Source organism: Protopterus annectens, chromosome 13.part0 (assembly GCF_019279795.1).
Source record: "Protopterus annectens isolate FY-2018-M chromosome 13.part0, PAN1.0, whole genome shotgun sequence".
NCBI classification, from domain to species: Eukaryota; Metazoa; Chordata; order Ceratodontiformes; family Protopteridae; genus Protopterus; species Protopterus annectens.
Window position 1 is genome coordinate 866,113,995 of NC_056747.1, and position 288,358 is coordinate 866,402,352.

Consider the following 288,358-nt stretch of genomic DNA (forward strand, 5'->3'; position numbering starts at 1 on the left):
TAAATTTTTTTGTTTTGCATAGTAATGTAGAGTGTATGAAAATTAATAATATTCCATCTAAAAGTAATTAACAAATGATGTATCACCATCTATTATTTAAGACAGGTTTAATAGAAACAAATTTATTTAAACCTGGAGAGAGGTGAGCTCCCAGCCTAAAAATCCACTTTAGCTCTGCCATGGCTAAGCCATTGCTGGTGTCTCCTCTTCTCTTATTCAAAGAAACTACTTCTAAAACCCTGAAATAAAAAATATGTTCTTTGTTATCCTTAATGTGTAAAGCCAAGGCATTGTTATCACAACCTCTCTTAATTTCATACAGATGGTTATAAATTCTATCTGTTAGCCTCCGTTTAGTGAGGCCAACATAAAAAGCTGTACACTTATTACAGGTTGCTAAATATATCAAATTCTTTGTTGAACAGGTGGCATAAAACCTGGGAATAAACTTAAAATTTAAAAATGGATGAGTGTATACTTGTTGTGTTGAAATATAAGAACATCTATTGCAACTCATACAAGGAAAATTATCTATTTTATTACTAATGGTAACAGAAGTACTGTTATTATGGATGAAAGTATCACATAAAATCTGTTTAAGGTTTGGACAATTTTCATATAAAAATCTGGGTTTTTCACCTACTATGTGTTTCACTAATTCATCTGTAATTAGTATATTCCAATTTTTACAAATGATTTTCTCCATCTGTTTCACATCACTGGTGTACTTAATGACATATTTCAAAGCCTTAGATTTGTATTGTGTAACCCTATTATATGTAGGTACAATATTACTACCTTTCTTGATCACATTATTGGATGTATCATCTATCATAACTTGATCTTTTATTATATCTTGTCTAATGCTTTTTATTAAATCAATGTCATAACCTCTGTCAATAAATAAAGACTCCAGCTTATCCGCTTCTTTAATTAATGAAGTATTAGATTTGCACATCTTTGAAATTCTTATAAACTGGCTTTTTACTATGCCAGAAAATGTATGCCTCGGATGCATGCTATCGAAGCTAAGCAAAGTATTAGTCCAACATGGTTTCCTATACACAGATGATGTGATACAGCCTTCATTAGTCAAAGTGAGAGTCACATCTAAAAAGTTTACACTAGTTAATGAGGAATCCATAGTAAATTTAAGATAAGTCGTTGTAGTTTCTAAATACCTCAAAAATTGCTCAAAATCATTCTGTGTGCCTTCCCATATAACTAGTACATCATCAACGAAACGTTTATAGTATTTTACTTTACTAAAAGTTGGATGGTCAAATAAATACCTCTTCTCCCAGTTAAAAACTACTAGGTTGGCATATGTATTCGCACAGGGGGTGCCCATGGCAACCCCCCATGTTTGTAAATAGTTAACATTGCCAAACATAAAAACATTGTTACTAAGAACCAAATCAAGAAGTTGACAGATTAAAATGATTGTATCACCAGTAAATGTTGGTTCACTGACAAGTAATTCCCTAATAGCTTCTAAACTTACTTCATTTGGAATGGAAGTAAATAGATTTTTTACATCCAGTGTCACTAAAAGGTACTTATTAGGTACCTTATCTAACTTCAATTGTAGTACACTATCTAAAAGTTCGTAAGAATCTTTCAAGATAGAGGGGATAGAGTCCACTAATGGTCTAAGGTTGTATTCAATGTACTTTGAAATGTTGGAAGTAACCCACCCTTTCCCTGAAACAATAGGCCTCATGGGCATGGGTGTAACTTGCTTGTGAATCTTAGGCAAACCTTTAACTACTGGTATTAATGGGTGTTCAATGAAAAAGTAATTATACAGATCAGTGTTGATCTGTCTGCAGTAAAGTAAATCATTAAAAGTTTCCTGTACATTCGTAATGATCTTGTTGAGATCATTCAAATTAATGATTTTGTATGTGTTAAAATCAGAAAGTAGATCTAACATAAGTCTCTCATAGTCTTGTGTATTGAATATGGCAATCCCTCCTCCCTTGTCAGCAGGTCTAATGACTGCTTCAGTTGTTTTCTTAAGTTTAGTTAACGACTTAAACTCAGATGGAGAAAGATTCACATAGGCAGCCCTCCTATTGTGTTTAGAAAACAGTGAATAAAAATCATTCTCACATGTTTTTAAAAAACTTTCCACACTGACTGATGGTATTGGAACAAAATTACTTTTACGCTTAAAAAGGCTATTAAAATCTGTAGTTGTTTCAGTGGCATCCTTAAAAAACATTTTCAGTGAAACTGATCTACAAAACAAACGTAGATCAAACAAGGTATCTGTTAAAGTACTACTTAATGCAGGAATAAAATTTAAGCCTCTGCTTAATAATGCAATGTCTGAGTCATCCAGTACCAAACTAGACAGATTATAAGGCAAAACAGTCAATTTCTTGTTTTTATCGTGTCTTCGTACCTTTCTCCTGTGAATTTTCGCTTCCTGGGTCCTCTGCTGCTTGATCGCCCCCTGTTGCGAGTAACTTGCTTTATTGGATAGGGTAAAAAACGAGTATCCTGCTTAACTTTTGGTATCGCTCCTGAAGCAATTTCTATTGGAATGTCCAAGAAAGCTTGCTGGTTAGGCGGTGGAGTCGCAGGAACTCGTTCCCTATTGTTGGTAGCTGCAGGAGACATAGGTCCTGAATTGGGACCTATGGAATTTGCTGAACCCACAGAGTTGTTGTCACTGGGATGAAAATTAACTCTAGAGGAAGAAACAAGCTCAACAGATACGTCATCAGCATGCTGACGTGCTTGCGTAGCATTATACCTCGGCCAAACAAATATCTGACCGAGAGAGAAATCTTTATAGTCTCTTTGTAGTTTTTTTTAACTTTGTTTGCTTCAGCTTATCACTGAAAGTGTTAATGCGCATGCAAATATCTTATAGTTTAGACTTACAATGCTCAGATTTAAAACGAGAGACAAGATTTTTATATGCTGAGTCAATCTTGATGCGCAATTCTGCTTCTAAGGGTGCAAAATATTCATTGAGAAGTCTCATATAGCTGAACCCTAACTCAATATTGAGGTCTTGCCATTTTTTCAAAAGAGTGGGATGGTTTTCTCTGTATGTGGGCATGCAGAGAACCCGCATGCCCCTGGGTACCACACGGAAGTGTAATGAGGCTTCCAAATGCTGCCTTTGCCAGGCATAATGCTGCAGTCTATATAGATCCTCCTCAAACTCTTTAGAGAGTTTGAAAAAGTCATTTAAATTCTCATCAGTATTAGGTATATTTCTGAGTTCAGTAGTATCTTCTAGGTCCAGAGCCAATAAAGGGTTTGTCTGGCAATGTAGTAGTCCATTAAGTGCAGTGCTTGTATCCCTCGTCTCTGGCCGATAATCTAATTCAACATTAGATGGTTCCATCGTGTCAGGCAGTCGCAACACAAAACTGACAAAATGAAAAACCAAAAGATGCAACTGCTCTGATGAAGAGACCAAAATTCACAAGTCCAGGACAAAAATCAAACAAAAAGAAATTGGTCTCACCACGATGTTGTTTAAAATGAAACTCCGTAACTCCGTAGTGCAAAAGCAGAAGTAAAACTTTATTCCATATGACAAAAAATGATAAGCGCTTTCGCGTAGGTAGGACTACGCTTCATCAGATAATTTTTTAGAATAAAAAACTCTCTCTTTTAAACTAAAATTGGCGGGAACTTAACTCATTACAACATCAATTTATTAATTAAGTAATTAACTATGTACGAAAACCTATTCTCACAATTCTATGTGAACTCATTCAATGACCAAAACAAGAAAAATATATAGATATAGCATTCTCTGTTCTTATTGTTGTGGGAATTCATTCTTGTGTAAAATAATGCAATTTTTATACACTTTTAAACACTTTTAGACACTTATATGGACCACTTTTTTTAAAAACTCATTTATAAATAAATACTTTAAAATAGGCTTACTGCTTTAACGGAAAACCATTTCAACACTCAGTTCTTCATGAATTCTAATACATATTCCATTAAAACATAAATCTATATATATGAATTGTACAATTATAGACATAGATATAAGATAAATATTTAATGTATATATATGAATAACAATATATAAAAATATAAATTTGATAAATATGAATTAATAAATGAATAATAATACTGCTAAAATATATGTTATGTTCTATTAACTGTAAAAATGTTTTATACAAAGATTTTTTTAAAAATGCTATAGTTTGAGCTGGGATGAAATACTATAATTTTTATAAAAAAGGGGAAGTATATGTATAAATTTTTTTGTTTTGCATAGTAATGTAGAGTGTATGAAAATTAATAATATTCCATCTAAAAGTAATTAACAAATGATGTATCACCATCTATTATTTAAGACAGGTTTAATAGAAACAAATTTATTTAAACCTGGAGAGAGGTGAGCTCCCAGCCTAAAAATCCACTTTAGCTCTGCCATGGCTAAGCCATTGCTGGTGTCTCCTCTTCTCTTATTCAAAGAAACTACTTCTAAAACCCTGAAATAAAAAAATATGTTCTTTGTTATCCTTAATGTGTAAAGCCAAGGCATTGTTATCACAACCTCTCTTAATTTCATACAGATGGTTATAAATTCTATCTGTTAGCCTCCGTTTAGTTTGGCCAACATAAAAAGCTGTACACTTATTACAGGTTGCTAAATATATCAAATTCTTTGTTGAACAGGTGGCATAAAACCTGGGAATAAACTTAAAATTTAAAAATGGATGAGTGTATACTTGTTGTGTTGAAATATAAGAACATCTATTGCAACTCATACAAGGAAAAGTACCTATTTTGTTACTAATGGTAACAGAAGTATTGTTATTATGGATGAAAGTATCACATAAAATCTGTTTAAGGTTTGGACAATTTTCATATAAAAATCTGGGTTTTTCACCTACTATGTGTTTCACTAATTCATCTGTAATTAGTATATTCCAATTTTTACAAATGATTTTCTCCATCTGTTTCACATCACTGGTGTACTTAATGACATATTTCAAAGCCTTAGATTTGTATTGTGTAACCCTATTATATGTAGGTACAATATTACTACCTTTCTTGATCACATTATTGGATGTATCATCTATCATAACTTGATCTTTTATTATATCTTGTCTAATGCTTTTTATTAAATCAATGTCATAACCTCTGTCAATAAATAAAGACTCCAGCTTATCCGCTTCTTTAATTAATGAAGTATTAGATTTGCATAGCTTTGAAATTCTTATAAACTGGCTTTTTACTATGCCAGAAAATGTATGCCTCGGATGCATGCTATCGAAGCTAAGCAAAGTATTAGTCCAACATGGTTTCCTATACACAGATGATGTGATACAGCCTTCATTAGTCAAAGTGAGAGTCACATCTAAAAAGTTTACACTAGTTAATGAGGAATCCATAGTAAATTTAAGATAAGTCGTTGTAGTTTCTAAATACCTCAAAAATTGCTCAAAATCATTCTGTGTGCCTTCCCATATAACTAGTACATCATCAACGAAACGTTTATAGTATTTTACTTTACTTTAAGATCATACTACCTTGTAGAAAAGGGCACATGCACATCTAGTTAGCTACTGCTGCAGTGGACTGCAGGTCAGTAACTGTTTCATTCTTATAAGGTTTTGTTCTTTTGAGAACCTGGAGTTTTATATATATATATATATATATATATATATATATATATATATATATATATATATATATATATATATATATATATATAGTAGTTGGGGCACAGCCCCCCCATAGTTTGGGTATATATTAACTGCTGGAAAGAGTTATTCATTCAGCTTTTAAGTATCCATGTCTTATGGTTTCCAACATTTAAAATACTATATATAGTAACTCCAGGATCGCACTACAGTGTGGAACAGGGCATATACCTTTCAACGAAATGAGTTTCAGTCAAATGAGTTTTCAGTGGAGTGAGCTTTCAGTGAATTGTGCTCAGGCAACTGATTTTCAGTGAAATGAGTTTTCAGTGAAGTGTTTTCAGTGGAGTGAGCTTTCAGTGAATTGTGCTCAGGCAACTGATTTTCAGTGAAATGAGTTTTCAGTGAAGTGTTTTCAGTGGAGTGAGCTTTCAGTGAATTGTGCTCAGGCAACTGATTTTCAGTGAAATGAGTTTTCAGTGAAGTGTCTTCAGTGAAACAAAGTAGACCCACATATATATATATATATATATATATATATATATATATATATATATATATATATGTGTGTGTGTGTGTGTGTGTGTGTTTATATATATATATATATATATATATATATATATATATATATATATTTTTTTTTATACACACACACATGTATATAGGAGTGCTGCAGAATCCTGAAAGTCAAAATCCTGAAAACACACAGGATACCAACACTCACTATATTCCAGCACAGGTACATACAGAAACAAATAAAACACAAACTATATTAGTGTTCTCCAAGTATAAGCAGGGGGCAAGCCCCCGTGCACCCCCCTACATATACTTGAAGGGTAAAATGTTTCTGTATGTACTTGTGCTGGAATATAGTGAGTGTTGGTATCCTGTGTATTTTCAGGATTTTGAGTTTTCAGGATTTTGGGCTTCAAGATTTTCGGCTTTCAGGTTCTGTAGCGCTCCTATCTGTGTGTGTGTGTGTACATATATATATATATATATATATATATATATATATATATGTATATAATACATATATACATACGTACACACAGATGCAAACGTACATAATGTTATGGCCAGTGTTAATGGCTCAGCAGGTAGCACACACTTGCCTCTGAAGCTGGAAGATCAGAAGACTTGTGGGTTCTATATCACATACCAGATGCTTACATTTTCCAATACTGAAACTGTAGTGTATTAAAAGTGCTTCACCTCCTTTGGATAAGATGTTGAAACAAGTTACCATCTACTTGAGTTGGTGGAAACCCGGGTAGATGCAGGTGTATACATTAAAAAGAATAGGGGAGCTTTTTCATATTACATTTTCATTATTTACACATAGGTAATAAAATGATATTCTTTCATTTTTACGATTCAGTGTAGTAATTGCACATTTGTCCTCCCCAACCCCTTTTCCAAAGCCACAATCCTATCCTCCAATATCACATTCCCACAACTTATGCACGTTACATCTACACTTCCACAATAACCATTCTGCTTCGTTATGAGTCAGACCATTATTTTATGTAAGCCTTTTCCAGATACCATTTTCCTGAGGTCTTCTTTGTGCTGGAAATAAATCCACTTCACTTATTTTTCATAATTTACCCAGTAAGTAAGAATAAATTAAATATAACTTCTTACTGTGTCATTTGAAATGCTGTCTAAATCACTGCAGTATTTTTTATTTCCTCCATTGGTTCATCCCAGTGCTTTTGCCCAAAGTCCTGCTGTCCAAATCATTTTCCTAGCACACCACTTTCTTGTTTAGAATAATATTCTCCTGTAAGGGTACAAAAGCCCCCTATCCCTTACTTAATTTCAACCCTAGCCCTAAACTATCTTCTGTTGCTGTTCCTTCATTCACTCTGTTTTGCTATCACTACTAAATTATCCATGTGGACTTTAACTTTATTTGTCCTATTATCTCCCATTTTGCCTCCTCTAAATTAACTGTACATTCTTCCACTACAGCGTTCATTACCCTCATAATACCACACATGCTTAACCCCTTTCTGTATTTTTAGTCTTTCACTTATCCATCCATTTTCTAATACTTCTCTTTGTGTTACATGCTGTCTTCGGTACATTTTATTTATCTTGTCAGTCAAACCTTAGCTTCACATTACGTCCACCTAGTCTAATGTTCTACACTATTATATGCCTTATCCACCTCACAAACCAATTTACCATCTCACTCTTCTGTTTCTACACAGTGCAATTATTATTAAAATTAACCAAAACAAAAATCAGATATAACATCTGAATGTCTTTCCACATACAGAAAATCCAAAAAGCACATGAAGGACACAACCACTCAAAACCATAAAATTTAATGTTCACAAAGCTTTCAAGCAAAACTGCTCTTCGGTGTAAAAATTATGCAAATATTCAGGACCCTAATAAATACTTAAATTATCCAATTATCACATCTATTTAAGAACATCTAATCTATAAAACTAATTCATTACAAAATAAAAACTATTAATGCAGCCACTGAACACCTAAAATGTATATAATAATAAATTATTACGGTCTATTAGATCTTGGATTTAATACTGGCAATAGCATTTAAGCCAGGTATATGGTCAGCTCTCAATAATGAGATCCATTTGTACAACACAAATTCTGTTTGTGTAATGACAGCTTCACCTTTTGGTGAAAGGTTAACTCTTTGAAGTACTCTAAACTTAAGAGGTATGAACCCTATCTGTCATAGTCATATGTTCGAATAACACATTCGTATTTACTTCTCTCCTTATATCAGACACGTGTACATATTCATTCCTTGAACTTTCTATTACTCTTACCTACTTAGAATGCTGTGGACCTAGAGCGTGTAGCTAAATAGACTATATCCATAGTATTACATGTGGCGAAACATCTAAACTTGTTATTTTCCTGTCACCGTATGTTGAAAAATATTGTGTTGTGTACTTACAAATCTGACAGTTATAACAAGGAATAGTGTGTTCTACCTTAGTTTGAACCACTTTTGTCATAGGTAAATCTTTATAACAAAGCTTTTTTTTTAATTTTTTATTCTTTTGAATGTGAACCATGGTCTGTCACCCACTACTTTCTTAACATCAGGAGCTGTCATTAATACAGATCAGTTCTTAATAGTAATCACCACCTGATCCTCTCTTCTATTATTTTTCGAAAAATACTTCATACCCAATTTGCTATTCTTGTATCTGCTATATACTTTATGGGAAAAATATGGTGCTACCACATTCAGATTCAATATTCATCTTGTTCGTTTGTAAATTTTCAAACTTATTTCTCTCTAAACTCCATCATTTCACCCTGGAAATTATCCTCCTCCGTGTTTAACCTACTAGCTCTTAGGAATTGTTCATGCACAATCCATTAAGTATATGCTCTGGTTGCATACTTGTTCTGTGTGGGTATCTGTTTTTCTGCATGTGTTTTTTTTTTTTTATATATCTTTGTATGTAAAATACTATCCATTCTAATTGCATAGGTGAAAAAATATGTTTTGTACTATTGCTATGCAAATATTTTATAAAAGCTTCAAATTCTAATTGTTCACCTGACCAAATTAGGGAGATATCGTCCACAAATTGTTTATAAAACAAAATAGATGCTGCATAAAAGCCACTGTAAACATATTGTACTTGCCATAAAGACAGTTACGTTAGCATACATATTTGCTACAGCAGTCCCCATAGTGACCCCCTTTCGCAACAGATGTACATCTTGATAAAACATGAAATCATTATTACTAAGTACAGTGTCCAACAACATGCATATGGTTTGTCTGTCAAGGGGTCTGTCACCATTATTGCATAACAATTCTCTAACCATTTGTATACCATAATCATTAGGAATAACTGTAAGCAAAGAATTGCCATGTAATGTAACAAAAGGAAACTGCCCATTAACATCATATTCTTCATATCATAAATACAACTACTGTAAAAAATCATTGGTATGTAAATATAACTTTTTTAATAAATGTAAGCATAGTTCTTAGCATTATCTCCAAATAAATGGAGATTGGTTCAGTAGCCCACCCATTGCCTGAAACTGCAGGCTGCATGGTGGGTTACATTTATCCTTGTGCGTTTTAGGTACTCCATATAAAACTGGTGTAACAAGTTTAATTAACATTCATAAAAGCATAATCTTCCAATCTAATATCAAAACTAACCTGTTAATCAAAAATAACATTTTAATTCTATAAATTGTTTGACATATAGATATATGATAAACTCTAATAAATGTATCATGATCACTTAAAAATTCTAACATAGCTTTCTCATAATCATTCTTATTCATATCAGCTTGTTTAATAACTAATTCATTATTCCTGTGTAACTTACTAAGAACCTACATTTCATCTTAAGTTGTATTATTAAAAGACTTTTCTTTTTCCTTAGCAATATCGTGTGTATTTGTTGCTTACTGCTGATTAAATAGTATTCACAATGGGCTGACTAACAGGTATAAAAGTGCTAGTATGTTTTAAAACAGCATTCGTCTCATCAATATGATTACTAAATAATAGCTTTGTAGCTTCAGATTAACATTCCTCACAAATGTACCTCAGTTAAACAGTCCTGTAGCTGTCCAGCTGAAGGAACAAACTTCAGACCTTTATTAAGAATATTTAGCTTGCCTTCCAAAACAGGAAAGCTAGATAAATTAATTACTGAACAGGTCTCTCTTAATTTACATATCTGTTGAACTTGCTTCTCATCTCTGGTCCTGCATAAGTTTGAATCCCTCGTTTTCTGACCTGACTTCTCCCTCTCGTACCCCACGCTTCTTTTCTGACCATAGTCACCATCTCCAGTAGTTGCAAATCCATGAACAGCTGACTTAATAAAAAAAACTAGATGAAGTGGAGGAGGAAGCAATGGTTAGAAGATCATTCCTTCCTCTCAGTATAGCCTCTCTCTTGATGTAGATGCACAAGCTTCAGCTTGAAATACAGACTCATCCACATTTACTGATGCTATAGTCATGCTGTTTGCTTCACTTTCTATAGTTGGCTCTTCATCAACAAATGGATCTAACCTATCCAGTTTTGTCACCTCCCACCATAGTTTTAGTGGTTGAAGTCCTGTGAGCAGTATTATGAGTGATAGATGGAATGGTTTATCTTTGATCAGGTTTGGGCCTTGAAAAAATATGCCCGTTTTAAAATCATTAATGTCCTTGATTTATTTACATTGTCTAACAAATATTATTGATTTTTTATGGCTGTTTAAATGTTCTAACGTATTAATATGAAGTTCAGAACACTTGTTAAAAGTCAAGAAAATGTTATTTTATTTTCAAGTGTATTGATCTCTTTCACTAAATTTGAAATTCAATTCAGTACCCATAAAAAAGTCATTCATTAACATCATATAATCATGACCAAGTTTAAAATTAAGCTCTTACCACTGTTCTGATAAAGCAGAGTACTGATTATCATAGGTAGGTATTTTCACTATGCGCAGTCCCCTTGGAGTATTTATTAGGGTCCTTAATATTTGCATGTTTTTTAAGCTGAAGAAGAGCATTTTTGCTTGAAAGCTTTGTGAATGTTAAATTTTAAGGTTTTGAGTGGTCGTGTCCTTCCTTTATGTGCTTTTTGGATTTTCTGTGTGTGGAAAGACGCATTTGGACACTGTACCTGATTTTTGCTTTGGTTTGTTTGGTATACTTTTGGGTTTGTGTCATGCTCGTGAAACTTATTTTATCATTATACTATGTGACCAAATACCAACAGAAACAAGGGGTTGAGTATGTTTTTGAACGTTCATGACAATCCTTTATTGCAAGGGTTTAAAACCAGTGAGAGCATTTGAAATATCATACTGACTATTCCAGTTCTCTCATATTGATGCCTATTAAGATGTTAGAAAAGAAAGTTCAACATTTTAAGAAACTCCAGTGGCAACATCTTAGCTTTCAGGCATATGTAACACTTAGTATAATTCCAAGGGGATTGCGCATATTGAAAATGCCTGCCTATGGTAATCAGTACTTTGCTTTATTAAAACGGTGGCAAGAGCTTAATGAATGACTTTTTTATGGGTACTAAATCAAATTTGGTTAAAGAGAGCGATATAATTGAAAATAAAATAAGAAATTTTCTTGACTTTAACAAATGTTCTGAACTTTATACTGATATGCTAGAACATTTAAACAGCTATGAAAAATAAATAATATCTTATCTGATGCTATCTGTGTCATTATTCATCACGGATGCGTCTTGAATCTGACCTCGGATCTGAGCCAGCAACTGATGGATCCAGAGCTCAAGCTCCTCCCATTCCCATAATCCCCTCAGGTCTCGTTTGTTGTGGAAACGCTAAGGACATGATTCCAGTAGTTCAAGCCTTCATTCAGGTAAGTGCTTACTTTCTGGAGTTTTACTTCTTCCTTTTAGGTTTTCTTTAAGCTCTTTTTAGGCTTTGAGTAGTTAATTATCTGTTTCCTCCCCTCCTTGTACTTTTAACTGGTGTTGTCTCTCCAGTTCCCACCCTTTTCCCCTGTGGGCCCTCCACAGCTGGTTCTGTAATTTCTTAATTTCTTTAATTTCTTCAGTTTAAAAAAGGGGGAGTAGTAGTTTTAGGTATTTCTCCCTTTGTACTTCTTTTCCCTCATATGTTTCTGTGAAGGTGGGTGTTTGTGTGAGTGGTGCCTTCTCTACCAGTGTGTGTGTGTCTTTTGAAAAGTGTCTGTCGTGCCATCTGGGTTTAAGAGATGCTCCTTGTGTGGTTGGAAGATGCCTCATTCTGACTCACACAAGGAGTGTATTGTTTGGGAGAGCCTCACCTGAGGTTTAATGTGACATTTGTACCATATTTAACCTCAGGGCTCTCATGGTATACAGGAACAAATTGTTGCTGAAGCGGTTAGCTAAGGGGGGGGTGTCTTCTGGCTTCAGGCTTCCCCTCCTTTGGATCCTAAGAGGCTACCCCTTCCTCTAAGGAATCTCCTTCAAAAAAGCTAAGGCTCTCGGATTGCATATCCCCAGATCAGACCCCAGCCTCTCTGGCTTTGGATCCAGTCTCTTCTGCTCCGAGACCCACAGATCAATCTCTTGGTTCTGAGACTGCCGCACCTCGGAGGCCTTTGGATCCGACCTGTCTGTCAGATCTGACTAGTGTGCCAATTGAAGCATCAGATCCTACCAGGACTTTGGATCCAATTGTTCTGTCTGCTCTGATAGTCATTGAAAGCTCTCTCTCTAGGACCAGGGGTTTGGATCCGACACATTGGAGTCGATCCCCCTACTGGGATCATTATGCTTTGGCAGGTTCTCCAGCAAGGTCGGGGCATTCTTCTGTGTCTTCCAGAAGCTTGCTGCCCACAGATATGGATAGGATGATAAGGAGTTTCCTCAAGACCCAAATTGAGTTGGGCTTGTTGCCATCCCCAGAACAGCTGCCTAAGGTGGTACCTTCTCCATCTGTGGGACTTCACTGTCCTCTTCCAACCCATCTGGGTTTAGAATGCCAAGATCAGGATATTCCTTGTGAGAAGCCAATAGTGGCTGGTATCCCTCTCTTCCTGACACCATCAGGGTCCCTAACGGGCTCCATTCAGTGGCCCTCAGAACAGACTTTGCCATGGGCCCTATGAGGTCTGTGTGGTTCCCTGGGGGTGGGGTCAGGCCTGCAGTTTTCAGACCTTTCCCTCCCCTTAGGGGCATCTGCACTGCACAGCTCGGAGCCGATATCATCTGGAAGTTTCGGTGCTGCATCAGGGTTCCTCCTCCTTTCCCGTGTGGCTGTGGCCATAGGACAGGAGAGGGGGGCCTCATCCAGCCTGTCATCCTTCAGAGCAGTAGAGAGGACATTTTCCAGCTTGGCAGTCACCTCTCCATCTCTAGGTCCTCCCCAGCCCCTCACAGCTTTGGGCAGAAAGGTCTCCTCATCCTTCCAGGGTCAGCCCTCATGCAAGTGCCTTCAGACAGGCACTAGCCTGCTTGGGGGGGCTTGGGGGTCCCAGTCTCTTCCGAGTCCAGAGCACACTGTGGAGGAACCCTGTCAAAAGAGGATGTGTAAGAGGAGGCACTTGGACACAGATTTTGAGGAGGGAGACAGGTCCTCCAGGCTTCCACCTGAGGAACTGTCCTTTGGGGAAATCCTCAAAATTCTCAAGCAAAGAAGTGGTTGGTCTTTCCCCACAACGTCTTTGGAGGAATTGATGTTCATGAAGGCCTTTGGAATGGGCCTATCTTCTACCTGGGTGTCCCCACCTACCAATGAGCTTGTGAAACTAGTCACCGGCAGGGCTATGAAGGAGCTGGGCACAGTGGAACCAGTACCCAAAAAGGCGAACAAATTCCTCAGTCCTCCCAAAGATGAGACTTTTTGGAGTAAGGGCATCCCCATTGATGCCATTTTGGTGGCCACTGCTACTAAAAGAAGCTAACAGAGCAGAGTTCCTCAGTCCATCCCCTGCATATAGAGTCTCAAGCAATTGACTGTTTCAGAATCCGCGTGTTTGCCTCAGCAAAATTTGGATCGAAGGCAACCAACTACATGGCACATTTCACCCAGCCTCAGGAGCATTTGGTATCGGAACTCACCACTTCCCTTACAGAGTTGCTGTCTCTGGAGAGTCTTAAGCTGGTCTTTCCTAAGCTGTCCACTGTGACTTCCCTGGCTAATGCCTTAATGAGGTTGATCTCCAATGCAGCGTTGGCCACCTGTCAAGCTGCTGGCACAGGAATTGCCATTAGATGGCTTGGCTTTGCCTTTGCAGGTTTGTGGAACATTTCAAGGTGTCTTTTACCAATGCTCCCTTTGATGGTTCGACCTTGTTTGGACTTTCTGTCAAGGAAACATTGACCTGCAGTGAGCAGGAGGGCAAGACTCTGTCCGCAGTGGGAATCAAGTTTTCTACTCCCCAGTGATCTTTTTCTAAGACTCAGAGAAGGAGTAAGAAACTTTGGTTCAACAAGACGCAGTCCTTTTTCCAGGGCGCTCCCCAAGAATCCTCTTCCGCAATCCAGGGCAGAGATTTCGGTGATAGATGCTGCCCCAAACACAGTGGGGGTCCGCAGATTCAGGGCTTCTGGGAACTTTTCTCAGAGAAGCCCTTTCAACTGTCCTGAAGCACTGCCCAGTTATGCTGCCTTGGAGGCAGTCAGGGGATGATTCTCCATGCACCCACTAGCCTGGACAAATATCTCCTCAGATCAGTGTGTGTTAGATTATTTCTAGAGGTTATGTTGTCCACTTTTTTCATTCCCCCGGTATTAAAATTTCTCCCAAATGTTCCAACCCGCCAAAGGAAGTTGGCCCATCTCGAAGTTCAAGACCTTATAAAAAGAGCCATCCAAGAGGTTCCAACAGGACAACCAGAACTTACTCTTCTTTTTGGTGCCAAAAAAAAACTGGGGACCTGCATCCAATTTTAGATGTCAACCAACTGAACCTGTCAGTCCAGAAGTCCAAGTTCTGGATGGTCACTGTTCAGTCCATTCTGCCTTTCTTGCGCAAGGATGACTGGATGTGCTCAGTGGATCTCAAAGATGTGTACTATCATATCAGGATTGACAGATGCTCCAGGAGACACCTGAGCTTTCAATTAGTTGCCAGTCACTACCAGTTCAGTGCCCTGCCCTTTGGACTCACCAAAACCCTCAGGGTGTTTACTAAATGTATGGCAGTGATGTCCGCTCATCTCATCTCAGGCTGCAAGGTTTCCAGGTTTTTCCATACATGGACAAGTGGCTCCTTACATCCCCCATGAGGCATCAATTGTCAGTGGCCACCAATTTATACCCTCAACCTTTTTCAGGATCTTGGCATCACAGTCAGTCTACCCAAATGCAGTCTTTCTCTGTGCAAGAACCTAGAGTTTATCAGAGTTCAACTGGACACTGGGTCAGACACTGCAGCACTACCCCTACACAGAGTTCAACTTATTCGGGATCATGTCTATCCCTTGCTGGTTCTGGAACATCCAGCAGCCCACCTAATTCTACAAGCATTAGGTTCGATGGTGGCTGTCAGACATTTAGTGCCACTTGCCAGGTATCACATGCAGGTTGTGCAGCAGACCTTGGCAGTTCAGTGGTCCACTCAGGTTCATCCCATGTCTGTGCCTGTCATGATGACTCATGTGCAGGAATCACCTTGCTTGGTAGCATCAGTCTCAGGACCTAACTCGCTGCAGACCCATCTGTTTTCCATGTCCAATGCCACTGTGAGTGACCACAGATGCCTCGCTGTTGGGGTGGGGTGCATTTTTGGGTAAGAACGGTTTAAGGCACATAGTCTCCCACAGAGATCAAATTGCACATAAACATCCTGAAGATGAGAGCATTCCTCCTAACGTTGGAAGGTTTTCAGGAGTGTCTTCCTCTCAGGACTATAGCAGTTCAAGCAGACAACATGGCGGTGGTCTTGTACATCAACAAGCAGGGGGAAACACAATCTTATCCCCTGTGCAGAGAGGCCATGAAAGTGTGGGAATGGTCAATGTCTTCAAGGTGCTTTCTTCTTGCAACTTACATTCCTGGCAGTTCCAAATTGCTGGCCAACAAACTCAGCAGGTCTATCTTGAGTCCTCATGAGTGGTCCCTGAATCCATCAGTGGTACGTCAGATATTCAGCCATTGGGGTCAACCGTGCTGCAGTCTCTTTGCCTCCCCAGCCAACCACAAATGGAGCCACTACTTTGCCCTGATCCCCCCAAAGGAGGAGTTGCCTAGTGGTGCTCTGGTTCACAATTGGCAGTTTGGACAACTCTATGCTTACCCCCCAACTCCCCTAATTCCCAAGGTCTTACAGAAAGCCTGCCACCTGAAGACCCCTCTTATACTCATTGCCCCTTTTTGGCCTCATCAAGCGTTTTTCTCCCTTCTTCAGTCTCATCTGAAATGTCTTCCTTGGATATTGGATCCCATCCTGGATCTCATTTCCCATCTCTGGGGGCTTCCTTCTCCCAACCTACATACTCTTCATCTAACCACTTGGTTCCTCCAGTTCTAGTGATCCTTTCCCAGTCCAGGCTCCCCTCTGTGGTAAAAAATATCATCTTAGCTTCTCAGAAGCCTGATACTAAGAAGGTGTATACTAAGAAGGTGTATTCCAGTAAATGGAAATGATTTTCTCTGTGGGCCAGACATCGAAATTTAGATTCTTTTTCGGCCCCTATTCCTGACATTTTGTTGTTCTTGGCTTCTCTCTTCCAGTAAGGTGCTAAATTCTCCACGATTAAATTCCAATCGGTGGCCATCTCTAATTTCCATTTGAATGAGGATCCCACCTTTTCTTCTAAGCTATGCAAAGCTTTTCTGAAAGGAGTCTTTCTTCTTATACCTTCTATCAAAGATCCCTCCCCACCATGGGATTTAGCTCTGGTGTTACAGTCTCTGATACAAAAGCCTTTTGAACCGGCTGCATCTTGTGATCTTAAATTTCTGTCTTGGAAGACTGCCATCTTGGTGGCTATTTCTTCTGTCAAGAGAGTTTTCAAGTTGCATTAAGTCAGCATTAAGCCCACTTTTTATGGTCTTCCACAAGGATAGGTTATCGCTTAGGAAAAATCCTTCATTCATTCCGAGGGTGGCTTCGGAATCTAACCTAAACCAAATTAATTCAGCTACCAGTTTTCTTCTCTAATTATTCCAGTGGGGGAATATACTTTGCATTGTTTAGATGTCCATAGGCAGCTATGTTTTTATCTTAAGAGGACTGAGGAATTTCAGAAGTCGGACCAGCTTTTTGTGGCCTCTTCTCAGGCTAGGAGAGGCCTGGCAGTTACTAAGGTAACTTTTTCCAGATGGATTGCAAGCTGTATTTTCTACATTTATGACAGCAGGCACTTGAAGCTATCCAGACTAGTCAAAGTCCACTCTACTTGGTCTGTGGGTATGTCTTCCGCCTTCTTGGCTAAGCTTTCTTTGGCTGGAATTTGTGCTGCTTTTGCTTGGTCTAATCCCCACACTTTGCACACTACAGGTTGGATTTTGTGTCTAGGAACAGGGCTTCCTTTGGTTCCTCTGTGCTCTGGCATATCCACGCATGAGGCTACCCAGGGTTCATAGTACCTGGAGACTCTGACCTGTCTGAGATGAATAATAACACTGATAGCATCAGATAAAGAGTTATGTACTTACCATAACTTGGAATCTGTGCTGTCCAGTGTCGTTATTCATCACATTCCCGCCCTCCTTCCTCCATTCTTCTGAGGATCTGGTTCATAAGTTCATAGATTAGTACTAAGTTAACTGCCCTTGCGAGCCATTTTAAGCCTAGCCAATTATCCCTTGTGAGACTCAAACCCTGCACCTTGTGTTTGCAAGGCAAACACCTTAACCATTAGGCCACCCTCCCAATCTGGTAAAACTTAAGAGATGTTTCTTCTTGGATAGTGTTAGTCTGCTGGACAGACCATGCTGCCTTTCTTTTCCAGCAAACGCAATCTGAGGGTTACAGGTCAGCAGGGAATTATGGGAAGGGGAAGAGCTTGAGCTCTGGATCTGTCCATTAGTTGCCGGCTCAGATGCATGGTTGGATCCAAGACCCATCCGTGATCAATAATGACACTGGATAGCACAGATTCCAAGTTATGGTAAGTACATAACTCTCTTTAAACAATGTAAAAATCATGGACATTAATGATTTTGAAATGGGATATATTTTTCCCTGGCCCAAACCTGATTGAATATTATTTTTTTTTCTGGCTACAAGACAGAATACTGCTTACAATATTTCCACCAATAAAACTATGGTGGGAGGAGGCAAATTGGATAGTTTAGATAGCCAATTATAGAAAGTGAAGCAAACATAGTGACTATAGCGTCAGTAAATGCGGATGAGATGAGATTTCAGGCTGAAGCTTGTAGGTCTACGTTGAGAGAGGTTACTGCATCTGCATTGAGAGGAGCTAATGATCTTCTGACCGTTTGCTTCCTGTTCTGTTTTGTCAATTTTTTTTTATTTTATTTTTTTTTTAATTAAATCAGCCATTCATGGATTTGCTACTACTGGAGATGGTGACTATGATCAGAAGAGATGTGTTGCCTATAAGAGGGAGAAGTCAGACCAGAAAATGAGGGATTCAAACTTTTGCAGGACCAGAGACGAGAAGCAATCCAACAGATTGGCACATTAAAAGAGAACTGTAGAGAAATTAATTTACTTAGCTTTCCTATTTCAGAAAGCAAACTAAATGTCCTTAATAAATGTCTGATGTTTGTAACTTCAGCTGGTGGATAGCCTCATGACAGTTTAACTGAGTTACGTTTGTTTGTCAGGAATGTTAATCTGAAGTTGCTATTTGGTAAGCATATTGATGAGACTAATGGTGTTACCTGTTAGCCCATTGTGAATGCTTTTTGTCAGCTGTGTGAGCAACAAATATGAGAGATTTCTAAGTAAATAGAAAAACGTTTTTATAATAAGACTAAAGGTGAAATGTGGGCTCTTAGTAAGTTACGCAGGAATGATGAATTAATTATTAAGCAAGCTGATAAAGGTAGGGCCATTGTGCTTATGAATAAGAATGATTATGAGAAAGCTCTGTTAGAGTTAAAGTGATCAAGATGCATTTATTAAAGTTAATCATTTGTATGTCGAACATCTTATTTAGAGAGTAAAAAATGTTATTTTGGATTAACAGCTTAGTTCTGATCTTCCATTGGAAGATTGTTTTTATGAATGTTATTAAACCTGTTACACCAATTTTATATGGGGTACCTAAAATACACAAGGATAAATGTAACCCACCCATGCAGCCTATAGTTTCAGGCAATGGGTGGGTTACTGAACCAATCTGTATTTATTTGGAGACAATGTTAAGACCTATGCTTAAATTTATTAAAAGTTATATTTTAGGTTCTAATGATTTTTTTACAACAGTTATATACATGGTATCAGGAATCTGATGTTAATGGGCAGTTTGCTTTTGTTGCATTAGATGTGAATTTCTTATTTACAGTTATTCCTAATGATTATAATATACAAATGGTTAAGGGAATCTTTATGTAATAATGGTGATAGATCCTCCAGACAGATTGAAATGTATATTGTTAGACACAGTACTAAGTAATGTTTTCATGTTTGGTCAAGATATATATTTGCAGTGAATGGGAGTCGCTACAGGGACTTCTGTAACAAATACATATGCTAACGTACTTTGTCTTTATGGGAAGAACAGTATGTTTACAGTGGCTCTTATGCATCATCTACTTTATATCTCCCTAATTTGGTCAGGTGAACAATTGGAATTTGAAGTTTTTATAGAATATTTACTTAGTAATAGTAAGTTTTTAAGATTTAAATGTATTTTTTCACCTATACAAATAAACTTTTTAGATTTTTCTATCTGTAAAGTGAGTAATATTTTACATACAAAGACATATACACACACACACGTACACACACATATATATATATATATATATATATATATATATATATATATATATATATAAAAGACGTGCAAAATGTATAGCTACATAGAACATATAGACACCCGGAGCATGTATTTAATGGGATTGTGTATGGACAGTTCAAAACTGCTAGTAGGTTAAAGACGAGGAGGATAATTTCCAGGGCCAAGTTGGCGAGATGGAGTTTATAGATAGAGATTATAGTTTTGAAAATTTACAAATATACAAGATGAATGTTAAATCTGAATGTGAGACTGTGTGAGCACCATATTTTTCCATAAAGTATAGAAGAGATCTAGGAATAGTAAGTTGAGTTTGAATTATTTTTTGAAATGTAATAGAAGATCAGATCAAGTGATCAATATAATTAAGAACAACTGGTCCATATTAAAGACATCTCCTGATGTTAAGAAAGTAGTGGGTGAAGGACACATTGAAAAAAAATAAAAATTTAAAAGAACAACTTTGTTATAAAGATTTACCTAGGATGAAAGTGGTTCAAACTAAGATAAAGCACACTGTTACTTGTTATAATTGTCAGTTATATATATATATATATATATATATATATATATATATATATATATATAAAACAGCAGATAATATTTTTCGACATCCATTGACAAGAAAAGAATGCAAGTTTAGATGTTTTGCCACATTAATACTATGGATATATTTTATTTAGCTACATGGTGTAGGTGTACAACGTTCTATGTAGGTAAGAATAATAGAAAGTTCAAGGAATGAATATGTACACATCTGTCTGATATTAGGAGAGAAGTAAATATGAATGCATTGTTCAAACATATGACTACGGCAGATAGGGATCAAACCTTTAAGTTTAGAGTACTTCAAAGGGTTAACCTTTCACCGAGAGATGGAAATATCATCACACAAACAGAATTTGTAAAGTACATCTCCTTACTGAGAGCTGACTGTATACCTGGCTTAAATGCTACTGTCACCATTAAGCCAGTATTAAAGCTAAGATCTAATAGATTGTAATAATTAATTGGTTATTAATGTATACATTTTAGGTGTTCTGTGGCTGCACTAATGGTTTTTATTTTGTAATGAATTCTTTTTATAGATTAGATGTTCTTAATTAGATGTGATAATTGGATAATTACTTAGTGTATTTATTAGGATCCTGAATATTTGCATAATTTGTTACACTGAAGAGCAAGCTTTGTAAACATTAAATTTAATATTTTGAGCAGTTGCGTCCTTCCTTTGTGTGCTTTTTAGATTATCAAAATTAACATGTCTTTCACCTGCTTTTCTCTTTATAACATATATTGCTTCATTTTAATACCCTTCACACCATCTTGTTTTTAAAACATTCATAAATATTTTATAATCTCTATTCCCTAATGATGATATCCAAAAAACTCATCTTTCTCTCTTCTTTTTAAATGTAAACTTTACTACCCTTCACATATCTATCTGTTCATGATCCATTCCCTCTGCTAACCAATTTCTTTCTGCCTTCCATTTTATTATAAAAAATCTCATTTGGACCCAGCAAGCTAAAAACTCTTCCCCAGTCTTCCTCCTTACATTTTCCTCACTATCTTCTTTCCCCATTTATGTGTATATTACACTTTACTCTACATTTTCAACATAGCTAAGCACTTTCATCATTAAATTGTCTTGTCCATTTCCTGTCACAGCTTTAGTATTCCTAATCCTGTCTGTCCTACCTTCTTGATACTTCACACTGCTTTCAAAATAAAGGGGGGGGGGTGAGGTAACCACCAACTTCCCTCGAACCAGAAATCTTTATTTTTGTTTCTAGTATCTTTATTTTATACAAGTATAATTTTTCCATTTTCCTAAAGTTTGATCATATGTTACATCAGTTTTTATACCCTTCCTTTTTGTTTGCCTCCCTTCCATACCTTCTGTGTGCAGAGGTACCTTTTTATACTTGTGCTTCAGTATTGTCCACCATTCTGTCCAAATTTACAAAAGGGTCTCATTGTGATATCCTCCTATAATAATCTCCATTCCTGTTCTCTTTGTACTAAGTTTACAACATAATCTGTTAATTTCTTGATCCCTGTCATTCTTTTATAACTTCATCCGTTCTCCTAATCTTAAGTCATACTGCATTATGATTAGAAAACACTGCTTTTAGTCTCCCTTCATAAAGCCCTTCTGACAGCAGCACATCTGTATCAGTTTTTAAATTCCACGAAGGTCAGCAGGACTAAGACAGAATATATGTGTGTGAATGAGAGGAAGGATAGAGGAATAGTGAGGATGCAGGGAGTAGAGGTGGTGAAGGTGAATGAGTTTAAGTACTTGGGATCAACAGTTCAGAGTAATGGTGAGTGTGGAAGAGAGGTGAAGAAGAGAGTACAGGCAGGATAGAGTGGGTGGAGAAGAGTGTCAGGAGTAATTTGTGACAGACAAGTGCCAGTAAGAGTGAAAGGGAAGGTCTACAAGAGGGTAGTGAGACCAGCTATGTTATACTGGTTGAGGGTAGTGAGACCAGTTATGTTATACGGGTTGGAGACAGTGGCATTGACAAAAAGGCAGGAGTCAGAGCTTGACGTGGCAGAGTTGAAGATGTTAAGATTTGCACTGGGTATGACGAGGATGGACAGGATTAGGAATAAGTATATTAGAGGGTCAGTCCAGGTTGGAAGGTTTGGAGACAAAGCCAGAGAGGCAATATTACGTTGGTTTGGACATGTGCTGAGGAGGGATGCAGAGTATATTGGGAAAAAGATGCTAAGGATGAAGCTGCCAGGTAACAGGAAAAGAGGAAGGCCTAAGATAAGGTTTATGGATGTGGTGAGAGGGGATATGCAGGTGGTTGGTGTAACAGAGCAAGATGCAGAGGACAGGAGGAAATGGAAACAGTTGATCTGCTGTGGCAACCTCTAATGGGAGCAGCCGAAAGAAGAAGACACTTACTGGCTCTCCTACCCTGCCCTCAGAAAACTTTATAATTTTTGTCCATACTTTAATGTCTTGTATAAGTTTCCTTGCTCGCTTCCTCAAATTACAGTTAGCCTCTTATTACAATATTTATGATTACTGTAACCAACTGCTTTGATTCTTGAACTAGCTTAACTCTTTTCAAAAACTCTAGGTGATTTGGGCACATTCACTAATGTTTATCTGACACCTCAACTCCATGTAAAAATAGGTAAAAGAGAACTGATGGGAATGACCTCTAGATATATAAACATAAACCACTGCTATTCTCAATGCTTCCTTTTGTATCCTGCAGTCACATACCCCCACCTTTCCTGAAATCACTACTATCACACCTAACACCTGTTCTCAGGTGGCAGGTTTATCAAGTAAGACTGATTTGCCTTAGCTCCATTTTATTCCTTTTCTCCAAAAATTAAATGTCCTGCCTCCGTTGTTTGTCTTGTATCTTGCAAGCATATGGCACCAGTTTTGTAATAACCTTCTCAGATCACTTACTATGCAGTTCACATTTAATGATGCATTTACAGTTTAACCCACCCCTTCCCTTTTTTATGGTTTGAATCAGACTTATCTGCAGTTTTCTTTTCCTTGTATTTCCAGTTATATTTCCGTTCCACAAACTCTTGTATCCTATCTTCAACAGTCTGTAGCACTTCAAACTGGCTGTTGCAACATTATACACACATTCTGCAAGCTGAATTAGAATTATTGCCTCTTAAGTAATGCTTCCCCATCTCTATACTTACTACCTTACTTTTTTGCTTTCTGCATTCATTTCCTCATTATCTGTTAGTACTCCCATCCTTCTCATTTAACATTGCTTTCCTGTTGTTGTAATGTTAGCTTGTGGTTTGATTGTCTACCTGCCTTGTTTTAAAAAGAAAAACATCACATTTCTTGCTTGTGTGTCCCTGTTTTCCACACTGTTTATGTCTGTTCTTAATATAGTCTTGTGCAAGATATTTATCCTCCCCAAAAAAATAAGCTTGGGCTAACCCCATTATCTAATAGTTGTTTTAACATAAGTTCTCTTGGTAAGTTAATTACCTTTATCATCTTTCAGTGAATTAAATCCACATTTGCCATAACCCATTACAAATTCTTCTGTCAGCCAGTACTTAATTCAGACACATTTTCAGTCTAAGATTACACAGTTATTTATTTTTTTCACCAACTTCATATCCGCAAAAACATTGTCCTTCCAGGGCTCACACAGTACTTTTTTCACGCACACAAATTTCACTGCCAGCCTAGTTGTTTCAAATGTAACATTGCAAAAAGGCTCATTACCCCAGTGCTTAATGTCCTGCACTTATCTAATGAAATCCTAAAGATGCATGTTATATCTGATAATAAAATGCTCATCTTTTCTAGAAATATTCACCACTGGATATAGTCATACTCTCCTTCTTTGCCAAAAATCTTAACTTTCCAATTTCTGCTGCAGCCTGTGCATACAACAAAGTTTCATTAATTGTGTTGTGTTCTTCCACCGTACATATGTTTCAGGAATGTCATCACAGTCTCTCCCAACATCCATTGGTCCTGCATATTGTTCACATCTGCTAATGGGTGCAGTTTTGCACTTTCCTTAATAGCTTCAGCACATTATTCAACTAGCACACCCTAGATACTTGAGAATCATCATTGGATTTCTTGCTGTTTATCAGTGTGACATGATTTATCTATCCATGCCACCTTCCCTTCACAGCATTCACTTTGGCAGCAATTGCATTTTGTACTGCCAGCTCTGCTGGCTTGTATTTTTTTCATGTGTCACACTATTTATTATGACTTGTAGATTGTCATGTCTCACACTTTGTATTACTTTATTCAATTGTAATTTCTTATTTTATTATTTGCCTTTCTATACATTGTATATTGTATCTGGTTTGGAGCTTTTCTCCTCGGGTCTCCACCAAAAATGGGCTCTTTTGCTCATCTGGACCAACCCTGTTGACAGATGTCAAATAAATAATGTGACCTCATTCTCTTGGCTGTCCTTATTGCCCCATCTCTCCTGCAACAGTCCTCCAGTGCACCCTTGCAGGAACATATTGGAAGAATTTCCTTGGTGCCTGGCCAAATGACAACCACCTCAGGTCTCTCCTGAAAAGAGGCTCCTGGCCTAGTGGGACTAACCTGTTCAACAAAGCATGCATAAACAAGTTTGTCTCCTAATCTCCTAACCAAGTTCTTTGTTGCTTCATATGCTACAGTCATGAAGAATACAACTTTACAATACAATAGCTGATCTGATATTGTTAATCCTTGTTCATTCCTTACGTATGGTTATCTGTTCCGACCTTGGAACCGAGCCGGCCATCTTCCAAGCTCGGATCAGCTACAAACTCTCGAGCTAAACTCTTACCCAGAATTCCCCTCTCCCTGTTACCTCTGATTTCGTTTTCTGCATCACCATTCGGTCGTGTGAAGCTGCTTCTCTTGAGCTAAGTATAGATATTTGTTGTCAGACTAGTCTAATATAACCTTTTCTGTCAGGGAAGTTTCTAATTTGTTGTCTCTTACCTTATCGCATTTAGCGACTATATTTCCTTGTGTTTCCTTCTCTTTACTCTGCACTTTTTACCGCGAGGTATTTTCTCCATTACCATCATTGGTAAACCCTTCTTTTCTTCACTATCTTCGGGTATTCTTTCGTACCATTCCTGGTACCCTTTCTTCTTTCTCCTTTTCTATCATGGCAGATAAAAAAGGTAGTCCAGGATTTAAAAGATGTTCAGATTGTGGACACAAATTACCTACATCAGATGCACACACTCTGTGTGTTTATTGCTTGGGGTGTCTCACTTATCTGTTGACCCGCCCTGTGGTATTTGTAAGAACTTTTCCAATAGAACTTTGAAAGGAAAAATAAGTTGTTGCTGAAGGGACTTCTTAAATCTCCCTTTTTAGAGGCTATTTCTGGGTCAGAGGCTTCAACCCCTCCTGGAGCCCATAAGAAAATATGAGATGATTTTACAAAGGCCAAGTCTCTGCCTTTGTTCCGGGCTGGGGACTCCCGCCAACCAGGACCTAAGAAGGCTAAGCTTTCTGCTTCGGAGCTCACTCTGTCAGCCCCAGTGCTTTCTGTGCCTAGACCTTCGGCGCCATCAGTGATTTTGGCTCTGTCTACTGTAGCCTTTACTGTATCGGTACTGAGGGGCTCCTTGGTTCAGACTACTACTACTATTACATCGGCACTGACTGTTAAGTCGGCACAGACCTTGACCATGTTGGCTCTGACATCTTACTCGGAACCGTTGCCTCAGTTATTGACACCAATTTTGTTGATTCCAGCTTCGGTACCGGCAACGACTTCGGCACCAATCTTTTTGTCAGTGCAGACCATAACCTCAGCACCAATGATTTCCTTGGTGCAGACACCCATAGTCCAGTCTCTGTTGGCACTGTTGTTCTCATTGTGGACTGGTGAGGTGGGCACTGAGCTTGTCTCTTCTGTGGACAGACCTTTTACTCCCTCAGCTGTGTCCGTGAGGTCCATTAGAAGCCTTTCAGAACACGACTTGTTGCATCTTGTGGATCAAGTGCTTCTGGCCAGAGGTATCCCACCCCCCAGGACCTATCATTCCTTGGGAGGTGATCACCCATTGCCAAAGACCCCTTCTTATTCTCCTCCATCATTGCCTTTGAATTCCCTTGATATAGCATAGTCTTTCCCCCTCTACGGTTACCTTTATGGACCTCACTAAGGAACCGCAGTTGCCTTTGTGGCAGGAGAGTTTTGCTACGACCTAGGATGATAGTTGTGACACGCGTAATTTGTTGTTTTACAGCCATCCGGGGACTCCGGGTCAGCAGGCTGAGCTACTTAGGGGAGTGGTGACCCCTGTCCTGGACACTCACCCCTCTTCAGGTGGACCAGCCTTCCAACTGATGGAGAAGGCTCTGGTTTCTGCTGGAGATACTGTGCTATCTCCCCGCCCTCCTCTGGACCGCTATGTTCACAAGTAGCACCTAGCAAACACCAGGCGCAAGGGCCTCAGGATGTATTCCCACAGGAAACCCCTTTTCCGTTGTCTTCTCCAACTTCCCCCTCTGAGGAAGTTCACCGGAAAGGTTCGTGCAATAGGAAGCACATGGACTCCACAGAGAAGTCCCTCACTGAAGACAACAGACTTTGATGATGGGGAAGGATCCTCCCGGTCATCCTCTGAGGTATCCTTTGGTAATATCCTCGAAATCCTTAAACAGAGAGGTGACCGGCAGCCCTCTAATCTGACCTCTGAGGAGTCTGTGTTCCTGCAGGCTTTTTGCACCTGGTCCCCTACCTCCTGGGTTACTCCATCTGCCGATAAACTGGTCCAGCTCATCATGCAACGTGCGTGGAAGGCTCCTGACACCGTCAAGGCTATTCCCCGGAGGCCAGATAAGATTTTGTCCCCTCCTGCTATGGATCCCCATTGGTCTAAAGGTCTTCCTCTGGATGCTGTGGTGGTGGCAGCCACAACCAAAAAGGATCTGGCGGAAGAAGAAAGCCAGACTGTCCATCCGCCCAACAAAGAGTCCCGGGCCCTTGACAGGATAGGGAAGCACACCTTTGCATCAGCGACCTTTGCTTTCAGGTCCCTGAATTATATGGCACACTTTACCAGCCTTCAAAGGGATCTAATTTCTGAGCTCTCTGAAACCTTGGCTGGTGCCATGTCTGATGAGGTCCGTGACAAAGTGGCCTCTCAGCTGGCCACCATTGAGTCAATATCTAACTCCGCCATTTGACTGATATCTCATGCATCAGAAGGAGCAGCTAGAATGGTGGGTTCAGCTGTGGTCTTGAGACGACAAACCTGGATGCACTTGTGCAATTTCGCGGAACCCTTTAAGGCTTCCTTTCTTAACGCTCCCATTGAAGCCTCTTTATTGTTTGGACCCAAAGTTAAAAGCACACTGGACAGATGTGAACATGACAGTAAGACCCTTTCTGCCATAGGTGTCCGTTATTCTTCCCCTCAATGTGCTTTCTCCCGAAACCAAAAGAGTGGGAAGATATGGTTCAAGAAGTCTCAGGGTCCTTTCCGTGACACACAGGCTGAGTTCTCCAATAGAGGCAGAGGGGAAACGCAGAGGGAAGACACTCCTTTCGGGGCAGAGGGGGTCCGCGTAACCAGGGTTCCAGGGACTCTCTTCCTGGCCAATCCTACCAGCACTCCTGAAGAGTGGCCCAACTCCTTTCCTCTGGAGGTGGTTGGGGGTCGTTTCTCCTTGTACCCTAATGCCTGGCTAACCATCACCACCGATTCTTGGGTACGAAGGATTATAACCAGAGGTTATCATATCCACTTATATCTTTGTCCTGTCCCTTCAAAAAACTTACCCAATGTTCCACCCAGTCAAAGGGAGGAAGCAGCACTAGAGATAGAAAAGCTGCTAAGAAAGAGTCATCCAAATAGTCCCTCCAGACCAGATAGGATCCGTATTCTACTCAACTATTTTTGGTGCCAAAGAAAACCGGGGCCTGGAGACCAATTTTGGATCTCAGTGTATTGAACAAGTTTGTAAGAGTACAAAAATTCCGGATGGTCACAATACAGTCTATCCTCCCGCTTTTGGAAAAAGATGATTGGATGTGTTCGATAGATCTTCAAGATGTGTACTACCACATAAAAGTGGACAGGCCATCAAGAAGATTTCTGTGCGGGAGCCAGTCACTACCAGTTCAGATTACTGCCCTTCGGACTCTCTACAGCCCCCAGAGTGTTCATAAAGTGCATGGCAGTCATCACAGCTCACTTGCGACTACAAGGATTCCAGGTGTTTCCATACCTAGATGACTGGCTCATCTCCGCCCCCACCAGACATCTATTGGAAGAAGCCTTGGCATATTCTCTCCTCACTGCACAAAGGCTAGGCATAACCATAAACTGGTAAAAATCCAATCTCACCCCATCTCAGGCCACAGAATTCATAGGGGTCGTCTTGGATACAAAGAATTGCAGAGCAATCCATTCCAGAGCAAGGAATTCTGAGGATAAAGCACCAACTGATCCCAATCCTTTCAAGGAAGAAATCCACAGCTCACTCTGTCCAACAGCTGTTGGATTCCATGGCAGCCTCCATCACCATTGTCCCCTTGGCCAGGTTTCATATGAGGCTTCTATAATGGCTACTGCTCACCCAATGGTATACTTTTCAGCATCCTCTTTCAGCCAAGATTCGGGTAACCCACAGGTGCAAACAGGATTTAAATTGGTGGATGACACACAACCCGTCACAATGGTCTCACCCCATCTCCCCCAGCAGCCCAAGGCTACAGTGACCATGGACGCTTCCCTGATGGGGTGGGGGGGCTATGTCAGGGACAGACAGTTCAAGGCACTTGGTCCGAATTGGATGCCCAACTGCATATAAATGTTCTGGAGCTGAGAGCGGTGCTTCTGGCGTTGCAAGCATTCCATCCCCTGCTGCCGTCTGGGATGATTGCGATACAATCAGACAACTTGGCAGTGGTCTGGTACATCAACAAACAGGGTGGAACCAAATCTTACCCCCTTTGTCGAGAGGCCATGAAGATATGGCAATGGGGGATGGCTAACAACCGTTTTCTTCTAGCAATGCACATTCCCAGGAGTTCCAACATGATAGCAGACAGACTCAGCAGGTGCATTCTACAACCTCACGAGTGGTCCCTGAATCCCTTGATAGCGGCGGAGATCTTCCACCACTGGGGCTGTCCTTGCTGTGACCTCTTTGCATCCCCGACCAACTACAAATGCAGCAACTACTTCACCCTGAATCCCCCTCTGGGACAGTCACCCAGGGACGCTGTAGTCTATGATTGGCCCTCAGGTCTTCTTTATGCATTCCCACCTCTCCCCCTTATTCCCCAGTTTCTGAAGAAAGCCTGTCAGTTGAAGAGCAAGGTGATCCTCATAGTACCATATTGGCCTCATCAGATTTGGTTCCCCTTCCTTTGGCCTCACCTGCTAGGTCAACCATGGATTCTCCATCCAACCCCGGGGTTGATCTCACATCCGCAGAACCTGATTCATCCCAACTTGGACAGCCTGAAGCTCACAGCTTGGCTCCTCCAATTCCCTTGATTGCCAAGCAGAATGATCTTTCTTTACCAGTACGGGACATTCTTATTGCATCTCATAAGTCTTCCACTAGAATTACTTATCTAAGCAAGTGGAAAAGATTTACCTGCTGGCTGAAAGAAAAACAAGTAGATCCCTTCTCAGCACCGGTGTCGATAATACTAGAGTTTCTGGCCGACATATTTCAATCGGGTCTATCGGCCTCTACCATTAGAGTTCATTTGGCTGCAATATCTAATTTCCATGAGGGTGTCCAAGACTCCTTTCTTATGTCACACAAATTATGCAAGACCTTCATAAAAGGTGTGAATCATCTGAAGCCCCCTTTTAGAGAACCTATTCAACCATGGGACCTGTCATTAGTTCTACAAGTTCTGACAATGCCGCCTTTTGAACCAGCTTCTTCTTGCAACCTCAAATATTTGTCATGGAAAACCTTGTTTTTGGTTGCCTTTACTTCTGCCAGACGTATCTCTGAGCTTCAAGTCTTATGCATCAAGAGTCCATACTTGATTTTTCATAGAGATAGTGTCTTTGAGAACTAATCCTTCATTTCTGCCAGAAGTGATCTCTGAAATGTCCATTAATCAAACCATTGAATTGCCAGTTTTCTTTCCCAATCATTCAAACAAAGGAGAGTATTGCCTACATACCCTAGATATTCACAGGCAAATTTGCTTCTACTTGAACAGGACTAAGGCCTCTCGTAAAATAGAACAGTTATTTTTGGCCTATTCTAGACCTAGATTAGGATGTGCTGTTGCTAAGGTCACATTGGCTAAATGGTTGAAAGACATTGTGACCTTCATTTATACTCAACGTAATATTCCATTGCCTACTACCATAAAGGCTCATTCTACAAGGTTGGTGGCAACTTCTGCTGCCTTCCATGCCAGAGCTTCTTTACATAACATCTGTGCAGCTGCTACTTGGGCTACACCTCATACCTTCATCAATCATTACAAATTGGATATGGCCTCCAAGGGAAGAGCATCTTTTAGTTCTATGGTGCTCAGAAATGTCCTTCCTTGAGAGCCTCCCTGGAATATAGGTAGCTGGGGACTCTGTCCCATACGTAAGGAATGAACGAGGATTAACAATATCAGATAAAGAAGTTGTCTTACCATAACATTCCATTTGTATTGTTGATCCTCGTTCAGTCATTACAGCCCTCCCTCCTTCCCCCTTCTGTGGCTTCTAGTGGATCTCACCATCCGGTTCTTTTAGGTCATTTGACCAGAGGTAGCCTCTACCTTCTTTTGACTCGCAAACTCAATCTGAGGTAACAGGGAGATGGGAATTCTGGGTAAGAGTTTAGCTCGAGAGTTTATAGCTGACTCGAGCTTGGAAGATGGCTGGCTCGGTTCCGAGGTCGGAACCGATACCCATACGCAATGACTGAATGAGGATCAACAATACAGATGGCAAGTTATGGTAAGACATAACTTCTTTTTCCCAAGTCAAGGGTAAGCCTTACTTTGAAACCTCAAAAATGAACTGAAACGAAGGTACCAAAAAGTACTAGTGACAAAATCCAGAAAAGTACCTAGACAGTAAAAGAAAATATAAGACAAATAAAGTAGTGCTTTCTTGAGGCCTCCATATCCACTAAGGAATACATGTGTAAAAAACTTTCCCAAATACATTTATCATATGCATTAAAAATTGTCTATAAAAACTATATAAACATTTCCACCTGTTAAACATTTAAATGTATTTCAAAAATAGTTATTTGCAAGACAAATATATCTATTTTATTGTCTTAATAGGGTAATGAGGGGAGTATATAAGTTTTGTAATGCTGATTGTCCGCATCTGATGAAGTCTGTATACCAGGGACGAAAACGCAGTAATATTTATGATAGAGTTTATGTGTTGGTGTGGTTCATATTAAACTTTTGCATTGAAGCTGTGGATTGCTGTTTTTTACCCCTCCTGGGTACTTTTTTGGATTAAGCCTTACTTTGCAGTGTCAACTGTTTAATGAGATGTCCATTTACCAATTAGAATTTGAGATGCACAAACTAGCATCAAGCAAGAGCTATGAAATACTTCTATATGTGAGCAGCATAAAGTCTGCATTTCTATTACTTAATTTGCATATAACAGAAGCTTCTAAATGAAGTTTAGCTGGGGGACCTGGGTTAAAACTGCATCCATTAAATCCTACCAGAAGTTAAACTGTCAACAAATGGTCAGTTACAAAAGGGCATGGGGGTGTTTGTTCTACAGAGGTGCAAGTTTGTCAGCCCTCACTTCTGTTATCTAGGGGTATATCCTTGTTTGCAAAGGAGGTTGATAGCAAAATTGTGACATCTGTTTTGCCAGGCCTCTCAACATTTAAATTTTACATCACACGCACATGCCAGTACTTGGACAACAGTAATTAAACCGTAAATCTCTCACACAGGCAAGAAGCTTTTCTTCTTTTTCTCCTCTTATATATTTATGGATGACCTATAGGTCCTGGGGAAGAAGATTTCTTTGATAGTTTATGGAGGAATCTAGTTGCATGGCAGAAAATCCATGCCTGCTTTGTTATCCCTGGCAAATACATTAGTTCTGCCAAAGCTCTTATGTCTGACAGCGAGAGGTATTCCCACAGTTCTTCTATTACTTGGATACAACCAAAGATGAGAGTTTATTCTGAGCTGCAGAGCCATTTACCACTTGACCAGGATGTTGGCAGCAAGGGCCCTTTGTTTTCAGACTGCAACTCTCCTCTCATTTAGATATGGCCAAAGATAAAGGTTTGGTTTATGCTCCAGATTCATTTATCATTTAGCTATAGTGTGTGCAATGATGAGCTTTTGTTTTCAGGCCCTTCCCCCAATAGTGTAACCTTTTGGGAATTTTAGATGGGAGGTTCCAAGCTCTCATGTTATCATGAACAGTTATCTGGTTTTGTTAGGGACAGAAGAGCCCAAGATTGCAAGGACACCTTTGAGTGTGGCTTGCTACAGCCTGATTGGCTTCTACTAGCACCAAGGAATGTCCACTCATTTTATGGGGTTATATACACAAGTATATGAAAACTTGATGGCTGATCTTGGGATTTTGATGGATGTTGCTGTAGTATGTAAGCTGGCACCTAGTCGCAGTATACTGATTGACAGTTGTCTCCAGGACAGATTAAGGGATGAATGTTAATATGTCCTCAACCTGATAAAATGTTAAGGGATAGCAGATGTGCAGTGAGTTCTTGGACCATGTTTTCAAATATTTTGTTCATTCAGTTAGTTTTTTTTTTTTACTGCATTTAATGCAGAGCCATGGTAAGCCAGTGTATACTCATTGGGTGCAAGGCATAGAAACACTTCATGGATGAAACAACAATCTGTCACTGAATTTGGGCTGTCACATGCATGTTGATGGACAAGTTAGAGGAAAACTAAATGTTTGTCATTCACATTGCCTCAGTGGCATATAGGTTCTGTGCCTGCACAAACTCACACTGGCAGCTTTCTGAGCTTAGAATTCCCTCTTCTGACGCCATGTAATAGGGAATCAGCTAAGCCCTTCTCATCAAGGGAAACCTATCCCATCATATAAAGTTAGTTCAGTCTTTTAGTGCCAGCTGTAGAAATCACACAGCTGAATCTCCTCAGTAGAGCCTGCATTGGTGAATTTAAGCTTCCAGAATCAGATAATGAGCCATTCCCTAAAAAGGCTATGAGGAAATACAAAGTGTACTCTGTTCTTACAGCTCTGTTTGCTCCTTTGCCAGCTGACCAAGCTGCAGTTCTCCAACTGCCAGTTCTAATAAGAGGGTCTTGGGTTCTCCTAACCCTACACCCCCAGATAAACCTACCTAAAAAGGAAAAAAAAATCAACAGAAACAACTCCACCTATAGTTTGTGAATCTGTTGCCTTAAGCTGGCCTGCAGACCACTTACCTTTTTCCTCGTCACCCTCTGGTGTGCACCCACAGCCCCTTATGATATAGGGATCAGACATGTCCTCTGGTAATGTTCCAGCATCTGATTCAGGTACAACTGAGCCAAACCCTTTAGGTGCAGGAGAGGTCCAGGGTAAGACATAATGCTGTGTCTCAAGATATTTTGCCCACAGCTGTAGTTCACAGTAAAAAGAAACAAACTTCAACATACTACAGACAGGTTATTACAGTGTGGAGGGCTGACGTGGTTTCCTTAGTTAAGAGTGTTTTATAGTCAGCTGATATCTGAGATTATGCTCTTATTCAGAACATCTATGGGGCTACCTTCTCTAGAGATCAGTCTGTGGCCCCAGATTTTGATGGGAGCACTAATGCAGGCAGTAGTGAACACTCTGAGTCCATGTAGACTGATTCTTTGGAAGGTGATCAGGTTAAAAACCCAAGCAGATGTTTGCCTTTCCACAGATGCTAGCTAAATTTAGAGATGTATTTGACTCGAGGCAATCTGGCACTACACCAGAGATTGGTAAGAGTTTATAATCTTACTTGAAGATAAAATTCCAAATGTTTTGGCTGTTCCTTCTGTGTTACCAGCCTTAGACGATGTCTATAAAATTGCATGAAATCCCTTTGGCTAATGAGCCATTCCCTAAAAGGCTGTGAGAAAATACAAAGTGTACTCTGTTCTTGCAGCTTTCTTTGCTCCTTTGTCAGCTGACCAAGCTGCAGTTCTCCAGCTGCCAATTCTAATGAGAGGACCTGGGGTTCTCCTAACCCTACACCCCCAGATAAAATTGACAAGTGGTTAGAATCTAAGGGAAAAAGTTGGCTCAGTCTAGTAATTTAGTCTTTAGAATTTTAAATTATGACTTTATGTGGAAATTTTGCAGTGTGCTTACAATATGGATAATTTGCTGGATCGTTGCCTGCTAAACAAAAGTGTTACATGAATGAGATTGTTTTTAATTTGACTCAACGTTCGACACATGCTTTGAGATGCTTCTTGGAAGGTGCAAACACAAAACAGCCACTTTTGTTGCATTGAGAAAGTATGCTTGGTTACATAACCAGAATTTTTCCGGAGATTTAAATTAAATTTCGAATGTTCCATTAAGTTCTGAATTTGTGTTTGGTCCTGCTGCCACCCAGATTCTCAAATAATGGGATCTTAGAAGTAAATTGATGCATGAGGTATCTAGAATGTTTAATTTTCCCAGATTCTCTCTTAACAAGGTGTCCAACTTCAGAGGGTAGAACAAACAAAACAATCTCGATCTAATGAGAGTTAGGGTACCTAGAGGAAGTGGCAGGAGATTAATGTTTCCAAACCAAGTAAAAGGGTTCCTTTCCCAAAAAAAAACATTCCCTGATAGAGTGACTGTGCTGAGACTCAGGGCATCCTGTCCCTCCTCCTCTTCTCCTATGCTTTCCCCCAACCCAGTATCCTGGCTACAAATAGTCTTAGACAAATGGGTGCTAAAAATAATTCTGAGAAGGAACTGTTGCCAATGGACAGAGAAAATTCGGTACTTGCGTATTATCGCAACCACAGCTTTTCTGCACTGACAGCATTCTCTGCAACATTCCATTCTTAACTGAAACATCGTGCTGCCGAGAATGCTGTCAGTGCATTCATACGTGTTATCGCAACTACATTCTGAACAACAGAAATGGCTCATCTACAAGCAGTTCTCCTGCCAGAATGTGAGATATATAACAACTTGAGACATACATGGCAGAAATTAGTTGTTCTCTGCACTTTTAAAACAAAAGTAGACAGCAGCTGTGATATGTTTCAAGTCACATGAAGTAAACACAAGCAAAGCCAAATACAGTGCAAGCTTTCAAAAAATAAAGGTAGTTAAATGACTGTAATGCGACCACAGTGTATTACACACACTCACTAGAAATCTGCTTTGCATCAGTTAAGGCACACCTTTTCTAATTGGAATATTATGTATAAAAAAGAGGGTTACAACACTTTTAATTTATGTAAATAGTTTTAATGAAACTATTATATATATATAAATTACAGTATTATAATAGTAAGTAAGTTATTGCTTGGCTATTTGAATTTTTTGTGGAGGAAATTTAACAGCTATTGCTGTTAGAATTGATTGAAAGCAGTTCTTATTCTTTGCTGTTTGCACTTCACTCCAGGTGAATTCAGCGAGGTAAGAATCAAGATGGTGACGGGCAGTACCTCATTGCTTCTTGTTCCTCCATTTAACCGATTCCCATAATCTTTCTACACCTTGAGTGTGGACTCCTGTTTCAGGGTCCACAAAGTTGTACTTGTGATTTACTGTTAAATGTTGAAATCCACCTTCTTCTAAATCACCACTTTGGTACACTCGCCAACAGTCAGTAGAAATTGTAGTGCCCTATTCAATGTTTTCCATGATTTTCATCAGTAGAGTTGATGCACTTCTGTCAGGAACAGTATCTAGGAATGTTTCTTTAGTTTAACGACATATTTCCCCCAAAATCCATTGCTGTGGTAAAACACGTCCAGCATTGCTTTTTCTTTTGGTAAACAAACTTTCATCCACTTCCGCAATGTGTCCTGGAACACCAATTTTCTGTTTAGACTCAGCCTCCATTTCAAGTACACAAATTTCTCTTAAATAACTGTTCCAGTCTGTTACAGTTTTGTCAGACATATCCAATTGCTCTTCACAAAAACTAATTGAAGTAAGTTCGATGGATCAGCAATAGATAAATCTTGTGGCAGTAGTAAATGAAATCCTACCTTCGAACCAATTCCCATTTCTATCTCCTTCATGTTGATTGCACTCACGGATATTACATTTCCAGAATATTTGCTTGCCATAATACAGTTTCATTGGATGTAAATTAACACATACCTGACTATCAGGTAATATGTTATACTGCTGTAATAGCCTGATAGCTTCTTTTTCATTTTTTGGTAAATCCCAAAGATGCATATTGTTATATTATGGAAACAGAAACACTGAAATGAACTACACTTGTAAAAGACAGTTAAATATATTACTTTCACGTGCATGTTGAATCTCGAGAATAATAACTGAAATACTTCTGAATATACACACTTCATATACTGAAGTGCTTTGTTTTGCAGTATATATTATGCTTTATGGTACCGATTTCACTGATCTTGTTTGTACTGGTGGAATTCTCAGGGTTTCATAGGTGGGTACAACACTTAAAAATATTTTATTTGTTACCTTCCTATTCATTTTGTACTTAACATGATTAACTTTTAAATCTGACATAATTTGCAGCATTCTCAACAACATTCCAGTATCACTAAACTAGCTTCCTGCCAAAACTGCCACGAATTCTGTGGTTGCGATAATACGTAAGTACCGAAAATTTTCCTCCCTTCAGGGGAATCCCCTTACAGCCACCAGACCAGACACATCTGTTCTCTGTGGTACACTTTTACAAGTTACAAGCAGGGGTTATAGAAATAGTTCCTGCACCACAAAAAGGGGAAAGGATTTTTTCTCCAGAATCTTTTTGGTACCTAAAAAGGAGCTATTGTGGAGACCAGTGTTAGCTTTATCTTACCTAAATACCTTTTTGAAATTTCCATATTCAAATTGCTCACCTTGCATATAGTTCTAACTCTTCTTACGGACCACTGTTTCATAATAACTTTAAATATGAAAGATGCTTATCCCATTCCAGTTGCTCTCAGCTTCAAGTTGAACCTACAAAAAGCTCTTTCTCACCCTCATAAAGAATTGTCTTCCTGGTGTGTATGGTAGAAAGAATGGCCTTTCTACCAGAAGACAATGACTTGACTTTTCAGAACATGTTCAGGAATTTCTCTCTCCAAAAAGCTGTCTCCACAAGAGTTTCTGAACATTTTAGGTGTCATGGAATCCGTGCTCCTCTTGATACCACTGATCAAATTCCACATGAAAGAAGTTTAGCGGTACTTAAAAAATGTCTGTCAATCCAGGCCTACCCTTCTCCAGCCAGACCCTAGTTCAATCAGTCCAGACAAAATCATCCAATTTTGCATGGTAAGCAGTGTCCAGGGGAGTTCAAGTGCAAGGTGATTGTGGTTCTTTGGACACTACAAAGCACTTAATGTCAAAGAAATGTTAGCAGTAATTCAGGCCTTAAAAGTTCTTCACCAGGTAGTCTCCAGGTCCCTTTTAAGTGGTCACAAATGACAGCATGGTCGTGCTGTATCTGAACAAACAGGCGGGTACAAGTTCAAACCATTTTGCCAGTTGACAGTGATGACCTGAGAGCTAGACTGCAGCATTCTCTTGATGCTTCGGACCTCATACATCCTCAATAAGTGAAGGGGGACTGTTATTATGCACTGTGCTATTTACTCTATTAAGGTGTCAACTTTTCTTTTCAAGGACAAAAAATAGTCCCTGGTTTCTTGAAATGAAATTAATATTGCATATAGAAAAAAAATGATCTTTTTTATGATAGCTTAATGCAAGGTGTCATTTTAGCTGAAGAATTTCATTTATCATCAAGATTTTGAAACCGTTCAAGAACTTTTGCCCACATATATTGGTAGATTCATGGCTTTAACTTAGAATAGTTATAAGCAACTTAAATTTTTGACTGTAAACGTGGTTGATTTATTTTCATGCATTCCATCATGACCAAGGTTTGTTTTTATTTAGTGAAGCTTTGTCCTTCATAGAATTTTTGGAAACAAGGAAAATTAATTTTATTGTTGACTGACTTAATGGAACTGGTTTTGAAAAATAACATTTTATAATTTGGGGTTGAGTTTTTTTAGACAAACTCAAGGAGTAATGATGGATGCTGCATGCACACAGTTTTTCACAGTCCTGTTCATAGGTTTTTACTAGGCTAACAACCACAAGGGCCTTTTTAAGCCTAGCCATGCATCCCAAATCTCTGACAAGTTCTGATGCCCTTGATAAGTGTAAGCATGGGCCTGGGAGATGAACCATTTACAGGTTACCTCTGTCCATTAAAGACATAGGTGCCAAATCAGGGATGAATTTCCAGTTTCCCATCCAATTGTCCAAGTTGCATTTGAATTGGGTTAGGGAGGAACTCTCCTTCACATGGATGGGGAGCCTGTTCCATAGACGGGGTAGTCTCTGGGATGCATACCTATCTCTCCAGCACGTCCTATTTATATCACAGACAAGGTTTAGGTCTTTAGAACAGGTAATTCTGGTGCTGTTTGTTTTGTGGATATGCAGGCGGTCCATCAGAGTGGGGTCTGACAATGCTCTGTATGCCAGCCATAGATCTCCCCTCAAAAGCCTATAGGAGACAGAATACAGGGATAGGGCCCTGAGGTGGTCCACATAGGACACATTACTTATGCCCTGTATTCTTTTAGTGAGGAACCTCTGTGGACATTCCAGTTGTTGGATATGCTTGGTTAGGTACATAAAAAAGGGGGCACTGTACTAAATGGTAGGTCTGATGAATGCCAAATACAGTGGAACAATGACTTCTTGGACTTGTATGCCATACTTTTGTTTATAAGTTGTGCAACATAGAATGATTTCCTCACCACTGTAGACACATGATAATGAAAGGCTAGATTACTATCTATGTGCAAGTCCCTGACTAGTGGGTCAACTCTAAGGGGTGTTTTGTCAATATGATAGTTACCAGGGATGGATGACTTCCCAAAGGATACTATTATGGATTTTTTGGCATATAGTTTTAGTCCATGGCTCTGACACCAGTTGTCTGTGTCAGCCCCTCCTGAAGAAGATTTATGTTAGTGTGAGATTCAGTGACTGTGCCTAATTTGCAATAATCTGCAAATTTAGTCAGCCAGAGACCACTGACATTGGCCTTGAATTTTAAGAAGTAAATGCCAAAAAGGAGCTGTCCAAGGACTGATCCCTGAGGGGCGCCACTTGTGTCTGGACTCTTTGTAGAGGTGGAATCCCCCAATTCTAACTTCCTGGGTCCTGTCTGTGAGCCAAATGGCTATCTACTGGGTGACATACGCGTTTGTAACTAACCTCTTGAGCTTGTCAAGAATACCCAAGTGGGGTATTGTGTCAAATGCCTAGGCCAGGTCAAAGTAGGCAGTTTGAACGACTTTGCCCTCATCCATTGCTTTGGTGACCTTCTTGAAGAAGTCCACCAGGGTGAGTAGGCATGATCTGCCCTTGACTAAACAAAACTGGGTTGGGTCCAATGTTGTACGGCCAATTGATTTTGTGATTCCACCAGGGTGGCTTGTTTTTTGAGTTAGTTCTGTACTTCTTCCTGGTGAGTACAGCTGGCTCTGTGCAGCTTTTAACATGCTTGTACAGGGTTTCTGTGAACAGTGGAAATAGGAGGTGGATATGGTCTTCAGTTCACCCTGTGTGACCAGTTGGAAATAGTATTTTAGATTTTTGGGCAATATTAGTATTTTCTGGGCAGACAGTCTGGCCAAGGTTAAAGTTTTTGGGTACTTTCTGAATTTACCACTGATTTTCTTAATTTTGCATTTTCCCATACCTTTGATTAGGTCATTTTTGTAGACATTACTTTCACTAAAAAGAAGTGTTTTTTTTTTCTTTTAATATATTTAAAACCTCACTTTTTCTAATTCCAGTCTGCTCTACCATAGCTCACATCCTACGAGACAGAAATGGAACCTGGTCAAAAGTCAGTTTGTTAGGGTTTCCAGAGTGATTTCTTTTGACTTACTGTTCAATAGAGAAATAATGAAAGTTGATGACATGTTTTCCAGAGAGGATACCCATGGAACTACTAATAAGACTGAGTGTTCAGCTAAGAAGGGCAGACAGATTCAAGCTAATGTGGGGGGTGGATAATACAAGTAGAGCTACTAAGGATTTATGTGATCAAGACTTTACCAGATCTGTGATGCTTGAATATTGTAATACATCCTCCCTGATTAGCAATATCATTACTAAGAATCAATTAATTTTTAAAACTGACCAGCACATTTTTGAACACCATTGGTCCTAAACTTATATTTGGGTATATGAGAAGAAAAAAATCTTAAGAATGAATTTGCACCCCAAAGTAAATCCTGTAGTACTATTTTGAAAGTAAGGAAATGTGAGACTTGTAATCAGTGCCATTTCATACGGGAAGGTGCCAACACTCCCTTTGTTGTATGGTAGGTACTGTTTAAGGATTAACACACCAGCTTACTGTGGTTCTTACTGTTTAAAGATCAACACATCAACTTATTGTGGTTCCAATGGTATAGTTTATATAGATATTTGCCAGTTATGTTATAGGTTTTATATAGGTAAAACTGGGCATCTACTTTGTAAAAGAATATATGAACACCTTTGCAACAGTGGGAAAGTGAATTCAGCAATGCTTTATATAAGCATATACAAAATTGTGTAGGGGCAGCTAGTTTTAAGTTTTCTGTTCTTTAAAAAGTTCCTGGAAACAGGTGTGGAGGAGGCATGTGAAAACCTCATCGAATTCAAGCAACTTATTTGCCAATTGAGATTGAATGCCACAGTCCCACATGGTCTGAGTGACCATATTTCCATTCAGAGAGTCCTAAAATGGAGTAAACAAAACTTTAATAAGTTATCTTAGTATATTATTGTGTGTTATGTTTGGTATGGTCAATGTTTTGTTTGATTCATTTTTGGGGAATCAACAATGTTTTGTAATGATTTATATCCTAGTTGGTCCTTGTTTTTTAATATTTTCACTGCCTGCCATTTTCCACCTATTAATTATTCTCTACTTTCTGACTGATACAATATTTTTATTAGTGGACTGTTTCTATTGGCTGTTGCTTGTGTTTTTTTTTTTTAAATATAAAAGTGAATCTTGTGCTTTTAACTTGACTTCTGATGAAATCCTTGGTTAAGGACGAAAATGTTAAGCTAAAGTTGCCAATAAGTTTGTGAATTTGTACGATGGGCTCCTCATTGTGTTCCTCACCTTCCAGTTTGCTTTTGTTTGGTTTTAAGTTATTGTTTTAGTGTACACTATTTGTTTTCTTTGGGTCTTCTTGAGCAGCCTCATACTGAGCCAGTCTCCTCATTTTGACCTCTGATTTTTGTAGTTTTGTCAGCCCAGCTGAATAGCTGTTTAAAGTTTCTTCTTTTTTTTTCCATGCACGTATTTGAGTTGATGTCCTCTTTCAATGTTAAAACTAATCAACTCTCAGCACATTTGACTTTTTTTTCTCTAAATTGCTGGAAGCCATCTCTTGCATCAAAGCAGGAGCTTCAGTTGCTTTTTGTTGAACATCTGCAGGATTCTTCCCAGTCAGTGCTTTTCTTCACCTTTTCTAGTTGATTTCTCTCAGGCTCTGTAAGTTTCTTCTTTGCTGTCATCCAGGCAGTGTATGTATTGGCCAGTAACTGAATTTTATTAAAACTGGCAGAATTACTGGCCCTCATCTATCAGTTTCTTTGTTCACAATGGAAGAGCTTTAATTAAGCTGTTAATCAGTGTGCAGCCATCTTGGAAAGCCAAAATAAGGCTTACTATTGGCTTAATGTCATATGCTAAATTGCTGTTACACTGTCTTGTTTTTGTTTATTTCATTAATGTAATGATCAGAGTTAATGAAATTAGTGCTGGCTTGGAATGTGGCAGTAAAATGGCATTTGATCAGCCCATCTACCTGTTAGATGAATAAACAAAAAACGAATTAAGAAATAAATAAGGAAGACATTACGTCTGTGAAACAGTCCTTAATGTCCAACCTTTAAAGTTTCTACAACATACAGGTTTCTCTTCGTCCATAAAAGACATCCAAACCCTCCAGAAATGGTGCACACAACTGGAAATAAAACTGTTATTGCAACCATCTAACTAATTCCTGAAGACTGCAAAGAAAGAAAACAATATTTTATCCCTGTTTTAACCAGTTTCAAAGATCTTATGGAAATATCAAACTAGCTCTAGACTTCAGTGGATTATATGCAGTTTCAGTACCTAGAAAAATATTTCAATGATCTTCATGTGGTGACCTTTCTTTCCTCCACAAGAGAGACTGGATTTGTTTTGTAAACATTTGAGGTGCTTATATGCATTTAAGCATCAGAAGGCATAGTAAAACAGTATTCTACTTCCAAGTGGGACACATTAATTTGAGTGCTGAAACCTGCCAGTTGATCTTTTCTCCACCCCTTGGGTTTTCACTAATGCACAAGCATGCTAGTAGTGTACATCCCAAGAGTTATGTTATTTCTTTAGGAAGATGACTGTCTCAGCATCCTCTCCAACAAATTAAGTCTGATCAAGGATAAATACTTAACAATGCATTTCTTTAGCCCTCTAGGCATCCCAGTGCACTGTGAAAATTATTGGTTCTTTGCCTAATAGTTATAGGATTTGCTGAAGATACCAAAGACATATTGACCTCTTTCAGTGTGTCAGAATTTGGTTTATCTTGCCCTCCTGCAATGCCTGTTTGCCTTGGGAGGAACCTATTCATAGTGCAATAGTCCAGTATTTTTCAGCCTGAGGGGCCACTATTCTGTAAACCTGTTTGCAGCACTCAGCAGTTCCTATTTTCATATGGCTAGAGGAATGTTCAGAGATGCTCTCCACTGCCCATGGTCTTGTTAATCTCCCCCCAAATTTCTGAAAATAAGTTTCAAGATAGCAAGAGCCAATGTTTTCAGATGTCTTGCAGATCTACTCCCACCTCCAACAGAAGATTTTGTTTCCTATTGTTCCCTTCCCCATGCATCAGCCACAACCCAAGCCAGGTCTCTCTCATCTTGTTCTTGAAGTCATTGACAAGATTTACTTTCTGTGGGTTTACACTGGGAATGTGGAAGACAGCTGTGAGAATGTCATTCTTATAAAGTATACAGTATACAATGGTATTCATCCAAAGGTCCTGTTTTGGTGGTGCAAATTCAACCCTGCATCCCCTTACTTAATATAATCAGCTGTAAGATTGCTCGATTTTAAAGATAAACATTTTTTCCATGCAGTGTGATTTTGTTTTTTTTCACACAACTGTAGCTTCTCCCATACCTGTTTGTCATAGCTGTCCTTGTACAGCTATCTGTCAATGCACTGTCCTGCTCTCCTTTCTAGGCATGTTCCATATCTATTATCATAACCTCAGTTCCATGTATATTAGACCTGAGCTACCATCTCTCTCTCTCTGGTACTGGTTTCTCATATTCTTGTATCAAAGTCATAATATGGCATCCACTGAGCTACTAACTTCTTTCTTAGAGGGATTTTTCTGTAAGCCCATCATTAAGGGATCCTGTTGCATACCGGTTCCTTAACTTTATGCTGAGAATGCTTATTCTTCCTCCCTTTGGTCCAGCTACTTCTGATGATCATACATTTGATTTGTGGTCTTACATCTGCATGTGACTTCCTGAGCTTCAAGCCTTAGTTCTATAGTACTCATAAATTATTGTTAGAGTGCCTCTTCTAACAAATCACAAATGTATTCCTTAGGGGCTAGTATTTTGGTTATCAACCAGTCTGTTTACCTGACAACCATTTATCTTGATAGGTCTAGTAGAACAGAGGAGTTCTTGTATGTCATGGATATGCATATACAAAACAAAGCTACGCGAAGTATAATTAACTCACCATGTATTGTACAAATGAAAGCAATTAATGTATAAATGAGAAGCAAATCATATTATGGTTTTATTATAATAAATTTAGCAAACCTTATTGGCTTCACTGCTAAGACGAAGCCCCTCTTGTTTACCAGATGACCTATGTTCAATCAGAGGAATGGGTACAGGAGTGGGCCACAGGAGAATGATGGGAGTGAATAGCCAACCATGGATCACCCATCCTGGGATAAGGGAGGCAGCTTAAGCTTACTGCAGTAGAGCACCATTATGAGTGTGGTGAGGTCATTACTGCATAACCATTGTTGCAGTTATTTGGAAGTTTGTTCATGCATGGAAGCTCACATATATTTCCTGAGGATAGTGACTGCAGAGCTCACAAGGCTGCTATGGTGTGGCAGGAGTTAAGACACACTCACCAGCAGTATTATGATGCTGCATCAACATCCTAGATCCTCCTCACTGGCCCCAGATGTGGGTCAAGTTGAACCTGAGAGAGGCTAAGGCACGTCCAGTAGACTAGATGAATGGAGAGATGAGCTGGCAGCAGTTCATGGTGAGCTGTAGGGAGAAAAATATACTAAGGCTTTGCCTTCTTCCTCAGGACACACCATAAAAGTAGTTCTTAGTTTGATGACCTTCTTTCATAATATTTTCATTGGTGGCATTAACATAGAAACCACTTGGGGTTCTGTGAACACCGGGTATAAATTGAACTTCACTTTCCAGGAAGCAGCTGTCATTTTTACAAAGTTGTCCTGTACAATATTATTGGCTAATTCCTTTTTCATATCTCCGTCACCTGCCAACTACTTGTTCTGTTTTGGAATACAAATCCTGCTTCTACATGAACTTGGACAGATGCTAGTCGACTGGTATAAAGGTTTGCTCCCCAAAAGAACGGTCTGTGACTGGGCAATTACTAGCATCTCCAGTTTTAATGGGCTAACCCAGAATGTGAAGCGCAGGGAATGGTGACCAGCTTACCCATTCTACAGGGAAGGAGCGAGATCACTTGGAGTAGTGCTGTTGCATTACACACCATGGAGGCTGTGTACTGCATTCCATGCAAGCACGGGTAAGCCCAGCTGGATGTCCACTGTACCTTAGACTACCATGTAAAGGACAGTGCACATTCACAGCCTGATACTGCATTTTGCATGCATAAGGGAAGGCCAAGGTTAGGGGGTGGGGTTATGCAAAGTAAAGCAGGACTCCCAGTCTCTAATATGACTAATGTTAAGCAGTAAAGTGCTGCTGAGGGGGGAGGGGTATCAGAGAGCCCAATTAAAATGTCTGCTTTAGGCTCAGAACTCTAGATAAAGAGTGAAGAATAAAGTAATTAACCATTTCCAGATGAAAAAAAAAATCACAGGTTAGAGGAGAAGGAGAAAAAGGAGCAACAGCTGGTAGAATTTAAAGCAGCTCCACAGGAAGAACAGCTTTGTAAACTATTCCAAAAGATGATGGCAGTTCCTCATGATGTAGGCCTAATAAAGGAAGTAATAGATAATTTATATAGAGAAGTGTTTAAAATGAAACAATCCAGGACTTGGAAGAGGCCAGAGTAGTACTAAGATCAGAGGTGTAGGAACACAACAGAAGGCCAACAGAAATAGAATAAAAAAAGCTACAATTGCAAACAGGACAGCATGGTGATAATAGATGCATCAAAACAAGTCCTGGAGACAGAATTGGAAGCAATGCTGCTAGAATTGCTGGGAATACAGTTTTACTTACCCAGAGCACAAAAACTGGTAATAGAATTTAGAATTGGTAGAATGGGAAGTGCGAGAAGGACGACAGCTGAGATGCACATTAGCTTGCCTGAAAAAGGTATAAACGTAAAGAAGAAATTGAGACATCTACAACACTTAGTGATGATTTTTAATGATATGTTTGTAAAACTAGTGGAAAATTATTGCAGTTCACTAGGTAAACGGAGAAAAGTGATGGCTAACTTGTTTGGGCCATTCAAAACAGTGATGGCTAACTTGTTCAGGCCATAGAAAATCCAGGGAATTCCTGCTTGGATTAACTGCCCTGTTATCTTAACTGTAGTCTTAAAAAAAGCAGGCATGGGTTCCACACAGATTGAGAACACATTTTGTTAAAAGATTGTGCAGAGTGGAAGCTGGAGCAGAAGACATAAAGAAATAAAGTATTCTGTGATGAAAGGAGGTACTTGCCAGTACAGCCAGCTGGAATTTTGTGAATAATTGTCATTTGTTTTTGTTTTGTTTTTTTTTTTACTCAAGTAATTTTATTAATTTTTTCCGAAGATAATAGTAATAAACTTTTACATTTCAAGAAAGAATAAATTATAATAAACTATTTACAAAATGTACAAATTACCTCAAAACCAAAAAGGAAAAAATCTGATATGAAACAAAGAAAGTTAAACATCGTTAGAGGAAATCTTACTTCCTCTTCACTGAAGTAGATGAAACTGTGCCTGATTTAAGTTATCAATAGGGGGGAGAACTTTCTCCCAAGGATTATTAGTCCATTCCTTAGGAAAGATTCTCAGTTGCTTGACTCTCATTTCCAACAATGCTACATCTTTCAACAGGGTTAGAAAATCGTCAAGAGTCAGAATGGAGGAGGATTTCCATTTTCTTTTGATGCATTTCATGGCAACTGCCAGCATAGTCCAGAGAAGATAAAGGTCTTTGTTGTTCATAAAAATAGTTTCATTTACATTCAAAAAAATTAATGACTTTAACAAGATAAAAGAATCTGTAAAATGGCTTGAAGAAATTCACTAATCTCTTCCCAAAATTTCTTAATGTGAGTACAGTCATAAATAATATGAAGCCAATCGGCCATACATTTTGATGAGTATCTCCAACATACTACATCTTTAGAAGAGTTAAATCTGGCAATTTTGCTGGGACTATAGAAAGCACTATGCAGAAATTTCCAAGAAAAAAATTTCCAAACTTGTAAATTGGAGATTAGAGTATAGAAGATTAGTTGTATTCTCATTTGTTAAAAACCAGAGATATCCAGCAAACAATAAAAAGCGGAGTCCAAACAGACCGGCCCAACTTAAATTATTTATTATTAAAAAACAGACGTTAACGCTTTCGGGTAAAATCCCTTCTTCAGACAACTGGATATAGTATAAAACGTCTTTATATATCATTAAGAACGTAGATTAAATATTAATCAACCCATCATAGACATTGTAAACCAAAAGGAAAGGTATGAGGCAAACAACGGCACTTCTGTAATAAGACGAAACAAATATTTAATAAATCAAACAAAAATAATAAAAACGTGAGCGCTTTCACAGTGTGACCCACTGCTTCTTCAGATGTATACACTAACACTCTCAAACTACCCTTTTATATATTTCAGTTATAATCAACAAATTGATAAGTGGATTGTTACCTCCCTTAAGGGTATATACCAAATTTTGTTAAAAAAATCATCATCATCCAACAAAAGAATTCATTCAAGTTTAAAAATACATAAAAAATAAATAATTATCTCATTAAAATAGTTAGAATACTGTGATAAAATTATTTTAAAATCACATTAATATATATTCATAAATTAAAAATGCATTTTATATAGAATATTACATATTATAATCCATTAAAACATAAGGTATTTTTCATACACACACACACACACAATATATATATATATACACACACACACTAGAAGGCTTGTAATGTATATTTCATGAGGGATCAAAGCATTTCATATAATATCTACACCATAATTAACATTATAATTATTACTTCAGGGGTCTAGCTTTCAGGACTGGTTTCATGGGGACTTTATCATTTAGTCCTTTTCCTACATCTGCTTTCAGTCTCAATATCCATTTGGTTTCATTAACCTCAGTCATGTTATTAACGTCCCCTAATCAGTTGGTTATCCTAGTATTTTCTATTATATAAAATTTAAAATTGTGTAGGTTAGAGATATTCATAACATGTCTTGCTAGAGCATTGGTTGGGACCTGTTTATGTATCTCATATAAGTGTTCTCTTATTCTGTATAGGGTCATAGGTTCATAGATTAGTACTAGGCTAAGTGCCCTTGCAGGCCATTTTAAGCCTAGCCAATTACCCCATGTCAGAATCAAACCCTGCACCTTTTGTTTGTAAGGCAGACACCTTAACCTTTATGTCAATCTCCTACCCCCATTTGAACATTCTGTCTGTTTTACCAACATAGTAAGCCTTACAAATTTGACAGTAAGCCAGATAGACTAAATGTTCTGTATCACATGTACCTTCAGCTTTAAACCAAAAGGTCTTTTTTAAATCAGGATGTATAAATTGATTTGACACTTCTATATACTGGCAGAAATTGCACTTATTACAAGGTTTAACTCCTAGACACTGTTCCTTTGGTTAGGATAACATAACATTCTTTTTATATTGGTCATATTTTTATATATAAAATGAGGTTGTACTCCTACTACTTTCTTAATTTCCTCATCTGCTGCCAGTATCAGCCAAAACCTTTTGTAAATGTTAGTGGCTAGCTGTACATTACTAGCATACTTCACTGACATTCTACAAAGCCCCTTACTTCTCCTATGTTTCCTATTTGTTACTGAGGGTGTTTCTGTCCCATGAGAAAAGTATGGTTGAGAGTACTCTCTCTGACCTGATTTAATAACACCTTAACTCTAGTTTCATAATAACCTCTATTTATAAATTTTTGCTCTAGAAGTTTCATTTAATCTTCAAAAGTACCCTCTCCCATACACAATCTTGATGTTCTCATTGCTTGACCTCTCACAGCATTATCAAATGTATGTTGTGGGTGCATACTAGTTCTATGTAGGTAGGTGTTTCTATGGCATTCTTTTCTAAAATTTTTATATGCACCTTTCCTTCTTCAGTAACATTAATAGTGATATCTAAAAAATTAATTATTTTGATAGATTTTTCCATTGTAAATTTCAAAAATGATGATGGATTAAAATATTCTAAACATTGTGTTAATTGCTCTTGTGTGCCATCCCATATAAAAGAGTTCATCCACGGACCGTCTCTAAAATATTATTTGTGTAATATATTACCCTGCTCTATAAATTCTTGTTCCCATACAGCCATTACTATCTTCGTTTAACTATTAGCTCATGACGTCCCCATTGCTACCCCATGTATTTGTAGGTATAGCTCATTATCAACGGTAAACACATTATTTTCTAATACAATTTCCATCAATAGTGCTAGCAAATCCCTTTTTGTTGCACTATATGTAGAGTATCTGCTAATGTAATTCTGCAGCATTTCTATACCTATGTAATTAGGAAATACTGTAAACCGGGACTACACACCTAAAGTAACCATGATATATCCCACAAAGTCCTTATTAGCGTCATAAAATTTATGCAAATCCAATAGAAATTGTTTAGAATCTCTTAGGGTGACGGTGTTCTGATCCACCATAGGTCTTAATACTTTCTCTAAGAAGATGGCTATTGGCTCCGTGCACCATCCTTGGCCAGAGACAATAGGTCTCATGGGCGGGTCTAATGTTTTTTTTATGAACCTTTGGTGTACTTTGCATGATGGGTATGAGTGGGTTCTCTACCAAAAAGTATTTATATAAAATCAAAATCTAAAATTCTCATTGCTAGGGTCTCCTGGAGTGTACTTTGAATCCTGTTTATAATAACATATACATCTGAATGCTCTATTTTCCTATATGATACTTCATCCCCCAACATCTCAGTTATTTTCCTAAGATAAAAAATGGTGTCCATAACCACTATAGGCCCGCCCTTATCGGCGGGACGTATGCATATATTATCATTATCTTGTAAATTATTTAAAGCGGCCCTTTCCTGGAGACTTAACTTTAAAAAGTTGTGTTCCTTGTGCCTTTATTGGCATCTCCCTCATAAAAGGCTTCATACAATGCTTCTGTGCACAATTTCTCATATACATTCAGTACTGAATGGTTACGTGGTATGAAAGTACTAGGCTTATGTAAATTAAAATTATTTACAGATTCAACAGTTTTTTTCATCACTACCATACATTAGTTTCAACATTACTGACCTCATATAACACTTCAAGTCCAAAATATAATCAGTCCCTTCCGCTGGGCAGGAGGGTAGGAAAGTTAAGCCCTTTTCCAACACTTGCATCTCTTCCCTTTTAAATTCCATGGTTGAGATATTCCATACTATAGATTCTGATGTTGCGACCACATCTTCTTTGTCATGTGAATGGGCTGTATGCTGTTTTGGTCGTACTTCCTTTTCAGTCTCGTTCTGCTCCTGGATCTGTCCCTGGCATTGAAATCCTTCACTGCTATGGGTAAAGGGTGTTATAGATTCAGTTGTGGCCTTTCCTCACAATCTGTTGTAGATGTACTTGTTTCAACTTCCACTACATTATCATTATGTATTAGCGACTCGTTTGTGAGAGGTTGTGTAGTCTTTCGTCTGGCTCCTGTTGTTTCCTCTCTAATGAAATTAGAGAGTTCTGTTTGTATGGGATTCCTAAGGTTCACTGCATCCTCTACCTGCTCTTCTCTACCCGCTTCAGTGAGTGCTGTTGGGACTTCCTGGACTGTATGTATTAAATACTTTACAAGATAATGATAATATATGCATACATCCCGCCGATAAGGGTGGGCCTATAGTGGTTATGGACAAAATTTTTTTATCTTAGGAAAATGACTGAGATGTTGGGGGATGAAGTATCTCATATAGGAAAATAGAGCGTTCAGATATATATGTTATAAGCAGGATTCAAAGTACACTCCAGGAGACCCTAGCAATGAGAAATTTAGATTTTGATTTATATAAATACTTTTTGGTAGAGAACCCACTCATTCCCATCATGCAAGGTACACCAAAGGTTCATTAAACCCATTAGACCCGCCCATGAGACCTATTGTCTCTGGCAAAGGATGGTTCACGGAGCCAATATCCATTTATTTAGAGAAAATATTAAGACCTATGGTGGATCAGAACACCGTCATCCTAAGAGATTCTAATCAATTTCTATTAGATTTGCATAAATTTTATGAAACTAATAAGGACTTTGCGGGATATATCATGGTTACTTTAGACGCAAGTCCCTATTTACAGTAATTCCTAATTACATAGGTATAGAAATGCTGCAAAATTACATTAGCAGATACTCTACATATAGTGCAATGAAAAGGGATTTGATAGCACTATTGATAGAAATTGTATTAGAAAATAATGTGTTTACCATTGATAATGAGCTATACCTACAAATACATGGGGTAGCAATGGGAACTTCGTGCGCTAATAGTTACTCGAACATAGTAATGGCTGTATGCGAACAAGAATTTATAGAGCAGGGTATGTATAATACACAAATAATATTTTATAGACGGTTTGTGGATGACCTCTTTTATATGGGATGGCACGCAAGAGCAATTAACACAATGTTTAGAATATTTTAATTCATCATCATAATTTTTGAAATTTACAATGGAAAAATCTATCAAAAGAATACATTTTTTAGATATCACTATTAATGTTACTGAAGAAGGAAAGGTGCATACAGAAATTTTTTGAAAAAAATGCTATAGAAACGCCTACTTAGAACTAGTATGCACCCACAACATATATTTGATAATGTTGTGAGAGGTCAAGCAATGAGAGCATCAAGTTTGTGTATGGGAGAGGGTAATTTTGAAGATGAAATGAAACTTCTAGAACAAAAATTATAAATAGACGTTATTATGAAACTAGAGTTAAGGGGTTATTAAATCAGGTCAGAGAGAGTAGACCTACTGTGGCTCAACCGTACTTTTCTCATGGGACAGAAACACCCTCAGTAACAAATAAGAAGCATAGGAGAAGTAAGGGGCTTTGTAGAATGCCAGTGAAGTATGCTAGTAATTACAGCTAGCCACTAACATTTACAAAAGGTTTTGGCTGATACTGGCAGCAGATGAGGAAATTAAGAAAGTAGTAGGAGCACAACCTCATTTTATATATAAAAATATGACCAATATAAAAAGAATGTTATGTTATCCTAACCAAAGGAACAGAGTATAGGAGTTAAACCTTGTAATAAGTGCAATTTCTGCTGGTATATAGAAGTGTCAAATCAATTTATGCATCCTGATTTAAAAAATATGTTTTGGTTTAAAGCTGAAGGTACATGTGATACAGAACATTTAGTCTATTTGGCTTACTGTCAAATTTGTAAGGCTTACTATGTTGGTAAACAGACAGAATGTTCAAATACAGAATAAGAGAACACTTATATGACGTACATAAACAGGTCCCAATCAAAACCTACACACTTTTAAATTTTATATAATAGAAACTACTAGGATACCCAACAGATTAGGGGACGTTAGAAACAGGACTGAGGTTAATGAAACCAAATGGATATTGAGACTGAGAGCAGATGTAGGAAAAGGACTAAATGATAAAGTCCCCATGAAACCAGTCCTGAAAGCTAGACCCCTGAAGTAATAATTATGATGTTAATTATGGTGTAGATATTATATGAAACGCTTTGATCTCTCATGAAATATACATTACAAGCCTTCTTGTGTGTGTCTGTATGTATGTATGTATCTATATCTATATCTATGTATATATATATATATATAAAAAATATTTTATTTATTTAATATTTGTTGACTGGGATAGTCCGACTGGATACATGTCCATTTTCAGAGGAGGCCCGGGGAGAAAATCTCCAAGGTAGTCAGAGGCAAAATTATAACAATGAAGACATAATTACACGCAAGTATTTACAGAGGATACATGAAAAAACATTATAGACAAGTTCACAGGTATAGTTATCCCTGGTTTGAGTCAGGGGAATACATTGACAGTAGACAGAAAGCAGTATATTATATACATGTATAAGGAGGGTTATCCAGATTTGTTACAGTGGCAAAGCCAGTTTAATGCTAGATGTATGAGTTTGGTTTCAAATTGGCAAAGGGAGGAGACTGAAGTAATGTCGGCTGGAAGGAGATTCCAAACTCTACTTGCAGAGTTTGCAAAGAGGGCAGCTCCAGTTGTGTTGTTAGTTTTGATTGTCTGAATTAGTAATTTGTTTGAGGATTATAATATGTAATATTCTATATAAAATGCATTTTTATGAATATATTAATGTGATTTTAACATAATTTTATTACAGTATTCTAACTATTTAAATGAGATAATTATTTATTTCATTTTTATGTATTTTTAAACTTGAATGAATTCTTTTGTTGGATGATGATTTTTTAACAAAATGTATATACCCTTAAGGGAGGTAACAATCCACTTATTAATCAATTTGTTGAGTATAATTGAAATATATAAAAGGGTGGCTTGAGAGTGTTAGTGTATACGTCTGAAGAAGCAGTGGGTCACACTGTGAAAGCGCTCACATTTTTATTGTTATTTTTGTTTGATTTATTAAAGATTTGTTTCGTCTTATTACAGAAGTGCCGTTGTTTGCCTCATACCTTTCCTTTTGGTTACTTGATCTTCATTTTTGGTATTGAGGCATTTATCCAGTGGGAGCAGGTTTTTCTGTTTCAATCATAGATGTTATTTAACCCGCCTCCTATTTAAAGCAAGTTTTAAAGGGATAGAGCTGTTTAGCCCAGGTGAACATCAGCTACTACTATATAATCCATTGAAATTCAGTGCATTCTATAATATTAACAACACCCCCTCCCCTCTTTTATTCATTCTGATGATGTGTAGCATCAAAAAGGAGAAAACTTGGTTAGGAAAAAGTGCAACATGCTGATAAAGAGCATTGCGTCATCCTTTAACCTGATAGAAGATAAATGATTTAAAATTCTAGTCTTTAATTTACAGTTTGTCTTGCCCACATAAAAACTAGGGCAAGACCTGCACTAAAAAAGTTAAATTGTTAAAATTACAAGGAAGCTCTTGAAAGTATTTTCTAATATCTGCCTTGCATGTTTTAAGAAATGTACGTACCGCTGGGTGCATTGCTGGGACAAACGTACTAGGATATCTCAAAGTATTACCTTGAGTTTACCCTGTACCAAACATTTCTCTTAATCACATTTCGTCCAAACAGATTTAAATCCAAAATTACTTCACTAAGAGCAGAGGACCTACTAGGTACAAATGAAAGTCCCCTACTTAAAACATCAAGTTGTTCATTAGACAGAACAACACTAGAAATATTAAATACATTGTAGTCACCATAATCAATCAATCAATCCATAACCTTCCGATGCTTCACCTCTTTCTGAGACAACCGGCCCCTCTTGTGCACGTTCTTCCTTACCGGAACTGGAAAACTGGGAAAACCCAATGAGTTATTGGAAGCAACTACCTGGGTTTTCGGTCTGGCTCCTGTGATTGCCATCTGCTGCACATTCATCCGATTGATGTCATCAACAGGAAGCGGCTGAGCACTTACGCTGGACTCATCCATTACTGCTGGTAGAATTTCAACTGTTGCCATAGCAACAGCATTAGTCTGCTGAGAAAAACACTGCTTGCATTCATGTGAAACAGCAATAGGATTGGCTGTATTAGCAGAACTGGGAATAGAAAACTCTCTGCATACTGAAGCCGAACCAGCACTTCAAGGTTCATGAGACCATAATAAAAAATCCTGCTCCTAGGCATACCTTCCAGAATATAGTACTGGGACAAAGGCATAGAGTATCCCGGTAATGTATAGATACTGATGGGTTTTTTTTGAAAGAATTGGATGTGCTACATGGACATTTGTCTGACAGGGGTTATCTCAACATTGGATGGAAAAAGGGAAGGATATAGTTTTAAGTTGTAGGAATGATAGGTCCAGACCTTGGTTCTCTGGTTGGGAGAGTGGCCTAATGGTTAAGGTGTTTGCCTTGCAAGCACAAGGTGCAGGGTTTGAGTCTCACAAGGGATAACTGGCTAGGCTTAAAATGGCTCACGAGGGCAGTTAGCTTAGTACTAATCTATGAACCTATGAACAAAGGTGGTTCAGCAGCAAATATGGCCAAGAGACATTCTATGGAAGTAAGCCTAGGATTATGTTGCGCTATAGCAGTAACATATATGGTATTTGTAATATTATTAGGCAAAACTGGAACATTCTCAGGAGTGATGAGAGCCTGAAGGACAAATTAGATGTTGAACCCAGATTTACTTTTAAACGTAATAGTAATTTAAAAGATTTACTCTGTCATGAACCAGGTATGAAAAGTAAGAACAACAACACATTGGTTTCTGATAGGTTAGGCACTTTTCCATGCAAGCACTGCAAAGCATGTGCTTATATAAGCAGTCAAAATTATTTTATAGATCCTAACACCAGTAGAAGGAATACTTTTGAATTTTATGCGGATTGTCACACTGAGAATGTGATTTATTTGGCACAGTGCAGGTCTTGCCTTAGTTTTTATGTGGGCAAGACAAACTGTAACTTAAAGACTAGAATTTTAAATAATGTATCTTCTATCAGGTTAAAGGATGAACATAATGCTCTTTATCAGCATGTTGCACTTTCTTGGCCATGTTTTCTCATTTTTGGTGCTACATATCAGAATGAATAAAAGAGTGGGGGGTGTTCTGAATATTACAGAATGCACTGAATTACAATGGATTATAGAGCTAGCAGCTAATAGCTCACCTGGGCTAAACAGCTCTATCCCTTTAACACTTGCTTTAAAGAGGAGGTGGGTTAAATAATGTCTATGGTTGGTTAATTAATACTTAATCTATGTTCTTAGTGATATATAAAGACGTTTTATACTATATGTAGTTGTCTGAAGAAGGGATTTTACCCAAAAGTGCTAATGTCTGTTTTTTAACAATAAATAATTTACCTTGTGCCAATCTGGTTGGACTCTGCTTTTTATTGTTAACTGGATATCTCTGGATTGTACGAGCAGTGTCCTTAGGAGAAGTGTGGGGTTTTAGTGCATTTACATATTTGTTAAAGACAATGGATGTTCTTTAGTGATAAAATTCCAAAACTTCTGGTTAGGAGTAACTTTATAATTAATGATTTTATATAATCTTGATGTTAAATTTGTCGAAATAAATCTTTATATAGTACTTCATATAAAAAAATATGAGTTAAGGCATAGATTTAAAGGAAGAATTGTCAATTGTTCTGCATAGAACTTGTGCATAGGGAAGTAAACTGTTAAGGGCTAACCAATCTGAGTTAGATAAATCAAATGTATTAATTAACTGGTGTACATCCAAAACTATCAAGTTCCTCATACAATGGTACCAACATGTAAAAGTTTTTGTTTCCCACGTATTAAGAGTATTTATATGAATGTTATTGAAAAAAGTGTTTTGTGATTTTAAAGGGAAATAACTGTAACCATAATTTAATATCAATATTATTATTAATGAAACTTCTGAATGTGTTATAAATATAATTTAGATTGGTAGGTTTAGTGGAATTGTATTGCAGATTAACACAGAGAATATGTCAGATTTTATTATTTTGCTCATTTAGTTGTAAATTCTTTGTTAATTTATTTCCATTTAGGAATATAGTACCGTACAAAGATTTCCATGCAGAAGAAATTTTTGGATCAGACCATTTTATAATCATTTTGAAAATGGAAGCTCTGATATAAGATTCTAGATCTGGAAAATTAATTACTCCCAATTCCCAAGGTCTGATATGATTTAAGAAAGCTATTCTATTTCTTTTTGGGAACCAAAGAAAATTTATAAGAATTTTATTTATTTTAAAAGATTCTTAGTGGCTATTATAGGAATAGCTAGAGCGATGTAATTTATTTTTGGGAGTAGAATCAACCTGTCTTCAAATTTTAAAAACAATTTATTCCATTTCCCAATAAGTAATTTTAAAGTGTTAACAATATTATTTTAATCTGTAGTTAAAGTTACATCTAAGTTTTTACATAATACAATCCAGAAATAATTTAAAGAGGAAACCTGTTTTCCAATTATTTGGTTTATGTTTGAATGAATGTTGTTTTTTTTTAACAGCATATGATTAGACTTAGAACTACTAACACTTAAACCTGAGATACAATAAAAGTTTCCAGCTAATAAATCTAATTCATGTAACGATTCATCTGAATTAAACTAAGAAGTATATCATCAGCAAAAAGCATTATTTTAGAATTAAATTGGTCATATATGTTAATGCCTTTAATTTTGGGGTTAAAAATAATTGCTGAAGAAAAAAGTTCTATTGCTGATGCAAACAAGATTGGAGACAGAGGACAGCCCTGCTTGGAGTCTTTAGTAATTTCAATAGCTTCTGAGGTAAATGAGTCTAATTTTACATAGGCCAGATTATTTTTAATTAAAGTAATGAATTGTTTAGGAAACTCATAAATTTCTAGAATTTTTGATAGTTCCATTTTAACGAGTCAAGAGTTTTTTTGATGTCCAAAGCAAATATAAGGGCTTCCAGTTTGTCCCTGTTTAAAATGTCTGTAATGGTTAAGATTCTTTGAATGTTGTTGTGAGTATGTCTATTATAAATAAAACCAGTTTGGTCATCACTAATGACACGAATCAGTGATTTTTTTTTATTCTGTTAACCAAGATAGACATAAGAATTGTATAATCATTATTAAGCAGTGAGATTAGTCTATATGAACTGCAGAGGTTGGGATCCTTATTTTCATTTAAGATAGGGGTAATAAGTGAATATCTCCATGAAGGTGGGAATTGTGCTCTGTAAGTACGTTTTATTTAGAGCTTTTTGTATTATTAATATAGCAGAAGTTGGAAATAGTTTGTATAGTTCAATAATGATTCTATCTACACCTGGAGCTTTATTATTTTTACTTTCTTTAAATTTTCAGTAATTTCTTTGAGAGAGATTTGTTTCTGAATGTCTGTAATTAGGTTTCCTGGTATTTTTTTTTTTTTTTATTTTAATTTGGAAGAATCCAAGCCTAAATCTAAGATATTATGGTATTGATCATTATTGTTATAGTGTTCTGTAAAATTATATTTAAAGGCATCTAAGATGTGACTTATATCTGAAACTGTTTTGTTGTTTTTCCCTTCGTGGATTATATTTGTGATATTATTTTCAGTGGGGTATCTTTTTAATCTCATTGCTAGGTTATCCATGTATTTTGGTAAAACAGAGAATGCATTTAGTTTTAATTTTTCTAAAGCCAGATTGGTTTGGTGAGTTAAGATATCATTGTATTTTTTATTTAATTCCCCAATTTCAAGTGATCTAGTTGCTAAAAAAAAGAACCATCAGAGTTGATTTCTATGATTTGTTTTTGGATATTAACTAACTTGGACTCCCATTCCTTTGTCTTGTTATTAAACCAAGTAATAGTTTTGCCATATAGGTATGCCTTTAGGGAATCCCATAAAATAACTATATTTATATCAGTAGTATAATGTGTATCTAAGAAGCGTTGTATTTCCGAATCCAGCCATGGTTTGAACTGTTTTAATTTGGTGATATAGACTGGGATTCTTTTAGTGAAAGTCATTCTCTTGAAATCTGTTTGAAGTTCAAGAATGAGTGAGTTGTGATCAGACAAGGGGCAAGGGATTATAGAAAAATAGGATATTTTAATTTTTAAATCTTGGGATATAAAAATGTTATTTTTAGTTTGGGTATTGAATCTATGATCACTATGAGAGAACATTAATGAATTATCATTCTTTATGCTAAATGAATCAAATAACTGCAAATTATCTGCCCATTTTTTAAAGAGCTTTCCCTAGAGAAGTAATATGAAAAGGTCTTTAAGTGGTCTCTGAGCTATCTAAAATGCAATTAAAACCCCCTCCTAAAATCAAATTACCCTTAGAAACTTTATTAAGCTCTATATGCTTTTTGACTGTTCCTACTCCTATACCAGGAAACCAATATAAGTTTACCAAAGTCCAAATTATGTTACTAAATCTTATTATTGTGATTGATAAAAGAACATAATTTGAGGAATAGTGGCATTTTTCCTCCATAGTATTGACTCCTCTATATATATATATATATATATATATATATATATATGAGGAATTAAATAGGTTTAGATATTCATTTGGATTTCATATAAAATTATCACTTGATTTAAAGTGAGTTTCCTGCAGAAATATCACTTGTGCTTTATTTAATTTTAGCTGTTTTAGTAAGTTGGATCTTTTCCTTTGATTATTTAAGCCATTAATGTTTAAAGAGAGTAAAGTTAAGTCCATCCTATTTGTTTACAATAAGGAGTATTTGAAATAAACATAGTGTCAAGGTATTTTTATTACTAAAATTTTATGTAACTTTCTTACAAAAACTAAATTTTGAAGACAGATTGCTGATTCCTATTAAAACACATAGTTTAGAGCTAAATTGAGGCCAAAGAAGAGAAAGAAAATGTATAAAGTGAATCATCTCTTAAAAGTGAATAAGCAAAAACTTCAAATATCCCTTTAACAAACATGGAATGAAAAACATTACTAATCTGGCAGAACAAAAGTGTTTGGTCAGATTAACCCTAGTTTCTGAAAACAAATTGAAGAATGGTTTGAGGCTCCATTATAAGTTTTCTGGAGAAACTTTATAATCTAATTAAAAGGAGAGAACAACGATCAATTAATATTGACAAAAGCAACATTTTTTTGTGAAATTAGTGTGATAAAAAAATAAGATGGATGTTGATCACTACTTAAGAGAAATGTAAGTTCTCATAGCTAGATTAACATTTGCAATATTACAATATAATAATATTATCAGCAAGTAGTGAAAGATGAATAAATTTGTCAAAACTAATGAAATACTCTCAAAAGTAAGCAATTTAGCATTATCTAGTATCAGATTGCAATATCTAGGAGTAACTAGATAATGTCAAATAGTCTTATTAAATTAAGAAACAACTATGCCACTACATAACATGGGTTAATAAATAACTGCAATGACTTCAAATTATATAGGCAAAGTGACAGTCCACAAACTATTCCAATATGATGTGTTATTTACAAAGTAGAGGAATTGATAATTTATAGCAATGAAATGAGAAATCGTTTAACCAAAACAGCTTTAACTTTCTTATAAACCAGTGACTGGCTGCACACCAGATATCCTGTTTTATAGCAGCTCCTTATTACTATTTAGAAAGTAAGATAGCTGTAGTACAGTCTAATTAGCTATGTCCAATAAGCATCACACAAACCAGTGTATGCTAAATACTAAGACAAAGGTCTAATATTTGTCAAAGAAAGAGAATGTGTAGAATTCTCCTTGAACAAGCCACATAAACATAAACTTTGTATATAATACACAGATATAATGGTAATAATAAACAACTTATAGGGTGGATTAATATTGCATACAGGGGTAAGAATGTTTGATCATTAATTCACTTTCCTTTCCTATGCATTTTCAACTGCATCACAGAATCATAACTTGTAATATTCATTAAATCAGAATTTAAGGGTCTCTCTAATAAAGTATGCACCACCTGAGTAAAGTTATTTAAAAACTGGGTCTGAGATACTAAAGCTATGACCTGTAGCTTGTCCAATAAATAATGCACAAACAAGATGGGTACTGAAGCCTTTACTTGCTTCAGAATCAGTTACTGCTCTCATGTTTTTACCACAACCACTTACCTCCTCCAGACAAGGGGAAGAATTATCATACAGCACGGTATATAAAACGAGTAAGTGCTTTACCTTAACAGTACACTACTTTAAACAAAATCCTCACTGTTCTATGGTTCTGTACAGCTAATTCTGCAAACGGGATAACACTACTTCTCCGTAGCTCACTTTTTCTTTTTTTTTTCCCTTTCAGTTCGAACTCAAACAAAAGCACAAATTGGAATGTTGTTGTAAAAATGAAAAGGTTACGATGAGATCAAGAATGCACTAACCTACCAGTAAATTTAGTGTATAATACAGCACATATGAAGAAAACATTCCCCAGTATCAATGAAGGGAAATAAGCCCAAACCATTGTGGCACTTCCTGGAACATATGCTATGAAGTCATCAATGATTTGTATGTCTCCACCCAGTTTCCAAGGCAAATAAACTAAACAAAGAGAGCACAAAACAAAGCAAATACAACTCACTAATAAAGCCTCACATTAAAAACAAAGGAAAGCTTTAATTTAAATAAGTACCATATCCCTAGATCGCAGTGGCCGAGAGTAGGCAGGGAATGCATACATTCACTGACGGAAACAAGTGAACACATTTAATACACTAAATAAAGGATCGCATTACATGCTTCCAAACTTACAAAATATAGTGGACAAGCTGTGCGAAAATCTTAGCTTGCCCACAATCAGGGAAACACCAACCACATATGTGAGGAGAGAAAACACTTCAGAAATGCTCGAGACCATTTTCACATAAGAAGTGACAGTAAACTGTCAACTTAGAATGTTAAAACACTAAAATCATGGGAATGAGCTTTGATAGTTAAAATAAAAGACTGTAAAGATTTAAAAACAATACACTATAAGGGCAAGTGTTAAAACAAGCTAGTTTCTAATAAAAATTTCTCAATATTCAGAATAGGCTTAAAGCTTACTAATAAAAAATGCTAAGCAAAAAGAAGGAGTGACGTGTTATTTATGAAGAAAATGAGTCTATATTAATACCCAGCAAGGGAAGACGTGTGGAATGTGTAGTATACAACCAAATAAAGTGTGTTAGAAATATATCTTTCTACCATAGACCTTTAAAGAAATGAATAAATATTTAAGAGCCACACATAAACAACACAGAGGAGGTTGAATAAGTGAAAAATACTCATTGACAAAAGAAATGAAATTAAAAATACATACTTTTAGATGTTTATGAAAGTAATCACAACTTAGTTGAATCTTTGAGAGAATTTGTAAGTCCTGCATTTTTAAGTCCAGTCTTTAGTTTCTTCTTTTTCACATCAGTCCAATTATTTTTCTCAGATCTTTTTAAAGTGGGTGATCATGACCAGTCCATGCCTTCTGGAATTGGAATAATGTTATTGTTTTTGATGAAATAAGTTCATTCCTCGATATTGTTGAAAGATCTCATTTCATTTAAGTGAAAAATTCTGATTTTAGCAGTATAAACAAGTTGTGGTTTAATTTAATTTTATTTTAGTAGTCTCTCAAGTGGCCAAGAATTCTTCCTAATTTCCAGAACTCTTGAGGAGTACTCATTATTAAACCTTATTTGGCTTTGTTTGTATGTCAAGGGGCTCTTTCTCCAGGCTCATTTAAGGATGAGTTCTTTATCCAAATAAGATAGAAACTTTACAATAATGGATCTTGGAGGTGCATTAGGAGAAGAAGGGATAGGTTTTCCTATGGCCTTGTGTGCTCTCTCAGTTCCATTAGACAAGCCTTCTTTTAAATCTAAGATTTCAGGTAGCCAGGAATTTAAAAATAAGATGATGTCCTCACCTTCTGTTTTTTCAGGGAGACCAAATATTCTTATATTTGTTCTCCTTTCCATATTTTCCAAATTATCTCTTATTTATCAGCCAGTTATTCTGTTGCAACAGGAATTCACACTGCGACTCATCTTCTTCGAGTCTCCCATCTATGTAATTTAGTGAAGTTTCAATGTCCAGGATTTTAGATTGTTGTTGTTGCAGAATTTCCTTTAGGACATCAGTCTGTTTTTGACAATTTACCTTTAGATTTTCTAAATTATCTGTGAATCTGTCCATCTTAAGAGATAATGCCCGTAGACTGGCAGACATTAACTGGATTTCCTTTTTTAGTGAAGAATCAGAATGTTAAGATTTTGAGTTGTTCATCTCCACTTGGATGAAGTAATCTCCGGATTGTCTGACAGGAACGTTTTCAAGAAAAACACCCCAAAGTTGATGTTCTTATAAAACAAAGGTTCCTCAATAAATAAATCAACTTTGGGAAACAAAAAATAAGATTTTAAATTAGTATTTTCTTGTATTCTAGTAAAATGTTGTGGAGCTCAAGAAAGATGCTGCTACCAGTTGGCCATCTAGGCCCCACCCCAATAATTGTCATTTGTGAATATCAAACTGATTTATACAAGATGCTGGCGTTACAAATGTATTGGAACTGTGTTTCGTGTGTATATCAAACTGATTTGTACAGATGTTTGTGTTGAAAAGGTATTTGTAAAGTGCTTGTGTTTGAAATGTATGGGGGCATAGCTAGTAAACCTGTGCCAGCCTTTCCCAGGTGTGTGTGTGTGTGTAAATCAAATCTCCAAGAGTGTGTGTCTCGGCTGCTTGGGAAGGGACACGAAGTACTGGTTCGACAGAGAGAGTGCTGGAGGATTTGGCTTGGAACCCTGGCTAAGGACTGAACACTATAGGTGTGCCAGTGGGAAGTCTTATTGGGGTTCTGGAGAAAGAGGGAGAAACCAGCCTCTGACTGACTGTGGTCTCTGTGTGCTGTTAAGTGAAATTGCACTTGATACAGAGAGCTGCATCTGGAAATACTGTGCGTGTACCTGTCATCCTCCGAGTGAACATCCCTCTACAGGTGCCAGTGGTGAGGATTGAGGCTCCTTGATTACTGGTTCAGTGGTAGGTCATCACATATTTATAGGTTGGCAGTGCTGGGATCACCACATCACATATTGGGATTCATTAGTAGATATTGAACACCTGTAGCCTGTAAACAGAGGTCACTAAAGAAGGTGTCTGTACTCTCAAGCAGCCACACGGTAGACATTCAGAGTTTCATAGCATAATAGTTCTATTTATTTATTTATTTTGTTAGCTTGGGGAGAGAGCAGGTGATGTAATAAAAGCAGCAGTTAAGGGAAAATTTTGAGAGCAGATGGGTAGAAAGAGAGACAAAATGATAGCAAAACTAGGAGAGCAGGGCAAGATGCAAATGGAATTTATGAAAATGGTATGTACAGAGAAGCACCGAGGGGCAGAGGAAGCTGTAATAAAAGCTGAACCAGAAGTAAAGGTAATAACTGTAACTGAAGTAAATCAGTAGTACTAGGAGGATTACTGGTGGATAACTGGGGAGGAGCAGGGTAAACTTTTGTCAAGGAAATATATAAAACAGGGTGAAAGAGAGGTACTAAATATTAGGGGAAAAGAGAGATTGATCATAGGAGGACTGCAGAGTTAGAGAAGCATTTAGGAAATCTAGCAAATATACCAAGAAGAGGAGGAGAAAAAGGAAGTCCATTGGGAGGTTGCTGATAGAGGAGAGGGGTACCATGTAGATGGAATACAGAAGGAGAAATCAAACGCAAAAATCATGATGGAGAAGAGAAAAGAGATGGTGATGGCAATGAAAGCAATACTTGGGAGAGTTCTAAAAGTGGGATGGATAGGCAATGTGGACAGCTATAAAGGAGAAAATTGATAAGGTAAATGAAACAGAGTTAATAAATACAACTAAAAGAGCCAGGGTGGCGGCGATCCTGAAAGGGGGGGGGGGTGCAGGATGGAAGTAAGGTATTACAGACCAATCTTAGATAAACACAGACATAACAGTGATGGTAAAAGTGCTAGCAAGGAGACTGGATGAGATTCTGTCAAGAATAATACAGGAGGGGCAGAATGTTTTTGTGGAAAGAAGAGAAAAAATGAATTGGTGGGGCCTAACATAGTTAATGGACAGTCAAGAGCATATGGGGGGGGTTCCTTTTTGACCTACAGATGTTAGCTGACATAGTCCAGGAATTCCTCTGGGTGATATTAGAAGAAAGACAAATGGGGAAAATGTATAGGACTGATAAAGGCAATTTACAGTGAGGCACAGATAGAGATAATAGTAAGTTTAAGAGGTTCCAAGCCACTAAAAAAGGGAGGGGGACTAGACAGGGATGCCCTTTCTCCTTGGGGCTGATCACTCTAATCATAGAAAAGCTGTAAATAGAAGTGAGGAAAAAGTTAGCACAACTGGAGGAAAGAACAGGAGTTTAGCCATGGTTCCTAATGTATGTGGATGACTCTGTGCTTGTGCTGTAGAACGTTCAGATTGCCAGAGGGAAAAAAATGCCAGCTATACAAAATTTAAAATGGCCTCAGGGCTTAAATGCAGCCAGAAATAGACAGGGGTGGACAGGATAGGAAAAGTATAAGGAAACAAATGAGCGGAATACATTCAGGGGAGGAAATACCCCAAGTAGCTAGGAGTATCTGTAGGATGGTTCTGTATTAAAAGTTCAAAATATGAAATGCTGGAAACTTACAAGATTGAGTTAAAATGACTGAACCTTGTAACCTTGAAAGAAAAAAAATAAACACTCAGGCCTCCATGCACCCCCCACACCCCCTACTACTTAATATATTCCAACTCCAAGATTGAACCACATTGTGGAAAAGATCAATACCCCAATCTCCACTGTACAAATGATCCTGCACAGTTCAGATTTGGGCAAAAAGAAATGCTGTACTATTTCTTTTTGCCAGTTCAGACTTACAAGATTTAAGCATTTGGACTCTATGTTGTAAATTTTGAGCATTTGTATTTCGAACTCTTCAGGTGGAGCCATGTAGGATACAGTTTAAGTGATATAATACAAAATAGTTTGGAGAAGGGGGGAAAGAAAATAAAGGGGATACTGGAGCAGGGTGACGTAAAAACATACATATAACTAGGTGGAATTAACAGGGCTTGTTTTAAAACAAATACAAGTTAAAGGAAGGAGCAGGAGGACAGACAGCATTCAAGACTCTACAAGAACTAATACAGGAATTTGGATTAACATGAAGTGAATTGTAGACATGCACCAGACTTGGAGAAAATGGTTGGATAAGAATGAGGAAAGAAACCCAGGAAAAGAAAGGAAGGGAGGGTAAGGAAACCCCAATGGAGAGAATAGGAAAAACAGGGAAAAGGTAAAAGCAGTATGATTTATGAAAGCCTGAGGTGGACAGTAGAGGAAATTGCCAAGAAACAGATGAGGAAAAAGGGTAGCAGACCTGTGACGCTAAATTGCAAAAACTCCTCAAAATAATATTAGCTGTGCAGAAAATGTTTGGGATAGAAAATCAGCTGTTTAAAGTGCTGCACAGATGATATTTTGCAGTAAAACGATTATATAAGAAAAGAAAGACAAATTTGAGATGTTGGAGGTGCATGGCAGAAGAGGCAGGCACGAAATGGATGTTCTTATTGTGTACCTGGGCACAAAAGATCTGACCACAGGCTCTGGAAACCTGGAAGAAGATATAAGGATAGGGGGACTCCTGCAGAAGAAGATGAGAGGTTGATAGAAAAAGGAAATGTGGGTGAATAAAGGGAACACAGGTGGGGTATAATAACCAGATGTAGAAAACAAGGGGCAAGTGCCAAAAACTGAGAGATACAGGCGACTTCTAGACATTGTAAAGATATGTATAAAACAATAAATTAGAATAAAGAATAAGGGATGAATGGAAGGAGATGATGAAGGGGGAGGGGGAGGGATACTGGAATAGCAACGAGAAGCAGTGAAACTCTGGTATAAAATAAGTGCACCATTTGTAAGGATTGCGTAGAATGCATATGGGAATTGATTTGAAAAATATAAGAAATAAAAGAAAAACCTCACTAGATACCAGTTTTGCCAGTAGCTTTGAGAATTAGGGTCATGACAGTAGAAGGGAGTAAGTAGGAAAAAAATCAGGGGTATCTGTTACTGGGCTGATGTTCTGGGTGACAAAACACCTATACTAAAAAGTGATTTAAAAGACAAACACACCACTTATGTTTCTTTAAAAATGGACATTTGACACTTTGCTCTGGCAGCAAGTTGCAGCCTCAATCCATCTTTCTTGAGATACCTCTTCTTATCCATCGAGTTTAACATACTCCCCTATTGAGACACAAGATTTCCCACTTAGACTTACAAATTACTTGCTGTCTTCCTGATTTGGAAATAACTGGAAGGAGTTTTCTGGAACTGTCCACGTGACAACTTGCTGCACTGCTCACACAAGTGAAATGTGATCCCTGCAGGTGCCTCATTAAGGGAAAAAGCTCGCTGAATTATTCATAGTACCACCCAGTACTATTGAATGAACTAGGACCTGCTGCGACATGTCATCTTTATGTTGTCTTGCGAGCTACCATTATGGTGAGTATAACTAGTACATTATGTAACTCTTGTTTGTTTACATTATGACTCCCTGGCTTCCTTTAAATAATAAGTTAGGCAGGAAACAAGTTCTCAACCTAAATAAACAATATTATTTTTGTGGGGGGTGATTTGCGTAGCTCCTTCTCACACTGTATCTGATCATTCTGGGCCAAGTCTACTAGCCATTCATATGAATCATTTTGAAGACCACAAAAATCATTTAAAAATATCTAAAAATGAGACAATTAACCTCATCAGGTGCCATAGGAATCCTGACACCCTCTTAGAGGCTAAAAAAAAGAAATGGAGTGTAATACTTTCTTCACCGTAATCTGAGATTTCAAGCAAAAGCTTTCAGATGCTGGCTGTGCATTGTGAGGGCCAGCAGAATAGGCTATTGTAGTGTTCTTTTTCTTAGATTACATGCACTCTATACATGACTGCATCCCAGCATATTCACAATTCTACAGACAGGATGCAGTGAGAAGCTTTTAGTTTTGACAGTGTTAATCCTGCTGTGTGCAGGTTACACTTGATGGTGGAAATGTCACCATTTGTTTTGTATATCAAAACGGTGTGGTGAAGGGGTTGCTGGTCCCCTGCTGTCCTGTCTGCAAGCTTTGTTCAGCTGGAAAGGGGCAAGTGGTAATTCTCTGAACATATCACTTAAGACCATGAGTTGCCTCCTTTATACCAATTCACTACCACCTCAGATTGCAGTCTATGATTCCAAAGCTTCTTTTAGGTGATCTTTAAAGAACCATATTTTTGCATGTTTTATGGCAACATTTTAATCCAAAGTTATTTATTCTTGTCATTATTACTCCGTTTTTTTTTATATCCCTGGCATGCCTTCATCTGACCATTAGCTTCTCATTGATGCTACTCTGTTCCTGATTTGGTTCTCCCCATATTACGGTTGGGACAACCTTAGCCATCTGCAGGTTGTTGAGAGGAAGTAGAAATGTAGAGTAGTGCTAGCAGCCAAAAGTGTCTCATATGATGTTCCTCTTGTAAACATGAGTGGATAGTGAGGCATGGCCTATAAGGAAACATCTGCCATGGATATAAGGTAGTCTCTCCTACTTGGCCATTTCTGGTACCCAGCCTGACAGCTCATCCAAGGCCCAGCCTCCAATAGGGCTTTACAAACAATTCATCTTTAACCATCATAGTCTCTTCCATGCCAGACATATACATCCCCTCTACTTCTCCTTTAGTCACCTGAGTCCTTCATCAAACCCTGGCTAAAGTTAGGTCTTTGTGCCTGTAAGCAATGGGTGCATCTGCTCCAAATTATTTTGCTTATATTGTGTTTACTGTTTTATATCCTACGGTATTTAGTACTTCAAGTAAAAATATTAAGATCAAATAGAAAAATGACAAGGTCTCTTTCTCAGTCTGCTGGATTTTAAATTTAGAGTAAAAGCAAAGCAAGTGCATTTTTGTCTCTGCACTTAAGCTGCCTAGCAGATATAGCATTTAGAGCTGTTTTCTGCATTACCTAATAGTGCTTCTGCATTTAGTTTCAGGTTCGAATAAATCTGCATTTTATTTTCTGCTTTGGGTAAATCTGTTGGTGTGTATAGAGGCCTATCCTGGATTAAGCAGTCATTGATCTAAGTGAGTTAGACTAATTACTGCAGGCCCTGATCTTCAGAATTTACTTATTTTTCATTGGTTCTTTTGTTTTCTTGTTTAATACTTAACTGCACAGAGCTGTGCAGAGTGCAGTGCTGTGATAGTTGTTTTTATATAGTGGGTATTACATGCAAGTAAATTCTCTTCTCTTAAACTGCTGAAAGGATATATTTTAACTCCTGTGAGTGAGTTATCTGCTTCTGCTCTTTCTAAACACCTTTTGCTAGGCTGCACTGATTTGCGTAGAGCTGTGATGTGATGAGCTGACTTAAGTGAAATTCCACAATCCTTCTCTTAGTTGCATGGTCCTGCGTTTGACCATTCCAGCAAACTTCTCCTGTATTATTCCCCTTCCCCTCTATAATTTCTCACCAATCTTCATCACATGATAGCAGACTGACCCTCCTCCTGTTGACAGCCTTACAGTACATGGCATCCTATAGACAGTATAAGGACTGCTCCATCATCACTGAAAACAGTTATTAGCCCAGAGTATTCTATCTGTGAGTGGTGTAAATACATAACTAAATTGGAGGTGTTCCTCTGTCAACAAGTAGCATGCAGTGAGTTCTACACCTATGCAACATCCACTTACTATAAATATAAAAGTGCTTCATGCTAATGAAGTTAAAAATCTCTACCCAAACCTCCTAGAACTCGTACATCTAGGCATTAGCTTAAACCTTCAGATATGTTTCTTGCATGCTACCCAACATCAACAGATCAAAAGCCAGCATTCTGGCACTACACTAAACACAGCCACAAAAAAGGGTCACATAACCAGCTTGCAGAAGTTCTTAAGGCAGTAGGACCGTGATTATGCATCTGGCAATGTCCTGGTCATAGGTTACTTCATAGTTAGACACACACATGCTCCACTCACCAGGCTGAGCAAAGACAGAATGACAGCTGTCTGTCAGGTTCCAGGATCTGCAGTGTCACTAGGGAAGTCAAGTCCATTCACCCCAGGTGCACATATGACTTGATCACTGTTCATGTGGGAGTGAATTACTTGAGACGTACCTCTTTGGATCATATGAAGAGGGATATGACATATGATGGAACTCACAGAATGTGCATCTGAAATTGTGGTGAAAGCAGCATTGAGCATTATTCCACCATCACCAGGAATGCTGCCTTAATTCAAACAAAAAATAACTGACTTTAGTCATTGGCTTAGCTACTAACAATTTTAAGGGGGGATCCATTATATATCAGCCTGGAAGGTGGTGATTGACAACTTTGGCTGCTTTGCTAGGGATGCCCTGCATCTCTGTCCTCATGGCTTTTTATATTGGCCAAGACTTATTCCTCCCCCGTAATGCCTTTTATAGGCAAAGTCAGTCTCTTTAAATTACACACACAGCCAATCAACAACAGCACAACTATATTAAGGTGGCACTGTTCAATGCTAGAACCCTTAACAAAAAGTTGCTTTTCTTACAGGCATTCCTAACCCTAGAAAATAGAGATGTGTGTAGTTACAGAAATGTGGTATCTGATACTGTCAGTTTTTCATCTCATCCTCTCATATAGGTCTGGTTCCGATTCATCAGATCCGACTCGGCTGTTACTAAGCTCGTGGCAACCAAAAAACTCTTGGATAACCTCCCCTTACCCACAGTGCATTTCTCCCTGTTACCTCAGATCTCGTTAGTTGTTTTGTAAAGATGTGATCTGATCAGTTAGCTCTTGGTTTATCAGGTCATATGGTTACAATATTTCCTTCTATAGTCTCATTTCTATATCTTGTTAGTGTATTTAACCTTTTTCTGTCTTTTCCCTTGTTCTAAAAAAAAAACCTTTAACAGTAGCCTTTTTTATTAAGCTACTTTTGTTCTCGCTGTCTCTCCCATTCCCACTAGTAACTGCTTTTTATAGGTTACTCCCCTTCCCTTTTACCTTTAAGGTATTCCTTTAACTACTATCGTTAGTAGTCCCCCTTTCTTTTTTTTCCATCTATATTTGCATATAAAAAAATGCTGTCTTCTCTCTCCATATGTTTTACGACATGGAGAAGCAAGATAAACCTGCAGGATTCAAAAAATGCTCAAAGTGCAGTCATAAGATTCCGTTTAGTAACCTGCACTCCCTGTGTGTTTATTGTCTTGGGCCCCTTCATTTACAAGAAGATTGTGCGATCTGCCATTCTTTCAACCACCAAGCTTTGGTTGAGAGAAAAAATAAGCTCATTTTGAGGGGCATGCTGCCATCTGCTTTTGAGGAGACTATTTCTGGCATTCAGGCAAAATCTGGATCTTCCACCAAAACTAAATTTGCTCATTCGAGCCCTTCTTCATTTTCCTCAAAATCTGGTGACAGAGGAAAGAAGAGGCCGCCTTCTGCTCCAACAGACCCTTCGGAGCCAAAAGCTAAAACATCAAAAATCTCCCAAGTCTGTGGAGTCTGTGACTCAGTTGGAGCCTTCATCAAAGATCACTCTGGCTTCTTTGGCTCCAGTTCTGTCGAGTAAGGATAGATCAGATCCATTGATGTCAGATCTGACAACAAGTCCATTGAAGCCAATATTGACACTTCCAAGGACTAATTACTCCCCGACTTTGATCTGGTCCCATTGAGGGTACTGTCTCCATTCTTATCTAGACCAAAATTTCCATCAGCGTCCTCATCCCATTCCACCTGGAGCCTTACTGAAGAAGACATGGAATGGATGATGCAGAAGATTTTGTGGGTACAAGGCATCACTAAGTCATCCTCTGCCTCAACCCATGCGGTTCCAGGTCTGTCCAAACCATCTACTCTCCTTTTCCTCCTAATGTGACTTCAGTTCAAGTTTCGGAGTCTTTGAATCTGATGTGCCTGATGCCTTTCAGCTCTGATCTAAAGATGTTCTCTTCCTCAGATCAGACCTTTGCTCAGAGCTCTTTGGCCTTTTGAGAGCCAGAGAGTTCCCAGAGCCACAGTGAACCTTGCGAACTTTGAGTGCACTTAACTCTCAGGTCTTCGGAGCAGTTGATGCGCCTAGGAGCTTCTGCACAGGTGAGCTTGACTCTGGGGAGCTGTCGTCTGGATTGGAGGGGACCTCATCCCAGAAGCATAGCTTGTCGGAGCTGGTGTCCTCTTCCATTCAGGAGCAGTTAGCCTTTGGGGCTCTGGAGAGGGCTATAGCTGGCACTGCATCTAGAATGTCATCTTCCCCCTATGATCCTAAATCCCATCAAGGTACCCTGCGTTCCTTGACCTGGATGTTCCACAGGGACAGCGGGACCTCAGGCACCAGGATACCCATCCGGGTACCCCTGTCTTTTCCAAAACCACCCCAGATTACCCCACTGAGGAGGTCCCTAGGAAGAGACTTTGCAAGAGGAAGCATTTGGACTCCACAGAGGAGTCGACCACAGAAGACATTGACCTCAATGTAGAAGGATCATGCAGTCACATCCTAAGGATGTTTCCTTTAGAGAGATTCTGGAGATCCTGAAATAGAGAGGTGGCTGGCAGTCCAGTAATCCTTCACCTGAGGAGTCTGTATACCTGGCGGCCTTTGGTTCCTGCCCACCTTCCTCCTGGGTGACTCCACCCACCGATGAGCTCATAGGTTTGATCTCTCGGCAGACGTGGGAGACCCCAGATTCCATCAGACCTATTCCCTGAAGACCGAATAAAATAATCACCACCTCATCTGACAAGGCCTTCTGGATAAAAGGGGTTGCAGTAAATGCTATGGTCATGGTGGCAGTGACCAAGAAGGAACTTTGAGGAAAGTTTAACTATTCATTCTCCTAATAAGGATTCTAAGATGATGGATAGATGTGGGAAGTGAGTGTTTTCTCCAGTGACCTTCACCTTGCAATCGCTGAATTATCTTTCTCATTTCACCAGGTTGCAAAGGGATCTGATCAAGGAGCTGTGAGATGCCCTTGAAGGAGCAGTAGCTGAGGAAGCAAGAGAAGGTAGCTTCCTAGTTAGCCACCATACATTCTGTAGCTAACTCTTCCATGAGGCTGATCTCGCATGCAGCCAAAGGAACAAGTAGAATGGTGGGTTCTGGCATCTCTATGAGGAGGCATGCCTGGATGCTCCTATGCTATTTTGTGGAGCCTTTTAAGTCTTCATTCATCAATGCACAGTTTGACAGCACTTCACTTTTTGGTCTCAAAGTCATAAATATGCTATCGAGGTGAGAGGAGGAAGGGTAAGACTTTTTCTGCTGTGGGCATATGTTTTTCGGTTCCTCAGAGACCTTATCCTAAAGGTCAGAGAGGCAGTGTAAAAATGTGGTTCCAGAATTCTCAGGGGTCCTACCAAGACACATGTAGAGAGTTTTCCCCCAGAGGAAAAGGGGGGAACAATAATGGAAGACGCCGCTCTTGCAGCAGAGGAGGTCCACAGAACCAAGGGTCCCGTGAGTCTTTCTTTTTGGGAAACCCTTTCAGTGCTCCTAAAAGGAGGCCCAGTTGTCTACCTCTGGAGGCAATCAGGGGTTGACTATCCCTGCACTGGAGAGCCTGGCAAAAGATAACTTCCGATATGTGGGTGCAGAGGATAATATCCAGGAGTTACCAAATTCCCTTCTCTCAATAACCTCCTGCCAACAAGAAAATCCCAGATGTTCCACCCAGTCAAAGGGATCAAGCCAGTCATTCAAATTCAAAAACTGCTGGGAAAAAAAGAGTCATCTGAGAGGTCCCCTGAGATAAGAGAAGATTCTGAACTTAGTCAAGATTGTTCTTGGTTCCAAAGAAAACAGGAGACTGGTGACCAATCCTGGATCTCAGAGGATTGAAGTCAGTTCAGTGTTGCAAGTTCCGAATGGTCATGGTGCAGTCCATACTTCCTTTTCTGGAACAGGACGATTGGATGTGCTTTTCTATCTTCAGGATGTGTACTACCATATAAAAGTGGACAGAAGATATCTACGCTTCCGGCTGGGAGCCAGTCATTACCAGTTCAGAGCACTGCCCTTTGGTCTCACTACCACCCACAGTCTGTTCACCAAATTCATGGCAATGTTTGTGGCTCACCTGAGAAGACAACGATTCTGGATGTTTCCTTATTTAGATGACTGACTCATATCTGCCCCAAGCAGGCATGTACTTAACAGCACAAGAGACTCTGTTCTTCAAATCTGTACCAAAGTAGGCATAACCATAAATTACCAAAAATTGCATCTGGAACCTTCTCAAATGCTAGAGTTCATAGGACCACTACTGGACACCATTCAAATCATCCTTCTAGAGTGTTAACAGTCATATGATAAACATACAGATTAATCAGAAACAAGAAGGTAGCCACTCTCCATGTTTTACAAGCCTTAGGATAGATGGCTTCGGCGATAGTGTCAGTCCCATTAGCCAGATTTCACATGTGGATACTGCAATGGCTTCTAGCTGCCCAATGGTCAATTATCCAACAACTGATGTCTCACCAAATTCTTATAACAGACACATGCAAAAGGAATCTTTCATGGTGGATTAAGTCAGAAGCAAGGTTAAATCTTTATCCCCCCCCCAACCACAGGCTACTGTGACCATGGATGCTTCCCAGATAGGGTGGGGGGGGGCATTATATGGGGAAGACGGTCCAAGGAACCTGGTTCACAGACAAGGCCAAACTCCACAGACATCCTAGAAATGAGATAAGTGCTTCTAGCATTGCAGGTATTTCAGACTGCTCTTCCTGTGGGGAATGGTAGCAATTCAGTCAGACATGTCAGTGGTCTGGTGCATAAACAAGCAAGGAGGAACCAGATCATACAATCTGTGTCAAGAAGCACTCAGAGTGTGGTAATGGGAGATGTCATCCAGTCACTTTCTTATAGCAATGCACATTCCAGGAAAGTCCATCAACATAGCAGATAAGTTGAGCAGAGCCATTCTCATGCCTCACGAGTGGTCCCTCAACCAGAAGGTAGTGGAGAACATTTTCTGCACATGTTACACCTTGCTGCAATCTCATTGCTTCTCTCCTAAACAACAAATGTAACAGCTACTTTGCCCTAATCCCCCCACCAGGGGAGTCCCTGAGGGATTTTCTAATACACAATTGGCCTCCTGGTCTAATGTATACTTCCCCCCATTCCCTTAATTCCCAAATTACTTCAGAAAGCCAACAGGTTGAAGAGAAAAGTAATCCTCGTAATCCACATGGCCCCGTATTGGCTTTGACAAATCTGGTTTCCTTTCCTCTAGCTTTGTTTACAGAAGGAACCCTGGATTCTGGACCTTTTGTCACATCCAACAGGAATAGTTCTTCCCAGTCTTCACAACCTCAAGCTGATGGCTTGGGTTCCTCCAGTTCCATTGACTGCCAGGCAACCTATGCTCTCCTCCCTGGTCTGTCATATTCTGATGTCCTCCCATAAGTCATCCACTCAAAAACATTATAGGTGTAAATGGAAGAGGTTTGTAATTTGGGCTGAACAACAGAATGTGGATCGTGTTACAGCCCCTATTCACTCTATTCTAGAATTTTTAGCCCACCTTTTTTGATAATGGAGCAGCTGCTTCAACCATTAAGGTGCAGCCATCTCAAATTTTCACACTGGGATGGATAATTTCTCTCATTTCCCACAAACTTTGCAAAGCCTTCTTAAAAGGGACCCTGTTGTTAAGGCCTCTTCATAAGGATCCTTCTCCCCTTGAGACCTTAATTTGGTGCTACATCTGATTGTTCAACCACCTTTTGAACCTGCAGCCACTAGTGATATTAAGTTTCTGTCTTGGAAAACTATATTTTTGGTGGCTGTCACATCTGTGAAAAGAATAGCAAAAATTCAGACACTATCTTCTCAGCCTCCGTATTTGATTTTTCATAAAGACAGTCTCTCTTTGCATACCAACTCCTCCTTTCTGCCCAAAGTCATTTCACAAACCAATATTAATCAGACCATACATTCTCCTGCGAGTCCACCCAGCATAAAGGTAGCTGGGGGACTCTGTCCCATATATGAGGATGAGATGAAAAATTGACAATATCAGCTAAAGAAGTTATGTACTTACCATAATATTCCATCTGTATTATCTATTTTTTCATCTCTTCTCAAATTCCCTCCCTCCAGCCCTGTTTCCTTTTGTTTTCTGGTTGAACAGGAAGAGAATCTCAGGTCATTTTATTTCCAGTACCCCAGAAGTGGTCTCCTTAAAAGTCCTTTTAACATTAAAGTTTAATTCCTTCTTTTATGATTATAATTCTAGCAAACAAGCTCTGAAATAACAGGAAGAGATGCACTGTGGGTAAGGGGAGGTATCCAAGAGCTTTTTGGTTGCCAGGAGATTAGTAACAGCTGAGTCGGATCTGATGGATCAGATCCGGACCCATATGTGAGGAGAGATGACAAAACTGACAATACAGATGGAACATTATGTTAAGTATGTAACTTTTTTCAGAACAGTAAAAGCATCCCCCAGTACAGGAATTCAATGCTCACTACTCCTTCAGACCCAACACAAAATTGAAAGGAGTAGCTGGTCAGGGTGTGTCTGTGTTTCTAAGAAACTTTTTCACTTTAAAACTTATAATGCAGGACAATTACCTCATATTCCTCTGTATCCTACTCAAAATAAAACACAGTACCACATTGTTGCCAAATACTGTACCCCCCCCCTCCATGACCCCAGTGAACTATTTGGCATATCTAAACAAATTCTCATCACTCACTATAGAGCCCAACACTATCGTCTTGTGTGATGTCAACTATCCTTCCATTAAATAGGAATTGATGCTACTACAAGTATGCATAACAATTCATGAACTTCATTAATGCCATTCCCCTTGTCCAAACCCCAATTAGGTGGTCAACTGTATTGCACTTGGTTCTCACCAACCTAGCCCCCCCTTATGATCAATTACTATAGTTTCCAAATCATTAGTCAAATTTGACCAACGTGCAGTAACCCTTACTTTTTTTTTTAAACGAAAAACATCTTTATTGAATTATCGCTAATGACATAGACAGTCATACATGTATATAAATTAAAACAAAACACATTGACATAATGTTAGTTGCAAACATTACACATCAATTATAGTCTATCCAGTCACTGTCAGTCAAACATTACATAGCTCATTCAAGTTCTGCCTTCTTTTAAACCTTGTTCTTCGTCTGCATGTATTGTTCCCACAATTTCCATTTTTTTTCTATGTAATTTGGTCCTGCCCCTTTCTCAAGATCTCATTTCCAGTTTTATCTCTAGTACTATATTCACTGCTTTTAGTAAAGTTGGTTTAGACTTGGATTTCCATTTTCTAGTAATTGTTTTTTTTGGCAGCCACCATAATTAGACTCAGTAAGGCCTTACTATGTCTAGGCAATTCTTATTCTGCATCATAGCTCAGAAGTAATTTCCTTAGTTGTACCAATTTGCTTACCCAGTATTTCAGATACAGTAGTTTGAAAGGAATTTTTAAAGTCTGCCAACTCATTATACTCACAGAAAACATGTTCCCAGTTACCTCTTTCTTCCCCATCCTACCTCCAACATTTGCTATCTACCAGAGAAAAAATTCTTTGGAGTCTACTTCTTGGGGTATAAAAATTCCTATATAAGTACTTCAAGCAAAGATCCTAAATCTTCTAGACTTTGTTGCATATTTGGGCAACATACATGCCTCCGTTGTTTCTTTGTGAATTGTTTATGCAATCTCTCTTCCTAATCCTTTCTAACCTCCTCAGATTCTTATAGTTATCATGCAATATTGTATATGCTCTACTAATTATTCCTTTTTTTAACAGCAGCTTCTATTCTAGATCCAACTAAAAACTCTGCTAGTGCTGGTCTTTTGCTTAGAATCTCCCTAATTTTTTTTCTTTGCCTGTACTCCGATATCCTTCCTTGATAGGAAAGGCAGTCTCCAGCCTTCTAGTCCAAATAAATTATTGGCCTCTTTATTTGCTCCCAATGCCCTGGTTCTTTTGCCAGTTTTCTCCAATAAATTCCAGCCCCCTCTTGTCTATTGTCTCTAACCCTAATTGAAGTCATCCGTATCAGCAGAATCTCCTTTTTCCCTTACCATGTTGACTTAGTTCTTAGAATACTTTTTGCTACTTTATGAATATAATAATCTGCATGGCTATTGTTGCTCTCCTTAAGGATCTGCATCCAAAATCTCTCTCTCCTTGTATCTTGAGCTTCCCCCATTTCGTCATCATCCCTTTCCACTTTGAATTATAGGTTTCTGCTTGTGCTATGTATAAGAGCCTTAACTGTGTAGCTCTGAAGTACCCCTTCAAATCGGATAATCCCAAACTACCTTGCTCTATTGGAAGACACATCTTATCCCACGTGACTCTTGCCATCTTCCCCTCCCAGTAAAATCCTTCAGTTGTTTACTGATTGCTGTCCACAACTTCTCTAGTTGATAAAAATATGCCTGACCTGTGTATAAAACTAAAGGGACTGAAAACATTTTAACTGCTTGTATCTTGCTATCCATATCGATAAAACAGAGCTTTCAATTTCTCCGTTTTTGTATTATCTTTTTAGTCTCTTCCCACATATCCTTAGCTGCCACACCAGAATTGCTTTTAATCCATACTCCTAAGTACTTCATTTTATCATATCCCCATAACTATAGATATTGCTGAAGCAGTTCTTGTGTGGGTATGTAATTTACTGCTACTGCTTTTGTTTTAGCTCCATTAATTTTGTATACCAAAAAAGGTTTGAAACTGTCTCAGTATGTTCCACAGCACTGTAATGTCCCTTTCTGGTTTTGTCAGGTATAAAATAGTGTCATCTGCAAACAGCTTTTCTTGACTACCATACCAATTATATCTTTGAATTTCTGAGTCCCTTTTTCTCTTTGCCTATGGGTTCTAAATATAATGCAAATAAAAGGGAGAGAGGACACCCCTGCCTGGTTACTCTGTTCAAGCAGAGATTATCAGAGAGAACCCCAACCATTTTAATATTTGCCTTATAATTTTATCAGAGAATGCAAGTGCTTCCATTACTCTGCTCATACAATCCTAGCTTACTCTGTCAAATGCTTTCTCTGCACCAAAACCCACCAGCAACAGTGGTATTTTCTAACATTCTGTTTTCCTCTGGATCATCACTTTTCTGTTTATGTTGAAAAATGTCCTGCCACATTTTTGTCAGAATCAATTCTTTCTGATGGTAGGATTGCATCTTTACTATTAAAAGTCTAGGTTCCTTTCTCATGGCCAGGTTTGGAACATACACACGATGTGTCCTTTCCGTTAACAACTCTTGCTGTGGAATACTACCCAATTGCTTATTTGTGCTTTCATAAAAGTAATACAGTCTGTTCCTTCCAGCTTATCTGGTACAGCAGAAATGATCAGGTTTTCCCTACATGCTCTGTCCTGTAATTCTATTATATCTTGAAACATATCTTCTTGAGCAGTCTGATACTCATCCAGCCCTTTCTTCATTTCGAACTCTGAATCCAGTGTTGTCCCTCTCATTCTGCTTCATGTATGGGTTGGATCAACCACCTCAAACAGACTGGAACTTTCAGACTCAAACTCCTCCTCTGATGAAGCCCTGGCAGCCACAGGGTGAAAGCGCTTAGTCTTTTTCTGCAATAAAGTTTGCCAAGTGTTACTGTTCTGTAGGGGGTTGGTGGTGTTTTTTTATTTTTATTTCACTAGTTTCAAACTCCTCCCCTACCCATAATCCTCTACATCTCCCCAACCTCCTGAGATCTTGTTTGCCACTGGTGTGCTCAGACGTGTCTTCCAGACTCAGCTAAGTTTCTGTTTATTTTCTTTTTACTGTCATATTTAAAGTTAGTTTATTTGTTGTGGTTTATTTTCTCTCTAATGTTTAGTCTCTCTCCTCATCTAGTTTTTGAGGTACATTAGGCTTTCTCTCCCCTCCTTTTCGGGCTTCAACCCTTCTCTCTTTCCTCTTTTTAGTGACAGTTGTGTAGTGATAGTTGTAGTGTTATTTGTAGTTGTAGTGGTCTTTAACTTAATTTAATTACTAGTTTATTTTTGCTGTTTGTTGTTGGCTGCCAGTGATGGAGAAACCAGCTGGCTTCAAAAGATGCTCCAAGTGCAACAGGAAAATACTGCACTCAGATGCTCATGACCGTTGTGTGTATTGCCTGGGGTCTGCTCATTTGGAAGGGGTTCAACCCAAGAGCAATTCAGGAAAGGAGGAATAAGCTTATTCTGAAGGGTCTTTTGCCCGCCTCTTCTCCAGGGTCAACTCCCCCTCCCAGCTCTCTATCATCTTCAAGGCTAATAAAAGACACCATAAGGAGCCTAGGGCATCTTCAGAGCCAATTGCTAAGGCTCCAAAGACTTCAGAACCAACCATGTTGGCACCAAGCAAGCCCTCTACTTCTGCCATGGCCTTGGATCCGAGCAGTCCACTTCAGATCCATAAGTCTCCAGACCTGCAGTCATATTCTAGGTCTCCAAGGAGATCCATCACTTCGGTTTCTCCCACACTTCCTTTCAAGATCCTACTGACCCCCAGGCATGCCCGCCTGTCTTCAGTGGCTTCCCCTAGGTCCTCTCAAAGCCTCTTTCCTGACGTGAACATGATGGTTAGATTCAATAATCAAGGCCCAGATTCAGATGGGGGTTCTTCCTACTCTGTCTCGTCATGGATCTGAGCATGCCCAACCTATGATCTTTTCTCCTTCTCCAATCCAACTTGCTGTTTCAGAGCCCCAGAACAGTAGTCTACAAAAAAATACAGGGTTGGATCACAGGGCCTTTGCTTCCTCTACTCTGACAGCTGCCTTGACTACCTCTGCTCTGAGGTCCTCAGATCAGAGTGCCTCCCGGATCCATGATGTTGCAGCCGAATTTGAGGGGAGAGGGTTGGCTCAGCTGCTCTCAGATCAGTCTCTCCCCCTCAGAGCATTGGCCCTGAACAGCATGGATCCCAGTTCTGTCTTAGAGCTGGGGTTCTGGTGAGCTGCCTCAGTTTTCCTTAGCAGATTCATGTCCGGGGGAGTTCAGTGGTATCTCTCCAGGACCCTCTGCTTTTCAGGGGTTGGTAAATGTGTTCTCTGTCAAAAGAGTGCCAGACCCTTTGACTGCTGCTCCACCCCATGTTCCTTCTTTGCTCGTGATCTTGATCTACTACTCTTGCCTAGAGTCAGCCCATCTCGAAGGGCCTCCAGCCTGTTCCACCTGAGTTGGTCCCTTCCTCTTCTGACTTCTCCCCTGAGTATCCCATGGAGGACGTTCCTCGGAAGAGGACGTACAAAAGGAAACACATGGACTCCCTTATGGAGTCCCTCACTGAAGATGCATATTACGATGAGGGAGAGGGGGTCCCCCAAAACGCCACCGGATGATCTTTCCTTTGCAGACATATTGGAGATTTTAAAGGTAAAGGGTGGCTCGACTTCCAAAACCCCCTCTTCGGAGGAATTGGTATTCTTGGAGGCCTTCGGGATGGGACTGTCTATAACTTGGGTGGTCCCCCCCGGTGGACGCACTCATTTACCTGGTCACCAGTCAGGCATGGTAAGATCCGGACACGATAGAACCAGTTCCAAAATGCCCAGCTAAAATACTGTCACCCTACCAAGGACTGCAGCTTTTGGAGTAAGGGTATTCCATTGTTGCTATGGTGGTGGCAGCCGCTCCCAAGAAGGAGCTCACCCAGCAGAACACCACTGTCCATCCACAGAACAGGGAGTCCAGAGTGATGGACAGGTTCATGGAAGCACACTTATGCCTCAGCGACTTTTTCGTTGAGGGCACTCAGTTACTTGGCACACTTTACTCACCTTCGGAGAGACTTGATCAAGGAACTCTGATTCTCTGGTGGAGTCTATGCCCAAGGGGGAGTTTGACAAAATTTTCCCTAAGCTAGTCACTCTCACTTCCATAGCCAACTCCTCCTTGAGGCTTATTTTACACTCAGTGAAGGGTTCTTCCAGAGCAGCCAGCATCGCGCCTGGATGCGGCTGTGCAATTTTCAGAACCCTTTAAGGTGTCATTTATCAACACCCCCTTTGGTTCCATGCTGTTCAGACCATCTGTTAATGATAGCCTGACCTGATGCATGCAAGAAGGTAGCCCTTGCCTGCCGTAGGGATTAAGTTTTCTGTTCCCCAAAGAACCTTCTCTAGGAATCAAAGGGGTGCTAAAAAAGCTTGGTTTCATAAGTCTCAAGTTGCCTTGCTTGACCAAAGCACTTCTCCTCCAGAGGCAGAGGAGGAGCCTTTAATGGGAAGCACCTTCCTAGAGGCAGAGGGGGCCCGCTGAAGCAGGGCTGTAGGGAATCTTTTCCTGACAAGCCCTTTCAACACTCCTGAAGTGCTGTCTGGCCATCCTACTCTGGAGGCATTTGGGGTCATTTTTCTCTGCACTCAAGTGCCTAGGCCCAAGTCACGCCAAATGCTTGTGTGCAAAAAATATCCAGAGGCTACTACATTCCATTTTCCCTTCCTCCTCCAGATGTTCTGAAATCACTACTCGACCTTCTACCCAGTCAAGAGGGAGTTAGAAATTTCTAAAATTGCCACATTACTGCAGACAAGAGTCATCCAAGAGGTCCTGACCAATCAGAAAGTATCTGGAACTTCCTTCAGTTTCTTTTTGGTGCCAAAGAAAACAGGGCACCTGCGGTCCATTCTGGACCTTAGCAATCTCAATTTGTTTGTGAAGAAGATAAAGTTTCAGAAGGTGATTGTACAGTTTCAAGAGGTGATTGTACAGTCCCTACTTCCAGTGCTGAGGAAGAATGATTGGATGTGCTTGGTGGGTTTCAAGGATGCTTACTATCACATAAAAATAGATAGGCACTCCAGAACTCATCTGCACTTCTGTTTGGGAGCCAATCACTTCCAATTGCAAGCCCTGCCTTTTTGTCTCACCCAAGGGATGCTCTGGTCCATGATTGATCCCCAGGACTCCTCTATGCATATCCTTCTCTTCCTCTGATACCAAGATTTCTTCAGAAAGCCAAAAGGTTGAATAGCTCAGTAATCCTTATTGCCCCCTTCTGGCATCAGGTGTGGTTCCCCTTCCTCTGGTCTCCTGTAAAACATCCTCCATGGATGCTGGAACCCAGACCGGACCTCCTTTCTCAACCGACTTTAGGATGTCACCCCAGTCTCCACACTGTCAAGTTGACTGCATGGTTTCTTCAGTTCCTGTGATTGTTAGAGGGCCCAGGGTTTCCTCTCCGGTCAAAGCTATACATTTGGCCTCTCAGAAACAATCTAACAAGAAGATACATAAGACTAAGTGGAAGAGGTTCTCCATTTGGGCAATCAACAATAGCACTGATCCCTTTTCAGCTCTGATTCCCTCTATCCTGTTGTTTTTTGGAATCTTTATATTAGCAAGGCACTAGTTTTGCTACCATTAAACTTCAGTTAGTGGCTATTTCCAACTTTCATTCAGGATTGCCTTCAGGATCTATTGCTTCTGTTAGGTTATGTAAAGCCTTCTTGAAGGGGGATTTTCTTTTGAAGCCTCCTATTAAAGATCCTACGCCTCATTGGGATCTCACTCTGGTTCTGCACGCCTTAACCTAGAGTCCCTTTGAGCCAGCTAAGGACTGTGACTTGAAGTTTTTGTCTTGGAATTCCACTTTTCTTGTTGCCATTACATCAGCAAAAAGAGTTCGCAGATTCTAAGCACTTTCTTCCAAACACCCTTACATAATTTTCCACAAAGATAGGGAGCCCCTCTGCACTAACCCTTCTTTTATGTCGAAGGTGGCTGCATCTTCCAACATCAATCAATGTATTCAATTGCTGGTATTCTTTCCTAATTATCCTAACAAAGGAGAGTACCTTCTGAATTCCTTGGATGTCCACAGACAGCTTAGGTTCTACCTCCCGAGGACAAAGCATTTCAGGACGTTGGAAGTTGTTTTTTGCTTTTTCCCATAATCGTAGAGGTAAAGCTGTTTCTAAAGTGACATTTGCAAAGTAGATTGCTAACTGTATTGACTTTGTTTATAAAAAGAATAGTTGGCAGTTGCCAGATCCTCCTGAAGCTTACTTGACAAGGTCTATTGCTGCTTCTGCTGCCTTTTCTTTCAGAATTCCCATTGATGAGATTTGTGCTGCAGCCACTTGGTCTAACTCTCACACCTTTGTGTCCTACTATAAAGTGGATGTTGTGTCCAGGAGCAGGATGTTTTTTGGTTCATCTGTGCTCCGGCATATCCTTCCTTGAGGCCACCCAAGAAAAAAATGTAGCTGGGGCCTCTGACCTATACATGAAGAGGAATGAGAGAGACAAAATCAGATGCGTTAGTTATGTACTTACCATAACTTGGTATCTGTGTTGTCCTCTTCTCATTCTGCTTTGCCTTCCCGCCCAACCATCACCGTCCCATTGGATATGCTTTGAGAGGATCTAGATAGCTTTTATTGGAACCCTGGTTCTAGGTGGAGCTCCTGGTTATTTGTCTTTCTTTCATGGCTTTGGGGGCAGCAAACTGAATATGAGGAGGTTGGGTGAGATGTAGAGAATTATGGGTAGGGGAGTTGATTTTAGAAGTTCCAGACTGTGAGAGGTGGCAGAGCCTGATCCGAGACCCATACATGAAGCAGAATGAGAAGAGTACATCACAGATACCAAGTTATGGTAAGTACATAACTAATAATTTTTGCAGTTTTATCTCATCTGAATATTTGTTTAAAGCTTCTTCCATTTTTTCCAGCCTTTTTTTATTTGAGTTGATATACTCCTTCAGTGTTTTATTTTAATCAGCTCCAAGTACATTTGGTTTATTTTTTCCTGTAGGTTAATGGAAGTTGCATCTTGCATCAAAGCTGGAGCTTCCACTGCTTTTTGGTGAACTGCAGAGTTCTTCCCAATCAGTGTTTTTTTCCTAACCTTTTGTGATTGATGGTTTCTTTCAGACTCTGAATTTCTTTTTTTTTTTTTTTTTTTTTTTGCTGGCATCCAGGTAGTGCACTCACTAGCCAGTTACTGAAATTTACCAAAAAATGAGTTTACTAGCTCTCCTCTCAGTTTCTGTTTTCACACTGGGAGAGCTGAAATTAAGCTATTACTCATAGTGTAGCCATCCAGTAACACTTACCTTAAGTGCAAAATGTGTAATTTCATATTCTCTCCATCTTCAGAGACTACTCCATAGGTTCATAGGTAAGTACTAGGCTAGCTGCCCTTGTGGGCAATTTTAAGTTTAGACAGTTTCCCTTTTGGTGCATGAGCCTATCCCATTTGGTATTATATTGGCCTTACAATCCCATGGTTGATAATTATATATTACCCATAGTAAGAATTACTGGGATCATAACATTGAAAATTTGTTGTGACCCATGCATGGGATAAAGCATTTAGGAGCTGCCTGTGTCCATTAGTACTACAGTGGGCAGTCCTGAGGTAAATTTTGTTTTACCTATCCATAGATTCAAGTTGCACTTGAATATGGTAGGAATTAGTTTTGTTTTGTTTTGTTTTATGTGCGTGGGGAGTCTATTGTAGAGCAGTAGTATCCTCTGTGAGATGTACCTGTTCCTCCAAATAGTTTTGCTGATGTTGCAAAATATGTTTATATCCCTGGACTGAATATTTCTGATTCCATTTGACTTGCTGATATGCAGTAAATCCATCAGTACTGGGTTGGAGGATGACTCGTATACCAGACACGGGTCACTTGTTAGCAGTATGTAGGATACCAAGTAGTGACAGGGATTTGAGACAGGCAGTGTAGGACATTGTTTAGGCCTTGTATCCTTTTAAAGTATCTCTGTGGGAGTTCCAGTTGTTGCACATCTCTGGACAGATGCATGCCAAATGGGGCATTGTACTCCATGATTGGCCTAATGAGGACAGAGTAAAGGAAGAAAATGACCTCTCTAGCTCTAGATGCTATCCCTTTGTTTATAATGTGTGCCATATAGAAGGGACTTTTTAATGACAGTGGACATATGTTGGTCAAATGTTAAGTCACTGTCCACATAAGTTCCCAAATCCCAAACTGGGTCGACTTTTAGGGGCGTGTTGTCAGTGTGGTACTTCCACAGGTTAGACAACTTCCCAGTGGGATTTTTTGGCATTTAGTTTTAGTCCATGATTCTGACTCAAGTTATTTGTTTGGGATAAACCTTCCTTGAAGGATGGCTATGTAATTTGGGAATTCAATGACTACCCCTAGCTTGCAGTCATCTGAAAATCTAGTCAGCCAGATCCCTTTGGTATTGGCTTTTAGTTCAGAGATGTTGCTGCCAAACAAGGGAAGTCCCAACTGACTCTTGGGGTTGAATTGGTGACTGGTCTCTTTGTGGTGATAGCTTCCCCTATTTGCTCTCCTGAATTCTATCTGCGAGCCTGTTGGAAATCTGACAGGTGACATAAAGGTTTATTCTCGGTGTAATTAACTTCTCTACTATGCTTGAATGGGAGATTGTGTCAAAAGCTTTGCCCAAGTCCAGGAATGTGGTGTTTGCGATTTTACCTTCATCCACTGCTTTGGTGACCTGCTCAAGAAAAGACCGCTAGATTGAGTAAGCATGCCCTATCCTTGACAAATCCATACTGAGATGGGTCTACTGTCTAGTGGCTCCCTATGTCCTTATTGATTAGTTCCATAATAAATTTGTCAATTGTTTTGCATGTGAGGCTAGAAAAGACCTATGGCTCTAGTTATGTGACTGTCATCCTGGCATCCATCAAAGCTTAATTTTTATGTCCTACTGATACTCCCTATGCATTTATTGTTTGGGGGCTGAGCATTTGGATAAAGAATGCGATATTTGTAGTGGGTTTAACCCCACAGCTCTGAGAGGTGAAATAAATTGATATTGAAAGGCCTTTTACCAACAGTTGTTTCTTAGGCCATTGCTGGAGTTCACTCTCCTAAATTTAAGTTAAGGGACCCATGAAAAAGGTCCATGTCTTTTGACTCTACTCCTTTCACTTCTGAGCCAAAGAAGAAATCCAAATCAGATGTGGCATCACCTGTTAGCCGGCCATCCTCGGATCTGATAAAAATTCCTGGTAGTTCCTTCCTCGGATTCAAAGAAAAGTACCACGGATCTGAAGTCCCCAGATCCGAAGTATCTGCCTAGGACTGTATATTCACCCAGTGGACCCAGAACCATCTAGGGTGCCCTCTCTGTTTCTTGAGTGGCACTCAAGACCCCTTCAGTAGTAGTATCTCATTCCTCCAAAAGTGTCACAGAAGCTAATGTGGAAAGAATGGTGAGGAAACTGGTCATGGAGCAATTAAGAAGTGAGTCTTCACGGTTCCTACCCGCTCGGGTCAGGAACATCATCCATTGACTACTCCTCCTGTAGATACTCCTTCTCTGGTCCTTGGATCTGAGTATTCTGGGACCATCTGTGTCTAAGCCAATGAGAGTTTTATATTCAGATCCAAGAGCTACTCTGAGCGCACCAGCTTCAACATCTTTGGATTTGGATGGCTCTCAGAGCCAAAGCTTCCAAGTCAGATCTGAGGGGATGGCGTTAACTACAACGTTTTTGGAGCCATCTCTCCCTCTTGGAACTTCAACATTGACAGCTCAGCTCCAGCTTCAACCTTAGGTGGACAGCTTTTAGAGAAGAGGGAGGTGGCAGGCCAGAAAATTGTTTTCTTGGCTCCATTGGCTTCCTTGTCTCCTGAGTAGTCTACTTTTAAGGTTGTGAAGAGGGTTTTCTCTGCTTTGGCAGGTCAGGTGAGTCCTTCCCCCTTAGATCCATCTTTGACATCAGCTGTCTTTGCCTCATGATCCTCAGCATTTTACACCACTGGGGCAGCCAGCCCAAAGCTTCCAGACCACCCAGCTGGATATTGCCATCTCTTCTAATACTTCTCTGGATCATCCCACCAAAGAAATCCCTAGGAAGAGGACGTGCAAGGAGGGGCACTTGGACTCCCCCCCCCCCAGGAGTCTGTCACTGAGGATACTGACTTTGAAGGAGAAGGGTCACCCAAATCACCACCCAATGATGTCTCATTTGGAGGCATTCTTGAGATCCTAAAACAGAAGGGTGGTTGGTCTGCCCAAAACCCATCTCCTGAAGAGTCTGTATTTCTGGAAGCTTTCAGAAATTGCCCATCTACCTCCTGGGTCACTCCAGCCACCGATGAACTTCTCAATTTGATTTGTAGGTGGGCATGGAAGGAGCCTGATATGGTTGAACCAATATCTAAGAGAAAGGACAGGATTCTGGCTCCACCAGTAGGGAGAGAGCATTGGAGTAAGGGAGTGCCAGCTTATGCCATGGTTGTGGCAGTAGCAACAGAAAAGGTACTCGTAGAAGTCTCTAAAAGAGGATGTAGGGCTCTGGACAGATTTGGGAAGTGAGGGTATGCTTCAGTGACTTTTGCTGTCCAATCGATGAACTATTTGTCACACTTCATTAAGGAACTTTCGCACACACTTTCAGGGGCCACTACTGCAGAGGCTCAAACTTCTATGGCTTCACAGTTGGCTACCCTTCAACCTATTGCAAATTCATCCATGAGGCTCCTCTCTTGCGGCAGAAGGCACCTCAGGGGCTGCAGGTTCGGGCATTTCCATCAGAGGGCATGCCTGGATGTACCTGGTGATTTTGTAGAGCCCGTCAAGTTCTTATCATCAGTGCTCCTTTTGATGGCACTTCTGTGTTTGGCCCCACAGGGAAGTCAAGAAATGTGGTTCAGGAGGTCCCAGGGTCCTTTCCAGAACACGCATGGAGATGGCTCCCCCAGAGATGGAGGGAGGAACTGTAATGTAAGGTGATGCTCCCATGATAGAGGAGACCTGCAAAAACAGGGGTCTAGAAATTCCATTTCTGACGGACCCTTTCAGTGTTCCTGAATGGAAGCCCAATTGCATGCCTCTGGAGGCATTCAGGGGTCACCTATCCCTGCACGAACCAGACCGGCTAAACATAAATGACACTTGGGTGCAGAAGATAGTTTCCAGAGGTCATATTATTCCCTTTTCCCTTCCACTCCCATTACCCATAAAAATCCTTGATATTCCACCCAATTAGGAGGAGGCAGCAGCACTGGAAATTCAAAAGCTGTTAGAAAAGAGTCATCCAAGAGGTCTCTCCAGACCAGATAGGATCCGGAACTTACTCAAGATTCTTTTTAGTGCCAAAGAAGACAGTGAACTAGAGACCAATTTTTGATCTTAGTGTGTTGAACAAATTGGTTCGACACACCAAGGTCCGGATGGTCACGGTTCAGTCCATTTTGCCATTCTTAAGCAAGGACGACTGTATGTGCTTGATAGGCCTACAGGATGTGTACTATCACATAAAAATGAACAGATGATCCAGAAGGTACTTAAGCTTCCAGCTGGGAGCCAGTCATTACCAGTTCAAAACATTGCCCTTTGGTCTCAACACAGCCCCCAGGGTGTTCACCAAGTGTATGGCAGTAGGTGGTAGCTCACTTGAGACTGCAGGGATTCCATGTGTTTCCATACTTAGATGACTGGCTCATTACTGCCCCAATCAGGCATCAACTGGTAGAAGAGCGAGACCTAGAGTTGCAGACTTGTTCAGATCTTGAAATAATGATCAATCACAAGAAATAACAAATGCAGTCGACCCAGTCATTAGAATTTATAGGAGCAATATTCAACACAGACTCTGTGGTAGCATCATTTCCCCTTTCGAGAGTACAAACTACGAAGACAGGTCAAGAAAATAATTTGCAGTACCAAAATTTCAGCCAGGTTGATTCTACAGGCACTGGGATCAGTGTCAGCAGCAATAGTCTTAATTCCGTTAGCAAGAGAATTCTACAGTGGATATTGCAAACACAATGGTCAGTTGTCTCTCAACCTATGTTGATGGAGATAAAAATAACTCGGGCATGCAAACAGCATCTTTCCTGGTGGATGCAGTCACAACAGCTTTTGCTAGGCTGTCCTTTCATTCTCCCTCAGCCCAGTGCCACAGTAACTATAGATGCTTCCCAGATTGGGTGGGGGCATTTTCTGGGGAAGACGGTCCAAGGTTCTTGGTCCCCCGAGGAAGCCAACTTGCATATTAATGTTCTGGAAATGAGAGCGGTTCTTCTGGCATTGCAAGCATTCCAAAACTCTCTCCCTCTTGGAACAGTTGCGATCCAAACAGACATGTCTGTAGTTTGGTGCATAAACAAACAAGGAGGAACCAGATCTTACCCCCTGTGTCGAGAAGCCATAAGAGTATGGCAATGGGAGAGCTCTTCCAACAGCTTTCTAATTGCAACCCATATTCTAGGGAAGTCCAAAGTGATAGCAAACAATCTGAGCAGATCCATCTTACTACCTCACGAGTGGTCTCTCAGCAACAAAGTGACAGACATGATTTTCCGTCAGTGGGCCCAGCCTTGCTTGCATCTCCCTTAAACAAGTACATCAGCTTATTTGCCCTAATCCCCCCTCCGGGGGAGTCACTGCAGGATGCTCTACTCTATGATTGCCTCCCCCCAGTCTTCTGTATGCTTATCCCTCCCGACTCCTTTAATTCCCAAATTCTTGCAGAAAGCAGCCAGGTTGAAGAGCAAAGTCATCCTCATTGCACCTTACTGGCCTCAAGAAATTTGGTTCCCCCCTTCCTTTGGTCTTATCTGCTGTACCCACCTTGGGTCTAGATCCAACTCCAGACATTCTCTCTCACCCGACAGGCATGATTCACCCAGACATCTCAAGCTGACTGTGTGGTTTCTGCAGTTCCATTGATAGCCAGGCAACCTATGCTCTCTTCACCTGTCCATTCCTTTCTGTTGTCATCCCATAAGCCCTCTACGAGGAAACTCTACAGAAGCAAATGTAGAAGATTTGTTTGTTGGGCAGAGCAGAATCTGGTAGAACCCTTCTCAGCTCTGATGCATTCTGTTCTTGAATTTTTAGCGAATTTATTTAATGAGGGTGGTAGTTCATCCACTATCCAAGTCCAACTCACAGCCATACCAAATTTCTATGTAGGGTTTCAGAATTCTTCCCTAGCATCCTCTGAACTATGCATAGCATTTCTGAAAGGTACTCTTCTACCTATACTGCCTTACAAAGATCCTGTTCCACCATGGGATTTAAATTTGATACTGCAGTCCTTGACACAGTCCCCCTTTGAGCCTGCGGCTAAATGTGATTTAAAATTGTGAACTTGGAAGATCAACTTTTTAGTTATGGTTACATCTGCTAGAAGAATTTCAGAACGTCAAGCATCATCTTCTAAACCCCCATATTTAGTCTTCCACAAGGACAGAGTCACCTTATGTGCAAATGCTTCCTTCCTACCTAAGATGGAGTTAGAATCCTGCATTAACTAAGCCAGTAACCTGCCAGTATTTTTTCCAAACTTCGCAAATAAAGGAGAGTATATTCTGCACTTACTGGATGTTCATAGGCAGTTGGACTTCTACCTGCACAGAACAAAGCAAATTAGGAAAACTGACCAGCTCTTTGTTTCCTTTGCATATCACAAGATGGGTGAATCTGTCACAAAGGTAACTATAGCCAGATGGTTGACTGATTGCATTTCTTTTGTCTGTACTAAATTGAATTTCCCCCTACCAAAATCTTGAAAGGCTCATTCATCCAGTTCTATGGCTACTTCAGCTATATTCCAGTTTAGAGCATCCATGGATGATAGTTGTGTGGCTGCTATTTGGTCAAATCCTCATACCTTTATCACTCATTACAAATTGGATCTGATCTAGAGGGAGTGAGCGGCTTTTGCCTCAACCATACTCGGGGATATCCTTCCTTAGAGTCCACCCTGGAATTTAGGTAGCTGGGGACTCTGTTGTATGCATTGAGGAATGAATGAAAATTGACATCAGATTAAGAAGTTATGTTCTTATTACATTCCATCTGTGTTGTCCATTTTTATTTTTCCTCAACTCCCCAACCCTCCATCCCCCTCTTTTACCTCAAACAACTTTTGGAGGAATGAGAATTTCAAGGACTCCAGGGACACCCCATATCCCTTGGATTGAACTCCACTGATGGCAGTTTCTTTATGGCCTGTCTTTATCTGTTTCTCAAGCTATATACACGATCTGAGGGGAGTTAGGCTTGGTGCATTGTGGGTAGGAAAGGAGCTCAAGAGTTTGTTCATTACCATGAGCTGGGATAACAGCCGAGTCAGGTCTGAGTGCTGGATCCAAATTTATATGTTGAGGAAGAATGAAAATGAACAGCACAGATAGAACGTTATGGTAAGAACATAACGTCTTGATAATGTCACATACTCGTATGACCTGAGGACATAGCCAACATACTAGTGGAGAAATTCTGCTCAAACTTTACCCACCTACCTTTGCATAATTATCCACAGCACATTAGTATGCCTATGCCACTCCCCCACCCCACTCCCGATCACATCTGAGCAAGTCCTAAATGCTTTGTCCAAGTCTAAGAACACTAGCTCCATGGGCCCAAACAATGTACCAGGCTGTCTTATTGTCAGCACCAAACATTGTCTGTCTGATTCATTGTCTTTTCTGTCTTAGCTTTTACACTGGACTTTTGCCTGAGGTATGGAGAGCTGCCGTGGTCATCTCATTTCATAAAACTACTGATCTGGGAAATGATAGATCCAGAAGACCACCAGCCTTACGTGTAAGGCAATAGAGTGCATAATTATGGAACTCATTAACATATACATAGGTAGTTTTCAAACCCTAGATACAAACCAGTTTGGATTTGTTAAAGGCAGATCCTGCCTTCTAAACCTGGTGGACTTTTTTGGACAAGTCTCTGAAGCATTGGACTCTGGTAAATAGCTCACTTGTCTAAAGCCTTTGATAGCATTCCACATTATGACTTAATTAATAAGCTGATCAAACTAAATTAAACCCCTTTGATTACCCACTGGATAGCAAAGTGACTCACTGGCAGAACTCAGACCATTAGTTATGGAGACATACACTCAAGCAAAAAAAAAAAAAAATAGCAGCAGTGTATCTTGGGGATCTGTACTGAGACCTGTCTTCTTTATCTACTACTTTAATCTCAAGGCCCACACGAACACCCTGTGGCTGATGAATTTTGCTGATTGCAAACTGAAGCTGTCATAAACATCTCAGCTGACCACTGGAATCTTCAGAAAGACCTAACATGCACTAGTAAGTGGTGTTTGGACTACGTCCTCACATTAAATGCCAAGAAATGCAGCACTTTGTCCTTTGGCAAGCCTGGACATGCATGCTGCTGTCGCATAGATAACACCCCCTTAAAAAATGACTCTGTCATCAGGGACTTGCACACTTTTATTGACAATGAACTATCCTTTGACTACCATGTTACCACTATTGTTAGGAAATTTGTTTATATAGACAGATTATTCACCAGGGGTATGCCTTCTAGATTCAAGGAAGTCATAATCCCTTCTACTCCTCCTTTATCAGGCCAATTATAGCATATAATGCCCCCTTTGGTATGTACTTATCTAAGCCCATGACCCATTTCAAGAGAACACAGCATTTCCTTACTAAGCCAATCAAGGGTATGTCCACCTTGAGCTATCCTGACTGCCTTAAACACATCACTCTTTTCCATGTCCTATCAGCTTTTGAAAGGGACTTCTTTCTAGCCTACAGAGCCTCAAAGGATCCAGCGCTATGCAACCTCCTTCACATCTGTAAAACTAATAACACTTTAAACACTCACTAAAGATAACTGAACTTCCACTGCAGAGTAAATAGGACCTGCTGGTATGAAGGTTGTCTCTCAAAGAATCATGTTTCAGCTTTACATATTTTTGCAGATTGTCCAGATTTTTCTCTCTCATTTTTGGTCTGTTCCTCATAAAGTTTGTGGTTTGCTGAAAAAGTCATTGAGGATTGAAATCACTAAATGATTACTTACATTTTAGTTTCAGACTTTACATCCTTTACAGAAATGCATGGTAATGAACCTGTTGTTCTAGCAACTTTCTAAGTTTTTAAGAGCAGTATTTAAAATCTGTCCCTGATTTTGGGCCTCTTTCCCCTATTTCTTTTGGCTTTGTCCACATTTCTTGCACTTAAGAGGTTGAGAGGTATGCAGAAAATTACTCTCTTATGGAGTAAACTCCCCTGGATGTAAAGCATAGTAGCTGTGACCCTTTTTAAGCACAACCTGAATGACTGGATGGGCAGTCATACGTACACCCATGGTCTGACCCCTCAAACCATTATGGAAAAGGAATGTAATTTGGTCCAAAGTAATTCAGTTTTCAGGTCTACATTAGTTTGGTGAAATTTATTTTTAGCGAACACCTCTTCATCAACCTGTACTCAGCAAATATCACTTCTGCGATTGGCTGAATTTTCCAAGGCAATGAAGTAGTTGGCCAACTACACAACTTTGCCCTTTTCCCCACTGTAGTGCAGTCTCATAGTTGGTATGTGTAGTTGGGAGTGGAGAGGTGGGTTTGATTTAGTTGTGGGTCTATTGTGCTTTGGATTCCGCTGCCTTGACTCCATCAGAGGTCAGCATGGATCTGACTTCTTGCACATCCTTGGAGGCTTTTCAAATTTCTGCTCAAGACATTGAGGGGGGACCTCATCTTATTATACCTGAGGGACCAAGAGAGGTTCCTCAGATTCTAGTTCAGGAGGAGATTCCTACTACTTTGGCAGGGAACCAATCCTCCTAGGGTTTTTTTGTGCAGATGTCTCACAAAAGAAGAAGAAAAAAAGAAAAGGGTACTTCCCCTGCTGTTAAATACCCCATAAGTGAATGGCAGGATTTTACTCGGGGGTTGTTGAATGCATTAATAGCTTTAAAAGCTCCTCAAGGGGTGTCAGTCCCTGCCCCTCCCTGGTGCTCTAGGAGCGAGAGACTTCTCATGAGGGTCTGGATTCTGGGGAAGAGTACTTGGCATACTCTTCTCAGATCCATTGTCCTTTGGACTGTGCGTCTGAGGAAGAGGATTCTACATGTCCATATTTTCCTTTAGAAGGGCTCTCCTTTGGGGATACTGTTTTAAGTATGATGGACTTTTTCAAGTGGGATTGTTCTCAAGTTTCTGATATTCAGAAGAGGTATTATGAACTCCTCCAGATAGTCTCCCAAAACTCTCTGCTGTTTCTCCAGTCTGACTGCCATCCGAGATACCTTTTCAGCAGCCTTGTTGCCCCTGTTTCTCAGCCTTCAGCCCCCAGGAAACCTGACAGATATTACAAGGTGCCTGATGATTGTAAATTTCTGTACAAATGTCCTTTTGACAAACCCTGTAAGATGTTGCCATCTACTAAGCTGCTTCTTTTAGACAAGGGCAGTTGGGCTATGGAGCATCTGGACAAAAAGGTTTATACTGCTGCCACTCTGGCTTTTAAGGTAATCCGGTACCAGATGCATGTCTAGGTATGTTTTAGCCCTTCCTTCACAAGTTTCTTAGGTAGTTTCTGACCTTCCTGATTCTGACGGGAATGTTTTGGCTCCTCCTTTGTTGGATTCTACCTCTCAAGTGGCTCGCCAATCCATTAAGTGTTGATATGATGCAGGTGATGGTTTTTCTAGGGCTGATTAATTTGGTTCTGTTCTCAGGCATTACTCTTGGCTTCATCTGCAAGCTTTGCATGATGACAGTACAACTAAATTATTGGATGCTCCTCTTGATGATAACCTTTTTGTCTCTGCTGCTGCTGCTGAACTTTTAATTCCCTCCAGGACAAGGCCTTACAGGAAGTGCAGCACATTTTTGTTTCTCCTAGTCCTAAGTTTCAGAGGAATTATCCTTCTGAATCTGCTTTTGTTCAAAGACAGCCTCGACCTCCACACAAAGGTAAAAAGGGTTTTAGGTGTGTACCTCTGGCTAAGTCCACTCAGACCTCTATTTCTCAGAATAATCATCTTTTTTCAGCTGTTCCCATTAGGGGTCACCACAGTGGATCATCTGTTTCCATTTCTTCCTGTCCTCTGCATCTTGCTGTGTCACATAAACCACCTGCATGTCCTCTCTCACCACATCCATAAACCTTATCTTAGGCCTTCCTCTTTTCCTGTTACCTGGTAGCTTCATCCTTAGCATCTTTTTCCCAATATACTCAGCATCCCTCCTCAGCACATGTCCAAACCAAAGTAATATTGCCTCTCTGGCTTTGTCTCCAAACCTTCCAACCTGGGCTGACCCTCTAGTATACTTATTCCTAATCATGTCCACCCTCGTCACACCCAGTGCAAATCTTAACATCTTTAACTCTGCCACATCCAGCTCTAACTCCTGCCTTTTTGTCAATGCCGCTGTCTCCAACCCATATAACACAGCTGGTCTCACTACCCTCTTGTAGACCTTCCCTTTCACTCTTACTGGTACTCATCTGTCACAAATCACTCCTGACACTCTTCTCCACCCACTCCATCCTGCCTGTACTCTCCACCTCTCTTCCACACTCTGAACTATTGATCACAAGTATTTAAACTCATCCACCTTCGCCACCTCTACTCCTTGCATCCTCACCATTCCTCTATCCTCCCTCTCATTCACACACATATATTTTGTCTTAGTCCTGCTGACCTTCATTCCTCTTCTCTCTAGAGCATATCTCCATCTCTCCAGGGTCTCCTCCACCTGTTCCCTACTCTCACTACAGATCACAATGTCATCTGTATACATCATAGTCCACGGGGACTCCTGTCTGATCTCGTCTGTCAACCTGTCCATCACCATTGCTAATAAGAAAAGGCTCAGAGCTGATCCTTGATGTAATCCCACCTCCACCTTAAACGCATCTGTCACTCCCACTGCAGACCTCACCGCTGTCACACTACCCTCGTACATGTCCTGTACCACTCTTACATACTTCTCTGACACTCCCGACTTCCTCATACAATACCACAACTCCTCTCTAGGCACCCTGTCATATGCTTTCTCTAAGTCTACAAAAACACAATGCAACTCCTTCTGACCCTCTCTGTACTTTTCCATCAACACTCTCAGAGCAAACATCGCATCTGTAGTGCTCTTTCCCGGCATGAAACCATACTGCTGATCACTAATCATCATGTCCCTTCTTAACCTAGCTTCCACTACTCTTTCCCATAACTTCATGCTGTGACTGATCAAGTTAATCCCTCTTTAGTTACTACAGCTCTGCACATCACCCTTATTCTTAAAAATTGGTACCAAAACACTTTTTCTCCATTCTTCAGGCATCCTGTCACTTTCCAAGATTTCATTAAACAATCTGGTTAGAAACTGCACTGCCATTTCATCTAAACACCTCCATGCTTCCACAGGTATGTCATCTGGACCAACAGCATTTCCATTCTTCATCCTCTTCATAGCTATCCTTACTTCCTCCTTGCTAATCCATTGCACTTCATGATTCACTATCCCCACATCATCCAAACTTCTCTCCCTCTCATTCTCTTCATTCATCAACCCTTCAAAGTACTCTTTCCATCTGCCCAACACACTATCCTCGCTTGTGAGTATGTTTCCCTCATTATCCTTTATCACCTTTACCTGCTGCACATCTTTCCTAGCTCGGTCCCTCTGTCTAGCCAATCGGTACAGGTCCCTTTCTCCCTCCTTAGTGTCCAACCTTTCATACAACTGTTCATATGCCTTATCCTTAGCCACCTCTCTCTTTGCCATGCACCTCATCTCCTTATACTCCTGTCTACTTTCTTCATCTCTCTGACAATCCCACAACTAAAACAAAATAAAATAATATAAAGAAACAACCAAAAGACCAATAACCCAGTAGAATCCAGAAGTATTTTATTCACTGTCTTCACTCTCTGACGTCTTGGCTGTAATGCCTTCAAAGTAACACACCCAAAAAAAAAACTCTCCACATAAATAGCACAATCAATTATTCAATAAAAATTCAATTAAAGAAAATCACAAGCATAATTAAAGGAGAACTTTCCAATTAAGTTCAGAATCCATACCATTAGGTATAAGAGAATCAAACTTAAGAATATAGATGGCTTCTTTATATAAAAGTTTATCCTTAAAATAAGTGTCAGTAAATTCACAGTTATTACCATCAACTTTTTCTAAAATTGTGCCTTGTAAACCCACTGATGAACCCTGATGTGCTTGGTGAAAATGAACTGCCACAGAACTAGTTTCTTTTAAGTTTTCTATATCTCTTATATGCTCAAGAAGTCTTACTTTGAATGCTCTCTGAGACTGACAAATATATAACTTGTTACATGGACATTTAAGGGCATAGATCATACCAGTGGTATCACATTTGAGAAAACTTTTCACTGCAAGTCTGCGTCCACCAATATTCCCAAAACTGTTCACAATATGTTTACAAGCCTTACATCTATTACATACATAGGTGCCAAAGTTAAATCTCAAATTATATACATTAACATTAGGCATAATAAATTTACCTTTCACTAGAAAGTTTTTTAAACTTTTCCCCACCTTGAATGAGAATTTAAGTTTCTCCGTTAACCATAACTGAGAATCTCCATTACATTGCATGTACTGCCAATAGTATTTCACCAAACCTGTTAGAATGTCACTAACGCAACTATAAGTAGATACAAATTAATTGTCAGTCTGACTTCCATCATATGTATTACCAACATTTTTGCACCTGGGGTAACTATCTCTCTCCCACTTTTTTATTTTGGTAACTGCTCTATAAATAATCAAGCTACTATAGCCCCCTAGATTCAACAGGTCTGGTGAAATACTACTGGCAGTACATGCAATGTAATGGAGATTCTCAGTTATGTTTTTTTCAATGTGATACCACTGGTATAATCTATGCCCTTAAATGTCCATGTAACAGATTTCTCATTTGAAGACATTACAGCCAAGATGTCAGAGAGTGAATAAAATACTTCTGGATTCTACTGGGTTACTGGTCTTTTGGTTGTTTCTTTATATTATTTTATTTTGTTTTAGTTGTGTATTATTTTGGCATGGCCAGTGATCCTAATGTGGATATTCCAAAGGTTTTTTGTGGATACCAACTGGATTCACAGCAACGTCCTATGGACAGTTATTTCAGGCAAATGAATTGCCATGTTCAAACTTCACAGGCTGTTATTGGATCCAGTAGTGTGCCTGAAGAGGTATCTAGTATGTGGCACAAGTGGGAATCTGTTCACAACCATCGTCTTCCAAATCCCTTCTCTAATGTGGGCAGAAGATTTGATGCATCTTTGAATCCTGAAACTAAGGTACTGTGTGATTCCTTAGAGAAATTGCTCTTTAAGGAAACTTCTGTGTTCCTTAACTTACATAGTTTGAATAAATATGTGGAGCTTGATATCACCCCCCCACACCATGGTTTAAGGGCATATAAGGATCCTGCAACCCGTTTTGATATGAACGCTGAACTAGATGTTGCTTTTCATAAAAGGTGGGTGTGTGCAGCACACAAGTGCACCTTAGAATGGGTTGCTATATTGATTGAACGCGATAGGGTGAAACAACAAAAACTGCAAACAGAAATTAGCTCCACGTGTAATGATCTGGTTTCTAAAACGAACACAGAATTTCTTGGTAAAATCTTAAAAGATGTTAATGCCAAATTACAGAATTATGAGAAGGAAACTCTGTATAGAAACTGCATAAACTGACTCATGATACCCGCGACTACGATAATGGTATGCCCTTTCTGTCCAGGACTAACTGGAAGAAAGTTTTGTGATGAGTTTCATTTAAGCAGGGGAATAATGATAGAGAACAGTCTTCGTTTCCCTCTGCACATGCTTCCACTAGATGTTCATCGTGTTACACTGCTGCAGTCATCACACTTGGGTTATCCTGCTGTCAGGCGGTCCCGCAGTCGGCCCGAGTTCCAAAGTCTTGGTCCGGCGTCGGTTGCTGTTGCTTCTTCCCTGACGTCAGTGTGCCAGGGGTATATAAGATGCAGCCGATGCCATTTTCTTCAGTCTTTCTTGCCACGCGGTGCCCGATGCAAAAGCAGTTCGCAAGTGCCGGTCGGCCGACTCCTGAGATTTTCATTCCAAATCCAGAACCGAAGTCTTCTACAAAGCTAAGTACCCCGTTGGGGAAACTTTTTCTTGCCTCAGACCGATGTCAGTAAAAGTTAATAATTGTATTTCTTGTGGGAAGCAAATACCTCGTAAGGATTTCCATTCCTATTGTATCCCATGCCTAGGCCCAGACTACGACGTCACTGGTTGTCGGTTTTGTGCTAGGTTTAATAAGCACACTATTAAACGTCGGTTTGATTTTGCCCGACATTATTTTGGCAGAAAATTCAATTACACCATGCCGTCGGAACTACTAACGACCGGAATACACAAAAAGCGCAAAGACAAGGACAGGCATCCGAGGCCCAAAACTGACGACGAAGCCTCTTCTAAGCCAGTCGCCGGTTCTCCGGTTTTCAGCGAGGCACCTTTGCAGCCCCTGACGACTGCTTCTTTGGAACCAAAGGCCGCCTCTGACTCCCACGTGGAGATGGCTGGGCCTTCAGACACACCAGACTTGAGACCTACTGAGACTAACCCTTCAGAGGGCTCCAGAGTAGCTGAACAACCCGCAGCTTCAGAGGGTGTTTTCAGGCCTACACAGTTAACCATTAAATCTTCTGCTAAAACTAAAAATAAAAGAAACAACTTCAGCATTCACCAGGACAGGTCTCCATGCCTAAGAAACAGATGCTCAAAATGGCCAAGACCTTATTACTCTGATCAGGGGGTCCCACCGTCCTCCTGATAAAAGGCCTAGACAGGATGCAGACTATGACTCATCTGACCAGGTGTCCATCTCCTCAGATTCATCCTCAGACCAAGGATACTCTTTACCCCCTTATGAGGATTCTGATGCTGAGGAATCCATTCCTTCAGCCTCTCCACCAGAGGACTACTCCTTTGGGGAAACCTTACATACCATGCGGGAGCATTTCCATTGGGAGGGCCTGGATTACTCAGAATCCAAGAAAAGGCTCAGAGATTTCCTTTTATTACCCCAACACAGACCCCTTGCTATTCCGCCAGTGTTAGATATTGTGGATGATGTGTATGCTGAATCCAGCTTAAATCCTGATTCTTTAGCTCCAGTTAAGCCAGACAGATATTATAGAGTCCCTGACTCTCACAAATTCCTTTATAAAAGCCCTGTTGCTGACCCTGAAACTATTTCCCAGGGTCCCAAAGGGGTAAAGGCTTCTACAGCTAAAAATCCAGTCCCTCTGACAGAAATTCCAGGTTATTAGACAGATGTGGAAAGAAAGTATACACATTTGTAACTTTAGCAATGAGAGCATTAAATTGCCAGTTTCACATGCTTAAATATCAGCAATATTTGAGGTCTCAGTTGAAACAAAAAGTGCTTCCAAATTCAGATCTTCCTAACTATAAGGAAATGCAGGATTTATTGCATGCAGCTTAACAAGTGGGAAAACATACTTTGCAATATGGTTTTGATTCCTTGGAGGCCTCCTGTAGAGCAGCAATTACAGGGTCCGTCATTAGAAGACATGCTTGGTTAAAAGAACAGACCTTACCAGATCATGTTAAAGCAAAATTATTGGATGCACCTTTACAGCAGGATGTTTTATTTGGAGTTAAGGCAGAAGAGGTATTAAAGAAAATGGAGGATAAAGCAAAATCTATGCAAACAGTGAAGGATTTCTTACAGGTTCAGCCTCCTCAATTTAGCAGAAATTGGCCAACATAAAATTGGTCCTTTCCAGTTTCAGACAGACCTCAAAGAGGTAGATACAGACGTCCAAGAGGCAGAGGTCAACCACAAGGTACTTACAGGCCTCGACAATGGGGTGCTTCAACCCAGAAAGAAGGGGAAAACAGGCCTCAACCTTATAAAAAGCAGACCCAATGACTTCCCACTACAGCTGCCAAACATCTCTCTCTTGGCAGCCCCCTTGGGGGGGAAAACTGGCACTTTTCAGTCATAATTGGCAAATAATCACCCAAGACAAATGGGTTCTCAGTATTGTGTCTCAAGGTTACAGGTTCCACTTTCACACTCTGCCAAGGTTAAAAGGAATGCCAAGTCTGCCACCAAATCAATGGGCAGAGGCTCAAAGGCAAATTACAGCACTCGTGGACATGAGAGCTATTCAAAAGGTACCAACTCAGGAGCAAGGACAAGGATTTTACTCAAGACTCTTTCTGGTTCCTAGAAAGGACAAAGCCTGGAGGCCCATTCTGGATCTTTCTTCTCTAAATACTTACCTGGATGTTCCAAAATTCAAAATGTTGACACTACAGCAGCTTCTTCCCATGCTGGGCAAGAAAGCTTGGCTTGTAACATTGGACCTCAAGGAGGCATACCTGCATGTCCCTATCAGACAAAATTGCAGAAGATACCTCAGATTCTTAGCAGGTTCAATGCACTACCAATTCTCTGCACTGCCCTTTGGCTTATCTACTGCACCCAGGGTCTTTACAAAATGCCTGGCACCAGTAATTGCATTTTGCAGACAAAAAAAAATTCAAATCTACCCATATTTGGACGACTGCCTTATTCAGGCAGAGAGCAAAGACATTCTTCTAAAGCATCTGGCGTTTGTAAAAAGACTGCTAATTTGCCTAGGGTACACAGTAAACGAAAAGAAATCAAAACTTAGTGCCCTCACAAGAGATAATATTCCTGGGTGCCAGCTTAAATACAATGGCCCAGATGGCTTATCTCATGCCAGTCAAGCAAGGACAACTGACTCAATATTTTCAATTGATGGCAACAAAAACTCAACTCCCTGCAAGAAAATTTCTGCAGACCTTGGGTTACATGGCATCTTGCATACTACTAATTCCATATGCAGAACTGCATATGAGGAAACTACAATGGTACCTAAAGGGTATGTGGTCTCAACACTGTCACAGTTTGGAAACAGTAATACCACTTATTCCTTGCCTTCAACAGGAGTTACGCTGGTGGGCTCAAGCCTGTCACCTCAACAAGGGACAGCCTTTCACTCAACCCACAGCCAGATAAACACTGACAACAGATGCTTTGGATTACGCCTGGGGAGCACACATGGCAGGAAAATGTATTCAGGGCAAGTGGCCTGCAGAACAAAGGCATCTTCACATCAGTCAAAAAGAGATGCTAGCAGTACAAGATGCCCTTATAGCTTTCAAGGACCTTCTGCTTCCAGGACAACTACTTCTAAAGACAGACAACACCACAGTTATGTGGTACATAAACAAGCAAGGGGGCACTCATTAATATCCCCTCTGCAGACAAGCCATGACCTTGTGGAGCACAGCTATAACCTATCAAGTTCATCTGCAAGCACAATTCCTGCCAGGAAAGAAAAACACACTGGCAGACGACTTAAGCAGAAACATCATGGATCCGCACGAGTGGAAATTACATCCACAAATGTTCAGGATGATAACACAGAAATGGCGGAGCCCGGACATAGATCTGTTCGCATCCCCCATGAATTGCCAGCTACAGAAATTCTGCACAAGGGCTTACCACCCACAAGTATGGAAAATGGATGCCCTCTCATTCAGCTGGAAAAACCTACAAGTATACACTTTCCCACCACTGTCTCTCCCTTCAAAGGTACTCATAAAAGCCAGATAAGAAAGGACAAAGATGATCCTGTTTGCCCCAGACTGGCCACGCCAGCACTAGTACCCAATCTTAAAGAACTTAGCAAAAGGACCACCATGGATTTTGCCTCAAATCTCACAACTTCTGACTCAGCAAAACAATCAGATACTTCACGGCCAGCTCAAGACTTTAAAGCTGGCTGCATGGCAGATTCCTTAGTCAAGCAAACAATGCCTCTCTCCAAAGCTGTTATGGATGTCATTCTGGAGGCCAGAAGGCCTAGTACCAGGAAAGCCTATTCGGATAAATGGAAGAGATTTTGTGCCTGGAACCAGGCTCACAGCCTTGACCCTCTTGTCCTAAATATTCCTCAGATACAATACTTGACTGAGATGCTGGACAAGGGCCTCTCCTTTTCATCCATTAAGATCCATGCCTCTGCCATCTCTGCTCATTACAACACAGATCCAACAATTTTTTTTTCTCATCCTTTGGTAAAACAGTACCTCAGAGGGGCAAAAAACATAAGACCGCCCTGTAGAGCACCAACTCCAACTTGGGACCTCAACTTTGTCTTGGAAAAGTTAACTTTACCTCCTTTTGAGCCAGCTAACTCAGCAGACTTAAAATATGTCTCTTGGAAAACTGCTCTGCTCCTGGCTATAACCTCAGCACAAAGAATTTCAGAATTACAGGCACTAATGGCAGTGGAACCTTTCATAATTTTCCACCAAGACAGGGTATCTTTAAGAACGAACCCTACTTTTATGCCAAAGGTGGTATCAAGTGTGGCTCTAAACCAAACTATCCACTTGCCAACCTTTTATCCAAATCCGCAGAATAAAGGGGAGAGACTACTGCATTCCTTGGACATACGCAGGCAGTTACGCTTCTACTTGGACAAAACTAAAGCTTTCAGGAAAACTGAGCAATTGTTTGTATCATATGCTGCAGGAACACAGGGAAAAGCCATTTCAAAACAGACCATTTCAAAATGGATAGGGCATTACATACATTTCTGCTATACACATCACAGGAAAACTACACCTAACAGCATTAGGTCTCATTTCACCAGGGCAACAGCCACTTCAACTGCCTACCTCAGAGGAGTACCTACCAAGGACATTTTGGAAGCAGCAACTTGGAGTTCTGTACATACCTTCACCAAGCATTACCATCTGCCTCTTTACTCTAAATCCAGAGATGGCTTTGCCACTGCAGTTCTGCAGGGCCTTATAGCCACCCCTAATGCCTTATAGAACCAGCCACCCTACCTCTGCTTTGGGATTCTACCCAAGTGTGATGACTGCAGCAGTGTAACACGATGAACATAGTATAGTTTTGTACCTACCATAAATGTAGATGTTCGAGCATAAACACTGCTGCAGTCCAGGTTACCCTCCCTCCTTCCCCTCTTACTTGCTGTTATAACCCTAGTATTCTACCCTTGGCTGCCTATGGGAAGTATTTGCTGGTAACATAAAGTATTTGTTTGCTTTTCTTATGTATGTTTTATTAGCAATTTATATTGCCTACCTTTTTGGGGGCACCTAACATCTGGGGCAAGAAAAACTGAAGAAAACGGCGTTGGCTGCATCTTATATACCCCTGGCACACTGATGTCAGGGAAGAAGCGACAGCAACCTACACCGGACCAAGACTTTGGAACTCGGGCCGACTGCAGGGCCGCCTGACTGCAGGATAACCCAAGTGTAATGACTGCAGCAGTGTATACACTCAAACATCTACATTTATGGTAGGTACAAAACTGTATTTTTTATTTCCTCTGGCGAAGAGGCTATGCATGCTGTGAATAAACATTATTTTCCGCCACTTCCTGAACCCCAGTATGGGGCTCAGCATCAACAGAACTTTTGGAACAGCACAAGTACTCTATTTAGGGGACCACAGAGCAAGAAACGCCAGAGAGAGGGACAGTATAATGGACATTGGCAACAACAACCCCAGCAGTTCCCACAATGGAAAAGGGGTAAATGGTAACTGTCATTCATATATTGTTAATTTGTCTGGTTATGTTCTTGATGACTGTGAAAAGGCCATTTTAGAATGTGGACTTAAAATTCATTTCTACTGTTATGCCACTTATTCATGAGTTAGTGTGTGACATTTTTAGATTTATTAGGAAACTGCAGCTTAAAGTATTATTTATTGGTAAGATAGCTTCTTTAGATTGATTCAGATGATATTGATTCTGATTCAGATATGGATAGCTTTTATTCTTGTGTATCAGATGAAACACCTAATGGGTATGTATTTGATACTAACATGATTTCTGCAAAAAGCAAGTCTGTTCCTATTTTTAACAATGAGAAGGTGTTAGAATTGTACAAGATGTTACATTTTTCAGTGGAAGAGGAAATGTACGAATTTCTGGGGAATGTTTATAACATCATATATAATTTAACAAAAGCTGAATGGTCTGCTCTGGTAGCTCTCAGCAGCAACAATAATCCTATTTTTAAGCCCTCTGATAAGGGCAACAAACTTGTCATTATGGATGTAACCCAATATTTGGATGTGTGTTATAGACACCTAAATGATGACAATGTTTATCTGGAGGTCCCTTTTTCTGTGTACAGGTCAGCAATTAGTGAGTATCTGAACCTGATTGGAAAGGGTGTAAGACTGGGGTTTCCTCTGATGATGCTAAAAAGAAGTTTGGTGTGGATGGTGCTGACATTGCATGTTTTTATTGTTTGCCCAAAATACACAAAAGTCTGTTGAATCCACCTGGACACCCCATAGTATAGGGGACTAAATATTTTGCTCATAATATTGGATGTTTGTTACACCAGCTGTTACTACCTAAGGTGATATTGCTACCTGCATATATTAAAGATGTCTTTGATTTTTTGAGGAAAATTAATAATGTGGAAATTAATAGGAATATGTAGTTTGTCACTATGGATGTGCAAAATTTATATACAAATATTGCTCATACTTCTGTTAGTTTTTTTATGGATGAATCTCCTGCCACAGAGTATATTTTGGAATTAACTTTCTGCTTAGAAAAAAAACATTTTGAATTTAATGGGGAAATTTATCAACAGAAACAAGGCACAGCTATGTGGGCGGCATTTGCCCCTGCATATGCCAACCTGAGTATGGGGTTATTTGACTTGAGTGTATATACAGATCATCATTTTATATACAGCATGTTAAATTCTATGCTCGGTTTATTGAAGATCTAATTTTTCTGTGTGATGGGGGAGTGGAGAATGTGTATGAATTTGTTGAGTACATGCAGTCCAATAGATTCAATTTGTCTTTTGATGGCATATAGAGGGGCAAAAAAGTGTCCTTTCTGGATGCCGAATTAGATATTTCTGGGCCTAGAGAGTTACATACTAAAGTACATAAAAAATTCGATGGAATTAACCAATATCTAAAAGCTTGCAGTTGTCACTACCCACATACTATTGAAGCCCTCCCCTATGGGGAAATGGTGTGGATTAGTAGGTTATGTAGTGACTCTTTAGAGCTTCAGGAGGAGATGCTGAGAACAAGCTTAATGTTTGAATCTAGGGTCTATAGTTGCTCGATTATTGATAGAGCAGTTACCAAAATAAAAAAAAGAGGGAGAGAAATAGTTACCCAGGTGCAAAAAAGTTGGTAATACATATGATGGAAGTCAGACTGACATTTATTTTGTATCTACTTATAGTTGCTTTAGTGACATTCTAACAGGTCTGGTGAAATACTATTGGCAATACATGCAATGTAATGGAGATTCTCAGTTGTGGTAAATTAGAAACTTAAATTCTCATTCAGGGTGGGGAAAAGTTTAAAAAACTTTCTAGTGAAAGGTAAATTTATTATGCCTAATGTTAATGTATATAATTTGAAATTTAACTTTGGCACCTATGTATGCAATAGATGTAAGGCTTGTAGACATATTGTGAATAGTTTTGGGAATATTGGTGGATGCAGATTTGCAGTGAAAAGTTTTTTCAAATGTGATACCACTGGTATAATCTAAAATCTTACATGTCCATGTAACAAGTTTTATATTGGTTAGTCTCAGAGAGTGCTCAAAGTAAGACTTCTTGAGCATATAAGAGAAACAGAAAACTTTAAAGAAACTAGTTCTGTGGCAGTTCATTTTCATCAAGCACATCAGGGTTCATCTGTGGGTTTACAAGGCCCATTTCTTCCCGGGCCCTTCAAAGATTTCACAGACAATACCACAGTAATGTGGTATGTCACCAAGCAGAAAGGGGGGGGGGCATGGTCTTACCTTTTTTGTAGACTTACTCTTCATGTCTGGGATCTAGCTGTTCAGTATCAAGTGACTATTCAGGCTATCTATGTTCCTTCAGAGCAAAATATAGTGGCAGATTGAGCAGGTCCAGCAACGCAGGCTCATGAATGGATGCTTCACAGAGATGTGTTCCTGGGCTTTGTCCATTGGTGGGATATTCCTCAGGTAGATCTTTTTGCCTCCCCTCTGAACAGATAACTTCTGTTCTGTTCCACAGTCTCAAGTCCTTTGGCTTGGAAGGTGGACTCCCTATCTTTTTCTTGGAAGAGGATGCTTCTCTATGCCTTCTCTCCCATTCTTCTGATTCCAAGGATCCTGCACAAGATCAGTTAAGGTTTCCCCAAAATCCATTTGGCCCAGACAGCCAGGGGCAATCACCACAAGTTACCTCACCAGGTGGACCTTCTCACACAAGATAAGGGGTCACTTATCCATCCTCAATTGTCCACTCCTACTGACGATGTGGGTGAATGGGTTTTGATCCCTTTTACACACCTCTTTTCTGAGGACGTGGTTTGCGTCCTGCAGGAAGCCAGGAAACCCACTACCAGTAAATCATATCTGTCCAAATAGAAGACATTTTATGTCTGGTACCTCTTTTGGAACAATGATCCCTTTTCAGTGGAGAATCCTCTAGTTATGTCTTATTTGTGTGATCTGCTCCATACTGGGTTGGCATATTCTTCAGTCAAAGGTCACTTGTCAACAATTTTTGCTTATCTGCCCTTAACGTCTTCTCTAGCCTCTTGGTGTGAAGCAATTTTTTAAAGACATTCTTCATATTGGGGCTACTAGGAAGCCTATTCTGCCTTCCTGGGACCTCAGTTTTGTTCTTGAAAAATTGATTCAGGCTCCCTTTGAGCCTGCTGCTTCAGCTTACTTGCAATGTTGTGCATAGATGATTACTGTTCTTTTGGCCCTTACTTTAGCTAAGAGAGTATCTGAGCTTCAGGCTGTTATGGCTGCTCCTCGTCTCTTCATATTAATCCTTCTTTTATGCCCAAAATGGTTACGGAGTTGTCTCTTAATCAGTCTATTAATTTGATCTCCTTTTTTCATTCTCCACAGTCTGCTAGTGAGAAGGTTCTTCACAACTTGGATTTGCATAGGCAGCTTAGACATTATTTTGTAAGACTAAGGCTATTTGCAGATCTGAGCAACTTTTTGTTTCCTTTCATCCCTGGTCTTTGGGTTTGGCAGTTTCTAAATAAACCGTCTCTTCCTGGATTTCTAAGGTCATTTCTTTTCGTTATTCATTTCATGGTAAATGTCTTCCCTCTTCTGTAAAGGCTCATTCAACCAGAGCTGTTGTTTCTTCTGGTGCCTTTTCAAAGGACTGGATACCAATTCTATCCTCAAGGCTGCTAGTTGGACTTCTGTCCATACCTTCACTAGCAAGAGCTACCTTTGCCAGGGCTGTTCTGCATGGGTTTCTAGAGGGCTCTCCAGTGCCTTTCCCAAGGAAGGGGAGAGTACAAAAGCTCAAGAGGAAACTTGGAGGAGGAGGCACTGGAGAGCCTTGTAGGAACCCCAGCCGCAGTGGTGCAGCAGTTAGTGGTGTCACCTCACAGCAAGAGGTTCTCCAGTTCATTCCTCAGCTGGAGCGCCTTCTGTGCGGAGTCTGCATGTCCTCCCTGTGGTCGAATGAGTTTTAAAGACATGCAGGTAGGTGTGTGTGTGTGCCTTCTGTAAAGGTTGGCCATCAGACTGGCACCTCAACAATGTAAAAACTCTACTGGCAATCAATCTGTGAACCGGTGATCCGCTGTGGCGACACCTAAGAGGAGAAGCCAAAAGACATTGCTTTACTGTCCCTTCCATAAGGAATACTGCAATAATGATATGGAAGAATACAGTACAGTTGTGTAAAATCATGCCATGGCAGTAGATGTCCTCTTCACTGTTGCAGTATTGCTTCTTCCCTCCTCACCCTTCTGCTCTGCCCTATTCTTCTTGCCTTCCTTGAGCACATAAATTCTAAAGGCATTGCTATACTGGCCAGATGTTTGGCTACCATTGGCAGGAGATCCCTTATGTAAGGAATACTGCAACAGTGAAGAGAGGGACATCAACTGTTATGGTAAGTTTTTACACAACTGTGCTTTTTAGCCTCTCGCTCTGTCCTGATGGCCGTTGCCATGTGAAAGCATGTGAGAAGTCTAATATAACTGCTGCCTCTAGTCCCTCAGACAAATATTCTGAAAGATTAATTTTTTCGGACTACTAAACTATATATCAGCTTCTATTCTTCTAAAATTGGACACATTCACAAATGCTAGCAATACACATTATTTAAAACTTCTCACTGTTCTTGAAAATACTGAACACAAAGCTATTGTTAATTCCTTTCATTTCCAGCAGAGGGCAACAAAAGAGAAGCAGTGTTATTTCTATTTTCATTTTCTTTTTTTTTTTTCAAAATAATCTTTATTGCAAATTATGTGTCATAACATGTAATCTTGTAAAACAGAGGTTATGAAAAATTGAATGTTGTCACATATTAATAAAAACAAAATCAATAGTGATCATAAGAAATCCAACATCTATACCTACTATAACTACAAGAAAAATTATTTACACTGTGCCAATACCTCCGATCTTCTACTAAGAAAACATAAAGCCGCCTTTATTTCTATTTTCATTTTCAAGAAGAGCATTAGGTAGGTGGAGTTGCTGTTGTAGGTTAAAGTCAGAATCTTGCTATTTAAAACAACATAAACAAGCCTTCAATTTCCCTGGAGCCACAGTTCTTGCATCTGTTGGTTGCAAACTTTCATTATGTCTAGAAATGGTTTTCTATTGTCATGGATAAGTTTTATTTTATTTTAGGTCAGTTTATTTACTGGGGAGTATACTGATCACAGTGCGCATTTGCAGGCACAACCCAGGTGAAGAAATTCACAAATAAAAAAACAGAGCTGACTCATAAAGACACAGTAATTACAGAAGGTGCGAAGTCCAGCAGATAATTGAAACAATGAGCAAATATTATTAACAGAGGAGGAAAACACTTTTAGTTTAACTGTAATAGTAAATATGGGCGGTAAGCAGCAGGTGAGAACAAACACATGCTGGAAGTAGAAGTGAGTTAGGTGATGTGTCAAGACGAAAAGCACTTGCCGTCAGATTTCTGATGGTGGTGTCTCTTGAGATTTGCTCTGAAAGTGCAGAAAAGACTGTTTCTTTTAGATGAGGGATTGCCAGAGCTTGGGTGCAAGAACGGAGAAGTGGTCGATACAGTGCAGGTTGGTTTTAGGGGTCTGGAGTGAGGACGTCAGTCAGAATAAGTTGCAGAAGTTGTAGTGGGTGGTTTTATTATGGACTTTGGTAGCAACAGGCAGGAAGATAACTGGTTAAAATAGTTTGAAAGGAAGAGACCCCAGGTTTAGCTCAACTCTGTAGTGTTCGGAGGGGGATGAAATAACTTGGCATATTTTGTAGAATAGATGAGTTGTTTGTACTGATGACAGTGTTACAAGGTTTCTCCTCTAAAGTCTCTGCTTGCTCTAGGATCCTATCTGTGGTTTGTTCTGTCTTTAGACGAGGCAAGTTCAGAGCAGTGCTGTTTGATTATTCTGACTCCTGTGGGTATCACTAAGGAGTGACTGTTAGAAACCAGTTCAGGAAAATGTAACTAGTGGCTAGTTTTATAAAATTTCACCTTTTGCAAGATGTGATCTGGGTTGTCCACTGAAACATTTTTTCTTGTTACCTCTCCTAAAGCTTTTGATTTTAGTTACAGATTTCAAGACGGTCTGTAGCTTAGCTTTATTGCCTGTAGAAGAAAGGAAATGTTAAGTATGAAAGACGTCTGGCTAGGTATCTCAATACTTGATTGAGATTTCATGCTGATTCTGACCACTTATTAGCAGTTGCAGGTAAAATGAAACAAAAAAAGTGCAAATTAGATAACTTCAGATTCATCTGTTAGATCACTGGAGACTACAACTGAACTTGAATAATTTTGCATAACTTGTAAAAAATTCTTTCAACATTTAAATGACAGACTAAATGTTCTCTTAAAGAGGTTGCCTGTATTTCATGTTGTGCAACATGTGGTGGATTATTTATTGTTGTAATCCAATGGAATATTATTTAAGGACAGGATGGAGTAGGGTTATGGAGCAAAGCTCTTTAGGCACTGCAAAAAACATTTCTTTTTGACTACTTTGTCAGTCAAGGATTAGTCAGTGAGTTTCTAGTCACCAGTCTCCTATATTAATGTGCAGATTATTTGATTAGGGTGCTAGCTGATTTCTTGTAAGTAGTACAGTTATGGACTTTGCAGAGTACAAAGAAATTATGTCTAGGAACTTCTTTCTGTACCATCTGGTGCAGAAAGCTCTCACTGCAGACATCTCCTGGTAAAGTATAAAATGTTATGATGAAGCAATAGTCTGTAGCCACCAGGTGAGAGCTCCTGGCATATGCATAAAATATGGCTAGTAGTCCCATTTCGCCAATATCTGATGTTACAGTAATCTCAGTGTACCACTCTAGGTGAGTTTAGCATAGTGGAGCTGTCTGACAGCTTTTCACTTTTTTGTGCTTTCTGTGGGACCTTTTCTGATGGCAGTCACCCATCTGGCCCATTCCTTCTGGTGGAATGGGAATTGGGTACTCCTGGGCTAGGTAAGAGCCGTACAAGTCCATTCATTCCAACCTGGGAACCCCCATCAGCCCTACAGCACCTGGCAAAAGTCAGATAGTAGGGAGTGGGCAAGCTTGCCAGTGCTGGATGGTGACCTAGTCTCTGCCTTTGGGAGTATTTCCTGTAAGAAGCTCCTTCAAGTCCACAATTGCTACATCCTGCTTGAAAGCATGCCTCTGCATGCTGTTTTCCCCTTGGCACAAAAGCATTGTGGTATCATGAACATTAGTATTAATAGGCGTCAACTGTGTGACAAGCCAAAGCTCCTTCCCTCCATGATGGGTAAGATGGCAGCTCTTGCTTGCCAACATTTCTCCTGCTGGCTCCGACAGGCAATTGAACCATTAAACTCTGGTCAACTGCATTATATTCAGGATTTATCTCTGTATGCCACAGAACTGACTTACAACCCCCCCATACCCCCCAACCATCCCAAATTACTCTGTTTTTACCGAGTTTTGGGGTCCAAATAAAGGGGTGCCATGATTCCCGAGTGGCAGCCCTTCATTTCCGATTTTTTCCACTTTGTTTTACAAGTTTGCACTGTTTCAGCTGACATCATCATGTACACGATGACGTCAGTGCCGTCTGTGGTACCAGCCTATCGGAATTGAGCTCTGCACACATTTCCAGCTGGGTGCTCAAAGGCTGTTCAAATGCTGCGAGCAGGAACAGTTATCGTCGGATCCGGTAAGTGTGTGCGTGTGTGTGTTAGGGTAAAAAAGAGCCTAATGTCCCTAGCCACCACCACTTGTGAATTTCTGCCATATTTTTGATCTGTTCCTCATTGAATTTCAGACTTCATATTCTTCAGAAAATAAATGGTAACAAAACATTTTATTTTAGCAATTTTCTAAGTTTATAAGATCAGTATTTGAAATGTGTCCTTATTTTGGGTCTGTATTTCCCCATTATTGGCTTTGTCCAGGTGTTTTTGTGCTAAGAGTTGAGAGCTATGGTTAGAAGTGAGAAATGAATTCTGTATTCCCCCATTATTGGCTTTGCCCAGGTTTTTTGTGCTAAGAGGTTGTGAACTATGGAGAGAAGTGAGAACTGAATTCACTAAATGATAGTCATTTAAGTTTTAGTCTTCCTGTCTTTCAGAAAATAAACTGCTGATTTGGCATAGTGGTATGTTGCTGTAACTGTAGTGCACAGGGTCCTGGGTTCAAGTATTGCCAATGAAATGCATGGCGGTAACCCATTTTATTCTAGCAACTTTCTAAAATTATACAAGCAATGTTTAAAATGTGTCCCTGATTTTTGGCCTTTTGCCCCCCCCCCCCCAAAAAAAAAAAACTTAAATTGAAATAAGTGCAAGAAGCTGTGCAAGATGCCTATGCCTTACACTACTGTCATTCTATCTATCTATCTATATATATATATATATATATATATATATATATATATATATATTAGTGTGTGTGTGTGGAAATAGACTTTTATGATGGAAATGTTCTGAATTGGGTGGTTTTGTCATTATTGGTTCATGCATTTTGTTTCATTGCCTACTGGAAAAATGTTCAAACAATAATTTTAAAATGCTCTCCTCTGTCTAACAAGTGCGCTGTATTATACAAGGAATATAATTTAATAAAGTCAGGAAGGTGTATCAAAGAACACATGTATGTTTCTTGTTTTGTGTGCAAGGGGCCAATGATTTGAAAACAGCCCAAAGGTAATCTTTATCCACCACTGGCCAGATGCATTTCCTTTGGATGGGGTGTGGATTTCAATGCTGTTTTAATGAATGTGAGTTTCAAGGGCCGATAAGTTTTAATGCCAAGTCTATTTTCATTGCGAGACAGTATTGCTTTGTTTAGCAGATGTATATTAGTGTTTGTGCATTGTGCTGTAAAGTGTAAAAATAAAATCCAAATAATCATTGTAGAAGTAAAGCAGTATGCACACATTAGTGTTTATGGTAAATGGGGTGAAATAGCCAGGTAATGGGACATTGGAATGGCTGCAGAAGGGACTCTGGTGCCATATTTTGGTTGTCTGTTCTTCAGTTTGCATTTGAAAATTTGTATCCCACAATTCCATTGGAGTGGGTGGGGTTACATAATTATGTATGCACATTTTATGTTACAGTGTACAGATTTGTACCTATTTTTTGTGGGCCTTGTCCAGATTTTTGATGTTTCCAGGTTGAGAGGTATGCCCCCCTTAGTAAACTGAAATGCTGTTAGGTTCGTTCTTTGTGAATGTCTCATCCTGTGCATCTGTAACTACTGATGTGAGAGTGTTCGATCTCGCCATTTGTTCTTACACCTGGGTTCGGAGCCGATCCTCGGCTCCGTGTCGGCCGCTTGCAAGCTCTGCATCGAGAAGAAGCTCAAGACCAACCTAACTCCCACAATCCCCCTCTGCCTTTTCCTCAGATATAGTTTGCCGCTGCAGCGTTCACATCAGTTTAATGAGCTCGAGCAACCTTAAGCTAAGATTTGAATTTTTTCTTATTTTTCTTAAGAATTTTTTATTCTAAATTGTTATCTAAGTGAGTGTGTGTGTGTGTTTATAGAGTTTCGAGGAATTCTCGGTTCCATATAAAGTTCTTTTTACTTTATTAGAGTTTTCCCTCGGGGCCTATCCCTCTGACACACCCTTCTACAGGATTGACTACTGGATTGACTTTTTTACTGGATTTGACTAATTTTTTCTGGATTGGACTTAATTACTGGACTTGACATTTTACTATTTTTCTCTTGATAGCTAGAACTAAGATTGTGACATGTCTGAGAAAGCTAAGTCTGGCTTTAAACGTTGCCAATGTGGGCAAAAGATGTCAGTGACTGATCATCATAGTTCCTGCGTCTACTGTCCTGGCCCTCTCCATCTGCAAGAAGACTGTTCAATTTGTCATTCTTTCAGTGGAAGGGTCATAACAGATAGGCGCAGGAAGCTGATGGATAGGGGTCTTTTAAAACCTACCTTTCAAGAGGCTCTGGATGCATCAGACCAGGCATCCAAATCCTCGAAGGAATCGAAGACATCGGAGCCCAGGTCATCGGCTCCGAGCTCTTCAGTTAAAGTTCGATCACCGGTTCCACAGACTTCGGGGCCGAGTGTTGAACTATTGTCAGTTTCCAAGCCTCGAGTCTTGGAACCGGTGACGGAGCTCCCTCCCCCGACACTGTTGAGGTCGGCTCCGTCTTCGATTCCTTCGACGCGCTCTTCCAGACCCCTCTCCGACACCGATGTAGACCGCATGGTGCAGAAATTAATGGAAAATACGGCCTTATCCAAGCTCATCTCTGTCTCCTCCCAGTTGGTGTCGAGACTCGAAGGCCTTCCCTTATCTCCATCTGTTCCTCCTCCGAAACCTATCCAGTCTTCGGAGCCGGAAGAGGCTGATCTACTGATTGTGGAGCCCTCGGTGCCAGAACCGTCTTTCTCTCGGTCGGCTCCGTTCACCTCGACTCCGTCGGATCCGGTACCAGAGTCTCGGAGCCGAAGATCCATCCTTGGTTCCGGGACTGAGAGTCGGACCGATGTTTCGGTTCCGACGCTCCCTCTCGGGGCCTCGGCTCGGATCGACTCGGCTCCGTCCTCGGGGTCGATGCCTTCGGGGCCTGTCTCGGGGATTCTTCCCATTTCCTCGGAACCGGGAGATACCTCGACTTGGGACCCGGGGGCCTTCGACCTCATGAGGAAGGTGTTGTCTACTCAGACAACCACATCAGCAGAAACAGCTTCTCCTCCCCATAAAGGACCGTTATCTTCCTCTGCACCCACGGCTACATCTAAGCGTCGAGCACCTGTGTCTCAGCCACCCCTGGAGGGTGCCCCCTCTTCCTCGGAGGCTTCTTCGGATGCTCCCCCCGAAGAAGTTCCGAGGAAAAGATTGTGTAAGAGGAGACACTTAGATTCTCCACAAGAATCTTTGACATCGGACACTGACTTAGATGAGTCAGAAGGGTCCCCAAAGTCACCCTCAGAGGATGTCTCTTTTTCTGACATCCTGGAGATCCTAAAGCAGAGAGGTGATTGGCAAGCCCTCCCCCCTTCTGAGGATGAGTCAGTTTTGTTGAAGGCATTCGGTGCTCGCCCTTCCTCCTCCTGGGTCACTCCGCCCTTCGATGAGTTGATGGAGCTGATTGCTCGAAGGGCATGGGAGACACCTGACACGGTGGAGCCAGTCCCTAGAAAGCCTAACAAATACATTACTGCCCCTCAGGATAAGGCTTATTTGACAAAGGGAGTGCCAGTGGACGCTATGGTGGTGGCAGCGGCCACGAAGAAGGAGATGTCTGAATCTTCCTCATCTGTCCATCCGCCTAACAGAGATTCTAGGACTATGGGCAGGTATGGGAAGCGCATTTTTAGTTCAGCGGCTTTTTCTATGCGATCCCTGAACTATTTGACCCACTTCACACGGCTACAGAGGGATCTAATCAAAGAGTTGGGAGATACCCTCCAGGGTACTACAGATGCTGCTATTTCAGAAAAAGTTACGGCACATCTCAATACCCTTACATCTATTGCAAACTCGTCCATGAGGCTGATCTCATACGCAGCCGAAGGATCGAGTAGGGCAGCAGCTTCAGCGATTGCTCTTCGTAGACAATCCTGGATGCGCTTATGTTCATTTGCGGAAGCCTTCAAGTCTTCCTTTACTAACGCCCCATTTGATGGTGCCACTCTTTTTGGCCCAAAAGTAAAGGAGACCCTTACCCGGTGTGAGCAGGAGGGAAAGACTCTGTCTGCTGTCGGAGTCCGTTTTTCCACCCCATCCAGACCGTACCCCAAAGGGCAACGTGGTGGAAAAATGTGGTTTCGAAAACCCCAAGGATCTTTCCCAGGCACACAGGGTGATGCCCCCTCTAGAGGCAGAGGAGGGGGCAGAGGTGGAAGACGCCGCCCTGGTGGCAGAGGGGGTCCGCAAAACCAAGGTGACAGGGATACACCCCCTGGAAAACCTTTCCAGCACTCCTTGAGAGGAGGCCTGACTGTCCTGCTCTGGAGGCGGTCGGGGGTCGCTTAGCTTTATACCCTCAGGCCTGGCAAAATCTTACATCAGACAACTGGGTAAAAAGCGTTGTTACCAGAGGCTACAGAATACCCTTCTTATTTTCCCCAATTCCGAAGAAAAAACTCCCAGATGTGCCGCCCCATCTGCGAGATCCAGCAGCTATAGAAATTTCAAAGCTGCTAGAAAAAAGAGTCATCCAACCAGTCCCAGCGGACCAAAGAGGATTCGGAACCTACTCAAGGTTCTTTTTAGTTCCAAAGAAGACAGGGGACTGGAGGCCGATTCTGGACCTAAGCAACCTCAATACCTTCGTCAAGAAAGAAAAGTTCTGAATGGTCACGCTTCAATCGATCCTTCCATTTTTACAGAAGGATGACTGGATGTGCTCAATAGATCTGAAGGACGCATACTACCACATCAAAATGGCCAGGGCGTCCAGGGATCACTTGCGCTTCCGGCTGGGAGCCAGCCACTTTCAGTTTTGAGCCCTGCCCTTTGGTCTCACCTCAGCCCCCAGGGTTTTCACCAAATGCATGGCAGTGGTGACATCTCACCTGAGACGCATGGGATTCCAGGTGTTTCCGTATCTGGACGACTGGCTCCTTTCTGCCACCACCCAGCGTCAACTAATTCAGGCCAGGGATTACACACTACAGCTTTGTGTTCATCTCGGAATTTCCGTAAATTTCGAAAAATCATCACTACAGCCATCACAGCATATCTCATTCATAGGAGCAGAATTGGATACGCGTCATTTGATCCTAAGACTTCCTCCAGAAAGGATAGCCTCACTTCAAAGCCACATATCTCTTCTTCTGTCATCCAGAAAATCCCCAGCAAAACTGGTTCTGAAGGTTTTGGGTCTCATGGCAGCTTCTCTCATTGCGATACCATTGGGAAGACTGCACATGAGAATTCTGCAATGGCTACTGTTTGCACAATGGTCGTTCCAACAGCTTCCTCTGACACACGAAATTCTGATCACAAACACATGCAAATCACACCTAGCCTGGTGGCTCCGGACTTGCAACCTTTCCAAGGGGAGACCATTTGTGCTACCCACGCGACAGCTACGGTGACCACGGACGCTTCCCTGATAGGGTGGGGGGGCATCTTTCAGGGACACATCAATGTTCTAGAGTTGAGGGCAGTGTTTCTAGCATTGCAACACTTTGCTCCCTTTCTTCCTCTAGGGACCATTGCAGTTCAGACGGACAACATGTCCGTAGTCTGGTACATAAACAAACAAGGGGGAACCAAGTCTTATCAGCTATGCAGAGAGGCCATGAGAATCTGGCAATGGGCGGAGTCCACGGGTCGCTTTCTGATTGCATCGCACATCCCGGGGTCATCCAACGTCATAGCCGACAGGTTGAGCAGAGCAATCCTGTTGCCTAACGAGTGGTCCCTCAAACAGTCAGTTGTGAAAGAGATTTTTCGCAAGTGGGGCCAGCCTTCCTGCAATCTTTTTGCGTCTCCAATGAACGCCAAATGCAGGAGCTACTTTGCCCTATTACCCCCTCCAGGGGAAGTCCCCAGGGATGCGCTGGTTCACGATTGGCCCCCGGGTCTCCTGTACACTTTTCCTCCTTTTCCCCTGATTGCAAAGTTTCTGCAGAAAGCCAACAACCTGCAAAGGACGATTATCCTCATTGCCCTGTTCTGGTCTTGTCAAATTTGGTTTCCCTTCCTTCTGGCGCACAGCATTCGGGGACCCTGGATCCTGGACCCGGAGCCAGACCTACTGACCCACTCGTCAGGGGCTCCCCACCCCTCGCTTCTGTCACTCCAACTAGCAGCTTGGCTGCTCCGCTTCCCTACTTAGCCAGGTCTGATCTTCTTTCACCTGCAGTTCAGAATATATTAGTGGCTTCTCATAAAGCTTCCACTACAAAGACCTACACTAGTAAATGGAAGCTCTTTGTTTTCTGGGCAAATACTCAGCATTTGGACCCTGTTATAGCTCCTTTAAACAAGATCTTGGAGTTTCTAACCAAATTGTTCCACCAAGGAGCTTCTCCTGCCACTTTAAGAGTGCAATTGGCTGCCATTTCCAACTTTCATGTGGAGGAATGTGGGGCACCTATTATGGCTCACAGACTTTGTAAGGCCTTCTTAAAAGGATCTTTCCATATTAGACCACCAGTTAGAACTCCTACATCTCCTTGGAATCTGAACCTTTTATTATCCAAATTGATGCTACCTCCGTTTGAACCGGCCTCCTCTTGTCCATTGAAGTATTTATCGTGGAAGACCCTCTTTTTGGTGGCCATTACATCGGCTAGGCGGGTGTCAGAGCTTCAGGCTCTTTCTATTAAACACCCTTATCTGATCTTTCACTCTGACAGAGTGTCTCTTCGTACTAATCCGTCCTTTCTCCCCAAAGTTTGCTCTATTAATAACATTAATCAATCCATTGAGCTCCCTACCTTTTTCAAAAATCACTCCAATAAGTTGGAGTATATGTTACACAAGTTGGATGTTCATAGACAACTTAGATTTTACCTGGATAGAACAAAAGATCACAGGAAATCAGATCAACTTTTTGTAGCCTTTGCAGACAGCAGGAAAGGTGTAGCAGTCACTAAACGAACCCTTTCCAAATGGCTAACTGATTGCATTGTATTTGTTTATGCTACTTCAGAACAAACTTTACCTGTCAAACCTAAAGGGCACTCTACAAGATCAGTGTCTACATCCCTGGCTCATGCAGCTCGTTTACCATTAGACACTATTTGTGCAGCTGCCACTTGGTCTAAACCACATACATTCATTTCTCATTACAAGGTAGACAGGGTTTCTAGGGACAGGGCAACCTTTGGTTCCACTGTGCTCAAGAACGTTCTCCCATGAGTTCCTCAGGAACATGGAGCTAGGGACGCTACCCAGGTGTAAGAACAAACGGCGAGATCGAACACTCTCACATTTAGAAGTTATGTCCTTACCATAACGTTCCATGTGGAGTGTTCATCTCGCCTTTGTTCTTACATTCCCACCCTCCCACCCTCAGGAAGAACGTACAGTTTGGTGCCTGGCTTGGTTCATTCTACTTCTGCATTACGCAGTTGTTGTGTATATATCTATATATATGTATATATATATATATATATGTACAGGTATTCTTGTAGTTATGTTGTTTGGCATGAATGTGTTTCTCTCTCTGACTTCTGGTTTGCTTGCAAACTAGATCTGAGGTAAAGGCAGAGGGGGATTGTGGGAGTTAGGTTGGTCTTGAGCTTCTTCTCGATGCAGAGCTTGCAAGCGGCCGACATGGAGCCGAGGATCGGCTCCGAACCCAGGTGTAAGAACAAAGGCGAGATGAACACTCCACATGGAACGTTATGGTAAGGACATAACTTCTAATTTTAATACACTGCCACAATATAAGAATAAATGTTTCTGGCAAATTTTTACCCAGACTGACATCACTGATACTAATATTTACAGAGATTAATAATGAATATTGAATAGTGATATGACTGGAGAGCAAAATTACAGGTTGTGAGTAGGGAATTAGGATACCTAAGTGAAAGAAAATATAGAGCTATTTTTCTTTATGTTGGCTCAAATGATGTAATCTTTAAGGACCAATTGACTGTCAGTAGGGAACTTAACAGCCCTCTTAGATAACATATCAACATATCTTGTACAGGTGTTAGGACTTTCTATATGTGGTCTCTGAAAAATGAGTCTGAACAGTTTAAACAAAAAGCTTTTTTGGGTAAACACCTAAACACACACACATTAATTTTAAAAAGTGGGAAAAGATGGAATATCCAAGCCTGATTTTCTGCACGTGTATCTAGACAGGATGGTAGAGTTGAGTTGTCAAAGCAAGAAAGAGAATCTTTGTAGCAGATATATTACAATATCTGACTAGCACACAAGATTTTTGCTAGATCATAAATTTAGCAGATTACAGATGGCAAAGATTGGTTTATTTGTATGTTATGAACACCTTTGTTACATTTTCACAAGTTTAACAATAAAATAGGTCAACATATAGTTACAAAAAAGTTGATGTGAGAGTGTTCAATCTCGCCGTTTGTTCTTACACACGGGTTCGGAGCCGATCCTCAGCTCCGAGTCGGCCGCATAGCAAAGCTCTGCATCTTAGAGAATCTCGAGACCAGGCTATATCCCACAATCCTCCCTACCATTACTCAGATCTAGTTTGCCGCTGCAACGGATCACATCGACGAGAGCTCGGACCAGAGAAACTTTTGTTATATTCAGATAAGATTGTTATATTTTTACTTTAAAAAGTTCTTATAGTTATTGAGAAGTTAGTTTTTGATTAGTACTAGTGTGTGTGTGTGTTATTGTAATTAGTCCTGTCATTTTTTCATAGGTTCCCCTTTGTGGCCTACCTCTTCTTATCACTTATAGCAATATATATTTTTTTTCTTATAGTTATTACTTGTTATAGCTAGTGTTTTAAACCTTTTCATAGTAAAGTGTCTTACTGCCGGTTATGTCAGAAAAAGCCAAATCCAGTTTTAAAAGATGTCAGTGTGGGCAGAAAATGTCCATCACTGACAACCACACTTCCTGCATCTACTGTCTTGGCCCTCTCCACTTGCAAGAGGATTGCTCTATATACCATTCCTTCAGTGGGAGGGTCATGACAGATAGACGCAGGAAACTTATAGATAGGGGACTACTTAAGCCTGCCTTCCAGGAGGCTTTGGACAAGTTGGACCAGGCTTCTAAGTCCTCGAAGGGGTCGAAGATGTCGGAGGCCATGTCATCGGCTCCGAGTTCATCTTCAAAAGTTTGTTCACCGGTTCCACAGACTTCAGGGCCGAGCGTCGAACGTTTATCTTTCACTGAGCCCCAGGTCTTGGAACCGGTGTCGGAGCTACTGCCACCTTCCATTCTTCGGTCGGTGCCATCTTCGGCCCCTTCGACCCGATCTTCCAGACTGTTATCCGATACAGATGTGGATCGTGTCGTGCAGAAACTTATGGAGAACATGGCCCTTTCCAAGTTGATTGCAGTTTCCTCCCAATTGGTGTCGAAACTAGAAGGCCTCCCTTTATCTCCATCAGGTCCTCCTTCGAGACCCATCCAGTCCTTGGAGCCGGGAGAGGATGAGCCAATGATAGTGGAGCCCTCTGTGCCAAAACCGTCCATTGCACGATCGACACCATTGACTTCGACTCCTTTGGAACCTGTAGGTGAGTTGCGGAGTCGACGATCTCTCCTCGGTTCCGGGACCGAGAGTCGTACCGACCTTTTGGTGCCGACTCTCCCTCTCAGGGCCTCAGCACAGATTGGCTCGGCTCCGTCCTCGGGGTCGAGACCCACGGGCCCCATGTTTGGGATTCTTCCATGTTCTTCGGAACCAGAGGAGTCCTCGGCCCGAGGTTCAGGGGTTTTTGACCTTATGAGGAAGGTTTTGTCTACACAGACAACCACTTCATCGGCGGCGTCTTCTCCCTCCCCTAAGGGGCCACTCTCTGTTTCTGTTCCCATGACACATCCAAAGCGTAGAGCACCATTGCCTCAGCCACCCCCAGAGGGTGCCCCCTGTTCCTCCGAGGCCTCACCGGAAGCCCCCTCCGATGAGGTTCCGAGGAAAAGACTGTGCAAGAGGAGGCACTTGGATTCCCCGCAGGAATCTCTAACATCTGACACTGACTTGGATGAGGCAGAGGGGTCCCCAAAATCCCCCTCTGAGGATGTCTCATTTGCAGACATCTTGGAGATCTTAAAACAGAGGGGTGATTGGCAGTCCCTAGCCCCCACTGAGGATGAGTCGGTGTTGCTGAAGGCTTTTGGTGCTCAACCTTCTACCTTGTTGGTTACTCCGCCCTTCAATTAATTAATGGATTTAATTGCTCGAAGGGCATGGGAGACACCGGACACAGTGGAACCGGTCCCTCGAAAACCAAGCAAGTTTATCACCGCTCCCCAGGACAAGGCTTATCTCACCAAGGGAGTCCCAGTCGATGCTATGGTGGTGGCTGCAGCCACTAAAAAGGAGATGTCTGAGTCTTCCTCTTCTGTTCATCCTCCTAATAAGGATTCTAGGACTATGGACAGATATGGGAAGTGCGTTTTTAGTTCAGCGACTTTTTCCATGCACTCGCTAAACTATTTGACACATTTTACACGTCTGCAGAGGGATCTCATCAAAGAGCTGGGAGATACCCTCCAGGGTAACACAGATGCTGCTGTTTCAGATAAGGTAACAGCACAGCTTAACACCCTTACCTCCATAGTGAACTCATCCATGAGGCTCATCTCGTATGCGGCTGAAGGATCGAGTAGAGCTGCAGCTTCAGTGATTGCTCTAAGAAGACAATCCTGGATGCGGCTGTGCTCATTTGCAGAAGCCTTCAAGTCTTCCTTCGCCAATGCCCCCTTTGATGGTGCCACTCTTTTTGGGCCCAAAGTGAGAGAGACACTAGCTCGGTGTGAGCAAGAAGGAAAGACTCTGTCTGCTGTCGGAGTCCATTTTTCCGCTCCAACTAGACCGTACCCCAAAGGACAACGAGGCGGAAAAATGTGGTTCCGTAAAACTCAGAGATCTTTCCAGGCCACACAGAGTGACCCCCCCCAGAGGCAGAGGGGGGGCAGAAATGGAAGACGTCGCCCCGGCGGCAGAGGGGGTCCGCAGAACCAAGGCAACAGGGATCCTATCCCTGGTAAGCCTTTCCAGCACTCCTGAACGGGGGCCCGACTGTCCTGCTCTGGAGGCAGTCGGGGGTCGCCTGGCTTTATACCCACAGGCCTGGCTAACTCTCACCTCAGACTCTTGGGTAAAAAGCATTGTAACCAAAGGATACAAAATCCCCTTCATGTCAAATCTACCCCAACAAAGAAGGTTTCCAGTTGTGCCACCCCATCTGTGAGGCCCAGCAGCAATAGAAATTTCAAAGCTGCTCGAAAAAAGAGTCATTCAGCCAGTCCCAGTGGACCAAAAAGGATCCAGAACTTACTCAAGGTTCTTTTTAGTTCCAAAAAAGACAGGGGACTGGAGACCGATTTTGGATCTCAGCAATCTCAATACCTTCGTCAAGAAAGAAAAGTTCCGGATGGTCACGCTTCAATCGATCCTTCCATTTTTACAGAAGGACGACTGGATGTGCTCGATAGATCTCAAGGACGCGTACTACCACATCAAGATGGCCAGACCATCCAGAGATCACCTGCACTTCCGGCTGGGAGCTAGTCATTTTCAATTTCGAGCCCTGCCCTTTGGGCTCACCTCAGCCCCCAGGGTATTCACCAAATGCATGGCAGTGGTAGCGTCTCACTTGAGACGTCTAGGATTCCGGGTGTTTCCCTATCTGAACGACTGGCTCCTCACCGCCACCACCGAGTGTCACCTCATACAAACCAGAGACTACACAGTCAACCTTTGTTCCCACCTAGGGATTTCCATAAACTTCGAAAAATCTGCCTTACTGCCCTCACAGCATATTTCATTCATTGGAGCAGACCTAGATACACGTTTAACACTGGTAAAGCTCCTCCAGAAAGGATAGCTTCATCCCTCAAGGAACAGGTTCTTCTTCTACTGCAAAGCAGAAAGCCCAGCCAAACTAGTGTTGAAGGTTTTGGGACTCATGGCAGCTTCTCTGATTGCAGTTCCATTGGGAAGATTGCACATGAGGCTCCTCCAATGGCTGCTGTTCATGCAGTGGTCATTCCAACAGTTACCCCTATCACGAGATTCTGATAACAGATTCTTGAAATCACACCTCTCATGGTGGGTTTACAGTCAGGATCTCACTATGGGTCGACCATTTGTTCTACCCAATCTGACAGCCACGATAACCACGGACGCTTCTCTGATAGGGTGGGGGGACTATTTCAGGGAAGAACAGTCCAAGGGAATGGTCCAACATGGAGTACAACCTGCACATAAATGTTCTGGAAATGAGGGTGGTGTTCCTGGCGTTGCAACACTTTCAAACCCTCCTACCTCTAGGAACAGTAGCAGTTCAGACAGACAAGCATGTCTGTAGTCTGGTACATAAACAAACAGGGGGGAACCAGATCTTACCCATTATGCAGAGAGGCCATGAGAATTTGGCAATGGGCAGAGTCCACGGGTCGCTTTCTGATAGCAACGCACATCCCAGGGTCATCCAACGTCATTGCGGAGAGGTTGAGCAGAGCCATCCTGTTACCTCATGAGTGGTCCCTCAAACAGTCAGGTGGCGGAAAGAATTTTCCGCAGATGGGGCCTGCCTTGCTGCAATCTATTTGCCTCCCCGATGAATACCAAATGCAGAAGCTATTTTTCCCTTCTACCCCCTCCAAGGGGATGTCCCCAGGGACGCACTGATACACGATTGGCCCCCGGGTCTCCTATATGCATTTCCACCTACCCCTTGATTGCAAATTTCTTCAGAAAGCCAGGAACTGCAAAGGACAATTATCCTCATAGCCCCATTCTGGCCTCAACAGATATGGTTCCCTTTCTTCTGGCCCATCAAACAGAGGAACCTGGATCCTGGACCCAGTACCAGATCTACTGACCCATTCGTCAGGAGTTCCTCACCCTCTCTTCTATCCCTCAAACTAGCAGGTTGGCTGCTCCACTTCCCTACTAGCCAGGTCTGATCTACTTTCTCCGGCAGTTCAGAATATTTTGGTTGCCTCTCATAAGGCTTCCACTACAAAACTCTACAGGAGTAAATGGAAACGCTTTGTATACTGGGCATCTAGCCAACACTTGGACCCCCTGATAGCTCCTTTACATAAAGTTCTAGAATTTCTTTCCATCCTTTTTCACAAAGGAGCCTCTACTTCCACACTAACAGTACAGTTGGTGGCCATATCCAACTACCATGTTGGTGAGGACGGCTCTTCTATTATGTCCCACAGGCTTTGTAAGGCTTTTATGAAAGGATCCTTCCATCTTCAACCGCCCGTCAGAGACCCTTTATTCCCATGGAATTTAAATTTGTTATTGTTGCAACTACTGTTGCCACCCTTTGAACCAGCCTTTTCTTGCCTCCTGAAGTTTTTGTTGTGGAAGACACTTTTTCTTGTAGCTGTTACTTCATCTCGAAGAGTTTCAGAGCTGCAAGCACTATCAGTCAAACCACCTTACTTAATTTTCCACCCAGATAGAGTCTCTCTTCACACAAACCCGTCTTTCCTTCCTAAGGTATGTTCTGTCATAAATATTAATCAGTCCATAGAACTCACTACCTTTTTCAAAAACCATACCAGCAAGTTGGAATATATGCTGCACAAGTTAGATGTCCACAGACAGCTAAGATTTTATTTGGACAGGACTAAAGATTACAGGAAAACAGATAAGCTTTTTGTCGCGTTTGCAGACAATAAAAAGGGCATGGCAGTTACAAAACGTATACTTTCTAAATGGCTTACTGATTGTATAGCCTTTGTATATTCTAAGTCGAATCAGGCCTTGCCCACCAAACCTAAGGGCCATTCTACCAGATCTGTTTCCACTTCCTTAGCTCATGCAGCTCGTCTGCCTTTGGACACGATTTGTGCAGCAGCCATGTGGTCTAAACCACATACTTTCATCGCTCATTATAGGGTTGACAAAGCCTCCAAAGACAGGACATATTTTGGTTCCACTGTGCTTAGGAATGTTCTTCCATGAGTCACTCGGGGTGACGGAGCTAGGGCGCTACCAGGTGTAAGAACAAACGGCAAGATTGAACACTCTCACATAAAGAAGTTATGTTCTTACCATAACGTTCCATGTGGAGTGTTCATCTCGCCTTTGTTCTTACATTCCCTCCCTTCCCTCCCTCACGTGTTTGGAAGAACGCAGTAGGACTAGAGTCTGGTCCACATGCCTTAACCTCTTCGGGTATATTGTCTCTTACCTCATGGGGTATATTTCGCTACCCTTTAGTTAATTTGTCAGTGAGATAGTGTCTCTGATTTTTGTGGCTGTGTGTAGCCTTAGCACCTGAGGTTTATGGTTGGTCTGGTTTGCTTGCAAACTAGATCTGAGTAATGGCAGGGAGGATTGTGGGATATAGCCTGGTCTCGAGCTTCTCTAAGATGCAGAGCTTTGCTATATGGCCGACTCGGAGCCGAACCCGTGTGTAAGAACAAAGGCGAGATGAACACTCCACATGGAACGTTATGTTAAGAACATAACTTCTTTTTTCATGCGTTATACATGCATGTTTTCTTTTATAACAATTACCATTCACTCCAGAATTATGTAAGTTACTAACATCCAACCTTCCTATAAATTTCACTCCTCCTCCTCCTGAATATTATTCTGCATGTATTGTTACCACAAATTCTATTTATTTCTTTGTAATTTGCTCCTTCCTTTTTCTAAAAAAACAGGATTTGTGTGGAAGTGTTTGCATAGGTATTTTGTAAACCCCAAGCAGACTTCAGAATTTTTTCCCTTGGGTAGATAGTAATTTTTTGGTGTGTGATTAGAAAAAGAGAGGTAACTTGAGAACTTGTTAAATGTTAACATGACATTGTTAAAAGATAATTTTTACAGTGTCACCCACTGGATTACCAAACAGCTCACAGATAAGATGCAAGAAATCAAAACAGGAGAAGTTGCCTCCACAAAGAGGGCAGTCATCAGTGGACTTTCCCAGGGTTCTGTGCTTGGACCTCTCCTCTTTGGTATCTACTTTATTGAGGTAAAAGGCAATACCAAAAGGCTCTGGCTGACTAAGTTTGCAGATGACTGCAAGCTAGAAGCAGTCATTGAATCCCCAAATTACTTAGCCATCTTACAAGAAGGTTTGTTCCAAATAAGTAACTGCTGGCAAAGTCACTGTTTGAAACTAAGTGCCAAAAATGCATTAGTGTATCCTTTGGGAAATCATCTACCCTAGGGAACTACCACATTGACAATACACCCCTAAGAGTTAATCCATTTGTCTGGCATTTGGGAACTTGTGTGGACAGTGACCTAAGTTTTGGCAAACGTGTCTGTTGTAAGAAAGTCCTCCTATATTGCACAGCTTATAATCAAAGGGATTGTGTCTAGATCTAGGCATGTCATTGTCCCCATTTACTCAGCCCTCATTAACCCAGTCATTGAATATAATGCCCTGTTTGCCATGTATCTGTCCAGACAAATGCAACAAGTGGAACACCCCACAGCGATATCAGACTAAAAGGATACAAGGCTTAAACAACATGTCCTACATGGACTGACTTATAGCTGTGTCACTATACTATATATCCTACAGACTGCTAGCAGGTGCCTCTGTGTGGCATACAAGGCATCCTCCGAACCAGTACTAATGGTTTTTACTATACATGAAGTCAAATGGCATCAGAAATACTCAGTCTAGGGATGTAAACCTCTTCTGCAGCATTGACAGAATGGTTTGGAGGGACAGGCATATCTCACAGAGGATACTGCTGCTCTGGAGCAGACTCCTCATACATATAAAACAAAGTTCATCCCTCTCCATATTCATGTGCATCTTGGATCTGTGGATGGGAAATAGTAAATTTACCTCAGGACTTGTCACCCTGTATTACTAATGGAGAGAGGCAGCAAATGTTTTATCGCAAGCATGGGTCCCTCAAAGTATCTGTGGTATAATTCCATTTATTATCATTAGGGATACTATGTAATTATTGACCATGGGATGGGCAAGGCCAATCTGTAACCAAATGGGGCAGGTTAATTTGAGCACAAAAAAGCAAATTGGCTAGGCTTAAAATGGTCTACAAGGTCAGCTAGCCTAGTACTTACCTATGAACCCAATAAAGATTCCACCTCTGATTCTTTTTTTCCATTACATTATTCAGTCCTTCAAGAATGGTTGGTTTAAATTTTGATTTCCATTTTTAGTAATTGCTTTTTTTGGCAGCCAGTAACATTAAACTTGGCAAGGCATGCTATGTCTAGGCAATTCAGATGCTGTATTCCAGCTCAAAAGAATAGTTTCCTTAGTTACAATCAATTGCTCTTAAAAATATTTGTGGCAAAGAACGCTGTAGCAAATTTTCAAAATATGCCAACTCATTACATTTCCAAAAACATTTCCAGTTACCTCTCTCTCTCATCGCACCTCAAGTAACTGCAATCTACCTGAGGGAAACAAATCTGAAGTCTTCTTAGAGTATAAAATCCCTATGCAAACACTTCCCTGCAAAATCCTAAACCATTTAGATCATTTTGTATACTCTGGAGCCACACAGATGTCTTCCTAATGTTCCTCTTCAGTTTCTGTTCCTAGTTTTTTTCTAACCTCTTCTGATTGATTCTAATAGTTAGCATGCAGTGTTTTATATGACCTACTACTTATTTTTTTTACTGCATCTTCTGTTCTAGGCTCATCAGAAAAAAAACTCAACCAAAGCTGTTTTTTAATTTACTCCCCTATCCCTTTCTCTTTGTACTCTGTTATTGGCCTCTTGGAGGGAAGGCAGTCCCAACTTGGCCTTATTTCACCTTTTTACCTTTCCCTCCCTAGTTATTTGCATCCAGTACTTGGTTCTTTTGCTAATTTTCTCCAATAAATTCCTGCCCCTCTTGTCTATTTTCTATGCCCCTACTTGGAGTCATCCACATTGGTCAAATCTCCTTTCTCCATTCCCATGTCGGCTTAGTTTATAGAATAATGTCTGCTACTTTATAAATATAATATTCAGTATGCTGCTGTTATTTTCCTTAAGGGCCTAAATCCAAAATCGTTATTGTTCCCGTTTCATCATTATGCCTTTCCACTTTGATTTGTAATCTTCTGCTTGTGTTATGTCTTTGAGCCTTAGCTATATAGATGTAAAGTATCCCTTCATATCAGGTAGTCCTAAATCACTTTGTTCTATGGGGAGAAACAACTTATTCCACTAAACTTTTGCCCTCTTCCCCTCCCAAATAAATTCATTTAACTATGTTAATTATAGTCCACAACGTTTTTAGAAAAGACATGCCTAATCTGTATACAAAACTAAGAGGGCTAGGAACATTTTCACTGCTTTTATCTTTCTATCTATATCAATAATCAAGAGCTTTCAACTTGTCAGTTTGTGTAATCTTTTGTTTAGTCTCTTCCCACAAATCCTTAGCTGCAATAATAGAGCTGTACACCTATGTACTTAATTTTATGTCCTGTGTGTGTGTATAAAAAAAAGAAAAAAAAAATATATATATATATATATATATATATACACACACACACACACGCACAAACATACGTATGTATGTATGGGCATTGCTAAACCAATTAATGTATGGGTGCACTATTTACAGCTATTAGCTTTGTTCTATTTTCATTTATTTTATATTCTGAAAAGAAATGAAACTGAAAAATATTCCCCAACACTGAAATGTAGTTTCTGGATTTATCAAGTGCAAAGTAATATCTGCAAATAATGCTAATTTTTCTTGCCATATTGGTTATTTACTTAAATTTGTGAGTTTTTTTTTTCCACTAACGAAATGGAAAGAGGACAACCCTGACTAGATTCTTAGTTCAAACACAACTTCTTAGAGAGGAACCCTCCCTACAACCTTTAATGTGAGAGTGTTCGATCTCGCCGTTTGTTCTTACACCTGGGTTCGGAGCCGATCCTCGGCTCCGTGTCGGCCGCTTTGCAAGCTCTGCATCGAGAAGAAGGTCGAGACCAACCTAACTCCCACAATCCCCCTCTGCCTTTACCTCAGATCTAGTTTGCCGCTGCAGCGTTTGCATCAGTTTGATGAGCTCGAGCAACCTTAAGCTAAGATTTATATTTTTCTTATATTTCTTAAAAATTTTCTTCTAAAATATTGTCTTAAGTGACTGTGTGTGTGTGTTTGTAGTGTTTCGAGGAATTCTCGGTTCCATATAAAATTCCTTTTATACTTTATTAGAGTTTTCCCTCGGGGCCTACCCCACCCTCTTACTGGATTGACTACTGGATTGACTTTTTTACTGGATTTGACATAAGTTTCTGGATTAGACAAAATTACTGGACTTGACATAATACTAACTTTTTCTTTGTTAGCTATACCTAAAATTGTGACATGTCTGAGAAAGCTAAGTCTGGCTTTAAACGTTGCCAATGTGGGCAAAAGATGTCAGTGACTGATAATCATAGTTCCTGCGTCTACTGTCTTGGCCCTCTCCATCTGCAAGAAGACTGTTCAATATGTCATTCTTTCAGTGGAAGGGTCATGACAGATAGGCGCAGGAAACTTATGGATAGGGGTCTTTTAAAACCTACCTTTCAAGAGGCTCTGGATGCATCAGACCAGGCATCCAAATCCTCAAAGGAATCGAAGACGTCGGAGCCCAGGTCATCGGCTCTGAGCTCTTCAGTTAAAGTTTGATCACCGGTTCCACAGACTTCAGGGCCGAGTGTTGAACTATTGTCAGTTTCCGAGCCCCGAGTCTTGGAACCGGTGACGGAGCTCCCTCCCCCGGCACTGTTGAGGTCGGCTCCATCTTCGATTCCTTCGACGCGCTCTTCCAGGCCCCTCTCCGACACCGATGTAGACCGTGTGGTGCAGAAATTAATGGAGAATACGGCCTTATCCAAGCTCATCTCTGTCTCCTCCCAGTTGGTGTCGAGACTCGAAGGCCTTCCCTTATCTCCACCTGTTCCTCCTCCGAAACCTATCCAGTCTTCGGAGCCGGGAGAGGCTGATCTGGTGATTGTGGAGCCCTTGGTGCCAGAACCGTCTTTCTCTCGGTCGGCTCCGTTCACCTTGACTCCGTCGGATCCGGTACCGGAGTCTCGGAGCCGAAGATCCATCCTTGGATCCAGGACTGAGAGTCGGACCGATGTTTCGGTTCCGACGCCCTCTCGGGACTCGGCTCTGTCCTCGGGTCAATGCCTTCGTGCCTGTCTCGGGATTCTTCCGATTTCCTCGAACCAGGAGATACCTCGACTCGGGACCCGGGGGCCTTCGACCTCATGAGGAAGGTGTTGTCTACCCAGACAACCACATCAGCAGAAACAGCTTCTCCTTCCCATAAAGGACCGTTATCCTCCTCTGCACCCACGGCTACATCTAAGCGTCGAGCACCTGTGTCTCAGCCACCCCTGGAGGGTGCCCCCTCTTCCTCGGAGGCTTCTTCGGATGCCCCCCCCGAGGAAGTTCCGAGGAAAAGATTGTGTAAGAGGAGACACTTAGATTCTCCACAAGAATCATTGACATCGGACACTGACTTGGATGAGTCAGAGGGGTCCCCAAAGTCACCCTCAGATGATGTCTCTTTTTCTGACATCCTGGAGATCCTAAAGCAGAGAGGTGATTGGCAAGCCCTCCCCCCTTCTGAGGATGAGTCAGTTTTGCTGAAGGCATTTGGTGCTCAACCTTCCTCCTCCTGGGTCACTCCGCCCTTCGATGAGTTGATGGAGCTGATTGCTCAGAGGGCGTGGGAGATGCCTGACACGGTGGAGCCAGTCCCTAGAAAGCCTAACAAATATATTACTGCCCCTCAGGATAAGGCTTATCTGACAAAGGGAGTGCCAGTGGGCTATGGTGGTGGCAGCAGCCACTAAAAAAGGAGATGTCTGAATCTTCCTCATCTGTCCATCCACCTAACAGAGATTCTAGGACTATGGACAGGTATGGGAAGCATTTTTAGTTCAGCGACTTTTTATGCAATCCCTGAACTATTTGACCCACTTCACACGGCTGCAGAGGGATCTAATCAAAGAGTTGGTAGATACCCTCCAGGGTACTACAGATGCTGCTACAGATGCTGCTGTTTCAGAAAAGGTTACAGCACATCTCAATACCCTTACATCTATTGCAAACTCGTCCATGAGGCTGATCTCATACACAGAAGGATCGAGTAGGGCAGCAGCTTCAGCGATTGCTCTAAGAAGACAATCCTGGATGCACTTATGTTCATTTGCGGAAGCCTTCAAGTCTTCCTTTACTAACGCCCCATTTGATGGTGCCACTCTCTTTGGCCCCAAAGTAAAGGAGACCCTTACCCGGTGTGAGCAAGAGGGAAAGACTCTGTCTGCTGTCGGAGTCCATTTTTCCACCCCATCCAGACCGTACCCCAAAGGGCAACATGGTGGAAAAATGTGGTTTCGAAAACCCCAAGGATCTTTCCCAGGCACACAGGGTGATGCCCCCTCTAGAGGCAGAGGAGAGGGCAGAGGTGGAAGACGCCACCCTGGTGGCAGAGGGGGTCCACAAAACCAAGGTGACAGGGATACACCCCCTGGGAAACCTTTCCAGCACTCCTGAGAGGAGGCCCGACTGTCCTGCTCTGGAGGCAGTCAGGGGTCGCTTAGCTTTATACCCTCAGGCCTGGCGAAATCTTGCATCAGACTCTTGGGTAAAAGCATTGTTACCAGAGGATACAGAATACCCTTCCTGTCAAATCTACCCCAACAAAGAAGACTCCCAGATGTGCCACCCCATCTGTGAGACCCAGCAGCTATAGAAATTTCAAAGTTGCTAGAAAAAGAGTCATCCAACCAGTCCCAGCAGACCAAAGAGGATTCGAACTTACTCAAGGTTCTTTTTAGTTCCAAAGAAGACAGGGGACTGGAGGCCGATTCTGGACCTAAGCAACCTCAATACCTTCGTCAAGAAAGAAAAGTTCCGGATGGTCACGCTTCAATCGATCCTTCCATTTTTACAGAAGGACGACTGGATGTGCTCAATAGATCTAAAGGACGCATACTACCACATCAAAATGGCCAGGGCATCCAGGGATCACTTGCGCTTCCGGCTGGGAGCCAGCCATTTTCAGTTTCGAGCCCTGCCCTTTGGTCTGACCTCAGCCCCCAGGGTTTTCACCAAATGCATGGCAGTGGTAGCGTCTCACCTGAGACGCCTGGGATTCCAGGTGTTTCCGTATCTGGACGACTGGCTCCTTTCTGCCACCACCCAGCGTCAACTGATTCAGGCCAGGGATTACACACTACAGCTTTGTGTTCATCTCGGAATTTCCGTAAATTTCGAAAAATCTTCACTACAGCCATCACAGCATATCTCATTCATAGGAGCAGAATTGGATACACATCATTTAATTCTAAGACTTCCTCCAGAAAGGATAGCCTCACTACAAAGCCACATATCTCTTCTTCTGTCATCCAGAAAATCCCCAGCAAAACTGGTTCTGAAGGTTTTGGGTCTCATGGCAGCTTCTCTCATTGCGATACCATTGGGAAGACTGCACATGAGAGTTCTACAATGGCTACTGTTTGCACAATGGTCGTTCCAACAGCTACCTCTGACACACGAAATTCTGATCACAAACACATGCAAATCACACCTAGCCTGGTGGCTCCGGACTTGCAACCTTTCCAGCAGAAGACCATTTGTGCTACCCACGCTGACAGCTACGGTGACCACGGACGCTTCCCTGATAGGGTGGGGGGGCATCTTTCAGGGACAGACAGTCCAAGGCGAATGGACCAATGTAGAGTACAATCTGCACATCAATGTTCTAGAGTTGAGGGCAGTGTTTCTAGCGTTGCAACACTTTGCTCCCCTTCTTCCTCTAGGGACTATTGCAGTTCAGACAGACAACATGTCCGTAGTATGGTGCATAAACAAACAAGGGGGAACCAAGTCTTATCAGCTATGCAGAGAGGCCATGAGAATCTGGCAATGGGCGGAGTCCACGGGTCACGTTCTGATTGCAACGCACATCCCGGGGTCATCCAACGTCATAGCCGACAGGTTGAGCAGAGCAATCCTGTTGCCTCACGAGTGGTCCCTCAAACAGTCAGTTGCGAAGAAGATTTTTCGCAAATGGGGCCAGCCTTCCTGCGATCTTTTTGCATCTTCAATGAACGCCAAATGCAGAAGCTATTTTGCCCTATTACCCCCTCCAGGGGAAGTCCCCAGGGACGCGCTGGTTCACGATTGGCCCCCGGGTCTCCTGTACGCTTTTCCTCCTTTTCCCCTGATTGCAAAGTTTCTGCAGAAAGCCAACAACCTGCAAAGGACGATTATCCTCATTGCCCCATTCTGGCCTCGTCAAATCTGGTTTCCCTTTCTTCTGGCACACCGCATTCGGGGACCCTGGATCCTGGACCCGGAGCCGGATCTACTGACCCACTCGTCAGGGGCTCCCCACCCCTCGCTACTGTCACTCCAACTAGCAGCTTGGCTGCTCCGCTTCCCTACTTAGCCAGGTCTGATCTTCTTTCACCTGCAGTTCAGAATATACTAGTGGCTTCTCATAAAGCTTCCACTACAAAGACCTACACTAGTAAATGGAAGCGCTTTGTTTTCTGGGCAAATACACAGCATTTGGACCCTGTTATAGCTCCCTTAAATAAGATCTTGGAGATTTTAACCAAATTGTTCCACCAAGGAGCTTCTCCTGCCACTTTAAGAGTGCAATTGGCTGCCATTTCCAACTTTCATGTGGAAGAATGTGGGGCCCCTATTATGGCTTACAGACTTTGTAAGGCCTTTCTAAAAGGATCTTTCCATATTAGACCACCAGTTAGAACTCCTACATCACCTTGGAATCTGAACCTTTTATTATCTAAATTGATGTTACCTCCGTTTGAACCAGCCTCCTCTTGTCCATTGAAGTATTTGTCGTGGAAGACCCTCTTTTTGGTGGCCATTACATCGGCTAGGCGGGTGTCAGAGCTTCAGGCTCTTTCTATTAAACACCCTTATTTGATCTTTCACTCTGACAGGGTATCTCTTCACACTAATCCGTCCTTTCTCCCCAAAGTTTGCTCTATTAATAACATTAATCAATCCATTGAACTCCCTACCTTTTTCAAAACTCACTCCAATAAGTTGGAGTATATGTTACACAAGTTGGATGTTCATAGACAACTTAGATTTTACCTGGATAGAACAAAGGATCACAGGAAAACAGATCAACTTTTTGTAGCCTTTGCAGACAGCAGGAAAGGTGTAGCAGTTACTAAACGAACTCTTTCCAAATGGCTAACTGATTGTATTATATTTGTTTATGCTACTTCGGAACAAACTTTACCTGTCAAACCCAAGGGGCACTCTACAAGATCAGTATCTACATCCCTGGCTCATGCAGCTCGCTTACCATTAGACACTATTTGTGCAGCTGCCACTTGGTCTAAACCACATACATTCATTTCTCATTACAAGGTAGACAGGGTTTCTAGGGAGAGGGCAACCTTTGGTTCCACTGTGCTCAAGAACGTTCTCCCGTGAGTTCCTCAGGAACATGGAGCTAGGGACGCTACCCAGGTGTAAGAACAAACGGCGAGATCGAACACTCTCACATTTAGAAGTTATGTCCTTACCATAACATTCCATGTGGAGTGTTCATCTCGCCTTTGTTCTTACATTCCCACCCTCCCACCCTCAGGAAGAACGTACAGTTTGGTGTCTGGTTTGGTTTATCCTGCTTCTGCATTACGCAGTTGTTGTGTATATATGTATATATATATATATATATATATATATATATATATGAATAGGTGTTCTTGCAGTTATGTTGTTTTTGGCATGAATGTGTTTCTCTCTCTGACTTCTGGTTTGCTTGCAAACTAGATCTGAGGTAAAGGCAGAGGGGGATTGTGGGAGTTAGGTTGGTCTCGAGCTTCTTCTCGATGCAGAGCTTGCAAAGCGGCCGACATGGAGCCGAGGATCGGCTCCGAACCCAGGTGTAAGAACAAAGGCGAGATGAACACTCCACATGGAACGTTATGGTAAGGACATAACTTCTAATTTTTGCCCCTGACTCTTCATATAGCCTCCTAATTAACCCTATTATTATATCAAGGATTGCAAATGCTACCATTTCTGTACTAATAAAATCCCATCTGACTCTTGAATGTCTTCTTGCATCAAAACCCACTAACAAGAGAGCAGTGTTTTCTAGCACTCTGCTTCCCCTGGATTCACCATAGTTCTCTTAATGTTATCAAATGTTTGTATCCTCTCCACAAAACTACATTAATCTGTATTTATCAACTTTGGCAACACCTTTCCCATTCTCTTAGCTAGTATAGACAAAAGCATTTTATACTCATGATTGGAACTTGAAATTGGTCTAGATGAATTTGGGTCTGAGGGATCATTACTTTCTTTGTGTAGTACAGTCACTACAACTTTCTTACAAGATACTATTCTTCATTTTGAAATCTTGTTAAACGAAACCTTCCCAAACTTTCTTCGCTCCTAATTTTCAAACTTTCACAAGAATGCAGGGGCTTCTAAGATGGCTGCACATTGAGTAACAGCTTAGTTCTGGCTTTCCAAGTCTGAAAACAGAAACTTAGCAGAGAAAGCTAGTTGACCTAGATTTCAGTCATTAAATTTCAGTAACTGAGTGGTAAGTGCACTGCCTGGATTCCAGGAAAAAAGAAATATAAAGGACCTGGAGGAAAATCAGCTGCAAAAAGTGAGAAAAAAAACAGAGATTGGAAGAAGTACTGCCGTTCAACAAGAAGCAGTGCAGGTTCTGGACATGACTTCCAGTAACCTAGAGGAAAGTATAAAGCAGCTGCAGATAGACCTGTTTAAATAAATGAAACACTGATGGAGTATATCAACATAAACAATAAAAAGCTGGAAAAAATGGAAGAAGCTTTAAACAGATATTCAGATAAGGTGACAGAACTGCAAAACTCAAAGGTTAAAAATGAAAAATAAAAACTGGCTGAATACAAGATGGAACAAGGAGAGATGCTTCGAAAAAGAACAGAATTCGAGGACAGAGCATGTAGGGAAAACCTCAGATTTTTTGCTGTACCAGAGAAGCTGGAAGGAACAGACTGTATTACTTTTATGAAAGCATAAATAAGCAACTGGAATGGCATCAACAGGAGTTGTTAATTGAAAGGGCACATTGTGTGTATGCTCCAAATCTGGTTACTAGAAAACAACCTAGACCTTTAATAATAAAGATGCAGTATTATCAGCAAAAGTTGTTGATCCTGACAAAAATGTGGCAGAAGAACAAGGTACTAAAAGTGGGAGACAGCAGAGTGTTTATGGAAAATGACTACTTATTTTACATCAGGCAGAAGAGGAGTAAATATATTCTATTATTTAGGGAATGTTGAGAAGCAGGCTTGATATTCAAACTGTTGTCCCCAGCCATCTTCAGAATATTTTTCCCTGGAGAGACAAAATCATTTTTTGATGAAGTACATGCTAAGGAGGAAATACAAAAGTTTGTCCAACAAAGAGTGAGCTGTGAAACGGAAGATTCTGCTTTGTGCCTTCTGGTGACAAAGACTGTAGAGAGACTGAGCCTATGAAATATTTTCCACTGTTTCAACAGAAGATGCCCGAGAGAAGGAAGAAAACATGAGTCAACTAGAAGAATCAAGAATAGATTGAAAATGAAATAGAGACAGGATTTGGGAGATGGTGATGAACAGGAATAAAGGCTGTTAATGAGGAAATTGACAAACATGGGGTAATAGAATGATAATTAAGTTTGTGAAACATAACAGAAGAAAATCTGAAAATATTGGACTTCCTTGGACTTTGTTAAACTTGTAGGGGGTCTTTAAAGCATATGCTGTACTTAATGTCATTAATCTTTGGAAAATATACTTGGATGAGGGGAAGAGGAGGGAGAAAGCTAACTGTAAGTAAAAAAAAATTCTTCTTAATAGTACTTTAATGGTGCGTGACTTTCTTTGCAAGCTAGGAAGTAAAGTATTTTTTTAGTTATTTTTAAATTTAATGGGGATACTAATATAAACAGGTGATTTTTTTTTCTTTTTGCCTTCTCTTTAAGAAATATAAGCACTGCAACATAAAGAAAAAAAGATGGGGTCTGGTTAACTGAGCATGACAAAAGAAAAAGTGTGTTTTTTCTCATGCTTACATAGGGGAATTACTAGGTCAAGGCCCTTGGGCTTTATCCAGTAACAAGTTTTAACAGAAAGCAAGTAAATGAAAAGAACATTGAATAGTATAAGGCTTTGTTCTGGTAAACAACATATTCTTAGCAGTTTTGTGGCTGGATTGCATGTCCCTAGAAGGCAATCTGAGAAATGTCTTGGAAAGCATTTACTAAAAGCATTCAAGTGTTTCCTCAGCTGGCAGAGCTATAAAAATGAGACAAAACCAGACATCATTCTTAAAAGCACAGACTGTACCATGCATCTTAACATGAATGACCTTTCTTTTTGGTTAACCCTAGTTTATCTGTCTGGCTATCAGTTTAGAACTTTTGCTTTTATTAGGAAGGTAAAATTAAAAATTTTGAAGATGTAGTTGTGTGTGTTGTTATTAAGCTAGTATATTTTAGGGGGGCGGGTGTTTTTGTTTGAGGGCTTTCAATAAAACAAAAGGTTTTGAAAGATGTGACATAGGGTCAAATGGATGCAACAAGAAACAGCTGTATAAAAAAACAAGCTGCCAAACAATATATGCATGCAACATAAAAGTTGGAACTAGACATTTAACAGGAAAGCAGTTATACATATAAGGTGGGAACAATAACTGTATAAGAAAATGATGCTTTTTGTAATGTCTTTAAAACTGAATGGTCTCACGGATAAATACAAAATAGAGTAGTGAACTATATTTAAAAGCACAGAATGCAAATAGCTATGCTACAGGAGACACAACTGGAAAGAACTGAACATGAGAATTTGATAAAGGTTTTCATGATGGTTATTCAGTGGAAAGAACTGAACATGTGAATTTGATAAAGGTTTTCATGATGGTTATTCAGTGGAATATCTGCATCAAATGGTAAGAGGCATATTTATATTTGCAAGAGGAGTTCCAATAGTAGTAGAAGAGGAAAAAAGACAATAATACTAGATTTGTAGTACTAATGGGCTACTGGCAAATGAGGAGGATTACACTGACATTATTTATATTCCACCTAAATGTAATGGAACTCAAGAATTTTTTGGGAGAAATAGGCTTTCAGCAAGGAATATTATTTGTAGGTGGGGACTGGAAACTAGGAGTTCAGAGTGAATTTACATATTCTCCAAGATACAAAAACTGGGCTAGGCTGGATAGAATTTATATTTCACAGGAGTATGTGCACTTAATTGAAGGTCTTGAAATGCACCCAATAACTATTGCAGATCATGCACCAGTAATGACTAAAATGAAAACCCAAGGTAATGAAATAAAAATGAGACACTGGTGCTTTCCCATCTATCTGTTGAAAAGAGAGGAATTTAAGGAATGCGTTTTGAAAATTATTCAGTAGCTATTAGAAAAGAGATATTTCTTCTGAAAATATAGCTAGAGAGTTGGATAAAATTAGATTGGAGTTTAAAACTAGGGTGGGAATAAAAGAAAGGGAGCTATGGTTAATAAGCAGTACGAACTATTTAGGGGGACTGCCAAATGTTAAAGTATTGCAAAACAGGGGGAATCCCACAGAACAAGAAGAGCAGAAACTGCTGAATGCTAAACAGAAAATAAGGGATTACCTTGATAATATGCATGAGTTTAGAAAGATTGCAGTCAAGCAACTGTTTGAAAATAACTCTAGAGCACAAAAACTTTTAGCACAAAGACTCAGGCAAAGGAAAGAATGGACCATCACCAAGCTTAGGGAGCCTATAACAAAGAAGGTAACAAGAGATTCTGTAGAAGTAATAGAAAGATTTTATGAAAGTCTGTATAAAGCAGAGAAATATGGAAATCAAGAAAAGGTTCAAGTAGAAGTGTTTATGGAAGAATTAAATATGCCAGTGTTAGAGGTAGATGAGGCTCAATTACTAACTGTTAGTATAGAAGGGGGATGAGATAAAAAATGATGATGTATAACCAATCTACAGGAAAGTCCCCATGAACAGATGGTATTCCTGTGGAAGTTTGGAAGCTGGGAAGGAAAGAAACTAATAAAGATCTAGAAGGTTTTGTTTAACAGTAATTTAAGAGGAGAAGTACCAACATCCTGGAAGAAAGTGGTTGTAGCTGTAATATGTAAAGAGGGTAAAGATCCATTGGGTCCAGCTTCATACAGGCGTATTTCAACACTAAACTATGACTATAAAGTGTTTGTGTAATGGCTAAAAGAGTGGCAAAAGTGATACCAAATTGATAGATATGGATCAATGTGATTTTGTGGAGGGGAAGCTTACATCCTTCTAAGTTGGGAACTACTGATTGAGGGCTCAGTGTCTGTTATTCTAAAAGTGTATTAGTTCTGGTTTAAGCACTTGGGCTTCAGGCCAGTTATTTTACATTAAGAAGGTTCGTGGTCTGCACTCTTGTGGGAGGAGAGGCTGGACTCTGCCCTTCTGAGCTGGGAATTTCTGGTTAAAGGCTTATAGTGCCTGCATATTTGAACTGTTTCTTACTGAAATTGGTACACCTTGTTTGCTGTTGCATAGACTAGATCCAGGCCTGCTGAATCTAGCTTTGTTTGTATGCTTGTTTGTTTGCTTGATATTTCCCCGAAACACTAATTCCACCTAAAATGCAGCTTTTCAGCGCTTCTGTGGATCCCTAGTGATATCTGCATTGCTTACTGTACTTATTTCCTTGTTTCACTTGAAAGAAAGTTACTGTTTGTCGTTTTTGCATTTAAGTTACCTGTAACACATTGCATTTAAGTTACCTGGCACTTGCTCACTAAAGCAATTATATAAGTCAGCACTAAAAAAGTAAAAGCACTACACCCTCACAAACTCCCCTTGAGTACCTTGTTCCCCATTAACCCTTTTTTTTCAATTATAAAGGAATTCCCAATACTATTCTAGCATGTCCAAAGGTCAGTTGTCAATCTCCTCTCCGGTCCAGCTGGTGAATCTTGGAATCTTGAGGCAATGTTACACCTGCCTCAAGTACACAGACATCCCTCTCCTCCTCCCAACAAATTCCAACACATGTGAGAGATGCAACCATATAGCCATACTGGAGGCTAAGCTCTCTCAACTCAGTACTGGCGAAACCAGTCAGGAGGAGAAGGAAACCACACTCAATACAATTCCAGTCTCACATAGACCTACCACGAGAGCAAACCAAACACATAAACACACAAAAACATACTCAGAGGCTCTAAGTAAAAATCTGCCTAAGCAGCAGAGACCTCCAAAGCAGACACCCAAGCAACCGCTACCCTAAAACAAAACACATGCAACACATAGCTCACAAAGCCAGTGTGCCGAACAGTCACAGCCCTTAATGCTAAACAACACACCTGATACACTTGTAATAGGTGACTCTATCATCAGGCACACTGACGTCCCGCTCACCAGGCTGAACAAGGAGAAGGTCACGGTGAGCTGCCTGTCGGGCGCTAGGATCCGCCACATAACACAAGCACTCAGGTCACTCCAAGGCAAGTACAAATATGACTCAGTCATTGTCCATGCTGGTGTGAATGACCTGAGACGTACCTCCCTGGACTACATGAAAAGAGACATAGAAGAGCTCTCTGAGCATGTAGCCCAGGCCGGTATGACCCTGACCTTGAGTAGCATCTTACCCTCACCAAGAACGATGCCACAATATGAAGACAAGATGATCAATTTCAACAATTGGCTTAAGTATTGGTGTCATTCAAAGGGGATCCAATGTCTGTCAGCCTGGGATGACATGCTCGACAAGCCACGATGCTTCGCTATGGACGGCTTGCACCTGTCACCCCTGGGCTTTCGGATATTGGCAAAGGCTCTTGCTACCCCCATAGTACCTTTTTTAGGCAAGGCTCAAAAGACAAACCCACCTCCATAGGTATCACAAGGGTTATGAAACTAAGAGTAATGCTACTCAATGCCAGAAGTCTAAACCTCAAGATGCACGCACTCGAAACTCTCCTTAGCATGGAGAACATAGATATCTGTGCAGTAACAGAAACCTGGTTCAAGGCTCCCGAGAGTACCCCAGCACTACCAGGTTATACCTCATACCATGCTTTTCGGCCCCAAAACTTGGACCGAACCACAAAAGGAGAGGGAGTATCAACATTCGTCAGAGATACCCACACCTCCAGGTTGGTGGCACAGCACGAAGCATCAGAGACTATCCATGTGCAACTAACAGTGGGTAAAACTGCCTTCCAGTTTATTGCCTGCTATAGACCACCCTCCCAAACCCAGGAACCCCACTCGGCCTTCCTGAAAACACTGGAAAATATGAAGGTCTCTCCAAACACCATTATATTGGGTGACTTCAACTACCCAAACATAGACTGGGAGCATTATTCTAGCTCCAACACCCTCGCCCAAAGGTTCCTAGAATTTATAAACTCAAATGCTTTGGAAAACTTGTTACCACTCCCACAAGAGGGGAAAACATACTGGACCTGATCATCACCAACATGGGGACTTTATGCTCCAGACCAGAAGTGTATCCCTCATTGGTAAGATCAGACCATAAACTAATCTCACTGGATATTCACATCCCGACTCCACCCTCTGCCCTGAAAACCACAGTGAAAAACTTCTCTAAAGCAAATTTCACACTCCTCAAAACAGAGGTGGAATACTTCAAAGCCCCCGGGCCTGTGGAAAATACGGCCCAGACCGCAGAATCCTTTATAAACGCATTCTATGAACACCTTCAGGAATGCATGGATCATGCAATCCCAAATAAAACCAAGACCCAATCCTCCAAAGGCAGACGTCCTGTCTGGTGGACCCCAGCCATAAACAAACTATACAATAGAAGGAGGAAGCTACTACATGATGGAGCAAAATCCCCAAAAGGGAAGGCATCTCTGATCAGTATTAGCAAAAAACTACGGGCACTCATAAAATCGTCTAAGGCCAGCTTCAAGAGAAAAATTGCACAGGACACTAAGGATAATCACAAGGCTTTCTTTAGTTATGTTAGGAACCTGGGTGGGAATTCCCAGATATGCTCAGAATTAGTCCAAAATGACAAAAAATACACCGAACCCACAGACATTGCCAACATCCTAGCTGACAGGTTCAGCGCAAACTTCTCCCCCCCCACCAAAAGGGCAAATATCTATCCCAGCAGAGTGCTGCCCCCCTGACATCTCAGATGCTCAGGTAAGAGCTGCCCTCTCCAAAACAAAAAACACAGCATCAATGGGACCAGATGGTGTCCCGGGCTGCGTCCTACATGAACTCCAAGAAGAGCTAAACCCAAACATAAAGCTACTGTTCAATCTCAGCCTTACTACAGTATATGTACCCAAAGAGTGGTGTACAACAACAGTGGTCCCTCTCCACAAAAGTGGTGCCTCAACGGATCCTGGAAACTATCGCCCCATAAGCCTGACTAGCTTGGTCTGCAAAGCTATGGAAAGGATCATCATGGACCTCATAAATAAAGATATTGGGGACCTACAGACACTGGATCCTACCCAGTTCGGCTTTGTTAAGGGCAGATCATGCCCCTTAAACCTGGTCGATTTCTTTGAAACAGTCACCAAGGCCATTGACGAGGGGAAGGTGGTCCACACAGCCTACCTGGACCTCGCAAAAGCCTTCGATACAATACCCCACTCGGGCATTATAGATAAGCTCACCAGCTTAAATATAAACCCCTATGTTACTAGATGGGTTGCAAACTGGCTCAAGGACAGAACCCACATGGTTAGAATTGCTGGAGCCATGTCAGACTCCAAACCAGTTACAAGTGGCGTCCCACAAGGCTCAGTCCTGGGAACTCTCTTGTTCGGTATATATTTCTCGGAGGTACAGGCCAATATGGAAGGACTGTGGCTGACCAAGTTCGCAGATGACTGCAAACTGGGTGCCATAATCGGCTCTCCAGCTGACACAAGCATCCTCCAAAAGGGCCTCATAGAAACAGACAACTGGTGCCAGAGCCATGGCCTCAAGCTAAACGCCAAAAAGTGTATAGTCATACCCTATGGCAAAAACAAAGTGCACACAAATTACCACATAGGTGGTAATCCATTAAGTACAGAAGAAGTAATTAGGGACCTGGGGACCCAAGTTGATAGCAATCTCTCATTTGACAACCATGTGGCCAAAGTGGTTAGAAAAACATTTTATATAGCCCACCTAATCATGAAGGGATTCACATCTAGATCAAGGGAGGTCATCGTGCCTCTTTACTCATCCCTCATCAGGCCCATAATTGAGAACAATGCCCCTTTTGGGTTGTACCTTACCAGACACCTGCAGCAACTGGAAAGACCCCAAAAGTACCTCACCAAGAGGATCAAAGGGCTCAAACAGATGCCATATGCTGCCCGGTTAAAGAAACTCCAGCTCTACTCAGTGGCATACTGCCTCAGAGGCGATCTGTGCCTGACATATAAAGCCATGTCCAACCCGGAATTAATGGACATGCTGCATCTCAGAAAATCCAAATCCCATCGAGCTACGCGCTCAAGAGACTTGAACCTCAGCACTGAAATAAATAGGACATGCTGGAGGGACAGATTCATAACCCAGAGGCTCCCTTCACTCTGGAATAAAATCCCAGTCCAGGTTAGGCAGAGTCCCTCATTGACTCTCTTCAAGAGGAATCTTGATGAGTGGATGGGAGATTGTAGGTTTACCCCGGGTATCACTTCTGTGTCACTGTTAGACAGAGGCACAGTATACTAACCTCGAAAAAGGGCATAGCAAAATTAATTTAAAATGGGTGGCGAAAGACAAACACACTCTGGCTAGGCTTATAAATGCCCTAGGGCAGATAGCCTAGTATGAACCTATGAACATTTGATAACATTAACAAAACACTGATGCTCCAGAGGAAAGTAGAATGTAAGAAAATACCACTGCTGTCTGTGGGTCTTGACGCAGAGAAATTATTTGACAGAATAAGCTGGGACTTCATGAGCAGGGAAATGGAAGTAGTTGCTTTTTCTGATAAAATTATAAGGTTGATTAGGAGTATATATGAGGTATCGGAGGTGGAAATTAAAATGGATGGAGTCCTCTCTAATGATTTCTGCTTGAGTAGAGGAACCAGGTAATCATTTGACAGAATAAGCTGGGACTTCATGAGCAGTGAAATGGAAGTAGTTGCTTTTCCTGATAAAATTATAAGGTTGATTAGGAGTATATATGAGGTATCGGAGGTGGAAAGTAAAATGGATGGAGTCCTCTCTAATGATTTCTGCTTGAGTAGAGGAACCAGGTATGGGTGCCCACTTTCCCCTTTGCTGTATGCATTATATTTAGAACTGTTGGAAAAGAAAATAAGGGACTCAGAAATTCAAGGAAATAATTGGTGTGGTAGTCAAGAAAAGCTGGCTGTCTTTGCAGATAATATTTTATACCTGACAAAACCAGAAAGGGTCATTACAATATTGTGGAATATTTTAAGACCATTTTAAATCTTCTCAGGATACAAAATTAATGAAGCCTAAACAAAGGCAATAGCGATAAATTATGTACCCACACACACACACACACACACACACACACACACACACACACACACACACACATTGGTATAGCAATATCTGTATATACATACATATATATATATATATATATATATATATATATATATATGGGGATATACGACTAAGTATTTAGGATCATGGATTAAAAATGACTACCTTGTGGCAGAACTTTAAGTTTTTTATATGGATATGGATAAGAAAATGCAAGCAGATAAAAATGTTTTTAGCCCCTTTAGTTTTATACACAGGTCAGGCATATTTTTATCAACCAGAGGAGAAGATATGAATAGCAATTAAAAAAAAAAAAAGTTGAAGGATTTTTATCTGGGAGGTGAAGACAGCAAGGGTCAAGTGGGATAAGCCAATTCTTCCTGTGAAGCTGCTGCACTGGCCCAGTAATCAAGGAGCCTCAATCCTCACCACTGGCAACAGTAGGGGGACGTACACACTGGGAGGATGACACGTATACACTGTAAAGCGCAATTTCCCTTAAGAGCACACAGAGACCACAGTCAGTCTGGGTCTGGTTTCTCCAGATCCCCAGATAACACTCTCCACTGGCACAGCTATAAGATTGAGATCTCAGCTAAGGGGTCAAGCCAAGACCTCCAGCACCCTCTCTGTCCAACCAGTGCTTCATGTCCCTGCCCAAGTAGCAGACACACACACACACTTACTTTAAGGTTTGATTTATGCACACGCACACACCCGGGAAAGGCTGGCACAGGTTTACTAGCTATGCCCCCTTCTGCCCAGACTATAAGGTAGTTTCCACCACCACTAGCCACTGCTTATCAGCTATTTTAAGGCCCTTAGCAAAGGGTTTCCAATCTTACTGTGTAATGTTACAATTAATCCAAATGGTAGTTTGACCAGGAGCCAGGCTATTAAGAGTGGCCTGTACAGTGTCACCAGATAGATATGCAATTACTCTGAGCTTAAATATCTTTAAACAGATCAGCCACAATTGAAAGGTTTAATTATATTTAATAATAATAAAAGAACAAGACAACACTAAGTATGTATTCACAGTGACATCAGAGTTCAACATCACAGGAGATATCTAAAACAACATTGCAGGACAGTCTCAAATACAGAAAACATCTAAACTAATCTTTACTATGTTTCTAACTGAATCTAAGAGAAATTACCATACCATAGTTAACTTACTTGCAGCAAGGCAAGTGCAGAGCTGGTGAGTGGATGTTGTCAGATCAAAGAAATACAAAATGCCCTCTCTCAGAGTTCTTAAATGAATATCTAAATACTGCTGCTGGGATACTTGCAGCATGACATTACTTTTTGTCACCTGACTTCAGTTTCCAGGGTCACAAACAACCCCCACTGATGCAGCATCTAGCATATCCCTGTGAAAATACATAGCCTTCAGATGTTTGCAGCTGCTAGAAGGCATACAACAATAAAACACGTACAGTACACTGCAGAAGGCTCCCTAGTTTTAGACATCCTGTCTCCTTGCTGCATTGAAACCTTTATAGCACAATTACAAAACAATTTAATGTCAACTATTTTCTTGAAGTTTTGCAAGTTATCCCCCTATATTTTAGTTCCCATTGTTAAAACGTATACATTTTACACAGATAGAATAGTTTATATACATTTCTGTTCTTTCCCAGTAGGGTACACTGTGGACACATCCTTAAGCTCAGTACTTTACACACAGACTTCTGTAGTAGCAGCTTGATATACAGACAACATACAGTTCTAATATTGTGGTAACACAAGCAATTGCACCCTGATGATATTCACAAATGACATATAACTATTTACAGAATTCCAGATAGATGCGCTGGCAGTATCTCCTCCTATCACACTTCTATATAAATCATATTAATATTCACAAATGACATATAATTTACAAAATTCAGATAGCTGGGCTGACAGTATTTCCTTTTGTGACACTTCCAAAAGAACAAGGTGGACTAGGATTACCCGATTTGAAGGGATATTTTAGAGCAGCACAGTTAAAGCTCTTATACATAGCACAAGCAGAAAACTATAATTCAAAGTGGAAAGGGATGACAATGATACAGGGGAGAAGCTCAAGAAACAAGGGGAGACTGGGATTTTGGATTCAGACCATTAAGGTTAATGACAGTAATCATACAGAATATTATATTCATAAAGTAGCAGAAAGTATTTTAAGAACTTAGCACAGGAATGGAGAAAAGAGGTTTTGCCTATATGGATGACTGCAGTTAGGGATACAGACATTAGGCAAGAGGGGGATGGACTTTGATGTAGAAAACTGGCAAGGGATCCAAGGTATTGGAAGCAAATAACTAGAAAGGGAAAGGTATTAGAATGGGAAGATTGAAATAATTTATATGGACTGCAGGTTAGAGATTGTCTTCCCTATCAATTTATTTATTTTATTTATTTTATTTTACATTTGTTGACTGGGCTAGTCTAGCTGGACATGTATCCGTTTTCAGTAGAGGCCTGGGGAGAAAAGCTCCAATACAAGCAATAAACAATAATTCAACACATAAAAACACTAATATGAATAAAAAAGTACAAAGGTAGACTTGTTTAGAAACACAAGAAATTACAAAAAGCAGACAATTAAAATAGGAAAATAAATTTAAAAGTAATGCATCATGCTGCAGTTAGCCTAATAAAAAACAGAGGCAAAAACACAAGATGAAATTGCAAGGGGGAGGAAAACAAATATAAGGTGGAGCCTATTTCTAAAATATAACTCTCAAAAATTGAAAGTGTTATTTAGGAGCTCAGTCAGGGGAGGGGGCTGAAAGTTAGGAGTAAGGAGATGTGATTTCAGTCGGGGTTAGAACAAGGACACAGCCATTGAGTTTTAAGATGTTCTTTGATATGTTTTTTGAAAAGAGAGGTAGAGTCTTGATTAGCTATTTCATGAGGGAGTTGATTCCAGGTTTTACCAATGGAATTAGAAAATAAGGAGTCCCCAGCTTTATTGTACGATTTAGTCAGTGATACTAGGAGTTTATTGGCAGAGCAAAGTGTGGCTAGGTTTTTATAAGGTGAAATCAGTTTTGTAAGGCTAGGGTATCATCAGGGTAGTAAAGAGTCTTATGAATGATGAGTAATTGTTGATAGAGTAATTGGTTCTTTAGCTCTAACCAATCTAGTTGTTTGAGGTTGAGACGATGGTGAGTTCTGAGGGGAGTAGTAGTAATGAATCTAGCTATACTATTGTAACAGGTCGAGTTTGGTAATGTTGGTTTTAGATAAGTTAGTATATATAGCAGAGGCATAGAAAAGGGTGGAGATCAGGTGGGTCTGGGCAATGGTTTTTCTAGCTGCTGGGGTAAGGAAGGGTTTGATTCTATAGAGAGTGCCAATTTTTTTGTTAACAGCTTTAATGGTGGTGTTAATATGGTCATCAAAATTAAGCCGGTTGTCAATAGTTACACCTAATAGTCGAGTGGTCATATCAGGGATAATACTGGTAGCATTATTAGAGGAGATAGAGAAGAATGGTATGGGAGATTTGTGAGTAGGAGTAAAGAGAAGAAGTTTTGTTTTTTTGGGGTTAAGGAGGAGGCAGTGTTGCATAAACCAGTTTTCTACATTTTGGTAAACTGTTTGGGTGAGAGACTGGAGGGAGGCAACATTTTTAGCAGTGCAGATTAAAGTTGAGTCATCAGCATATTGAATGCAGGTGGCTTGTGGTATATTCCAGTGTAGGTCATTGATAAATAATGAAAAAAGGAGGGGACCTAAGATTGAGCCTTGTGGAACCCCAATATTTACTGGGAGTAAGGAAGATAGGTTGTTGTCCCAAAGCACTGCTTGTTCCCTGTTTTAGAGATAACTCCTAAACCATTGCAGTGCATGAGAGCCAAGAGAATAGAGATTAAATTTGTCTAGAAGTATATCGTGGTTAACCATATCAAAGGCTTTTGACAGGTCTATGAATAGTGCTGAGGAGAATAGATTATTGTTCCGATTATTATTTATGGAGTCAGAGAAGGAGAGGAGGGCAGTTGTAGTGCTGTGGAAAGGTCTGAAGCCATGTTGACAGTTGGCTAGAAGTTTATTTTGTAGAAGGTAGTGAAGAATTTGTTTGTGCATGCATCTTTCCATTATCTTAGCTAATGGGGAGAGTAAGGCAATAGGGAGAAAGTTAGAGAGCTCAATAGAAGAGCCCCCTTTATGTAGAGGAATTATATGAGATATTTTCCATAAGGTGGGGATTTTTCCTTCAGAAATGGTCCTGTTAATAAGTATGGATATGGGGTAGTCTATAGCTTTTGCAGCAATTTGTAGGTATTCAGATGGGAGTTGGTCAGCAGATGGGGTACAAGGTTTAAGTTTTTTGAGAAGCTTATAAATAAGAGATGTAGTGACAGGTTGCATATGAAAGGCATTAGATGAGGTAATAGAGGTATTTGGTAAGGAAGCAGTAGATGTGGGTAGTGAATTAGCTAGGGTTTGAATGGCTTCTGTAAAATACTTATTGAAGGCATCAGGGATCTGGGTAGAATTGTTGGGGTTAAAGCCTGAAGGGGTAGGAGTAGTTGAATGTCCTGGTTTAAGAAGTTTATTGATACCTGACCAGAATTTTTGAGGGTTTTTTTGACTGGTTTGTTGAAGGTGAAGATAAAATTCCTTTTTGTCTCTAAGAGTATCTTTTTTGGTGGCATTTCTTAATTGTTTAAAGAGTAGATGATCAGATGTACATTTGGTAGCTCTCCATTTAGCCCAAATCTTATTTCTAAGAATCATTTTTTCTTTCGTTTGCTTAGTTAGCCATGGGGCAGATTTGGTTCTTATCCTAGTAGAGCAAGTAGGAGCATGATAGTCAAGGGTTTGTAGAAAGTTGGTGTTAAAGTAGGTCACTGCTTCATTAAGTTCAAGGTGAGTCAATGGAGACCAGTCGCATGCTTGTAATTCAGTTAGGAAATTATCAGGGTTAAAGAATCTTTTTGAGCGGGATGTCTTGAGTTTATGAGTCGCTGGAATATTCAATTTTTGTCTAATGACATATGTAAGCATATGATCACTAATATTATCAGGAAGGGTTCCTGGAGTGTAAATGCTAGGGTGGTTGTTAATAAGGATCCAGTCAAGAGTTGTTTCTTTCCTATTTGGTTTATGGATTCTAGTTGGAGTGGTTATTAATTGGGAGAACCCATAGAGATTAATATGGTTAGTAGGGTGCTGGGATGAACAGGTTATCCAGTCAATGTTGAAGTCACCAAGTGTTATGGTTTCTTGGGGTAGTTGGTTAGAAAGTGAACTAAGTAAGTTTTCTAGAATATGAATATTATTACCAGGGGGAAGATACAAACAAATTAGATAGATAGATTTGTTATTGTTAATTTGAAGTTTGGTTGATAATATTTCAGCTTTGGGGTCTAGTAATGGAAGTTCATTATAGAGGCTAATTTGGAGATTAGATTTATAGATGATGGCTATACCACCACCTTTCTTCTTTATCCGGTCACATCTAAGTATGTTATAGCCAGGAGGGATAATTTCCTGGTCTTGAGTAGAGGGTTTTAGCCAAGTTTCTGTAAGACATAGAATATCAAATGAGTGCAAGTCCAAGAGTGAATGGAGGTGGTGTATTTTGTTATTAATACTTCTAATATTAAGGTGAGCTATTAGAAAATTGATCTCCAAGCAAAGGCAAAGAAAAAGAAACAGTGAGGTCTTAAAAGACCAGCACTCGTCTTCCCTATGAAAGATTGATCTCCGAGCATAGGCAAAGAGAAAGAAATAGTAGGGTCTTAAAAGCCCAGCACTGGTGGAGTTTTTAATAGAGTCTAGAACAGAGGCTGCAGTTAAAGGAAGAATTAGTACAGCATATAAAATATTGCATAACAACTATAAGAATCAATCAGAGGAGCTTAGAAAAGAGTGATTAAATAACCAATTCACAGAGACAATGGAGGATATAGGTATATCTTACAAATATGCAACAAAGTCTAGAAGATTTAGGATCTTTGCTTGTAAGTGCTTACAGTGGTATTTTTATACTCTAAGTAGACTCCAAAGAATTTTTCCTCAGGTAGACGGAAAATGTTGGAGGTGTGATGGGGAAGAGAGAGAGAGAGAACTGGGAACATATTTTCTGAGAGTGTAATGAGTTGGCAGACTGCTTTGTCAGAGATATTGGGTGAGTATAATGGTTTGATTAAGAAAGTGATCTTTTTGAGCTATGATAAAGAATCAGAATTGCCTACACATAGTAAGGCCTTGCTCTGAGTCTAATTATAGTGGCTGCTAAAAAAGCAATTACTAGAAAATGGAAAGCAAAGTCTAAACCATCTTTACTAGAAGTAGTGAATATAGTAACAGAGAGAAAGCAAGTGGAATTGGGATCTTCAGAAAAGGGAAGTAGCAAACTATATTGGAAAAAATGGGGATTGTGGGAACATTATATGCAGAGGAGGTATGAGGTTTAAAAGAAAGCAGGATTTGAATGAGCTGTTTAATACTAAATTCATAATGAATGGCTATATTATAAGTGATGTATAATGTTTGCAACTACAGTTGTCTCAATGGGGTCTGTGATGCATAATGCTTGCAACTAAAATTTTATTAATGTGGTTTGTTTTTCATTTATGCAAATATAAGATTGCCTATGCCGTATGTGATTTTTTTTTTTTGTTTAAAAAAAAAAACTTTCACAGAAATGCTATCTGTTCCTGGAGACTTCCTTGTAGATTATACATTGCCATTTTATCTCATCCATACCTATCTTAGCTTTTTCATGTTCATCTAACTTTGGCATAGTTAAATATTCCATAAATATTTACATTTGTGCCTGCTGTTGGTTTCCACATTCTTCTGCTCTATACATATTATTTAAGTATAATTTCCTGAATATCTCTAATATCGCTATAGGATCTCCGAGTTTTTTTTCTTGTCATAAGCTATCTAAATTTGATAATGACCCTTTCTGTTTTCTGTTACCTAAGTTGTCATGTTATGAATTTTTGTGCTCTGGAGTTATTCAAAAATGCTTGCTCAACAGCAACTATTCTAAGCTTATGCAGATTACCCTGTACACTATCATCTTCCCTTTAGCACTCATCCATTGCTCCTTTTCTTGTCCAGCAAGATTTTTCTTCTGCAATATGTTAATCTTTAACAGCACTTCTAAACAATTCCTATTACTTTTTTTTTATATCTCTTTCTTATTTCTACCATATTTGTAAAAAGGTCTATTTTAATTTTATCCTACTCCTTACCTATCCCTTCTGAAGACATGTCTATCTTCCCTAATAAGTCTTAAACAATTTCTTAAATTCCTCTCTTTTTAGCAATTAATTAGCAAAGCTCCAGTATCTGTTTTTTTACTTCATTGCCCTGCATCTTTATCGGAGCGCAAACTGGATGTGTTTCAAAGATTTCAGTTAAATACCAGTGCACCTATGAAATGTAATTTCTGTCCAGTTTAGCCTAGGTTTTGTACCTTGAGGAGTAATATGTAAATTATCTGTGGTCCTTCTAGTAGAGTCTCATCTTCCATTCCAAATATTCTTGTATGCCTCTTCATAAATCTACCCTCTTTTGTTATATTTCCATTCTGGGTCCCCATAATACATCTTCACTCTTGTAAATCAGGTTCTACTCCCCACCCATAAATAATATTCCCTGCTAAAACGTAATTCTCCCAAAATTCCCTTAAGCTTCATAACAGTATTTTAGGTGGAATAGAAATACATGTTAGTGTAATCCTCCTTCCCTGCCAATATTCCCTTATTACCAGAAGTCTACCATCATTGTCTTTTCTTTTTCTATCACTGTTGGAGCCTCTCACACAGTAAGTATTGTCACTCTCCTTTGCCCTTGATACTCTGTTGAATATCCATTTGAAGTCCCTTCTTTGCTAAATTTACATGCTCCTTTCTGTCGAAAATGTGTTTCCTGTAACATTGGTGTTTGCACCCTGTGCATCTTAATATAATTTAGTAGTCTTTGCTTTTTGTCTGTGCCTGTCAATGGGCTTGGCATTCCATCATAAAATTCATAAGTCAGGCGTTCTGATAAGAAGCTATTACTGTCACATATTCTGTGTGGCAGTTCTTTTGAATGTATGTTTGTAACTTTCAACATACATGCACGCATTTTCATGCTTGGCAGGTTGACTTAATATGCATTTACTCCTTCTTATTTCTGCCAGAATTCTTGTCACATTCTTCAGACTTTTTGCTTCAGTAAAAGCACTCAAGAAACTTAAGATGGGCTGGGGGTTAAACTGTATTAACTCCCGGTAAATGTATATAACTATATAGACTTTCCAAAAGTTACTCCTCCAAATGCATAACTACACCCACAGGTTTTACTTACTCTAAAGTTAGTTTTAATTATGCTACAAGTGCATGCTAGAGTCTGTGTTTCCTGTTGCACAGATACCATCCGTCCTTGTCCTGTCTCCTTCCCAGATGAAAGAAAAAAAAGCCTTAAGAAATAGTGCAGTGGCTACCCTTAAATGAATAAGCTTAATTTTGCACTGCTATACTTAAAATGTAAATATTAAGGTTGCTATGAATGCAACTACTTGCAAAGGTGTTCACTTCTCTCAGTATCAAATTTTAATTTATTATCACTTAACTGCTTGTCAATTCTCCTTTAAGTACTAGTCACAGTGTATCTTATACAAATGCTTCAGTGTACATTCATCACACACTTCCTGATTAATTGCCTGCACCTGTAGACATACCATCTCCCACTGTTGGCACCTGTTGCTTAAAAAACAGTTAATGCAAGAAACAGCTCTTCTCAAATACCATTTCTCATGCTTTCCATGTTTAACCTGTTTGCTTAGAGAGAGAATAAAATCCCTTGTCTGCAGCATAATTTAAGGACATATACTTTCACCTGTATAAAACAGAGGAATTATATTTAATATGAATATAACATGATCAGTACACTTCCCACCCCAGCGGCCGTAGATAACAACATTATGGTGCTTATGCCCAGCCTTTATCTTCTTACAGTACATACCCTGGATATATTACTGTAAAAAAAGGGGTTTGAAAAAACAAGGAAAGGACTGAAGATGTAACTGTAAGCAATAAAACTATTTTTCTTAGTAAAATGTGTATTATAAATGCCTTGAAGTAACCATTTTGCTTTATTACTTACTGGTACATTTTCAGTCCCTTCACAGCCATTTTAAACATTGATGACAAAGTGGGAATTATACTTTAGTGTCCACTCTCCACTTTGGCACAGCCATCAGACTTCCAGTCTTTTTTAGCCACTTCCTGAAGAAGCACAGTTTTCATGCCCAAGATGCATATTATGGAACTGACAATGTACGATTCTTCCATTTATTTCCTTCATTTACATTACTGTTTGTCTTCTTTCTCATCACTTCAACCACCCAACACCAGTTCAGGTCCAAGGTACTCTTGATTTTTTCCAGTCAGATTCTGGGCTTTTTTCTGTTGCTCACTCATTTTCCTTTGGAACTATGGAATAAGTTTCAATGGCAAGTTTTTTTTCTATAGGCTTTGTTATTACAAGAAGAAAGAGAAGTAGAGTATGTTTCAACTTGTTGATTCACTCTCTGCTTCGTAAACTTTTATTTCCTCCTTAGCCTGTTCTGTATCTAAACTGTCTTTGATCCTCCAGGAAAAAATATTCTAAAACAACTGGATATAGCAATTTGAATCTCATACCTGCTTCTCGGAATCTCCTCATTGCAGGGATAAACTTAGTTCTCTTCTGTGTGGTGTACAATGAATAACAATTTTCCACAAATATCATTGAATCATCAGTTAATACTTTTCCCCTTCTGCCACAATTTTGTCAGGAACAGCTCTTTTTGCTTGTATGAATGCATATTTACTACCATAAATAATGACATGTCCAGGTTTAGAATATACACATAGACCATCCTTTCAACTAGCAAATCCTAGTGTGGAATGCCAGGCCAGTTGCTTATTAGTGCTTTTATTAAATTTAATGTGTCATATTCCTTCCAGTTTCACTGGTGTAGCAGAAAATCTAAGGTTTTCTCTGTGTGTTTTGTCTTGTAACTATACTATTTTTTAAACAGTTCTACAGAAGCCTCATATTCATCCAGTCTTTCCTTCTTTTCATCTTCTGATTATTGTAGTCTTATCAACTCATCTGAATACCTACTTAAAGCTTCACATATTCTTTCTAGCCTTTTGTCATTTGATTATACATATAGTGGATATAAAAAGCATACACACCCCTGTTAAAATGCCAGGTTTTTGTGATATAAAAAATGAGACCGCAAGAAATCATTTCAAAACTTTTCCCACCGTTAATGTGACCTATAACCTGTACGATTCAATTGAAAAACAAATCTGTTAGGGGAAAAATATATAAAAAATAAAATAAGTACAGTAAGCTGGTTGCATAAGTGTGCACACCCTTAAACTAATACTTTTTTGAAACATCTTTTGATTTTATTACAGCATTCAGTCTTCTTGGGTAGGAGTCTTTCAGCATGGCACATCTTGACTTGGCAATATTTGCCCACTCTTCCTTGCAAAAGTGCTCCAAATCTGTCAGATTGTGAGGGCATCTCTTGTGCACAGCCATCTTCAGGTCACCCCACAGATTTTCTATTGGATTTAGGTCTGAGGTCTGGCTGGACCATTCCAATACTTTAATTTTCTTTTGGTGAAGCCAGTCTTTTGTTTATTTGGATGTATGCTTGGGGTCATTGATGTGTTGAAAGGTGAAATTCCTCTTCATCTTTAGCTTTCTAGCAGACACCTGAAGGTATTGGGCCAAAAGTGACTGATATTTGGAACTGTTCATAATTCCCTCCACATTGACTAGAGCCCCAGTTCCAGCTGAAGAATAGCAACCCCAAAGCATGATACTGCCACCACCATGCTTCACTGTGGGGATGTTGTTCTTTTGGTGATGCCAAGGATTGTTTTTGCTCCAAATGTACCTTTTAGAATTGTGGCCAGAAAGTTTAACCTTTGTCTCATCAGACCATAACACATTTTCCCACATGCTTTTGGAAGACTTGGTGCATCTTTTTGCAAATTTTAGTGGGGCCTGGATGTTTTTCTGTTTAAGAAAAGGCTTCCATCTTGCAATCCTACCCCACAGTCCAGACATATAGAGAATACGGGAGATTTTTGTCACATGTAGTACACAACCAGTACTTGCCAGAAATTCCTGCAACTACGTCAGTATTGCTGTAGGTCTCTTGGCAGCCTCCCTGACCAGTTTTCTTCTCGTCTTTTCATCAATTTTGGAGGGATGTCCAGTTCTTTGCAAAGTCACTATTGTCCCATATTTTCTCCACTTTTTGATGACTGTCTTTACAGTGTTCCATGGTATATCCAGTACTGTGGCAAATTTTTTGTACCCTTCTCCTGACTGATAACTTTGAACAATGAGATCTCTTGGTGCTTCGTAAGCTCTTTGTGAACCATGGCTTTTGCTGTAGGAGGCAACTAAATGTCAGGAAAATCCTACTGGGATAGCTGAACTTTATTTGGGGTTAATCAGAGTCTCTTTAATTGATGGCAGGTGTGTACCCAAGGAGACTGAATGCTGTAATTAAATCAAAAGGTGCTTCAACAAAGTATTAGTTTAAGGGTGTGCACACTTGTGCAACCAGCTTATTGTACGTTTTTTATTTTTTCCCCTAACAGATTTGTTTGTTTTTCAATTGAATTGTACAGGTTATAGGTCACATTAAAGCTGGGAAAGTTTTGAAATGATTTACTGTGGTCTCATTGTTTTATAGCACAAAAAACTGGCATTTTAACAGGGGTGTGTACACTTCTTATATCCACTGTATTCCTTATATTTCTCATTTATTTTAAAACCCTCTGAAAACATTTGATTTATATTTCCTCTATTACTAGCAACCATCTCCTGACCAGAGATGAAACCTGAAATGCTTTTGGTTCAACAGCTGCAACAATCTTCACTATCAATGTTTAATTCTCCTTTTCTAGTGGATTTTTCTCTTATATTCTCCAGATTTTTTCTTTGCTAATATAATTACTAGCTAGTAACTGAAATTCTTAACTTTTACTGGCTTTTTTACTTCTCTTTCCTTTTTCACAATAAGAAAGGTCTAGTCATCCTGCTCTTCAGAGTGCACCCATCATGGAATCCCCTTAATGTATATGTACTGGTTGTTAAACCAAGGGGCATTAGTAATATTTTATTGGGGAATTTGCAGTGTTCATACAACATTGATATTATTGTGAAACATTGTTAAAGAACAATGACTGGAAATGAGTTCTCTCAGGGAATACATGTTTTTACCTTAACAGATATTCTAGCAATAATCAGCTGGAGGTGTTAAGATAAGGATAAAAGGTTATGACACTGTAATTTTTACATCTTGATGATAACACCTGTGAGGTCCCTCCTCTGGGCCAGTAATCAAGGAGCCTCTATCCTCACCACTGACACCAGTGAGTGACATTTACTTGGAACAAAAATAGATACACACAGTATTTCCAGATGCAGCTCTGTGCATCAAACACAATTTCTTAAGAGCACACAGGGAACACATACAGTCCTGGGGCTGGGTTTTCCCTCTCTGTAGGCCCCAATTAAAACTCCCCACTGACACAGCTGTAGAGTTCAGTCTTTAGCTGAGCATTCCAAGCCAAGCCCTCCACCACCCTCTCTGTGAAAGCAGTGCTCTGTGTCCCTGATCTAGGTGGCTGACACACTCTTTGACTTTTGGTTTTCACACACACACACACACACACACACACACACACACACACACACACACACACACACACACCTGGGAAAGGCTGGAACAGATTTACCAGCTATGTCACCTCTGCTCAGACTACAAGGACTACAAGGTCGATATTGCCACCAGAACACTCCAAAGCCAGCTACTCAGACTCTTAACAAGGGTACCTAATTATACTGAGTAAAATGAATACCAATACAAATGGTAGTTTGACCAATACAGCAAGGCTTTCAGAAGCAATCACAGTGTCACCAAAGAAATATAAGTACTCTCAAAGGTTAACATATTTTCTAAGAGGCCAGCCACAATGAAAAGTTTAAATATATGTAATAATAAATAATAATAGAACATGAAAATACTAAATATCTATTTATAGTAAATGTCAGAATTTCAATCACAGGAGATATTAAAATAACACAGATGACTAGATTCACACAGATACAGAAAAACAGTACTTAACTAATCTCACTATATTTTTCTGACTGGTCTAAAGAATTACTATTCCCTGGTTACTTACTAAAGCAAGGCAAGATGAAGTGCGTGAGAGGCCCTTCTTTGTCAGGTTTCACAAACAGTCTGCCCTGTGACTTCTGTTTCATTTAGTATTAGAAAATAATTTCTGTGCTGGATTACAGAATGACATCACACACGTCTGGTCATCTGAATTCTGGCTCCCACACTATCCCTTTACTAGAAACTGAACCAAAATCTAGCACAGATGTGTCATAATACACACACACAGAGCTTTTCTAAGATGTGTTACAGCATTGGGAAGCTACAAAACCATTTAAAAAACTTCCACCCTCCCAGGGTAGCAATTAGTTCACTCTTAAGGACAATACATAAGGATTCCTAGTCCTGGTTTTTGCAGACATGTCTCTGGCTTCAATCAGAACTGAAAGAATGTTTATGGCCTAAACCAGGTAATTTAATTTCAGACTATTTTTCAGAGTTAGCTGGACTGAGATTAACCTCTTCTCTTCCACTATCCCCTGCTACAATATATTAATTTCACCAGTTACAGTACAGTCTGACATACAGGTATATTTCTTTTCTGTCCAGCAGGACCCACTGTTGGTACATTAACACAAGCACCTGTACAAATCAGTTTGATATACAAATGGCATATAATTCTTTACAAAACTGCAGATAGCTTTACTGCCATATGTTACACATCCACTGCCCTACTTCTCCTGGCATAGCTGGCACTACTTCACATGATCACAACACCCATGAAGTAGAGTGTGTAACCATGGTAGTAAAGAGAACCATTTAACAGATTACAATTATTGTAGTGTATAGACCTCCAAAATAAAGTATTGATGACCTAGAGGAAGTCCTACATTTCTTGTATAAAATGCAGGAAGAAAAATTATAATAGTGAAGGACTTGAATTTACCATATATAGACCAGAATAATATTGATTGTACAACATTAGTAAGGTAATTATTTACAAATCATGTATAGAAAATGTAACGGTTTAATGCAAACTGTAAACAAACCTACCAGGGAACAGAATATGTTGTATATCATGCATGTTCTTGAGGAGATGATTGCTACTTTATCTCAGGTTTTACCACCTTTTATTTGCCATGATTATGGTGTTATAAAGGTTAAACAACTGACAGATAATTGTGCCAAATGAAAATTTCAAGCCAATGAACAGAAGGTTATTAACAGACTATGTGGAAGCAAAACAGGCGCAATATAAAATTAGTTGGACTTGTGCATTCAGTGGAAAGACAGCAGAAGGAATGTTTTGGAAGGGAATCTAAATGCAAAAAATATTGGATGCAAAAATTTGAAAAAAAAATGTTTAACATCAGGATCTAGGCAAACAATCAGAGTGATATATTTCAGTAAAAAGAAAGTTCTTAATTAAGATGAGACAATATAAAAATTCAAATAAGGTTGAACTCTAACTTTGAAAACTAAAATAAATAAAGTGAGGAGACAAATAAAACCTGCAGTTCAGTTCCTATGTGTCCTGAAAAATTCACCATATGGCAAGTTCAAAATTAAATATTCAGGGTGGTAACTATTTCCATGTAAAAATGTATTAGCAACTATATACTTTCTGTATAATTTATTTATGCCTTTTCTATTTATTGCAATCAAAATATGGCCTGCATCAGTTATTAATTGTCCATTGATTTTATAAGAAAAATTAAAATTAAAACAATTTATTTTGCAACTTTCATAAAATTTCATCTCACTTTGTATATAAACAGACCTCCTTTGAAAGCAGCAATGTGGAGACGCTAGAAGTTTTATTAAGTTTGGTTTGTACTCGAGACGTTATTGTGTACTATTTTTTATATTCCATATATTTTTCATTTCCCTAATTTTATTCATCTCTGGTGGTATTTATATATGGAATTATTGACTGATTTCCCTCATCTGTCAAATTCTGCTATGGAAAATGAGACTGTTCATGAGGGCCCTCTCAGCCGTTAGAACAAGGCAACATTTGGATTATTTAGAGCAGTTAAGATAAAACTAGAGACACAGATATGCTGATTTGTTTAAGAGTTTAAAACTGGACATTCAGTCATTCATTAAGGGCATGACTTTTCAGCTCTCTGAATATTATTGTAACATTATTACCTATGTAAGATTTGATATTGGTTGCATTTTCTTTTGCACCTAACTTGTCTGTATTACTTGTGGTACTTTAAACTCTCTACTTACAGTTGTATCACTATTATTTGTGTAAGATTTAATGTTGTTTTGTATCTCCTTTGGCAACTGTCTAACTAGTTTATTTTTGGAGCTTTCTCCCTGGTCCTCCACTGAAAATGGGTCTTGTGCACAGTCGGACTTTCCTGGTAAACAAATGTCAAAATAAATAATAAGTTTCGAGAATATTAAGCCATTTGAGAAATTATTACAAGAATTACAATAGTGTAACTTTGTGGAAATATTTATATTTCAAACTTACACCAAGACGGTTATGTATTTTAAGTCTCCCAGTACCATTTTAATGATATTGATGAGTTTGATCAGGAATACAATTTAAATGGCAACAGGCAGCACATAATCATGCAACAGAATGGATAAAAATCTAGATAGTTTGTGATAGAGAGACATTGGAGAAGGAGATTAGGATGAAGCAGAAACAGATGTGACTGACTAAAAAAATCAACTGAATGACATGGATCATGATTTAAATAAAAAATAATTAAATAATGTAAAACAATTGGTTAAGTATAAAGGAAGTTGGAATGTGACCTAAGATACTTTGAAACAATATTGCCTTTATTTTTCGAAAACAGCAAAGGTAACATCAGTGCAGAGATTTGAAAAAAAAGCACAGCAATATCAGGGCATGAGAGTGAAGGAGAAGGCAGCATGTCAAATGGCAGAGGCAGTCTGTACCAACTAATGTACCTAAAACAGTCAATAGTAACTTTTCAACCAAAGGAATTATTTCAACAGTAAAATGCAGCCAGTACTAATGATAGGGCTATGGGCTGGCAACTCAACACCATAAAAATCTACTGCCAATCATTAGCGGACCGAAGTTCCACTGTGGTGACCCCTAACAGGGAAAAGCCGAAAAGACAAACAATAACAACGAGAGGAAGAACATCAGATTTTGAAAGAAAAGGGCAGGTATTTAATAATGGACTTTAAGAGCAATAAAAGCAGCTAACGTTATTGCATTAAAAATGTAAGTTTTTTCAGATTGTATCAAAGAGAGGGATTAACCTCCTAATCTACTTTTGAACAATGTAAGAAGTGATAATATATCTAGGCATGAAATTACTTAAACACAAACATTGGTTCTGCTTTTTGGGACTTAAATTTGTATACATTAACTTGCCCAAGTGGCATATTTTACACATTGAATTTTATAATTTTATTTGAAAAATTTATCTAAACTTTTTTAATAATGTTACTAAAGATTTTTTATTTATTTTTATTTATTGCTTTTGTTCACCAGGAAAGTTTGACTTGGGCGCATGACCCATTTTCATCAGAGGCCCGGAGAGAAAGGCTCCTTATTTTTTAGACACAAAATATACAAAATGCATAAATATAAAAATACAAAACAAAGTAATACATATGTATAAACACATGATGTCCTAGTTATATTTTTTACAATTACAGCAGTATCATAAAAGAAAGATGATACAGTGAAACATCATTCGCATGTAGTGAGATGAGAAACAAAATGTTCTAGGAGGAGGGGAAGGGTTTTGCTGAAAGCAGAGAGGAGAGTGAGTCCATAGGGAAGAATCAAGTAGAGCTTTGGGATTATTTATACATAAAAGGAGGTGGTTGAGGTCGCTTGGAAAGTTGGGATTAATAAGGTGTTTAGACTGAAAGTGAGAAGAGGAATAATTGGTAGAAATATTGTGAGGTAGGAATAGTTAGCCAGGTTGTGTACAACTAAAGAGCCAAGAGTTGAGGTGAGATTTTTTTTTTTTTTTTAATGTTAGAAGGGTGTTTCTAGGGGGATTGAATTCCAGATGTTAGATGCATGACAGGAGAATAGGGAGTTCCTAGCAGTATTATTAGATTTGGATGCAACAAGAAGGAGTTCATCAGTGGACTGGAGTAGCTTTGAGGGATGATGTAATTATATAAGATCACATAGAGAAGGGCATGTGGTTTATAGGCCACCCTCCCAACCCTTGCAGCAAATTTTGCAACTTTGTTGTAACATTGTTCAGATTTGTTAGTTGGGTTGCTTGCAAGTTACACAAGATTAGAGCAGAGTATAGAAGTGAGGGGAGGATGAGAGTGGAGATGGTGCTTTCTTTTAACACTGGACATATATAACTTAACTATAGACTTGAGCCTAGTTTTTGGTGTGTTTTCTTTACTGTGTGTTGGATATGGTAGTCAGATTCTGGTCTTTGTCAATATAGGTGCCTAAAACTTTGACACGTGGTACAAGTTCAATTTTGGAGTCTAAGGATGTACTAGAGAAGTGTTGCTGTTTGAAATATATTTTGGAGGAAAATAATTAGTTTACATTTATTTGGGTTCAGGAATAGTTGTGAGTTTGTCAGCCAGATTTCTACAGAGGTGAAAGTTTCTTGGGTTAGTTTTTGTAGAGTGTCAAGGTTGTTAGATAAGCCGATTATGGTTGCATCATCAGCTTACTGTATTAAGGTGGCATTTTCACACCTTTGTTGAGGTCATTGCTAAAGATATTGAATATAATGGGTCCCAGAATAGGGCCTTGAGGGATAAAAACTGAGACTGGGAGAAAAGAAGAAATGTTTTATAGCCATTTCACTGCTTAGGTTCAATTAGAGAGAGAATTTTGGAACCATTGTAGAATTTTATCATAAAGCCCAAGACCACCTAGTTTTTGTAGGAGGATGGAGTGAGAGACTATCCATATCAAATGCTTCGTAGAGATCGAGAAAAATGGCTGATACTAATTTACTAATTTTTTTGCCTGTTGATGGTGTTGGTAAAATTTAGAAGGGCAGTGGAGGTACTTTGGGGGCAGAGGCCATGTTGTGATGATAATAATACTGTGTTTTGTGTGACATAGGGTAGGAGTTGACTGTGTATATTTTTCTAGGGTTTTGGACAGGGGGAGAGGATGGCAGTGGGTTGGGGTTACTGAGTTCTAGGGGGTGGCCACCATTGTATAAAGGTTGAATTTAGCATTTTTTCCAGAGTAGGGGGACATATGATTCACTGATGGAACAATTTATAAGAATGAGATTGGGTAGGCTAGGACCTTGGCTGTAATTTTTAGGTATTCACCTGGTAGGAGATCAGGCACTAGGGAGGTTGGCTTCAGCTTTTGAAGTAGCTTCTTGATGGTGGCTGTGGGGACTGGTTGAAATGTTAGCTTATATGGTAAATTGGTAGGCTGTCCTACAATGTGTACATTATTTTGTGGTGAGTTTTTATAGTAGGAAAGAAAGTGAATAAAATGGGAGTTGAAAGCATTTGCAATTTCAGTGTGATTTGAGGATTTAGTTACAAGGAGAGGTTGTATAGTCCACCCAGGATAAAGTAGGTGGTTAATGGAAGTGCAGATAATTTTGTAGTTCTAATAATTTTTGTTTTGTAGGCTTGTAAACTAAGGTTTTATCAAGTTTAATGTGGACTTTGATTTGATTCCTAATTTCACTGTATTCTTGTGGGTTTTACTGATCTTTTTATCCCAGTTTTCCAAGTCTTGTCTGTTTGTCGATGAGGTGTTTTGTATTTTGAGATAGCCAAGGGAAGTAATTTGATGTAATAGTTTTTTTTTTCTAACTGGGGCTACAGTGGATATAAAAAGTGTACACACCCCTGTTAAAATGCCAGGTTTTTGTGATATAAAAAATGAGACTACAATAAATCATTTCAACACTTTTCCCACCTTTAATGTGACCTACAACCTGTACAATTCAATTGAAAAACAAACAAATCTGTTAGGGGAAAAATATAACAAAAAATGTACAATAAGCTGGTTGCATAAGTGTGCACACCCTTAAACTAATACTGTGCTGAAGCACCTTTTTATTTAATTACAGCATTCAGCCTTCTTGGGTAGGAGTCTATCAGCATGACACATCTTGACTTGGCAACGTTTGCCCACTCTTCTTTGCAAAAGTGCTCCAAATCTGTCAGATTATGAGGGCATCTCTTGTCCACAGCCCTTGTCAGGTCACCCCACAGATTTTCTATTGGATTTAGGTCTGGGCTTTAGCTGGGCCATTCCAAAATTTGAATTTTCTTCTGGTGAGGCCATTCTTTTGTTGATTTGGATGTATGCTTTTGGGATCATTGTCATGTTGAAAGGTTAAATTCCTCTTCATCTTCAGCTTTCTAGCAGGTGCCTGAAGAGTTTGGGCCAAATGTGACTGATATTTGGAACTGTTCATAATTCCCTCCAGCTTGACTAAAGCCCCAGTTCCAGCTGAAGAAAAGCAACCCCAAAGCATGATACTACTACTACCATGCTTCACCATGGGGATGGTGTTCTTCTGGTGATGCGAAGTGTTGCTTTTGCATCAAACATATCTTTTGGAATTGTGGCCAAAAAGTTCAACCTTGGTCTCGTCAAATCATAACACATTTTCCCCACATGCTTTTAGGAGACTTGATGTATTGTTTTGCAAATTTTAGCAGGGCCTGGATGTTTTTCTGTGTAAGAAAAGGCTTCTGTCTTGCATCCCTACCCCAGTCCAGACATATGGAGAATACGGGAGATTGTTGTCACATGCAGTACTCAACCAATACCTGCCAGAAATTCCTGCAGCTCCTTCAGTGTTGCTGTAGGTCTCTTGGCAGCCTCCCTGATCAGTTTTCTTCTTGTCATCAATTTTGGAGGGATGTCCAGTTCTTTGCAATGTCACTGTTGTCCCATATTTTCCCCACTTTTTCATGACTGTCTTCACTGTGTTTCATGGTATATCCAATGCTGTAAACATTTTCTTGTACCCTTCTCCTGACTGATACCTTTCAACAATGAGATCTCTTTGATGCTTTGTAAGCTGTGTGCGAACTATGGTTTTTGGTGTAGCAGGCAACTGAGTCAGGAAAATCCTACTAGGACAGTTGAACTTTATTTGGGGTTAATCAGTAATTATTAGATGATTGATGGCAGGTGTGTACCCAAAAAGACTGAATGCTGTAATTAAATCAAAAGGTGCTTGAACAAAGTATTAGTTTAAGGGTGTGCACAATTAAGCAACCAGCTTATTGTATGTTGTTTTTTTTAATATTTTTCCCCTAACAATTTTTTGTTTTCAGTTGAATTGTACATGTTATAGGTTACATTAAAGGTGGGAAAATTTTGAAATGATTTATTGTGGTCTCATTTTTTATATCACAAAAACCTGGCATTTGAACAGGGGTGTGTGCACTTTTTATATCCACTGTAGGTTGTTTAGGATGTTTAGAAAGGTAGTGTTGAAATGTATTACAGCATCATCTAGAGATAGCATTTTCAGGACATTCATTTAACTGTTTAGGTCAGAGATGAAGATTTCTTGGTTAAAATTTAAGAGGTTATGATCAGTGTTAGTATTGGATGTTTGGGATGTTGCAATGTTGTCTCTTGAGATATAGGGAGAGGTGGTCACTAAGGCTGTTGGAGAGGGTACCTGATGAGGAAATATAGTTATGGCATAGATGCAAGTATCCAGCTGAGCAGGATTCCCTTATTGTTTTTATAGATGGGTTGAGTAGGGCTAGTAATTAGTTAAGTGAGTCTGTAGAAGTTGATAGCTATGTTTGAGTTATCTGAGGAGAATGATAGCCAGTCGATGTTGAAATTACCATGTATAAGTTTTTCATATGGGATGTTGGAAGATGCCCAGCAGAAAAAAAATCTTCTGTGTTGTGGACATTGTTACCTGGAGGTATGTACATTCCTATGACACAGGGGTGGTGGTGTGCTAATTGAGTTTGATGTAGTTATGAGAATTTCAGCTGAATTGTGGAGGGTTAAGGAAAGATTTACATAGTTGAAGATTATTTTTATATGGTATAGCTATGCTACTTGCACGATTTTGCTGTCTGTCCATCCTGAGAATGTTCTAATTTTAGGGGAAAGGTTCATTCTCTTTGGTATTAGTTTTAAGCCAGGTTTCATTTATTACTAGATCAGGAGAGTGGTGGGCTAGCCAAGCAGGAAGTCCAGGAAGCTTGTAGGTGCTCCTGATATTTATATGAATTATGTTTAGTGAAGAAGATGATGTTAGAATATTGTTTAGGGGAGGAAGGATGGTTAGATGGGGGCTGCCTAAAGATGATCCAGGATTGGGGTGTATGCAACTATTCATCAAGTTTTATGAATATGTGATATTTTTTGGTAATCCATTGCTGCTGCACTGTGTTTAGTGTTAGTTTATATGGGGTGGGCTTTTGGTGGAAGATCTGGTATTTAAGTAGGTCAGTATAGTTTATAGAAAATAAGGAAGGGGCTATTTTTACTGGAGTAAGGACTGAGTTTAGTGGGAGGGCTTGGGAGGTGTGGGATGATTGATAATGGCTTGTAGTACTGAGAGAGTGAGGGTCAGTAATATGTGTAAGGCGTACAAGTAGACAGAGTAAGATTAGATGAGAGTATAGCATTTTGTGTTGCTTGTGTTTTACTTGAGTTTTGGTTGTGGTGTGGTGCTGGGGAGAAAGGGTATATGAGAGTTTTGAAAGTAAGATGTAGTGAATGTGGATGGCAATGGAAAAAGGAGCATAACTGGGATTATAGTGAGGGCTGATAAGGGAAGGGGGTGTGGGGATAGGAGGAGGAAGAGCTGTGAGTGGGCGAGTTTTTTTTTTTTTTTTTTGAGGGAGAATAAAATGAGGTGATTGGATGTTAAAGACTGTGTGTAGAGAAGGGTGATTAGCTTGAAAAGTGGGTGGGAGTTGATAATGGTTATAAGTTTAGATGTAGTGGGGTGGATTGATATTGGGGTTAGGGTAGGGGAGCATAGCAAAGGTGAATGGAATAGACCTGACTCCTCCAAGATCATGTAAAAGTTTAGGAAAAAAGTCACTAAAACTAATAGCAGGGAATGCAATAGAACCTGCCCCAGTATCTGACACTGGGCAGATTTTGTACACACTACAAGAAGGAAAAGGAGACAATTATTGAATCCAAGGAGGTAATACGAAAGGTGGTGAGAAAGGAATGAGATAATCACAAGACAAGTCAAGAAGATGGATGACAGTTTAAAGCTTCTGGAAGAGCATAAATAGTTTTACTGCTAAGAAAAGGATTTCTGGAAGTTGGAGGGGAGTACTGTCCTCTATTAAGCAGGAAGTGCTGCCTTTACAGTACCTATTTCTGTTCTAGTAAATAATGTTTTCTAAGTTGTTGCAGATATTTTAAATACTAGATATTCATAAGTTTGGTTTGCAGTACAATTTGTCTGACAGTGCCACTGTTCTTGTTTCTCTGTAGAGGAAGAAGGCTTCTGTCTTGCCATACATTTGTTGACCTTTATTGTGCCTGGGAGTACTGCTTCAGGAAGCTGACCATGTAATTATGGCTAGAATGTATAGGTGGAAGCCGACAGAGTAATTGTAGCTAGAAAGTATAGGTGAAACAAAATAAAATTAATTTTAGAAAATGGGAAGTACTATAGGAGATTATGTACCGAGTATGTACAACAGAGTTTGACAGTTAACAATATGTCACCATACCCACCTCTGAAACACCTTCAGTTGGTGATAATACTTTAAAACCTGGAAGATAGGATCAAGAGCATAGCAAAGAAGAAACGCATCAACATCATTTCAAATTATATTTGTACATTCTTTGTTGTAAGTACAATACTTTGCCTCAATGAGGGAAGATGTAAATGTATTAGAGACAGATTTTATCTAATGTTTTAAGAAATTCACATATGGAATTTTATTCTTGTAGTTCTGTTGAAGAAAATGCACATGCAGCCTATGGTCTTTTCAAAATTCCTTTTCAGTTTAAAGGTAAATTTACACCCTCATTTAATGAAGACCATACTAATGCATTTTTTCATGCAGTAGAATTTGAGTGGTTAAAACTTTTTAAATCTACCTGTATGGTTATAAATTCTTAAGAATATAATTTAAGAGTGAATGGCAGGAACTCAAAGATTTATATAAGGATAATGTACAGAGAAGTCTGTAATGCTTCTATAGTGTTTCAACTGCATCCAGAGCCACCCAAGCTAAGATAACTATATTTTCTTGATTTAGTGCACTTGTAATTGTTTTATACAGTGATCACTACTGTTTCATGAGCATTTTTAAAGAAATTAAAATCCTAGCCACCACTTTCTTGCTGCCAACTCTCTTATACACCGTGTGATGACCATGCCCTGGCCCAGCAATCAAGGAGCCTCAAACCTCACCACTAACACCAGGGAGGTAATAATACAGTAGGACAGGTCTGATTTCAAAAGAAAAATATCTAATTAATCTTTACTAGCTTTAACTATTCCTACAAGAAATCACAGTGCTAAAACTTACATGTGAGCACAAGGCAGAGTGCTGATAAGTTAGATGTCCAAAGTCAAAATGCTTTCCAGTCTCTTGTGAGAAATAGTATTTGAATATTACTAACAAGCATGTCTCTAAGGCCCTCCCCAAATTACATAATTTTTGACACTTAGGTTTTCCCAGGCAAACAAACTGCATTATTTAGCAATCTAACACCTGCACAGAAACTTACAACAATAGAAGACACTTCACATGTATATTCTAACAGAAACTAGAGCAATAAAGCACCTTCCACATATAAATTCTGGTCATAAACTTTAGCCTTAAAAACAATGGGCATGAAACCTTCATCTAGCTGCACTGGAGCGGAATTGTAAAACATTAAAGAGATTCATAAAATCTTTCCATCTTAAAAAGACACATTTGAAATACTTAGCTTGGTTTTCCTTACAGCAGATGGCAATGTTGCAACAATCTTGAAGTTCACATTTTACAGTGTTTTCTTTCATTTAAAAACACAAGCCTGTATTTTACATTTATTTATACAGTTGATAGAATTATGTAACAAATTCTATTTGACTAGGCTGGCAGCCTTCGTCCATCTCTCCCCAATCTTCACACATGGCTTCTATCCTAACATAAATGATACTTAAATAAACTTGCCTCCTGCTACAATAAAATAGCTAAATATGCCATCAGTCTCCCTAAGGGACCCGCCATTGTCTTAGCTTAAAACAGTTAAGCAGGCTTGAACTGCACAACTGTCTAACCTATTCACAACTGACTACAGCACACAAACTCATTCATCATCCAGAAAGATGCCCTACAGTACAAAACTTATTACTACCCTACTGTCCAGCAAGAGACCTCCATTCTCGTAACAAATTCTTACTACTTAACAATAAGTTAAATAATGTTGGAGGAGACTTGCTGTAAAATTTATGTTACTACACTGAAAGGTAGTCTGTACCATTACTCAATGAAGACAATTGACTGTTCAATCTGATATGACATTCCTTTTACTGCATACGAAGTAAACATCTAGTATAACAATGAATACTACACATGTAACAAAACCATACTTCAGCTTACTGCATCAAACTGTAAGAATCAATGTCTCTCATACAAAAGAAGTCCAATTTTTATAGTCTCTTTCTTGCCTGCATCAGCGGTTTAGAGAATTTGCCATAATAATAAGTCTTTCCTTTGAAGCTGGTCTCCTGACAGTTTGTTTTCCCATATTTCAAACATTCCATTCCTGAAGAATAACTCCTCGGCCTTGCTCTTATCTTGCATGTCCTGTTGATGAGACACAGCTGCATACAAGAGTTAGTCTTGACCTGTTTGTAGATAATTTTACAAACTGCATAGTTTATAAAGATAAAATATTTTACTTCTGACTTCTAATAACAATGAATACCAAACTGTATGCTTTTGCCAAGAGTTTAAAGTAAGTGCACTCTGTACTACACTGAAAAGCAGAGTATTTATTTTACATTTTCAGACAAATCCACTGAAAGCCATTTTTAACTTGTTCACTACTGAAAGTAGAATATTTCAAATCTCACACTTGCTCTACTCCAAGTGCATTGCTAAATTGTGGAATAATATCTCCATGCAAATAAAACTCTTTGACAAACTCAATAGTTTTAAACCACTGCTTAAACATCTTAACCAATCCTGGTCCTGTACATCATCACAGGGTTAAAACTTTTCACTTTACAATACTGTCCAAATACTCTCCTTAAACATAATATTCTCAATCTCTTACTGAAATGACAAAACAGTGTTTATACACAACTGCTGCCTGTACAATCCACTAAGTTGCATGTGTGCTTTCTCTTTAATAACTTCTACCTCTGTAAAATCTTAGAATGTATATGTATAAATGTAGCTACTGTTTGGGTATAAATGTAAATAGAAATGTAACTACGCTGATTTTGACTGGAACTTGGTATAATGCAATGCAAGCAAATGGAGCTTTTCTCCCTGAGTCTCTGCTGAAAATAGGTAATTACCCAGTTGGACTTTGTCAGTAAACAAAGGGAAATAAATAATTATTTAATTTTGCAGCAAAAGTAGTCACTTCTCTGTTTGCTGACTTTGATATTTCTGTGTGCCCCCATATGTCCTTGCAGAAGGGTGAAATAGCCATGGACTTGTTTGTTTTTTAATCTTTGGGAGCTGTTTTTGCTGTACTTTTACATTAAGAAATTCCAGGATCATCTATTTTGTTGCAGAAGGTGTTTACCTGTTTTTTTCTGAGTTGGGAAGCACTGCAAGCATTTATTTAATTTTGTGGCAAAAAGTTATTTCTGTGTTGTTTGCCTTTTCTGGTTCTGTGTGCCTCTAATTCTCCTTGCAGAAGGGCAAGTTAGCCAGGGACTTGGTTGGTGGTAGTTTATTTAATTTGCACTTGAGTGCTGCTTTTGCTGTGATTTTACATTAAGAAATTCCAGGATCATCTGTCTTGGGGCAGAAGGTGTTACCTGGTCTCTCTGGGTTGGGAAGCACTGCAGGAAGCTCAGTGTGGTTGTTTATTGGCTAGAGGGCATATGAGTCAAGTTACAAGCTTTCCCCCCTACTGTAAATCAGTCAAATTTGTACAGATTTGCCCACTGGGTAGCAGTGCCCTGTATAGTAGCAAACCTCTAGACAGTAAAATTTCCCTATAAAGTTAGGATTAGATCTGAAACCTGTTAAACCTTGTGCAGAAATAAACTTAGAGCAGCTTGCCACTACCATATCCTAGCAGTATATAACATCTTGCCCGTAACCCCAGAAACTACTCAAGGAGACATCTGTCAAAATCCAGTCTTTAATCCTAAACAGCCCATCCTATTGCTGGACCAGACAACACGGATATGCAATTTTCAAATGTCTCTGTAGCCAGCTTCTTATATCTGGATATCCTAAGGTAGTGTAGCAGTTGTCTCATGTTCTCAGACAACTAGTTAATCATTAAAGAAAATAAAATTGGATGCAGGAGATGTAAATACACATCTTCCTTGGAAGCAAAAATCTCTCATACATATGAGGCTGTCGGGACCATATTGTTCACCCCACAAACAGACATGGTCTTATGCTGAGGCAGTCAAAAGAAACCTCAAATCCCTAAGACCTCCAGAGCCCCCTAATGGCAACACTGCTCTACAGCAATCACTAAAGCACACATTAAAATCAACACCAAACATCTCACATAATCCTATGCCCAGTGGTCCCCCAAGAACAAAGCCCATAAGACAAACATATACTTTACCTAATACTCTTATATGATGCCCCACTCATCAGGTTAGTCAAGGAAAAGATAATTGTTAATTGGCTGTCTGGAGCCAAGATCTGCAATATCATGCACACAGTCAAGTTACTGCACCCTCAGTTCTAATATGATTATGTCATATCCATGTGAGTGTAAATGACATGAGGCATACCCCACTGGACTATATGGAAAGATACATAATGTATCTCTCTGAATATATGTCACAGATGGGTATGAGACTTGCACTGAGCAGCATTCCACCTTCACCAAGCATGATGCCACAGTACGAACATAAAATTATGGATTTTAATAATTGGCTTAGTTTCTGGTGTCATTCCAGGGGGATCCAACATATGTCAGCATGAGAGGACATGGTCAAAACTTTGCTTTGCCAAGTATGGTCTGCACCTGTCCCCCCTTAGGCTTTCAGATATAAGCTAAAAATGTATCTACTTCGTTACAGCCCTTTTTAGGGAGCGAATGTCAAAAAGATAAAATTACCAACATAGTAAAAAAGTCTACAAGCAGCCATAAGGTGTTTCTGCTCAATGCTCTGAGCCTAAACAAACAAAAAAAAAACTCTACACCCTTCAAGCCCTTCTCACTCTGAAGAATGTAGACATCTGTGCTGTGACCAAGACTTGGTTCAAAGCCATAGAAAGTACTCCAGCAGTGCAAGGCAACAGTACCATCCTCTCATTTAGACCAACAACAGCACATACAGGGGTATGTTGGTAATTCAGTCATCCCCCCCACAAGGGTAGACCATCAGTTGACACAAAAAACTACAGGAGGTGTCGTGATCTGCATTAGCAACAAATATATACCTCCAGATTGGTTAAACAGGATGATACCTTAGAGCTCATCCACATGCAAGTCACCATAGATAAGGTCCTTCACCATATCATGGCTAGCTATAGGTCACCATCTATGCTTCTAGAGTCTCACAAGCCTTACCTAAACCTATTAGAGGCACTCACCATTCAACCAAACACCCTATTCATGGATAACTTTAACTACCCCTCTACAGACTGGGAAAAATGCACTGCTTCAAACTCACAGGCACAATGCTTCCTGGACTTTATTAATGCAAACACCCTAGAACAGATGGTGCACTGTCCTACCAGAGAATCAAATATATATTCCATCTGGTACTCACCAGCATGGGAGAACATTAATACCAACCCTTCGCCCATGTCAAGTCCTCAGTAGTGAAGCTGGATCACAAAGCTGTCTCATAAAAACCAGCCTGGAAAACCCAGCGAAGCCAGTAACAGAAACTATTCAAAGGCAAACTAGATTGTATTTAGTGACAGTTTGTCAAAATTCAAGGTTTCTCCCAACCTCGAGACCACAGCTAACCATCCAGAATTATTCACAGAGTCTCTATACAAACATGTGAATGGCTGCATAAAGGCTGCCATACCTACCAGAAATAAATCCTAAACAAACATTAAAAACAAACCTCACTGGTGGAATCCTCACCTAAACAGGGTACATAATAAAAGAAGAAAGCTCATGACCAGAATCAGGAAGATCATTTCACTTTAAGACAAGTGCACTCTTGTACAAATAAACAAGTAACTAGAGATCTAATTAAGTCTAACAAGGCCAACTACTAGATCAGGGTAGCCCCACAGGTTAGGGACAACCAGAAGGCCTTCTTCAGCTATGTCTGGAGCCTTAGAGGTAACACACAACAGTGTGCTCAACTGGTTGATGGACGGTACCACATTCACCGATCAGGATGACAGTCAATCTACTGTCTGATGAATTCAGCTCAGACTACACCCCCCAGCACCACCAGGTAAAATCTCCTGCAACATGTTTCACCCCAGCTATTAACAGGGACCAGGTATCAGCACTCACTAAAGCAAAGAACATTGTCTCCATGAGTCCTGACAACATCCCCAATTTGCCTTCTGAACAGTCTAAAACATGAACAATCAGGACTACTTGAGACACTGTTCAAATACAGCCATGAAACAGGCTGTGATCCAAGTGAACAGAGGACCACAACAGTCATTCCCCTCCACAAGGAACTACAGACCCATCAATCTAACAAGCCTAATATGCAAAGCCATGGAATGAATTATGATAGAAATTATAAACAAGGACATTAGCAATCTAAACACACTGGACCCATCCCAATTTGGCTTTAAGGGAAGTTCATGCCTACTTAACATAGTAGATTTCTTTGAGAGGGTCATAAAAGTAATGTTTGAGGAAAAACAGTGCATACTGGGTATCTTGACATGGCTAGGGCATTGGATACAATAAACCCTCTCAGGCATTTGTTGACAAGCTCTCTAAGCTAGGTATAAATCCTTGCATAACTCACTGGATTGCAGGCTGGCTGACAGATATGACCCAAGAAGTCAGGATTGGTGAGATCACCTCCACCAAGAAACTGGTCACCAGTACCCCAGGACTCCACGATGAGCCCACTCCTGTTTGACATCTACTTCTCAAAAGTCAAGGCTAATGTTCAAGACCTCTTCCTCACCAAGTTCACAGATGACTGTAAATTGAGACCTATTATATATTCCTCCCAAGACACCAGCATCTTGCAAGTGGGTTTAATACCGAAAAATGATTGGTGCCAAAGCCATGGCCTAAAACTCACTGTTAAAAAGTGCATTGTAATGCCCTTTGGGAAGCTGTCAACCTAAGTTAATTACACCATCAAGAAAAGAAATAAACTCAGAAAAACGAACAAACTGCAACAAAATGAAGGAGGAAAAAGGACCACACCGGATACTCAAAACAGTTCCAATTAGCGCTTTTGTTTACTAAAATGAGCAAACTTTTTCAGACAATTTTGACACACACAAGTACACTTAAATACAATACTTATCATGACATCATTTCCTTTAGAAAAACATCATTTCCTTTGGAAAAACGCAGCCTCATTTTAAAGTGCCAAACTCTAAAAAAAACGAACTATATATCAAACAACAAACGAATAATAAAAATCCTGACAAATACTTCCAAAAATTCCATGTAAAAATACATTCATATAATTTAATAAATGTACAGTAAAAAGCGATGAAAATGTATAAACATAAATCTATCTAATTAACGCTTTTAGTTTCAAGATGCTCTTAATAGAAACAAAGTCATGTAAACCTGGCGGAACTAAGGCATTTAATTTCAACTGCCAAATCAGTTCCTTCTCCTCTAATTTCAAATCAAGTGGTCCACCCCTAAAATTATCTGAAATTTTTTCAATAACTAAGAACTTGAATTCATGTTTGGGACACAAATTAATATGCCTTGCAAGTGCATTGTTCAAATTATTTTTATCAATGGCATACACGTGCTCATAAATCCTATTCTTGAGAGGTCTTTCAGTTTTGCCCAAGTAAAAAACTGGGGCCATTTTTACATGAGCTCAAGTAAACCACCCCTCTGGTGTTACAAATGAATTTATCATTGATGTGGTATTTTTTGCCATTTATTGTAAAAAAAGGTTACCACAGCTATATATTTGCACCAACGGCAGGCCTCACATTTAAGCATCCCACAATGTGGGGGATGACATTTTAAAGTACTATTTTCCAAAAGTGTTTTTAAATTCCTGCCTTTCCTAAATACAACAAAGGGAGCCTCTCCTACATGTTGTCTAGTCAAATTATCATCTGATAAAAAAGACCAATTTTTGAAAATGATTGATCTCAAAAAGGGAGCATCTATGGAAAAATGGAAAATGTGGTTATAAAGCTCAACCTTGCTAAATCATCATCTGAAGACCCAGATGGTTGTTTAGGGACAAAATCCCTATGGTCCCAGTCAATTGCTGATGTGTTGCAAGTAACATCCAAATTGTCCAAGAGCCCAAACTCGTGAAAATAATACTATCCTTGACATTTAATAATGGTTTAAAAATACCACAAACTCTTTTAGAGGAGACTTCATCAATCAGGTCATCCACTAAATTGATGGGGTAGCCACGTTTACTGAACATTTCCTTCAATAACCTGCATTCATCTAAAAAAATTAAATGCCTTAGTTCCGCCAGGTTTAAATGACTTTGTTTCTATTAAGAGCATCTTGAAACTAAAAGCGTTAGATAGATTTATGTTTATACATTTTCATTGCTTTTTACTGTACATTTATTAAATTATATGAATGTATTTTTGCATGGAATTTTTGGAAGTATTTGTAAGGATTTTTATTATTCATTTGTTTGATATATAGTTTGTTTTTTTAGAGTTTGGCACTTTAAAATGAGCCTGCGTTTTTCCAAAGGAAATGATGTTTTTTCTAAAGGAAATGATGTTTTCCAAAGGAAATTATGTTTTTCTAAAGGAAATGATGTCATGATACGTATTGTATTTAAGTGTACTTGTGTGTCTCAAAATTGTCTGAAGAAGTTTGCTCATTTTAGTAGACAAAAGCGATAATTGGAACTGTTTTGAGTATCCGGTGTGGTCCTTTTTCCCTCCTTAATTTTGTTGCAGTTTGTTCATTTTTCTGAGTTTATTTGTTTGGTTCATGGAAGTTAGTCCCCCACCTGGATCACAAGTACTTTTTAATAACATGGATCCTACACCTAATGTCATGGATTCTTCATCTAATAATGAAAACGGTGCTTTAGGTTAATTGACTGCCTTAATAGAACTATTGTCACAATGTGTAGACTTTTTGGCCAGTCAGGTTGCGCCTGTTTAGCCTCATGGATCCGGACGTCCTGGTAACCCAGTCTCTCATGGTCTATCCACCTGGGACATCAGCGTTGGCCTTAGGATAGAGGCATCCATTTGACAAGGGCTTCCGGTTCTTCTTTTGTGCCTTGTTCAGGCTTTCAAACTTCAAATGCACCCTCTAGCAGGATGAACGAGCGTTTGGGGAACAACGGAGATTTGGTCAGTACAGTAAGTATGCCATCTATTATTCCGACTCTGGAGGACTGGTTTAAGGATCCAGCTTGTTTTGTCGATGGGTCCTTTCAGCCTGACAGTATTAGAAACTCTGAAAATGGCGAAAATAACTTAATCAACAATTTAAAGGTTTATGACACCAAACTGTTCAAATTTAAAAAGTTGCAAATTGAGGTGCAGTATTTGTCTGAATGCATTAAGAGGCAACAAGTCCCAAAGGGACTTAGACAATGGCGGTTTCCTAGTGGACTAATTTCAAACTCACCCTTTCACAAGGAACTTTTAAGTTTGATCGACAAGGGGTTGAGTTTATGGAACTTTTAATAGAAGATTATTGCACACAGATGGACAATTTGAAAAACGAATTGGCGTTATTGGATTCTAGTATCCAATCTGACAATGACTTTTTGTGCTATAAATTTGATTTTTTTATGTATTTTCACTAGTATTGATAATGCCTTGTTTAAAATTAAAGAAAACAAAATCAAGAAACTTAATAGGGACTCTCTGGCTTATGAGAAGGGTTTGGCGTACCCTTTACCTCCTTCCAATGTAAATGTGAACTTTGGTTCTAATAATGAATTAGGTGGGTCTGGTGATAACTTTATTGCTCTGGACGATAATAATCGGATGCAAATGAATGATAATTTGTTAGATGAAGGGTTCCCGGTTAGGAGGAGTGAGAGGCTTGCTAGCAAGAATACCACCAATAATGCAAACCATCAAAACAACACTAATACTAATGGTTCACATCAAAATCACGGTTTTCAGGGACACAGGAAAACAAACACGGGGGGACAATCAAATCGTCCACAGCAACAACACCAGTGGAAGAAGAAAGCCCAGAACAGGAGGAGGAGATAGTTCTTTCTCCTGGTCCCGTAGGACATTTTAGTCCTATCAATACACAAAAGAGACCAGTTCAGATTTTATTTAACAGTTCACAAGACTTTAGAAGTTTTAATTATTCTACCTTTGTTCCTGCCCCTTTATTAATAGAGGTCTTAGCCAAAGGTTCAACCTCTCTCCCTTCAACTAGAAGTGACTTAGCAAGAACACTTATTGACCTCAAAACATATACTAGGAAACTTAATTTGAACATGGTATATGGGAACAGTTCCAGTCTCACTAAAGAGTTTAGAATTGCAAGTATCTTCAATCCACCTTTACATCCCTCCATTTTATTATTCGAAAGAATTTGTGAGAATGATTTTAGAACACTTTTGACTACTAGGGGAGCCCTTAATGAAAGGTTGTGTAATTTAACCCAATCCGAGAAGGATGCTTTGGATGATTTAAAATTTGCTGACATCCGTATTATTAAACCGGATAAGGGGGGTGGGTTGGTGTTTATGGACAACGAAGATTATAATTACAACATGAGTTCTCTGTTGACCAATAAGGCTTATGTAAAGGTTTCCCTCAATGAAATGAATGGAGCATATCAAAAAATTAAAGGCTTCATTAATGATTTGCTTATTGAGGAGTGCAATTATGTTGATTTGTTGAACTTTCTCTTAATTCCCTACCCAGTCACCCCTACCTTATTTGGCTTACCTAAAATCCACAAAAACTTAGAAAAACCTCCCTTCCATCCCATCATTGATGGGAGGCAGTCTATAACTTATGGATGTGCTAAATTTGTGGATGCCAAACTTAAGGAAGTTTTAAGAAATGAAACCCAGATATGCAAGGATTCGTAGGCATTTTTAGGTGCCATGAATAATTTTCCTTTTTCTAAGAATCTTAATTTTTTTAACAATTGATGTCCGTGATTTGTACACTACCATTCCTCAGGAGCTTGGCTGTGAATGGGTCAGGGATTTTTTTGTTAGAACAACACTTGGATGGTGCTTCCATAGATTTAATTATTTATTTGTTGGAAATAGTTTTGAGTAACAATTATTTTTTGTTCAACAGAGAATTTTATTTACAGAAAACTGGTGTAGCCATGGGGTCTCCGTGTGGTGGTACTTTTGCCAACACAGTGATGGCCCACTGGGAAAAACAATTCCTATTTAGGGATCATATTTTCCAAGAAAAAGTTGCATGGTACACCCGTTATTTAGACAATATTTTTATTCTTTGGCAAGGTAGTAGGAATTCTGCTGCAGCATTTGTTGAACATATTTCCAAATACACGAATTTCCTTGAATTTACATGGGAATTCAATACTGAACAAATTTGCTTCCTTGATGTTGAATTGATTAAACTTCCTTCATTGGACGGGGTTATTTTTAAAATTTTTAGAAAATCCACATACTTGAATGCATTCCTTCATTTTTCCAGTTGCCACCCTTTTCATCAGAAAAGGGGAGTTGTTAAGGGTCAACTGGTATGGGCTGCAAGAATGTTGACCTTAGAGAATGATTTTTTAGATGAATGCAGGTTATTGAAGGAAATGTTCAGTAAACGTGGCTACCCCATCAATTTAGTGGATGACCTGATTGATGAAGTCTCCTCTAAAAGAGGTATTTTTAAACCATTATTAAATGTCAAGGATAGTATTATTTTCACCAATTTGGGCTCTTGTAGTCCGGATAATTCACTGGACAATTTGGATGTTATTTGCAACACATCAGCAATTGACTGGGACCATAGGGATTTTGTCCCTAAACAACCATCTGGGTCTTCAGATGGTGATTTAGCAAGGTTGAGCTTTATAACCACATTTTCCATAGATGCTCCCTTTTTGAGATCAATCATTTTCAAAAATTGGTCCTTTTCATTAGATGATAATTTGACTAGACAACATGTAGGAGAGGCTCCCTTTGTTGTATTTAGGAAAGGCAGGAATTTAAAAACACTTTTGGAAAATAGTACTTTAAAATGTCATCCCCACATTGTGGGATGTTTAAATGTGAGGCCTGCTGTTGGTGCAAATATATAGCTGTGGTAACCTTTTTTACAATAAATGGCAAAAAATACCACATCAGTGATAAATTCAGTTGTAACACCAGAGGGGCTCATGTAAAAATTGCCCAGTTTTTTTACGTGGGCAAAACTGAAAGACCTCTCAAGAATAGGATTTATGAGCACTTGTATGCCATTGATAAAAAGAATTTGAACAATGCACTTGCAAGGCATATTAATTTGTGTCCCAAACATGAATTCAAGTTCTTAGTTATTGAAAAAATTTTGGATCATTTTATGGGTGGACCGTTGGATTTGAAATTAGAAGAGAAGGAACTGATTTGGCAGTTGAAATTAAATGCCTTGGTTCCGCCAGGTTTAAATGACTTTGTTTCTATTAAGAGCATCTTGAAACTAAAAGCGTTAATCAGATAGATTTATGTTTATACATTTTCATCGCTTTTTACTATACATTTATTAAATTATATGAATGTATTTTTACATGGAATTTTTGGAAGTATTTGTTAGGATTTTTATTATTCATTTGTTGTTTGATATATAGTTTGTTTTTTTAGAGTTTGGTGCTTTAAAATGAGGCTGCTTTTTTCCAAAGGAAATGATGTTTTTCTAAAGGAAATGATGTCCTGATAAGTATTGTATTTAAGTGTACTTGTGTGTCTCAAAATTGTCTGAAGACGTTTGCTCATTTTAGTAAACAAAAGTGCTAATTGGAACTGTTTTGAGTATCCGGTGTGGTCCTTATTCCTCCTTCATTTTGTACCATCAAGAAAAGGTCATTAAGGGTTGATCTAGTGGTAAGGGATCTAAAAACATATCTAGACAGCAATCTGCCTTTGTCCAACACATAGCTAAGTTATGAAAATCGTTCTGTTGTTGCCCAACTTGTAGGTAAGGGTATGGCATCCAGGTCCAAGGAAGATTTACTGACAATCTACTTGGCCCTTGTCAAATGTATCACTGAATGCAATGCCCTCTTTGTCATATATCTAACCAGACACTTGCAACAGTTGGAATGCCTAGAAAGATTTTTTTACTGGAATTCAGGGCATGAATGCCCTGTCCTACACTGACCACCTGAAGACCCTATCTCTGTATTTAGTCTCCTACAGGCTGCTGAGATGGGATCTTTGCTTGGCGTACAGGGTTTCATCAGACCTGGCCCTGATGGATCTGTTGCACATGTGCAACACCAGAAACACTAGATGCAGGAATCTGAATTTCACTTGTGACATAGAATGTGCTGGACAGACAGATTTGTGTCCCAAAAGATCCCCGCACTATGGAATAGGCACCCCATCCATGTAAAACAGAGTTCCTCCCTGACATTATTCAAATGAAACCTTGACAATTGGATGGGAAATCATACATTTACTCCAGTCTAGCCCACATGTTCCTTATGGACAGAGGCCATCAATAAGAAAAGTATTATCCTAACACTCCCTACAAATCTTTACTTACCTCTCTACTAATGTACCCCCATTTAGATGCCCATGATACTCAAAACCTAAGTGCTTTGGGGTGTGCAGCTAGGCTTATAAGGGTCCTAGTTGTTAGCCTAATAGCAACCTATGAATTTAATCATAAAACAAGTGGACAAGAGCAAAACTATAGTTATGAATGTGCAACAATACAAAGAAATGTGTATCGAACATTTTAAAGATACTAACACTTATGACGTTAGTTGTAAAAAATGGATGTATAATAGCTAAAATATTTTAAATAATTTAATGAATAAAGGTCTTAGATTATTTTTTTACCAGTGTATGATTATAGAGTGTTGTTAAAATAATGCTTCTTAATTCCAGCTTTTAACTTCTTACCAAGGTCAATAAAAATATGAATAGCCATCCAGAAGACCCATCATTAGTAGTTGTCAAGGATTCTTAGAGAGAGTAAAGGTCTACAAAAAATATGAATAACTGCCTGGAAGACCAATCATTAGTAGTTGTCAAGTTTATTAGAGAAAGTTGGATGTATAATACATTTTTTAAGATGGCTTGATGAGAAATTTGATTAATTTGCTAAAGATACAGCATAAGTTTTAAAAACAATTGATAGGTTAGGATGGATAGATGAATATTATTGGGTCATGGTAGATGTTAATTTTTTTGTGTACTAGTGTTAATCTAGTGCTTCAAAACTCCTACTACTCTTATTTATTTTGATCCAGTCTTTTGTGCCTTTTATATTTGTGAATTAATTAGGCTTTGTATGAACAGAAATTATTTTATTTTTGATGAAATCATTTGTAGACAAAAATGTGATACAGCTGTGGGGGGAAAGTTTTATGCCCTTGTATGCTAATTTAGTAATGGGCCTTTTTGAAACTGATTTATATATATATATATATATATATATATATATATGGCATTGTTTTCTATTAATTAATTTTATATGTAAGGCCTATAGATGACTTGTTTATATGCAAAGGTGAGATGAAATTATTTTATGAAAGATGAAAAATGAATTGTATTTTTTCTTAAAAATTAATAGACAGTAGGTATTTGGTTCTTACTTTACTTGGAATAAATGGAAATATCATTATTAATGAATTATACAGAAAGCATACAGATGCTAATGCATTTTTGCATGGCAATAGTCACCATCTTGAACATTTAATATTGCCTTTGCCATGTGGTGAATTTCTCAGGGAAAGCAGGAACTGTAGTCTTTGGAATAATTTTCAGCAGAATCAAACCATATTGGTGTGCATGTAAGGCACCAAGGATGGATATAATGTGTCATATAATCAGAATGTTATGTTATAGTTGGTTATGGAGTACAATACAAATTGTAGCGAGTTTTTTAAAAATTTTAAAATGTTTTGGCCCAGGTTAATAAAAAAAAAAATGAAAGTTTGCATTTTTACTTAAGAATGTGATGCTATCATACTCTAAGGGTATGAGAATTCACAACATGGTGGTACATAGCCATTTAAATGCCCTATAAAAGCAATACAGGGTATTACGCATGTGAAAAATCCTAGTAGACATTTTTGTGGGCACTGTAATATGTGTACTTTTATGTTTTTTTGAAGAATTTATAACAGTTAAGATTTGATTAAAAATGTGCAGTGTTCAGTTTTGCACAAGTCAGAACATAGTATGTTATATACATAGCTCTTGAGACTTATTTTGGTGAGATAAAAAGGACATTTGGAATAAGGCTTAAAGAACATTATAGAAATATTAAGAAGTGAAATGTAGAATGCCATTTAGTGAAACTTTTTTTTTTAGAATATGAAAAGACTGAAAAGTATAAATGGTAGAATTGTGTATTATACAAATTTGGAATGTATTGATGACAATATTTAGTTGAAACTCAGATTTAAAGAAATGTTTTATATTACAGTATGACACCATTCATCCATATGCTTTAAACAAAGAGCTGAATTGGAATGCAGTAGTTGGCTGATGTAGTGGTGTTATTGGATAACTATTTTATTGGCATAGGGATGTTCATTTTGTTTTAATATTTAAATGTATTAAGTGTTCTGTGATATTACTTACTGTGAAGTTTTATTAAGTTTGGTTGCATTCATGAGACTTTTTTAAATTATTTTCTTATACTCCATAAATTTTTATGCAGACTATATAATAAAACCTACCAAACCTGATTAATAAGCGTGGTGCAGTATCAGAAAATTTTTCTAGACTTATCAGATATGGAAATACGATTAAGGAAGTTAATAGAGCATTGTGACATTATTTTGGTCAGCAGAAGTGGAAAATGGTTTGACACATTGAAATGTCTGGTCACCACAGTGTCTGTACTTAAAATATTTTTGATGCGTTGTAGGTAGATGCAAGCCAGAAGGTAGACTAGTTGCATATGGGTCAAACGTTTTGACAGATTCTGAGTAATGCCATACTTAAACTGAGAAGACGATGCTGACTGTAGTGTTTGTCAGAAAAATTATGACTTATTAATTATAAAAGAACCACCGGGAATCTGATCTTAAAACAAAAATAATTAACCCCATTTTTTCATATGCGACCAGGGTGTTACATCAGCTGTTGCCACATCTCTCTGTTCAATGCCACTCTCCTACCTTTTTAATGGTCATGCATAACTCTCACAGATCTTCCATGCAGTCCATCTATCTCTTGGCTAATTGTGCTCATCTTCTGTTGCCTTCTTCCTGTCTCTCTCATAAACAACTACAGATCATAATTTGTAAAAAGTGGTTTATAAAGCACAGAAATAATTGAGAAGCTGTTATTCTTTTTGCAAATGTACAACTTGGAACATCAATACAAATTTGGTAAACGTATACATATAGTAAATACATTAAGCAGAGTGTACCTATAGGAACATAAGGAGGTTTTGAGAGAAACCTAAAAGTACTATAGTTTGTGTTGTAACTGCCAATTTCTGCTAAAAAGCTGCAAGAATTCAAAACCTGTACTCAAAATGACTTGAGTTATAAATGAGTTGTGATGTCATCAGGTTAGGATGACCAAAGGTATCCTTCAGTAAGATCTTGTTTTCTATACATGGATGAATGTCTGTACTCCAAGGTTTGCAATTCAAAGGAGATAAAGTAATAAGTCATTCACAAGTGAAAGGTGGCATGCTTAGTAGATTCCTTGAACCACCTATATGCATGAACAAATTCAAAGAAAGAGCTTATGATATACTGTAGTGTCATGTGGACACATAAATAGAAGCTATGACATTTGTAACCTACATATATTTTAAAAGCAGAAAGAAGAATGTTTCCCTCATGAATTTCTGCCTTTGCTATGGATGAAAGTCGATGAAGACTTGTTTCAGCACAAAACAATGTTTTGCTATTTTTTGCCAGTTTAGAATACCACAATACTCCATTTTGTTTCCTGAAGTTATACAGCTGAAATTTACAACAAATCATAGTGTGATAACTGACATTTAAGTACATTTTAAAAAGCATGGAAAAGAAAAGGGGGTAATAACTGACACTGGACCACCAAATGTCAACCATGAATGTTTGTTGGAGAAAATATGACAGTTTAAACATGTCCTCAAGTCCTGGACCTGCTTAAAGCAGTAAACATTTTGAGAGTACTGTACATAATCTGAAAAAGAAATGTGAGCATTACAGTACTGGTGATTGTTACTCACCCAGCTTAGAATAGTCCTTTGCAATTAACAGGACAATCAGCCCATCTTCTAATGGATAGCTGAGATTAAAATTACCAACTTCATCCTAACTATTAGTACCATATAGGAACATGACTAGAACGTTAGGGTGGCCTCCCTGTTATAGAAGGTGGTAGTAGTCCACAAAAAGTGACTGGCCAAAAAAGAGCCATAAAGATAACTATTGAGAACAAGAAAGAAATTGTGTATTGTTAGTATTATGCAAGAATCCCAGAATCTGTAAATAGAAAATATCAAATAGATTGAGAGAAATTAGAGGAAAGAAAATACTTGCAAAAGAAAAACTGTCAAAAGCTTCAAATGCAAATGTTTTTTCATTGATACAACAGATTCATGAAAAACATTATATAAGCAAAAAACTTTGGACTGTTTTGGAAAACAGTGACTGAGGAAGTGCAAAAATAAAACTTACAGATTTTTGAAATGTATAAAAAAGAAATATGGACATGGGAAAGAAAGGGAGCTCTGATATGGTGCAATATTTATGTAACAAATGCCAAACTAATCAATAGAAAAAAGTAGCTCTTAAGATATTTAAATTAAAATACAGGCAAAGGCACCCAGATATGGAAAATAATTTCACAATCTAAAAATAAGATCACAAAGGGGGGAGCACAGAGCAGAAGATTAATAAAGTAGAAGTTAAAACAAATAGAAGCTGAAGTTATGGAATACCTGCAAAGTGAAGGATTTAGTGTAGAAAGTTTAACACAGGTTATGTCATAACATGATGGAACAATGAGTTCTCAAACCAAGGAGAAACAAGTGGAGTTGGAAACATCTGAAGAAGAAATATAGATATGGGAAAGAAAGAGATTTAATATGGTGCAATATTTATAAAAGGGAGAAAGCAAAACTAATCAGCACAAAAGGCAGCACCAAAGATATCAGAAGAGAAATACAGGCAAAGTATCCAGCTATGGAAAATTTTACAATACAAAATAAGCAAAGGGGGGAAGCAGAAATGAGGATTAGTAATGGAGAAGTTAAAGAAATAGAAACTGAAGTTATGGATTGCATGTGAAGTGAAGGATTTAGTGTAGAAAATCCAACTCTGGTAACTTCACAGCATGATGGAACAGTGAGTTCCCAAATTAAGGAGAAATAGATGGAATGGGAAGCATCTAGGGCGGCCACGGTGGTGCAGTGGTTAGCATTTCCGCCTCACAGCAAGAGGTTCCCCGGTTCGATCCTCGGCTGGGGTGCCTTCTGTGCGGAGTCTGCATGTCCTCCCTGTGGTCGCGTGGGTTTCCTCTGGGTGCTCTGGTTTCCTCCCACATCCCAAAGACATGCTGCAGGTGGATTGGACACTCTAAATTGGCCCTAGGTGTGTGTGTGAGTGTGCCTTCTGTGGAAGGTTGGGCGCCGGGCTGGCAACTCGACACTGTAAAACTCCACTGCCATTCAATGTGCGGACAAGGTGATCCGCTGTGGCGACCTCTAACCGGGAAAAAGCCGAAAGAAGAAGAAGAAGATGGAATGGGAAGCATCTGATTAGTTGCCATATGAAGATGCTCTGGAGCCTTCAGCAGGAAACCAGCCCAAAAGTCCAGTTGGAGTTGCACAGCATGGGAAGGAACAGGAAATGGCAAAACTGACACAGTCATTGATGTGGAGTGATAGACCAGTGAATTCCCATATGAAAGAGCAAAGGCTGCTGCAGGGTGTAGCTGAAGAGAATGTAACAGGAACTTTCTGTAGAATGCCCACAGTAAATGGAGAAAAAATAATGTGCCCTCAGTTTAGAAGAAAACGATCTAAGGGAAGAGTTGCTTGATTTCATTGAGATTGATAAACATACTAACATTGATAAAATAGTTTACAGAAGGTCAATAAGGCTCAAGATGTTTGAAATCTGATAAAACAAGGAATAAAGACTATTAATAGAAAATTATGTGATATAATAGAAGTAAATAGGATATATTACTGTGCAGTAAAATTAATAACAGATAAAGACTTGCCACAAAAATACAGAGCAATAAGGGAAAGGCAGGGAAGAAATCAAATGCCATCATGGAAGTATCAGATAGAGAAAACTATAAAGCAATTAAGACCAATGTCACTGTTAGAGTATAGAAGAGGGAACAGATCAACAAAATACTTAGAAAGATAGATGTGATAAAAGCAATGCATAGTATTAGAAGAGACCAGGCTCTAGCTGCACTATTGTAAATAATAAACTAAAAATATCAGCACAGGCAGACAAACTTAGAAGATATGCAGATAAATATAAAGGAAAAGTACAAAATAAGCAATTCACTGATGATCCAAAAAAGGTTTTATAGAGAATTGGGAAACACGGCAAAAGGAAGAGAAACACCACCAAAAAAGAAATGGACATTCTAGAGAAATATCTATGAAGACCCTGTGGAACATAAAGATGCTGAATAAACAGAAGTAAAAGAAACCATAAGAAGTTCAAATGTACAGGATATGAAATGGGATGAAGTAATGGCTAGAGAAATTGAATCTAAATTAAGAAAAGTCCTAATTGGAAACCCCCCAGACCCAGATGCAGTACCTAACTTCTGGCTAAAAGTATTAACATTGTTACACAAAGATTTAGCCCTGAGTAAGAACTATTAATATTCACACCCTGAACACATACCAACCCGGTTAACAACAGGAAACAAATGCTACTTTTCCTTAAGAGTGAACCTGCAAGCTATCCTAAAAATTATAGACCAATAGCATACCTTCCAACAGTGTATATACTATATACTGGAATTGATCCTGACAGTTTATAGTAATTTAGAAGAAATCTCAATCATGGCAGTAGAACAAAAAGGTAACAGAAGAAAGCCATATGGAACATAGGATCATTTGTTATGTATTTTAATAATGGAGAATTGTAAAAAGGGGAAGAATTTATGTATGGCATAGACAGATTACAAAAAGGCATTTGAAAGCATCCCACATTTATGGGTAAAGGAGTGCTTACACATGTATAAGATACACCCTACATTGACTGATTACACTGCAGTGACAGTGAAACAGTGACAAACCACTTTGCAGCTAAGCCAAGATAAAGGACAAATTATTATCTCAGGGATAAAAATTCAAAGGGGGATATTTCAGGGTGACTTTTTGTCATTTGTCTTGCCCTTAACCCATTAAGCTGTCTACTTAACAGATGATGTCATCGTTACAATTTGGCTCCCAGACAACAACAAAGTATAAAGACTTCTCATCTTTTTGTGATTGATTAAAAGTGTACAGTTCATCAGATGAGCTGAAAGCACAACTGGAAGTGGTCAAAATTTTCTCAGATATAAGAAAGTAATTTTGTCTTGATAAATGTGCAAAAGCAACATTTAAAGTATGAAACATGCAGCACCAAAAAATATCAGTCTGAGACAGGAATGCGATATAAAGGAACTTGAGCAAGCTGGAGTGCATAAATATTTGAGAACTGATTAAGGATTGAGAATAAAACATGAATAAATATGAACAAAACTCAGTAAACCGTATTTTAGAAGACTAAAATTAATAGTGAAAACAGCCCTGATTTCTAGGAGCAAAGTCCAGACTGTAAACCAATTTGCTTTTCCTGTTCGTTCTTACAGTTTTGGGGTGATTGACTTGGCACGGGCCTCCTCAAACTGATTTTATATATATATATATATATATATATATCTGCTATTGTAGGACTGCATACATATCTGCTGACCTAATTAGATCCAAACATAGTGAAAGTTCTGAAGCATGAAGAGAGCAATTCTAAGACGACTTATGTGCTTAGTTTAGCAGAAGCGTATCTGTGTCAAGCAGGAATGGAAACCATAGCAGAAGTAGACAAAAATCAGGCAGCAACTGAATGTGCCAAAGAACAAAAGAAAAAAATATAAGGAGAAGAATCAGATGAGAAGGCAAGAAATGAAGAAAAGGGATAAATACAGTTGCAGGTACAGTAAACTCCTAGAGCAACCTAATGTCAATCAGGATCTGATGCAGGAATGGTTAAGGTGAGGTGAATTTGAACCAAAAGATGAAAGGTAATGTTAGCAGCCCAGGATAGTGGACTTGCATACACTTTGTCTTACAAAGTCTATTGAACATATAGGAGAAAGACAAATGCAGGTTCTGTAAAACAGAACTGGAAACTGTCGCAAAACTTGGTGCTGGATGTGATACACTAATGGTACAGGGCCTGTATACTGAAAGGTATAATAATGTGGCAAGACTGTTGCATTGGGGGTTGTGCAAACATTACAATACTGAAGTAGCTGAGAAGCATTGGAAACATGAGCCACAAATCATTCTAGAGAATGATGAAGTTTACATCACATGGGATCATCTGTTACCAGCAGTTCAAAAATATCTGGGAAAAAAACCCAGCTATAGTAGTCCATGAAAGGAAGACAAAAGTAGCATTGATCATTGAAATTGCTACTCCCAGTGATCATAGTGTCTTATGTACAGAGAGAGAGGAAGTCATACAGTACCAAGGTTTCCAGGCAGAAATGAGAGCAATGTGGCAGAAGGATACCCAGATAGTTCCAATAGTAGTAGGAGCAATGGGTCTTTAAAAAAAATCACAGTTTTATTTAGATATCCCACTGATACATTAAACTCTGTATGAATCACAGAAGGAGTTAATTCTGGGTACACTGCAGGTGCTGTGAAGAGTACTTTTGGCTAACATCAAAGATTGAAACAATACTATTTCACAAACCTTAATCATACTTTGACTTAGGAATGGGGTTCATTCCTGTCATAGTATTAGAAACCTAAAAGACTTGGGGAAATTAAACTGAGAGGAACATGACTAGAGAAGATTGGGTTGAATAGAAAAGAAAATTAAGATCTACTGACATCACTGCTTTAAAGCAAGGTGGTATAAACTTTTTCTGATTGAAAATACATGTCTTGTGAAGGGTGTGACTTTACCACTCTAGTGGTACTTAAAGTATATAGAGTCCTGTCCAGTATTATCCAGCATCAACACCGTGGATATAGCTACCTACTACACACTGGTTATCAAATGAATAAGGCCTGAAAAAAAACATTCAGACGATACTGAAGGAGCACTGAGACAAAGGAGGTGACTGGATCTAAACCTTTCAAATATGGACAAACTTAGACTTTTCACTTAACCCCATAAATGAGTAAAATGCTTTTGGGATGCCTTCAAAATAGACACAACTGTCAGAAATACCTGGTGAGTAAGCTACTAATGGAACTGGGATAACCATTCTGTCTCAGTGCACTGAGTTTTAGGTGTCTCCTCCCCAAAGAATGTGCTAGTAGAGGGTTATGACAAGAAAGATGAAAAGAGGGTGCTAAGGCATAACCTTGAAGAATTACAAACCATGTTCACCTGTTCAATATTGGCCAGTCTGACTCTCTCAAGCATTGAGACTCTGGACTTTAAAAAGAGTTTAGACAGTAGCACAGTGGAAACATGCAGAACTGCTTTCAACCAAGGAAATATCCTTGATTTTCAAGGGAGAGGAGGAATGAGTAAGAAGTTCCAATACCTTATTTTAGAAGCAGGAACAAAACTCAATAGCCATGTCCTATAGTCTTATGCCATGTCTGCATGGGGGGATTTATTACTTACCTGTTTGCTGATGTACCAGGTTATTACCTTGTTGAATGATTATATGACCATTTGTTACCCATGGTTCTAGTCCTGAGAAAACCAAGAGTACAACTCTGATTTTCTGGACACTGATGTGGATTGTTAATTTGCTTGGGACAAGCCTCCATGGAAAGAGTGGTAATTTACATGCCGTCCCTCACTCAGGCAAGATGTGGCTTTGGAAAGAGTCTAAAAATAACTTGTCTAACATATTGGTTAGTAGGAACCAGAGAAGCATTTTCTGCATTCTTTATCAATATGTCTATTGGATTCTGATTCTGGTACTACTGAACTGTGAAAATCTACTTACATAACCTCATGTGAAGCCGCTGAAGAGGAATTATGAGGTTCAGACTGCCATTGAGTCCCATGACTCAAATAATCTTTTTGCAATTCAGTTTTGTTCTACTGTTCAGGAAGCTGTAGATAAGATGTCTGTGACCCTCTCTTGGGACAAAATGCCACAAAGATCTTGACACACAAAGAGCAACTTAGATCAAGAGTTCTATTGGAGACAGGTATGGTTTGGTATAGTTTACAGTAATCCCCAAGAGTGACTGGAATGTTTTCAGCAATGGATGTTTGTGCCAAATTAAATTATTTTTGATGTCTGCTACTAGTAGCTACACATCTAGTGGGGGACACTCTCACATCCCATGTATGTGTATGCTGTTTCTTTAAATAATGAGCAAGTTGGGGTTTGAGTCATTATATCCAGGCTGGGTCTTCAATCTGAAGTAAAGATCTGTAGCAAACACATCTTCATGATGTCTCTATTGTGATTCTCTGAACTTTTCATTAGCTTATTATTTACATGTAAATATGCTGTCAGAAGCAAATTTCTTTGGGAAACTAGGGGTGGGAGGGTGGCCTAATGGTTAAGGTGTTTGCCTTACAAACACAGGGTGCAGGGTTTGAGTCTCACAAGGGATAATTGGCTAGGCTTAAAATGGCTCGCAAGGGCAGTTAGCTTAGTACTAATCTATGAACCTATGAACCTATGATGCTTTATCTTTAGTTTCCTTTCTTCTTACTGTACTGCTGCTGTTTCTATTGTGGAAGTGCCGCACATAAAGGCCAGCACTAAGACTTGGGAAGACTTGTACAAGCAAGCTATTGATTTTGGTTATTCTGCCGTATGTCTTTTGTTTGCACGCGTACACACACACACACACATATATATATATATATATATATATATATATATATATATATATATATATATATATATTTTTTTTTTTTGTTTGTTTTGTTTTTGTTTGTTTTTTTATAAAAAAACTTAAAATAGTTCATTTTCACTACAGAACCATTCTAGATTTCATATTTGCTAAAATTAACTCATTTTCACACTCCACTGACCTGTTAACATATTTTCACTGCATTTTTTCTGTTTTTGGCTGGAAATGACAACACTACAACCACCAGTGTCTCTGAAGTTCTAGAAAAATTACTTTGAAAACTGGAGGTGCCTTGATCTGTATCTCACTGAGAGTGGCCTTACAAAAAAAATGTATTTATTTATTTTACATTTGTTAACCAGGATAGTCCACTGGACACAGGTCCATTTTCGTTGGAGGCCCAGGGAGAAAAGCTTCGCACACAATAACATGAACTATAGAATAATACAAAGTTTGCAAAGAAAATAACATTCAAATTGCAGTCAGATTTAAATCAAGTACTATGTAGATACATAGCAGGCACAATTTGTAAAACAGAGTAATAATACAATGGTACTAGATTCTTTAGTCTAAAAAAAAATCAGCTTCATTGTTGAAGAGATGTGTGTAAAACCTCAGCTTCATTGAGATTATTAGTGTCTAGATCAGAACATAAATACATTTTTTTATTATATTGTATGTTTATATTTAATCTTAGAACCTAGACCTAATCATACATCTTGGCAGGTGAGAATAGAATGGTGAAGGTCTAACACAGTGGAGAACCTGGTATAGTGCATGAGGATAGCCAGTTATTAATGAGATGCATTTTTAATGATTTTTTTAAACTGTGTGAAGGAAGCAATAGTAGGTATGTGACTGGGTAGAATGTTCCAGATTTTAGATACATAATTAGAGAAGAATTCCCCTGCTGTATTATTAGACTTAGTTACTGTGAGTGACCTTGTTGCTGGAGCGAAGAGTCCTGTTATTGGTGTGGAGGTGAAGCAGGTTTTGTAATGCATGTTTTTTTTTTCTGGTTCATACAGAAGTTTATGTGCCAGAGAGAGTTGTTTATAATGCAAGAGTTGAGGAAGTTCCAGCCAGTTGAGCTGCTTCAAGGATGAGCAGTGGTGAGATCTAAATGGGGAGTCAGAGACAAATCTAGCAATTTTGTTGTAGCAGGAATCAAGCTTAGCTAGGTCTGCTTTTCTAAGGTTAGTAAAAATAGGTGAGGCATAGAGGAGGGTAGAAATAAGGTGTGCGTGGGCTATTGTAGCTTTTGTTTATTGGATAAGGAATTGTCTATTTCTATAGAGGGTACCTAGTTTTTTGTGGACTTTTTGATGGTCTGGGAAATGTGAATATCAAACTTTAGCTTATCAATCTCTACCCCCAGGAGTTGTGTGCGCTCTGTGGGAGAGAGAGTAGTTTTGTTACTGGACATGATCTTAAAGGTGGTAGTTGATAAGGTGGTAGTTGATGAGGTGGACCTAGTAGGTTTAAAGAGCAGAAGTTTGGTTTTAGCAGGGTTTAGAATAAGTTGGATATTAGATAGCCATGTTTCAATAAAGAAGAAAGATTCTTGAGTTATTGTGTGAAGTTCCTGTACTGAGGAAGCTGCACATATTAATGTTGATCATCTGCATATTGGATGACAGATGCCTTGGGAGTGGAAGTGTGAAGCTTATTGGTATAGAAGGTGAATAGCAGTGAGCTTAAGATGGAACCCTGGGGAACACCAAGAGTGACAGGAAGAAGGGAGAGAGTTCTTGTTTCCACAGAACTGCTTGCTGACAGCTGGCTAGATAGCTTTGGAACCAGGCTATGGAGGGTTGAGAGAGTGCTAATTTGGATAGTTCTTTGATAAGAATGTCATGTCTAACCATGTCAAAGGCCTTTGAGAGGTCTAGAAAGGTGGCAGAAACAAACTGACCATTGTTTATATGAGAGTTTACTGTATTAGAGAAGGACAAGAGGGCAGTGGTGGTACTATGGAATGGTCGGAAGCCATGCTGAGTGTTTGACAGGAGTTTGTGTGTGTGCAAGTAGTCTATCATTTGGAAGTGTATGCATTTTTCAAGGATTTTTGCTAGAGGGGATAGTTTGTGAGTTCTGTGGAGTTACTCCTTTATGTGGGGGGATTATGTGAGATATTTTCCAAATTTCGGGGACAATGGCTTCTGAAAGGGATCTATTAATGAGTATGGCTATAGGGTAGGCCACTGCATCAGCAGCAGTTTTTAGGAATTCCCCTGGTAATTTGTCAGCACCAGAGTAGTGGGCTTTAGTTTTTGAGGTAATTGTTTATCCTACCTCTAGAGACTGGCTGGAATTGTAAGGAGCTATTTTTGTGTGAGTAGTGGAGGGTTCAGAGGATGGGTGAGTGTGTTGATCTTTCTGTTGGTTTGCTAGGGTCAGTATTGTCTCAGTAAAGAATTTGTTAAATTGAGTGGCTATGTCTGAGTTAATAAGGGTGGGAGAGGGAGTTACCAGTTTTGCCTGGTAGTAGCAATTTGTTAATGGTTGCTCAAAATTTTTGAGGGTGATTTTAGTGCTTGATTTGAAGGCTGGAGTAGTAATTAATCTTGTCAAGTTTTACTAGTTTCTTAGCTTTATTCCTAAGCTCCTGATATTTTTGTTTTGCAGCTGGAGATTTAACAGTATTCCAGTGATCCCATGCTTTGTCTCTGGCTTTTAGGAGGAATCTGGTTTCTTTAGTAAGCCATGGAGTGGGATTGGATCTGGTTTTTATGGTTCTGGGAGGGGCATGAAGATTTAATACATTTAAAAAGGTGATATTAAAGTAAGTAACTGCCTCATTTAATTCCAGGTATTTCAGGGGTGCCCATTTGCAATGTTTTGGTTCTGCGCTGAAACTGCTGGGGTTATAGTTATTTTTACTTCTAATGAACTGGTAGACAGTGCCTTTGAGACTATGAGTATGTTGTCGTAGTAGGAAGGTTGTCAGATGGTCACTTAGACCACCGGGGTGGCATCCTGCAAGAGAGGGGTGGCCTGGTTTATTAGTTAGAATCCAGTCAAGGATTGATTCCCTATTAATTGCCTTGTCAGTTCTTGTGGTGTTTGGAGGCTTGGGTAAAGCCATGGAGGTTAATGTGATTTGTTGGGGTGTGAGAGCTACAGCATAGCCAATCAATATTAAAATCCCCCAGAATTATGGTTTCATTTTGGAGAGATAAACACGACCAGTGGAGCAGGTTTTCTAGAGTGGATATATTGTTGCCACGGGGGGAATATAGCATCCAATTATGTTTTAGTTTTTTGGAGTTGAGTTTCAGTTGAGAGAACAATATTTCTGCATTGTCAGCAGAGGAGTATTTTATGCTTAATGCCTGCACTGTGAGTTGATTCTTAAATAGTATAGCTATGCCACCACCTTCTTTATCCTTTCAATCCTTCTTTAGTATATTGTATCCTGGAAGAATAATTTAATTGTCGTTGATGTATGGCTTTAGCCAAGTCTCAGTTATAACCACTGTCTGGCAAGTATAGTGAGAGACAGGCATGTAGATCATGGATTTTGTTGAAGATGCTTCTACAGTTTATATTTAGAAACAGTAGGTCAGATGTTTTCCTAGGGAGTTGTTTTAAGCTATTGGGGAGATGGGGAATTTAATAGAGGGGAATGTTTGAAGGAGATGTTGGACTGGGGTTAGGATGAACATCCCCACAGTGAGATAATTTAGAGGTAATATGGATAATGGACTGCAAGAGCTTTCTGAGTTGTCTATTGAATTTTAGAGAGGGTTTGGTATAGCAGGGGTATGAGTAGTCGGTGGGTGACAGGGTGATGATAGAGGAAGAGATTGAGAACTGAGATTGAATGTTATAGTGAAAAGCAGCAGTAGCTGCATAATGTGAAGTTATGTGTAGGTGGGTATGGTAAAAGGTGAGAAGAGAAATGGTTGATAGTATAGTTAGAGAACTAATCTGCCACTAACAGCCAATTACTAATCCACCAACTATCACTCCCAAACCTTACACTTAACTAAGACTGCATTTCACACAAAGCTTATTAACATGCTGCTAATACATACTGGTTTTAACTGTGGGAGGGGTTTAGGGTGATAGTTGGATTATGTGGGTAGGTGCTTGTGTTTGGGTAATGAGGTGATAGGTGTGTTTAGGTGTAAAGATAAAAGTGTGTGTAGTGGGAGTGAGTGGGAATTGGGGGTAAGGTAGGGGAGTGAAGTGAGCCCAAGTGTAGCAAAGGCGAAAAGAGCAGGCCCCACACCCAGGTCAAGAATAGCCAATAAAGTCAGTCAGTATGAAAAGTTTGAATTTAATAGCTAAAGGAGTGGGTTTTAGAGAGTAATTTAAAAGACAAAAAAAAATAGTTAAGAGGCAGGCTGCAAAAAATAAAGCAGCAGGTTATCTATTAGCCTTCCTTTTACAGGTGAGCCATAACTGCTTTAACATACAAGACAAAAAGGGACAGGGTACTAGAAAACAAAACACAGGAGCAATAGAAAAGGGGTGAGAAGAGAAATATAACTGGGAAAAGTAGGGAGTGGTAAGGGAAAATGGAGTTACAAACGAGGCATGGGTATGAAGAGGAAAATAATTTGGGCTGCTGGGTTCCTCTACCATTGCGATAACAATCACCTAGTGAGTTTAATCTGTAAAAGTTAGTGTTGTCATCTGGGTTATCAACACGTACTTAAAGTGGTTGCTTGTAGTTAACTAGTGAGCTGCACGACAAGGTAAATGCCAGGACACAATTCTTTTGCAGGTCCAAGCAATCTTCAAAACAGTGGCCAGTGGAAACCACAAGGAATATGTAGGGGCTATAAAGACAAAAAGAAAGGTCAGTAGGTGAAGCAGTGGGAGAATGAGACAGACAGTTTCAGAATGGCAAATATCTGGTATACCTAGGCTTGTGTAATGCACTTAAATGCTACACATTTTCTAACCAAACATCAAATACATGACTGTTAGCTGCTAGGAGTATCTACATAATTAAAACAGCAGAAAAAATAATTATGCAAGAAAAATAACGATTAACAGCCTATCTGTATCTGTGGATTGTTACTATAAAAAACGGTTAACTACCATGACCCCTGCAAGAATCGTCATTACAGTTTACATTCAGGAGATGCAGCGAAATAGCAGTAAAATACCAGAGCCGATGTTTGTCAGTAAATTTACATAGAGATATCACCATGATAGTGCACTACAACTGCTAATAGTACAGTTCAGCAGGATATTCCTACACAAATCTAATTGTTAACTGTAGCAATATACAGCAGCAGCGATTAAAAAAAAAAATTTCATAAAGCGTAGCTAGCTAGGCATGATACCTCTAGCGACTGCAGAAGTGTAGCCTAATGCTCTGTATATGGGAACACAGAAGTCAACTCTACAACTCTCAAGCTCTTATTCATTAGTTACAGATACAAGAATGTATTTAATAAAGTCCAGAGTGCACTTTCTGCAGCATTTAACACACTAAATAACTGTACATAGCCTAGTAAACATTCAATAGAATCAGTTAACAGTTACTCTGTGTGCAGAACGCTCTCAGTGAGGAACACACAGCAGTGAGGAGAGGAAAGGGCCTATTCTTTTTTAAAAATGGTGCCCACAAAACCAAGGTACCTATAAAAACTAAGGTCCGGAAGTTAGGTAGAGGGGTGGGGTTTGGACAAGGTAATAGTGACGAACTCCCAGATCGGGAACTGCCAATAAAGTCGATCAGTTAATATGAAAAGTTTGAATTTAATAGCTAAAGGAGTGAGTTTTAGAGAGTAATTTAAAAGAGAAAAAAAAGTGCAATAGTTAAGTGGCAGGCTGCAAAAAATAAAGCAGAAGGTTATCTATTAGCCTCCCTTTTACAGGTGAGCCGTAACTGCGTTAACATACAAGAGGAAAAGGGACAGGGTACTAGAAAGCAAAACACAGGAGCTATAGCAAAGGTGTGAAAAGAGAAATATAACTAGGAAAAAGTATGGAGTGGTAAAGGGAAATGGAGAATGCTTTTGGCAGCTACAAGGGACAGCAATGGGAGATTCCTTTGCACCCATTTATGCTGACTTATTCATGGCCTATTTTGAAGAATGTATGATATATGACAAATCACACAATATTTACATGGTGGAAATCGATATCTGGCGACGATATTTGGATGATTGCTGGATGGTGTGGAAGACGGATGAAGCATATCTAAAGGAATTTATGGAGTACCTGAATGGTAACATTTGGGGTATTGAGTTTACGGTTACATGTAACAGGAGTACCATAGATTTTTTGGATGTTACTGTTTACCGTAACGCAGATGATACTCTAAGCACCAAAACATTTAGAAAATACCCTCAATACAATACCTTGTTACACGCCTCCAGTATGCACCCGAACCACACCATCCGCAACATCCCTAAGTCTCAATTTATGCATATTAGACGCATTTGTTCATCTCATGATGAATTTGAACATGCCAGACTTGATTTATACCATAGATTTCAGGACAGAGGATATAGAGACATAGATATATATCAAGCTAGCTCATTCCAACTGGAAAATTCTTTTGGCTAATGACACTTTAAGGTCAATACTAGGCCCTCAATGTCAAATGTCATACAGAAGAGGCAGGAATTTGGGAGGGCTATTTTCACATTACAAAACCAGAGAATGGGAGGTGTGATATATCATCAGACCACTATCAGTGGTGATAAACTAATTGGTACTTTTCCATGTGGTCACTGCTGCTCCTGTTTACAAGTTAGTACACTAAAAGAATTCACCAGTGCCAACACCAATCGGGTATTTAAAACCAGAGTGTTTGGTAATTGCAGCAGTACATGGGTTATTTACTTAGCTACCTGCCAATGTAAAGCTTTTTATGTTGGTCAAACCTCTAGGTCTCTTAGAATAAGGATGACAGAACATCGTAGTGACATGAGGAACAAAAAAGAAACAAATGCTTTATACAGACACACGATACAACATCCCAATGCCCAGTTTATGTTCATGATCATTGACAAAATTCAGGGAGATAGGAACAACCAACAGGGTTGGCACACCTTTTTAAACCACAAGGAACAATATTGGATAACCAGCCTTGGATGTTTATCCCCCCCAGGTCTGAATGACCATCTGTGAGTTTCACTGAACACTGGAGGATTTCATAATCATGGTTACAACAACAAACATTCATATAGATCAAGAATTAGTACGAACCATTCAATGGTGGTTAGGCCTACCAACGCTCATATTATACTCTATAAAGCATGATAAAAAATTGTTCAGGATACGAATATGGTTTGGTATTCATATCTGGTATGTTGGCGTTAAACATTGAGTATTGTACAATTACAATGTTGAACTTGTATTATCTACAAGCATATTATTTCAATTTATCATAATCTATAATATAGCTGAGAATGAGGCCACTATACTCTTTTTGTCTTATTTTGTAATATATTATATGATCAGTACTTGGGTCATTATTATTTAGTTCTTTTGAACTTGTGGTTATCACCCTTCAAAACATATATATATATATACTAGTGGTATATATTTTCTGCTCTTTTATACTATGATATGCATTCACAAATAGTGACTATGGTATTGGTCTATTACCTTGTAATATGTATGTTATATAATGGCTTACTTCCAGAGCTTTGATTTTTATCTTTAAAAATATGACTTAATATCTACACCTCTAGCATTTTTATGTCACTGGTCATATGCTTTAATCAAGAATGGAATATGCACTTTGTTACTCCAGCTACTGGGTGGTGCTGTAATATTGCTTCCAGGTAATCAGAGACTAGTATAAATGCAGGCTGCTTCATTTCATTCAAAAAAACTTTATTGTATTCATTGATAAAGGCTGAATAGCCGAAACCGGTCTGGATTTGAAGGAATTATAAATAAATAATCATTATTTCTTCATTACTGCGTGTTCACTATCGTTTTTTGCTGGTCGTTGGTGGTTTACATTGTTGGCTTGACCCTGCTTGCCATCCTTGCGGAGCATATGGTTGTTAGCCTACAGTGAAGCAGTCGTGTAAGGTGTGCATATCCAAAGGACTAGTGCATGCCAACCTGACCAAAGAGGAAATTATTTCAGCCTTAATCACAGCTGCAGTACAGACCAGCAACCAGTCTGGCAATGGGGATGTGCAGCCCCAGAAACAGGACAGTTAACCTTTTCCTCAGAGGATTTAAAAACCCATGTAGAATTAGAGACTTGAACTTGAGGGAAAATGTATGGAATTAGAATCGGCAGAGAGACTGCGGCATTTGGAGGCTGAGGAAAATAAGCAGCAGCATCAGCATGAGAGGGACATGCTGACTCTTCAACAGAAACATGGACATAATGGGTAAGGGAATAACTGAAACCCAAAAGCAACAAAGGGTCAGTAAATTCCTTCCACAGTATACAGAAGGTGATAATTTTGATAGTTTCGTTCATATATTTGAAAGAGTATGTAGACAATATGATGCTAAACAAGGGCTCTTGGTACAGTTCCTGACCCTCTTACTCTATGGTAAAGCAGTAACCACTGTTTCTAAATTGTCTGATACTGATTGTTTAAATTATGAAAAGATTAAACAATATTTATTGGAATTTTATAAGTTAACACATGAAGCTTACAAAAAAAAGTTTCACGAGCATAGACATACAGTAGATAAAAGTGTGTGTGAATATATTGCTGAGCTAAGTACTTTTTACAAGTGGGGTGAGTGGGTGTCAGGTCACAATTTTTGAAAGGCTGGCAGACCTGTTGGTGAGGGAACAAGCCCTTAGCGCTTTGCCTGAGGACATGAGAATCTGGTTGGCAGACCGGGGGAGGGGGGTATAAATCTGCAGATCAGCTGGGGAGAAAAAGGGATCTCTACTTAGCAAGCAGGGCCCCACTTCACAAGGGGATACTCAGTGCTGCACATGGATATAACGGAACACATGGTGGGCAGTCTAAACCACCCCAGCAGAGTCCACCAGTAACAGAGGAAGCCACTAGTTTAGATACAAGACCAGGATCAAGGTTTAGATGTTTTAAATGTAACCAGGGGGCCATGTAGCATACAAATGCACACTGAAGCAGGATGGAGAACAAAAAGTGGGAATAACAGTATGCCAGTGGTAGGTTGTATAGAGACAACAGGAGTACCAAACTATCACCAGAGTTTTTATTCTATCTTAGTGGACACTGAAGCAAGGTGGGGAACAAAAAGTGGTGGAGCCAGCAAGTGGGAATAACAGTATGCTAGTGGTAAGTAGTCTGGAGACAACAGGAGTACCAAACTATCACCAGAGTTTGTATCCTGTTTTAGTGGATGGAAAACATGCCACTGCTAAGAGAGAGACAGCCTCTGACATCAACATTGTGAAGCCTGCAGTGGTTAAAGAGAAGCAGTACTTGCTTGAGCAGTCTCTTCCCTTCAGAGCTTTAGGAGGGACCCCCTTCCAAATACTTTTGGCCAGAGTTCACCTTGACTGGAAAGGGTGGAAAAGGAAGCAAGTAGGTTTGTTTGAGGATAATCCTGCAGATATCTTGATAGGGAATGATTTTGATATTGCAGGACCTTGTGTGCATGCAGTTACATGCAGTCAGGCTTGGAGACAGTCATGTGGGTCTGGTAGCCTGGGGAGACCCAGACAGATCCCACACCTGAAGCCAGGGCTGGTGATATGGCTATTTCAGGGAGGGAGCTACCCTGTAGCAGTGAGCCTGAAGGTGAGCCATAGCCGCTGATAGGTACTGATGTTCCCTTGGACAGGGTGACTGCAAGCGTAGAGGTGAGTGGTAGTACCCAGGCTGACAGTGAGGCACCTCTGTAGGATGATACCAGACTTCCTGTGGAAGGGGAGCTGGAAAGGGTCACAAAGGTAGAATTGAGACAGGCTTAGCTTTCAGACTCCATATTACGAGCCTTGAGGGAGGGAGGTAAGGAGGTACCTGATTCTCAAGGGGAAGGGGAGTCTGTATACTGGAACAAGGCATTACTGTATACAGAGTGGACGCCTGAGGGAGGGCTAGAGGGTGATGTAATACAGCAGTTGGTAGTGCCCAGAGCCCATGATATTCCTTTTGCAGGTCATATGGCCAAAACGCATACCATGCAGAACTTTTATTGGCCTGGGGATTGCAAGTGACATAACAGGGTACTGCAGAATGTGTGAGCAGTGTAAAAAAGTAGGCAAGGCAGGAGACAAAGTCAAAGCTCCTTTGATGCTTTTGCCTGTGATTGAGGAGATGTTTCAGAGGTTAGCTATGGCTATTGTGGGGCCTCTGAGTACCCCAAGTTCCACAGGGAAGAAATATATCCTAGTGGTAGTAGATTATGTTACTAGATACCCTGACGTGGTGGTTCTGTCCTCCATCAAGGCAGAGAAGGTGACAAATGCTTTGTTGGATATTCTCAGCAGGGTAGGTTTCCAGAGTGAAATACTGACTTAACAGAGGTGCCAATTTCATGTGAGACTCTGCTGGCTTTTCTGTGGGAGAGCTGTGGGGTGAAGCACCTAAAGACTCTACCCCCTACCACCACCAAACTAATGATCTTGTGGAGAGGTTAAACTCTATACTGAAGACCATGCTAAGGGCATTTGCAGTCCAGTGTAAGAGAGAGTGGGACAAATATTTGCCCCATCTGCTGTTTGCATACAGAGAGGTACCCTAGAAATCCACGGGTTTTTCACCCTTTGAGTTGGTGTATGGGCATAGGGCAGGTGGCCTTTGGCTTTGATTAGTGATGAGTGGGAGGGTGGTTGTGAATCCCACAAGGAGTTTGTTGTGGTATATGTCCTACACCTCAGGACAAAGCTTAGGGAGGTTATGGGCTTGGCCCAGGAGAACATGGTAGGAGCATAACAGCGGAAAATAGTCTGGTATGACAAGAATGCTTGAGCCCAAGAGTATGCTGTGGGACAGCAGGTTATGGTGCTCACCCCTGTTAGATACACTAAGCTGCAGGCAGCTTGGGAAGGACCCTGCAAAGTGGTAAGGAAGGTCAGTGATATTAACTACATGGTAAACAAGGGCACAAACTGTACCATGTTAACATGATGCAGTCTTACCACGATAGGGAAGTATTTGCAATGGGTGGCAGGAGTCTGAAGGGGATCTATGGCTACATCAAGCCAGCCAGCCAAATGGCAAGTTATTAAGGTGGAGCCTAAGGTTACAAGGCATATGGCATAACAGTGCAGCACTGTAGCGTGGTCAGCAATGCCAGTTTAGATGGGTTCTGAAGACAGGGTATGGGTTAATGTGTTCCCAGACAGGCTCATGTCCTTCAAGCCACGTTTCTCAAGGGTCATTTGAAAAATTAGTTTGTCTGATGTGAAGTATTGCCAGCTATGCCATGTGAAGTAGGGCAGTGGATGTGTAGCATATGCCAGCATAGCTACCTGGAGTTTTGTAAAGAATGTTATGTCATTTGTAAATCAAACTGATTTGTACAGATGCTTGTGTTGAAAATGTATTTGTAAAGCTGCTTGTGTTAAAAATGTACCAACAGTGCATCCTGCTGGACCGAAAAGAAATATTACCTGTATGTTAGTCTGTATTGTAACTGATAAAATTAATATATTGTAACAGAGGGTACTGGAAGAGAATATGTTAATCTCAATCCAGCTAACTTTGAAAAATAGTCTGAAATTAAATTACCTGGTTTAGGCCATAAAGATTGTATCTGACAGTTCTGATTGCAGACAAAGATGAAATGTCTGTGAAAACTAGGGCTAAGAATCCTACTGTGTTGTCTTTAGGGTGAGATAATTGCTACCCTGGAAGGGTGGAAGTTTTGAAATGGTTTTATAACTTCTAGATGCTATAACACATTTTAGCAAAGCTCTGTGTATATGGTAACACACACATGCTAAAGTCTGGTTCAGTTTCTAGCAAAGAGAGTAGTGTGGGAACCAGTGTTGGATGACCAGATGTATGTTATGTCATTCTATAATTCAGCACTGAAATTTTGTTTTAATACTAGATGAGACAAAAGTCTCAGAGCAGTCTGTTTTTGAAACCTGACAAAGAGGGAAGAATACTCACTTCATCTTGCATTGCTTTAGTAAGTAACCAGGGAATAGTAATTCTTTAGCTCAGTCAGGAAAATATAGTGAGATTAGTTAAGTTCTGTTTTTCGGTATCTGTGTGAATCTAGCCATCTGTTTTATGTTTAATATTTCCTGTGATTGAAACTCTGGTGTTTATTGTAAATAGATATTTAGTATTTTCATATTCCTTTATTATTTATTACTAAATATATTTAAACTTTTCATTGTGGCTGGTCTTTTTAGGAAATATTTAACCTTTGAGAGTACTTGTATTTATTTGCTGACCCTGTGACCCCTCCTTAAATCCTTGCAGCATTGTTCAAAAATACTACCATTTGTATTACTATTAATTCTACTCAGTATAATTGGGTACCCTTGTAAGAGCCTTAGAGTAGCTGACTTTGGAGTGTTCTGGTAGCACTACCTACCTTATAGACTGGGCAGAGGAGACATAGCTAGTAAATCTGTGCCAGTCTTTCCCATGTGTGTGTATGTATGTATGTGTGTGTGTGTGTGTAAATCAAGTCTCAGAATGTTTGTGTGTCAGCCACTTGGAGCAGGGACACAGAGCACTGGTTTCATAGAGAGGGTGGTGGAGGACTTGGCTTGGAACACTTGGCTGAGGACTCAACTCTACAGCTGTGTCAATGTGGAGTCTTATTTGGGGGCCTGGAGAGAGAGACAGGGAAACCCAGACCCAGGACTATGTGTGTTCCCTATGTGGTGTTAAGGGAAATTGTGCTTGGTGCAGAGAGCTGCATCTGAAAATACTGTGTGTCTCTATTTCTTTTCCAAGTGAATGTCCCTCACTGGTTTCCATGTTGAGGATTGAGACTCCTTGGTCACTGGCCCAGAGGAGGAGAAGGAGTGTCACAATTGTCATTATTTATTAAGTGTAGTTCAACACTTTTTCTCCAAAGATCACCAGTTTTAGGAGGTATTAAGAGGGACAGAACTAAAATTTGAGTCTAAATTAGGGACGTCCCTGAAAATCAGGGACACTTGAGAGGTATACTAGAGGGAGTTACTGGCATAACTGATGACATTGTAGTCTGAGATGCTGCAAAGCAGACATATGACTAATAGAGCTGCTGGCCAGACTGAGGCTGCAGGTTTTAAAGCTCAGCAAAACCAAATGCTAAGCAAGTATCACTTCTCTGAACAAGTAGGACATTTGTTGATTGAGAGCGGTTTACAACCATATGCTGACAAGGTTTAAGCAGTTGGGAATATGTGAAGACCTTCTGACAAATCATTTTTATGCAGTTCTTAGGAATACTGAAGTTATCTGTCAAAGTTTATTCTGTGCTTGTCAGAGATTACCGTGGCATTGAGAAAGTTGCTAGAGCATGATGCAGTCTGGTGTTGGTCAGCAGGTCACTAAGAGTTTGTAGTTGCTGAACTGGTGTCTGTAGCACCAAGTCTGAAATATTTTGGTGTAACACTACAACCCAACAAGCTGATAGAAGTCAGCAAAGGTTAGAAGCAGTTCTATTACAAGAAGGCAGACATATTACATTTGCATAAGGGGCTTTGACTGACATGCAAATACAATATGTACAAATAGAAAAGAAAGGTTATCAGTAGTCTTTGGATTTCCAATGTTCTATGACTAAATCTGTGAGAAAGTATTACTGTGAAGTCTGACCACAGCCACTTCAAAGGATCTTTAAGAGGTCTTTACACAAAGCACCTGAAAGATTACAGAGAATATTATTGTTACTACAGAAATATGGCTTGCAATTCCAATTTATCTGTAATGTGTACAAGATTCTATGGCTTAATCTCAGCAGAGCACAGCTTAAAAATATAAAGATCTGTTGGAGGAAGATTTCAGGTTAGTATGGTTTGTAGTAATACCACCAATGACCACTGGAAACTATAAGAACTGACAGGTCCTACAAGAAATAAAGTAGAACTACAGATGTTCTTCGTGTTTCACTGTTGCAGTCATCACACTTGGGTTATCTGCCTGCAGGTAGCCCTCAGTCGGCCAGAATACCAGAGTCTTGGGATTTCTGTATCAGATGCTGTCGCTTCTTCCATGACGTCAAGTCGTCAGGGGTATAAAACAGGCAGCCGATGCCATTACATCAGTCTTTCTTGCAGAGAAGGAGCCCGAAGCAGAAGCAGTTCACAAGTGCCGATCGGCCGCTCCCTGAAATTTTCGTTTTTTTGAGTTTCAAACCTGAAGTCTTCTAAAGCTAAGTACTGCAACGGTGTAGTGGTTAGAGCATTTGCTTTGTGAGCAGTTATTCCGGGTTTGATCCTCATTATAGCAAATTTATATTTCGGTAAGCCATCCGAATACCGATCTTCTGAAAAAGCGCAAAGATAAAGGCAGAGACAGACCGCTTAGGTCAAAAACTGCCGACGATGCTTCCGTTAAGCTAGTTGCCAGTCCACTGGTACTCAGTGAGGTGCCTTTGCAGCCCCTGATGCCAGTTTCTACAGATTCGCAGGCCTCTGCTGAGACCCATTCAGAGTTCGGTATGCCGTGAGATGCTTCTTCGACTATGGAACCTGTGGATGTCTCTAACTTGGATGGGTCTGGAGCCGCTGTGCAGGCACCAGCTTCTGAGGGTGTATTCCAACCTACCGATATTTGCATTAAACCTACTTCTTTTTTAGCTAAAACTACCGAGTTTCTCAGGCCCAAAGTACACACTACGCCTAGAAAACTGATGACCAAAGTGCATGCTCAAGCTCCCATGCCTCAAAAACAAATCTTTAGAATGGCTGAAGACCTTATCACCCTAATTAGGGGAAGCCAGCCTTCCCCTGCTAAGAGACCAAGAATTGACTTTTTCTGATTCTGCAGACCAGGAGTCCAATGATTCTGACCCTTCTGATTACCAGGACATACCCTTATCTACCTTTGAGGATTCAGATGCAGAGGAATCTATTTCCTCTGCCTCCCCCCCAGATGATTTTTCTTTTGGTGAAACCTTGCATACTTTAAGATAACATTTCTGCTGGGAATGCCAGGATTATCCTCAGTCCAAAAAGAGACTCGGAGAATTTTTAAAGTTGCCTCAGCACAGGCCCCTAGCTATACCCCCTGTCCTGGATGTTGTAGATGATGTCTTTATGGAATCCAGTCTTACTCCAGACACTTTACCACCAGCCCCTAGAAAACCTGACGGGTACTACAGAGTACCTGATTCTCACAAATTTCTCTTTAAAAATCCTACTGCGGATCCAGAGACCATTTCCCAGGGGCCTAAAGGTATTAAGGCTACTACAGCCAAAAACCCTACTCCTTCAGACAGGGATTCCAGAGCTTTAGACAGATGGGGTAAGAAGGTATATACCTCTGCAACTCTTGCCGTCAGGGCATTGAATTGCCAGTTTCATATGTTGAAGTACCAGCAACATATTATGGAACAAATTAAACAAAAAATTGTGTTACTTCCAGATTGTGCAGAAAATAAAGATTTACAAGAGTTAATGCATTCTGCAATCCAAGTTAGTAAGCATACTTTGCAGTGTGGCTTTGATGCCCTAGAAGCATCTTGCAGGGCTGCAGTCACTGGATCTGTACTGAGAAGGCATGCTTGGCTGAGGGAACAAACCTTGCCAGACCATGTCAAATCAAAATTATTAGACACTCCTTTAAATCAGGACAGTTTGTTTGGCACCAAAGCAGAAGAGGTTCTTAAAAACTTGGAAGAAAAAGCTAAATCTATGCAAACTGTTAACAAATTCTTACAAGTGCAGCCACCTAGATTCCGTAGGCATTGGCCTACAAAAAATGGTCCTTTCCAGCCCCTTCCAGGCCTTCACAGTCCAAACCCAGGGGAACCAGACCACCAAGACTACAGTCTCAGGGTATGCAGAGATCTAAACAATGTAGTGCTCCCACCTCAAAAACAGGGAGTGGCAAGCCACCCCCTTATAGTAAAAGTTCACAATGACTTGTCCATTATCCTTCCCAGGCCTGCCCATCTACTTGCACCCCTAGGAGGAAAACTTGCCCTTCATGCCAAAAACTGGATGTCCATTACTCAGGACCGATGGGTTCTAAACATTGTATCCCAGGGGTACAGAGTTGACTTCCATTCCCTGCCAACTCCAAATGGGTTTCCAGACCTTCCTCCAAACCAGTGGGCAGAGGCTCAAAAACAAGCACATTCCCTGCTCAATATCAGGGCCATCCAACCTGTTCCAGTAGAAAAAAGGGGACAGGGTTTCTACTCCAGACTGTTCCTGGTGCCCACAAAAGACGGCTCTTGGCACCCAATCCTGGATCTATCAATTCTCAACACCTTTCTGGTGGTCCCAAAATTCAAAATGCTAACCCGGCAACAGCTTCTCCCTATGCTAGCCAAGGATGCCTGGCTAGTCATCCTAGACTTAAAAGAAGCCTATCTGCACATCCCCATAAGGGAGTCTTGCAGGAGATATCTCCGCTTCAGGGCAGGCTGCATGCACTATCAGATCTCTGCACTTCCCTTTGGCTTATCTATTGCACCCAGAGTATTCACAAAGTGCCTGGCTCCAGCCATTGCATACTGCAGGCAGAGAAATATCCAAATTTTTCCATACTTGGACGATTGCCTGATTCAGGCGGACAGACAGGAATTACTACTTCATCACCTGGCATTTGTAGAAAGACTCCTGTCTTCATTGGGGTACACCATCAATGAAAATAAATCACAACTAATTGTATTCCTGGGAGCAAGCTTGAACACAACTTCCCAGATGGGCTTTCTCACTCCAGAAAAACAGATCTATTTGAACAGCTACTTCAAACACATGGCCACCAAAACCTAGCTATCTGCAAGGAAAATACTGCAAGCCCTAGGGTTCATGGCCCCATGCATTCTGCTAATTCCATATGCAAGACTGCATATGAGGAAACTTCAATGGTACTTAAAAAAAAGTCTTTGGTGCCAACATTATCAGGACCTGGAAACAGTCATTCCGATCATTCCTTGTCTAAGGGCAGAGTTCCTTTGGTGGGCAGAAGCATGCAACCACAACAAGGGACTGCCTTTCACTCAACCCCTTGCCACCCAAACCCTGACTACAGATGCATCAGACTATGCATGGGGGGTTCACATGGCAGGCAAATGCATTCAGGGAAAGTGGACCCCAGGACAAATTCTCCATGTTAGCTGCACAGTATGCTTTGACAGCCTTCAAATACCTAATCCTTCCAGGACAGCTGCTGATAAAAACAGACAACAACACAGTTATGTGGTACATAGACAAACAGGGGGGAACCCTTTCTTGCCCACTCTGCAGGTTACCCATGGCCCTGTGGAACACAGCCTTGAGCCCCCAAGTGCATCTTCAAGCTCAGTTCCTGCCAGGCAAACAGAATTCACTGGCAGACGACTTAAGCAGAAATCTCCTGGACCCACATGAGTGGAAATTGGAGCCCAACACCTTCAACCTTCTAAACCAGAGGTGGGGGACACCAGAGGTGGACCTCTTTGCCTCCCCCGAGAACCACCAGTTGAGCAAATTGTGCACCTGGAATCCTCACAGCAGGGTCTGGAAAGTGGATGCCTTATCCTTCAAATGGGAAAATCCTTTCAATTTATGCCTTTCCCCCTCTGCCCCTCCTCTCAAAGGTACTACTCAAGATCAGACAGGACAGCCCAAGGGCAATTCCTATTGCCCCAGATTGGCCATGCCAGCACTGGTACCCATTTTTACACAGTCTGACAACAGTGCCACCCTGGCACCTTCATCAGACTCCTTCCCTGCTGTCTCAGCAAGAGGGACAGATTTTGCATCCACAGCTGCAAACCCTAAACCTTGCAGCCTGGCTAATCCCCTGAATACTCCACCAGCAACCCTCAGCAAACAGGTGATGAACGTCATTCTTGAGGCCAGAAGGCCTAGTACTAGAAAATCCTATGCTGAAAAGTGGAAAAGATAATGTTCTTGGAGTCATTCTCAAGGAAAGGACACAGCTGTGCCCTCCTTACCTCAAATCCTTGATTACCTAGCAGAGCTAGTCCACAGAGGCCTATCCTTCTCCTCCATTAAGATTCATGCCTCTGCCATCTCAGCTCATTATAATACCGTGCCACCTCTATTCTCTCACCCTCTCATCAAACAGTTTCTGAGAGGGGCTAACAACTTAAGGCCCCCTAGCAGTGCACCCATCCCTGCCTGGGACCTTAACTTTGTACTGGAAAAGCTCACACTCCCCCCTTTTGAACCTGCAGCTTCAGCAGAGTTAAAATTCCTTTCTTGGAAAACAGCCTTGCTTTTAGACATAACTTCAGATAGAAGAGTGTCTGAGTTACAGGCACTAATGGTTGTGGAACCCTTTGTTATTTTCCATGCTGACAGGGTTTCCCTCAGGACTAACCCATCCTTTATGCCTAAGGTGGTCTCCAGTGTGACTCTAAACAAAGCCACCCATTTGCCAACCTTCTTCCCTAATCCTCAAAATAAAGAGGAAAGGATCCTGCACTCCTTGGACATGCACAGACAGCTCAGGTTCTAACTTGACAGGACTAAACCTTTCAGAAAATCTGACCAACTGCTAGTCAGCTTTGCTACAGGGGCATAGGGCAAGGCCATTTCAAAGCAAACTATTTCCAAATGGATAGCACACTGCATCCATTTCTGCTACAAGCACCATGGAAAACCTACCCCACAGGCGATCAGAACACATTCCACTAGGGCTACTTCCACCTCTACAGCATTTCTCAGGGAAGTCCCTACCAGAGACATTCTGGAAGCTGCAACCAGGAGTTCTGTACACACCTTCACCAAGCATTACCACTTACCTATTTTTTCTAAATCCAGAGCTGGATTTGCTACAGCAGTCTTACAAGGCCTGCTAGCCAGCCCTAACTCCTCTTGAATACCTCCACCCTTCCTCAGCTTTGGGAATCAACCCAAGTGTGATGACTGCAACAGTGAAACATGAAGAACATAGTACAGTTGTGTGCACTTACCATAAATGTAGATGTTCAAGTGTGTTCACTGTTGCAGTCCTGGTTTCCCTCCCTTCAGCCCCCTGTTTTTCTCTATCCTTTCTACCTATCCTGTATATGGCCATTTTTTATGGCAGGGTATATTTGCTCTTTACTGGTGGTGTTCCACACCATATACTAGCTTCCTATTTGGGGGGCTCCTGACATCTGGGGCAAGAAAAACTGATGTAATGGCGTCGACTGCCTGTTTTATATCATTGACAACCTGAAGTCATGGAAGAAGCGACAGCATCCGATGCAGAAATCCCAAGACTCTGGTATTCGGGCCGACTGAGGGCTACCTTCAGGCAGATAACCCAAGTGTGATGACTGCAACAGTGAAACACGAACAACATACTGCAATCAATTATATTTAATTATATTTATTTATACAAGTGTCCAGCAATTGTATTTTAAAGAATCCATATGCATTTCAATGAATTTATATACGTATCTTAAAGAAATCATATGCGCATTTCAATAACACACATGCGCATTTTAAATAACATTGCGCCTTTAAATTTTCAAAATGTGTTTGGTGTAGGCTCCAAAAAAGTTTTAAATTGTTGAATGTGAACTAATGGTTTAGTTCTGATGAAGCCTGGATGACACCGGGTGAAAGCGCTTAACTGATTTAGGAACTTTCGTTTCGCACTCCAATTGTTTTTTGTTTGTTTGTACATTTATAGCAGTTATTTGGATTTTTTTGTCGTATTAAAGTGAAGATCTTATTCACCACATCGTCCTTGCCAGCTGTGATTTGTTTCTAACGGAGTGACGGCACTTATTGGTGAACTCTACTTTCATTTTTCCAGTTACTAGCTTGGACTTTCAGATAACCCAAGTGTGATGACTGCAATAGTGAATACACTCAAACATCTACATTTATGGTAAATGTACACAACTGTATTTTACTGTGAGATGCCATTATTACAGGATAATTAATTAGTTAATATTCTCTTCTCAAGTCATACTTTGCTTTCAGGGTTGAACTGCCATGTATACAGTGACTAATATAATCCTTTACAACTGCATAGTCAAATATTCCTGAAGCTGCATAAGATGCATTCTGGAATGACAGTGCAAGGAGAGAACTTGTAACAGTGAATTGACTGAACATGTCTGGACAAACTGAGCAGTTGATTTAGGACTTTGTGACATGTTTGGGAACCAGAATAAAAAAAGGAGCCAACTACATGTAAAATTCCCTTATGGTCATCATTTAATTTAGGTATTAATCTGTCCCACTATAACACTTACTATTTCTTGTCAGTAGATTATCAGCTCAGGATCCATAGAATGGTAAAGTTAAAAATTATAGCACAATCTGCCATAACAGTGCTGAAATCCATATTTTCCGGACATGGCATACCCTAACAAATAGTGCCCAATAATGCTCCACAATTTTCCATCCAAAAATAATTATTGTTTTGCCAAAAAGTAGGAACTCTCACACACAACTTCAAGTCCACAATATTGACAATCAAATGGCCAGACAGAATGAGCCAAACAGTGAAGAACATCCTAATTCAAGTGTGACTGTTTCAATCCTTCTCTTAATTTTTGCTGAAGGAAAATGGAAACAGTGCTCTCCAAACCATAGGGTCTGTGTAAGCATTGTCCAAGCTACTTGATTCATTTTCATCAGTAGTATCAGAAGGGCCAAACAGCACTAAATAAGTGAAATAGAAAAAGTTTTACTCCAAGACAGAAGCCTGTTTTGAAGGAGGGAATGAGAATAACCTTTGTTCTGAATTTAGGCAACAAAATGTTAATTTTTGACTGCTTCTTATCACAACCAACCAAGATCATAGATTTTAACAAGTGATGACATGCAACTCAAAGAAGGAATTATAGACAGTTTTTGAACCTGTCTGATATGGTTCCAGAGAAACAATCAGCTTGGAATAATCAGGACTCGCAAGAAGTCAGTGAAATCTCATTCAGATTCATTGATTTTGCTCATAAATGTAATCCTAAGTACATTTCTCCTACTTTGTCAGAGTTACCCAACACATAACTATTGGTGCTGCTAATATGAATGGTAATAGCCAATACAATGACAGTTGTAAGCTATCTAATGACTGTATAAATTATACAATGTTTGGACACTATCAAAAAGTCACTCAGACTGAAAGTAGGTTATAACAATGTTCATTGCATTAACTCATGTTTACTGTAATTTGCGCATGACCCATGTAGTTACAGCTGTAGTCTAACTAATTTAAATATATATATATATATATATATATATATATATATATATATATATATATGTGTGTGTGTTTTTATAATTGTAAATAATATTTAACTCTAACTTCTGTCATAAGGGGTTGTCATAAACAATGTATCTGAGTACTGTTTCTTTAAATAATTGCCAAATTGGGGTTATGAGACCTGAAAAGATCTTTGTTGTCTCAATGTGGACTGCCTCCATATGCCATCTTAGTTTGTTTCTTTAATGTTTGCATACAGATCTGACAGACACATTATTGCCTATAGATGTATGACTGCTGCTGCTCCTACTACCACTGTTATACACCTGCTGAAAGTTCTGGTGGCTGAAGTGAAACTGAATGTGAGAGTTTGGAACTGATAGTAACTGGTGCTTATACTGAAGCAGAAGCACCTCTTGAAAAAAAATCTATTCTTGATGTACAGACAAGCATTTTCGAAGTCCAAAGAGCACATTCATTGTTTTGTTAGCCAAGGAAGAATATAAAGGTGATAATCTGAAAGAATTCTCTAGGAATAAAGTTGAGACTGCTGAGGTGCAGAATTAATAAAGGCCCCCTGTCTTTGAGACTTAAAAATAATTAGAAATAATACCAGAGTTATTACTAGACTGGAGGGACAACCTAGATTGCTGTGCTTAAGAGGAGCTTTTACATCTCTTTATTTGCCACTGATTTTCATGTCCAGAAGTAGACCGGGGAATGGAAGGAAAATAATTTTAACTGATAGATTTGGCTAACACCTCTATTGCCCATACATCATTAGTAACAGGGCACTACTGTCACACTTGGAGGTGGCACCTCTTTCTGACCATTTTAATACAGAAGATTTAGGTCAGGGAGTCAGGATTGCCACTCATTACCCTCAGGTTGCATTTGGCTATCCTCAAATGCTAATGGGCTCATCTCTTGAACCAACATCTTTGCAGTGAACTAAATGTGAAAGACCGTTCGTCCCTTGCTTATTGCATTTTTTAACTTGATGTCTTTCATTTATCAACCCTCTCTTAGCCATTTGGCCATTTGTTCCTTATCACCTGAATGAGGGTCATTAGGGAGGAGCCATCATATAGACAGCCATCAGGGTGATTCACAGTTTTCCTTTATGACCTTATCTCCCTACATGTACTTGACCAACCACACTGGTCATTGTCCCTCACTTCTGCAAGGGATGTTGCCAGCAAAAAGTCCCACCCCAGCTCTGAAGCATGGGAAGTGATTTCTTCAGCTTCCATCAGTGAAAATGCACTTCCCTTTGTGCTCCCTGAGTGCCTGCAACCCTCCCCTCCTCCTGGGAGAGGCAAGTGGACCATGTACCCTTCATTGCCTCCTTCCTTGTATGGTTCCTTTAGTCCTGGGGCTGTTAATCAAACCCCAGTCTCCTGGTCAAAGTTAGGGCTCCATCCCACAGCCCATCAGTCAGGTCATTTTCCAGAGTGTTCTCCAATCTACAAGCAGGTACCCCCTAGGGAAGTTTCCTTCTAATTATTATTTAGATAAGTAAATAATTGATTAAAGTGCCTGAAGCAAATCCCACATAAGGAATTTAATTTGTATTGTGTATTTTGCTTTTTAGTTCTCAGTGTTGTGCTATGTCTTATTCCAAACCTTGAAACACTGGGGAAAAGTCCTTTCAGTTTGCATGGAGTATTCATACCTACCACTACCCAACTCATTACATGCCTTAGCATTGGCTGTTTCGCTCCCTAAGAAATGTAAAGATAAGTCAAAGGAGAAGGATGTCATGGACAATGGAGTGTCTTCTGCAACAGTCGCCAGAACTTCCATTGACTTAGGTAGAGGCACCTTTGAGTCCCCTGTTCTGACTGCTACTTCTAGGCCTGAGCTCTCTTGCATGACCCCTCAGGAGGCTACCATGGCTGGGCCCACACAACAGCATCAGCTTCCATACTGACATTAGTCGGGCCCGAGGCCACTTTGCAGGCCTCTGCTTCTGACATCTGAGTGCTGGTAACCAAGGGAGAGGGCAGTATTCCTTTGGTAATGGTATGCAAGGAAATACCAGGTAGCTAGACAGAGGTCACAGTTGCACATCCTCATCAGGAAGCCCTGATCCCAAAACCCTGGACACCCAAACCCAAGAGGCCTACTAGCTTACCCTAGACCAGCCTGCCTCAGCCTTTGGCCTCATCTACCCTGGTTGGTGCACAGGACCCAATAAACTGGCCAAGGATTTCATGGAGTGCAGAGGACCAAGCTAGCCACAGGTGCCTTTTTCTGGAGCTCCTCCAGATAAGAGAGCTGTCTTCCCAGGATAATTCAGTCTCCTCATAATACGAAGGTGAGGAAGAACTGTTTTATGCAGAACATCTCCTTTTTCAACCATACCCAGAGTCAGATTCTGATGACACCCTTTCTGTGCCCACCCAAGGACTTATCTTTTGGGGAAATTGTACAAAATGAAGGAGGTATTCAGTTGGGAAAGCAGAGAGTTTTCCAAAGCCCAGACTCATTATAGAGAGCTTCTGAGCCCTCCATCTCCCAGACGCTTTCCCATCCCATTTGTGTATATGGTTATGGACTATGTCTTTCAGGACATGTCTCTGCACCCTTACTCACTTCCTTCTACTCCTAAGAAGACAGATCACTTCTATAGAGTGCTTGTGACCCACAGGCAGATCCCTCAGTAGTGTCTACAGAATCTGACAAGGGTACACCCAGAAATCCTTTACCAAATGACAGAGAAAACAGAATATTTGATAGATTTGATAAAAAGACTTATTCATCAGTTATCCAAGCTATGAGTGCTCTTAACTGCTAGTTCCATATGCTAAAGTGCAGGGAGTGTGTATAGGAAAATATCATTGCTAAGGCAGATGGGATCTTGGACAAGAGCCTGCAGGGGGACATAGAAGAGACAGCTAGATCACACATGCAATGAAATGTGCCCATGATGCCTTAGCTGCATCAAGCAGGGCAGCTGCTACAGAGTCTGTCATGCAAAGACATGCCTGGCTAAGGACACAACCTGATGTCGATAAGGAGTTCTTCTTTGTTACTCCAGCTAAGAAAGTTTATGTGAAACTAGATAAGAAATGGAAATAAATTAAATCAGTTAAAGAATTTTGTTTTCCCCACCTAGATACAACAAGAATTGCCCCTCTAGGTCTTGGCCGCTGTCTCTGAGACAAGAAATAGGGAGGCCACCCAGAGGCAAGAGACCAAGACATAGCAAAAAAATAGCACGCCGATCAGTGTACTAGACCTGGGGGATTCCAAGGGTCTAGTGCCCCCCAAAGAGCAGCTGTGACTATCTACAGCACTTCCCCCCTAAAAAAACACCCCAGCCTCCCTCACCCAGCAGGGAGATTATCCTTCTTCTTGCAACAATGAAAAGTTATCACTAGGGACAGTGAGAATTAAATATCCTAGAAAGAGGCCATTCCATTGAGTTCAGGGAGAAAAAAAAATTTGGAATGCCAAAGCCCACAAAAGACCAAGAGGGACTTCTTCCCCCAATTGTTGTAGATCTTCTACAACAAGGGTCTATTCAGAGAGTCCCTACAGAAGAAGAGGGCACAGGATTTCACTCAAGAATATTCCTGGTCACAAGAAAGGAGGGTACCTGGAGACCTATGTTAGACTTGTCAAAGCTAAACAAGTTCCTTCATATACCAAAGTTGAAAATGCTAACTTTGCAAAAATGACTGCTTATGATCTCCCAGGGCGCCTATATGGTGACTGTAGACCTGAAAGATGTTTACTGTCACTTTCCCATAGCCAAGGAAAATTCTGGCAGGAGGGTCACACAAGTTTGGTGATTTACCATTTGGTTTATCTACTGCTGTCACAGTATTCACCAAATGCCTAGAACATGTTATTCTCCATTGCAGAACTCTAGTACATTTACCCTTACCTGGATGACTGCCTGATCCAGGGGAAATCTACCCTGGAACTTCATACAGCTTTGCAAATCACCATGGATTGCTTCCAGAAGGCTGACCTCACACTAAACCTCCTCAAGTCAGAATTATGGCCATGTACAAACATTTTCTTTCTTGGTATGTTGATAGACTTGGTGCAACAAAAGGCCTTCTTACCCCAGGACAAGGTCTCTTATTTGACAGCTTATCTGTAGAACCTAGTGGAAAAACAGCCAGAGCAAGGAAATTCCTTAGATCATAGTGTTACATGACATCTTGTATCTTAATGTTATACCTTCAAAACTGCATAGGAGGAAATTCCAGTGGTTCCTAAAAAACACACATGGAACATCATTTACAACCTTTAGAACCCCTCGTATCACTTTTTCTCTGCTTGAAAAAGGAGCTAATTTAGTGGAAGAGCATTTTATAGAACCCAAGGGCAAGCTTCTTTCTACCAGAAGCAGATAAAACTATCACCTCAGACATATAATGGGGAGCAGACTTATGACAACTGATGTTATGGGGAATTTTGGTTCCAGAACAAAGTAAGCTACACAGAAACCAAAAAGAAATGTGACTGCAGATTTGGATGGACAACAACACAGTGATGTGGTACATAAACATACAAGGGGGACTCGTTCATACTGTGTGTAGTTTAGTGGTAAAGGTTTGGCTTGTGGCAGAAAAACTACAACTGACATTAATGGCATCCTACATCCAGAATTCCTCCATAGCAGGTTCTCTGAGCAGAGACCTTCTGGAGTGCAACAAATGGATGCTGAAGGGAGATATTTTCCTGGACCTCATCCACCAATGGGGAAACCCCAGTAGATCTCTTTGCATCTCGCCTGAACATACATTTACAAGGATCCTGCTCCAGAACCTGTTAGACAAGGTCATGAAGAGTGGAAGCTTTTTCCTTCAAATGGACAGACCTCTTCCTGTATGCCTTCCCTCCGTTACCCCTAATCACCAGTGCACTGCTGAAAGTGAGGTCAGACAGGCCAAGCATGATACTAATAGCTCCTTTCTGGCCAAGGCAATACTGGTTGGTTCTTCTGTTGACCCTCAGTGAGGGGAAATACTATACTCTTCCCTGGTGACAGATCTACTCACCCAACACAAGGGGTGTATCATTCTTTCACAGTTGACCACACAAACTAACAGCCTGGAGTATTGGATTCTAACCCCAAACAATGCATCTTATTCTACTGAAGTGCTATCTATTTTGAGAGAGACAAGAAAACTATCAGAAAGTCATACTTATCAAAGTAAAAAAGGTTTTCTATTTGGTGCAAGGCCAAAGGTATGACACTACTTAGTGCTAACATGAATCCTGTGCTAGACTACCATTCAGAATTATTTAAGCGAATCCTTTCTTATTCAAGTATGAAAGTACATGCATGTGCCATTTCTGCTCACGTACCTTGTTCTGTGCCCATCTATACTCACCTCCATTTGAAACAGTTTCTTAAAGGGGTAATGCATATGAGACCACCTAGGAGAAATCCAGTACCCTCTTGGAACCTGAACGTGTTGGAAAAGCTTACACTGCCACCTTTTGAGCCAACTGTCTCAGGCCTACTAAAGATGATCACATGGAAGACCACCTTACTGATAGCAGTTACCTCAGCCAGGCAGGTCTCCGAGCTGCATGTCATGATGGGAAAAGAGTCCTTCATGGTATTCCATAGGGACAGAGATACTAATCCTTCATTCATGTGCAAGTTAGTGTCAGAGTTCTGTTTAAACCAATCTATAAACCTGGCAGTGTTCTTCCCTAATCCTCAAAATAAAGCTGTACAAATCCTACATTCGCTGTGTGTGTGCGCCAACAGATTCGGTACTACCTTAGCAGGACACAGTCTCCAAATAGAGCAGATCAACTTTTGGTGGCCTTTTCAGAAGGAAAAGAAGGTAGGCCTACCCCCAAATAGATGATTTTAAAATGGATAGCTAATTGTAATTGTATTACATTTTACTATACTCATCATGGAAAGCAACTATCATCTGTCACGGCACATTCCATGAGTCATAGAGTGGCCACCACTGCCCTTCTAAAAGGCTTACCCTGCTCAGGACATTTTAGAAGCTGCCACCTGGTCCTCTGTACACACCTTTACCAAATTTCACCATTTAGGTACTGTATCTGAGGCCATGGCAGGTTTTGCTACTGTTAATCTACTGAACTTCTTATCTCAAAGGCCCTCAAATAGCCAACCATCCAATCTGTAGTTTTGGGAGTCCTTCCTAGGTTTAGTACTGCAACACTGACTACAAAAAACATAGTATAGTTGCATTATACTTACCATGATTGTATGTTCAAGTAGATTGTTGCAGTTCTACCACCCTCCTTTCCCTCTGCCCACTTGGCTTCCAGTGGCTGGCATTTAGGTTTAGGGTACGCATCCCATCATCATCCCCTTTCTGTACCCCTCTTCATCTTCTAGTCCACAGCTACCCTGTCTTATGGCTTAGACAACTGGGATGGTTGTGCTGTCCTTGGGCATCGGACTAACTTCCAGAGCCTAAAAAGTCCTGAGGATGATGTTGGATGCTCATCTTATACCCTAATGTCTAGATGTTGGGCCTTGGGTGTCTGGGGATGATGCAGAGTCTCTGGAAATAAGGCTGGTCATGGGTTTCTGCATGGCAAGAAGACCCAAGGATTAGTACTGCAGTACTGATCTACTCAAACATCTACAAATATGGGAAGTGTGACACAACTCTATTTTTCTAGTTCTGCTGGACTAGTTCCCACTTTGGGTGGAGCCATCCAGGAAGACTGCTCTGCTAAGTGACAGACTTACTGTAATCTTGTGTGTGATGAAGGGATAGCATCAGGGGGTATTCCATTTCCTTTATTAACCTGAGAATTTTCCCAAATCTGGGGTAATTTGGAGGATAAATATTCTGTAAAAATATGTAAAATACAGAAACAACTAATGTCTTTCTCATAACTGTCATCAAAGATTTCATCAGGTATCTCTCTGGCTCAAAGTGCTTAGCTTTGAAATTCTTATGGTTTTCCCAGCTGTCATTGATTCTGAAGAGGAAGTTACTTCTACCTTTTTCTGAGGCATGGGAGAAAACAAGTGACACAGGAGTATCAGGTGAATGGGTATGGTTACACAGAGGACTGCATATGAGGAGACTAGTGACAACATGCCTTGGTGGAGCAAACCGGCAGAAGTACTATGGTCTTAAAAGCATATCCCAGATGAAGATGCTCAGCTCCTGTATAGACTGTAGGAAGTGTGGATAAAATACCTGTAAAAACCATAGCTATTGCGAGGAAGCCAAATTTGGCTGTTGGAATGGCTATACACAGCTGATGTGGGCAGGCAGGTTTTGGGTGGGGGGCAGAAATGTGTCCCACAGGAGAACTGACACCAAGTAAGGACATCATTAGAACTAATGCCAGGATTATCAGTGTCCCTTGGAGACAAAATCCTAGCACCTCACATCTGAAGAAGCACCTGGATTAGGGTGCAAGACTGACACTATTTGTGGGTCTGGTGAACTTTGATACCTAAGGGTCACTAGGAAGACTAAATGCTTTATGAACGCTGCCAAGCTGTCAGTCATTTTCTGGAATTGTGCAGGTAGGTACATGCTGGATCTGGGGTGTAAAATGAGATCAGGCATCTGTGGTACCCCCAAGGAAAAAGAAGTCTAAATGGACAGCAGGGAAAGTTAAGGCTATCTTGGACTGAGGACAGACCGACCTGCTGGGCCTGTGTTTAAAGTTGGAAGTTCCAATGCAGTAGGAGTGGGTAATGAGGGGTGAGTCCCCATAGGAATCCAATCTCTCCTTGAAGGCATAAAAAGCACTGGAACCTTTCTTTGTTTGCTGGGTACTGCGTATGCTTAGGAGATTTTCTACAAAGTTAGTTACTGGACCAAAAAAGTTCTACCGTGAAGAAAAAAAAGCCCAAACTTGGGCTTCCTGCATTTAAATAAACTTTCAATGACATCAAGTGGCACTGTTAGAAACGCACCTTTTAGTGTTGTGTGAGGGCCATAAATGCAATAGACAGGTGAGGTATGCATTTTCAGTATTTTTTTTTCTTGACAGAAGGGAATTAGTTTAATGGAAATATATAAGGCATAAGTCCTGTCAAAATTATCCTCTTCTTTCGGCTTTTCCCAGTTAGGGGTCACCACAGTGGATCACCTGTCCTCTCATGATTGGCAGTGGAGTTTTATGGTGTTGAGTTGCCAGCCTGGTGCCCAACCTTCCACAGAAGCACACACATGCACGCACTCACATCTAGGGCCAATTTAGAGTGTCCAGTCCACCTGCAGCATGTCTTTGGAATGTGGGAGGAAACCAGAGCACCCAGAGGAAACCCACACGACCACAGGGAAGACATGCAGACTCCGCACAGAAGACACCCCAGCCAAGGATCGATATTCTGCAAAGGAAAATTATCAGAAATAGGTAATAGGTAAAAAAGAACAGATCTGATGTAGTCTTTTCCATCCATTTCAACCTGTGGATTATCAGATCCAGCTCAGATTCAATGCTGGCAACTTCAGAATCTTCAGTCCTGGAACTCTGCCTTCTCTACCCATACATCCCAGCTGTGTCTCTTCTCAGATCTCATTTGTCACCATCGCTGACAGACTGTGATCCAAGAACTCCTGCACATAAATCTGTGTTTTTTCTTGATAATTGTCTTTATTTCCTCCTGTACCAGTGTTATTTACATTTCTATAATATTTCTATAATGTTTTTTAGTTTTGGAATGTTATTGTAGGGTGTTAAGATTGTCAGCATTTTAGAGTGTTGGGGATTATGATCTTTTGGAGTTTAGAATAAATGGGTATTTAAAGTGTGGTTATGAAAACATATATATTAGTATACAAGTTGCTCCTTAACTCTTGCTATTGCTCTGTGTTTTTTTCTTTAATAGTAGTAGTAGTATCAGTTAGTTTAGTAGATAGCTTTTGTTAATTTGTATTTAGGACTTTTTTATGTGTTTCTGTTAGTATTTGGAGAAAGCTTCGGGGTTCAAAAAGTCTGTCATGTACAGGCACAAGCTGGTCCACAGAATGTTCATAATAGAGTATATTGCCTGGGTGTAGCACACTTATATGTTGAGTGCCAGGTCTGGCTCCGCTTTTAGTGCCAGAGCTCTGACAGAGGTAAGTCAATTTAGCCATGAAAGGCCTTATCCAGCGCTCAGTAGCTTCTGCTTTTACCTCTGCTGGTAAGAAGCAAGATAGGAGGGAGAAAGAGTTAGAGAGAAAAATAAGTGTCTGCTAGGCCCAAATTGAAGGACAGCAAATAGTACAAAATCTCTCTCTCTTCCACTGAGGGACAGCCAGACCTGAAAGTTGACTGACCTTCAGCTCCTCCAGTCTCTGCTCTGTCCCATCCTTCAGTGCCACCTCAGCCCCAATTTTTTGTTATTGTGGTTCTGGATTAAGAGTCCTCCAGTTCTTCCATCATTAGTATTCCTAACCTTTTCCTGTACAAAGACCCTTCAACTTTGTTGGGAAGGGCCCACTTCCCCTTTTATCTAATTACCCAGACTGAATTTTCACTAGGACCATCTACTTCTCCCACTCAGATCTAAGCTTCATCTTTCCAGAAACTCAGATTCAGTGGCCAAGAAACTTTCAAATTTATCTTCTGTGGCTTCTTTAAAGTCCACTAGGTCAGTTAAGAGCCTTAAGTCATCCAGTTTGGAGCATCTGATGCATTTCTATTTTTTAGACCCAATAGACTAAGGGATCATCCCTTCCACTATCTGTCCTGAGGCCTGAGTCTGTGGCTCCTCCAGTTTAGAGTCGTCTTGTTCCTCTCAGATTTCCTTAGCTATGGGGGATCTCAGGACTCACTGCCCAGCTGTGTCACTCTTAGGAGTGCAGATGTCTTGGTCACATCAGACACAAGCATTACCCTTGATATTCTTGACTCTAGCTGTGTTGGAGCTGGGTGCATCTCATAGCTGAGGGATTGGGACCAGTGCACAGTGGTTGGGGTCACCTTTCAGATTTCAGAGTCTTTGTTTCCTCTGTGGGCTTTGGGCCTAGATACTTTGGCACTGATCTCAGGGCTGGAGCTGGCTTAGTCTGCAATAAAATCCTGTTTCTTGATCAGGTTCTGAGACGGGAGCCTCAACAGGTACTTTGGAGCCATACCAATCACTCTCTTCTTCTGAATCCTTGGCTATGCATCAGCTTGCTCCAAGACACCCTGAATTGTTAGATCTCGAAGCTTCCCTACATTCAGGGCACTTTGCCTCTTTCATGTCTCATCCCACTTCTCCCCCAGAGAGATCTATGGGAACAGTAAGTGCAAGAGGAAACAAAGATCTCCTCTGAAGAGTCTGTCACCGAGGTTACCAACCTCGAAGGGGAAGGCTTGAATTATTAAAACACTATGGGGGTGGACCACAGGAGCCCCTTCCACAAATAAGTCATTTATTCATGAGGCTTTTGCCACAGGTCCATCCTCATCCTTGGTGGTTTCAACTCTGGATGCCTTTGTGGATCTGGTATCTCAGAGGGCACGGACAAAACCCAGAGTGGTGGGACAGAACCCTAGTAAAGCCAACAGTGTTTTACTTCCCACAGTGAAAGACCTTATTGGTGCAAGGTCCCAGCTGTGGATGCCATTGGGGTTGTGGCTACCCACTAAGGAAGAAATCTTCCAATGAGAGTTTCTCAATCCATCTGCCCAAAAGGACATCTCCAAGGAGAGTTCCTCAGTACATCTGACCAAAAGGGAGTCTTAAACTTTGTACCTTCTGGGAACGTGCACTTATGCTTCAGCCACATTTGCTTTATGTGCACTGAATTATCTTGCTCACTTGACAAGACTTCAGACAGACCTGATCTTGGAAGTGTCAAAGGTCATAAAGACTCAGTATTCCTCAAACTCTCAGAAGACTGTTAAAGTTATACTACACTATTCAGGTACTCAGTGAAGACATGGAGACAGTTCTGCTGTTACAACATTCATTTACTGCAGACAAGGTTTACATCTAGCTTAACAATGAAAGGTATATACATCTAAGACTTACTTCAGCTTACAGTTTTAGGTCTGCAAGAATAGAATAATCAAAGTCTCTGATACAAAAGAAAAAGTCCCAATCTTTATAGTGTCTTTTCTGCTTGCATCAGCAGTTTAGAGAATTTGCCAGAATAATAAGTCTTTCCTTTCAAGTTGATCTGCTGACAGTTTGTTTTCCATATTTTAAACATTCTGTTCCTGAAGAATAACTCTTTTCGTCCTTAGCCTATCATGTTGACAAGACACAACTGCATGCAAGAGTTCATCTTGACCTGCTTGTAGATAATTTTAAAAAGCTGCATAGTTTATAAGAGAGACAATATTTTACTTCTGATTCTTATTAACAATGAATGCCAAGCTATATAGTTTTGCCAAGTTAGGTAACTGAGTTCCAGCTGAGTGCACTCTACACACTGAAATGCAGAACACTTATTTCACATTTTCAGAAAAATTCACATAAATCCATTTAACCTGTTTTTTACTCTCACATGTCCCACTTTTTATTTAAAAAGTGGAAAATGACTGTTAATTTTCAATTTTTTCTTTAATGGTACACATTGAAACTTTCTCCAGTTTATTCAGGTTAACCATAATGATTTGCTGAACTCTATAAGTTTTTCGCAAATGACAACTTAGGTAGCAATTCCAGATAGTATGACTATAATGCCTAACACTACTAATACAGGATGTATCAACCAATTTAACAGATTTTTTTCCTGATTTTGACCAACCAGTAAAGATATCCCACCAGTTGTGAGCAGTGTCTTTTTTGGTCTTTTCAGCCAAACTAATTAGTTTATCTTTTGCAATGATGCTTAATGCCTCATAATACAGAATACTTTTATTTCTTTTTTCCAAATACTCTCTGGGAATTTTAGTATTGTTCAATGTGCTTTTTTTTTTAATTATCCAAGGGTACAGATATATTGGGAAGCTATATTAAGTCATAATTCCAGTTCTTGGAAATATTCACTTCTATAGGTTCAGTAAACACATAGCTCTTATTATTCCATTTAAGGAAATCAACATGTGATAAACATCCTACAAAAGGTAATTTTAAATTATGACCTACTCTTGATCTGTAACCAGACAAATATACTGAGGAGCTACTTCTATAAACATTTGAAAAGAAGAAGGCATAATAGTCCATTTATACAAATTAACAGAATACTGCAGTAAGTATGGTTCATAGACAGGTGAATGCTGTCAGCAAATTAGTCCATTTTGAGTCTGTGTACAATACTCAGTTTTATATGTTTTTCCTCTCATATCTATATAATTACCTTCAAACTGTGGCAACCAATACTCATACCCTTCTGGTACTAGAAATATCATAGGTAACACAGTAAATTGACACATAATAGTTGTATCAGTAACATTATAATGCATAAACTTTCCTGTACAATATTGTGGAGTACAGTGTGTTACTTCAGTAAATAACCTAATCCATTCGGTATCAGCTATCCATTTGTTAAACAATTGTCACCAAACATTTTCATTTTGTAACATAAGTTCAGTTTGTACTCTATTTTTCTGAATTTCCACATACAAAAATTGCATAGTGCATTTTGTCCAATTTACAAAAATTGTCATGTTACCATCAAATTTCAACTGATGTAGCTGCATAGCATCATAATTGTCTAAAAATTACTGCTGATAATTTATATTGTGCAGGTGTGTCTTCCATATTTTTGGATTTCAAGATGCTTATAAATGCACAATCTGGGAGATATTTTCCCCCACTACTTTTAATCGATTAGTCAGAATTTCAACGTCAGCTGCATTAATAGCTTTTATGCCTGTACCTAGGCTTCCTAGCAGAGTATCATACCATGCCCTTTTATATTGGCACCTGCCTGTGTCTGGGAATGTGATGTTAAAATGTACTACAACTTTTTGATACTGTTGACCTACCTTTTTACAGGCAGAAGGGATTTTAACCAAATGGTCTGTATGAACAGAGGTAGGTTTACCTGTTAATATTGATAGAACATATGCCCAATGTATGTTGCCTGTAATGACGTAAGTGGTATTAATCTGAAAAGTTCTTTTGATAGATTCTTTTTTATCTGTTTCTGGCTTGGCATTTGCCGTGAGTCTACAAAAAAAAAAAAAAAACACAAAACATGAAGTCACTTAATGACTTTCAACTGATCTCTATGAACAAGAATTACTTTGCTCTTTTTCTTTCCTTTAACTTTGTACACTAGAGGTCCTAGTGGAGCAATTACTTTAAAAGGTTCGTGCCAATTACTATCCTACAGACCATCTGTCTGGAGCATCTTGATCAATACCTGTGTCCCAGAGGGAAGGTTTTCTTCTGGCATAACACGATCCTTTGACCGTAATTTGAATGCTTGCATTTATGATAGGGTTTGACACAATTCAGAAATATCTTTTAACCATTGTTGATGCTTGTGCAATTTCTCAGTAAACATGATACCCAGAAATTTGTGCAAATCTGGAATGGTAACCAGTTTATCCATTTGCAAAATTTCCTGTACCCTCTCAGAACATGGAGTACACCTGCAAGGACGTAAAATAGTACCTAGAAATTTTACTCCAGATGACATGAATTGTACCTTTTCACTTTTAACCTTAAACCCTGCCTCCTGCAGTGTTTGAATGATCTGTTTGTACTAACAGTAGGATCAAATGGCAATTGTACAGGCATTTTTCTACCTGTCATGACTTCAAAAGGTGAGATCCCTGTTTTACTGTGTGGAGTTGCTCTGACACCCAGCAAGATTCCAGGCAAATGTTTTACCCAATTTTACACCTTCTTCCAAGCAGGCTTTCTTAAGGTGTTCCTTAAGAGTCCTGTTCATTCTTTCAACTATCTCATTAGACTGGGGATGGCAAGGAACATGAAATCGTTGCTGCATACCAAGCAAATCACACAAAGCTTTCATCAGTTTACTGACAAATTGTGGTCCATTACTGGATTTAATAACTCGTGGCCATCCCCAATGACAAAAAAATGTTTTCCATAAGGCTTCTGCTGTAGCCTTAGCGGTCATTGTTTTTGTAGGAATTGCTTCTACCCATTTTGAAAAAAAACAACTACCACTAGAAAATACCTGTACCCACCTTTAACTAGGGGTAATCAACCTGCAAAGTCAATTTGGATTGCATACCAAGGTCCATCTGCTGGAGTTACCCTTAGTAACTCTGCCCATGTAGACATATGCAGCCGCAGAGAATTAACTATGTATGCACTGTCTGAAAATATATTGACAGGTGGAAAATGCTGTTACACATAAAGAACTGCTTCCAGTTCAGCTCATTGAGCAGACATATGTCCCGGTAACTGAATCAGAGTCTGCTGTCCCATAGAAGGGTTTTCTGGTACTACTGCAAATCCAGTTTGATATTGTCTGTTGTCCCAAAATTGAGCACTATCAACAGATGGATGGCCTGTCTTTCTGAAAATCAGGAGACAGATTGGGCTTTTCTGGATTTGAAATGTGCCTAATGCATTCATGTCGTTTTCCTTCATATCCCATGAAATTAGATAGCTAATACTTATCCCCTGCCTTTATTGTAACTTGCTTGACACTAAATAATGCCAACCATTTTACAAACACTGCTTGACTGACATCATCAATCAGTTTATTTAGCTGAGTCTCATTTACGGTTCCCTATTATGAGACCATAAGTCAGTTTAAGTGAATCCATAAACGACACGCATTGTGCGAACCAGCATTACAGCAAATGTCCAAAACTGCGAATTTGAAAATGTCGAATTACCATGGTTGGCCCATCTGTGGTATAGCTCCATAAGGTAAGTGTGCGATAGTTACGGAACTTAGGGTTAGGGTGTGGGTTAATGTAAGTGCATAGATAGTTAATGTATGTAAGATTTAGTGTAGGGTTAGGAGTGGGGTTTTGGTAAATGTATGTATGTGGATTATTTATTTTGTTTATTTATGTTTTCATAGGGGAAGTGTATGGTAGTTACGGACTTTAGGGTTAGGGAGGGGTTAAGGATAGTGCATAGATGTGTATGTGGGGTTTAGTGTAGAGTTAGAAGTAGGGTTTTGGTGCTCTACTTTAGGGTTAGAAGTAGGGTTTGGTTAGTGTATGTATGTAGTTTATTTATTTTGTTTGGGTAGGTAGTATGTAGCGGGTGGTGGGGTTGGCCGACTATGACAGTTCGAGATTTAAAATTTTGCGGTTTAGTGCATTCGGTATTCTCACAGTTCATGCAATTCGTGTCTGTGTTTTGGTATTTGCTCAAAAGAAGTTTCGCTCTGGTAATATAGACCCTTATTTACCAAAGCCTGTATGGCATAATGTGGTGTCTGTAATGTAATGTCTTTAGAAAAAGCTGTTAGGTATTCAGCTTGTTTTAAATCCCAGTAAATGGCCAAAAGTGGCTGAATGCACGGGTGGTATCCCCTCTCAACATGTGTCATCTTCCTACTGAAAAATGTAATGGGGTGTAAAGTCTTTTCCATTCTAGAATCAGAGCCCTAAGACCACTTCTGTAAAAGCACAAAAATGTGTGTTGGGTCTAGTTGCTGCCTGTAACACAAAGGGACATGTTAGACTTGGAGCTACTAATTCTGTAGCCTTGGCTAATGCTGCCTTTAAATCACAAAAAGCCGTATTTTCCATTGGTCCCCACTCCAGAAAGGGTAATTCTTTCTGGCTAGAAATCATGTCATACAGAGGAGCTGCCATGCTGGCATAATCCTCTATAAATTCCCGATTATAATTCATGATACCCAGAAATTTGTGCAAATCCGGAATGGTAACCGGTTTATCCATTTGCAAAATTTCCTGCACCCTCTCATAACAAGGAGTACAACCCAGAAGGACGTAAAATAGTACCTAGAAATTTTACTTCAGATGACATGAATTGCACCTTTTCACTTTTAACCTTAAACCCTGCCTCCTGCAGTGTTTGAAGGACCTGTGTTACTTTAGTTAAATGCTGTTCTTTTGTTTTAGACTGTATTAGTATGTCATCAGTGTAATGCAAAACAGAATCATCAGATTTGGAACCTGTCATCTGAAACTGATTTAAAGGTGTTGGTGTGAGGGATTGCCCCCGGTGTATGCTAACAATACTGCTGTCATTCTTAGGTGTTTAGTTTGTATTGAATACTGCTTTTGCTGAATATAAGCCAGAAAACATTGTGGAATAAATTCCAGAAACAACATTCAAGTGTATCATTCCATACAGTGCCTACAGTTTTAAGAACCCAAGCTTCAAATGTAATCATGTTATTAAAAATACTGTTATGTTCATTCCACTTAGGGAGAGTTTCTAACATCCTAGAGTGATGATAAACTTCAGCAGAAAAGCCTGCTGAGGCTATGATAGGACTTGTAACAGTAGTTTCTAATGCTTTAGATTGATATTCCTCTAACAGGGCTTGTAATTTTAAAAGGTCTTGATTAGCTAAGTCTGTTGCTCTAGCAGCCTTAGATTCCTGTGTTTCCAACTGAGCTTGTAATGTGTTTATTTCCTCCCTAGCAACAGTTATATCATGCTGTGCATCAGCCAACTGCTTGTCATATTATTCTTGCAATTTTACTCATTAACCCTTCTATCATACCAATAGCTTTACTGCCCTGTTCAATAACAGTTTGTGTAAAGGTCTTAATTTCAGTCTGTGAGACTTTCAGAAACTGAGAAAATTCTTTTGTACATTCAGCGGTGTCAGCATGCAGTTTACCAGATGCATTCCATTTATCACAGTAAGTCTGAAAATGACCCATGAGGTCAAGATCCTGCTGGTTGCTAACTTTAACAATCCAATCTTTAAACTCCTGCAAGACTGTTAAGTACAAACTTTGACATCTGCATCACCCTCTAACAATTTTTATTTGCAACAGGATATATAGAAACAGGAATCATTGTCTGTGCTTCAGGCATTACTTTATCCTGGTTGTGTTCCATGTTTTGTACAATACATTTATGACAAGGCATGCAAAAATCATTTAAATCATTGCAAATAGCACATTTTTGTACATTCTGTGGCACTTTTGCCTTACATACATACCAATCAAAGGTTATATAATGTTTGATTGTCAGTTTTCCCTAGTAAAGACTTACAGGTGCTAACATGCTGATCATACCATGTATTTAAATAATTCCACCCATTTGTATATGTTCAGACACATCAAAAGTAAAAAAGTGAGTGCACCTTTTTGCATTTTCACATTGCAATTCATTGTTAAAAGAAAAACAGAAGAAAATATTTACCACAAATGTTCAGGACAAGGTGGTCAGTCTTGACACGAAGATCAGTTGTGGGGAACTTCTCTGCTGTCTTTCACTAGATGCTGGTGTTATGAAAATGTTGGCAGTAGTATTTTCATACCTCGCGGGTCACCAACTGTCTGAAGAAAAATTACCGTACTGCGCTGCAGTGTTTTGTCCTCCAGTCAATGGACTAAGTTAAGGAAGAGAAGAATTGATTCTAAGAATGTCTGTGCTGGAATGTCGCACTGTGAGAGGCACCTCTTCAGGTCACCCCCTCCTGGTTGTTTGGACTTGACTGGTCTCGCCACTGTTGAAGTTATACTACACTATTCAGGTAGTCTGTACCTTTACTCAATGAATGCAGTGAGACTGTTACAACATGAATTTACTGCACACAAGGTTTACATCTAGCTTAACAATGAAAGGTATATACATCAAAAACATACTTCAGCTTATAGCTTTAGGTCTGCAAGAATAGAATAATCAAAATCTCTGATACAAAAGAAAAAGTCCCAATATTTATAGTGTCTTTTCTGCCTGCATCAGCAGTTTAGAGAATTTGCCAGAATAATAAGGCTTTCCTTTCAAGCTGGTCTGCTGACAGTTTGTTTTCCATATTTTAAACATTCTGTTCCTGAAGAATAACTCTTTTTGTCCTTGACCTGTCTTTTGCGTATCATGTTGACAAGACACAGCTGCATACAAGAGTTCGTCTTGACCTGCTTGTAGATAATTTTACAAAGCTGCATAGTTTATGAGAGAAAATATTTTATTTCTGATTCTTATTAACAATAAATGCCAAGCTATATAGTTATGCCAAGTTAAGTAACAGAGTTCCAGCTGAGTGCACTCTACACACTGAAATGCAGAACATTTATTTCAAATTTTCAGAAAAATCCACAGAAATCCATTTTAACCTGTTCTTTACTCTCACAAACACCCTGGAGGCTCAATTATCTACAATGCAGTCTGTAGTTATGAGACTATCTTTTGTGGCTGATGGTATGCCTTGCACAGCAGGCAGTGGTATTGCTATGGGCAGCCAGGCCTGGATGCACTTATACAACTTTGCGGCATCCTTTCTCAACCCTTTTTGTGATGATTCCTCAATTTTAATCCAAAAGGTCAAAGAAACGCTAACTAGGAATGACCAAGATGGAAAGATGCTGTGACATATGAGTTTGCTTCTCTACTCCTCAAAGGTCCTTTTCAAAGAACTGTAAGGGAGGGAAGCACCTCTTTTTTTGTAAATCACAGCAGCCTTTCCAGTATGTCCCTAGTGACAGTTCCCCTGAGGTGGGGGGGGGACTGCAATGGGCACTGTCCACAGGACTGGAGCACTCCACAGATCCATAGTTTTCATTGGAATTTCTCTGGAGGGCCCTTTCAGTGCTCCTTAATGGTTGCTTGGCTGCTGCACACTGGAGGCAGTTGGAGGATGTGTGGCTCTCCACCTAAAAGCTTGGAAGGTCATTGTGTCAGATATGTGGGTGTTGATTCGTATGCAGAGGTTATACAATTCCCTTTTTGTTCACCCCAAAGGACTCCTGAAATGCTTATTTAATGGGCTGCCCCATCAGTGAAGGGAGGCAGCAGTGGAAATCCAAAAACTGCTTCTCAACTGAGTCGTTCAAAAGGTCCAAACAGACCAATGAGGATTGGTGATCTAGTTGAGATTCTTTTTAGTTCCAAAGAAAAACAAGGACCTCTGACCCATTTTACATCTCAGCAAGTTGAACCAATTTGTCAAGCAGACTAAGTTTTGGATGGTCACCATGCAATCCATTCTACCTCTCCTGAGGAAGGATGACTGCATGTGCTCTGTAGATCTCAAGAATGCCTACTACCTCATAAAGATAGCAAGACAGTCCAGTATTTTCCTGTACTTTCAGCTTGGACCCAGTTATCATCAGTTCTGAGCACTGCCTTTTGGTCTCACCACAGCACACAGGTGTTCAAATGCACAACAGAAGCAGCAACCTGGCTCAGGGTGCAGAGGTTCCAGGTCTTCCCCTACCTGGATGGCTGGCTCCTGAAAGCTTCCATAAGTGCGATCAAGTCCTAATATTCTTTGCTCCAACTGTGTTTGCCTTTGGATATAATAATGAAGTATGAAAAATCCACCCTGGAATTGGTTTAAGTACTAGAATTTATCAGTTGGCATTTGGATATGGTCAACCAGACAGCCAAACTACCACCCTCAAGACTAAAATTTCTTTGTTTGCATGCTTAATTTCTTCAGACTCAGAATCCCCCTGTATCCTCATTTCTACTTCACTTTGGACATATGGCCACTTCTATTTGCCTAGATGTTCATCGTGTTTCACTGTTGCAGTCATGACTGTAGGGTTCTCCCCTGCCGGCAGGCAGTCCTCGGTTGGCCAGAATCCCAAAGTCTGGGTCCGGCGTCGGCTGTTCAACCATGCTCCCTGACGTCACAGCGCCAGGAGTACAAAGCTGACAGCCGACGCCATCTTCTCCAGTCTTTCTTGCCGTGCGGTGATTGCAGTTCGCAAGTGCCGGTCGGCTGACTCCTGATGATTTTTTCTGATAAACTTCAGTCCGAAGACTTTCTTCTCCACTCAAAGCTAAGTACCCCGTTGGGGAAACTTTTTCTTGCTCCAGTCCGATGTCAGAAAAAGTTAATAATTGTATTTCATGTGGGAAGCAAATACCTCATAAGGATTTTCATTCTTACTGCATTCCTTGCTTAGGCCCTGACCACAACGTAGCTAGTTGTCGGTTTTGTGCTAGATTCAATCAACGTACAATTAAACAAAGGTACAATTTTGCTTTACATTACTTCGGTAGGCACTTTAACTACAAAATGTCATTGGATACGGTTCCGGCTACTGGAGTTCACAAACGTCGCAAGGATAAAGACAGGCCTCCGAGGTCCTAATCTGATGATAGCACACAAGCGGAGCCAGCTTCAGGTTCGGCCGTCGTCAGTGAGGCGCTTTTGCAACCCCTGTCGTCGGCCATTTCAGAACCGTTGGCCGAAACGGACTCTCATGAGGAGCCAACCAGGCCTTTAAATATTTCTATTGCAGGAACTTCTCACAATGCTCCTTCGGATGGGTCCAGAGCCGCTGTGCAGGTACCGGCTTCCGAAGGGGTTTTCAGGCCTACTCAGCTTCTAATAAAGGCAAATACAAAGACAAAGGCAAAGACTCCTTCTAGATCAAAGACTGCAACACAGGCCTCTTCTGAACCGGCTCCCAAGTCACAGAAACAGTTACTCAAGATGGCGGAGGATTTGCTTACTATGATTAGGGGTTCTCATCCCCCTCCAGATAAAAGGCCAAGGCAGGATGCTTATTATGATTCCTCTGATCAGGCTTCTGACATCAAGTTTTTATCTTGGAAGACAGCTATCCTGTTAGCCCTAACCTCTGCCAGGAGAGTTTCAGAGTTACAAGCTCTTATGGCTGTGGAACCTTATATTATTTTTCATCAAGACAGGGTGTCTTTGAGGACTAATCCTACCTTCATGCCTAAGGTGGTTTCCAAAGTGGTCTTAAATCAAATTATCCACTTGCTAACTTTTTTCCCCACGCCTCAAAATAAAGGGGAAAGGATCTTACATTCCTTGGATGTACACAGACAACTACGTTTTTACCTGGACAGAACCAAGGACATCAGAAAATTAGAACAATTGTTTGTTTCTTATGCTTCAAGTTCCCAAGGTAAAGCCATTTCAAAACAGACCATTTCTAAATGGATTGCTCATGGAATCAGATTTTGTTATTCACATCATGGAAAGCAAATCCCAGGGAGTATACGGACTCATTCCACCAGAGCTGCTGCCACTTCTGTGGTCTTCCTCAGGGGAGTTCCTACCAAAGACATTTTGGAAGCTGCAACTTGGAGTTCAGTGCATACTTTTTCTAAGCACTACAATTTACCTCTCTATTCTAAGTCTAGGGCAGGCTTTGCCTCTGCAGTCTTGCAGGGCCTTTTAGCCGCCCCTTCTTCTTTATGACCACCTCCCTTTCTTTCAGCTTTGGGATTCTACCCTACAGTCTTGACTGCAACAGTGAAACACGATGAACATAGTGCAGTTGTGTACACCTACCATAAATGTAGATGTTCGAGTGTCTTCACTGTTGCAGTCTGGGTTTCCCTCCCTCCTGTCCCCTCTTATTTTTACTTTTGTGTGGTTCCTTTTTTCACCATTCTTCTGAGGTGTATTTGCAAAGGATATGGGACCTTTCTCATTTTGGGACTCCTGACATCTGGGGCAAGAAAAACAGGAGAAGATGGCGTCGACTGTCAGCTTTGTACTCCTGGCGCTCTGACGTCAGGGAGCATGGTTGAACAGCCGACGCCGGACCCAGACTTTGAGATTCTGGCCGACCGAGGACTGCCTGCCAGCAGGGGAGAACCCTACAGTCATGAGTGCAACAGTGAAGACACTCGAACATCTACATTTATGGTAGGTGTACACAACTGTCCTTTCCTTTGGCAAGAATCCACATGCAGGTACACCAGAGGAATCTGGCAGTTCAGTGGTCCTATCTGACTCATCCAATGATTTTTCAAGTTTCTCTAACAAACCTTTGTCATCATCACATTCGGTGGTAGCTGGAATAATCCCTGGTCATGGCAGGTCAACCATTTGTTCTTCCCCTTCCTTAGGCCATGGTGACCATGAATGCTTTACTTCTAGGGTGGGGAAGTGCATTCTGAGGGGAAGACTGTCCAGGGCACCTGGTATCAGTCTGAGGCCAGTCGTCACATCAACATCTTGAAGATGAGGGTGATCCTCATAGCAATGCATGCCTTTTAGAACCTTCTCCTTAAGGGTGTGGTCACTATTCAGACTAACAATACATCAGTGCTATACTGTTTGAAGAAGCAAGGAACTTGATCCTATCCTGTCTGGGCCATGGGAATTTGGCAATGAGCGTTATCCTTTCAGTGGTTTCTGATCACAATGTATATCCCAGGGAATTCCCACATCCTTGTAGACAGCCTGAGCAGGTACATTCTTCTGCTTCATGAGGGGTTTCAGAACCCAGAGATAGTGGTGTGGATTTTCAGCCATTGGTGCACCCCCTGCTGTGATCAGTTTGCTTCCCCATCCAACACCAAAAGCAACATTTTCTGTGTTCCTGATCCTGCCAGAGGGACTGTCACCAAGGGATGCTCTTCTGCATGCTTGGTCCGTAGGTCTTCTATACACCTATAATCAAATTCCTTCAGAAGGTAGCCCATTGCTGAGTAACCATGATCCTCATTGCCCCATTCTGGCCCAGACAAGTTTGGTTCCCCTTCCTTTGGACTTATTTTTTCCTGCCATGAGTTCTGGACCCTGTTCTGTGTCTGGTTTCATATCCTTTGGGTCTACCTGCCCCAAGCCTTCAATCCTTTAAACTTAACTACATGGTTCCTCCAATTCCAATGATGATCAGAGATCCTAAGCTCTACAAGAGATCTATTCATATCCTTTCTTCTTTCCAGAAGCCTTCCACTAGGAAGGTTTACACTACCTCTTCCAAGGGTTAGGATCCCTTTTTTGCACCCTTGGATTTCCTGTCTGGTCTTTCAATCTGATATCAGTATGGACAACCCATGGTGACCCTTAAGCTTTCCAAGGCTTTTCTGACAGGTACCATTTTATTATGCCCTCTTGTTCATGATCTGGTACCCCTGTGGGACCTCAGTCTCCTATTGCAACTTCTTACCGGATGATCTTTTGAACTGGCAGCCACAGTTTCTTAAAAGCTCTTGTCTTGGAAGACTCTCTTTTCTGGTAGCTGTTATATCAGCAAGAAGAGTGTCTGAGCTTCAAGCACTAAGCTTTGTCCCCCTGTCTCTAGTTTTCCACAAGGATAGAGTCACTGTAAGGACTAACCCTTCCTGCTTGAGGTAGCTTCTGAGTCTAATTTGAATCAGCCCATTCATTCACTTGTTTTCTTTCCAAATTTCAGTAATAAGGGCGAATATTTGCTCCATTGTTTGGATGTTTACTGACAACTAAGAGTCTGTTTGGACAGAACCAAAAATTTCAGAATATCTGACCAAATGTTTGTTTCCTTTTCTAAAATGTGACTTGGCTAGACTGTTTCCAGAGTGACCCTTTCCATGTGACTTTCCGAATGTATCTCCTTTCCATACTCTCTGAAAATAATTTATTTGCCTAGAGCTCATTCCACCAGAATGGTTGCTACTTCAGCTACCTTTTTCACTCAGGCTTCTCTTGATGACATTTGTGCAGCAGCTACTTCGTTTAACACTCATACCTTTGTATTCCAACACAAATTGGCCATCCGTCTAGGTCTTGGGCTTCTTTTGGTTCCACCATTTTGTGAAATGTTCTCTCCAGAGACCACCCTTGGGGCTGTTACTGACTGGGGACTCTGTCCCACAGGTTGAGATGTACAGAAAAGACTGCACTGGATATGCAAATTGTGTGTTTGTCATAATATATTCCTGTCATTGTCTTCCATACTCCTCAGCCATCTCTTCCGCTGTGCCTACTCCAAAGTGTCACTGTTGTTTGTGGCTTTTGACTGACTGTGCAGAGTAGCCTTGAAGGTATATGTGAGAGGGCCCTCTTGCTGCCTTTTATCTATTATCTTTGTATATTATTTTCCTCTTTGTCTGTTCTGGGGCAATGATAGTGCAAACTTGATCTGAGGAGAAAGAGAGCAGTGAGTTATAGGTAGAGGAGGTAGATCTCCAGGACTGAAGATATCAGTGTTTGATTTGAGTCAACTCTGATAACCCACAGATTGAGAAGGATGGAAGAAGAAGACAGCATGGATCTATCATTATGGTAAGTACATAACTTGCATTTTTCAGCCAAAATCTTTAAACAGTAAAAAAATAAATAAATAACTAAATCATCAAAGCATTCTGGGATGGTGTTATGAATTATAAGCCATTTTGCAGCAGGAAAGAACTGGAAAGGCTGTGCATTATGACAGTTTGGAGACAGGATGTAAAGCCTGGAAAAGTTATATGAGCTGAGCAGTTTTAACATAAGTGGCACTTGTTTTATTAGTCTTGTAGCCAGAGCCTTTTAGTATTAAATTATTTACTTTTCACTTGGAGAAAAAAGGCAGAATACCAGTAGGAATGAGCAAATGGGCAGTAGATTAAAAGAAAAGTTAGGAAAACTAGAAGCATCAAACTTCTGAGGTCTTCAGAAATATAAGGCACAGACAGCAGATAAACTGTAATTCTCCCCAAATACAAAAAGAGCTGTCAGGTGATGTGTATGCTGTCTGTAATACTCTTTCCTTTAAATCTTAATTCTTAATATTGGAGAACAACAATAGTAATGGTTTCCTTTAGGAGGACTCCTGTATATAGGCTTACATGTTATCACTGGTCACTGGCCTGTTTTTGCAGTCAGCAGTAGAGCTACCCCAGCATGAGGTAATGAATGTTTTGACCAGGGCACCCCAGGTGTTGGTTAGTGTTGCCATTATATAAAGCAGTACACACACCTTACCATTTCAAAACTGTAAGTCACTTGAATGTTTTTCCACTTGTTATATTAATCAGATTTTTGAAGGTTGGTGAATCTTATGAAAAAAAATGTATTTATATGATAACATTATAAAATTACTGTATTTGTTAATTTTTACAGTGCTGATGGTATTCCCTACCAAAGCTAACTGGGAAATGTGTGCGTGCAGACAGCCCCAAAAGATTTCTGCAGAAAGTGTTATCGTTCTGCTTGGAAAGCTTGTGTTCCAAAGAACTGCAATCAAACTGTCATGTTTAATAAAAACTACTAAAATTAGGTACTTGAAAGATTTTATGTTGTTTCTTTTAACTAATAAATAAGAAATTATGGAGGCTATAAATGAAGAAAACAGAATTCTAATCAACAGATGGTTTAAAATAGCAAAATGTAGATGAAAATAACAGAAGATTATATGAAATAGAAGACATTTTGCCCAGGCATTAGAGGAAGTAGTACATTGAAAACTGCTGAAAAGGAGATGAAAAACGGTGGAACAGTAAACTAAGAAGGAATCACACAGAAACTGACAACATTTGAGGATAGGTCACACAGAGACAGTTTGGCATTTATCACAATAGCAGAACAAATTTGAAGGGAAGAATTGTAAAGACTTTGAGAAAATACCTCAGTACTTTCTACTGACAGCATTAAAGTAGAAATAGCACATAGGGTAATATTCCCAATTTAAGATTGAGAAAGCAGCTCAGATCTGTATGGATTAAGCTGAAGTTATAGTTAAAGGAAGAAATTAAATTCTTTCTGTTTTGTGGTGGGAGGGACCAGTCTTAAAGGATGCAGATGGACTGAATAAACTTTTCATTACAAAGACTCTCTCTCTCTCCCTTTCATAAGACACTGCAGAGAAATGAAACTTTAGTTGAAATTATATACTGCTTTACTTCCATCTGTTATCCACTTGGATTAAAAACCTACATAAACCCTTGAGAGGCACAAGATGAACTGGTAAAGAGAAATGAAAAGCTGGAGAAAAACAATCAATGGACACTTCAAAAGTAAAATTTCCTGCAAAGCCCTTCCCTATTTTCCAAAAGAAAATAATGGATAAAACAAGAGAGGTGAAATATTTTTTTAAGTGACAGACTCTTTACAAAATGCATTGAGAATATGGAATGAAGAGACTATTTAAAATTATACATTTTATATGGAAAAAGGATGTGACAGTCACAAAGTATAACTTGCATGCAAAATGACACCTTAAACCCATTGAAATCAGTAAGTACTTAACAGAAAATAACTATTTATTAATATAAATGTAATAATATAGCTTTTCTGTGTCAACATTTGACCTAAAAATTAATGTTTATATTTAACTGAATGGGTGGGGGATCTATACTGCAATCAGTCTGATAAAAGTCCCCATTTTCAAACTGTCTTTAAAAGGTACTGTGGTAGTACAAAAGGGGGAGTATATGATTGTTGAATGAAAAAGGAAATGAATAAATGATGTGATGGATGTGATGCCTGTGCACTGGCCCAGTAATCAAGGAACCCCAATCCTCACCACTAACACCTGTGAGAGGCATGCACATTGGGAAGGATAACAAGTGCACACACAGTAAAGTACAGTTTCCCTTAAGAGCACACAGAGATCACAATCAGGCTGTGGCTGGTTTCTCCCTTTCTCTCCAGATCCCCAATAAGACTCCCAACTGGCACAGCTCTAGAGTGGAGTCCTTAACCGGGGTTCCAGGCCAAGTCCTACCAGCACTCCCTCTGTCCAACCAGTGCTTCATGTCCCTGCCCAAGTAGCTGACACATGCACACATATGCTTTGAGATATGGTTTATATACAAACACACAGACGCTCCTGGGGAAGGCTGGCACAGGTTCACTAGGTATGCCCCTTCTGCCCAGGCTATAAGGTAGTAATTCACTGCCACCAGAACCCCTACTTATCAGCTACTATAAGGCCCTTCCCAAAGGGTGATCAATTTTGCTGTGTAATAATACTGTTATCCAATTAGTGTGACCAGAACTTTTAAGGCTATTGGAGTGGCTTAGTACAGTATCACTAAATACATGCAAGTACTCTAGACCTTAAATTATCTGTACACAAAACAGCCACAGTTAAAAGCTTTAAAATATTTAATAATAAATAATAAAAACACAAGACAAATCTCCTCAATTCGACACAGTGCTAGTCAAGAGTTCAAACACAGGAACTTTAAAACAATATTGCAGGATAGTCTGACATAAATATAGAAAACAGCTAGTCTAATCTTACTATTTTCTATCTATTTCTAAGAGAAATACTAAAGTCTAAGATCCTACTTACATGAATGCTATCTCTTTCTGTTTAAGATCTTTTAAACTGATAATACATCACTGCTGACTCATCTTAGATTACATCATTCTTGACTCTTCTCTGGTTCCCAGGCTAACATTTCTTAGTAAGCTTGCACCTGGTCAGGAAGCCACAGTAGTAAAAGACATTATACATGTAAAATCCAGCAATTAATTCTTGTCCTAAGACAATAGAAATAATTCATTCAGACATCCTGTCTCTGAGCTTTGAAATTAGTCATAAAATGCTTTACTTTGTCAGCTTTCTTCCAGCAAGGTGCACTATATTTACATTTTTGAAGTTCAGAACATATAGCACAGTTTTTCTTGCATTTAATTTTCTTACAATTGTAAAACAGGCTGTGGATTATATTACTTTATTTATTTTACATTTGTTTACTGGGATAGTCTGACTGGATACATGTCCATTTTCAGCAGAGGCTCAGGGAGAAAAGCTCCTCATAGTCAAACATTCAAAAGGTTACACGAAGTTAGAAAACAATTAAAATATATAAAAAAGTAATATACCATCTGATATTGTTAATCCTCATTCATTCCTTACGTGTGGGTATCGGTACCAACCTCGGAACTGAGCCAGACATCTTCCAAGGTCACGCCAGCTACAAACTCTTGAGCTAAAAACTCTTACCCAGAATTCCCCTCTTCCTGTTACCTCAGATTTCGTTTGCCACGTCGCCATTCGGTCGTGTCAAGGTACTTCTCTTGAGCTAAGTGCAATATTTTTCTTCATACTAAATTCTAAAACAGCCTTTTCTCACAGAAAAGTTATTAGTTTTCTCTTACCTTATCGCATTTAGTGACTATCCTTTATTGAATCTTTTCAATTCCTCCTATTTACCGCAAGGTAATTTCTTTTTTTACCATCGTTGGTAAACCCCCTTTCCTTCTTACCTTCGGGTATTTCTTGTACCATTGCTGGTATTTTTTCTGGGTTTCCTTCTTTCTAACATGGCAGATAAAAAAGGTAGTCCAAGATTTAAAAGATGTTTAGATTGTGGCCATAAATAACCTACTTCAGATGCACATTCTCTGTGTGTCTATTGCTTGGGTGTGCCTCATTTAACAGTTGACCCGCCCTGCCAGATTTGTAAGAATTTCTCTAACAGGACTTTGATTGAGAGGAAAAATAAATTAATATTGAAGAGGCTACTAAAATCTCCTTTTTCAGAGGCTATTTCTGGGTCGGAGGTTTTAACCCCTCCAAGATCCCATAAGAAAAAGAGTGATGAACATATAAAGGCCAACTCTCTTCCTTCGTCTACTGCTGGGGACTCCCAGGAACCAAGACCCAAGAAAGCTAAGCTTTCCAGTTCGGATTTGACTTCTTCAGCTCCAATGCTTTCGGTACCTAGACCTTCAGCACCGAGGCCAGTGGCGCCATCTGTGACTTCGGCACTGACTAGCGTGCCCTTTACTGTATCGGTACCAAGGGGCTCCTCGGTTCAGACTTCTTTATCGGCACTGACTGTCCAATCGATGCAGACTGTTACGACATTAATGGATTTTTCGATGCCCATTGCCTTTTTGGCTCTGACAACTTACCTGGCACCGACTACTCTCTCATCACTAACCATTCAGTTATCAGCACCGATTTTTTTCAGTTCCAGCCTTAGCGTCTACAATCACTTCAGTACTGACCTTATCGTCGGTGCAGACCATGACTTTGGCACCACTGATTTCCTCGGTGCAGACACCTGTAGTTCAGTCCTTTACAGCCCCGTTGTTTTCAGTGCAGACCTCCGAGGAGGGCACCGAGCTTGCTCTGCCTTTGGATAGACCTGACCCCCCCTCAGCCATACCCGTGAAATCAACTAGAAGCCTCTCTGAACATGACATGTTGCGTCTTGTGGAACAGGTGCTTTTGGACAGACGTATCTCGTCCCCCAGGACCTATCCTTCCTCGGGAGGTGATCACCCTTTACCAAAGACCCCCTACTTATTCTCCTCCTTCATTGCCTTTGAAGCCCCTTGATGTAGCACAGTCTTCCCCCGTTACAGTTCCCTTTATGGACCTCACTAAGGAGCCACAGTTGCCTTTGTGCCAGGAGAGTTTTGCTATGACCCAGGATGTCAGCTGTGGCGCAAGTAATTTGGTGTCTCACAGCCATCCAGGGACTCCGGGTTGGCAGGCTGAGCCACTTAGGAGAGGGGTGACCCCTGTCCGGGGCACCCATCCCTCTTCAGGTGGACCGGCCTTCCAGTTAATGGAGAAGGCTCTGGCGTCAGTTGGCGAAACTGTGCTATCACTCTCCCCACCCTCCTCTGGACCACAATGTACACAAGTTGCTCCTAGCAGACACAGAGCTCAAGGGCCTTAGGATATACTCCAACAGGAGACCCCTTTTGTGCTGTCTTCCCCAGTTTCTCCCTCTGAGAAAGTTCATCAAAAGAGCTCATGCAAGAAGAAGCACATGGACTCCATAGAGAAGTCCCTTACTGAAGACACAGACTTTGATGATTGGGAAGTGTCCCCTTGCTCACCCTCTGAGGTATCCTTTGGTGATATTCTTGAAACTCTTAAATAGAGAGGTGACTGGCAGCCCTCGAACCCGACCTCTGAAGAGTCTGTGTTCCTGCAGGCCTTTCGCGCCCAGCCCACTACCTCCTGGGTTACTCCACCTGCCAACAAACTGGTCCGGCTCATTGTGCTGCATGCATGGAAGGCTCCTGACACTGTTGAGGCCATTCCCCAGAGGCCAGATAAAATTTTGTCCTCCCCTGCTACTGGTATCCATTGGTCCAAAGGTCTTCCTGCAGATGCTTTGGTGGTGGCGGCAACTAAAAATGACCTGGCGGAAGAAGAAAGCCAGACTGTCCATCCACCCAACAAAGAGTCCCAGGCCCTAGACAGAATAGGGAAGTGTACTTTTGCATCACCGACCTTTGCAATCAGGTCTCTGAACTATATGGCACACTTTACCAGGCTTCAAAGAGATTTAATTTCTGAGCTCTCTGAAACTTTGGCTGGAGCTGTGTCTGATGAGGTCCGTGACAAAGTGGCCTCTCAGCTAGCCACCATTGAATCGATATCTAACTTCTCCATGTGCCTGATATCTCACACATCAGAAGGAGCAGCTAGAGCGGTGAGTTCAGGCATTGTTCTGAGACAACACGCCTGGATGCGCTTGTGTAATTTTGCGGAACCCTTCAAAGCTTCCTTTCTCAATGCTCCCATTGAAGCCTCTTCATTGTTTGGACACAAGGTTAAAAGCACACTGGCCAGATGTGAACAGGATGGTAAGACCCTTTCTGCCATGGGGGTCCATTATTCTCCCCCTCAACGGGCTTTCTCCAGAAACCAGAAGAGTGGGAAGATATGGTACAAAAAAGTCTCAGGGTCCTTTCCGTCACACACAGGCTGAGTTCTCTCGCAGAGGCAGAGGGGGAACACCCTTTTCGGGGTGGGGGGGTCTGCGTAACCAGGGTTCCAGGGACTCTTTCCCTGGCCAATTCTACCAGCGCTCCTGAAGAGCGGCCCAACTGCTTTCCTCTGGAAGTGGTTGGGGGTCGTTTCTCTTTGTACCCTTCTGCCTGGTTAACCATCACCACCGATTCTTGGGTACAAAGGATAGTAACCAGAGGTTATCATATTCCCTTCGACCTTTGTCCCGCTCCCCTAACAAACTTACCCGATGTTCCACCCAGTCAAAGGGAAGAAACAGCTTTAGACATTTCAAAATTGCTAAGAAAAAGAGTCATCCAAATAGTCCCTCCAGACCAGATAAGATCCGGATTCTACTCAAGTCTATTTTTGGTGCCAAAGAAAACCGGGGACTGGAGACCATTTTTGGATCTTAGTGTATTGAACAAGTTTGTAAAAGTACACAAATTTCAGATAGTCACAATACAGTCTAGGGAAGAAACAGCTTTAGAGATTTCAAAATTGCTAAGAAAAAGAGTCATCCAAATAGTCCCTCCAGACCAGATAGGATCCGAATTCTACTCAAGTCTATTTTTGGTGCCAAAGAAAACCGGGGACTGGAGACCATTTTTGGATCTTAGTGTATTGAACAAGTTTGTAAAAGTACAAAAATTTCAGATAGTCACAATACAGTCTATCCTTCCACTTTTGGGAAAAGATGATTGGATGTGCTTGATAGATCTTCAAGATGCATACTACCAGATAAAAGTGGACAGACCATCAAGAATATTCCTTCACTTCCATGTGGGAGCCAGTCACTACTAGTTCAGAGTACTGCCCTTCGGACTGTCTACAGCCCTCAGAGTGTTCACAAAGTGCATGGCAGTCATCACAGCTCACTTGCGACTACAAGGATCCCAGGTGTTTCCATACCTAGATGACTGGCTCATCTCTGCCCCCACCAGACATCTATTGGAAGAAGCCCTGGCATATTCTCTCTTTTCTGCAGAAAGGCTAGGCATAACCATAAACTGGCAAAAATCCAATCTCATCCCATCTCAGTCCACAGAATTCATAGGGGTCATCTTGAATACAAAGAATTGCATAGCATCCATTCAAGAGCACAGAATTCTAAGGATAAAGCAACAACTGATCCCAATCCTTTCATGGGAGACATCCACAGCTCACTCTGTTCTACAGTTGTTGGGTTCCATGGCAGCCTCCATCACCATTGTCCCCCTGGCCAGGTTTCACATGAGGCTTCTACAATGGCTACTGCTCACCCAATGGTATCCCTTTCAGTACCCTCTTTCAGCCAAGATTCGGGTAACTCACAGGTGCAAACAGGATTTAAATTGGTGGATGGCCCACAACCCATCACAATGGTCTTTCCCCTTCTCCCCCCAACAGCCCAAGGCTACAGTGACCACGGATGCCTCCCAGATGGGGTGGAGGGGGCTATGTCAGGGACAGACAGTCCAAGGCACTTGGTCCAAAATGGAAGCCCATCTGCATGTAAATGTTCTAGAGCTGAGGGCGGTTCTTCTGGCATTGCAAGCATTCCATCCCCTGCTGCCATCTGGGACTATTGTGATACAATCAGACAACATGGCGGTAGTCTGGTACATCAACAAACAGGGCGGAACCAAATCTTACCCACTCTGTGTAGAGGCCATGAGGATATGGCATTGGGCGATGGCTACCAACCGTTTTCTTCTAGCAATGCACATTCCCGGGAGTTCCAACATGATAGCAGACAGACTCAGCAGGTGTATACTACAACCTCATGAGTGGTTCCTGAATCCCTTGATAGCGGTGGAGATTTTTACCCGCTGGGGTCTTCCTTGCTGCAACCTCTTTGCATCCCCGATCAGCTACAAATGCAGCAACTATTTCACCCTGATTCCCCCTCTGAGGCAGTCACCCAGGGACGCTGTAGTCCAAGATTGGCCCTCGGGTCTACTTTATACATTTCCACCTCTCCCCCTCATTCTCCAGTTTCTGAAGAAAGCCCACCGGTTGAAGAGCAAAGTAATCCTCATAGCACCATATTGGCCTTGTCAGATTTCCCCTTCCTTTGGCCTCACCTGCTGGATCAACCATGGATTCTCTATCCAACACCGGGGTTGATCTCCCATCCACAGAATCTGATTCACCCCAACTTGAACAGCCTGAAGCTCACAGCTTGGCTCCTCCAATTCCCTTGATTGCAAGGCAGAATTATCTTTCTTTGCCAGTACGTGACATTCTTATTGCATCTCATAAGTCTTCCACCAGAATTACATATCTCAGCAAGTGGAAAAGATTTACCTTTTGGCTGAAAGAAAAACAGGTAGATCCTTTTTCAGCACCAGTGTCAATAGTACTGGAGTATCTAGCCACCCTATTTCAATCCGGTCTATCTGTCTGTACCATTAGAGTTCATTTGGCTGCAATATCTAATTTCCATGATGGTGTCCAAGACTCTTCTCTTATGTCACACAAATTATGCAAGACTTTCATAAAAGGCGTGAATCATCTAAAACCCCATTTTAGAGAACCTACTCAACCATGGGACCTGTCATTAGTCCTACAAGCTTTGACAATGCCACCTTTCAAACCAGCTTCTTCTTGTGACCTCAAATATTTGTCATGGAAAACCTTGTTTTTGGTCGCCATTACTTCTGCCAGACGTATCTCTGAGCTTCAAGCCTTATGCATCAAGAGTCCATATTTGATTATTCATAGAGATAAAATGTCATTGAGAACTAATCCTGCCTTTCTGCCAAAAGTGATCTCTGAAATGTCCATTAATCAAACCATTGAATTGCCAGTTTTCCTCCCTAATCATTCAAACAAAGGAGAGTATTGCCTACATACCATAGATATTCACAGGCAAATTCACTTCTACTTGAACTGGATTAAGGTCTCTCGTAAATCAGACCAGTTATTTTTGTCCTATTCTGGTTCTAGATTAGGATGTGCTGTTGCTAAGGTCACATTGGCTAAATGGTTGAAAGACTGCGTGACCTTCATTTATAGACAACGTAATATTCCATTACCTACTACAATAAAAGCTCATTCTACAAGGTCGGTGGCAACTTCTACTGCCTTCCATGCCAGAGCTTCTTTACATGACATTTGTGCAGCTGCAACTTGGGCTACCCCTCATACCTTCATCAATCATTACAAATTGGATTTGGCCTCCAGGGGAAGAGCATCTTTTGGTTCTATGGTGCTCAGGAATGTCCTTCCATGAGAGCCTCCCAGGAATAAAGGTAGCTGGGAACTCTGTCCCACACTTAAGGAATGAACGAGGATTAACAATATCAGATAAAGAAGTTATGTCTTACCATAATGTTCCATCTGTATTGTTGATCCTCGTTCAGTCATTACGACCCTCCCTCCTTCCCCCTCCTGTGGCTTCTAGTGGATCTCACCATCCAGTTCTATTAGGTCATTGGACCAGAGGCAGCCTCTACCTTCTTTTGACTTGCAAACTCAATCTGAGGTAACAGGGAGAGGGGAATTCTGGATAAGAGTTTTTAGCTTGAGAGTTTGTAGCTGACGTGAGCTTGGAAGATGGCCGGCTTGGTTCAGAGATCGGAACTGATACCCACACATAATGACTGAATGAGGATCAACAATACAGATGGAACATTATGGTAAGACATAACTTCTTTTTATGTACATTAGTTTAGAAGTGATCCCTAGTAGGGACTCACAGTTCTCATGGACAGACATACAAAGGTTACACAAGAAGTTAGAAAACAATTAGAAAATATACAAACAAAGTGATAATATATCTTATGTACATTGGTTTAGTAATGTTCCCTAGTAGGGACTCAGAGTTCTCATGTATAGACACAATTGCAAGTAAGATTGGAAACAGAGCATGGTGATGTAGTTAGATGTTATGATAATTACTGATTATGCTATGATAATTACTGATTATGCTATTGTTTTATAACTTAATCTGGGCTGGTAAATGGGCATAGCCAGTTCAGTTTGCGATACTGTTTAAGGGTTTTTTGCAGAGACTTTTGGAGGATTGTAGGGTTATATAGTTTGGCAAGGCATTCCAGGTTTTGCTAATAAAGTTGGTAAACAGGGATCCACCAGCTGAGTTATTAGCTTTGTGGGTTTGCACCAGTAATTTGTCAGCTGACCGTAGGGATCTCAGGTTGTTATATGGCTTAATAATATTTATAAGAGAGGGGGGGTATCTTTAGGGTGGTACAGAACTTTGTGCGCTATGAAGAGTTGCTTGAATTGAATTAAGCTGGCAGTTCTAGCCATTCTAGTTGTTTCAGGTTCTGGCAGTGATGGGTTCTATATGTGGAGCCAGTGGCGAATCTGGCAATATGGTTGTAGCTATGGGACGGCTTACTTAGTTCGGTTTTATTGAGGTTTGAGAGTACAGGTGAGACATATAAAAGAGTAGAGAGTAGGTATGATTGGGCGATTTGAGTCCTAGCCAGTGGGGTTAAGAGTGTCTTTTTTCTATACAGTGATCCAAGTTTCTTATTGATGGTCTGTACAGTTTTGTTGACCTGTACGTCAAATGTGAGATTATTGTCTATGATAACCCCTAGAAGTTTAGTGTGTTGATCTGGGGAGATAGTGGTGCTATTGTTAGACGTGACAGAGAATGAAAGTGTGGCAGATCTACTAGTGGGGGTGAAGAGTAGAAGTTTAGTTTTATTGGGATTCAGTAGTAGGCATTGCTTTTGACAAGCCAGTTCTCAATAGTGTTAAATGTATTTTGGGTTAAGATTTGTAGTTCAGATGGGGAAGTGGCTGAACAGATGAGAGTGGAATCATCTGCATATTGAATACAGGTAGCTTTAGGGATAGCAGTGTAAAGATTATTGATAAAATTAGAGAAGAGTAGTGGGCCTAGTATGGAGCCTTGAGGGACACCAAGTATGAGAGGTAGCTGACTGGAGAGTTTGCCCTGCCATAATACTGCCTGTTGTCTACCAGTTAGGTAGGACTGAAACCACTGGATAGTGTGCATGTTGAGGGAAATGGATTTCAGAGAAAGAATGAAAAGTTCATGGTTGACCATGTCAAAGGCTTTTGATAGGTCAAGGAAGAGGGTGGAGGTTAGCCTATTGTCATTTGTGTTATTGTTTATGGCATTAGTAAAGGAAAGGAGGGCTGAGGTGGTGCTGTGGTATGGCCTGAAGCCATGTTGGGAGTTGGATAGCAAGTTATTCTGTGTAAGGTATTGCATTAGTTGCTTGTGTACACATTTCTCCATTATTTTGGCTAGTGGGGAAAGAATGGCAATTGGTCTATAGTTGGACATGTCTATTGAGCTACCACCTTTATGGAGTGTGATGACGGATATTTTCCAGAGGGATGGGGATAGCATTTTCGGATAAGGTTCTGTTGATAAGGATAGATATGGAATATGCAGTGGCACCTGCAGCTATTTGTAGGTACTCTGCAGGGAGGAGGTCAGCAGCGAGTGGTAGGTTTTAGTTTTTTTAAGAGAATTTTGATAAAACTAGTGGATATTGGTTGGAGGCTAAATTCGGGGTGATTTGTGGATAAATTAGGTGTGTGGTTTAAGTTTGTGAAGGTTAGGTGATTTGCTAGGGATTGGATTGTTTTGGTGAAAAAGTTATTATAAGCGCTAGCTATGGTCTCTGGGGAACTATGGATATAGTTAGCCAGGGATGGGGTGTTAGAATGTCCTGGATGAAGTAGTTGATTTAAGCCTGCCCAGAACTTTTGGGGATTGTTTTGGTGTTTTTGTAGGAGATTATGGTAGAAGCTTTTTTTTACCCAGCAAAATAGATTTTTTTTTGTGTCATTCCTGAGTTGACGATATTTTAGATGGTCAAATTGGGCTTTGGTTGTTCTCCAGCTGGCCCAGGCTCTGTTACTAGCTTTGATTTTAGATTTGGTCTCTTTTGTGAGCCATGGTGCTGTGTTTGATCTAGATTTTATTGTACGTGCTGGGGCATGGGAATCAAGGATACTTAGGAATTTAGTGTTAAAGTGAGCTACAGCCTCTTCTAATGGTAGATGTTTTAGTTTTGACCAGTCAGCTGTTTGTAGTTCGTTTAGGAATATTGCAGTGTCAAGTTTTTTTCTGTTTCTCACTGTTTTATATTTGGTCTGGTGAGGGTTTCCTACCTTATGTTTTATGATATAGGTTAGAAAATGGTTGCTAAGATTGTCAGGGAGAGTGCCAGCAGTATACAGTTAGGGTTGGTTGTTAACTAGGATCCAGTCCAGGATACTTTCCCTGTTGGTCAGTTCGTTTATCCTAGTGGGAGAGGTTATGGTCTGTTTAAACCCAGATAAGTTTATAGGAGTGAGGGGGGGGATCAGAGGAGCAGGGGTGCCAGTCGGTGTTAAAGTCACCAAGAGCTATGGTGTCTTGGGGATAAGTAGTGAATAACCAGTACAGGCTATACTCTAGGGTATTTAAGTTGTTGCCAGTGGAATGTATCCACAGCAATGTTTAAACATTTGTACTGGTTAATCTGTAATTTGGTTATGAGGAGTTCAGCATTGTTGAATTGGGATGGTTGAATGGTGTCTCTATTAACAGTTAGTGTGTTTTTGTAAAGGACTGCTATCCCACCTCCTTTCCTAGTAGCACAGTCTAACTGGTGTATATTATATCCTGGGGGTAGTATCTCATTGTTGGTAGTACTAGGTTTTAGCCAGGTTTTCGTAAGACATATAATGTCTGGGCAGTGGGTTGCTAAGAGGGCGTGTAGGTTGGGAATCTTATTGTTAATACTTCTAATATTTAGGTGAAATGCTAGGAGGGAACTAGTGGGAGTAAAAAGGGGTAGCTTGACTGTGGGGGTTGTGGTAGGGGAGTGGAGGTTATTGGTTGTGTGGGTAGGCCAGGGTTGGGATGAATATCCCCATGTGTTATAAGGTTAGAGTGACAGGATATTCTAAGCTTTAGGAGTTTGTTTATTAGGCTTATATAGTCTTTGTCTTTAGGATTGTGTTTTGTAATTTTACAGGGATGATATGTTATTGAGGGTCGTATATTCAGTTTGCTGGGGATGGCACAGTGTTTGGTGTTATGTGTGTAGTCATGGGTGTCTGTTTGACCTTGTGGGTAGTGAATATCATGGTCAAATATTTGTTCGTAGGCAGTAAGATGTTAAAATAGAAATAGTATAGGCATTAGGGTAATTAGTTTTTTTTACTTGTTTCCATTTTGTTAGGGGGTGGGCCAAATTTGATGATTGATTGTGCTAACAGGGTGTGGACGAATGGAAGAGAAGAAAAATGGGAGTGGGGGAGGGCTATTCAATGATTTTATCTTAGTATGAGGGGAGTGGCTGAGTGTAGTTTAAATGTAGGAGTAGTGGGGGCGGGTGAGAATTGGGGGCAGGGAGGAGAGCAGAGTGAGCCTGAGCACAGCGGGGCTAACACTGACTCTAAGTATTTCCCTGGGCTTATGGTATGTTAAGGTAACATTTTGGCTGTATTTATATTTGTTTCTTTTTACACCAGATTTGTAGGCTGTTTTTAATCTATAGGTTATACACTTGCAGGATAAATTAATAGCTGCAGGGTATGATTTTCTGGGCTTTGTGAGGGAGTGCAGGGTGAAATTACTGTTGTAGCAGTTTAACCTGATTGAGGAAAAATGGGGGTGGGGGAAGAGAGCAGGCAGTAGGAGTGGTTAGAGGGGGACCTTGATTGACTCAAGACACCACACCAGAGGTAAGTTTAATGTAAGGGCCTAAAACCTGCACTCGGCACTTAATGTTATTTAGGTTTAGCAGGAAATGACATAGAATTATCTACAAAATTCTGTCTAGCTGGGCTGGCAGCCTTTCCGTTTTTCACAATGGAAACAAATAGACAATACTGAATAAAATTAGTTTTGGTACTGCATATGACTGGACTAGGATGTAATGCAAAATTAATGATAAGTATGTTGACTGACAAGAGGGTAAACAGCAAGATTCACAAAAAATAATAGACTGGAAACATTGACTGAGGGCCATTTGTTGAATGAAAGTGGCTGCTTGATATAATTGAAATGGAAAACATGCACACTGGAAGGTGTTTTAGAATGACTGAGATCTGCAGCTACCATTAAGAAAATAAATACTGAAGTTTATATTATTGCCATATTTATACAGACTAGCATGTCTCCAGTGCTCTTGGAAGGTAGTTTACCTTCCTTGATAAACTCAGTTAATCTATACTCTGCAGGAGGGTGGAGTCTCTTTCTCTCTCTAACTAGCAAAGCCTGACATTTTTAGAACAGCAATCTAGCAACACAAAGATAGAGGGACAGTTCAGAAATAAAATGTTGCAGGCAGTAAATATATAGATCCAGGATTTATAATAATTGCTATTCCGCCCAACAGACTCTGAATGGCAGAAACATTGGCACAAGCTTTACAAAAACATATTTGTAGTTAATATGTTTCTTGGGGGAGGAGAGAATTGTGTGTTTTAAAAAGAGATCATGTTCATATGAGACAGTATTACAGAAAAATATAATAAGGAACACAGTGTGATAGAAACAGCCTGAAGGATCAGTTTCTAATAGACAAAGAATATAAATGAAGTACAATACAATCTTTATTATGACACAATTTTATTTACTGGTTATACACACTGGTTTGTTGATTTAAAAAAAAAAAAAGAATTGAGAAGGTACAGACCTATAATTACAATAATAACACACAAGTGACATTACAGGAAACGCACCTGAATCACAGAGAACGTGAAATATTTGTAAAGAACAGTGGTGAGGAAGGTTTCTTTGCTGAAATAGAAGCAGAGTGAAAGAAAGGGGTCCTAGTATTTATTAAAAGGTTATATGAATAAAGACTGAGGAATAAATAAAGGACCATCAGAGAAGATTTATAGTGATAAGAGGTAGTTGGCAGGGTGCAAGAATTACACTGGCTGCAGTGTGTGCATGTGTGTGTGTGTGTGTGTGTGTATATATATATATATATATATATATATATATATATATATATATAGTAATTCTACCAAAGGTATTGAGGCAGGATGTAAATAATCTTATTAGAGAAGTTATAGTCTTTTATCAAGGATGCATGATAGCAGCAGGAGATTGTGACAGTATAGAAAATAAGGAAAATATCTCTGGAGGGAGAATATACCATAAAATATAGGCTAAGGGTAGATACTTAGAGAAATATATGCATATGTTTGGGTTTATTGATATAAAGAAAATAAGGGAGAAAACTGGAATATACACAATTTTCAGTAATATGATTCCTGGGCAATATCAGCTATATGTGACACACCAAATGAATACTGTAACATGGTCCAAACCATTAAAACATATCTGGAATAGTCATAACATGCTGAGCAGCCAAGTGTTCTGGATTGTGCAGAATGCTCCATATTCAACATTGACTTAACCCACCATTCCATTGTCCTGCACTGAACAGTGCTGGCTCCGCTTTATTTTTGATTGGCTCGTATAATGCAATTACAGCCAACTGGCATTATAGTATATGAGCCAATGAAGTCACTGCTCCTAAGGCAAAGAGAGCCATTGAGGATGCAGAGAATTCGGCCAATTGCATGTCACTACTAGTTTTTACACCACTGCAATACCTTTAAAAAAGGTATTGCAGGGTGCAGAGAGTGAGAGAGGTCATTATTTTGATTTTAGAGAGTACCATATTGGGTTTCAGCGTGGTTTCCATATCAAGGCTGTGCTGTGGATAGATGAGTCTCAGGACTCAAGGCTGTGCTGTGGATAGATGAGTCTCAGGACTACCAGCGGGACACAGTGTCCAGGACTGGGCAATGAGGCACCAAACAGCTACTGTAATATATCAGACTACAGTAATGATGTACCAGACCACCAAACATGATTTGCTTTGTCACTTAAGTTGGGAGTGGAACGGTTGCAATAGTTCTGTTGCTGGAAGCTATAACTGTGGATTTTTTGTTCCTCTCTGATTGCCTACTGCTGTAGGGTTGTGGACTTATGTTGGAGCTACAGCTGTTTTATTCCCCTAAATGGTCAGAGGTAAGTGGCTGAATGTGTACACTGTATGGCTCTGACAGGAGTAGGGTTTGTCTGTAAAAGTTAGTGTCGGTGTTTGGTTATTTATTTTTTATTCACTTTCCTTTCCTTTTTTTATTTAGGTATTGGCCAGTCCCTGATTTTGACTACAGTTTTACCTACGCCCATTTTAATCCTTCCTAAAACTGGTGACTTTTGGAGAAAAGATTCTGAATTACACTTAAATGACAAATTAGAATTATAAACTTATGTTATTTCAGAAAATAAGTGTTCCATATTAATTCTGGATTTGTCTCCGATTCTGCTCAGATTTGTCCAGGCTGCATGGAAATGGTATGTTTTTGCACAGTGCAAAAATATGGTGTTTCACATTTTGATTGTTTGTCACACATTGCCAGGGTCTGTGTTCCACATTGGCCTCTTAAGAGGTTGAGACCTATGACACCATGCACCTATACACACTAAGTTTTGTAAGCAAGTAAAAGTATATCATGATAAACATTGACATTTTCCACTATTCCTCCTGAAAATGGTGCGTTTTAATGATTGGTTACATCAAACCTTTTGAATCTAATCAATAAAAACCCTGCAAAGGAATGGGATACTTGTACACTGACGGTGAGATTTATGATATATATTTATTGTGGTCACAATAAAAGTAAATGAGGTGTGGAATAATAGCCACAGTGGGTATCTAGAGATTTTTATAAAGTAAGGGATTTACATAGTAAAAAAAGGAAAAAGTGGAACACGGAATGTTGAACAGCAATTGAAAGAAGTTAGAATGTCAATGTAAGAGTATTTACAAAACACGAATGAACACAAAGCGATGGCTTTAAAACGACTATTTTTAATAGTAACCTTAGAGTAACCAAATTGTTGATGTAGCATCTGAGGCAACAAAAGGTTGAAATGATGAGACCTTAAAAATGAAAATGGCAGAGTAGAAGTGGACTCAGGAAAATGATTTAATGTAGTTCTGAATTATTACTGTGCACTATTTAAACTAGATGTAAAGATTGAGAGTAACACATAGGAAATTATGACATATTTCAAGCAATTACAGCTTTGGTTTGGTTAACAGAAGTAGAAAGATGAATGTTAACATAAAAAATAAAGGAAAATAAAACTGAATAAACAATGAGAAACCAGAAAACTGATAAAAACACTCATTCTGATGAAATTCCAAAAGAAGTGCGAAAAAGGAAGCAACAGGAGGTGATACAAGCCTGGCTAGTACTTTTTAACAATATTTGTCTGGATGGAGATGTGCCTTTCACTTGGAAAGAAGCAGTTGTGGTAGTTGTACCAGAGGAGGGGAAGAGCCCTTTAATATAGGGTCATACAGATCTTTTTTTCAGTTTTGAAACAAGATTACAAAGTATTTTTGAGAATTTTGGAAAAATAATAGCAAAGATATTTTTGAGAATAGTACACCTGGATCAGGGTGGATTTATAGAAGGTTGGCAAACATCTGACAATATTAACAGAACCCTTATGATTTAAAGTGATGCTCTGGACAATGATAATTTATTAATGTTAATAGGTTTGGATGTTGAAAAAGCATTTTACAGAGTGAGATGTGAATTTATAAATAGATCCCTTGAGGCATTTAGGTTAATATCTACGAAAAACCTCAAGCTAGAGTGAAGTGTGATAGTGAGCTGTCTAGTGTTTAGCCTTACAAAAGGAACTAGGTAAAGATGTCCACTTTCACCATTGCTCTTTGCTTTATATTTAGAAATCATTAGCCAGTGACATAAGACAATCAAACATAATTGGATATAAATAATAAAGAAAGAAAGAAATACTAATGAGAAAATAGTCCCTTTTGCAGAGAATACTATATTATATTGGGTGTATTGCTGCTTTCTCGAATGAGCAACATATTAACTGCAAGTTATCGAGCACAACTACTCGAAATGCACCCTCTCAAAAAAAAAATCAACAGTAAACTCTGGTAATTATAAATACCAACTCAGAGGTCGCATTACAGTGGGGAAAGGGCAAATTCCCTTATTCCTCACTGTGCTGCAGTGTAGCACAAGAGTAAAGCCAGCAAGTTCAAGCAGCTGATTTCTTTTTGCTTTTGACAAGTTGCCATTTCACAGCTTGTCTGTCAACTATTATATTTTATATTATATTATGTTTCCATTCCAGAACATGATATAAAATTATATTTGATAAATTGACATATTTAATAGTATAGCAGGATATAAAGTGAATGAAGAGAAAACAAAGGCTATAGTAGTTAACTGCGCCCCAACATGTGACTTGGGGTTGCGGCAGGATAAGATACTCTGGGATTTGGTATGTGGGAAGAAACTACTCAAAAGATTATAAGTAAGATAAGACTATGGGAACTGTTTATGCACATTTATAACAACACACAAGTAATTAAGATATTTTGGGTCCCACTAGTTCTTTATGAAGATTAAGCTTATATGTATCAGCAGAGAGACCATATATGGAAGAATATGAAAATGGTAATTAAGTAGTTTACTTGCGATAACAAAAGTGAAGAGTGCAAGGGGAAAAACTTGCACTGACATAGGAGTAGGGTAATTTGGAGTTTCCAGATTTGGAGCCATACTATGAGACCAAGCAAAGTAGAGTAATATATTAGATTCAGGATATGGACCATATGCCCAAATGGAAGCCCATGATAGACATAGTGCCTAATGAGATAACAGGATCACACAAGGACATTTGGGGTGATCTAAGAAATGACTATAAGGAATATTATGTACAACATAATGTGCTAATGATACAGTAGAAACTGAAATGAGTTTCTGTATCTGATATAAATATGACTGTTGTGTATTTGCAATTAATATGCATTCACTGTAAAACATTAATATGTAAACTGGCAGTAGAAATGCTTAATGGATCTTTTACTCAAAGTAACTTTTGTTCCGTTGGTGAGCCAAGTTAGTTTATACACTTCCTACAAATGTCTAAACTGCACAAATTTTGCGTTTTCCACCTTTAGGTTTGTAGAGATAAGCAGAGACTGCTAGTTAATAACGCCTATTTCAATTTTACATTTTCAAATGCAAAATATTTTCATCTGGAACTTGCATTACTGTCTCTAAATGTACATCCTTGAACCTCAGTTATTTATCTTAAAACATTTATTTCTGGTTTGTGTTATTTCTGACCACCATTCTTGAAACTTATATGCTTAATAATAACACCATTAATCACTGGCTAGGGACCTAACATTAGTAATGCCTACTTATAATAGTTATCATATGTCAGTACTCATTTTGTACAATTTGCACTGTCATTATTCAAAAATACCCCATAGCATTAACCTCTTATACCTTTCAGACACTCGTGATAGCAAGTTTTTGATGCTTCTCAGCTTGGAACAATGACCTAGAGAAGTCCTTTGCTAATGTTCTGCACTTAAGATATAGTGAAGGAGGTGTCTGTATAACTGAATGGTGCTACTGGCCTTCAGTTATATATCCCTCTCTGGTCAAAAGTGTGATCTGTCATCCTTGGGATACAAAACTATTTTTTTTTATCCTCTGGAACTGATTGTGGTCATTGTTCTGATCTGTTATCCTTCTACAGCAGTAAAGCTGGTCAGTTGTCTTCCTGTTCAAATGGTTTTGGTCACCTCTCCTTCCTTCCTCTGTCACTGATCTGGCCATACTTATGTTACAGATTATTGGGAGTAGTCCCAACAAAGTAGGTGGTGGCAGCCAGCAACTCTGTGCTATCTTCTTGCATGTCAAAGGTTCTTTTTTCCCCCCATTTGTTTAGTCACTGGTCAAAGGCCATTTGTTTGCTGAACATTTTTAAAGTTTTTTCCTAAAGTCTTCAAAGAAAATATAGTGCACAAATCATCACTCCTCACATTACTGTTCATATATTCCTTAGTACGTATATTCTTCCCCTAACCTAGTCATTATTCTATTTTTCAGTATAGATGTGACATCATCTTTAGCACTACAGAATTTGATACCTGTTACTATACCTTCGTTAAGCATAAATTTGAGCTTCAACTTCCTTATTTCCCCTTATTCCTTTTCCCCATATAATCTCCCATCCACTTTGACACCCACCCCACATAGCCTCACAGATGCTTCCATATGTTCATAGGAGGTTACTATGCTAATGGTCCTAGGTCCCTTACAAACCTAGCCAAGTTCAACCCTTGTTCCGTTAAAGGTGTAACAATACGGTCTATGTTATAAGCAGATCTAAATCAGCACCAACTGCCACTATCCAAGAGGGACACAGGTGAAACCCCTCAGGTGAATTTGCAGATTCCCATCCAGTCGTCCAAGTTATGCTTAAAAAGGGTTAACAAGGGGCTCTGTTTAACCTGCATTGGAGACATATCTGTCTCTCCAGCAAGTCCTGTTGATGTAACATGCTAGGTTAAGATCCCTAGAGTGAGTGAATCTTGTACCATTTGACTTACAGATGTGCAGCATTTCCATTAAGGCATGATCAGAGGTTGCTCTGTATGCAAGGCACAGGTGGTCTCCGAGTAGTCTGTACGAGACAGAATATAGTGACATTGATTTCATTTTGTCCTCGTAACACATATGCTGAAGCCCCTGAATTTTGTTTGTGAGGAACTTGAGGTCTCTCCAGTTGCTGCAGGGGCCTATTTAGGTACATACCTAAGGGAGCATTATACTCTGTTATTGGCCATATAGGAAGAGTACAGGGGGATTATAACCTGTTTTGTTCTGGAAGCTATGCCCTTGCTTATGAGATGAGCAGTGTAGAAGGTCTTCCTTACCACCATGGAGACATGGTGATCAAAAGTAAGGTTGCTGTCAACCTGTGTGCCCAAAACTCTCACCACTGATTTAGAGCTTAGAGTGCTGTTATTAATATGGTAATCTGCAGGGACATCACCTTTGCCAAAGAAGACGAGAATGCATTTTTTGCATCGAGTTTAAGACCATGACTTTAGCACCAATCATTGGTTTGTGTAAGTCCTTCTTGTAGAATGTTAACATCATTTGGGGACTCAATGACTTCTCTCAGTTTGCAGTCATCAGCAAACTTTGTCAGCCACAGCCTTTTTGCCTGTACTTCTGAGAAGTAGATTCCAAACAATAGGGGCCCTAGCACCAATCTCTGTGGAAACCACTAGTAACGGGTCTGCTGGTAGAGGTGTAGTCCCCTATTTTGACTGTATGTGTTTTGTCTGTGAGATACTTTGCAACCCAGCTGACAGTGTATGGGTTGAGCCCCAGCTGGGTGAGTTTTTCAATGATGCCTGAATGGGGAATTGTGTCAAAGGCCTTGTCCAAGCCTAGGTAGGCCAGATGCACAGATTTGCCTTCATGCAGGGCTTTGGTGATAGTCTGAAAGAAGTCCACCAGGTTCAACAGGCAGGATCTCCCTTTAACAAAACCAAACTGGGTCTGGTCAAGTGTTTGACAGTTTCCTATATCCTTGTTGATAAGGTCCATGATGATGCTCTTCATGGCCTTGCAGATAATTGTATTATTTATTTTATTTATTTATTGCATTTGTTAACCAGGAAAGTCCACTGGGCCTAGAAAGAGCCCATTTTCAGTGGAGGCCCGGGGAGAAAAGCTCCACATTATTACATAACAAAGTGAAATATTTATACATAGAACTAGGTATGTTGTCATTATTTTTACATTCAAACAAGTAATAAAGTTAATAGCAACAGCAGTAATAATGTTTACAGTCAAAGAGTAGTATAATGGTACAGTTGGCATACACATCTGCAGTATATGTAGCAGTGGAGAAGTGCTATAGAGTGGAAAAGGAGGAGATAGAAGGGCTAGAGGAGAAAGATATATGCTATGGAGACAGAAAGGAGTATGTAGGGAAGCAAGAAGGAGAGGAAAAGTTTGTAGTGTACAAGGTTCAAGTTGAGATTCCAGAGAGAGGAGTTAGGTGTTGAGGTAAGTGGTTGGGGTGCAGGAGCATAGCCAGTGAGAAAAGAGATGTGATTTGAGTGATTTTTTTGAAGGTGGCTGGATTACTGATAGATCTGAGTGAAGTAGGAAGATTATTCCATAACTTAGAGGCAGTATGAGAGTACAACATTTGGCCGTCTGAGAGCTTGGGTTTGTTGACTGACAGTAGCATTTTGTTTTTAGACCTGAGTTGGCAATTAGGATGGTATAGGCTCATTATAGAGGACAAGGAAGGGCAGGATTCAGGTCAGTAGATTATTTTGTGGGCTGTAGTTAATTGTAGATATGTGAGATGATGAGGGGATTCTAGCCAGTTGAGTTGGTGCAATGAGGAGCAGTGATAGGTGGAAAATTTTGCATTAGTGGCGAATTTAGCGACTTTGTTGTAGCAGGAGTCTAGTTTTGTTTTTAAGTTGGACTGTAAATTTGTGAGGATGGGAGCACCGTTTAGTAGAGTTGGAAGCAGGAAGGATGAAACAAGAGCTATTTTAGTGGAGTGGCTAAGAAAGTCATCTATAGAGGGCACCAAGCTTTTGATGTTTTTTTTTTTAATGTTGGTGTAGATATGAAGGTCAAATGTTAATTTTTCGTCACTGATGACACCTAACAGTTTAGTGCTAGGGACAACTTCAATGGTAGTGTTGTTCTGGGACTGGATAGAGAAAAGAGCTTTGTGAATAGGGCTGGATTTAGTGGCGTGAATACTAAGAGTTTGGTTTTATTGGGGTTGAGTGCGAGATGGTTTTGGGACATCCAGGTTTCAGTAGAAGTGAAAGCTTCTTGGATAAGATGCTGTAAAACAGTGGGAGATTTAGAAGAGCAGATGATGGTCGAATCATCAGCATATTGGATAACAGTGCTGTTGGTTAGAGTATTATGAAAGTCATTGACAAATATACTGAATAGGAGGGAACCTAGAATTGAACCTTGGGGGATGACTGTGTTTGTGCTGATGAAAGGGGAAGAAGAGTGCTACCATTCAGTAGATTTCTGTCTGTTGCTGAGATAGCTAGTAAGCCACTTTAGGGTAGGGGAAGATAGGTTGAGGTTAGAGAGTTTAGTAAGTAGAAAGGAGTGGGAGATAGTGTCAAATGCTTTAGACAAATCAAGAAAGAGAGCAGAGACTATGGAACCAGCATCACGAGCTCTATTTACTGTGTCCAAGAAGGAAATTAGGGCAGTGTTGGTGCTATGTCTGGGCCTAAAGCCGTGTTAAGTAGGGGAGAGTTTGTGGTGGTTTACCAAATGCCTTATGAGCTGGGTGTGAATGCATTTCTCTAGTATTTTGGAGATGGGGAAAGTATAGCGATAGGATGGAAGTTTGAGATTTCTGAATTGGAGCTGCCTTTGTGAAGTGGAAGGACAGATGCTTTTGTCCAAATGTCGGGTATGTATGATTTTTGAATGGACCTATTGAGGAGGATACTGACAGGATAAGCAGTGGAGGAGGCAGCTAGTTGTAAGTATTCTGCAGGTAGGTTATCTGGGGCGTTAGTACAAGGTTTTAGTTTATAGAGAGGTTTTTGAATGGTGGATGTTGGAATGGGTGATAGTGAGAAAGTAGGTAGAGGGGTAGTGGTGGTAAGTTCTGATGGAGTTGTTTTTGGGTTAGTGTTGATGGGTGGGAAGGAGGTAGTTAGTTTTGCAATGGTGTCAATAAAGTATGTATTAAAGAGTGAGGCTATCTTGGAGGGTGTTTTTTCAGGGTTAGGGCAGGGGTTATTTTTAGTTCCTGGGTGGAGCAAGGCATTTATAGCATGCCAGAAAGTTTTTGGGTTTTGTCCGTGCTGATTTTGGATATTTTGGAAGTATTCTTTTTTTATTTTTGACAACTAAGCATTTGGCCTGGGTGCAAAGTTGTTTATATTGTAAAAGGTTTGCAGAATAACATAACAAGCCCTTTCAGAATATTCCTATCCCCAAAACAGTTTCTGCAAGCAAGCTACACTTTCTTCTTCACATTCACCTCTAGTACTATCCCTTTTACTGTACTGTCACCTTTTAAATATAGTCAAATGTGCACTAGTCTTACTCTTTTTACTCTAGCCTATTCGCAGACAGATTGCCATGTTAAAGAGACAGAACTACTATGACAACTTCACTTCTCTGCCACAGGCCTTTACCCACACTCCATCTACCTTCTTCCACAACTCATATACACTTTACCTATGTAATACAAATATACATAAAGGTGAAATGACTAATATATTTTGAAGGATATTTCAAGCATCTCCATAAAGCTTACAGTATGTAGGGACTGTTTAAAATCATTATCATTTTCTGAAATGTTATTATCCTATCTACAAATGTGTGAGTTCTATTAGCTCTGGTGCAGAAGGAGCTGATTTAGGGTGGAAGAAGAATGATGAAGTATGTAAGGAGAATTTAAATGGTGCTGTACCTTTAAGCCAAAGCTATTTAAGGAAGTAAGGTAAAGGTTATGGTATTCTGAAGAAGTTTCTGCTTCAGGGAATGAAACCACTCAATTTTTTTTAATAAGCTTGCACTACAGTAGGATTTGAGCCTTTTTTTTTGATAAAGTATAATTGTGGTTTACTTATCCTACATTTGGGTCTGTTCTCCTATTGCCAAGGCCTTGCAATGTTTGAGTGGTCATTGGTTATAAGGGATGCCAGCCTGAACAACTTCATTCCAAGCAGCACCATGATACTGACCATCTCTACCTGACACTTATTCTCATTCACTCATAGCTAATATATATTATTCTATCTATTGTTGAATAAAAGTGCAAAAGAAAATTTAAGATTCTTCCACCTGTCTTTGAATCTGATCTCCCTCACCCAACTATATAAATAATCCATATCCATGGCTTCACCGTCTCGAACAATTCTCTTTTTTTAAAGTCTACATTTGGTTTGTGCCATATATATATATATATATATATATATATATATATATATATATATATATATATATATATATATATACACAAGTATAGTATGTGTTTTTGCATTTTGTAAAGTGGACTTATTCTTGTCATCTCTTGACATGCCTCCAGTACCTTATTTTACAGTCTTCTTCCACTTCTAGTTTTCTCTCATTCAGCTACAGCTCACCTTCTTTAAGCTTTTCGTCTAAATCTCTATAAATTCAACCCAGTCTTGCTGTAATTAACCTCATGCATCTCCAGCCACTGGACACCTCCTCTCATTTTCTTACTGTACTCTGACTTCTGTTTTAGCCTCTTCTTAACTGCATTTAACCTCCTTGAAATTTAAACACCTCACCCATTTTAGCCCGAACTTCTTTCTCAAACTACAAAATGACTTAAAATAAAACGTTCCAACATTTATCATCAGTCAAGTCCCCATCTCTTCAAATCCATCCCATCCATCACCTAATCACTTATAGTGTCTTATCTCTTCACCCATTACAAATCCATACCTCAAACTACTCAACCCCTTCAAATTAGGTTTCTTTATCAAAAGCTTTGAAATATGGAGATAGACTTTCCTCAGCTGCTGCTCCCATCAATTCCATCTAAGACCCTTACCATCAGGTTCCCTTACCTACTGTGTCATGTTAACTGCTACCACATACCTCCTGAACTCCAACATAACCCAACCCCTATCCCTCTGGATCTAGCTGCCCTGAACCTTCCCTTAACTATCTTCATATTGTTTCCTGGCCACATAAACTTGTCACTCATCTACAGTAATGCCCTCACCAGTGTATCATTTGGCGAAAACAGATCTGCCAAAATGGATGCAGCACCTGGACTTCCAGTGATTGTGCTATATTGATGAAATGTCTGCCAAGATACTCTGAGTTAATGTAGTGAAACATGGCATTAAAGTGTAACTTCAGTAAAACTGTTTGCAATTGTGAATAGGTGAGAGACTGAAACTATATTTAGTGGCATAGCTAGAGTTCTTGCCACCCAGGGCTGTCTTTGTGATTGCCGCCCCTCCCCCTCATACAATCATGGTCAAATGGGATCCCCCCATACACAGTTGTCCCTCCTTTGCAGCCATTCCTGTGTCCCATTACTTGGCTATTTTTCCCCATTTACCATAAACAGTGTAATGTGCATACTGCTTTACGTCTACAGTGATTATTTGGATTTCATTTAACACTTTTATTTTAAATTTTATACCACAGACACTGATAGACATCTGCTAAACAAATCAGTGCAGTCTCAATGAAAACAGACAGTGTTGAAACTTCTCTGCTCTTGAAACTCACATTCATCAACACAGCAGTGAAACCCTGATTCAAATAAAAAAATAGAAATGAAAAGTAGATAAAATACAACCCTCAAAATCAAAAGGAAACCAATAAGAGTTCTAAACAAACTTATACATCTCATAACACAAGAGGGTAAAGTAAATGTCATCTCAGTGACTAGGAACAGAGAGCATTTTGAATGTGCTACAGTTTACTATTAAAAACTTGCAGTACATAGAGTGCTACAATTATACTCCAAATTCAGGAAGGAGATAATCTTGATGAGTGTATTTCTGCTGTAAACAGCTTAACAGTGGACAGTAGTAGCCAACACAGAACAGTAGTGAGAAGCTAAAACAGCTTTAAAAGCTGTAATAAATATCACTTTCTCTTACTCACACACAGTCTTGAATTACACAAATACAAGTAAAGCAGCTTGAATTACGGCAGCCAAATACAAGTAAAGCAGCTTGAATTATGGCAGCCAAATTCAAGTAAAGCAGCTTGAATTATGGCAGCCAAATACAAGTAAAGCAGCTTGAATTATGGCAGCCAAATACAAATAAAGCAGCTTGAATTATGGCAGCCAAATACAAATAAAGCAGTTTGAATTACGGCAGCCACACACCAGCTTGAATTACACACACAAAATTAAAGCAACTTAAAGCAGAAGCAGGTTCAGTGAATTACAGCATTCACACAAATAAAGCACTTTACAGCAACCACACACACAAATAAATATTCCCTTACTTGCTGCAAAAGCAGGTTCTATGAATTATGGCAGCCACACAAAAATAAAGCAGCTTGAAGCAGAAGCAGTTCCATGAAATGGGTTTATATTACAACGTCCAACTTGTAGAAGTTCGAACATTGTAATATCAAACCCAGAAGTCTGAAATAGGAAACTAGCGAAGCCACGGCACACCGATTTTTTTTCCCAGGGAAAAAAAAAATCGGTGGGCCATTTTTGGGGCTTTGCTATTTCCTCCACTGTGGTACGATGTCGGAGTTGATATATTTAAGTAGGGGGTGTGGGGGGCACAGCCCCCCCACTTTCGTTTAAGTTTAAAGTGTTTTTTCTTTTTTGTTACGGAACAAAAATCGCTGTTCTATGTTTTCGTTGTTATTGGTTTTCGAAATTTTTGGTTCGATATTACAATGTTTGAACTCCTGTGAGTTTGACGTTGTAATATAGACCCCCATGAAATGTACTTGAAGCAGAAGCAGGTTCTGTGCTCTTGAGCAGCTACACACACACAAATAAATTCCATTACTTGAAACAGGTTCCAGCTGTATTTAAAATTGTGTGGGTAGCTGTGCGATAATGCACACGCACAGATGTGATACGACCAGACCAGCTACGGGACTGTCCTTAAAGGAAAATGGCCTTAAAAAACAAGTAAATGTAACATGTAACAGTCCAACAAGTAAATGTAACATGTAACAGTCCTAAGAGTGCTGCCCAGGGTGGACTGCCCCTCTTGCCCCTCCCTAGCTATGCCACTGACTATATTTATGACTCAGCCTGGTAGAAATATTAAAATTATGGCTAATAAACAACACTATTACATCGTTTGCTATGCACTTTTCCACTATACCTACCTCTTCTATCTTAGCTAACATTTTTCCCTATCTTAAGTTCTAACAAATATTTGAATCTGCCCATCTGAATTTAACTAATCTTCCTACACATCTCTTGTTTTGAGATTTATTGCCTATTTAAATGTCAGAGCTGTCTCTGTATTGTCCTCACTGCTAAATGGACACTAGCTCTAATGTAACATGCTAAACTTTGATTTTTGCAGCATGGCATAACACCCTGTAATCAACAATTTCAGTCTCTCTTTCTCTTTTACACACATGCTCAGTGTCTGTCTCTAAGATGTAGTCCAAGCTGCATTTTTGCCACACTAGCATTTTTCAAGTTTTCTTTTTTTATCCACTTGGAATTAAATTATGTACTTCCCTTTCTTTACACAAGTTGATATTTAAACATTATATCAAACATAAGTAATTTAATAATTCCTGATGAAGGGCTTGTGCCAGCTTGAAAGCTTGAATAATTGCAAAACCTATATTGGTCCAATAAAATTATTACATGAGGTTTGTGTTCCAGTGTCTGTGTCATCTGCTTACAGTCATTTTTCAAAGATGTAAACTCTAACCCTCTATACACCTTCCAGTTGTACCTCATCTATACCATTTTGCATCTCCTTCTGACATTGCCCCTGAACTGTTTGCACCATGTAAAGCCTATCAAGCTGCAGGTTCATCATCATGTTATTTTACTTCAGTAATCATCCTCTCTCTTTCTGTCTTCAATCTAGCAAGCTGCTTAACAAATTCTTAAAAAGCCCCATGATTCCATTACTAAATTCTCCATCCCATCAACACACCTTTTCAAAATCCATTCTTTGGTTCATTGTGAGCCACCTCACCTGCCCCCATACCCTCAGTCATACAAATCAGTAGAGCCACCCCTCTTTTCCCTTTTGCAGGTCCTCCCAAAAAGGCTACCTCATACTACACTTATTCCTCTTAGCTTTCTCTTCCCCTATTGTTTAGCACAGTTTAAAGTAACATTACAATGTCCATCCACCCTCCAAGTCTCATTAGCACCTTCTCTCTCTTTTTTTTTTTGAGTTGATTAGTCTTCCTTCATTCTATGTAATCAACTTCATCTCCTTTGTCACACACCTTGAATTCCTTTCTCCCCATCACTGTTTATCCCTCACCTCTGCCTAACATCCCATTCCTGCTGTCTGGGTATTGTGTGGACTCCCTCTCGCCTTCCAACCAGCATCCCCTTCTGCAGAGCTATGCCCCGCAATACTCTCCTTTCCCTGCCTGAGGGTTGCTGCTGAAACAGTCTTTCAAAGACCAGTCCAAGACAGCTAGTCAAGACCATCACAACCAGCATCCCACCTTTAGAATCTCCTTAGCTTTCACATAAAAATCTCCACTTGCCCTTCCTTTATGTTCCAGACTTTTCCCACATTATACTTCCCCCTTGGTCTCACTATAGCATATTCCTTCATTACCTTTCTTAACAACCTCTCTGACCACATTATATTTCCAGCAGTGCTATTCTCAATCTCTCCCTGTTTTCCTCCAGACTCCCACATCCCAGTCCACATCTCATAACAAATACTGGTGCCAGGCCATAAATGTGCCAGCCACTCATGTTCACATCCCTTTCCAAGAAACCACATCTTAACAGTATGTACAGTAGTCTTTCTGAATCATGTTTTAAACCTACTGCAACAGAGTAAGAAAGAAAATCTCTTTCAGCAACTTTTAGTGATAGCTTCAGACTTCATGTTACAACCATAGCTTCAGACTTTATGTTACAACCACAACAAGCACATTCATATCAGTTCCCTAAAAGCCAAGTTGCAATTAATATTTATGATTTATGAAAACCCTTACCTTCTGCCAGGCCTTCATTCTTTCTGTGATCTAATTTATTTTCTCCCCCCAAGTGCTGAACTGTCCTATCAGTCAACACAATCAAACAATTTCTATTTTATGAAAACCTCTTATCTCTAACTGAGATCTGCATACTGATGGCCACTACATCCTGCTTCACTTTTAGGAGGTGATAATGGGCCAGTGGCCCTTATGTCTCCTCTGTCAGACGTCTGCTAAAAATACAGCATTGCATTTTCCATACAGACAGCATCCACTATCTGCATCACACTCCTACTACAGTAATGAAGTAAAAGTGACTTTAAATATTAGCATGTCAAACAATCTTTAATATTAAAACCTCTCACATTACCATTATATGGCCCACTCCTGTGACCATAACACAGTCAGTGAGTGAGTTCAAAGAAAGTCTAGCAATTCAAAGAGAAATACCTTTCATGAGGTGGGCAAATGACCAGTACCTTCTGTACTTATTTTGTCATCAGTAAGCACTCCTGCTACATAAATAGCTTTTTTTCCAATGGCTTGATCTTCCACAGATAAATAAGTATCCTAGCTGTCTCTTACTGAGGATACACCAAGTACTCTAAGTTATAGAAAAACAAGACAGACTTCAAAAATAAATAAAAAAAAAAAATCACATTTTAGACCAGCTTTTGTATCCTGGTACCACACAAGGAGCTCAATCTTATTCCCTAATGCCAGAATACAGAAGAGTTTGGGAACAGGCCAAGTCTACAGATGATCTTCTGGAGACACTGTGCATTCTTGGGTGCCATTGTCTTAGCAGACAGACTGAGCAGGTGTTTGTTCACGTTGCACAAATGATCCCTCAACTTTTTCATGGTGAAGAGACTATTCCACAGATGGGGAAGCTCTGGTACAACTTGCTTGCATCCCCAGCAACATCAAATACAGGGGATTATTATTCTCCTTCTATTGCCTTGGAGGCACCTGAGGGGTCCTCTGGCATACTTATATCCCAAGGTGCTCCTGTACACATCCCACATTTCCTATGATGAGAAAATGTATGTCTACAAGACAAAGCTCCTAACAGCCAAAGTCATCTTCATAGCATATTATTGGTCTTTGTACATCTGGTTCCCTTCTAATGCCTAAGGTGTTGGAGGTTAGCATAATGTGTAAGGTATTTACCTCACACACAAGGTACAGGGTTTGATTTTCACCTTTGATTAGGATGCATGGCTAAGTTTACAAAGGCCCCTGTGGTTGTTGGCCTAGTATATACCCCTGAATGCATGTCCATTCAGGGGGAGGGTTTGCATAATGGTTAAGGTCTTAACCTCACAGATACAAGGTACAGGGTTTGATTCTGACCTTTGGTTACTGATAAAGCTTATAACAGTCAGCAGACTGATAGCCTAGCATTTACATATGGACCCATGAACCTCATTTGCTGAGAAACCTATTTCTGAGTGACACCAAATTATTGTCCCACCCATTGGGAGGTCTCATCCAGAAATTCACTCCCTGTAACTCATAGCTTGGAGTCTTCAGTAATAACTGCTTCCATTAGCTGTGCTTCCCAGGAGTCCAGTACATGAGACATGTAAGAACAAATGGACTTTTTATTTTTATTTGTGCTACTTTTAAAAGGATTACCCCCTTCTCTGCTTCTATTCCAACTATGTTGGAGTATACTGCTATAACTTTTGAATTTCTTCTGTGAAGGTTCATTTGGCTGCCCTTTCCAATTGTCATCTAAGCCAAGAAGATTTTACTTGGCTTTGCTAAAGTTGTAAGAGCCTTTTCAAGAAGCAGTTTTATTTATGATCATTATTTTGTGAATATTTTCCTCCATAAGACTTTTATTTTTTATTAAAATGTTAACCTGAGTCCCATTTGAATCAACTGATTTGGTGGAGTTTGTTTGTTTCTTGAAAGACTGTGTTTTAGGTAGACATTTTCTCTGCTTGAATGACTTCTGAGCTTCATGTCCTATCTGCTAAACCTCCTTACTGGGTTTCTCATAAAAGCAGTACCTCCTTTGAACTAAGTCCTTCTTTCATGCCAAAAATGACCTCAAGAGTTTGGCCTGAATTGCACAAGCCATTTGTCTGCCTTTTTTTTCTTCTTATGAGATGTACACTAAACATGGGGAGTATCTCTTGCACTGTCTGAATGTTCGGAAGCAACATAGATACTATGTATACAGTATCAAGTATGTCAGAAAATATATGTAGGCTCTTTATTTCACATAATCCCAAGTTCTTGGAGAAAAATGCTTTGTTACCCTATCCTTACAGCTTTTTCTCTGTCTCCATTTTTGCTTCATTTTACATTATCATTTGCCTGTTTTCCAAAGGCCTACTCTACAAGGGCCTTTGCCTCTTTGTCATCCTTTTGCAAGAATGTTTTGGTAGATATATGTGTTGCTGCTAGTTGGTCCTCTTGGAACATTTTCACAAAACTTTATAAACTGGACTTAGATTCTAGGTCTTGGGCCTTTTTGGGGCCACTGTTTGAGGGGAATTTTGGGATAGAGCCTCCTGTCAGGAAGAGCTGAGACAGTGTCCCTGGTCTTACTCATTATAGAACCATTCCTGATAAAAACAGAGCCAAAAGAACAATTGTTATAAAAGCATAAGCAAGCAGCCCCTTGAAGTCAAGAGGCAATAAATCCAGGCTGAGAATATATCCAAAGATATAAATAAAGTCCACAGAAGATAAATCAGGTACCAGTTTAGTAGAAGACACAAGCGCTTTCACATAGCTTCATCAGGTGTAACCATTTCATCTAAAAACACACCTTTATACATGCATTAATTGATCACATGACTGAAACTTTTAAAGAGACAAAACTCATTTATACTAATATGATATAAACAAATAACTAAATACAAATAACAAATACAAATAAAAATGTATAAACAGATGAATTATATATATATATATATATATATATATATATATATATATATATAAATATGAGTACTACTATTAAAACGTAGCTTAAATAAAACTCAAGTGCCTAAAAAGTACATCTCCTATTTAGTGGTCTGTTACGTAATATGGGCTTGATAGGAACACATTCATTGAGACCATGTCCTATATGGGATCTCAGTCTAACTATCCATTTTGCTTCTGTCTCTTCAGTTTTAACTCTCACATCACCCCCTCTATTATTCTCATAGATAACAGATAGAACTCTGAAAGTAAATTTATGATGTTCACCCATGGTGCTAATATGTTTTGCCAAAGCATTGATTCTAGACTTCTTTCTAGTGTGATATAGGTGCTCTCTCATTCTCTCTCTAAGAGTTCTGTCTGTCTTGCCTATATAGAAGCAATGACATTGTTGGCACTCAGCCAGATAAACAACATGTATGGTCTCACAAGTGGCACTTACCCTGATATCAAATGTTCTTGTTGTGTCAGGGTGATGAAATATTATAGAAGTATCTGTGTGGGTACTGTGGACAGTGACCACAAGGTCGTGTGCCTTTAAACTCCATGGTAGGTTTCTCTGTTCTTACCCCACATAATCTCCTATACAAGTTCTTTTTGTTCTTGAATGTATACTGGGGTCTAGCACCAATTAAAGAGGAAATTGTGGGTTCAGTAACCAATACCTGCCAGTTTCTATTAATAATGTCTTTATAGTGCTTGATATCTCTAGCATAGGTAAGGCAGAGACTGAGCTTGGGTTCCTTGCTTTTATTATATCTGGGAGCAGCATTGGAAAAATACGGTTTGGCTTCATTAAATCTCATACGTCTCACCATCGTCTCATCTCTCAGGGTAAGTGCCACTTGTGAGACCATACATGTTGTTTATCTGGCTGAGTGCCAACAATGTCATTGCTTCTATATAGGTAAGACAGACAGAACTCTTAGAGAGAGAATGAGAGAGCACCTATATCACATTAGAAAGAAGTCTAGAATCAATGCTTTGGCAAAACATATTAGCACCATGGGTGAACATCATAAATTTACTTTCAGAGTTCTATCTGTTATCTATGAGAATAATAGAGGGGGTGATGTGAGAGTTAAAACTGAAGAGACAGAAGCAAAATGGATAGTTAGACTGAGATCCCATATAGGACATGGTCTCAATGAATGTGTTCCTATCAAGCCCATATTACGTAACAGACCACTAAATAGGAGATGTACTTTTTAGGCACTTGAGTTTTATTTAAGCTACGTTTTAATAGTAGTACTCATATTTATATATATATATATATAATTCATCTGTTTATACATTTTTATTTGTATTTGTATTTGTTATTTGTATTTAGTTATTTGTTTATATCATATTAGTATAAAATGAGTTTTGTCTCTTTAAAAGTTTCAGTCATGTGATCAATTAATGCATGTATAAAGGTGTGTTTTAGATGAAATGGTTACACCTGATGAAGCTATGTGAAAGCGCTTGTGTCTTCTATTAAACTGGTACCTGATTTATCTTCTGTGGACTTTATTTATATCTTTGGATATATTCTCAGCCTGGATTTATTGCCTCTTGACTTCAGGGGGCTGCTTGCTTATGCTTTTATAGAACCATTCCTATCATATATGAAAATGATGTACTTAATAGAGCAATAGGAATAGGTCCTTCCTCAGTAATGACCTTATCCTCCTTCCAAAAACCTTGGTGTTGTATTTGCATTTCCATTGCTTCCAATGGCTTAAACTTGGCAGCCTGCAATCTGGAGAACAAACTTACAGTGGTACATTATGAGATGGAGAGGAATGCAGCAGTCTAGGAATGTTTATAGTTCCAAAAATTCCAAATGCCTGCTGCCTTAGTCCTAAAGATTATTGAACACAGATCCATTTCTTCAGTTCTGTTGTTACAGTAAGTGCATAACTTTTATTTCTCAAGATTATGTAATGGGAATGACAGCTACACATTTTAGGAATAATCCACTTTGAGGGTGTATATATTTAAAATAGACAAGATGGTGAGCACACACCTCATGGCCACAGCAGTTTTAAAATTTCAATGATAGTGTCTCCTTTCAGAATTAATGACTCAACTTTTTTGCCATTTTTGCTCCCTGCAGCTGACCATAAGCTGCTCCCAGGACATCTCCTTATCTAATGGGTTTAATAAACCTGACTTAGTCTTACCCAGACAAACTCCAATCCATGTTGAGGGCCAGTGAGGGGCTCAAGACACCTGGTGCAGCATTGTGCTGCTGCCAGTGAGTGTTTTTTTTCCTACTATGTCCCCAATTTAGCTCATCCAGCAATGTTCTCTAAGTGAGTTGTGCAATCTGCTCCTCCACCACTCACTTCCACAAGGGGCTTACAGTCAGCAAGACTGCCTCTCCCACTCTTAAGCCACACAGATTCAACTTCAGTGGTGGAAGAGGTAGCATACTTCCCTTTGGTGGAGAAGGCTGTGAGTTATATTCCCAAACCAGGTAGTTTGATTGCTGACACTGCAGTGCAGCATAGGCTGGGTGCTGCACTCCCGAGTTTCCCATCCTTAGGATGAGACATTAAACCAAGACCCCATCTTCTTGAGCTGATGGTAGCTTGGGTGGTTGTAAAAAATTGCATGGCACCTATTGAATAGACTAGGGGAGGTTCCCCGATGCCCTGACCAAATTTCCACTTGTAGTATAAATACCACCTCAGGTCTCCACTGAAAAGAGGCTACTAGCCTAGTATCCAGTTAGCAAAAGGATAAATAAATTAATTCTCAAGTCTCCATCAGGAGAATCAGAAGTGCAAGTGTGTCCCACATGAATCCACTCCCCACCTCCTAGGATGGCCATGCCTTTTCCCCCAGTCTGCACTGTCAAGTTCCCAAGCCACTAATTGAAACCAAGTTACCTGGGCCATAGTCAGGGCTATGTCCTTCTATGCCACAGTACAGACAGATGTAGTGATTCTTATAAAGTTAAAAATGGTTGTATCTAATTCACCATTATAGGATGCAGGACTGTAAACAGCCTCATTCTTGTTGGGACAAGGTGGATAGTCCTTGGATTGTTGCAGCCCTGCCAATGAGACAAAACAAACATCATTTAAACTGTGCCATAGTGGCTAATACTCTCCTAAAAATGAACAAATATGAAGGAATACAATTTGCCATTAGCAAATATCTTCTTGTGACCTTACTTTATTCTTTCAGTTTCCTGGGGAAAGAAAATGCAGCTCTTCCTTGCTGTTAGAGTTTTAGCCCTTCATTTCCTGTAAGCATAAGTCAACTCATATCCTTCTTTGCCTGCTAGGGTTGGGGACATTCCCTGAATTTTAATGAATTCCTAAAATTCTATAGTTTGCTTTTCCCCATCAGCTATGCTGTTAGGTATTCAAAACATAATAGAAATAACATTTCCAAATGCTCTTCCTCCAGTGACAAATATTTTTTTCCTTGAACCGTGTTTATATAGCACTGGGATTTTTAAAAGTTTAAGAGACATCTCTCCTCTGAACCACTTTTTTCCCCCCTAAGATGGTCATTATAAGCTTTCCATCATGGATCCTATACATACACTATGACTGGTCAAAGATGCAGTGTGACTTTTAGTTAAATATTATGCTTTATGGATGAGCATCTTGGAACTGTAGCCACCACTAAAAATGTTTGCAATACATATAATACAACAAAATGTGCTGTTGTACTCTGTTACCATTTCTTTATATATAGCATAATATAGTGCCTTTGGTGGCTGCTTTTGGATGTTCGGGGTCTGTAGTGTTTGGGAGAAGGACTCCACATACATGCTGTGAATAGAGGAAGCCACATTCCCTTCGTATTAAAAGGGACGGACAGAAGCAGGAAGAAACAGATGTTTGCCACTCTTGGAGACTATGGAACCATAATTAGAAGCTGAAGATATACTTTGTGGAATACCAGAAGGATACCTATGGATTTTCCTGGAATTCTAGCTGTGGATTTGCTTAGAAGTTATAGATAGCTGAGTCTGAGTTACAGCATTAGGAAAGTGAACTACATAGACTGACAGATTTTAAAAATGAACTGAACTGTAATATATCTTACTTTTGTACTTCTGTGTTTAATCCAGAAATTATATCGAGTTGAAATATGTGCAGTGTACATAAAACTGACCTTAAACAATATATATATATATATATATGTAAAATGAATGTATTTAGTTAGTTATTTATTGATCAGCCTGGGTTACATGAATAGTAACAGAAAATTGTGCATCAGCATGAAGTTAATATATAAAATATATAAATACAGGAAATTGTACTATATTGCATGAATACAGGCGACTATGTATTTACATAGGGATTTACATATTTGTTGCAGTCAAACAAACATTATATTAGATGATTGTATAATACAAATGTCAGCTATAATAGCACAGAATGTAATTTCTGGTGTACTGTATGTCTTGTATATTGTTTGTATAATTTCTTGTATAGGTTTTTGTATAATCTCTATATGTGGAGCTTTTCTCCCCAGGCCTCTGCTGAAAATGGGTCTTATCCCAGTTGGACTTTCCTGATAAATAAATAAATAAATAAATAAATAAATAAATAAATAAAATATATTTATGTTTACATATGAAGAAGCATGAAAAAGAAAAAAAGGAAAAGGGGAAAACAGGAAGGAGAGGAAGAGGAGAGAGAATAAACTTGAGTGCATGTTATTCAACTGTATATAGGTAGGATAGCATTTGCAAATTAGTAAGCACTCATTTGAGTATGTAATTGATTAAATTATGTGGGTTTGTGTTAGAACACTTAAGTATTATTTACCAGGTAGGTCAGCAGACAGTCAAGAAATAGGTATGTAAGTAAAAAGAGGATGAGAGGGGCCTGGTGTTAGGGACCTACTCTGTGAGCGGTGCAGAGCTATATGACATTCCATATATTCATTCAGTTGCATTCAAACCTGCTTTTTTTTTTAGAAAGTCATTAAATTGAGATCTATTGAGATCTGAAAATTGAGTACTCAGTGAGGTCAACAAGATATTCCCTGGTGTGTTTAAACATGCAACACCGATGGTTGTGGTGAGCACAGTTTGGACAAACTTTACCAGATTACTATTGTTGCTCTTGTATTACTGACTGCAAGTGTAAACACATTGTGAATTAGTTTCCACTTCTTCAAAGGGTGGGAAGTGCTACTCTCTGTATTACCATACCTAAAAAGAGAAAAGGGTGGCCAGAAACAGTAGCTAGGCTCTAATGTCAAATTAAGTTTAATAATAACCGTACTATGTTTAAAATAACTGTACAAAAACATGGTTACACAACAAGCACTGTTGACTGTTTTAACAAAGTCATAAGAAATGGCTAAGAAGTTGTTTACCAGAGAAGTACATACTGGCTGTACTAAACTGAGGAAAGAAATGTATTGGGAAAATGTTGTAGTTTGAACTATATGCTGAAGAATACTGAATGAAATTGCTGAAGCTGAGTATATGCAGTTAGTGAATTTGCAAAGTTGTGCTGAATTCTCAACCTGTAAAATGTAGTTTACTGCAATTTAAATAAAACTATAAAACTAATGATTTGTGAAGCACTATGGTTTCAAATTAGGCTCATAGGTGTTTACTAAGCTAATGACCACAAGGACCTTTTTAAGCCTAGCCATGCATCCTAAATCTCTGACAAGTTCTGCTACACTTCATATGTGTAAGCATGGGCCTGGGAGATAAACCATTTACAGGTTACCTGTGTCCACTAGAAACATAAGTGCCAAACCAGGGATGAATTTCTGGTTTCCCATCCAATTGTACAAGTTGCACTTGAATTGGGTTAGGGAGGAACTCTGCTTCACATGGATGGGGAGCCTGTTCCATAGACAGAGTAGTCTCCGGGATAAATACCTATCTCTCCAGCAGGTCCTATTTATATCATAGGCAAGGTTTAAGTCTTTAGAATGGGTAATTCTGGTGCTGTTTGTTTTGTGGATATGTAGGTGGTCCATCAGAGTGGGGTCTGACAATGCCCTGTATGCCAGGCATAGATCTCCTCTCAAAAGCCTGTAGGAACCAGAATACAGGGATAAGGCCTTGAGGCGGTCTGCATAGGACATATTACTTATGCCCTTTATTCTTTTAGTGAGCAACCTCTGTGGACATTCCAATTGTTGGATATGTCTGGTTAGGTACATAACAAAGGGGGCATTGTACTTAATGATAGGTCTGGTGAATGCCAAATACAGTGTAACAATGACTTCCGTGGACGTAGATGCCATACCTTTGTTTATAAGTTGCGCAACATAGAATGATTTCCTCACCACTGCAGACACGTGATGATCAAAGGCTAGATTACTGTCTATGTGTGTCCCTAAGTCCAAGACTATTGGGTCAACTCTAAGGGGTGTGTTATCAATATGACAGTTACCAGGGATGGATGACTTCCCAAAGGATACTATTATGCATTTATTGGCATTTAGATTTAGTCCATGGCTCTGACACCATTTGTTTGTCTGTGTCAGCCCCTCCTGTAGAACATTTGTGTCAGTGTGAGATTCAATGACCGCTCCTAATTTGCAATCATCTGCAAATTTAGTCAGCCAGAGACCACTGACATTGGCCTTGACTTCTGAGAAGTAAATGCCAAAAAGGAGTGGTCCAAGGACTGATCCCTGAGGGACTGCACTTGTGACTGACCTCTTTGTAGAGGTGGACTCCCCAATTCTAACTTCCTGGGTCCTGTGAGCCAGTTGGCTATCCACCAGGTGGCATACAGGTTTGTAGCTAACCTCTTGAATTTGTCAACAATGCCTGAGTGGGGTATTGTGTCAAATGCCTTGGCCAGGTCAAGGTAGGCAGCGTGAACAATTTTGCCCTCATCCATTGCTTTGGTGATCTTCTCAAAGAAGTCCACCTTGCTGACTAGGCATGCTCTGCCCTTGACAAATCCAAACCAGGTTGGGTCCAGTGTTTGGAGGTTTACTATATTGCTATTGATCATCTCCATGATAATTTTTTCCATGGCTTTACATATAAGATTAGTGAGACTTATGGGTCTGTAGTTTCCAGGGTCTGTAGATGGCCCTCCTTTGTGCACAGGGATGACTGTTGACTTTCTCCCTTCATGAGGCATGAAGCCTATTTGGAGGCTAGAGTTAAAGTTAAATAGTAATTCCAGAAGTCCTGATAGGTCATGTTTCATGCTATTTAGAAGGCATCCTGGGATATTGTCTGGGCCCATTGATGCAGTGTTCTTGGTCATAGAGAGAGAATTAAGGACCTGTTCCCTAATGATAGTAGGGGGAGATTTCTTCATGTTTCACTGTTGCAGTCATCACATTTGGGTTATCCCTGCCAGGGTAGCCCTCAGCCAGCCTGAATAGCAGAGGCTTAGTATTTCTGCATCGGCTGCTGTCGCTTCAGGACTGACATCAGGTCATCAGTAGTACAAAGTAAGGCAGCTGATGCCATTACATAAGTCTTTCTTGCCATGGAGCCCAAAGCAGAAGCAGTTCGCACAAGTGCCAGTTGTCCACTATATGAGTTTTGTCTACCGAATTGAAGTTGAAGTCTTCTAAAGCTAGTACCCCATTGGGGATCCTTTTTTCTTGCACTAACCGATGTCAGAAAAAGTTAATAATTGTCTTGCCTGTGGAAAGCAAATACCACACTGAGACTTCCATTCTTACTGCGTCACTTGCTTAGGCCCAGACCATGACGTCCCTTGTTATTGCTTCCGTGCTTTGTTCAACGCCAGAACTATATGTCGTCGGGCCCTTATTGTAGTCAGATATTTTCACTTACAGTCCTCGAATTCCGATATGACTTCTGTAAGCCATCCAACAGCAGATCTCCAAAAAAACATAAAGACAGAGACAGACCGCACAGGTCCAAACCTACCGAGGACGCTTCCATTAAGTTAGTCAGTTCTCCGGTCCTCAGTGAGGTGCTTTTGCAGCCCCTGATGCCCGCTTCTGTGGATTCACAGGCTGCTACCGAGACCCTTTTGGAGTCCGGTATGCTGCAACACTCTTCTTCGACTAAGGATCCTGCGGTCGTCTCTACCTTGGATGGGTCCGGAGCTGCTGAGCAGACACTGGCTTCCGAGGAAGTCCTTCGCACTACTGATTCTCGACACAAACTGAAGTCATCTTTCGCAACTACCATTCTTTCGAAAATGACCGAGTTTCTTAGGCCCAGGGTACGAACCACACCCAAGAAACCGAAGGCCCACTGTCAGGCTCCTGCTTCCTTGCCTCAGTCTCAGATGCTTAAAATGGCAGACGACCTTATCATTGCTGATCAGGGGAAGCCAAGCTACCCCCTCCAAAAGGAAAAGAGATCTGTCCCTTGTAGTTCTGTCTGAACAAGAGTCAGATGACTTTGATGCGTCTGAATATGAAGACATGCAACCCCTCTCCACTTATGAGGATTCTGATGCAGAGGATTCCATCCCTTCAGCCTCTCCCCCAGAGGATTTTTCCTTTGGGGAAACCCTGCATACCTTATGGGAGCATTTCCAATGGGAAAGTCAAGACTACCCTCAGTCTAAAAAGAGACTCGGGAATTCCTACATCTTCCACAGCATGGACCCTTGGCCATCCCCCCAGTCCTGGATGTTGTGGAGGATGTTTTCCAGGAATTCAGCTTGACACCTGACACCCTCCCTCCTGCACCCAGAAAACCATACAGGTACTATAGAGTCCCTGACTCACACAATTTTTTTTTTAAAAATCCTACTGCTGACCCTGAGGCAATTTCTCAAGGGACTAAAGGGATTAAAGCAACCTCTGCTAAGAATCCCACCCCCTCAGATAGGGATTACCAAGCACTAGACAGATGGGGTAAAATAGTATACACCTCAGCTACTCTTGCTATCAGGGCACTAAATTGTCAGTTCCATATGCTAAAATTTCAGCAACATACCCTGGAACTCCTCAAACAAAAATGTCTTCCTTTCCTGCTTGGGCAGAATCTAAAGAATTCTGCAACTCAAGTAACTAAACACATCTTGCACTGTGGTTTTGACGCCCTAGAAGCTTCTTGCAGGGTAGCAGTCACTGGATCTGTCATTAGAAGGCATGCATGGCTTAAGGAACAGCCCCTGCCAGACCATGTCAAATCTAAATTTTTGCATGCACCCCTGCACAAAGACAACTTATTTGGCACTAAGGCAGAAGATGTCTTAAAAAAAGACGGAAGAAAAAGCAAAATCTATGCAAACAATTAAGGATTTCTTACAGGTCCAGCCACCCAGGTTCAGAAGGCATTGTCCCACCAAACACTGGTCCTTTCCTGCTCCCTCCAAATCAGTCCGGCATAGGCCCTGAGGAACCAGACCCTCCAGACAGCAGCCACAGGAAATGCAGAGATCTAAGCAGTGGACTACCCCCACTGCAAAACCAGGGAGTTCTAAGCCACCTCCTTATGGTAAGAAGTCACAATGACTCAACACCCCCACCCACTCCCTCTGCCCACCTTCACTTACCCCTAGGAGGAAAACTCTCCTTTCACACAAGCACCTGGGTCACCATTACCAATGACCACTGGGTTCTGAACATAGTTTCTGAGGGATACAAATTTTCCTTCCACACCCTTCCAACCCCAAAAGGGTTCCCAGATCTACCTCCAAACCAGTGGGCAGAGACTCAAAAGCAGATCCTTTCCCTGCTTTCTATGAGGGCAGTAGAGCACGTTCCTGCATAACAGATAGGCCAAGGTTTCTACTCCAGACTTTTTCTGGTGCCCAGAAAAGAAGGCATTTGGTGCCCCATCCTCGATCTATCCATTCTAAACACCTTCCTGGTGATCCCAACATTCAAAATGCTCACCGTCCAGCAGCTGCTACCTATGCTCTCCAAGGACGCTTGGCTAGCCACCCTGGATCTAAAAAAGGCCTACCTCCACATTCCTATTAGGGAATCATGCAGGAAATATCTCTGTTTCAGGGCAGGATCTCAACACTTTCAGTTGTCTGTGCTTCCCTTTGGCTTATCTACTTGCTCCCAGAGTTTTCGCAAAATGCCTGGCTCCGGCCATTGCTTTTTGCAGACAAAGGAATATCCAGATTTACCCATACTTAGATGACTGCCTTGTTCAGGCAGCCAGAAAAAGCTGCTCAAACACCTGGCCTTTGTAAAGACCCTACTAACTTCCCTAGGGTACACAATCAATGAAAAAAATCCAAAGTGGTGCCCACCCAAAGGATTATCTTCCTGGGAGCAAGCCTGGACACAGCATCCCAGATGGCATTCCTTACACCAGAAAAACACATTTTCCTGACAGACTACTTCTCTTAACTAGCCACCAGGCCCCGGTTATCTGCAAGGAAGATCCTGCAAGCTCTGGGATTCATGGGATCTTGCATACTACTCATTCCATATACCAGACTGCATATGAGAAAACTTCAGTGATACCTAAAAAAGCCTTTGGTGTTAAGACTCTCAAGACCTGGAAACTCTTATACTTATAATTCCTTGCCTCAGAAAAGATTTTCTTTAGTGGGCAACAGCATGCTCCATCTACAAGGGACTGCCTTTCTCACCACCCCATACCACCCAGACCCTCACCACAGATGCATCAGACTGTGCTTGGGGTGCACACCTGGATGGCAGGTGCATACAGGGCCAATGGAGCCCACAGCAAATCCCTCTGCACATCAACCAAAAAGAGATGATCGCTGTCCAGCACGCCTTGATAGCTTTCAAACCCCCTTCTCTCCCCAGGGCTCTCCTGATCAAAACAGACACCACTGTGATGTGGTATATCAGTGAGCAGGGAGGGACTCACTCCTAACCTCTATGCAGGCTAGCCATGACCCTTTGCACACAGCCTCTGCCATGTAACTGCACCTGGTAGCACAATTCCTACCAGGCTCTCTCAACTCTCTGGCAGACCATTTAAGCAAAAATCTTCTGGACCCACACGAGTGGCAGCTCAACAGAAGAACCTTCACCCTAATACCTCAGAAATGGGACACCCTGAAGGTTGACTTCTTTGTTTCCCACACCAACCATCAGCTCAGCAAATTCTGCACCAGGGAGCATCACTGCATGGCTTGAAAAGTGGATGCCCTGTCCTTCCCCTGGGTCAATCTATCAGTCTATGCCTTTCCTCCACTACCTCTCATTCCCAGGGTACTGCTCACTATAAAGGAGGAAAAACCAAGGACAATTCTTATAGCTCCAGACTGGCCCCGCCAGCACTGGTACCCCTTGCTGCGCAACCTGTCACCACTGCCACCATAGCATCTTTCTCAGATTCCTAACCTCCTGACCCAGAGGGAAGGGGAATTCATGCATTCCCAACTTCAGACACTCAGTTTGGCACCATGGCTTATTCCCTAATCCCGGATCAATCTGCCAACATCAGTAAACAGATTGTAGATGTTATCTATGAGGCCAGATGCCCTAACACTAGAAATTCTTATGCTGACAAATGGAAAAGGTTCTGCACCTGGATCCAGGCTAAAGGAGCCAATACAGCACAGCCCTCCCTCCCTCTCATCCTGGATTACTGAGCTGACCTTCTACACAGTGGCCTCTCTTTCTCCTCTATAAAAATTCATGCCTCTGCTATTTCTGCTCATTTTCACACTGAGCAGCCCCTTTTCTCATACCCTTTGATCAAATAGTTCCCAAGAAGGGCTAGCAACTTGAGACCACCCAGAAGGGTACCCACCCCAGCTTGGGACCTTAACTATGTTTTAGAAAAGCTCACCCTGCCCCCTTTTGAACCAGCTTCTTCTGCAGAGCTAAAATTTCTCTCCTGGAAGACAGCATTCCTTCTGGCCATCACTTCAGCCAGAAGAGTCTCCGAGCTGCAAGTGCTCATGGCTATGGAACCCTTCCTCATCTTCCATGCTGACAGAGTATCCCTCAGAACTAATCCATCCTTCATGTCCAAGGTGGTGTCCAGTGTGGCTTTCAACCAATCAATTCATTTGCCCGCCTTTTTTCCTAATCCCCAGAACAAGGGGGAAAGGATTTTGCACTCTCTAGATGTGCACAGACAGCTCAGATTCTATCTAGACAGGAGTAAATCCTTAAGAAAGTCTGATCAATTGCTGGTTAGCTTTGCTACAGGGGCAGAAGGCAAAGCCACCTTCAAACACACCATTTCCAAATGGATAGCACACTGCATCCATTTCTGCTACAAACAACATGGAAAGCCTTGCCCCAAGGGGGTCAGAACTCACTCCACCAGAGCAGCCTCCACCTCTGCAGCTTTCCTCAAAGGAGTCCCCATCAGGGACATCCTGGAGGCTGCCCCCTGGACATCTATTCACACTTTTACCAAACATTACCACCTGCCTCTCTTCTCCAAATCCAGGGCAGGTTTTGCCTGTGCAGTCTTGCAGGGCATCCTAGCCAGACTCCGGTTTCTTTGACTGCCTCCACCCTTTTCCTCAGCTTTGGGAATCAACCTAAATGTGATGACTGCAACAGTGAAACACGAAGAACATAGTACAGTTGTGTGCACTTACCATAAATGTAAATGTTCGAGTGTATTCACTGTTGCAGTCCTGGTTTCCCTCCCTCCATCCCCCTTTCTTCTCTTTCCTTTCTAAGGGACATATTGCAATATACTTTCTACTGGTGGGGTTCTTCCACCAGAACCTGGCTCTTACTTGGGGGCTTCTGACAGGTTAGGGCAAGAAAAACTGATGTAATGGTGTCGACTGCCTTACTTTATACTACTGACGACCTGACATCAGTCCTGAAGCAACAGCAGCTGACGTAGAAATACTAAGCCTCTGGTATTTTGGCCGGCAGAGGGCTACCATGGCAGGGTAACCCAAATGTGATGACTGCAACAGTGAATACACTCAAACATCTACATTTATGGTAAGTGTACACAACTGTACTTTATATTTGATGATATTTCCTGAGATAAGGTTTAGGGGGAGACAGGAGTAAAGTTGGAGCTGAATGTATCAGCCAGGAGATTTGTCATATCTTCTGGCTCAGTATAGGTGGCTGCATTTACAATGAGCTCTGCACAGGCCTGGGAGGTCAAACTTACCTCAAATTTGGCTTTGTTAGACTTTATTTGTCCTCTGAGTTGTTTGTTTAGTTTGAGAGTATTTTTATCCTGCTTGGTGCTGCACTTCCTAATTTTTGCCATGATTTCTTCCTCCTGTTATACATATGATTGATTTTGTGATTCCACCAGGATGTCTTCTTTTTTGAGTTAGTTCTGTACTTCTTCCTGGTGGGTACAGCTACCGCTATGCAGTTATTAACATGCTTGCACAGGGTTTCTGTGAACAGTTCTGCATAGTCAGAAGTATTCTCAGGGATTATGGGGGCTTGCAATTTTGCCACTTCTACTCACTTAATAGCAGGAGGTTAGCATTAGAATAGTTCCTGAATATTCCAGGTTTAGCTGGGGGTCCAGGTTTTATTGTTACTTCAAAGGAGACCAGTTTGTGGTCTGACCTTACCAGGAAAGGCATTACAGTAGGGGATGTGCAGCAGTCTCCCATATTACTGAGGACCAGATTCAGTATGGTTGTACCTCTGGTTGGTGTATTGACTATCTGGTCCAGGGAGTTTGTGTTTACAAAATCCAGGAATCCCTGTGCATGTACGTTTGGTGTCGTATAGGATTCCTAGTTAATAGTGGGGTAATTAAAGTCAAGAAAGTGAAGCAGTACTTGTGGTTGGATTAAAAAAAGGGAAACAGTAACTTGTATAACTCTACTGGAAACAATTGTGGCATCATAAAGTCTGTGTTCAGAAACAATGATAGATAATATGCTTAGGAAAACTGTTGCACTGTCTTTCTGAGAAAATAAGTCAGGTAGTTCTGAAGTGTGTACACTGGAAAATGGTGACTGCACTGTATGCTGCCACCTACAGCATTAACAGTGTATGAAGTGCTAATGATTCCCAAGCAGACGGTTCAATGGTGTCATGCTTCTGAAACAGTAATGAAGCACAACTGTAAGCCAAGTAAGATTGTCTTGTCAATCCTGTGACTATTCAATACAAATCTTGTGGCTGGTGTACTAATAAAAAAGTCTAATGGTGAAGTGTTGTGGCACTTAAATGAACTGTATATTGGAAGGAGGAAAACAAGCAAATAGCCTTTGCAGCACAAAAATGCTGATATACAAACTGAGTACAAAGCTTATAGCTTAATAGTACAAAAAGTGCAGTCTCGTTAATTTGTTAATTTAGAGTGTCGTGTTGCAACAGTGAAAAAAATAATTCTTATATGATCTAGGAGTTTCTTGCATTTGTGAATTGTCTTGTGTTTAAAGAAAGTAGTAATCACTTGTCTATTATTATTTTCCGAAGATAAATATCTGTGAATTTCCTATTTTTAAAAGTGCAAACCACTATCTGCTATTATTTTCTGAAGATCACTATTTGTGAAGTTCCCTTTGTGCAAGTGAAGATCACTGTCTGCTTGTGCTTTCTAAAGAAAGCAATGATACTCCCAAAACAGAGTGGTAAAAAAACCTTTAGTCAACTGACAGATCTGTGGGTCAGTCGAGATTTTTCAGAGGAGTAAAAACAAAAAGAGACATGCAGTATGTAAAACTCATGTATAAATCGTGGAACTTTATATAGCATTAGATTTTATCTGATCATCCTTCTCCTTAGTGAACGGTAATATGAAACCTGTGGGAAAGTATATACAAAAGATAAATAGAAAGCAGAGTATTCTTGACTATTAAATTGATAATACTGAGTAATGGAATACCTAAATAAGAATTTGCTCTGTGCCCATACAGACACTTGCTCTAACAATAAAACTGATTATTCAGGGCATTTAAAGGGTTAGGTGGAAAAGAAATTTGTCAGTTACTGTTATAAAGGAGAACTGCTGTAACAAAGGGTATGTGTAACCTCTGGTGACATTCTGTGAAAATAAAGTTTATATAAGGTGCTGCTTCTAAAATTAAACCATGTGACAGGGCAAAATTGGGTTTATTGCTGTTTACTGCAGGAAAGAACATTTTGTGCAGACCTTCTGAAACTGACTGTGAATTGCCTGTATTAAAAAATGAGAGGCCAAACTGGTAATAAGCAAAGCACTACATCATATCATGCTATCATAGAACAGGAACGTATGTTAAGCTCTGCTGAGATACAGCAACATAAGTTTACAAATGAAAGTAGCATTGGACAAATAAGTCTGGGTCACAAACAGTGCTGTAGTACTGCATGATAATGCTTTGCGTCACAATATTTCTCATAGACAGGAACAAATAGCTGTTATGCAGTGTTATTATAATTGTGCAAAGCGATGACTCAGACTATAAGTATTCTAAGACATCTAAAATAAATAATGCTGAAGAGCAGAACGTGGGTTTTAAATTAGAGAACCTTGTTAAGAGACAATGTCTTATAGAAACAGCAGAGAGTTTTTCAGGTAATCTGGTTATGCAACAAAGGGCTAATCACCAAAAAGTTTATGTAAATATGATACTCCATCAGCATTGTATATCTCTGCAAGAAGACATTAGGGCACTAACCAAGAGTGCAGAAATGCTAAGATAGCCAGAGGGCACTGTCTCTAAGCAGAGTTAGATAGTGTTATAGATATAATGATGTATGCGTCTTTAAACTTTGGTTAACTAATTAATGAAAGTGGTAAGTACTGGTTTCATAATGTTTGGAAATTTATCATTCTGTAATTTCATTCACCTAGAAGGTGTGTTGCCAAAAACAAAAGTCATCTGCAGACCCAAGCTGACACTGTGCATTTACACAGTGAGGAGAAAGGATTGGGGTATGAGATACAAGGTTAAGAATGCTGTGCTTGAACTAAAACTAAAGTACCAGAATTTACATGTGGAGATTGACATACTAAAGGCACAATTCCAAGAAATTAAAAACAAAGTCCAGAACTGTACACAGATTCATGCTCACAGTAATGAAATGTTCCAGCTTATATGGTAAAAGAAATTTAAGGATGTAAATGAAAGTAAACAGTTGGCACTGACTAATCAAGGAATTCAAAAAGGTAATATGTAAAAAAAAATACAAACTTGTAATAACAATGACTTAAATACACTTAATCATCATTTCTGAGAGCTAGAATGTTGTTTGTCTTTCGGCTTTTCCCCGGTAAGGGGTTGCCACAGTGGAACTCCGGTCTTCTAATGATTGGCAGTAGATTTTTTACGAAATGGCGAGGTGCCAGCTCGACGCACAACTTTCAACGAAGGCACACCCATTTATGCATGCATGTCTTTCGAATGCTACCCAACCACAGGGAGGACATGCAGACTCCACACAGAAGGCACTCCCAAGCCAAGCCGAGAATTGAACGGGAGAACCTCTTGCTGTGAGGTAACAACGCTACCGCTGTAACACCGTGGCATTTTCTGAGAGCTAGAGTAAAAATGCAAAAATAATTAAAGCCTTGTTAATATGCTGCAGGAAGAAAAGAAAACCTGTACTGTAAGATGCATGCTCTTTTTCAGCTAATCATGAAGTTTAAAAATCTGGAGGCTGAAAATAAAATTTAAAGTAAATCTTCAGAAGAAACAAACAGTAAGTTAAAACAATGTTGGTCAGCCATTGCTTCATGTGCTGATACAAGAAAGTCCTACTATTGTTTTAAACCGGCAAAAGGAAACTAATTTCCTCAAACAGAAGGAAGGCACTCACACTGACCTCCTGAAGTTGAGACAGGTGACTAACATAGAAAATAGAAGACATATTCACAGTCTGAAAGCTATAGAAACAATTTAAATAACTTTTTATTACCTTTTTTATTGGATTTCTTCCATTATCCACTCATAAATTTATATACCCCGGGGATCACGTCAGTTGCCCTGCTAGACAGGGGTCCAGGGAAGTAAATATTGTGGGAAGAAATAGCCAGGGAATTGTTATGACTAGGCTTGTATAGGCCCTAGTGTCGATAGCCTAGTACCAACCTATGAACCTATAGATAAAGTATGTGCTTCAGAAAATTGCCCCAAAACTTCCACCTATAATGCCCACCTCCTTCCAAGCTGCAAAAAGAGTCAACATATATGTAAATCCAGTCCTTCAAAACCTTCATTACATGTTTATATTTTCACTCTGCACTAAATAATTAAAACATTTAACTAGTTGCCACTGAAAAATTTGCATCCATCCTTATTTATTCTAAAAATTGTAAGATCATTTTCTTTGTTTCTAAACTAGCAAATAAATTTGTTTTGTTTTTGTAAATGAAAGATTATCAGTTTTTGTGAGTAGTCAATCAGATATACTAAAATAGGATAGACTAAGGAAAAACTTATTTTTCCACTGAGATGAAATATGGGGGGAGGTCACTCCCACCATGCAGGTTTCAATGAACTCTCTGTTCCACAGTTATGACAACTTTCCATATTTTGATATAACCAACCTATCCATCCTACGGTTAGATAAATCTTTAAGATATTTTTTGTTGGATAACTCTATTCCTGTAAGACTAGATTAAGAAACAATGTTTATTCCATAGCTTTAAAATTATGTAAATTGTAGTGTTTCTGTTATCTCCACATTCCATTTTATTAGTATACCTTGCAAATCTTGTGGACCTGTTGAGTAATCTTATACAATAAACCTAAAGTTTTTGT